This window comes from Canis lupus, chromosome 12 (assembly GCF_048164855.1).
Source record: "Canis lupus baileyi chromosome 12, mCanLup2.hap1, whole genome shotgun sequence".
Taxonomy (NCBI): domain Eukaryota; kingdom Metazoa; phylum Chordata; class Mammalia; order Carnivora; family Canidae; genus Canis; species Canis lupus.
In genome coordinates, this window is record NC_132849.1 from 16,801,258 (window position 1) to 17,068,946 (window position 267,689).

Consider the following 267,689-nt stretch of genomic DNA (forward strand, 5'->3'; position numbering starts at 1 on the left):
AAACCATGCAGTATCTAGTCTTTTCTGATTGGCTTTTTTCCATCATATAATAATATGCATTTTAGCTTCTTCCCTATCTTTTCATGGCTTGATAGCCCATTTCTTTTTAGTCCTGGATGATAATTCATTGTCTGGATGTACTACAGTTTATTTTTCTGTTCACCCACTGAAGGACATCTTGGTTGCTTCCAAGTTTTGGCAGTAATGAATAAAGTTGCTCTAAACATTCATGTGCAGGTTTTTGTGTGGACAAAAGTTTTTACAAGTTTTTACCTTTTGGTAAGTAAGTACTGAGTGATACGTTGAGGGTGTGTTTAGTTTTGTAAGCATACTGCCAAAATGTCTTCTAAATTGGGTTTGCCATTTTGCATTCCCCCACCACGCCCCCTGGCAATGAATGAGATTTCTTGTTGCTCCACATTCTCCTCAGCATTTGTTGTTGTCAGTGTCTGTATATTGGCTGTTCTAGGAGGTGTATATTGGTATTTCACTTGTTTCAATTTGCATTTTCCTGCTGACCTATGATGTGGAACATTGTTTCATTTGCTTATTTGCCATCCATACATCTTCTTTGGTGGGGTGTCTGCTCAGGTCTTTGATTCATTTTTTAAATAGGGTTTTTTGTTTTCTGGTTAAGTTTTAATAATCTATTTTGGGTAACAGTCCTTTATCAGATGTGGTTTTGCAAATATTTTCACTCAATCTGTGGCTTATCTTCTCACTCTTTTGACATTGTCTTTTGCAGAGCAGACATTTTTAGTTTTAATGAAGTCCAGTGTATTAATTATTTCTTTCATGGATTGTGCCTTTGGTGTTGTATCTAAAAAGTCATTGCCATACTCAAGGTCATCTATGTTTTCTCCTATTTATCTTCTAGGAGTTTTATGGTTTTGCGGTTTACATTTAAAATTGTTAGAAAAGGAGCCATTCTTTTTGTAGGGATTATAGTGATTTTTTTTTTTTTTTTTTTTTTGCCTTTTGTTTTCATTGGTATTCATGTGTAACAAAGAAGTGGTCTGAAAAAAAAAGAAGTGGTCTGTAGATCAATATTTTCAAAACTACAAATATAAGTTTGAATTAAATACTAAAAAAAATACATCTATGATCCATTCTGACTTAATTTTTGTGAAGACTGTAAGGTCCGTGTCTAGATTAATTTTCTTGTTTTTACATGTGATTTCCAGTTGTTCCAGCACTATTTGTTCAAAAGACTATCTTTGCTCCATTATATTGATTTCCTTCTTTGTCAAAGAGATTATATTTTGGAGGGTCTATAGCTGGACTCTCCAATCTGTTCCACTGATCCATTTGTCTTTTCTTTTGCTAATAATTCACTGTCTTGATTATTGTAGCTTTTTTTTTGTTTGTTTTTTAAAGATTTTATTTATTTATTCATGAGAAACACAGAGAGAGAGGCAGAGACATAGGCAGAGGGAGAAGCAAGCTTTCTGTCAGGAGCCTGATGTGGGCCTTGATCCTGGGACTCTGGGATCACGCCCTGAGCTGAAGGCAGATGCTCAATCACTGAGCCACCCAGGCGTCCCTTATTGTACCTTATAGTAAATCTTGAAATTGGGTAGTGTCAGTCCTCCAGCTTTGCTCTTCTTCCATATCATGTTGGCTATTATGGGTCTTTTACTTCTCCATAGAAACTTTAGAATTAATTTGTAGTATTCATAAAATAACCTGCTGGAATTCTGATTGGGATTGCATCAAGTCTGTAGAGCAAGTTGGGAAGAACTGACATCTTGACAATATTGAGTCCCTTAGTCATGAATATGGACTATCTCTCCATTGATTTAGTTCTTTGATTTTTATCATTAGAGATTTGTAGTTTTCCTCATACATATCTTATACATATTTTGTTAGGTTTATATGTAAGTGTTTAATTTGGGCGGATGCTAATGTGAATGGTATTGTGTTTTCAATGTCAAATTTCACTTTTTCGTTGCTGGCATATAGGAAAGTGAGTTTTGTAGATTAGCTTTGTATCAGTGCATTTTCATTTTGTGCTGCAAATCGCATGGTCATTCCTCAGGCCACCTTGGGTCATGTACTACCCCTTTGTCAGAGGAGAGCAGGGGCAATATGCCTGGCAGCTCCCCCAAGATGTCCCCAAAGAAAAATCGAGGGAAGTTACTGGGGGTTAGGAAACAGGCTTATACAGCAGCCCTGTTAGAGTTCTGTTATGTGCTGGCTTTGTTAGGAGATGGAAGTGCAATTGGCTATTTGTTTCTAACTCAGGAAACAGATCTTATGCCTATATCCACTCTCAGTCGTAAATACTGTTTTCCTCAGGCCTTGCAGGGTTTGGAAACCTGCTGTTAGTCTCTCAGTATCTGTGAGTGGTTTTCCCAATTGTTCTAAGTTGTTCAGAGAGGGAGTTATGAGTTCATGTATGTTGAATTCTTGTTTGTAAATTATATATAATGTAAAAAGTAGTGTTTTCCTCAGTGAAATATAGTGCTTTTTTTGTTCCATGAAAACCACAAAAAAAAAATTGGTCTTAATTGTATGCATAATTGTATATTATTCTAACTCCGCCAGTGATTCTACTGCCATCTCTCTGTGGTAAACTTTTGGGTTTCCAAAGGCATATTCCCATAGTTCTCTTTGTATAGTATTCCAGTTATTAGTGTCTTATTGGCACTTTTCAAAGAACATGCTACTGTTTTGTTCTTTCTTCATGTCAAGTTAAGGGTAATTGATTTGAGATTCTGTTATTTGCATGGGTTTAAAAATATATGATCAGATGAGCCCTAGAAATTTTGAAAACTCTCAGCCTGCTTTTATTGTGAAGTGATTCCCTCAGTTTTTGATTCAATATGGTCAGCTGGGCACTCACTTTTATCTCCCTGCCCTCCCCAAATCCTATTGAAATGTCAGAAAAGTTACAAGAAATGCATCCACAAAGCACTATAAATTGTAAACTTTGAGCATTTTTAAAAGACTGAAGGCAGATATGATCAAATGATGGAGAAACCAGCCTAGAGAAAACTGCAAGTCTGAACAGTCTTGGGCACTGATAGATAGAGCAGTGAGAACCATTCTTCCTCACGAACTCTGGAACACTTCTAAACTTAGAGGCAACGGAGTTCATCATGTCAGTGACAGAAAGCAGATGGTGAGAAATATTATAAATTACAAAAGAAAGCTACAAATTAACATACAAATATATAAAGAGCTTCTACAAGAAAACCTCAGAATGCTCAGTAGAAAGATACAGAAAAAGGAATGAAAATGGTAAAAAATTATGTGATGAACACTAAGTGTTATATGCAACTGATGAATTATTGAACCCTACATCTGAAATTAATGATGTACTATATGATGGCTATTTGGCTTTTTTTTTTTTAAGATTTTTATTTATTTATTAATGATAGACATAGAAAAGAGAGAGAGGGGCAGAGACACAGGCAGAGGGAGAAGCAGGCTCCATGCAGGGAGCCCGACGTGGGACTCCATCCCGGGGCTCTAGGATCATGCCCTGGGCCAAAGGCAGGCACTAAACTGCTGAGCCACCCAGGGATCCTCTATGATGGCTATTTGAATTTAAATTAAAAAAAGATAATGGTAAAAAAAACTATAAACAACGTGAACTTCACTGAAAATCAGAAAATTACAAACTGAAACTAAGCTGAGATCCATTTCTCACTGAATCAGTGTATTAGTCAGGGTTGTCCAGAAAAACAGAATCAAAAGGCTCCGTGTGTGTGTGTGTGTACATGTTCATATGCACATTACAGTTGAGAAGTGCTGGTCTAAAGGGAAGAGGTACAATGAACAGAGCTTTGGTAATTCTTCCTGGATGCAGACATTTATTACATCTCTTCATTCAAAGGCTTTAAGTGTGATTTTTGCTTTGAGGGAGAGGGGAGAAATAAAAAGATAAGTATCTCATTAGATAAGAAATTCTTTAAATCAGATGCACATTCCCAGACTCTAATTGAGCATTCTAAGCAGAGAGATTTAAGAGGAAGTAAACTGAACACATCAGTTTTTTTTTTAAATTTTTATTTATTTATTTATGATAGTCACAGAGAGAGAGAGAGAGAGAGAGAGAGAGGCAGAGACACAGGCACAGGGAGAAGAAGCAGGCCCCATGCACCTGGAGCCCGACGTGGGATTCGACCCCTGGTCTCCAGGATCACGCCCTGGGCCAAAGGCAGGCGCTAAACCGCTGCGTCACCCAGGGATCCCAACACATTAGGTTTTAAAAAACGATTACAGATTCATGATAAGTCAGAATGATCATTTGAAGCAAAACTTTCAAAGGGAAGAATCAGAACTCCTTCGGAATCCCCCAAAAGCCAGAGATTCTGAGCATTCAAAATTCAGACTGCAAGCATGATTTCTGAGAACAGTTAGACCATTGAAGTGATCATGGAGTGGATGTCCAGAATTATAGGTTTGCACTGAACTGCAGTGTGAGCCAGCTAAGAAGATCTAACTGGAGTCACAAAAGGAAGTATCTTTTTTACCTAGGTTTTAATGTCTTTCTTTCTCAATAATTTTGTGTTGAATTTTTTCTTTGGGTTAATCTGAACAATAACTACATTTATTATTAAACTTGAAGCCATCTCTCCCAAGGAATTTTAGGAGTCTCAAGGGGAAGAAGGACATATTTCTATGGTTGTCATAGCTGCTGAAATTTATCTGGCATTTAGCTGTCAAAATAGCGGCTGGCATTTCTAGGGCCCTTGCATGAGGCAAACTGCAATACCAAACCCTTTTTAGTAAAAAGAAGGGGTTGTGGTATGCCTTGTTTATTCTGAATGCATTATTAAAAAAATTTTTTTTTCTTATATATTGATTCTTATGGATAGTTGTACTCATTTGACAGAGGAACCAGAATGTGGTATTTACCATGACCCCTAGCAACATATGCATGTTTAAGGTCAAGTTATTCCATAAATTAAATATTTTCTTTTAATAATGTGTTTATATTACAGTAAGAGGCACATAATAGATGCTCATGACAAAGATCCTACTTCCAGCATGATTTCTGTTATAGCAGGGTGTTCCAATTCTCTTAAAAGGCCTTTGATGTTCTGGACAAAAGGTTTTTTTTTTTTTAAGATTTTATTTATTTATTCATGAGAGACACACAGAGAGAGGCAGAGACATAGGCAGAGGGAGAAGCAGGCTCCCTGCAGGGAGCCTGATGCAAGACACTATCCCAGGACCCTGGGATCATGACCTGAGCCAAAGGCTCAACCAATGAGCCACCCAGGTGCACCTGGACAAAAAGTTTTTTATTCAGAGCTTCCTGGGGACGGTATCCAATAACTCCCTTTTTAAAGTATATGAATAGCCACCATATCCTAGAAGGTTCGGAAAAGATATTTGGCTTCCAGAATTGTTTCATACTCATCCCAACTCATCCCAAGTTGTGGGGTTGTATTCTCAATCTCTATTCACTGATTCCTCAGACATAATGCTCTCAGGTTAAACTCAAAATATGCATTTTTTGTTTGTTTAATATAGTTGATTTCTGCTTTTCTTGTTTCTAAAAGGTTCTGAGGCAATTAGTAACAAGGACAACAAGGCTGATAAAATGGAAATAGAAAGTCAGTATACAGAAAAATAAGTGGAAATAATGTACTAATGTACTAATGATAGGACGGTACCAGCCTAGGTACAAGACCCAAACTCAAGTGCACATTTCCTGGAATCAAGGGATAAAAAACAAGCAGTATATACTACACCACTCATGATCAGAAAGAAGGAAGTATACCAGTTTCCTAATAGAGTCAAAAATCTTCTGGCCATAAATTCCAAAAGAAATTCTCCAAGCAGAGATTAAGGAGTAAAGTGTGACATTGTGAATAAATGGATTAATGCTAGTACTTTCCTCCTTAGGGATATGCAAAGACTAAGTTAAACAAAACATGCTAAGCCCTTAGAATTGTCAGTGGCACATAGTAAACTCAAACATTAACTGTGGTCCTCAACATGATTATATAAAAGTTATATACAAATTACACGGTAAAGAACCATTGATAATATTCACAGTAACTATGGCAAATGCAGAAGTGGATTCTATTTAGTTGTTCTTGAAACAGCCCTAGCCAAGAGCATGACATTACACAATTCAGTGAAGGTGGTTGACACAAACCAAAGCTAATGTAGTCCAAGTGTGGGGCTGTCTGGTGTCCTCATTGGATCAAAGGACAAAGCAGAGGGGAGCTATAGAAGTGGCTGGATTGTATACCTTCTAGACCAGTAATACTTGGACATGATTCTTAGTCATCTGGTAAGTCCTTAGGATCCTTTAAATGAGCAGGGAATGAATAAAAAAACCCCAAGTTCTTATAGGCAAATGGCAGGCAATTCCATAGACTTATAGTAAATTGCTTACTAATATCTAGTAGGTGTATTATTGAGGGTTACTAAAATTTGGTACTCAAAAAAACTCACATTAATACTATACTAGAATTTCCTGAGGATTCTAATTCAGCATTTTACCAATAAGTCTGGTTCCTCCACAGTTACTGCAAAGCCCAGAGAGTGAGATGGCTTGTTATCTGTTTATCATTAGCAGTATCCCAAGTTTACTGGGATAGCAATTAAATGGCAACTGTTATTGTTATTTAAAGTATTAATAAATTTTTCTGAGGGCTGCTTGGTTAATCCTACAATGTGTTATGATTTATATTTGCATCAAAATATTGCTAAAGTTAATGCCTGTATGATTGCCTCAAAATGTGCTTGTGTTATCCATATGGTTCTTTTTCTGTTGGAGTAGCTTTCTCTGACTAAGTGACAGTCACAAAGGTTTGAGAGCTACTGCCTTAGATTCTCTTGCCTGGATGTCACACTGTCAGCTAGACTCTCACTCATTGCATGTTGCTCTGGAAACCAGCAAGGATGAGGTAAGGTTGACTCCCTAATGTATTATTTATTCAATAGATATTTATTGATCTAATCTAATTAATCTAAAATCATTCCTTTGTATCAATGCTGTACTAGGAAATGGGTGTAGATTGGATCATAAAACTAACTTGGGCTCCTCGTAGGACTTACAGTCTAACAGGGATACAAAATTAAAAATATCATACAAATAATTTATTTTTTCAGGTTATGACAGTGCCATGAGGAAAAAGAACAAGGTGGGATGAGAGAAAATAATGTTGGGAATCTGTTTGGGTGTCTATTAATGTTAGGAGTGTGGAGAAACATTTCCAAAGAAGTAGCATTTGATCAGAGATTTGAAGGTAAATCAGAGATTTGTTGGCCAAGCAAAGAATGAAGAACAATTCATTAAGAAACCAGAAAAAAAGGCCTTTGTGGAATTCACTTATCCCTCCTTGGGCCTCAAATTCATAGACGGAAATGATTTATGTGGCAAGATTATCTTCTCATAGTTACCACGCTGTTTCAAAACTTGTACCATTATTCTTCCAAAATTTAACTTGATAAAGCTTTCTCTGAACCATCTTGCTTGAAATGTATTGTTAGGTATTATATTCGAAGTTTAGATTAATTGTGTACATATTCATATATGTACCTTTTGATGATGGTCAGACTTTGGAATTCTCATAAACCAGATAATGACTAATATTGTAACTTACAGTAATTCTAGGAATGGAGGGATTGAGTGGGGCATGGTATGGGATCAAAATACATATGATTATGTATTATCATATGGGTTATCATGTATTATCATATAATATGGGTTATTAGAACTAGGGCCTAAGGTCAGAATAAAAGACTAAGTTTGAGTTAATGTTGAGTTACCTCAGAACTGAATTAAGATTTATTCAATTTCATATAAGGTCAAGAATAGCTTCAGAGCTGCCTTAGTCAAATAACCCTCTGGGGAGACTGGAGTCATCTGGGAACATAGAATTATACAGATCATCATGTACACCAGTACTATCTTCTTAGAAATACTTATGTCCTCCATTCTTGATGGTGAGTTTTACATGGGGGCTTAAAAGGGTACATGTCACCAAATACTGGCTGGGTTTCTCAAAGCCTGGTGCCTGAACCACATGTTTCAGAATCAACTGTGTTGTTTGTTACAAGTGTAGATTTGGAGGCACTACTCCAAAATGGCTGAATCAGTTTCTGGACAATCTTCAGTGACTACTTGAAATCTATCATATGAATGCTTCCCTGACCTCTCTCTTGAAGCTCTGTGCCCCAACTCCTTGTCCCATTACCAGTGATGACCCTGCTTCCTGCTTCTTAGAGAAAATTGAAACAACCAGCTAGAGGAATTTTTCTGATATCCTGCTTTCAAATCTCCTAACCTACCCTCATCCTTTGTCTCTCATCTTTCAGCTGGGCTCTCTGCATACCACCCTCCTGCTTTCCCAGATATTGCTACCAATTTTCTTTTCTTCCTCCTATATATTCAAGTGCTCTTTCTCAAAAACAATCATTCTTTGTAAGTATTGAATTATGTCCAAGTGTCTTCTATTAAACAACAAATACAAAAAAAAAATAAACAACAAATACAAATTTAAAATACCTTCCGTGGTCCCACATTCCCTCTAGCTAACACCTTCTCTTCCACTTCTTCTAAATTAGCTTTTTGGGAAAAGATCTGTAGGTTTGGGTTTCTCTTTCTTCATCAGACATTTTTCTTCCTCAGCTCACTGAGATCTGCTTCCATCTCAGAACCCTACTCAAATAGCTCTTGCTAAGGCCACCACTGATCTTTTCACCATTAAACACACTGGGCCTTTTCCATGTCCCCTTCCTCAGTTTGCAGCATTCAACATCACAGAATCCTTTCCTCGAAGAATTCTCTTTCATTCTTGGCTTCTGAGACATGGTATTCCCTTGTTGTTGGTTGTTTTCTCTCTCTCTCGGCACAATCTGACTCCTCTTCTACCCAGCTATTAGGTGTTGCAGTTTATTACCCAATACTACCACACTTGGCGAGCTTCTTCATGCTCATGGCATCAACTGTCATCTATAATTGACTTGGAAATTGATGTCCTCAGCCCCGTCTGCTCCCTCAGCTCCAAATCTGCATGTTCATCTGCTTACTAGATATATCCTTTGCTGTCTCTAAGTTAGCTCATATTCAACTCATAATATTTCTGCCTCTCCTCTCTCCCCAAGCTGATATCCCAGTGTTCTGTGTTTCAGTAAATGGCTCTATCATTCAATTAATCACGTGAGTAAGAAACACGAAATTCACCCTTGAAACCTCCCCTTTCTCCATCACCAGTGAAGCCCATCAACAAATATTTCTCATATAGGCTATAGGCTTCTCAAATCCATCCCCTCGTGCCCATCTCCTCTTACCTAAATCTTAACAATAGCCTCCTAACTAGTCTTCGTGTAGCTAGAGTGGTCTTTTCCAAAGGCAGATCGATCCTATCACCTCCTAAGTCTTTTGCTGATTTTCTTTGCTCTAAGACTGAAGATCATAATGTTTATCGAGGCCCATAGGAGTCTCCAAGTTCCTCTGCCCCCTTCTCTTCCAGCCTTGCCTTCCACTATGGTTCCTCCTTCTTCCGGTCAGACACACTGGTCTTGTCTCCTCCCTCTTTCAGCCAGGTACACTGGGCTTGTGCTTTCAGTCTCTCAAATAAGCCATATTCTCTCCCATCACAGACCTTTCTCCGTGCCATTCACATGCTCAGGTTGCTCTTTCCCTCCTCTTTGTCTGGGTTACTCTCACCCCTCAGAGCCTCACTTTCTTGGAGAAGACCTCCCTACCCTTAGATGCTGGATGCAGTTCCTTTGTAATAGGACATTTTTTTCTCTCATAGCCCTTTTCTCAGTTTTTAATTGTGCCCTCCTTTGTGGGATTATTTGATCAGCATGTCATGTCTTTCCATTAGCCTAAAAACTGCCTGCCAGTGGGAGTCATGCCTGTTTTCACTCTCGTTGCCTCCCTGATGCCCAGCATAAGGCCTGGTGTGTTGTGGGTGTTCCAAGAATGAATGGATGAAGAACTAGGCATGCCCAGACCCGAAGGAAGTTTCGTATTATTTGTCACAAGGGTCCTTGGTGTATAAAAACACCAATGTTGCTTCTTTGGAAATTACTCATCATCTAGGAAGGAACATTTCTAGGAATATGATAAATGTTTGTTGAAAGGGTGAGTTTCGGGGAAGCTCACAATTAGTCCTGCTCTGATTATATAGCCAAGAAAGGGCATCCAGAGATCTATACCTTTGCCCTCAAGCACACACCAGGTGCTGCCTCTGCCTTCACAATGTGGCACATCACATTGTCTGTTATCTAAGAAGGGATAAAATTGGAGACAATTATGGTTTATAGTCTCTTGTTGTAAAAAGAAAATATATCCAACTTCTGCTGCTTTTGTCTTATAGATTAACTTTCTTTCCCCTCCTCTCTCACTGTACACATAAACAACAGAGCTCTGATATATAGACTTCTTCTTTCGCTTGGATATGAATCTGAGTTGAACATAAGGGGAAAGTTGTAAATAATTGAAAAAGTCATAAAATTGGAATGTGTGTGGGGACTGTATAAAAATAAAGTGCTTTTCCATAAAATGCTCTGGGAATTGGTTTAGAATTCAGCGAAAACAGTTCTATCCTGAGCTGGACACAGTTCAACACTGGGGCCTTCCAGAAGTTGGAAGCTATGGCACATCTCTAGAAATCTGGAAAGTAAAAATGCTGCACTTTAATTCTGATTTTGCAAACTTGCATGAAAGAAGACCAAAACAGGGGCAGGAGGTCGGTGGAGGATAGTAAGCTACTTTGTGTTGGAGGGACAGTTTTGGAATGCTAGAAGGAAACACTGGGAATGGGGGCTCAGAGCAAAGGTGAAGAGGGGATGGAGTTGTAACTCCCTCTTACATCTCCTCCACTGTCCTTCTCCTCTTTATGGTACTGACCCTGGGACCTTGCTCCCAACTATCTTCTTAAGCCCAGTTCTTTGAGAGTCTACCTTGATCAAGTGAGGCAAGACTATCTGTTAGGAACCCCCTCCATTCACCTATTTACAATTCATTCTTTTTGTCAAAACCCCTCTCCATCAACTTTCCAATCTGTTTTCTGTTTAGGTTTTGTGCTGCCCATTGGTTCCATGGGCTGCCTACATCATGATCACTGATATGCTTCTTAGCACGCAGATCTACTAAGTCAGGATCTCTGGGAATGAGGCTAGGAATCTGGCTCTTGATAAACTCCCTAAATGATTTTTTATACCCATTAGGTTTTAAAACAATTGAGTTGGCCCCTCCAGTTTTCAACTTCCTAATTTTTTTTCTTGGGTATTGAACTTGCCCTTCATGATCCAGGAATCTTATGGATAATGATGGATTCAGGCTGGCCCCAGGACACTCTCCTCTTGTGCACCATTTCCATGGCCAGTCCAGCGGTCCCCACCTTTACCTCCAATACCTAGGTAAATCTGGCCTTATAGATGGGACACAGATTTTTAAGTTGTTACCTGTAAATATAAGGTATTATCCTTCCCAGTGACATTTATCTTTCTAAAAGAAGGCTTTATCTTCCAGAGAAATGCATTTCTAGGGAATTCTGTGCATCCAGGGCTAAATGTGCCAAAATTAATTATAGCTGGAAAACCCTGATAAGCAGTCTTCAAATCAAAGTTAGAGCCTGGCCACATATCCTAACTGTAGGAATGAGTACAGAGACTACGAAGACAATTTACCGCTTGAAATGTTTAATGGAGCTATGGAAGTTGCTCCTGGAAACACCATCTCTTGCGTTAGCATTTTGGCAGTGTGGTTGGGGCAATCCTTCTAGCCTGGGCCTCGACACCTTTAAAAGGTGAGAGTCCTGGGGGCAGATGAAGGAAAGAGATGGCAGGGGGTTGTTCAAGACCCTGGGCTTTGAGATTGCCTGCTCTGAGACTTCTGGCGAGACCTGGAATGAATTACTCTCTCTGCCTCATTGTCCTCCTTATAAATTAAGGACAATAATAATATTGATTTCATGGCATGTGAAGATGAAACCTGATAAGGCCCATGAAATACTCGGCACAAGAGTTCCAGAGCATAATACTTGTTATCCCTCTTATCAACGTCTTTATTATTACATTTGTGGTGGGAGACAGAAGGAAGCAATTTTTCCATTCTTCTACTTTTCAAACCTTCAAACTTTCCTGGAGCACACACTGCTGCTTTCACTCACATGCTCTTTTCCTTATCAGACAAGGACCTGGGGGTGGGGGGTATCTTACTCTAAGCCCCATCTCCTGCACCATTTTGTAAACAGATGTGACCCAGGGAACATGAACACTCAAGACCCAAGGGTCTCCCGCATTAGGGGGATGTATAGAAAAGGGCAAGGGCTGTTCACTCATCCTGCCTAGATGATAGCTGGGGAGTCAGTTTGTGCTGGTGTAGAACCTCAATGCCATCTTCTTTTTGAAAAATTAGCTGACAGCGTCATGCCTCGTTCAGGCCGTGGGACCCTGAAGCCAGGGCAGTAAGAGAGGTCTCCCAGAACACACAGCTGAAGTGTGGGTGACCCTATTCTGTCTTCTCCAGTCACCTTTTGGGGATTCATGCCCAGTCCTGTAGGAGATATGGGAACTGAATTTTGCCCTGGAAATCTACAGAAAGATTCATGACTATCATCTGATAGGGGTAAAAAGCTGGGGTTGATGCCTCTGAGCCACAGTGTCCAGTTCCAAATCCAAGTCCAGTGTAGACTGAAGCCAAGAGTGGCCCTGATAAGCCTAAAGTATCTGATGCAAAATAATGCTTCTTGTTCCATAGGTATTGCCCTAGGTGGGCAACTGAGCCTGCCCAGCCACAGCTTGGCATCAGCGGCAGCAGAAAACCGTATTGTTTCTTAAAAAGGGGACCTTGTGCATCTCTAAGTGGGCTGCTGGGAGCCTGGGCCCTGTACTCTGCATACTCCTGGCTGGTGGGCGTAGCCATCCACTGCTCTTCACACTACCATTACGACAGCTTCCACTGGAGCGTTAGGACCATCGTGGGGCACCTGGGAGTTAGCAGAATGTACGCCATGATTAGGAATGTGGGACCTCAGGTCAGAGACGGGAGAAGGGGATGGGCATTAGGAGTCCATTGTGGAGTCTTACAATTGGCTCCCCGATCAGATCTGGAGTTCCACTGGTGGGAACAGAAACACAAGTGATAATGACAAATCCCTATTTCCAGACCCCGTGTATTCTAATATGTGTCTTCTTTTCCTCAGATATATAACTCAAATAATGCCCAGGTATAGGAAAATCATGCTCATGGCATTGACTCCTAGGCCACTTCAAAGCAAGCACCCTACCAGCTGGCAGAGCTTTTGTATAGAGCATTTTTAAAAGGTCCTCCAGAGGGCAGCAGAGAGCAGGCCTAGGCCAATGTGGGACTGGTGAGAGGTGGCGCCAGAGGTGGCCGTGGTCACATTCCCTGGGATTGCTGAGGGATGGGCTTTTGATTTAGGAGGATTTGAAATTAAGAGTAGAAAGGGGGATGCATTGGATAAGGGAGCTTCATGACCTTGAAAAATAAGAGTGTTCATTAGATACAAAAACACTTGGGAGACTTTGGACGTGAATGGTAACAGGCAACCATTTCCTGGGGGTGATTATGTGCATATTGCCACCCAGGAAAACACTGGGCTTAAGACCTCTTGATCTTTTAGTGACATTTGGTGAGGTGTGGCATCAAGTGTGCTTTCTAGCATCTCTGCTTTGACTTTCCTCCCACTAGGCTTTGGTGAACATCCGTCTACCCCTCTGGACTTGAGAGCAGAGACCATGTGCTCTTGAAACGTATACTTCCAAATCCCCAGCAGGGCACCTGCAGCATCATGACCGTCAGGCAGGGGTTTAGTGGATGATGTTGAATTATCAGCTGCCAAATCTTTATAGGTATAAAATAAACTTAAAAGATCTGCTTCCCTTTCTGGGGAAGTGTTTGGGTTGTCCCCAAATTTCTGAAGTCAAAACAAACGATGTTCACAATAGCCATCACAGCATCTTTTTTTTTGACCATCTGGACTAGTTCAGGTGGCTGCCATCTTTGAGACATAGTTCTTACCCCATGTAACTCTTCTGCAAAAACAAGTACTCCTCTGGGGGGTGGTTAAGGAATAAGAGGGCAATGGGCATGGATTGGGGAGGGGCAACCAAAGCCAAAAAGAACTTTGTGGACAGTGAGCATGCACTGCCATCCCCCTCCCCCTCCACTCTGTCTCTTCATGCATTAATGTTTTCTGCAAATCATACATGGGCATGGTTGGGAGATGATGGCACTGGCATTTGGTAGCCCTCTGGGGTTTGCTCTTCTCCCCTCCCAGCCTGGAGGTGGGATCTGCTATGGCAGCTGCTGCTTCTAAGTGTAGGGACTAACTCAGGAGTCCTGTTCTGAAAGCAGCTCAATTCAGGAAAGTGGGAGAGTGGGAGGTGGGGTTGGGGGATGAGGGGAAAGTGTGGGTGGACAGGTACATCGGACAGGCAAGGAGGGGGTTGGGGAGATGGGAAAGGGGATTTGTTAGGGATGGGCATTCTCGTTCTCGCACCAAATCCTCTCTTTAGTGATGAGCACACTGGGAAGGCTTCCAGAGTTGTGGCATTAAATCCTAGAGATTGCAGCAGGGAGAGTGTCCGGAGGGCTTCCAGGGACGGGAACAAAGTTGCACTGAAGAGTGGGGAACAAAAGGAAACTGGAAATAAAAAGAATCAGAAAGAGAGAAGGGACACATGTGCATGTAGTGCAGGGGACCTGGGTTTGAATCCGTCTGCATGAAAATCTTTGAAGCTGGGGGGACCCATGCTGCCAACACGCCATGGGAGAGGGAGAGTGACAGGCCAGGGCAGCCACCCAGCCAGCTCACGTCAGAGCTGATATCCATTAGGCTCTTGCTCCTAATCAGCAGCCTTTTCTCCTTGCTGTGCTGCTCTGCTCCAGAGGGAGTCCAGGATCAAAAGTTGCTACCACTTATTTTGGATTTGGTGCTTGCAAGATAGGCACCCCACCCCCTCAGTTCCCTTTCTTCTCCCCCTTCTTCCCCCATCTTCCTGAACTAGGTCCAGATAAATGGGGGTGTCTCAGAACACTCCCTGTGTGGGGCAGGAAAGCAGTTTCTTCAGCCAGATGCTCCCCTCACCTTTGAAGATGAATGAGAGGAACATGCGTGGTGTGTCCCCCACCTCACCCACCTCTGCTTGAGGTCTTGACTGAAATCCCCGCCTCAGGTTCCAGAGCTGAGATCTGCTGACTCACGTACACTCACATACACCAATTAATGTGTACCCTGTGGAGGAGACTGACACAGCTCCAGGGCCGTATCACCAAAGGCAGCTGTGGCCTCCAAAGCTAAGTACCTGCAGCGTGTCTGTAGGCCACACGTGCCCACACAGGACTAACGTGAAATGGCTTTGCCTTTCCACAGGAAAACCCATCCTCCATAGCTTGCCCACAACTCCAGCTAGCCTTTCCTCAATGAACAAATATTCATTTTTTCGTGGAGAAGGGTGAGCACATCCGTTAATCATGAATTCGGTGTTTTTACTGCCTCAAACATCTTTAACGATGCTCTACAGCTTTAACTCATCTGGGTGTCAGAGGTGAATCCTGATTTTGTTCTAAAGCAGTTTCCAGTTTCCCAGTTTCTCTGGGTTCTCCAGGGCAGCTTATACCTGTCACTGTATCTGAAGGTCTCAAGGCTGCTCGCTCCTGTCCTGGAAACAATTTCATTTCTCTCCTTCTCAGGAGAATGGAGGGTGAATGATTTCTTGGGGAAGGTTCAGGTTTTGTACCTCTTACTACACACCCCTGGGCACACGCACACGCATATGCAATGTCTCACATAGGACTTGTAGGAATCTTAAAGGGGTTTGTAGATCCCTTGAAGCTTATACAAGAATATCAGTTTAAGATGTGTTGGTTTACATGGAAACAGTTTTATTATTTGTATCTGATGTTGGGCAACTGTCCATATTCTCCTCAAAACTCCCTCTTTTAAATGCCTTTACAACCTTTGTCATTGCAAGTCCACTGACAGCTGCCTACTGCTCTTTGAGAGGTGAGGTGTCACAGGGTGGCCCCAGGAAGTAAAAGACAGGTTGCCAAGGCTCACAGACATTACTGTGAAGGTTTCAAATTCTGCCAATGGTTTCCTGACATGTGCTTTTAAACACAGGGGGCTGGACCAAAGCTCTGGTGGCAGTCATGGGGAGGGTCCCAGCTCTGATGTCCCTTCAAAGGAGAATTGGGGAGGGGGTCAGCTGCTGGCTTCCAGCTGCAGTGCCTCAGGACCTACTGCAGGGCTCAGTGGCAGCCCACTGCCTCCCCAGAGAGTTCCCAGCCAGTGACCATGTGTGGCAAAGGTGCCAGGCCTGGCCATTTCTGCCACTGTGGGGCTTCCCTAGGAGCAAACTTTGGTGTTGTTGGGCCAGCAGAGACTTTTCAGAGCAGCCCCAAAGTCTGAGGCTCTTCCTGCCCATCCTTCCCACCCCCTTTCAGCACAGGTGTCAGATCTGGGCAGTGCTATCAGCTTCCCTTGACTGCTCCTGCTTCCTCTCCCCTCTATCTTTTATCAGTATCCCCCCAATAAATCTCTTGCACTTCTAACTCTGTCTTGGTATCTGTTCTGGGAGGACCTGCAGGGGTGCAGCTTTGTTCACAGGTGACATTGTTGGTCACTTTGCACAATCCTTACCTCCCCAGATCCTCACCTGCAAAGAGCCCCTACAAGTTGTCAACCCATTTTGTCACAGAATTAAAAGTCTGTTGGGTGTGGGTTCCATCCTTCTGGCTATGCAAATTAGTAGGGTTCATGATACCACCCCATTCAGCATCCCGTAGGGTCCTGAGGTTCCCTGGAGATGAGATGGAGTCATGAGATAGTCAAACACATACTTTATTTATGAATGGAAGTTCTTTCCAGGATTCTAGGCTGGATAACAGAACTCTCAGGAATGGACCCTGTCCACTTCTAGGACTCTTCTTGAAAACCAGGACAATGAGGTCAGTTCCCCTTTTCTCAGGAGTCCTCTTAATCCTTCTAAGAGAAAGTACATTCTAGTGTGTCTTTGAATTCTGGTAGGGGTGAGGAGGACAAGGATTCCTGCCCTTCAGTTCCTCCCAGAAAGGTCTTCCAGCCAGCCCTCAATTGCTAGGACCTAACTTTGAGTCCATGATATGTATCAGCTCCTCTCTGTGACAGAATGAAGAGGAGGAGAGATTGGCACAATACAAATAACACATTGACAGCAACTGGATTCCACATTTTGGAAGTAACATAACAAAGATGGCCCCATGATAGCTTATAGTCTATTATTACTGAACAGTATACCAAGGAAAAACACTCAGGAGATAAACACAGGGTGATGCATTTCTATAAGAACGAGACCCATGCACGGTGTAAATCACGGTGTTTCGCACATGTGGGAGCTGACAACATTTTTCAATGGGCAGTGGACAGTGGGTCAGAGGAAGGCTTGCTGGGCCCCCAGCAGGGATGTTCTACTATATTTGAATGAGCCACAACCATCCAATCTTCTCCTTATTATGTGCAGTGACGATGCTCTCCAAACACATGCCTTCAGGTGCCCTGGACTGACTTATTGCAATAGGCCCTCTGAAGGTCCCAGCTTTTGGCTTGAGTACTCAGGTTGAGCGTGGGTCTTTAGAATCCTGGGGAGAATGTGCTTCTCGGGGCCTCTGTGCCTGGTGGGCAGTCTGGACCCCCTAGGACAGGTGAGTTAGCCACAGCCAGACTAGCAGCTTCCTCAAGAGTGGAAGGAGCATTGCATCCCCAGTTCAGGGATAAGCACAGAGAAGGTAATCAATAAATCCTTGTTGAATTCATCCCTTGCCTCTTTGATAAGAGAGGATGTATCCAATTCCTTGATACTTTCTTCTTAGGTATGTCTCATAATCATGCTGGTTCCTTATGTACCCCTCTGGAGTGAATAACCCACGCATGGTATGATTCTTCATTGGAAGTATGATGAATGCTTTGGGCATTGATTTTTTTTTTTTTGCCCCTAAATTATGTCTTTCATTCATATATCTGCATTGAGCTGGCTTTATTTAGTTTATTTATTTAATCCTCATGCTGCTTTGCAGAATATGGCTCTTGGGTTGTTCTGGCTTATGCTGTTGCTATACAACTTCCCCAGGCCTGCCAGTGTCCTGGTAGGGCTATAGCCCGCATAGCTGGTAAAGGCTGGGAAGCCCGGGGGCTGTGCTGGTCTCCCTCAACACTACAAATGCAGCCCATGTGCATCCATCCTTCAGACCACAAAGAGGACATTCATGGATGTCATATGAGACTTCTGCTTTCAGCCACATCTGGACAACACATAAATCTGAAGGGCAGAAAGAAACTGTGTGCTCACCTGCTGGAAACCTCATCTGAGCACATACCTTATGCTAGTATAAAGCTAAGACTGCATTAGTGTCCCTGCCCTAAGATACCTCAAAAGGCCAGGGCAGGGAGACCATGTGTCTATCTTCCTTGATGGCCTCTCTAGCCATGGGACTTGGCCTGTTAACACCTCATAGGGAGATTCAGGCTTTGACATGAAGTCCTCTGCTCTGTCAAAGACCAAAATGTTCCAGAAGCAGGAAAGTACTCATGGTTTTAGGATCAATCAGAGAATGTTTGATATGGATATTGACCCATTCTAGCAGTTGCTACTCTGTAGGAACTGGATAATAAGTCACTAGATTTGCTCTTCCTATTCTTCTTGAGACCACCAATTTTTGGTGAAATAAAAAAACCCTCATGCAATCCTCAAACCACTGCATGTTAAAAGGGATACTTAGGTTATCTAGTTCAGCCCACAGTTTTACAAATAAGTAAAGAGGCTCAGATAGATTAAGTATGGAGCAGGCCTCTCGACTCTTGGTCTGTAGCAGACACTAGCTGGCATTAGTGGACATAACCTGCCGTACTGGTGTTCACCACAGTCCCTCGGGACATAACGCAGATGAACCTGAGGTTCTCAACTTCAAGATGTTTCTGTGCACTGAAATGCTGAGGTGCCTAAAGGAAGGCATCCATGCTTCCTTTTCATAGATGCTTAGAAGACGGAGTTAAATCTTGCCTTCAGATTTTGTGCAGTTCCTTCTTTTGTTCACCCTGTCAAGTGAAGGTGGATGTGATGATGTGCTCCACCAGCTAAAAGAGGGTAATCTGAGCCTGACTGGGGACAGCTTCACTCAGGTCAGGCAGGGGATCTGGGCAAATCCAGGTGCTACAGGAATCATCCTAGAATGAACCCCCACATACAACCAAAGTTAATTTTAGAATATGGAATGGATTGCAGGGAATATTAAGCCCTACCTTGCCATTTTACAAGCTCAGGGAAGTTCAATGATTTGCCTTGGGTCACACAGCATGGGGGATGGCAAAGTCATAGAAGAATCCAGTTTTTTTTTGTTTGTTTGTTTTTGTTTTTTAACTCAGGGTGGGATGCTTTCCCTAAAACATTCTGACCTTTTTCACAAGCCTCAACGTGAGGATGTTTCTGATGGTTTCTAGATCAAGGCATTATCCATGCATGAAGAAGCAAGACACAGATGGTGGTGGCTGCCCCTGCTGAAGACCTGGGGTCTAGGAGAGCATGTTGGAAGACCTGGGGTCTAGGAGAGCATGTTGGAGTAGAAGCTGAAGCTCTCGGTCATGGTCTTGGAGTCACTGCGAGAGGAACCGTTGGAGGTGAGGTCCAGGGATGAGGGTGTGGTCTTGGGACCATCCTCTAGCTCCTCCTCATGGGCCCCCACCACGGTGGAGACAGTGGTCTCCAGGCGGCTGACTTTATACACGCTGCCCTGGGTTTGGAGGTACCGGGTGGATTTCATTTCGAGCCCCTCGTAGTCGCCGGCGCTGATAAAGGGGCAGCACCGGAAGGCATGTTTGAAGCCCAGACGGAACCTGGTGAGAGAGCACATGGAGAGGTGACCCTGGGGGACGGCTCCTTCACCCGCCAGAGTCCCCCAGCCTGACTCTCCGTTATTAGTCTTTACACTGACAGCTGAACACAGTAAGGCCAAAACGATCTGAATACCAGTCATCAAGGTACGATCCAGGACTAGACCCCAGAGTACCGCGAAATGCAGGTGTTGACTGAGGGCCACCCCTGGACTCCATGGCCTCTACTGGTGCCACCTCAGCCCACACAGGATCAGTTCACAGAAGCATTAGCCAAGTGTTTATTCCATGCACGGTACTGTGCTAGTCACCGGGCAGTAAACACACATGTCAGGACTCCTTTCCCTCAAGTAGCCTGATGACCAAGGTTGACTTCAGTCATGTCCTTTCAATGTGCCTCAGTGTCCCTGTTTGATAAACAGGGAGAATCAGCCTTTACCTAAAGGCATCCTGGGATATTTAGCCCAAGAGCATTTAGGCAGGTCATCAGGCTCTCTGAAGAAGCCTGATGCATCCGGGAATGTTTGGACACTTTCAAGAGAATGGCAGCCACTAAATTCACAGCACTTTATAGGCTGAAGACAGAAGGCTAGAAAGACTATGACAAGCACTTTATTTCTGCCCCCTTTCCCACAGAGAGGTGAGAAGGTGGGGAAGGTGCTCCAGCTGACAGACTGAGCTGCCACCCTGGCATCCCAGCTCCCTTTTGGGGACTCTGCACACTCACCTGAATTCCCTATTACTGACCACAGTTCCCTTCTCTCACTTGTCCAAGGTTGGCTTCTTCTGCCAGGATAGCTTTCCTGACCAATGAGGCCCAGATCAGGGCCCTTTTGCTTACCCTGACCTGCTGGAACTGCTAGGAGAAACTGGGTAAAGCTGCCTAGATGGTATGATGGGATGGGAAGCGGAAAGTGAGAGACCGGTGAAGGGAAACGATGGAGATTCTCCCGTGGAGAATAGTATTCTGGTGCCTTCAATCTGTGTATGTGTGTGTGTATATGTGTGTGACTCCCTCTGACTCCCCCTCTGTCTCCCTCCTTGCATGCGCAGCCCCCTGTGCGTGGATCCGTAGGGCAGAGTGAATCAATTCACAGTCTGTGAACTAGATCCAGCTTGCAGACCTATTTATATCCATCAGTGACAGAGATTATTTTTTTAATGTGCACTCCCACCCCTCCTACCTTAGTTGCCAGTGTTCAAAAGTCAGAAGACCTCACACAAAAATATGGATTTCTGGTTCTTCTTGGAAAAGAAAAAAAAAAAAAGTCTACTTTGGGTTCGTAATCCTGCCTGGCGATAACTAGTAAGGATTGAGTAGTGTAGTAATTTTTTGCTGCAGTCCTCGCCACTCCCTCTTGTATCACAGAGGTTTTGCTCATTTAGGTTGAATGGTTGGCTGCTCTAGAGACATATGATCTTGTTACCTCTGGAGAGAGTATGAGGGATGAGGTCCTCACCTGTCGTTGAGGCAGCAGTAGATGATGGGGTTGTACATGGTGGAGCTCATGGCCAGCCACATGATGGCCAGGTAGACCTGCTGAATAAACTTCTCCAGGTAGAGATCAGGGTTGATGTAAGGCAGGAGGAAGAAGATGTGGAAGGGCAGCCAGCAGATGGCAAAGGTGCATACCACGACAATCATCATCTTGACTACCTGGCAAGAGGGTGAGACAGGTGAGACCACCAGCACACCCACCTTTCCTCATGGTTACTTTCTCTCTTCTCCCATCACCTCACTGCACACAGTGCAGTATGGGGTGGGAAGTATTTATAATAACTCCTTTCCAGGAGGAGGAGGAAGGACCATTTATATGTGGTACCAAGGGACTTTGATTATGTCAGTAGTTCTCAGAGTGTGGTTCTAGGAACAGCTTTGTAACCATCATTTAGGAACTTGTCAGAAATGTGCATTCTGGGACCCCATCCCACACTTACAGAATCAGAAACGCAGGGAGTGAGATCCAGAATTCTGTGTCTGACAAGCCCTTCGATGATTCTGAGACATGTTCATGTTTGAGAACCTCTGTGTTATATATCCTTTTGGCAGTGACTGGAGAAGCCAAAGGAGGGTAGATCCAGGGGAATGGGAGAAATCCAGGAAGGGGGAGGAAGCAGCTGGGGTCGGGTGGGGGGACGAAGGGCCAGGGCAGTATCTGGGGAAGAAGGGGAAGGGAGGGGCCTGGACAGCTGCAGCTAGGGAGCACCAGATGGTTAAACGGGATTTAAAAGGTTCTTTGAACAGTGGGTGATGTAACCTGTTCCTTTTTATCTTCAAGAAATCTTCAGAGAAAAACTAACTAGCATTCACACAATGAAATACTATATGTAAAGAGGTACCAAAAGAGAAAAAAATAAGAAAGCTCTTGATACACTGTTTTTCAAAGATCTTGTGGATATTGTTAAGTGAAAAAAGTGAGGGGAAAACATATGTATCGTGTACAAAAGAAAAGAATATATATTTATTTGACTTATAAATGCATTGTAATGTCTAGATGGATTAATAACAAATAACAGTGGTCACAGTAGTCTGTGTGTCTGTGTGTGGGGGGAGGGGCGTGCGTACATGAGTTGGGAACTGGGTAGATGGGAGACCTAGAAAGGAGGGAGCCCTTTCATGGTAAGACTCAATATATCTTTGGACTTTTAATTTTGAAATAATTTGAGATTCCCACGAACTTGCAACAGTAGTACCGAGTTCCCAGGTACCTCCAGGGAGATCATCTTACATGACACTAGCAGGTGATTAAAACCAGGAAATCAACATTAGTACAGCACTATTAAAGCAACTTCAGACTGTATTTGGATTTTGCCAGCTTTTGCATGCACTCATTTTTGTGTGTGTGTATGTGTGTGTATGGTTCTATGAAATTGTGTCACATGGATAGATGGTGAAGACCTCACCACAATTAGGTTGCAGAATTGATCCATCACCACAAAGAAACTCACTCATGCTACACTTTTATAGGCAGACTCTCCCCTCAGTATAATTCCTGGCAACCCCTAGTCTGTTCTCCATCACTAGTTTTGTTCCTTTTAATATTTATTTATTCATGAGAGACACAGAGAGAAGCAGAGACACAGGCAGAAGGAGAAGCAGACTTCCCATGGGGAGCCCGATGCGGGACTCAATCCCAGGACCCCGGGATCACACCCTGGGCCGAAGGCAGATGCTCAACCACTGAGCCGCCCAGGTCCTGCCCCTCCTTTTAATACTTTTTGAAGTTTGAATCAAGTGACTGCATTATTTTGTCAAACTCTAATAATAAAAGAGGACTTACTAGCTCTTTAATGCTTTTGTAGTTAAGTGTGTGTGTGCGTGTGTGTATTGCAATTGCCCGTAAGGCAAGAACTAAGCGGCTGCTGCCTGTACGGGTAGGCCTAAGCTACAAATATGATGAAGAGAGATCTTCCCTCCCTGGCCTCACATTCCCTCTCCTCCCCTCCACTATCCCACAGACCCCAGGGATGTTTTGTGCCTGTGGCCTCTGGGCCTCCTGAGGCTCTGGGGCGCGTCTGCCTGCCAGCTTATTGCCTGCACCAGGGTGGGTCAGGTGCTGCTTGCTCTTTGCTTACCTTGCGCTTGGCGGAAACCTGCTCGTGGTAACGGTCAGAGGAGTCCCCAGGGATCTCGCTGGCCCACAGGGTGATTCCCACTACTGTGTATGCATAGCCAATCACCAGCAAGGGGAGGAAGTAGATCAGCACAGTTACGCAGATGTGGTACCTGCAACAAGGAGGATGGGAGAGGTCGGTCTAAGAAATAACAGGGGCGGTCAAGGCTTGACAACTACCTTTCTCAGCATTTGGATGATAAGGCACGCCCCAGGGAGGCTTGCTGCCCACATTGGATGGTTGGGTGATACATGAATGGATAAACTAAAGAAAGCAAATCTCTTCAAGTTATGTTTTTCTTGTGGACTCATTCTATAATAGAGATTCCTGTTGAGATTGGAAAGAAGAATAAACATTGACAAAAAGGAATTGAATCCATTGTATACCTATGACAATATTAGTTGAAAGTAAGGTCAATATTCCGTACATTCTCCCTCCAAAAAAAAAATGCAACCTTAGGCTGCATTAATAGAAGTATACTCTCTAGAATGCAGGAGGTGGTTGTACCATTGGGTTCATACTAGTCAGATTACATTTAGGCTCAGTTTTGGTATAGGAGTGCAGACCAACTTATACATCCAGATGAGAACCACTGGAGGGCTGGTGAGCTCTCATCCATTCTGCATGATAAGTGGATTCACAAGTATAAGAATAATTAGCTTGGAGGAGAGAGATTAAATTTATTTTACAACTAGGATCAGTGGATGAAAGCCACAAAGTATAAGCCGCTTCTAAGCCAGGCCCTTAAAAGTATATCTCCGGATGGAACCTTTCTGGGTCTGAGTTACAACTTGCAGGACAGATACCAACTGACTTGAGTTTGACTGAGACATAGGCAGAAAGAAACCTTTGCGATGTTAAATCACTGAGATTTTGAAGTTTGTTACAACAGCATACCTTATCCTATTCTGTTTAAGGCAAGGGTCTTCCTAAGTAGGGCACTCAAATCATTTTTTTTTTTTTTAATTTGAGAAAGGATGTTTTTCTCAGGGGGTCTGGTATGTCTGGCTAGTTATAGTTCTTTTCTCCTGATATGGGCTTAATGAAGAGGCTCAGTCTCTTAATATTAACTACTAATAATAGTGGGAATGGCTAATATTTTGGGGAGTTCACTCTAGATCACTGTGCTAATAATAATAATGCTAATGATGGTATTAATAGCAGAAATGGTAGTTAGATTTTATTTAGTGAAGAGTGAAATGCCAAGCACTTAACTACCATTATTCTTATTTGATACTTAAAACAAATGATTAAATAGATACCATCATAATCCCATTTTATAGATGAGGAAGCTGAAGTTTAGAATTTAATTAACTTTCCCCAAATCACAGCTGGTAAAAAGAGGAGCTGGGATAAGGCGGCAGGACTATAACCCCAGAACCAGCTTCTTGTCCCTGGAGAAAAGTCACCCAATGGTATTTTCTTCCACTCTGTTTATGCTTATTCTCTGAAATGATTTCTTTTCTCAATAAGGAAAACCCACTTATTCACTTAATTTCTCCTTTACCGATACTATGTTTTCAGTCACTTCTTTGCAAAGCCCCATAGTTTTACTACTTATTTAGCCTTCTCTGAATATTAAAATTTGCAACTTGAAGACATTTGAAGAGCTTTCAAGCAATGCACCACAGATTTGACAAAGCAGAGTGCTGAGCGCATCCATTTTGTGCAGATAGGCTGCTCCAATCTTGTTAGGTCCCCCCTCGATTGTCACCTCTGGGAGCCTCTGGGTTCTCCAGCCACCAGGGCAGTGAGTGCCTACTGAGGTTTCTACCTGACCTCAGCCTTTCCTCCTGCTTACCTTAGTTGCCATTTGAGATTTGAGGGCAGGGAGACCATGGGAACCTCGAGGTTACACCTGCTCCTCCTACCTGGAAGAACAGTCCTGCTTTATGCAGACTGATACTTGATTGGTGATCTAAGCACATTAGCTGAGCTTTGTGGGGCCAGTGCCTCAGAGTGCTGAGCATCCCTATGGGAGTCAGGGACATGACAGGAGGACCCTGCAGTTGTCACCTATGCTCCTTACCCTGGACCAGTGGTTCCCAAACTTGAGCCAGCTTCAGAGTCACCTGGGGTGCTTGTTCAAATGCAAAGGGCTGGACCGCACCTAGACTTTTCCATTTAGCAGGTCTGTGGGGAGCGCCTTAGAATCTGCATTTATTTTTTATTTATTATTTTTAAAAGATTTTATTTATTTATTTGAGAGGGAGAGAGTGCAAAAGTTAAGGGGGCAGAGAGAGGGAGTAGGGAGTCTGACTCAGGGCTTCATCCCAGGAACCTGAGAACATGACCTGAGCCAAAGTCCAACGCTTAACCAACTGAGCCACCCAGGTGTCCCCTGAGAATCTGCATTTATAACAAATTCCCAGGCCACGCTGCTGCTGTGGTCCAGGTTCAGATTTTGAGAAACACTGTCCTAAACCAATGGTTCTCAAGCCCAGAATCATATGAGAATCACCAGGAGAGCTTTTAAAATGATCAGTGCTCAGAGACGCACATTTAATTGGCCTTGGGTGTAGGAGCAGGAAACCACAGTTGAGAAAATTCTCCAAGTTATTCTGGCACATGGTTAGCACTGAGAAGTACTGTTTCAGGTCCAAGGTCTGCAAGCCCGTTGGAATCCCATTGTTTGAGATTTTATGACTTCACCAAAGTGCGTGTTAGCCATATTTTTAAATTTCTGTGTCTGACACTTTGAGGTCTGGGCCTTGCTGACTTGGAAAGGACCATCCCTCTTTGGGCTAGTTGATTCCTAGAGATAATTCCTGCTAGTGTGCCTTTCATATGCCAACTAACCAACCCAGGGCCCATACACCCCCACCCACCTGTTTTCTCAGGGGCTCTTACTGTGTGGGATCCTATCCAGCTGCCATAGTCACTCCAGGGCCACCTCAGTCAGGGGCGCGGAACCCAAGGAAATGATTCAAACTAGCCAATTCTAAGCCTGTTTACCCTGCCTCACCCATTCCTTCTCTGGAACACACAATAAAGGCTTTCCTGACGTCCCCCCATGCTCTCTCTCTGCCTGTGGCCCTGCATGGCTCGCCTGCTCCTTTGTCCTGGGAACTGTGAGTAGTAAACTATCTTTTCAATGGCAATCATGTCCTCATCTGTTGGCTTCACCATACCTGAATAGAAAATAAAACCTATACTTTAAAACAAAGTGCCCTTTAGAAAATCACAGATCAGATCAGACCATTAGGAAAATGCTAAGCTGAATCAATAAACATTAACTTATCAGCCTCTTTCTTTCCCCCAAGTAGGTTCCACGCTGGGCATGGAGCCCAGTTCGGGGCTTGAACTCACAACTCTGAGATGGAGAGTTGGACGCTTAACCAACTGAGCTACCCAGGAGCTCCTGGCCTCTTTTTTTCTTATTTTAAAGAAGGAAAAGTAATTTTCTTATTTATTTGTAAACAACAAAAAGTATGGACTTAATTCTAGTTAAAAAGTATTACAATCAGGTAGTGCATTAACTTGTCCATTGTAGAACAGGGATAATTAAGAATAACATAGGATTATGACTCAGCAATTTCACTTCTAGATATATACCCAGGAGTAGATACTTGTGCACCAGTGCTCATTGCAGCACTACTCACCATAACCAAAAGGTGGAAACAACTCAAATGGCCCTCAGAAGTTGAATAAATAAACCAAATGTGGTATACACTTAACGTTGGAATATTATTCATCCACAAAACAGGAATGAAGTTCTGATACCTGGGACAACATGGATGAACCTTGTAAACGTTATGTTAAGTGAATAAGCCAGACATAAGAGGACAAATGTTGTATAATTCCACTTATATGAAATATCTAGAGTAATCAAATTCATAGAGATAGAAAGTGGAATAAAGGTTGCCAGGGGCTGAGGAGAGGGAATAGGATAATAAGTACAGAATCTAGGATGATGGAAAAGTTCTGAGAATGGATCTTGGTAATGGTTGTGACAACACTGTGAATGTATAATGGTACATTTTCTCTTATATGTATTTTATTGCAATAAATTTATTTTAAAAATTCCATTAAGAGCATTCTAGTGGAGCTGGGGTCTTAAGTCTCCAGATGGACAGTTATTTGCTTCATCCAGGAACCCCTTGACAACCTCCCTTTCCAAAATCATAAAAGAACAAACCAACCTATAAGTTTGATTCTTGGATGGGATCAAAGGTTAAATGCATCCCCCTAAATCTTGCTCAGATAAATCCCCTTTACATAGAAATTGCAAATACTCAATCCAAACAATGTCTGAGTTATCAAAACTCCTAAATGGCTCTCAGCCAAATGAATGAATTCCATCAGCTGAGAATATGAAAATAAATACATTTCTTCCATCTTGACACCTTCTTGGAGAAATTTTACCATATCCTTGTGGTTAATTGGAGATAATCCTGTTTTGTAATTTTTTATGCCAAAATCATTATTTTAGAGAGTTGGCCGATGGAACCTTATGTAATCTTATTATGTGTGGCTCTATGCTATTTTTTGGTGTTCAATTCTGATATTCCCTAGGTTCCTGCCAAGCAGGGTTTTATCAGTTCTCAGAGTTAATATCAGCCTTAGGAGAAGAGAAGAGGGGTCAGGGATGCCTCAGACGTGAGTCAGAGAGAGAACCAGGAGTGACAGCAAGAGGCTGTGACAGCAGGGATGGCATGGCTCCCACTTGATGAGATGTGTGCATGGATTCTGATCATTAAATTCTGTCAGGGGACTTATCTGTACTCAGAAGGTAGGTGCACACAAAGAAATCATGTCTTTGTTCCCTCCCGGTCACTCCTCTAAGCAGCACATTTTACAGGATAAACTTGCTGAATACAGACTGTGCCACCCCAAATCCTGCAGATTTGCCTGTCCTTAATGCTCTCTAATCCAGGTTCACCAATGGTTCACTATCTGGAGTCATCTCATTGTTCAAGCACCAACAGTTCCGGTCTCTGAAAAAATCCCCAGCATTTGAAATCAGATACATGGGTTTATTCAACAGTATCCAGTACATCTTCTAATGCACTTCATGGAGGCTCTTGGTGCCCTGAGGTCTCCGGGGAGGAAGGGGGCTGAGAGGACAGGGCTTGGGAGTTTCTGCTTTACTGTAACAAGTGACTGCTTTGCTGGGTTTATGCGTGACTTTCTGTGGATGATGTTGTTTGGTGGTGGTGGCGGGAGATTTCAGCTGTAACAGAAAGGGTGATGAGCACCGATGTAATCCTAATCCTTATCCAATGCATTAAGCCTCTCCATGATTTCCATACCACGCAATCAGCTACTTGCTTCTTGAATACCCCGTGATGTGCTGCTCACTGGCCATAAAGGCAGCTCCAGGAGTGAGACCTGGAGCTTGTTAGAGATACAGACTTTCAGGCCCCACCCTGGATGGGCCAAATCAGAATGTGTGTTTTAACAAGACTACCTGGTGGTTCATGCACAAGTTCGAGTTTGAACATGGCTCTCAATCTTGGCTGCACCTGGGGAGTCCTGAAAAATTCCAATGTGTGGATCCCACCCTCAGCTTCTGACTTAAGACTGGCCTGCGGTGCTGCCTGGGCATCAGAGTTTCAGAAGCTCCCACGTAGTTCTCCTTGCATTGTCATCGAGCCTCCTGCTGCTGGCAACTGCAGACGGATGCAGTTCCTCCTTCAACCGAGAACCTGTGGCCTGTAGCTTTCCTTACTTCATCCTAGGTCATGGGCAACAAGCTACATCTGCCTCCGGGGACGAGGACCGTTTGCAGGACGCAAACTTGAGGTGACCAGGAGCACGCCTGTCCCCAGGGCCCTCTTTGCATCTCAGACTTGTGGGGCCACTCCTCATTGGCCAGGGTTTGAGTAGCCCTCCTCCTGCCCTTCCTCCAGCGGCCCTCAGGCTATTTCTTAGAACACAGTGCTGGCCACCTGCCTTTTTACTTTCTTTCAAAAAATTGTCTTCTTTGCAGATAAATGTGGTTTCTTTGTAGTAAAAGAAAGAAAAATTCATGTATTTAGCTTCTAGACATTAGACCAAATCCCAAAGCCCTTGCAGTCCTCTTGCAGGCAAATGGAAATTACAATCTACTGATTCAAGCATTTATTCTGCACCTACTCTATGCCTGGCCCTGTGTGAAGAGTCCAAGCCTCTGGTCTCATCACCAGGAGCTCAGTCTGCAGGGGACACGGCGAAGTACCAAAGAATGTGACAGACAGTGGTTACCACCTCAAGTGGAGACACTGAGAAAGGCATCAGAGGCCTTTACAAATATATATGAAATACAGAAAATGTATTCATATGTAAACAGTTTAAAAAATGACCCTGAATATAGTAGGCATTTTGTTACTAAGTGCGTGGAGAGTGATGGGAGTTCAGAAGTAAGACTCTCAACCAAGCCGATCGGGGATGCTCCCTGAGGAGGTGTGCTTGGCCAGGCCCTGATCTGCAGGAGGTGGGCAGCTCAGGGAGGGAAAAACAGAAAGTGCAAAGGCACCAATGGAGGATCTGGGCACGATGCGGTGCTGCACTGTGATCTGGACTGAATGCAACGCAGCTGTGCAAGGGCATACCAGGAGACTTGGTCAGAAAGGTAAACAGAGGCTAAATCATGAAGGGCATTTTATGACAAGCTGGAGAGTTTATAATGTATTCTGAAGTTGATGGAAAAGCATGAAATGGTTTTAAACAGGGAGCGACATAATCAGATGCTTGTGCTCTGGCCATGGCAGGGCTTCGATGGAGGCTGGCCAGGCTAGAGGCACCAGCCTTTGGGATGCTGTGCATGGATCCAGGCTGGAAGTGACAATGGCCTGATCTAGAGCCATGGCAGGACAGGGAGGAGGGGAAGGTTCTAAGTGGTGCTGTGGCTGGGGGGAAGATCTGGTGGGCTTGGCTGCCAAGGGGGCAATTTAGCTGGATTTCTGGCCAGTGTGAATGGGGGCGAGTGAGGCCAACTGTTGCTGGCATGGGGACCATGGAGGAGGGGCAGGCTTGTTGGGGAGGTCAGCAAGTTGATGTTTGGCCATGCTGGCCTTCAGATAGGCAGTTGGACGTCTGGATCTGGCTGGAGCTAGGACAAAAGGCCCAGATGGAGATTAGATTTGGAGCCCTGAGGTGTCTCCAAACACTGAGAAGATGAGAGAATGTGGGGAGAGAGGAGGGTGGGGGTGAGCCCAGGGCAGGAGGGAAGAAGAATGGCCATGGGTGGGAAGTGGGGAGGAGAGGGAGAGTACAGGGGCTGGAGGAGCCTGTCTGGTGTGAGGTAGGGAGATGGTGTTGGGAGAGCAGAAGATGAGGACTGGAACTTGCTCTGTGGTTTTGGAAATAGGAGATCAAGAGCAGATTTAGTTTTTGTGGGGTGGTCAGCAAAGGCTAGCACAGGTGGGGTGACCGATGGGGAGTGAGGAAGGGGGGCAGTAGGTGGAGACTCCATTCCTAAACTGTTAGGTCATGAAAGGGAGGAGAGGGCAGGGAAGGAAAGGCAAAGGAAGACATCTGTGTGTTTGACAGGGTAGGGGATGATGAAGCCCCCAAGTCTCCTGCCCCACTTGTGGCCAGTATGCCCTGGGTCACAGTCAAGTGAGTACATGTCCTTCTTCCTGTTCTTCAGAGAAGGGCTAGGATCAAATCTCCATCAACTGCATCTGGTCATAAACTCAGGGCAGAAATGTGCTTTGACCACTCAAGGCAGATGCTCAAGTGAATTCATTTAATTGGGGTCACAGAATTCCTATCCCGGAACAGTATTACCTCCTGGAAGTAGTCGCCCAGCTCCTACCAGTGAACAAGACAGGAAATAAAGCACATTCCTTCTCCAATCACTGTCCAAACCATACAAGTCAGAATTTTGATGTGTTCTTCTCCAGGCTACTTTTCACATTTTATCTGCTTTATTGGGTGCTATGGTCCTTGGAGGCAGAGCCCAGCGGTGTTCCTCTTTAATCACCCTTGCAGAACTGGCACCAAGGAAATGCTTCATAGAAAGATATCATCTCAGGCTTGGAAGGACATCAGAATTCTCACCTGCTCCATCCCCACACCTAGCAAGCAGTCCTCCCCAGGGCATCCTCTACAAGAATGTGCCCAGCATCTGCTTGAGTGCATGTCCTGCAGGCACAGAACCTGGAAGCCTGAGCTTTTCCTACTTCTTCATTTTTAATCAATAGTTTTCTTGTTGCAAGCACTAGATATTCGTTGTGGATTTGAAAATATAGGCAAGCGTTAAAAGAAAAGCTTTAGGGGGCACCTAGGTGGCTCAGGCAGTGAAGTGTCTAACTCCTGGTTTTGGCTCAGGTCACGATCTCATGGGTTGTGAGATGGGGCTGGCGTGGGGGTCTGTGCTCAGTGAGGAGTCGGCTTGAGATTCTCTCCCTCTGCCCCTCCCCAATTCATGTGAGCACATGCTCTCTCTCCATCTAAAATAAATAAATCTTAAAAAAAGAAAATCTTTAGAAGTTCCTATGATCCCATGACCTCGAAATAAATTCTAATAAAATTGGCTAACGTCTTCCTACAATTATATGCACACTCACACTCATATTTGTATATACATAAGTGTATGTCACATTACTTCAAAAATAACACGGTGTCACAACCATCTTTTTATGTCAATAAATATATTTCTATAAAGTTTCTAATGGGTGTGATGATGCCCCATTTATGGAGGTACATGTGTATTTGGCCCATCTTCTAAGTGGGACATATGAGTTATTTACTATGGTTTGATATTTAGCTGGTACTGTAATTAATATCTTCCAATACATGCCCTTTGCTTGCATTCTTATTTCCCAAGGATTAAATTAAGTGTTTAATTTCTAGAATTAAATTTAAAGTGTTTTTAAAAGTTTGGTATATATTGTAACTCTTCAGAAAATGTCGGCCAGTTTGTACCACTCTGGCCTCTGGGCTTTTCCTTTTTCCAAGAGGGCAGAACTGGGCTTTGGTAAGTCTTCTATTCTTTGACAACATGAAAGCTTACTTTTAATATTCTTGATTCATTATAAATTGAAATTTTATAATTATGCTTTTCATCATTGTCATTTCTTCTTTTCCCAATGGACTGCTTGTATAATTTTGCATTGGGGTATTTATATGGTCCTTACTAATCTGTAAGAACTCTTTATGGCTTCTAGCTATCATATTGTACTTAGAATTGCCTTTTCAATACCAAATCATGAAAATATTCACCTATACTTTCTCTCAGTTTATTTATTTGATTATTTGCATTGTGACTATTCAGTCCATTAAGGATTTGGGTGAGTATTATGACAAAAGGCTCCACACCATTTTTTTTCTTCAATAACTTTCCTAGTACCACTATTAGATATTCCATCTTTTCCTTGCCGATTTGAATTTGCACTTATACCTTATATCAACTCACATATATCCTTGGCTCAATTCGGGGCTTCTGTTCTGTTTCCTTGATCTGTATTTCTTTCTGGTGCCAGCTCCACACTCTCTCAATTTTTGTGGCTTTGTAGTATATCTTTTATCCATGTAGTATATTTTTTTATCTCATACTATTTTACTCAACTCTCCAAAATAAGAGATCTCCAGACCGTCACATTTCTTAAGAAGAGGGTCAGAGGATAGTTTCAGTTATTTGTAGCCAGGCTTTCAGCTTTCCAGAACATATCATATGGAAAATGCACTGGCACATCCCTGCACAGGCTTTCATGATGTCCTGATTTTAGAATTTGTCATGGTCAGCTCTCTCAGACGACGGAGAACAAAAGAGGACGTGTTGCTAGGAATGGCTCCAGAGTTTAGAAATATTCTAACATGAGATACGTAAACAATGGACTCCAGCAGAAAGAAACTAAGCTCCCTTACCCACACCCCTCCTCCTTCCAGTCTGCACAGGGGCAGAATGGGAAAGGGTAGAGATGCGAAGATAAGAGTTCTACCTGAAATTGGTTTTTACATTAAAGAGAAAAGTAAACCCCGAATTACAAAGCTTCTGTAGACTTCCTAATGCTGAGAGAAGAGAATAAATCAGATGGCCCCTGGTTTGGCTGAGGACCTTACTGTGTTTGAGGACAAGAAACGATAGGCCAGAAGCTTAATTTGAGGTAGAGAGAAAAATGCTAAACCTGTCTCTGCAGAGGAGAATATCAAAAGTACAAGGAACAAGAAAGAGAAAGATAAGAGAGTAAGGATGGGGGGGGGGGCAGTGAACGAGAGAGCGAGCGTTCTTGAGCCCCACCATCAGAAGCAGGGACTTGTAAGAGGGCACCGCCAGCAAGAACTTGCCCATACTGAGAACTGCTCTAAAGACTGCAAAGAATAGTCGTAGGGGAGGGTAAATCTACAAAGTGCAATCCTGTCCTCTGATTTCTAGAATCACTCCTCTAATGCTCTGTAAGATAGGCCCAGCCAACAGCTCCATGTCAGCGGGGCTGCGAGGAACTGAAGAGTGGGGCCAAGGGGCTGCTCAGAGAGAGTGATGGCTGCACAGTTCCCACGGGGGGTGAAGGCTGTTGCTCGGAGGCGGGGGGGTGGGGGGGGGTGTACTCTGTCTCAGGAGGCAGGGAGGCTGGGAGGGTGTCCCTGAGTCTGCACTCTGTCCCCTGGTCGGTCTTCTCAGTCTGGCAGATGATATCAAATCAGGTAGATATCCCTGGAATCCCCGTGGGGATGCTGGAAACCGCAGCCAAGCCGTGCGGCCCAGATGTTGACGTCCGAGCAGACACCCACCGCCAGGTGGCGCCAAACTGCAACCGGCGCCCGGGCCAGTCCGCACTTCGTTTAGGTCCCGGGCATTTCCCAGTAACACCGCGCTAAAGCAGCAGGCGTTTGATGTGCTTGCAGTCCTTGCACGCTGCGCACCTCATCCCCCAGCCCCTTCCCATGTCATGATTCCATTTTCCAGTATGTACCTTGGTCCAGTGTGTACCAATGTAGCATGAGCTTTGCAAGCCTCCTTGGTTGATGACAACCCCATTGAGAACAAGACTGCATTGTGCCTGTGACGTGTGTTTTCCTATCAGTGAGCACGGATACATGTTTTGCTGGTATTACTCACCTACTCTCAACCCCTCCAGGTAGTTAACTCTACTGTGCTATGCTCTGCTTGAGGCTGGCTGTCACTGTGGAACACTCCTTGCTGGATGAGTCGCTGGGGACAGATCTGGGATGAGCCTCTGCCCTGGCTGCCGAGCCTGTAATAAATGCTGAGTGAGGAGCACTCACTGGTACTTTATCATGCTGTTGAGCGTTGAAAATACAGCTATTTATTTATTTATTTTTCTGTGGGACATTGTTAAAAACTGCTTCAGTTGGTGCCAACCCGTATCAGTCAACATTTCCTGATATAAGTGAGTTGCACCATAAATGTGGGTGTTGGTTGGTTTTTACCCTCCCTCCAGTCTGTGGGATCTGAAGAACACTTAAAATAATCAAAACAATCCTAATCATAAAAGCCTTCTCCCCACCCTCCAGACTAAGTTCCCAGACTCATAGCCCTGGAGCTGAGCGCCCTCCCCTCTTGCAGTGCCTGCAATGTAGTTCCTCTTGACAGGGCAAATCTCAGCAACAACACCTCCTAACAAATGGCCAGTTAGTGGCCATTTTCCTTGTCTTTGGGCGAAATCTTCTGATGAAACCTAGCATCAATCGTGGTACCATGTAAACAGCTATTGGCTTGTAAAAGAAGAAGTTTCACATTTTCAGTGTGCATTAGTTTCATTGTAAAGGTATTTCTGCAAAGTGGATTTGACTTCATGTCATTACCTCTGGGGCTCAGGGTGAGAGACAGATATTGCTAACCGCATTTTAAATTGAAAAATTAAGGTACCAGGAAAGTAATTGCCTCGTTCAAGTCGCTCAGGGTTGAAGTGGGAATAGAAAACAGATCTGTCCTTCTCCCATTTCAAAACTTTGCGGTTTTGTTTTTGTTTTTGTTTTTTTTTTCTTTCTGCTCAGATGAGCTCAGAAGAATGGATAAATGTCACTCTGAGCAGAAAACCACAGTTTTCTAAAAACGAACGACACATACATCAAGCACAAAAATTATCCACAGTGATTCATAATGGCAGGTAATTAATTTATTGAAAAATAGCGGGGGATCCCTGGGTGGCTCTGCGGTTTAGCGCCGCCTTTGCCAGTCCCCCGTCGGGCTCCCTGCATGATGCCTGCTTCTCCCTCTGCCTGTGTCTCTGCCTCTCTCTCCCTCTCTGTGTGTCTCTCATGAATAAATAAAGAAAATCTTAAAAAAGAAAGAAAGAAAAATAGCATAGCTTAAAACATCAGACCCAGCATTTGGTTTTGTCTACGGGGTGACTTAGAATGTGGTCAAACCCTGCTTTCCAGTTTACCTCTGAATTCGTTCTTGCATTTCCACTGCCTTTTCCTGCCTTGAACCCTGAGCCAAAAGAGTCTCCCAGTTGGCTGAAATATGTGGGAAAGGCAAACACCCTACTTTTTATTTCTCAACTGAAAGTTTCTTAGGACAGACAATAGACCATTCCACTGTGAGCCGGGCAGGCCGTCAGTTTTGAGTTTCCATTAACAAATTGAGCAATGCAATTTATGGGTCTCACAAGAAATAGTCAAGGAGACTACATTAATCAATTTGAAGTCTGCTGTGAGTCGTATGTGAGAAGACAAATATTTTTAACGCAGAGTATTGATAGATTTTCATGCCTCTCCAAGCTGGCCAAAGAGAATCTAGCAATTTCTGCACCATCTTTTATGTAGTCTTTTCCTCTTACAAAAAAAGGGCTCTTTATTGCTGCCATAAAAGCTAAGCTGATCTGTCCAATAGAAACAGAAAGTCTTATGGACTGGATGTGGGAAGGAGGCTCCGGCTGGGGAGGGCATAGGGTGGGGACAGCAATGGGGTATGAGAGCAGGTGGTAAGAAAAGACAAAGAATTTTTTATAATTATTGCTGTGGACGACCGTTTTGGCTACTTCTTAATAGAGTTCCTACTTTTATTACTTTTACTTATTAAACGAGGCTTCCTAAGCTTGACTCTGCCTAACTCCTGGATCATGCCAATTTTGGCTTTATAAGGGTTGTGTGTATATTGTTAACAAAGTCACCTGTTCAGGTAGGAGGCCAGCCCTGTGTTGAGGCAGTACCTTCAGTTATGGGGGAGGAACGTGTGAAAAAAGGAGCTGTGTACTTGCTGCTGGGTCCCATTTATTCAACCATCTTAGTGTTAATGAACTCCCTACTTTGTGCTGGAATCTAGGGGTATAGTGGTGAATGAAACAGACATGGTCTCTGCCCACGAGAAGCTTAAAGTATAGTGTGGAAGACAAATTGTAAACAAACATATGAACACATAAATATAAAACCATCAATGTGTTGAGTGATTAAAGGAACCTATGGGGAGGACGATGGAGAATACCAGGCACTCACACTCAAAGGACTCTCTGATGAGGTGACCCGAAGGGTGAGGCAAGCACATGGGGTGCAGGATGGAGGGCCCACGCAGAGACAAGAGCAGACACAAGACCCCATGCTCCAGGGCGGCCTGGGTGGCTCAGCGGTTTAGCACCTGCCTTTGGCCCAGGGTGTGATCCTGGAGACCCCGGATCGAGTCCCATGTCGGGCTTCCTGCATGGAGCCTGCTTCTCCCTCTGCCTGTGTCTCTGCCTCTCTCTCTTTCTCTCTCTCTCTGTGTCTTTCATGAATGGATAAATAAAATCTTAAAAAAAAAAAAAGAAAAGACCCCGAGCTCCACATGAGCTGGGCATGCTGGAGGAGCCGAAAGACGGCTTCTGCAGCTGGAATGAAAGGGACCAAGGGCTGTGAGACTGGGGCAGGGCCGAGGTGTATCACTGAAGGGGTTAAGCAGGATGGGATGTGATCCAGCTTTAATTTGCAAGGGGCGGGGGGGCAGTGCTCACCCAGTGGTGAGGGCTGGGGAATGTGAAGCCTGTCAGGCAGGACTTGGGCTGGAAAAGCAAGTAAGAGTTGATGCTGCAGGCTTGAAGCAGAATTGCTCCCTCTCCAGCAAACCTCGGCTTTTGCTCTGAAGGCCTGCACCTGGCGGTTGAAGCTCACCCACATCATGGGGATAATCTGCTTTTCTGAAAGCCTTCTCGTTGTACGTGTTCATCACATCTTCAAGAACACCTTTCCAGCAACGTCTAAACTAGTGATTGATTAGTAGCCCGGCCAGCTGACACATACAACCAGCCGTCAGGAGGCACAGCTTGGATGGAGAGAGCCAGGCCCAGGGGGGCTGCGGTCTGGAAACAGAAGAGTGGGAGACCTGGCAGGGAGGGGAGAGGGGCAGGGGGCGGGGGGTGTCCCCAGGCACAGCCTCCAGCCCAATCCCACAGCCCCAGACATTCATTGTGTTTGGGAAGGAAAGAGGCTTAGGAGAGATGGCATTTTGGTTAAAATGGTATTCCAACCTGTGATCCTCCTGGTTGAAGGGGCCTGGGTGGAACATGGCATGAGGAGTGCATGTGTAACTAAATAGTCCCTTACAGTACTTACAGGGGCAGATAGTTCCCTATTACAGATGGGCCTCCAGATAATAATAATAATAATAATAATAATAATAATAATAATAACAACAACAACAACAATAATAGCAACTCTAACCTCAACTCTAACCCCCGGACATGGAGACAGTGTTTGCCGGGCACTGTTCTAAATACTTCATGCATATTGCCCCATTCATAACTCCCAACAGTAATCTTTGTTTTACAGATAATAACACTGAGGCACAAAGATCGCAAAGCACTTATGTGCCATGGCACTTGGAACAACCCCGGGACACCATTCACAGAGACAGTTGTGTGAATAGCACCCCCTGGCATTGTGCAGTGCAGCTCACTCTGACAGAGTTTAAGGAACTGGCCCAGGAGCTCTATGTCGTAGAGATCAGCGTTGCCTTGGGTGAAAGGATGGAGCCATTCTCACCACGTAATATCAAGGGCACATGCTATCAACATGGCTTATTGCTGTTGATGCTGCCTTGGGGTCACCTAGGGCAGCATTTGTCAGGTTCATCCACCCTACAGCTACTGCCCTGCCCCCTTCCACACTGTACTCTCAGGAAGAAAGTCACTATGTATAGCCCACACTTAAGGAGTAGGGAGTTATGCTTCCACCCTTGACAGTGGAGTCGCTACATAAATTATTTGGATTTTTTTTCTGCACTGGGTAATATCAGACAAATATTTGTTTATTCTTTCATGTTTACTTATTTATTCAATCATTTTGGACCAATCCAATATGGACCCACGTATATGTATTATATATTTTGAGTTATAATCCAATACTACTTTATTTAAAAATTTTTTTTACTAATTGCTCCAGCTTCAGCCATTGGGAGCTCTTCTGATTGACCCCATAGCTCTTGACTTCCAACATTGTGTGTGTGTGTGTGTGTGTTGGTTCCTTTTGTTGGAGAACAAAATTAGAAACTGAGATCTGGGTACTGGGTGATACAAAGCTTTCTTGCTTTTTCCAAGTACAATATTTATTATGTCATTTTCTCCCCCAACCTCTTATCTTCTTGCTCCCCAACCAATCCCCTGTTAAGTGGGGTTTGGTTCCAACTCTACATAAAACTAAGGAACTGCCCTCCAAAGATCATGCAACAGATCTCAAACTAGACCCTAAATCTCATGACTGAGTCTCAAGTTTTTTCCAATCATGCCTGTGCTCTGCACACTGGTGCTCCTCTGTGCGTTGGAGAAGTTTCATGGGTTCCAGACTTTCTGCTTATTTCATCTTCCCTAGCTTTATGGCTATTCTGCATGTGAGAAGCTGAGACACAGAGAGGCAGCTCCTGCATAGCTGGGCATCTGGGGAGTAGTGGGGGTGGGGGTGGGGGACTAGTGAGCTGTGGACCTGGGTCTTCTGATGCTGCGGGCCACAAGCTACTGGCCACAGGTCAAGTCAGGTTGCCACCTGTTTTCATAGGGTTCGTGATGGAAAAGTCATTTTTACATTTACAAATGGTTAAAAACATCAAATAATTATTTCATGTCATGTGTAAATTATATGAAATTCAAATTTCAGAGACCATAAATAACATTTTCTTGGAACACCGCCATGCCCATTCCTTTGAGTATGTCAGCAACTGTTTTTTTGCAGTGGCCAAGGGGAAGAGTTGTGGCAGAGACCTCAGGTTCTGCAAAGCCTGAAATATTTACTACTTGGCCTCTTAAAATCTGCCGACCTCCCCCCCCCAAAAAAGAAAAATCTGCCGACCCCTTCTTTGTTGTACTGCGAAGAAAAGGGGCTGAGTTACAACCATCGCAGAGGAAAGCAGTACAGGCCAGCGCTGTGCCTTGGTCTTGTTTATGCTGCTGGGATGCTCTCCCTTGTGGCACCAACCCTAACCCTACCCTTCTCCTCGGTCCATCTCCTCCTGCTGGGAGCTTCTCTGGTCTTTGTAACCCCTCCCATTCCTCCTATCTCCCACACCACCTACCAATGACTTAGTTTTTGATTATTTGATGTCTTGTATGGTTCCTTTCATGCACGTGAGCTTTATCTTCCAAGTTATCTGCAAGCCCCTGAAAGCAGGAACAGTATCTTTCTTCTTCCCTCCCTAAATTACCAGCTCGGATCATTGATAAGAATGACCTCCTTATTCAGGCTTCCAGCTGCCTACCAGATTAAGCATGAACTTCTTAGCAGGATGCTTAGAGCTCTTTGCAACATGATCTGCAACCCCCATTCTTACTCATTAACCAGCGTCCAGATTAGTGCTTGGAACCTAGTGCATGCTCAGGAAATGTTCCCTCCTGCTCTCACCCACCTTGTTTTCTCTTACGCTCTTCCCACATTGGAAAAAAATTGAGAACAGACCTCTGGCTTTGGAAATGATGAGGTCACTCAAGAACAATTTGTGTCAGGATGGGGACAATGGCAGGAACAAGGGAATATGCCAGTGAAAAACACAGCTGCAGCAAGTATCGCATAGATGTTTGTGTGCTGGGAGGAGGGTGTTCTGCAGCAGCCAAGAGGCCAATGTTTAGTCTTGAGGGGAGCACTGCATAGATTTGTGAGTGAAGACAAGGAGTCCATTGTAATATGAGGAGGGGGTTAGCTAGGGATTGCTCAGAAGGAGCTGGACGATGGCTCAGGTGTAGAGGAGGAGAGAGGGAAGGGAGGAAGGAAGGGTCTAGTTCTGTCTTCTTCATGGGTTGACATGAGTCATCTGCTGAGTCAAAGATGCAAGGAAGGATTAGAGACCTGAGGGAATCAGCCATGGGAAGGCAGCTCATGACTTTAATAATGGAAGTGGTGGAAGGTTGCCGGTAGGATGAATGAATACAGCCACACATGAATGTATATGGTCACACTTAGCTTGGTTTCCTGACTTTCATTAGCATTTATGGGAGTTCCCAGATGTGTGAGGGGAGAAAATGTAAGAATATGAGGTCAGAATGCTGAGGCTGGGGATAGGCCATGGAGGCTGGGAAACGTTGGGAGCAATGCCTTGGTGAACACGTTTTTTGAGCTACTCTTGATTTAGCACCAACTGCAGGTCAACGGGTTAGCATGTGTTACCTTGTTCAATGCTCACACCAATTCTGTTAAGGTGGGGTTTGATCGGTTTGATTTTGCAATTAAATTTGACATTGACTGATGTCATAGTATTAATGTGTGGTGTGAGCTAGGATTTTAATCAATCTTTTTCTCTTTTTCCAGTCTATCATTCTGCCTTCACACTGTGGAAATGTGGTCCCAAGAGGCCCCAGGCTACCACAGATTAGGGGAGTAAGTGAAGCCTTGAAAGGTTGAGACCCTTTAGCATGCTCATTTCTATCCCATCCTCATGTCCTTCCTCACTGTGATGCCATTCACGTAACCCCTCTTGGCTGGCCCTGTCACAAGGGTGGTGCTTGTGTTCTGCTGAATCTGTTGGTGAAAAGCAGAACCCTGAGGGTACCACTGTCCACATGGGGGAACCACGAGGAAATGGGTGGAAGAGGCCACCCCTTGTTTTCCTCTCTCTCCAGTTCCAGAATATCAGGACGGGATGGGGACTAGCAAGGGTCCAACCTCAAAACCTCTTTGCTTTTCATTATGACTCTCCAACAAGACCCTTGCTATGGACTGAATGTTCATGTCCCTCAAATTCACAAGTTAAAACTATGTAAATCTTAATTTAAGTCCAGTTTAGGGACGTCGTACAAATTCCTCCCCAGAGACAGATACGCCAGTGACCTTTGCCGCAGTTTGAAAGAAAATGGGTGTCTGTGGTACATAAAGGTGTCTCCGGGGACAGCTAGCTGGCTAGCTGCAAGAGACCCCCAAAGGGCATTCGCCTTGGTGAGCTCTCTCTAGTGCAGGGGCTGGCCCCAGGCTTTGGGCTCCAGGACCCTCATTTGTCAGCATGCATAGCCTCAGAGGCACGGACATGCCAACCATGTTCTCAGGAATCTGATTTGTAAGCCATTTTCTGGAAGAAATATGGTGCTAGGCAGACTGGATGCTAGTGCTGCCAAATCAACAGGCTGCAGATCACGTAATCAGATGGGGCACGGGGATGCTCGCTGGCATCAGACTCTGGGAGGCTGAAAGGCAGGTGTACCCCCCTCTACAGTGAGGATGTGTCCGGGGCATGGACTTGCCTGCCATGAGGGGACACCCGCAGCGTGCCTATAAGAGCCTGGCACACTGCTGGTGCCCTGAAGATGGCTTAGCAAGGTGAGGTCAACCTCAGGACACTTTTGTCCAAGTCCTCAAGACTGTGGTTCACAGACTTCTACATTTCAGGGAAAAAGTTTAAACAAAACTTGGGGACTGATGTAGGTTTTTTTCCCCCACTCTCTTATTGTATCAGATAAGGACATTATAAATACTAACCTAGGGTAAGCTAACCTAAGCTAAACCAAAGGAAACTAAGCTAGGCTAGTGACTACTGTCAACATTACTATATTCAGGAAATTATATTTTAAAAACAGAAAGAAGTAAGGGCACAATTTCAGCATAGAAGGCAGACCTTTAAATAAAAAAAAAAACCCTCATGACATTAAAAGAGAAAACTTCACTAGGTGCTGGCATTCAGACAGGGTGTCTGGAAACCACTGAGAATCTGGCATTGTTCAAGGGCTGTTATTCTGTATCCCTGCCTACAGTCACCATCCCGATGAACTACTGCCCTTGTATTTCTTTTCCACTTCCTGGCTCCCGAGGGACTGCAGTGCCACCCTGCTCCCAGATGACCTTGACCGGCCGTTGAGGTGTTCCCGGCTTACATACACAAGCAGCTCCTGCGTCCCCTGTGTGTGGAAGCTCCCAGGGAATGTCTCAGAGGGTGATTTTATTTCTGAGAGGAAGAAAAGGAGGGGTGAGAGGGGTAGTGACTGGCTGACATTGGTCACCAGGCCTGGTGGATGCATCCTCTGTCTGACCACCGCCGAGGGGGTGTGTGTGATGGGGGGGGGGGTGGCAACTGGCGTGAGCTCAGTTACTAAAGGGGACGAAGGCCAAAGAGAGAAAGAAACAAGAAGAACTGAAGGATGGGGGCATGGTGGGTGCTCACAGGTGAGGGTGCTCCAGGGGCTGTCCTTGCCCAGGGTCAGGTGAATGCCCATGGAACTAGTCTGGAAGGAGGGAGATGGTAGCCTTTGGGGAGGGTGGGCTGACAGGAGACCACTCTCGGGGGAAGTAGGAGGACAGAGAAGGGAATCCCCCTGCCACTTCCTGAGACACTCTTCTGGTTATTTAATGGGATTCTGGGCAGATTCCCTTTTCAAAGCCTCATATAGGTCGAAGAGACAAAGGCCAAGTAAAGCAAGGCTCCCAAACCCACCTGAAGGACTGTTCCTGCCAGGCTGGGTGAGACAATAGCAGAATAGTTTTTTTTCCGGCCCAGCTGGGAAGCCCTTTCCTACCCAAGGTTTTTCAACTGCATGCAACACCACAGTCCCTGAGGTAAATAAAGGACACCTGCTGTGGCCTCTCTCATTCCTCTGAGTGCAGACTAGTTTCATATTGAGATGCAGACACCTTTGAGAGGGGTGACTCATTAAACCATTACAGCTGGAAACAGCATTCTACACAGCTGACCACTCCCTCCTTTTGAAATAACTCTCTCCTTTCTCAGGGAAATGCAAATTAAAACCACAACAAGATAGCTCCTCACATTTACGAGAGAGGCAAAACTAAAAATGTCTGACAACTTGAAGTGTTAGCAAGGACATGGAACAATAGGAACTCTTATTCACTGCTGGTAGGTATATACACTGATACACTCACTTTAGAAAACAATTATTTTATGGACATTATCTTACAAAGTTGAACATGTACAAACCCAAGTTAATTTCACTTAAAGATATGTGTTCTATGTGATGAGATGAGCACTGGGTGTTATACTATATGTTGGCAAATTGAATTAAAAAAAAGAAAAGGATATGTGCCCTAGAGAAAATCTTCTGCTTGGAACTCAGAAATCATACATAAAAAGGTTTACAGCAGCAAAAAATGAGTAACCATCCAAGTGATGACAAGTAAGAGAATGGATAAATAAATTACGGAGTACTTACCCATGGCATAATATGCAACATTTAAAAATACTGAACCACAGCTACAAGCAATGATAGATGAATCTCAGAAACAAAATGTTAAGCAAAAATTTTAAACTAATCATGAAAACCACATGAAGTAGGACACCATTTCTATAAAGGTGAAAATCAAGCAAAACTAAGCAGACTACTGTTCAGGAATGCAGTACTGTTCAGGAATGGACCACCCATGAGAGGGAAGCAGAAAGGGTTTCTGTGGCTTAATAATGTTCTAGTTCATAAGACAAGTGCTAGATTCTCATGTTCAAATTATTATGTCCTATTATTTCTATGTGTGTTATATACATTCATTTATAAAAACAAAAAAAATATATAATAAATGTTCTAGAAAAATAAAAAGGTAGAAATAAATCAAAATATGTCAACGACCATGATAAATGTAAAGAGATGGAGTTTGCTGGTTAAAAGGCTGGGATGGTAGAATTATATTTTAAAAACAACAACAACAACGAATGCAGCTAAATGCTCTTTGTAAAAGGTATACATAAAACATAGGACACAGAAAAATTGAAAGTAAAAGGACAGAAGAAAACATTCCAAGTAAGAGGCACTATGTTAACATCAGACAAACAGACATAAGGCATGCATTAGGAATATCTAATATCCTAATGTCCAAAGTTAGGAATCAAGAGAGTCTCTATAGAACTACACCGAGAGCGATAACTTATTTGAATCTGTACAACACAGCTTCACTATGTTATACTATGCATATAAAACGAAACAAAAATAATTACCAGGAGAAAAGGATAAATGCACAACCATGGTGGGCAGGAGGTTTTAACCCAGCAAGTGAGTGGCAGATGCAGATTTGTGCTTGGATCTGCTTCTGCTATTCTGTCCCTCCTAATTTCCTATGTGACCTTGAACAAGTCTCTCTTCCTCTTGCTACACCTCAGTTTCTCATATCTGACTAGACCATATGGGTAGGATTCCATGAACTCTCCGTACTCTCCATACTCCCTTGCCGGGCAGTATCTGGGAAAAGACCCTGTCACATGACAAATACTTTTGACCCCAGTGGCAGCTGGTGCTTTTTGCTCATTAGGTCTCAGGAGAATCTATCACCTGCTGTTTTCCCTGACTGTTTCACCTCCCAAATCCCCTCTACCCCCATCCCAGGCAGCTTTTCACATACAGAAGTTCATAAAGCTCTTTGTCAGCTGAAGGGCTAATGGGAGTAAAAGCACAACCCGGTCGATCCAGCTTCTGGGAGCTCCATGTCTGGTTTGCTTCTTGAAGTCAATTAGGAGGTGATAGAGTGAGGAAGGCCATCCAAGCTGATTCTGCTGCAGGGCTGGCATTAATACAGAGCAAATGCCCTTCCAAACATGGAAGAGGCCATCTGTGAAATCTGGCAGTCCAGCCTCCTTAAGTAGCAATTCCAAGTGCAGCATAAAGGGACCAACAGGGCATGGCTAATGTGGTCATAGGGACTGGCTTTGCTGGCCTTGATGATCCCTGGTACAACACTGAACTACCTGTGGCTTGTCTTTGTAGGTTTTCCTCATCTCTACAGTAAGATGGGGGCCAGGTTCTTACCTCTGTGGCCTCTGTGCTCATAGATCTGGCAACTGTAAGTCGTGGAGAGGTAACTATTTTGTTAATTGACTATTTTCCTCAGTCGGAAGAAGGGAGGGAACTAGCATATACCAGATGCCTGTAAGATTCTAGATGCTTTGTACAAGTAATTTCACAAGGTACTCAACACACACCATTATTACTTTAATTTTACTAATGGATTGAGACTCTGGGAGGGAAGACTTTGGACAGTAGTACTAACAGGATTCAAAGTTGGGTCTTTTGATAACAGAGTCTGGGTTTTTTCTGCCAACCAACCTACAGTGACTGGGACATCTCCCCTAAGAGGTCAGATGGTTCTGCTATGAATTTTCCTTCCTATAAGATGGAACTCTTCCAAATAGGGCAAGAAGGAAGAAGAGATTGTTGGTAAATGGCTGACACGGCACTGCAAAAATCCACAAATATCTGATGATTGACATGGCAACAATATAAATACACAAACATCCTGGCAAGGGGTCTTAGAAGATCATTCCCAGATAGAGCCCTGTAGTCAACAGGTGAGCACGTGCATTCATTCCTTCACCCATTTACCACTTTCTGAGCATTTACTGTGAAACAGGTCTGGGAAGCTAAGAGTATCACGATGAGCAAACACAGACCCAGTCCTTGGTCTCTTTGTTCTGTTAAATTCTCAGCGGTTTGAGTCTACTGAGAATTCAGACGATTCATGGAGGGAACAGTGGCTCAGAGCTGTCAAGTTGTGATGATCATGAATACCAAACTCAATAATTAAATTAGGTACTAAATTCAGCGCTAAATTCAGTGTCCCTGTCCAGATTCCATTTGGATTTTCAGATATCGTCTCATTTGAGTTGGGAGTAATGGATATTGCATGAATTTGCAAGTTGTATGACCTTGAGTGATTTTCTAAACTTGCTGAATCCCAGTTTACGTATCTAGAAAGTGGGGATTATGTTATTGTTCTCCTCACAGGAGTTTCTGAGAGGCAAATGAGATTGCTTATTTACAGTGCCTACCATAGTAACTGGCCTATGTCAGAGCTTGACAAAAACCTAGTATTATTTAAAATAGTAAGAATTTAATTTCTGTTAGTTCCTCCTTGCATCTGTTTTATTATTTCTCCTTTTTATTAAGATCCTCTTCTATGCAAAATATCCAATGGCATCTTAGTTTGCTTTCTCATGTTCCACCTCAACCTGCTCCAATGGCACCATCCATTACCACTTCCAGCATGGTGGAGTAGCACAGAGATGTAACCAGTGTCCTGGTAGGGACGCATTCAGGGGGAACTAAAGATCTTCTTTGGGCATCAAGAAAGCAAATTGTATCTCATTTGCTCCCTTTCTGATAATCATGCTGTGTGCAAAATGCTTAGCACCATGACTTGCCATCTTGTAGATTTACCCCTCTGGGTAAGTGAGAGCTCTTTATCCCTAGTTCTTCTTCTCCTCTCACCATCTTTTTATCTATTTCATCATAAATCCTGAAAATTATCAGAAGTATAAGGGAAAAAATGTGACAAGAAAATTCTAAAGTTCACATGAAGTGAATACAGATGTTAAACCTTGTATCTACAAGCTCCCTGGCAAACCTATCAAAGCATCAAAATCCTCTGTGCCTGAGGCCTCTCCAGTGACAGAGAGCTCACTGAGTTAAAAGGCAGCCTATGCCATTGCTTCTCAGTAGTAATTATTCCTGAACTTGTCTTTACATGGAAGCCACATGGCATGTCTTCATATAACTTGCATTCATTTGTCCTAATTTTGCTCTCTGGAGTGACCCAAAGTCAGTCCCACACCTCCTCCATGTGATAGCTTTTTACTCTCTTTCTCCTGTACATCCCTTTTATCTCAACACAAGACCACTGCTGTAGTGTTGTCCATCATAGTCGGACATAGTTGTAATACATCTCCTTAACATGTCTGTATCTAGTCTCTCCCCTCTGAACTTTCTTTCCCATTTTTGCTACATTTCTCTCCCCCAAACTGGATTACTTTCTCCTGGTTAAAGTTGAAATGTTAAACTTGGCACTTGAGCCAGTGCTACCACCTCCTCTGTCCTTCCTGCCCTCCACTGCTGGTCCCCAGCTGTCCAACCTGCCTTTCTTGCCTCGTCTCTCACTGAGACTTTTCACCAGTGGTACCAGTAGTATCTCTAGACAACTAGAGTGGACAACTCATTGCTAAGAATGACTTGTGATTTTCTACTTCTTTGTTTTTACTTATTCCATATTCATTCTTTCTCTGGAATACTCCCCCCACTTCAGCCTCTATGCTCAAATGAGATTTATTTGTATTTCAGGAGAAGTCTAGACTGTGCTTCTAGACCTAATACATTTATGTCTCAGTATAGAGTAAATCATTTCCATCAATCCCCAGAGAGATTATTCTTCAGGGAGATGCCCCAGTTGTAGCAGTTTTCTGGAAGATTGATCCCATGGTGGTCTTTGGGTTGTCTAGAGGGAAGAAGACTGAAAGTGGAGAAACTGCTACATTTCCTAAGCAGATGTGTCATCTCAGTATAGAGTAAATCATTTCCATCAATCCCCAGAGAGATTATTCTTCAGGGAGATGCCCCAGTTGTAGCAGTTTTCTGGAAGATTGATCCCATGGTGGTCTTTGGGTTGTCTAGAGGGAAGAAGACTGAAAGTGGAGAAACTGCTACATTTCCTAAGCAGATGTGTCATCTCAGGCAGACTGCTACCATCACAAGGTGTAGAGAAGGTTGCCAGAAGCTGGGTTTGAAGTAATTAAGCTAATGCTGACAGTTCACAGCACAGAAGGAAGTAGTTACTCTCCTATCTTGCCAAAGATTGCTACATGTCTATTACTTACACTTCAGGATATTAAGATTGGGACAGAGATAATTCATACTGAAATTAGAAATCGAAATGCAATTAGAACTTCCTAATTAAGTTGTTATAAATATTTATAAGAGTATAATGCACATTTCAAATGGCTGGAACACTGAATGTCTCTTTGAATGTTCTGAGGGAGAAAAATGTAGTGCTCAGTCACTTCACCCTGGGAAAAAGGTTGGATCTCCCAAAAGCTGAATAGACACATGCATGAAAACACACTGCCATAAACACAACCATCATCTCTCCCCTTGAGCACCTGTCACCATTGGTATGCTCAGAAATAGCTATTCATTTGGACTTTGAATATTCATGATTTAGCATTGAGCCAGTTATGCCTATATTTTATAGTATTTCTACCTCAGAATTTTGGAAATATGTTTCATTATCCACCATACAAGAGCATTGTTAGGTGGCTCAGGAAGCCAATGTGGTGTCTAGAGCCATCAGTTGGTTTATGGAGGAAAACACTTTACCCTAGAGGACAGAAGATCAGAACTTCAATTCTATTTTGGCTATTTTGGTCACCAATTCTATGAGCTTGAATTAAGTGTTTTATCCTTTCATACTTCCAGACAGGCTAATAGAAGCATCTCTACCTTTGAGGCCTTGGAGGATATGTAGAAATAACCAATGTGAAGTATTTAGGAAAGTTCAAAAGAATGAAGCACCTGGATATTATTGTGTTAATGTAATTATTACTTAACCGAGGTGGCTGATGAATTAGTACACACAGAAGAAATACTTCCCTAACATGTAATACCTGAATGGGGAAAATTGGAGGAAGCAAGCCATGGGCAGGGGCTGGATGAGAAAAGGGGATGTGCCATGAGCATGGACGGATTAGTCAGGAGGAGTCAGGGAGGAATCATCTTCCCAAAGCCAAATGGGAAAGTGCCCAGATTCCAGGCCACTGGCAGGCTGCTTGAGAGAACAATGGCATGTCAATCAATGTCCCAGTCCCTCAGTCCATCACATCACAGGTGCTAGGAGGAATACAAAAGAAGCACCAAGCTTTCCCTGGGGGAAATTACAATTGATTGGAGAAACATTATGTACACTCAGGAAACAGAATAAGACTGGATAATAAATGATGTGAAATTGTGTAAAGGGAAAGCACATTAGTGCTGCCAGCCCCACCCTTCTACCTGGGTAAGAGGGACTCACTCTCCTGTGTCCTAGGCTTTAAGAGCTCCACTTAGGCCCTTGTATGAGCAGGCCACCCACAGACTGAGGATTCTATGAGGGGTCAAGGAGACAGACCCACAGGGGTGACCCCTTCACTCTTCATGTTTTTGTACTTAGGACCCTGGAACTCCCTAGAGCCTACTTCTAGGGCCTGTGTGGACCTCTTTGTTTGGGACAGTCTCTCCAAGAGTGGAAAATGCTGCTTTTGTTGCTTGTGGGGTGGCCAAGCAACAGCTGCTCATAAGGCCTAGATGTGGATAGAGCTTGGATACAGAGATCGGGGTGTCCCATGGGTAGAGGGCAGAGGCAGGGATGTGAAGGGAACTGGGCCAGGCAAAGAGCTAGAGGTTGAGTTGTCCTGTGAGGCCATGTTCCCACAAAGAACTCTAAGGAGTAAAAGGTTCAAACCTGGCCTCCAGGTCAATACTGAGGTATAATTTTTCAAGATAAGCAGACAGAATTTTTAATTAATGTTTTATTAGCTTGATTTATCACTTTTTAGTATTTAGACATGATACACAGGCTGTACTCTTGTTTTTGGCCTGCAAATGTTTGTTAGTGGCAGATATGAGGGCTACAGCAGTTTTGAGAAGGAAGAGACCAGCATTTCCTAAGCAGCTGCATCACCTCGGGCAGGCTGCTGCATCACAAGGGGCAGAGAAGATTACTGGAAGCTGGGGTTGAAGTAATTAAGCCGATGCCCGCAGATCACAGCATCGGAGGAAGTCACTACTCTCCAATCTTGCAAAAAAGGTTGTAACATGTCTATTACTTACACTTCAGGATACTAAGATTGAGAACAAGCTATTTCTTATTGGAATTAACTGCTAAGCATCTGGGAGGACTTCCTCTAGGATATGGGATTTGAATTTTGTCTTGAAGTATCTGTCAAGGTTGGGAAAGAATTTGAAGGCACCGAATGACTGAGGCAAGTCTTGGAGGTAATGAGGTGACCTGACTGGAATAGGTCATTGATGATTCCTTCCAGCCTGGACCATTCTCGCTACTCCTCCATGCAGCTAAATTCCTGACCTTTTCTTTATATCTTACCGAAGCCCCACCTCCTCCATGAAGCCTTCTGGGATTTTGTCATTCCATAGAATCACTTCTCTTTTCTGATCCCCCTGGAATACTTTATCTACACCATCAACAGGCACAACATTTTTTGAGAGAACATACTGTGTACATGGGTATTACTAGTTGGCACTACCCAGTTGAAGATTTAATTGGAACTAATAGTTTCAGCTTTTTCAGTTTTTGTCTCCCCAAAACTCAAACTTCTGGAGATCAAGAGCCCTTCAGTTAAACACAGAGTGATTTCAGAACTGGTCTGTGGCAAGTTCATTCTGACAGTTTTGTGTTGTTTGGGTTGAGGCGAGGACAAATGGAGAAAGAGGAACAGTTACTGGTGTTAGACTTTTTGATCAAAGTTGCTTCTTTTGGTACAGGAACTGGGAACATGTATCCCCCAAGGAATCTGAGGGCATAGCCCAAAGCTACGCATGTCAAGCTGAGACATTTATGTGAAGCCTCTTGTTTTATCTCAAAACTTCATGCAAATTTTATATTCTACTCCATGATACATTTTTGTATCAGTTAAAATAAAGTTTTAAATTATTTATCACTGAGTAAAACTGCCTCTCGTAAGATTCATCATGCCAATTTTAGAAAGTGTGAATTATTCTCAGGCCAAGCACAGCACTTGGCACACGGTGGACATCCAACAAATATTTGCTGAATGACTAAATGAACAAACCACACTGGGGAGTCTCATGTCCCTAGTCAGTGTCACTATATTCCCAGAAGGATTTAGGCCAAGTTTGGGCAGCTAAGAATTATATTGCTATTTCAATTGTCCACATGTGAGGGAAAGGGCCCAGTTGGAGTGTTGGAAACATAGGAGAAGGACAGAGATGAGAGATCCTTCAAAGGAAAAATAAGTAGGACCAACACACTGACTGCAAAAGGAAGCTAAAAAAAAAAAAAAAAAAAAAAAGGAAGGTAATCAGAAATGGAGAAGTTTCAAAAGGGAGGGGATGTTTAATTCAACTTTGTCGTTTGAGTTTGTGATGACCAAGGTGGATTCAGATACTCTTGGGACATCTTTTTCAGGCAGAAGGAATCATCAATTCAATATGCTACAGGTGGAGTTATTGTCTTTGTAAAGTATAAAATATGAAAATCTTCAATCTGATAGAAGAAACCATCACTATCTAGACTCATCCTGTCCAATATTGAGGTCTCTGGCCACATGGGACCAGTTGGAATTGAGCTATGCTGTAACGTGTAAAATACACACTGGATTTTGAGGCGTACATACACATACATACATATACCCACATTCAAAGAATGTAAAATAGCCCATCAATAATTTTTATATTGATTCTATGTTGAAATGGTAATACTATGGATACATTAGGTTTGATAAGATACACTATTAAAATTAATGTCACCTGTTTGTTTTCTTTTTTTTAAGATTTTATTTATTTATTCATGAGAGACAGAGAAAGAGAGAGGCAGAGACATAGGCAGAGGGAGAAGCAGGCTCCATGCAGGGAGCCCAACGTGGGACTCGATCCCGGGTCTCCAGGATCAGGCCCTGGGCTGAAGGCAGGTGCTAAAACGCTGAGCCACCAAGGCTGCCCTGTTTGTTTTACTTTAAAAATTATGGCCACTAGAAAATTTTAAAGGACATATGTGTCTTCCATTTAATGTTCACATCATATTTCTATTGGGCAGTGCTGGTCTGGATGGATGAAATAAGACAACTTGGTCATAGATCCAGGAAAAGAGATCCCAGTAGCTCTTCCCGAAGGACTACCAAGGACAAGCCTTTGCAAACCTCCCTCTGCAAAACAATGTTTATCTCTCTGGTGTATTTGGAAGACACTGTTAATAGATGGTTGCAGAGAATGATCATCATTTACCACACACATGTGATAGGGTTTACTGTTGAGAAAAGCCACAGAAGTGTAAATTTGAATCAAAACAAAAAAACCTTTGCCTAAAGAAGCCCCATCAGTCCCAACCAACTTCAAGCAGAAGTGTGTGATTAAACTTGCTTTTGTGTGAGTTATCACTTCCCCAGCTGTATCTCTAGGTTGTCACGGATTCGTCCACCTCTTGCCATTTTAAACAGTAAATAATTGGAACTTCTGCTCATCTCCTTGCGATTCCTTATCTTCCCTGCTGAGACTTGATTCTTTAACTAGTCTCATCTCCCTTGAGGATATTACTTAAACATCTGTCATAATTCTAGCAGGTTCAGGATTCAACTTGCCTAGTAGTTATTTGTGGTACTTTCATGTAGCAGAGCATGGAGGTACATAGAGACCTATAAGGAACTTGATGCCCAGTGGCAGGCACTCAGGAATGGCTTTTCGGATCCTTCTGAGGGAAACAATTCTGTGGTGGAATGAGCTTCTCTCATCTGGAGTTCTGCCTTGCATGGGTCCTTGCTTCTCTGCCTTGTAGTTTGGTCCTGTGGTGCGTGGCTCTAATCTACCTCTTTGGTGACAGGTGGGTAAAAACCCAAACTCTCAATGTGGCCAGCAATGGTTTGTCTGACATACTCCTTGCTGTAGCCACATCTCAGGCCATTCTTCCCACACACCACTCCAGTCACCCTGGCTGGCACTGCTTCTTGTCCCTGTCCTACTGCTTCCAGCCTTAGGGCCTGTCCTTAAAGAGCCCCTGGCTTGGAATGAAGCTCTCTTCCCTCTCTCTTCAGGCACTACCTCCTTCCCAAAACAGCCCCTCTGGGCATCTTTCTGGAAACCTTCAGTATTTTTATTTGCTCTCATGGAGGCCTGGGGTTGTCTTTTAAAATGCTCATCACAGTAGATGATCTATGGCTTATGTGGTTATGTGATTCTTTCATTTCTTTGCCACTGGATTTTAAGTACCTGGAGGAAGGGGATAATCTTTGTTTTGTTCACTGTTGTATCTTCAGGGTAGAGACTTAATATATATTTGTTGAATGAATTTATAAACATGTTTGTTCTGTTCTTCCCACAGACTGCCTGGAACAGCCCTGGTGGAAGTACTGACCATGAGGAGGGGATGCAGCAGTAGAGGGGCTGGGCGGGGGAAGGGTGGGGGTGGCGGTTGGAAGGACACCTGTCCCTTCCTTCTTCCTCAGGTGGAAAGGCCCGTGCTTTAGACTTAGTTGTCATGTGTGGCCAAATGGTGGGGTAGCTGGGTCAGTTCCAAGCAGGCACATGGAAAAGGTATGATGTATGGTGTAACCTCCATCCCCCAAACCTCCAATCACTACCTCCTTCTTTCAATCCCTTGGTTGGAACTACTTCTCTTCACTCCCTGGGATTTCCTTCTCTTTGCATTTCAAATATTCTCCCTTTTCCCTGTAGCTTTTCTGCTCCAGCTGCTTTCAGCTTTTTCCTTCCCTTTCCATATGCTGCCCCCATCTTCCTGCTAGTCTGGCAGTTTCCCAAAGAGAGCATCAAGCTCTAAGGGCACGTGGAAGCAATTTTCCTTCTGATTATAGTGGTTTCTAGTTTTAATATACCCACAAAAGGCAGCATGGCTCAGGGATCTATCCTGAAGGTTCACCACATGGTCCTCTCTTTGGCCCAGCACACAGGCTTGGGGGCCTGGTACCGAGTCTCAGATGAGGCAACTGGTTAGAGCTCTTCATGGCCCAGAGATCACATCTGCGACCACTTTACATAGCAGGTACATCATGGCTTGCCTTTTGCATAGAAGCAAGATTTTTTCATGTGCTAGTTCTCCCTTCAAAGATATATCAGGAATCAGATCACTTCTCACTATTTCCAAAGGCAGCACCATGGTCCAAGCCACTGCCATTTTTGTCCGGAACGATTACCACAATCTCCTTGCTTCTGCTCTTGAGTCCCTCGTTCAGCACTGCATTCTGCATCATCTTATCGAAATGTGATTCAACCATGCCATTTCTCTGCTAAGATCCTCCAACAGAGGTAAATATAGTCATTTGAAACAATGTGGATGGGTCATGAGGACATTGTGAAATAAATCAGACAGAGACAAAACTGTATGATCTTACTTATATGTGGAATCTAAACAAACTGAACTCACAGAAACAGACTATAGACCAGTGATTGCCAGAGGCGGGGTACTGGGAATAGGGGAAATGAATGAAGGTGACCAAAATATACAAGCTTTCTGTTATAAGATAAATTAGTCCTGGGGATGTTATGTTTAGCATTTTGACTATAGGTGACATAGATAATAATACTGTTTTGTATATGTTTTGCATATGTGAAAGTTGCTAAGAGAGTAGATCTTAAATGTTCTCACTACAAGAAGAAAAATTTGTAACTGTGAGGCAATAGTATTAATTAAACTTACTGTGGTGGTGATCATTTGGCAATATAAGCATAACATACATCAAACCACTTTATGTTGTACATCTTAAACTAATACAATGTTACATGTTAATTGTATCTCAATAAAACTGGGAGAAAAACAGATCCTTCAATGGATTACTCACTCAGAGTGAAGGTGAAGTCCATGCAATTGCTCCCTCTAGCCTTGCCTCTTACTAGTCTCCTATTGTTCATTCTACTCCAGCAACACTGACTTCCTTCTGGACTGTGCCAAAGTGGTCCTGCCTCTGCACTATGCACTTGCTGTGTCCTCTGCCTGGAATGCCAGCTCTTCAGTGTGCACACAGCTTATTCTTACCTCTTCCAGGAGACTCTGCTCAGATGTGATCATTTCAATGTGTGGACCCTGGGTCTTTGCCTTAACCATTTATTCGTCTCCCTTCGTCTTACCTTTCTGAAAATAAACAGGCACATCACTGAGGTTATGGTGAAACACTGGCTGGTTCAGAGATGCCTTTAGAAAATCTGTGCTTGCTTGAGGGCATCTGAGGATTTATAAGAGACCATAGACCCTAGGGCAATGGTTTCCAACTTCAAAACATAAATTGAACCCTTTTATCAAATGAAATCATATGTAGAAGATCTCACTTTGGCAAGTTTTAGAGAAATGAGTTGTATGACCACATGAACACATTGCTAGGAGCAGAGGTTGTTACTGTCTTAGCTGACAGATTAAGAAAAAGAGGTTAAATTCTTAATGTAGGAGTTAGAAGCAGTGAGGGGAGACAGGATATAGGCTTTGTTACTACTACTCCAACCACCCTTTCCCCCAACCACAGTACATAAGAAATACATTTCTGCCTGACTTCAGATGAACTCACCAAATATGGCAGCTCATCACCACCATCACTTCCATCAAATCTTTACCAGTACCATTCAGCTAATTGCCTCTATTGCATCATTTTATCCATAAGGACAGTGAGGGACTCATCATATGCATTTGCTAAAACAAATATATTCTCCACCTCCTTCAGTTCTGCCCAAAGTTCACCTCTCAATGGTACAGCCACTCTACTGCAAAATGGGCCCTTTCTTTCCTTTCCCCTGAACCCCCATTCCACCCATTCCACTCTGCTCTGTTTTTCCCATAGCATTTGTCACCTCTAACGTGTTTTAAAATCCACTTATTTATTGTTATTATTATTATTTTGTTGTTTGCCTCTGCTGGAATGTAATCTTATCATGGATTGAAATGTGAACTCATCTGTCCGCATTCCACTCTCCCTTCAAGTTCCAATCAAGGGCCAACTGTCTTTCCTGGCTCTGGTTTACACCGACTCTGCCTCCTCCTGAGTTCTCACACATTTCAGTGTTAGGTTAGAATAACTTCCTGGAATCTTCCATTTCTTTTGTGCTTGGAGGTGGGAAAATAATTTCCCACTGGGCTTCTACTCCTAACTCTGCCATAACTCAATGGCGACCTTAGGAAATTATCCAGCGACTCTGAACCTCAGTCTCTCCATTTTATAAGAAGGATCTGAATTACATGATATTCCAGTCCTCAGATTTCACCTTGTAAGAGATCATGAACAATTTGATAGGAGGATCCATGAACAACAACAACAATAATGATAACAGTTTTTGTTCACAAATGTCTGCTGTACCCATTTCCAATCCTCTCAATGATCTGATAAAGGAACTACTACTATACTCACTTTACAGACGAGGAAAGTAATACTCAGAACTTAAAAAAAAAAAACAAAACAACCAAACTTGTTGAAGTGATTAATGAGACAGGGTATGGAGTCTTTCTTGAGTCTGTCTAATTTCTAAGCCTCTGTCCATGTCCTACTTCTACATAGTCTTTTGTCATATATTTCTTTTATATTATTTTTATTACATGATTGAAAGACCTGGGCACAATAAATGGTCTGCGGTGAACTCTGTGTTGTATTCCAAAACTCAAGGAGAAGAATCTATTTGCATTTTCTTGCTTGGTTGTGACACATGACTGCTGCAAGGGCTGGGCTGTACCCTCTAGGGATTCCTTGATGCTGGCAGTTGGGCGGAAGGCAGCCACATGGGAAAGAAGTCATTCTTCCACTCATTAATGTGTTCAACTGTGGACAGGTTACATAAGTTCTATAAGACTCAATTTATAAATTATTTTCACCTATTAAATAAGGACAATAGCATCTACCTCCAAGGATTATTAGAAGAAATTTGAAGAAGGAGAGGAGCGTAGCATCAGTGTATAGTGTTTTAAATTTTTTTTTAAATTGTGGTAAAATATATACAGATGATATTTATCATCTTAACCATTTTTAAGCCCACAGTTCAGTGGTAATAAATACATTCATTTTGTTATGCAACCACCACCATCATCTACCTCCAGAACTCTTCTGATCTTGCAAAACCAAAACTCTATATGGGGTGTCTGTTCTTGTTCCATTTCAACCTAGGTGCACAACTTAACAGACTTTCCAGTTCTCTCAAAAGAACACACACACACACACACACACACACACACACACGGAGGTGAAGACCTCCCTGATGATCTTACAAAGTGGCAGAAGAGTGTTTAAATCACACACACTGTAGCAAACCACTACATTCTACATTACCTTTCTCCAAGCCTCACTGGTTCCTGTCTCTTCCTTCCCTCCTCCAACTTCAGAAACTACCCCCCAACCTTTGGTCATGCAGGATGTAATACCACCAGCTTTAATCTCCAAACTCATGTTTCCAGCTCATCATGGTGCCCAGAAAACAAGGCTCCTGCCAGTTTACAGGAGTCACTCTCTGTGGACAGTTGGGGTTATAAATAAAAAAGATTATTATCCTTATACATTACCGTTATTATCTTCATCATCAAAAACTTTTGTTGGTTACTTGGAAGAATGATGCAGAAAGAGAGAGGTGCTAGAAAATGGACCGTTCAATCAATTTAATCAACTCAAAGAGAGTTACAGATCAACAGATCAAGCGAATCCAATGCTGGATAAAGTAGCTCTGGGACTCAGCCTCCTAAGTGCAGAAAAATTGAACCAACTACATCCAGCAACTGAGGCTCCTCTATCACTACACATGGTTGGGTATGGCCTGGAGACCCACAGCCCCACCCAATTCCCATACCTATCCCATCTGTAATAGCTCCTGGGTGGGAGTCAGGAGGTCTTCAAAGACCATTTAGAACTAGCAGGGAGGATCAGAGCCTTCCTCCCTGGGCTGACACATGGGGTTCTCCATTACCTAGTTCTCTATTACCTGGTTACCTCCTCCCTATCTGACTGTCTGCCAGAAACTACCATGTCAGTATGATTACCTCTGTCTGGCAGGTTCCTTCCAAGAATTAAGTGGAAATCAAATTTATCTGGAAGAGGTAACATGAAAGCTATCTGCAGTTGCTGAGGAACAGAGAAATGGAATTAAAGCTATCAAAATAAGAAAATTCCTGATCAGGAGTCTTCAATTAGTCCTTGTCATCTACAGGTTAAGTTATTTTTTTGGGTAGTAAGCAAAATTTGTTTCTAATACCTTAGTAAGCAATAAATCACACCACTGATGGGTTGCATGCAACAGAAGGCAGATGGTGTATCTGGACATGGGGTCCTTTAAAGTGCAAAGGAGAGGACAGGAGAAAGGGTGAATGTGTTACAGGTTCATATTTTCAATTTATAAAAACCTGGGGATGTTTAATTCTGACTTTCTTCTTCCTCTCACATTATCTCCATTTCCTCCTGTGTGATTGTCCACAAAGTAGAAAAAGGATTTACCTGAATATTGAAGATTTTCATTTTCCATCTTTGCACAGTATCTATGCAGCATAGATCTCACAGATTTTAGGAGTTAGACATTAGGCAATGGAAGGGACCAGAAGGTTTGTCAGTGACAGTGGTAAGCTTTGCTCTTGTAGCTAGATTTTCTCCGTCATTAAACTTGGAGCAGAATGAATCTGATCTACTCTTAATCCCCCTGTGGAATTCTCAACAAACTCAAGAAGGAGGTGGTTAAGGGCACTGACAAAGGGTTATGGGGCAGCCATTGGAGATGAAAGGCCTCAGTGTCTGGGAAGAATAGACAAGAGTCATGCAGCATTCAGTCTGCCCATCTGTAGCACTTGCAGAATCTGTCTCTGCCTTGCATTTGGTAGGGCGGTAATTCTTTGTGCAGTTATGGCTGCCACGTTTTCTGACAGCAGCATACTATACAGGCTGTTTGAGCAGAGAGCTTACTGAAAAGTGGGGAGTCAGATAACTTCACGGATGAGGTGATATCTGATCTGAGTTTTGAGAGAGGATAGGGTTTGAATAAACAGGGAGGGAGGGAGTTTCATGGGGGAAGAAAACAGGGACTGAGATTTAGGCATTGGAATGAGTGGATCAGTTTTGCAGAAATGGAGGCCCATGAGGTCTGTTGGATAGACTCGCTCTGGTCACACTGGGAGAGGCTTGAATGCTTAGGCAAAAAAGTTGGGCTCCTTCTTAGGGCAGGGCTTCTGAGTCGGAGCAATTGGTGCTCATCCAATATCTGTGTGATCCCCTTCATGTTGACCTCCCTTGTAGTCAGTCACTTGGGGCCCTGTGAGTGAGGTCTGGCAAACAGGAACATGAGCAGAAGTGACACACCACTTCCACTCAGTGCAACTCACCCATCTCCCTCTTCTTTGGTGCCTTTGGAAATGCTCCAGTGATGCAGCTACAAGACAAGAACCCAGGACCCAGAACCCAGTATTGTAGGGAGGACCCAGGACATATGCTGTCTATGAGAAATACTATTTTATGATAAGGTCCTCAAGTTTGGGGTTAATTTGTTAGGGCAGCTACCTTAACAGCTTCTAAGGTTTGGAGTCAAGCAGAATTGGGAGTTAGGGGTGGGTGGAAGCGTATGTATAAGGTTACATCCTCTTTATTTGTGAAGCTTTCTGTCACATGCAATCATAGTACAGTACTCTTCTAGGCTCTGGGGAGAGCAGTTGCTTATAAAATCTGTGAATGCCTCTCATTTTCAGTAGGCACCATCCCTTTCCCTGTGCTGCTCTTTGAACACCTTGGAGCAGCAGGGCTGACATGGAGAGTGAGATGGCTTGAAAGGATGGACATGTGATACTCCAGTTGAAGTTGGGTATTAGGAAGCAAGACCCTTTAGTTCTCTCCAAACATCAGCTAGCCAATGGAGCCTCTTCAGAACTCCTGATGCATCTCAGAATCCAGATTGAAAATACCTTGGTAGCATGAAAGTGCACAGGAATTGGATTTAGAAGATCTCAATTTGACTCCTGGCTCCACCAGTTCCTAACTGAGCAAATATGGGTAAATTTCTTAATCTCTCTGGGTTGTGTTCTTCATGTGAAGTCCCATTCTAGCACATCTCTTTCAAAACTGCTTCTTCCATCAACAACCATCTCTTATCTTACAATATTTCTGTCCTCTCAGTTAGATAATGTGTTCAGGTCTTGTATCCTAAAAAAATTTCCTTACCCTATTGCCTGGTAAGACTGTCTTTTCTTCTCTCCTTTACCACACATACTTCTGAAAGAATAGCCCAAGTTCTCCACTTCTACTCCCACGCTCACTTGGTTTGGGATGAATGGAAGTAGATATTTTCTGACCACAATTAAAGAACACCTGGGGGGCTCAGTGGTTGAGCATCTGACTTTGGCTCAGGTTGTGATCCTGGGATTTGGGGATTGAATCTCCCATCAGGCTCTCCACAGGGAGCCTGCTTCTCCCTCTACCTATGTCTCTGCCTCTCAAGAATAGATAAATAAAATCTTAAAAAAAAAGAGCCAGCTAACTTTTCATGGGTGTGATGAATGTGGGCAAGAAAGGGAGGTGGTATCAGGATCTTTTGTTCTGAGTTAAGTACACAATATCAACAATAAGAAAAGCTTCATTACCAGAGAACTAGATGAAATAACTCAGTAACTTGTCTTTGATCTTTTCACATTTTGGGTTTTCAGCAACACTACTGCTTCACTGATTTTTTTTTTTTATTGTAGGTTATGAAACTATGTCTGTTATTTGAAGTGTATGAGTATATGAGTATTTGGAGACTTGAAACAAATGTCCCTTCACCTAACAAATAGCACATTCAGTATAGGAGCTAACCTAGATCCTTTAAAATAAATGACAAAACCATGGAACTCAACATGGGAAAAAGCAATGACAATGATAGATCATTACACGAGAGCAACCACTGGCACTGGCACGAGCAGGCAACCACTGTCTATGCCCTGGGGGACCACCTGCAATGGAGGCAGCCATTATTTACCCACTAAATCTCACATTCATTCCCCTCAGAATAAATGATGGGCAAGGATCCTTCTGCTTCTAATTGCCACTTCCAGACCACTCCCCACTCTGTCCTCCAGCCACAAACCTCTCTTGCTCATTGCTGTCACCCTCCAACTCTAGGTCACCCTTTCCTCATCACTGAGGACTTTGGCTCTGGCTGGAAGTTTTCTCCTCCATCCGGCCTCTGTCTTATCCTAGTGACTTTTTTTTTTCTCCTGAAAAAAGCTAGCTAGCACTCTGGCATCTCAGCTCTCAGACTCCTCATCTGTCTCTTAATTTCATTTATCTGTTTCCTGGTCATACCTGGACTATGCACCACTTTTGAGATGTGGCTTTTAAATATCCCCTCCACACATACCTTGTCCATCCTCCTGGATCACTTGCCAAAGTACCTTCACTGTCACAGTTCTGTCTCAATGGGAACTCAAATCAACTGAGCCTATCACTTTCTTCTATCCATCTCTTCAGGTTTTACTTCCCTCCTTGTCCATAAATATAATCACTCCTTTGTAGCTGCCATCAATTCCCTTACCCTTTCCACTCTGTGTTATATTCACTGGATAACATCTCAGTCCTAGATGAACCCAACCACTCATATTCTTGTTTGTTGCTGCTCCAGAAGCTGAACACTAGAAGAAGTTAGCAGAACCAAATTGACTTGATTTTCAATTCTCAAGTCCCTTTCATTCCATGATTCCATGACCCTACACCCCTGGTTCTTTCCCTTCCTGCTGGTCATTGATTCACCATCCCCTTGCCTGAGTCCTCCTATTCTACTGACTTTCTTTGACTTTTGTCCAGACCTTCTTCTCTGATTATCTCTCCCCAGATGAATCATCTGTCCCAAAGGTTGTAGATTCATCTATGAGCTCATGGGTCACATTTTTATGTCTCTAACTCAGATCTCACTCATGAGCTGGACTCATATGTTCACCAGAATGCAGGTCATAAAGTGCCTCATAACCACCTCTTGCTTCAGCTTTCTGGTTCCAGCATTTATTCTCCACCATTGTCAGGGTAAAGTTTAAACTTCTTAGTGGGTCTATGTGATTTCTAGCCTGCTATTTCTTCACTTATTCCCCATCCTGCCCCACCCACTACAACATGCAGGCACACACACCACACACACACACCACCACTGTACACCACACACACACACACACACTCAAATACACTGAATTTCTCCAGAGAGGTAGGATGATACATAGTAGCTAATAAGTGGGCTCCACAGCTAGAATTCCTTGGTTCAAATTCTAGTTATGCTACTCACTACCTGGCAAATCTTGGATATTTTACCTACCTTATTGAGCTGCTGTGAGGATGAAATGAGAGGAGGCATATAAAGTTCTTGGCAGAGTGCCCAGAACACCATAGATGCTTAATGGATGTTAGCAATTATCATTTTTAAAACTCAATTTCTTAGGCATAACATATGATCTCTCTTTTATGGTATGCTATTGCCTGGACCTGGAATTCTTTCTTCCACTAAACCCTGCATACTCCCATTCCCACTCATTCCCACTGCAAGCCATCTAACTCAAACTCAACCTCAAACTGCAGGACTCAGCCCATTACCTACTTGGTCTGTTGGACATTTCATGATTACAGGTTAAAGACACCCTTCTTTGTGGTGTTCTGGCACTGTAGACTTTTTATCCTGTAATACCTACCATCCACCACTGTATTTACATGAGGTATATATCCTTTACCTCTCTGATTGCCCAGTAGTCTCTAAGAGCATGGAGGGTGGGGAGTGTCTTGGCCACTGCTATATTTCCAGAATAGTACCTGCCATAAAGTAAGTGTTCATAAATATTTGCTAAGTGAATGAATGAAATGATAAACCATACTGAGCAACCGTAGCTCTCCTCTTTTAAGAAGAATAAATAAAAAAAGAACATTTATGGGAAATATGAAGTAATTTTGTGATTCAGAGATGCAACCCCCCCCAAGTCACTAAACATCCTTAGAGGCATGAATAAGTATTCCTTGAAATAGACATCTATAAGAAAAAAGAACACTGGTGAGAGAGCTAATTTATATACTCAGAAATAATGAGATGCTGTCTTTAAGAAACAAAAGGAAACTTCCATTAAATGAGTTCCAACATCTCTATCCAGCCAACCATGATGAAAATCATGGTTGCTGAATTAAAAAAAAAGAACAAGTAAATAGCATATTGGACAGGCAGAAAATTAAATTAGGCAGAGGACAACTTGACTATGCTCTGAGAATAACTTAGAAAAAGGAAAACAAGGTAAAGGAAAGGTATGCCATATAATAGGAATAGAGGTGAGATTATAAGTCTTCCCTGCAATGATGGTATAAGATCTATTATATTCGTAATAATAATTAAATAAAACAACTTAAGAGTTAGTGAGCATCTGCATTTATTGGATGAATATTATGTACCAGACACTGTGCTAAAGACTTTACATGCACTATGTCATCTAATCCTCCAATAACTCATGATGTAGGTATTATTATTATTATCTCCAATTTTCAGATGACAGAAATGAGGCTCAGAAGCATGGGTAAGCAATTTTCCCTAAAGTCACATAGCTGGTGAATGGCAGTCTTACTGTGGATTACTTTGGGAGTGAGCTCTTAACCCATGTTGGGTAAATCATCGTCTTAATTCTAGAAATTTATGGAAATAAATGCCAGGCTCTGTTCAGTAACTGAAAGTAAAGACATGAACATATTTTCTGCCATATCGTTATATGTCATAGTCTTTGTTTTTTTTTTTTTTATGAGAAAGGAAGAAAGAGAGGGGAACAGCTCCATATATCTTGGACTTAAAAAAAATAAAATAAAAACTTTTCTAAATACCGACTAGGTCAAGGAAAAAAGATCCAATGGTAGATTATTTAAAAAATAAAGAGTATGATACAACTATGTATCAGTGCTACTGGAATGGAGACAAAGTGGATCTATGGGGCAGATAGTTTTACTATTTGAAAAATGAAAATATGTGGACTAAGTATCAGAAATTCAGAAAATGTACATTTATATAAACTTTAAAAAGCAGGAGGAAAATCGAACTCCAATAAAAACATATACAAAAAAAAAGCGGGAAGAAGGAAATAAAAATAAAAACAAAAGTTAATAAATGAAAGCAAAATGGATAAACAATCTCTTTTGGTAAGAATTTTGGAATGAAAATAAAGGAAGTAGAAATAAAAATTTTAAGATGGCGTATAATTATATATTATTAAATTGAAAGTCACTATGAATAGATTTTTTCCATAAAAATATAGGTTAACTAATTTAAAAGCAAAAATCCTCAAAGTAGCAGTGATGGAATTAATGTACTATAGAATCCTCCCATAAAGAACTCCAGAGCTAGCTGATTTTATGGGTGAGTTCCTTTGCTAATTCCAATGCTGTCTCAGAAAACAAGTATAGTTTTCAAAAGCTATCCCTAACATGGGTACCAAGACCTAAGATTTATCTAAGAGACAGGAATAGAATTACAATGATTTATATTCTTAGGGTACATTAAAAAATACTTTTCTCAACACATGCTGATATAGTTTGATAAAAATCTTCAACAAACTAGGAATAAAAGGGTAGTTCTTAAAATAATAAAATGTATGAATATTGAGAAAGAATCTTCTCAACTAAATTCCCAATTTTAAACTGATAAGAACAGATACTACACTTGATCTTAGCCAAAAGGCCGAGAAGCGATAAATTCCCAATTTTAAACCTAATTGTGAAACCAATAACTCACACCTTATTTAATAGTAAAGTTTTGGAGGCATTCTCAGAAAAATAAGAAAGTTAACAAAGTCCTTGTTATTTAATGCTGTAAAAATTCTGGTCATTACAATACAACACGAAGCAGAAATAAGAGATGTAGCCACTAGAAAGCTGGAGGAAAAAAATTATTTACCCATAATAAGTTTGCACTCTTAGAAAAAAAAAATCCGCTTAAACACCATTAGAATCAGTAAAGATGAAAGATGAGCATATAAAAACAAATGACTCTGCTATGCTTCCAGTTGAAAAATATAAAGGGAATCATTACAAAATTTGAATGTAATACTCTAGTTTAAGCCCAATGTAGGTAAGTATTTCTCCTTCTGGAAAACTCATTAAAATTGTCAAAGAAATGGAAAAAACCTATTTCAGCTGTGGAAATTAGTGCAGGGTGTCACCCACTGGACAGGGCAGAGTTTTTCAGGTTGCTGAACACCTGAGACCCGACAGAGGGAGGGTGCAGCCAGATGGAGGAAGAATGACCCACTTGGGAAAACAAGTGTCAGGAAGCTGCCCCAGTGCAGAAGACTGCAAGGTGATGCTAGAGAGGGCTTGAAGGGATGGGTAAGGCTATATCTTGAAACTGCTTTCAGTTCTAGAATGCACAGTAGGCCTCAGGGTAAGAAACTGCCATCTCAGGGGCCAGTGTCCCACTTCCCAAAGGCTTTAACAGTTGGGGACATGAACTCTGAATGACTAGAGAAGGGGGACAGAGCTCTGAGGATCTCTGGGCTGTCCCTTACAATGAAGAGGGAGAAGGGAAGAGGAAAATTATAGCAAACCTATGCTTCTTTCCCTTTCATTTGTCATTGAAAGAGTCAGGAGGGATCCATATAATTCCAAATCCATTTTAATTCCCCACACTGGGCTACATTTTCTAAGGATGATTAAAAAGAGAAAATTATTTGCTATTTGATACAACCAACAATGGGAACTAACCTGGGAGGGAAGAAAATATTTCTTTGTGAAATATCTTGCTTCAGGAACAGTTAGAAACTTGAGGTACCAGTATCTTCTGTTTTATGAAAGACCTTTTATGAAAACAAGTACATCAGTACTTGTTTCAGTAACTGGAAGAAATTTGAAGAGGATGTTCACTTTTATGAAAAAAGGCAAAAAGCAAAATAGCTTCCAGTGCTTGTTTTGCAGTGAGCTGGTATGCAGCAGCACCCACTCTGAGCAGCAAGAGCAGGTGTACCAATCTGCTTCCCTAGGAACTACATTCAGCAGCTCAGCATTAAGTCTCCATAGCTTAGAAATTTGTCTGTGAGCATGTGTGCTGTATCTCAATCTATTTTGTGCATCAGTTGGGAAGATGTGTCCTAAGCTATCGGAAAAGTCTAGGAGAAGTTATTTTGGGGTCTGGAGATGCTCAAAAAGTTTCCATGTAAATTAATGGTAATTGCTTCTTTGCTTTATGCCATTTCAGTTTACAAAGGATTTCATAGAAATGCTCTACTTTTGGGTAGCAGGGGAAACCATAATCCCTTATTTTTCAAACAAGATTTCTGAGGCTGTTGCACCTGTGAAAAGGGCAGGAAATACTTCTTTCAAAGGAAAACATGATTATAGAATTACAAATGCAAAATCTGAGGAAGGTGGCCAAGTAGGAGGATCCTAAGCTCATCTCACTGATACAATTAGATATCACTCACATTAGTGTAAATAAACCAGAAAATTACAAGAAGACTGGCAGGACATACTTTCGATGGCTAACTGCAGAGAAGAGGCCATATCAAAGAGGGTGGGGAGGGCAGAGATGTGGTTGGGAGCCAAATGACCTGCAGGACTGTCTGCAGGAGGGAGGAAGGCTATAGACATGAAGAGGGTAGAGGAGAAGACTCCCATACCAGGCACCCCGGCACAGGAGACCCACACTGGGAAGACAAATTCCCATAACATTTGATGTTGAAACCAGAGGGGCTGATTGATTTTGTGAATTCTTACAATCAGCAAGGCTCAACACCTGGAACTTTAAAAATCACTGGGCTTGGCTCTGAAAGAGCCAAGAAGGTGATAGGAAACTGAATCCTCACCCTTAGAGACAGCACAACAAAGAGCCCTATGGAGATACAAGCATAGGAGCAGCAGTTTGAAAAACACGTGGGATATATGGGAGAGAGATTTGTTTATTAACTTCAGAGTGTGTGCATTGGGAGACGTCTCTAAGAACAAAGAACCTAGTGGGCACCATTTCCCTCCCCTGCTCCTTACCCCAGAATAGGTACACAGACACCTGCAGGAACCAGCACAGTGTCAACACTCTCTACCTAGCTTGCTAATAATGTACCCTGCTCCCTCCAATATGCCCTTGGCCAGAGCCCATCCAATATGGTGCCGCAAGCCTGGTAGTGTGCAAGCAGTCCTGACAGGGGCTAGCAAACTCCAAAGTGACTCCTGACCCAGGGAGAGGGGGAGATGACCATACACACCCAGTCCAACTGTAGCCTTAGTAGTGGGCTGGGCTAGATGTCTGGTACAACTGCATGCCCCCCCCCCCCCAACAAAAGCTTCTCAGGGTACAACACAGGAAAAGCATGCTGCAGGTCAGTGCTACTCCACCTCTGGCAAATGCCTGGTCTGACTCAAAGCCCAAGGTGACCTCAGACTGGCCTACCAACAACATAGGGACCAAACTCTGCCCACAATAGACAAAGAGAGCCATTGCAGATGACTGGACTGAAGGCAAAAGCAGCTCAGCTGCAATGGTGGGGCACATGAAACCCACATGGGAGACAGGGTCTCCTGAAGGGCCTGAAGGGCCAGGTTCTAGTGAACAGGGACATTGCACTGCAGAGCACTCCTGGTCCTCTTCTTCATAAAGAAGGTCTTTTCTCTCAAGAGCAGAAGATGTAGCTGGCCTCCCTAACACATAGAAACAGACACAGAGAGACAAAATAAGCAGGGGAGGAGGGGCAAGATGGCAGAAGAGTAGGGTCCCCAAGTCACCTGTCCCCACCAAATTACCTAGAAAACCTTCAAATCATCCTGAAAATCTATGAATTCGGCCTGAGATTTAAAGAGAGAACAGCTGGAATGCTACAGTGAGAAGAGTTCCCGCTTCTATCAAGGTAGGAAGACGGGGGAAAAGAAATAAAGAAACAAAAGGCCTCCAAGGGGGAGGGGCCCCGCGAGGGGCCGGGCTGAGGCCAGGGCAAGAGTCCCCAGGACAGGAGAGCCCCGTCCCGGAGGAGCAGGAGCTGCACTGACCTTCCCGGGCGGAAAGGGGCTCGCAGGGAGTTGGAGCAGGACCCAGGAGGGCGGGGATGCCCTCGGGCTCCCTGGGACACTAACTGACACCTGCGCCCCGGGACAGTGCGCCGAGCTCCCTAAGGGCTGCAGCGCGCACTGCGGGACCCGGAGCTGCTCGGGGGGGCTCGGGCTGCGGCTCCGCGGAGGGGGCTGCGGGGCGGGAGCGCGAATCCAACAGCACAGGCCCCAGAGCACAGGGCGCCGGGACACAGCCCAGGATCCGGCCTCCCCTGGGACAGGCAGAGGCCGGGAGGGCCCAGGACAGCAAGGACGCTCCTGCCCCCAGCTGAGCAGATCAGCGGCCCCGCCCCGGAGCCTCCAGGCCCTGCAGACGGAGAGCTCTGGAGCTACTGCGGGAGCTGACTCCAGGGCTCCAGAGCTGGCCCCGCCACTGCGGTTGTTCTTCCTGGGGCCTCACGGGGTAAACAACCCCCACTGAGCCCTGCACCAGGCAGGGGCACAGCAGCTCCCCCAAGTGCTAACACCTGAAAATCAGCACAACAGGCCCCTCCCCCAGAAGACCAGCTAGACGGACAAGATCCAGGGGAAGTCAAGGGACTTAAAGTATAAAGAATCAGAAGATAAAAAAAAAAAAAAAAAAAAAAAAAAAAGAATCAGAAGATACTCCCCCGTGGTTTTTTTTTGTTGTTGTTGTTGTTGCTGTTTTTTTTTCTTTTGATTTGTTTCCTTCCCCACCCTTTTTTTCCTTTTTCTTTCTCTTTTTTCTTTTTTTCTTCCTTTTTCTCTTTTTTCTTTTTCTCTTTTCTTTCCTTCTTTCTCTCCTCTCTTTTTCTCCTTTTCTCAGTACAACTTGCTTTTGGCCACTCTGCACTGAGCAAAATGACTAGAAGGAAAACTTCACCTCAAAAGAAAGAATCAGAAACAGTCCTCTCTCCCACAGAGTTACAAAATCTGGATTACAATTCAGTGTCAGAAAGCCAATTCAGAAGCACTATTATATAGCTACTGGTGGCTCTAGAAAAAAGCATAAAGGACTCAAGAGACTTCATGACTGCAGAATTTAGAGCTAATCAGGCAGAAATTAAAAATCAATTGAATGAGATGCAATCCATACTAGAAGTCCCAACGATGAGGGTTAACGAATGGAAGAACGAGTGAGTGACATAGAAGACAAGTTGATGGCAAAGAGGGAAACTGAGGAAAAAAGAGACAAACAATTAAAAGACCATGAAGATAGATTAAGGGAAATAAACGACAGCCTGAGGAAGAAAAACCTATGTTTAATTGGGGATCCTGAGGGTGCCGAAAGGGACAGAGGTCCAGAATATGTATTTGAACAAATCCTAGGTGAAAACTTTCCTAATCTGGGAAGGGAAACAGGCATTCAGATCCAGGAAATAGAGAGATCCCCCATAAAATGAATAAAAACCGTTCAACATCTCGACATTTAATAGTGAAGCTTGAGAATTCCAAAGATAAAGAGAAGATCCTTAAAGCAGCAAGAGACAAGAAATCCCTGACTTTTATGGGGAGGAGTATTAGGGTAACAGCAGACCTCTCCACAGAGACCTGGCAGGCCAGAAAGGGCTGGCAGGATATATGCAGGGTCCTAAATGAGAAGAACATGCAACCAAGGATACTTTATCCAGCAAGGCTCTCATTCAAAATGGAAGGAGAGATAAAGAGCTTCCAAGACAGGCAGCAACTGAAAGAATATGGACCACCAAACCAGCTCTGCAAGAAATTTTAAGGGGGACTCTTAAAATTCCCCTTTAAGAAGAAGTTCAGTGGAACAATCCACAAAAACAAGGACTGAATAGATATCATGGTGACACTAAACTCATATCTCTCAATAGTAACTCTGAACGTGAACGGGCTTAATGACCCCATCAAAAGGCGCAGGGTTTCAGACTGGATAAAAAAGCAGGACCCATCTATTTGCTGTCTACAAGAGACTCATTTTAGACAGAAAGACACCTACAGCCTGAAAATAAAAGGTTGGAGAACCATTTACCATTTGAATGGTCCTCAAAAGAAAGCAGGGGTAGCCATCCTTATATCAGATAAACTAAAATTTACCCCGAAGACTGTAGTGAGAGATGAAGAGGGACACTATATCATACTTAAAGGATCTATCCAACAAGAGGACTTAGCAATCCTCAATATATATGTCCCGAATGTGGGAGCTGCCAAATATATAAATCAATTAATAACCAAAGTGAAGAAATACTTAGATAATAATACACTTATACTTGGTGACTTCAATCTAGCTCTTTCTATACTAGATAGGTCATCTAAGCACAACGTCTCCAAAGAAACGAGAGCTTTAAATGATACACTGGACCAGATGGATTTCACAGATATCTACAGAACTTTACATCCAAACTCAGCTGAATACACATTCTTCTCAAGTGCACATGGAACTTTCTCCAGAATAGACGAATAGACCACATACTGGGTCACAAATCGGGTCTGAACCGATACCAAAAGATTGGGATTGTCCCCTGCATATTCTCAGACAATAATGCCTTGAAATTAGAACTAAATCACAACAAGAAGTTTGGAAGGACCTCAAACACGTGGAGGTTAAGGACCATCCTGCTAAAAGATGAAAGGGTCAACTAGGAAATTAAGGAAGAATTAAAAAGATTCATGGAAACTAATGAGAATGAAGATACAACCGTTCAAAATCTTTGGGACGCAGCAAAAGCAGTCCTAAGGGGGAAATACATCGCAATACAAGCATCCATTCAAAAACTAGAAAGAACTCAAATACAAAAGCTAACCTTACACATAAAGGAGCTAGAGAAAAAACAGCAAATAGATCCTACACCCAGCAGAAGAAGAGAGTTAATAAAGATTCGAGCAGAACTCAACAAAATCAAGACCAGAAGAACTGTGGAACAGATCAACAGAACCAGGAGTTGGTTCTTTGAAAGAATTAATAAGATAGATAAACCATTAGCCAGCCTTATTAAAAAGAAGAGAGAGAAGACTCAAATTAATAAAATCATGAATGAGAAAGGAGACATCACTACCAACACCAAGGAAATACAAACGATTTTAAAAGCATATTATGAACAGCTATACGCCAATAAATTAGGCAATCTAGAAGAAATGGACGCTTTCCTGGAAAGCCACAAACTACCAAAACTGGAACAGGAAGAAATAGAAAACCTGAACAGGCCAATAACCAGGGAGGAAATTGAAGCAGTCATCAAAAACCACCCAAGACACAAAAGTCCAGAGCCAGATGGCTTTCCAGGGGAATTCTATCAAATGTTTAAAGAAGAAACGATACCTATTCTACTAAAGCTGTTTGGAAAGATAGAAAGAGATGGCGTACTTCCAAATTAGTTCTTTGAGGCCAGCATCACCTTAATTCCAAAACCAGACAAAGACCCCACCAAAAAGGAGAATTATAGACCAATATCCCTGATGAACATGGATGCAAAAATTCTCAACAAGATACTGGCCAATAGGGTCCAACAGTACATTAAGAAAATTATTCACCATGACCAAGTAGGATCGATCCCCGGGACACAAGGCTGGTTCAACACCCGTAAAACAATCAATGTGATTCATCATATCAGCAAGAGAAAAACCAAGAACCATATGATCCTCTCATTAGATGCAGAGAAAGCATTTGACAAAATACAGCATCCATTCCTGATCAAAACTCTTGAGAGTGTAGGGATACAGGGAACATTCCTCAACCTCTTAAAAGCCATCTACGAAAGCCCACAGCAAATATCATACTCAATGGGGAAACACTGGGAGCCTTTCCCCTAAGATCAGGAATAAGAGAGGGATGTCCACTCTCACCACTGCTATTCAACATAGTATTGGAAGTCCTAGCCTCAGCAATCAGACAACAAAAAGACATTAAAGGCATTCAAATTGGCAAAGAAATCAAACTCTCCCTCTTCGCCGATGACATGATACTCTACATAGAAAACCCAAAAGTCTCCACCCCAAGATTGCTAGAACTCATACAGCAATTTGGTAGAGTGGCAGGATACAAAATCAATACCCAGAAATCAGTGGCATTTCTATACACTAACAATGAGACTGAAGAAAGAGAAATTAAGGAGTCAATCCCATTTACAATTGCACCCAAAAGCATAAGATACCTAGGAATAAACCTAACCAAAGAGGTAAAGGATCTATACCCTAAAAACTATAGAACACTTCTGAAAGAAATTGAGGAAGACACAAAGAGATGGAAAAATATTCCATGCTCATGGATTGGCAGAATTAATATTGTGAAAATGTCAATGTTACCCAGGGCAATATACACATTTAACGCAATCCCTATCAAAATACCATGGACTTTCTTCAGAGAGTTGGAACAAATTATTTTAAGATTTGTGTGGAATCAGAAAAGACCCCGAATAGCCAGGGGAATTTTAAAAATGAAAACCATATCTGAGGGCATCACAATGCCAGATTTCAGGTTGTACTACAAAGCTGTGGTCATCAAGACAGTGTGGTACTGGCACAAAAACAGACACATAGATCAATGGAACAGAATAGAGAACCCAGAAGTGGACCCTCAACTTTATGGTCAACTAATATTCAATAAAGGAGGAAAGACTATCCATTGGAAGAAAGACAGTCTCTTCAATAAATGGTGCTGGGAAAATTGGACATCCACATGCAGAAGAATGAAACTAGACCACTCTCTTTCACCATACACAAAGATAAACTCAAAATGGATGAAAGATCTAAATGTGAGACAAGATTCCATCAAAATCCTAGAGGAGAACACAGGCAACACCCTTTTTGAACTCGGCCACAGTAACTTCTTGCAAGATACATCCACGAAGGCAAAAGAAACAAAAGCAAAAATGAACTATTGGGACTTCATCAAGATAAGAAGCTTTTGCACAGCAAAGGATACAGTCAACAAAACTAAAAGACAACCTACAGAATGGGAGAAGATATTTGCAAATGACATATCAGATAAAGGGCTAGTTTCCAAGATCTATAAAGAACTTCTTAAACTCAACACCAAAGAAACAAACAATCCAACCATGAAATGGGCAAAAGACATGAAGAGAAATCTCACAGAGGAAGACATAGACATGGCCAACATGCACATGAGAAACTGCTCTGCATCACTTGCCATCAGGGAAATACAAATCAAAACCACAATGAGATACCACCTCACACCAGTGAGAATGAGAAAAATTAACAAGGCAGGAAACCACAAATGTTGGAGAGGATGTGGAGAAAAGGGAACCCTCTTGCACTGTTGGTGGGAATGTGAACTGGTGCAGCCACTCTGGAAAACTGTGTGGAGGTTCCTCAAAGAGTTAAAAATAGGCCTGTCCTACGACCCAGCAATGGCACTGTTGGGGATTTACCCCAAAGATACAGATGCAATGAAACGCCAGGACACCTGCACCCCGATGTTTCTAGCAGCAATGTCCACAATAGCCAAACTGTGGAAGGAGCCTCGGTGTCCATCGAAAGATGAGTGGATAAAGAAGATGTGGTTTATGTATATAATGGAATATTACATTAGAAATGACAAATACCCACCATTTGCTTCAACGTGGATGGAACTGGAGGGTATTATGCTGAGTGAAGTAAGTCAGTCGGAGAAGGACAAACATTATATGTTCTCATTCATTTGGGGAATATAAATAATAGTGAAAGGGAATAGAAGGGAAGGGAGAAGAAGTGTGTGGGAAATATCAGAAAGGGAGACAGAACATAAAGACTCCTAACTCTGGGAAACGAACTAGGGGTGGTGGAAGGGGAGGAAGGCGGGGGGTGGGGGTGAATGGGTGACGGCACTGAGGGGGGCACTTGATGGATGAGCACTGGGTGTTATTTTGTAAGTTGGCAAATTGAACACCAATAAAAAATAAATTAAAAAAATAAGGAGACACAGGAATATACCCAAATGAAAGAAAGAACAAGACAAAATCATAGCAAGGGACCTATGTGCAGTGGAGATAAGTGATATGCTTGATGGAGAATTTAAAGTAATACTCATAAAGATATTCACTGGATTTGAAAAAGAGAGAGGAGGACCTCAGTGATGCCCTTAATTAAGATATAGAAAACATAAAAAAGAACCAATCAGAGATGATAAACTCAGTAACTGAAATTAAAAGTACACTAGACAGACTAGAGAATGCAGTAGAATGGATCAGTGACTGGGAGAATAGAGTCATGGAAAACAAGCTGATCAGAATAAGAAAAAAATTATAATAAAAAATGAAAATAGACCGAGGGAACTCAGTGATACAACCAAACATAATAACACTAGCATTATAGGTATCCCACAGGAGTGGAGAGAAAAGGGGGCAGAAAATAACAGTTGAAAACATCCGAAATCTGAGGAAGGAAACAGAAATCCAGATCCAGGAGGCACAGAGATCCACCAACAAAATTAACACAAGGAGGTCCACATCAAGACACATAGTAATTAAAGTGGCAAAAAGGAATGATAAAGAATTGTAAAAGTATCAAGATAAAAGAAAAGAGTTACATACAAGGGAAACCCCATAAGCCATAAGGCTATCGGCTGATGTTTCAGCAGAAACTTTACAGGCCAGAAGAAAGTGGCATGATATACTCAAAGAGAAAAACCCTGCAACCCAAAATACTTTATCCAGCAAAGGTATCCTTCAGTATATAAGAAGAGATAGTTTCCAGACAAACAAAAATTAAGGGAATTTATGACTCCTAAACCAGCCTTACAAAAAATATTAAAGGGGACTCTTTGAGTGGAAAGGAAAGACTATAGTAGGAGTGAGAAAAGTAGGAAGCACAAAAACAGTAAGATTATGCAAGTCCATAAAAACCAGTCAAAGGATTCACACACAAAAAAAGATAAAAATTATGACACCATATACCTAACATGTGGGGGAGGAGTAAGAATAGGTTAAAACTTATGTGACTTTCAACTTAATGTAACCTAGTATATGCATAAGATGTTATATACAAACCTAATGGTAACCACAAATAAAAATCAGTGATATATGCAAAAAATAAAGAGAAAGGAATCCAAGTATACCACTAATGAGAGCAAGAGAAGAAAGAACAGAGAAGAACTACAAAAACAACAATAAAAAAGTAACAAAATGGCAATAAGAACACACTTACCAAGAGTTACTTTGAATGTAAATGGACTAAATATTCCAATCAAAAGACATAGGGTGATGGAATAGGTAGGAATGCAAGACCCATCTTGCTACCTACAAGAGACTCATTTAAAACCTAAACACAGGGGATCCCTGGGTGGCTCAGCAGTTTAGCGCCTGCCTTTGGCCCGGGGCGTGATCCTGGAGTCCGGGGATGAGTCCCACATCAGGCTCCCGGCATGGAGCCTGCTTCTCCCTCCTCCTGTGTCTCTGCCTCTCTCTGTCTCTCTGTCTCTGTCTCTCTCTCTGTCTGTCTATCATAAATAGATAAAATAAATAAATCTTAAAAAAAAACCTAAACACACATGCAGATTGAAAATGAAGGGATGGAAAAGCTTTTATTATGCAAATGGAAGTGAAAAGAAAGCCTAGGTACTAATGTTTATATTGAATGAAATAGATTTTAAAACAAAAACTTTAACAAGAGACAAAAAAAGGACACTATACAATTGTAAAGGGAATAATTCAACAAGAAGATATAAAAGTTATAAACACTTAGGAACCCAATATGGGAGCACCCAAATACAAAGAGCAGCTAATAACAAACATAAAGGAAGTAATTGACAATAATACAATAACAGTCTTTAACACTCAACTTACATCAAGGAATAGATAATCCAAACATAAAATCATCAAGGGAACAGTGCCTTTAAATGACATATTGCACCAGTTGGATCTAACATATATATTCAGAACATTCCATCTGAAACAGCAGAATACACATTCTGTTCAAGTGCACATGGAATATTCTCCAGAATAGATCACATATTAGGCTACAAAACAAGTGTTAACAAATTTAAAAAGACTGAAGTCACACCAGGCACCTTTTCTAACTACAGCACTATGAAACTGGAAATCAACCACTAGAAAAAATCTGGAAAGAACACAAGGAAATCTGAAAATACATGGAGGCTAAATAACATGCCACTAAACAATGAATAGCTCAACTAAAAATCAAAGAGGAAATAAAAAAATGCATGGAGACAAATGCAAATGAAAATACAAAAGGTCCAAAATCTTTGGGATGCAGCAAAAGCTGTTCTGAGAAGGAAGTTTATGGCAATATGGGCCTACCTCTAGAAAAAAAAAGAATCAAATAAACAACCTAAATTTATACCTAAAGGAACTAGAAAAATAACAAACAAAACCCAAAAGTAGTATAGAAGGAAGGAAATAATAAATATAAGAGCAGAAATAAATGAAATAGAAACTAAAAAACAGAACAAAACAAAACAAAACAAAACAAAGAACAGATCAATGAAACCAAAGATTTGGTTCTTTGAAAAGATCAATAAAATAGATAAATGTTTAGCTAGACTCATCAAGATAAAAAAAAAAGAGAGAGCAAAATAAACAAATTCAGAAATGAAAGAAGATAAATAACAGCCAACACTATAGAAATACAAAGGATTGTAAGATAATATTATGAAAAATTATATGCCAAGAAATTGAACAACCTAGAAATGGATAAGTTCAGTTCCAAAACTGAACCAGGAAGAAATAGAAAATTTGAACAGACTGATTATCAGCAATGAAATTGCATCTGTAATAAAAAAACTCCCAAAAAAATAAAGTCAAAGACCAGATGGCTCCACCAGTAAATTCTACCAATGTTTAAAGAAGAATTAATACCTATGTTTCTCAAAATATTTTTAAAAATAGAAGAAAAAGGAAAGCTTCTAAATTCATTCTATGAGGCCAGCATTTCCCTGATACCAAAACCAAGTAAAGACACTACAAAAAAAGAGAACGACATGCCGATATCTCTGATGAACATAGATGCAAGAATCTTCAACAAATACTAACAAACTGAGTCAACGATACATCAAAAAAATCATTCACCATGATCAAGTAGGAATTATTCCCAGGATGCAAGAGTTGTTCAGTATTCATAAATCAATCCATATTACAACAATAAGAGAAAGGATAAAAACCATATGAGCATCTCCATAGGTACAGAAAAAGCATTTGACAAAGGACAACATCCATTCATTATAAAAGCCCTCAACAAAGTAGGTTTAGAGAGAACATACCTCAATATTATAAAAGTCATATATGAAAAACCCAGAACTATCATCACACTCAATGGTGAAAAACTGAGAGTTTTTCCCTTAAGGTCAGGAACAAGACAAGGATGTCTACTCTCACCACTTTTATTCAACATAGTAGTAGAAGTCCTAGTCAAAGCAATCAGACAAGAAAAAATATAAAAGGCATTCAAATTGGTAAGGAGGACGTAAAACTTTCATTATTGCAGATAGCATGATTCTACATATAGAAAACCCTAAAGACTCCACCAAAAAACTACTAGAACTGATAATTGAATTCAGTAACATCACAGGATATAAAATCAATGTACAGAAATCCATTGCTTTTCTATACAGTAATAATGAAGTAGCAGAAAGAGAAATTAAGAAAACAATCTCATTTACAACTGCATCAAAAATAATAAAATACTTAGGAATAAACTTAACCAAAAGGTGAAAGACCTTTACTCTGAAAACTGTAAAACATTGATGAAAGAAACAAACAAATGGAAAAATATTCCATGCTCATGGATAGGAAAAACAAATATTGTTAAGATGGCCATACAGCCGAAAGTAATCTACAGATTTAATGCAATCTTTATGAAAATACCCCCAGCATTTTTCACAGAACTGGAACAAATAATCTTAAAATTTGTATGGAGTCACAAAAAACTCAAATAGCCAAAGCAATCTTGAAAAAGAGGAACAAAACTGGAGGTATCACAATCCCAGATTTTAAGATATACTATAAAGCTGTAGTAATCAAAACAGTATGGTACTGGCACAAAAATAGACATATAGATCCCTAGAACACAATAGAGACCCCAGAAATAAACCCGTGATTATATGGTCTATTAATCTTTGAAGAGGCAAGAATATGCAGTGGGAAAAAGATAGTCTTTTCAATAAACAAAGTTGGGAAAACTGGACAGCTACATGCGAAAGAATGAAATTGTACCTCTTTCTTACACCATCCACAAAAATAAACTCAAAATAGATTAAAGATCTAAAGGTGAGACTTGAAACCATAAAAATCCTAGAAGAGAGCACAGTTAATAATGTCTCTGATATAGGCCATAGCAACATTTGTCTAGATATGTCTCCTGAGGCAAGGGAAACAAAAGCAAAAATAAACTATTGGGACCACATCAAAACAAAAAGCTTCTGCACAGCAGAGGAACAATCAACAAAACTAAAAGACAAGTGAATGAGAAATACTGACATATCTGATAAAGGGTTAGTAGTATCCAAAATATATAAGGAACTTACACAACTCATCACTGAGGAAACAAATAACACATTGAAAAATGGGCAGAAGACATGAATAGACATTTCCCCAAGAAAAACATGCAGATGGCCAACAGACACATGAAAAGATGCTCAATATGACTCAGCAACAGGGAAATGCAAATCAAAACCACAATGAGATATCACCTCATACCTGTCATAATGGCTAGGATCAAAAACACAAAAACAAGTGTTGGTGAGGGTGTGGAGAAAAAGGAACGCTCTTGCATTGTTGGTGGGAAGGTGAACTGGTGCAGTCACTGTGGAAAACAGTTTTGGGGTTCCTCAAAAAATTAAAAATAGAATTACCATAAGATCCAGTAATTCCACTACCAGGTATTTACCCGAAGAATAGAAAAACACTATGTTCATCGCAGCATTATTTATAATAGCCAAAATGTCGAAGTAACTAAAGTGTCAATTGATAGATCAATGGATAAAGAAGAGGAGATATATTGAAACAATATATATATATTATATATATATGATGAAATATTACTGAACCACATAAAAGAATGAAATCTTGCCACATGTAACAACATGGATGGAGCTAGAGAGTATAATGCTAAGTGAAATAAGTCAGTCAGAAAAAGACGAATACCACATGATTTCACTCACATGTGGAATTTAAGAAACAAAACAAGTGTATATTTAAAAACCTTGATTGATGTCAAACTGTCTTCCTGAAAACAGTGCCCATCTTCCCCATAACCTTGTTCATGCTTAATATTTTCATTAAGTTTAACCTGGGCCAATCAAATAAAGAGAAAGTTGTATCCCTTACTGGAATACAGTTTTTCATATTCTTTTATGCACTGTTAGTTTTTTGATTAAAAAATAACCTCTTATTCTTATTGATTAGTCAAAGTTCTCTATGCTAATTATATTGATGGTTTGTCTCATATATTGTATTTTCATGGAGTTTCTTTGATAAACAGAATTAAGAAATACATCTGTATCTTTATATGTTTCTTCAAACCAGCAATCTCTTTCATTTTGGATTTGCCTTTGGTTGATGTTACAGAAAGCTCTTTTCTATCCCAACTTACACGGAATTTGTATTGGTCTTAAGTTGTGAGAAAGGAATACAGCTTTATGATTAGCCTGGAGTTTCCACAGAATATGTTTTATGGACAATGGTTCTGTGGAATGTTAATGGGATTAACCAAAAGAAGGATTTTATGATCAAATATGCTTGGGAAATATAAGGTTTAAGTAAAACTGTCAGGTTTCTTTACTGCAATGCTTAATCAGGGTGGATCCTATTCACTGCAATATAATTTGAAGTAGCTAAACACTAGGAACAATTCAAACATACATCAAAATCATACCAGATAAATAAATGATTTTTTTCCAAAAGGAGAAATACTATGTATCTGTAAAATGAGAATGCTTGCCCATATGGTGAGAAAGGACATCTGAGATACATTGTTAATGGATAGAGCAAGAATAGGGTGTATTATATATTTTGTGTAAGAAAGAAGACAGTAAGATCATATATATATATATATATATATATATATATATATATATATATATAAACTTTTTAAGATAAGCATAAAGAAACTTTAGAAATCTTCCAAGAAAGTAAGAACTGTGGCTAGAGGGAGAAATCTTTTCCTGATTTTATCCTTTTACAATAACTGTTGTTTTAAACCACATAAACATATTTACTATAAAAATAAATTTAAACATTTTTGAATAGAAAGACTCTCAGAGGCTTTAATATACTAATATATATATTGTGAGTCTCCGAGTTGCAGGCAGTGGTGGCTTATGCAGTTGCCTATAAAATCATTTGAGTTAGAGAATTATACAAAATTTTGGCTGATCAGGTTTCCTTCCAAATTTAGCATATACTAAATACAATATTTTACAGTCTTTGGTTTCTGTGTGTGTATATGGGTGTGTGATTTCTGTTGTTTTTTTAATTGATTAATTCTATCCCCAGAAATGATTATTTTCATATCTGGAAGAGCAAGTCACCTCTTATCATTGTTTTTCATTATTTTGCTGATATCAGAATTAATTCTTCTTGTCCAATCTTTTCTGGAACTATTTTTATCCATTTATTCTTTCAAGTGTTTTGTTTTATCAGTGACCTAAACATACTTGTGGAAAGTTTGTGGAGAACTGATAGCTTTATGGGATTATATAAAGATAGAAGGGTATTTCCACCTTTTGATTATTGTGAATCATGCTGCTACGAGTACTGGTGTACAAATAGGAGAAAAAAGATAGGAGACTGTTTCCTATATGCCTTTAGGTATTTTCAAGCATTTGAATCAGGTGAAATGATTTCTCAAATATTCTCTTATGCCATTCAGTAAAGTCTAAAATAGCATGATGTTTTCATTCATATAACTCCTATTTCTTAAATATTCAAAGTGTTTTAATTTTGTTTCTGCTATAAAGGAGATCTCTTATACATTTATTTTCTCAAGGATTATTGCTGATATAAGCTTTAATAGTTATTATATTTTAACAAATTTATTTTGAAATTTATTGAAACAAATATATGATGTTTTCATTTGACCAATTAATTTAATGAAATATAATAGATTTCCTGATAAATCACTAACCTTATTTGCTGGAAAAAGCTGAAAAATAAACCATTGTTATTTCAGTATAATTTTGAATTTTTTAATGACTTTTAATTAGGATGTTTGCATATATGTTTATAAATGGAATTGGCCCGAAGGTTTGTTTTTGGAGTTCCCTTTGTTAGTTTTTTATGATTATGTAGTGCCAAATGTGTATAATAAATTAGCAAGTACTCCATATGGTTCTGAATTCTTGAAGAGCTTATAGGGTATTTAAAAGAATTTCTCTGCACACATTTTGGTCCCAGTAACTTTTGTAAATGTAATTCTTTTTTTTTTTTTAAAGATTTTATTTATTTATTCATGAGAGACACAGGAAGAGAGGCAGAGACACAGGCAGAGGAAGAAAGGAAGAAGCAGGCTCCATGTAAGGAGCCCAAAGTGGGATTCAATCCCGGGAATCTGGGATCACACCCTGAGCCAAAGGCAGATGCTCAACCGCTGAGCCACCCAGGTGTCCTGTAAATGTAATTTTTGAACAGTATTTTCATTCCTCTTCCCTCAAGCTGCGTCAATTCGACATTTACGATTTTGTACGAAATTGTCCATTTTTATCTTACTGTCAATTATGCTCTCTGGCCTGGGTGCACCTTGTCCCCAGTCTAAGAGCAGCTGCCTCTGGAAGCTGATCAGGGAAGCCCCAAGGAATCTCAAATTAGAGTGTTCCACCTTTCTCAGGCTTACACTTTCCCCTCCAACTTAAGGGTCGATATTTTATGTCTTGCCTGTGACAGTCCTTGGTGGCAGCTGCCTTTTCTTTGGCTCTATCTGCACAGTATCTACCAGAAACTGAGTGAAATTTCTGGCATTTGTATGGCAACCTTCTTAGTTTCTGCATTCATGTAAACTTTTTTTTTTTTTTAGTTTCTTCCTCTTCTTCTTTACTTTGCTCACTCTAATTTCTTTCTGGAAGTCAAGGTTAAGGGATTATTTTTAGGCAACCATCTTTCCCTGAAGTGTCAATGTACTTTTCATTCTTGGCTTAACTGCTTTTCATCAACGGCTGAGACAATACCAGGGGCCCTGGGCTGTATCTATAAATGTAGCAGGTGTCAGGGGAGGAGATTAATCATAACAGCTAGCATAAACAATCAGTCCTGGAAACACAAATATGTTGACACCCCTTTGGCTAAGGCCTGGAGCAGCTTGGCAAAGGATCCACAGTTCTTTTCTTTTGTTTTATTTGTGAAATAATCAAGAAGGTGGAAAATTTGAGAAGTAATGCCGCAGGTACATTTTCTGATATTCCCTTCTCCCCTCATAACTGTCAATTAGTTGATTTTCAATTTTCACTATTATTAATGAAAGAAAAGATATGTGTAAACATAAAAATTTCAGCTACTTTCTGTAGCTGTAACATACAAAAGACGAAATGCTGCAAAAAATAACCACACATATTTTTACAATCTTTTTTTTTTTAAAGATTTTATTTATTTATTCATGAGGGAGAGAGAGACAGAGACATAGGCAGAGGGAGAAGCAGGCTCCTTGCAGGGAGCCTGATGTGGGATTCAATCCCAGAACTCCAGGATTGCACCTTGAGCTGAAGGCAGATGCTCAACCGCTGAGCCACCCAGGCATCCCTACAGTCTTTTTTACAATTAGTACTCACAGAGAATTATATTAGAGTTAATATATACCCATTCATGTACATGTTCACAAAATTTCCAGGTAATTAAAAGTCATAAATGATGCTGTTTTCTGGCATAACCTTTCCCAGTATTACTGGTAATATGTGGAATTCAGAATAGTTGCAACTTACTTCTTGCTATAGCTTTACTGCCTAGTTAGCTACATAGAAGTTTAATTAATAGACAATGATATATGACCAATATTAATAAGTTATTCAGGAAAACTGAAATCCTCCAACTGTCTAAATATCATTCATTTGGCTGTCTTTCTCATTTTCCATCCTCATTACAGACTTTTTCTTGGCCTTAATAGTGGGCCCTCTGATGAAGAAATGTTGGCTCATTCATCTTACTTGTCCTCAGAGGCACTGCCTTGGAACCTTCTGGGACCACTGCAACCTGATAGCCTGTACAGCATCCTCAAGAGTGGGCCTGACCCTGAATAACTTTGAAAGCTATGACACATTCCTCCTCATTTTAGCAGAACAGGGAGGTTGATGCACTTCTCAAAGCCAAATGTTTCTTTTTCATAAGTTCCTCCTTGCATGTGTACTTTTCTCCACCCGGAAGAGTCACTTGTAGTCACCCATGAAACCAGTCAATCCACTCTCCCTTCATAGGACTTCCTGAGCAGTGTCACAGTTCACCAGAGCAGCCTCAGCAAAGCCACCAGCTTTCAAATTGTGGCAGGACTCAATACAGATGATGATATTATTGTATAAACAATGAGTCCACATCTTCATTTTCATGAGTGTTACAACAATAAGATATTTTCTATAACCCTGCACTATAAATACAAACAGAGGAAAGCAGAGGACACTGAAGCAGTCCCCAAAAGGATCTAAGGATGTAGATAGAAGCAGCTTGTTTTAAAGCTTAGTGTTTTAACTTAGGTCAGCTAAAAGAACCCACTGGAGTAATTGATTTTCAAAGAGCAGATTAATTAACAAAATTATCATTAGTTTTTAAAAGATTTATTTATTTGAGAGAGAGAGAGTAGGTGCAGAAAGAGAAGGAAATAATCTTAAGCATACCCTGCGCTGAGCATGGAGCCTGACAAGGCGTTGGATCTCAGAACCTGAAGACCATAACCTAGCCAAAATCAAGAGTCAGACATTCAACCGATTGATCCACCCATATGCCCCCCAAATTATTTATGTACACATATAAACATATCTGTATATATATTCATAGAAGTTTATAAAACATGTTTAATGACATAGGAAATCATTTATGAGATGGTAAATGAAATAATCAGGTAATAAGATGTATATACAAATTACTCATTTTATGAAAAGACATTTAACTCTGCTTGTAGAAGGAGAAATGCATATTTTAACTATAATGGGCAAAAATCCAAACTCTCTGTTGGGAAGTTTGTAGAGAAACAGGGACTCTCATGTACTGCTGGTGATAATGTAAATTAGTACAATCTCATACAGAGGGCAAATATCAAACTTAAAAAGTTATAGATCTTTGACTTAGCAATTTCATTTTTGGAATTTTTTTTTGCTATAGATAGCCTTACATGATACATGTAAAGGCTGTCCATGGCTGCACTTTGTAATAGCAAAAGGCTGGAGATAATCCAAAGTCCATCAAAAGTGATTGGTTAAATAACATTGCACACTGTAGTTGTGAAAAAGAGTAGAGAAGCTCTTCACGAACTTGATATAGGAATATCTCTAAGATATATTAAATTTAAAAAATGGGATATAGAATGATGTGCATGCATAAAAAAGCTAAATTTTGTGTTACAGGGAGGGAACAATCTATATTTGTGTTGACCTGTATGTATATAAGATATTTAAAGGAAACTAAGAATTGTATTTTCCTAGAGATGGAGTAAGTGACTGGAAGAATTTTTTTTTTAAATTTTTTATTTATTTATGATAGTCACAGAGAGAGAGAGAGAGAGGCAGAGACACAGGCAGAGGGAGAAGCAGGCTCCATGCACCGGGAGCCCGACGTGGGATTCGATCCCGGGTCTCCAGGATCGCGCCCTGGGCCAAAGGCAGGCGCCAAACCGCTGCGCCACCCAGGGATCCCACTGGAAGAATATTTATCAAAATGTTACAGCCTTTCATAAATGATGGGTATATTGGGGTTATACCAATAAGAGCAGTTTCTTAAGAGCTTGTAAAAGTAAAAATCCTTTGAATAGCATTTAATTTTAAGTTAAAAAATATGAAGCATATATTCTAGAAAAAGTGGATGAAAAAATTACCTGGTATTATGAATGATTTTTAAGCAAACACTCATGCTACTACCATCGAACTCAAGAAAAATAATGGTGCCCGCTCCTCCAAAGCAACTCTCAGTGCCTCTTCTCGACCATACACTTTTCCCTTCCCATGAGAGATAATCATGTCTTTACTTTCATGGTGACTACTACTTTGTTTGCACTTATAGTTTTGCCACCTATTGATGTGCTCCTAAAGATGTATTTTCATTTTATTTTAAAACTTTTTGTCACTGAGGAAGGCACTTGTGATGAGCACTGGGTGCTATACTATATGTTGGCAAATCGAACTTCAATAAAAAATAAAAAAATAAAACTTTTTGTAAGAGACATCCATGTTACATGGAGCTACATTTTGTGCATTGTATTAATTACATAGTATTCTGTTACCTGCTTGTGTCACAGTTTTGTACCCATCCTACTGATGATGGATATTTGGAATATCTCCAATTTGGGGTATTAAGAACAATGCTGATATGATCCATATGGATTTGGGTGCATACATGCATGAATTTTTCTAGGGCAATTACCCTAGAGCACAACTGTGGGATTATAGTGTATGGATAGCTTCTGCTTTTCTGGATACTACAAAATGTTTTCCCATATGGTTTTATCTATGTATACTTCTAGCAGTCTACAAAGGTTCTAATTGTTTCCTAGTTTCACCAAAGGTTCTTAATACTTAGTTGAGTCAGACTTCTTAACATTTGCTAGTCTAACGGGTGTGCAGTAAGATGTCATTATGGTTTTAATTTGTATTTCATTGGTGACGAATGAAGTTTTGTGCCTCCTCACATATTAATTGGTCATTTGGACATTTCCTTTTGTGAAGTGCATGTTCAAAACTTTTGCCTACTCTTTTATTGGATTGCCTTTCTTTAATAGTGCTTAATTTAACCTATGTATTAATAAAGAGTTTGAATGATGAATGATCAGGGCTGGAGGTTCACCATGCAGACAGAAGGCAAATGCAGCAATCTAAGATTTTTCACAAAACCTTTTTATGTAATTAGCTGGCACAAATTATTCATCAGGCAAATTGTGCCTACGCATCTGCCCACCACAGTCTGCTGCCAGTCATCTACCCATGCATCCAGATCAATGAATGATGCTGATGGCAGTAGTTAACATTCACCAAACTCTTCCCATGTGCCTGGTACTGGGCTAAGCGTGTGCCTTATTTACGTCTCTCAATACCACTATGTGTAATGTTCCATTCAGCTTCAATAACTTGACCATGATGACTCAACTAGAGAGTGATGTGGCTGGGAGTTGTCCCTCATTTAACTCCAGAGGCTGTGTTCTTATCCTAATTATCATACTGCCTTAAACAAAGTTTCCTTCTGGTTTCAGATTTGGGATTATTGTGTGCTGTGGAAATGGCAATCAGTTCTAGCAGAAGAGAATATAATGAAGTACTTAATGTAGAGCTTGTAAAACTTAAATTCCCTAAAATATACCATAATGCATTATGAAGGATATTGACAATAAGAAAATAGGCTTACATAAAGCTTACTACGCACTTATGTTTGTTTCACAGCCTGTACGTGGATGTCAAATATGGATTCTTTCAGCTTACTACTGCATCTCTAAACATTTCACACATCTTAAGTAGCTAAATCATATGCTCTTCTCCAGAATAATTTTTTTAAGGTTAAAATCATGAAATAAACACATGGCATTTGTCTTTCTCTGATTGACTTATTTCGCTTAGTATTATACTCTTTAGCTCCATCCATGTTGTGCAAATGGCAAGATTTCCTTCTTTTTTTATGGACAAATAATATCCCTATGTGTGTGTGTGTGTGTGTGTGTGTGTGTGTATTTCACATCTTCTTTACCATTCATCTTCACTCATGTGGAATTTAAGAAATGAAACAAATGAACAAAGAGAAAAAAGAGAGAGACAAACCAAGGAACAGACTCTTAACTATAGCAAACAAACTGATGGCCACCAGAGGAGAAGGAGTGGGAGGGTGGGTGAAATAGATGAACACTTAGCATAGTGAGCACTGAGTAATGAACAGAATTGTTGAGTCACTATATTGTATACCTGAAACTAATATAAGACTGTATGTTAACTATACTGGAATTAAAGTTAAAAACAATAAAAATTTAAAAATTTTAAAAACAAACATAGAAAGAAAGAAAAAGAGGGAGTGAAAAAAAATAATGAAATGAATAATGATGGCAAATATAACCATGCATCCAGTACAGCTACCTTAAATCCTCATAGCAAGGAAATAAGACAATCTGGCACACCGTATTGAGTCTCAAAGGGCTTTGCAGTCATTAACAAGCGTAAGACAGCAAAATGCTCAAGAGTAAAACTTTAAAAACTACTATTTCTTGAGCAAGACTACAGAGGTCTGTGGAAAAATAAACCCTTTTTTTTCCATGTTAAACTTTAAATTTGTTGGAAGATAAACGAACTCTATTTTGAAATAAAACTTTTCAAACTTGGAAAAGATCATGAAAATCAAGAGCTGAGCTACAGTCGAAGACAGTTTCTAAGCAGTTTATATAATGGGTTTTAGTTCAGAGGGCTTTCATTTTTCCCTTTTGAGGGAACTTTCTGGCTCAAACATGTTCACAGGCCCCGTACAGCTTGCAAAACTATGTTCTTTCTCCCGCTGAGACCCCGCTCAGGCTTGTACTTTTATTTGGAAAAATAATTTTCAATGCCTTCTCCTAGGCTGAGCATTAATCCCCCCACTGCTTGATCGATTAAATCTCACTGCCTGTGTCTGGAAGGCAAAGTCTGGGCTTTATGTATTGCTTTCTGGCAAGCCACATTTCCATGCTCCACGGAACAGGTGCAGCAGTGTAACTCTCTGCAGCAGGCTTTCGGACCCTCAGATCTTGGGGTCCAAGAGGTAGTGTCTCGTGTTACCATCTAATGAGCTTAAAAGCCTGTGAGGATTCTACTTCTATCGATGGATGTGGTTCGATAACAATATCTTACCTTTGGTATGGCATTTAATAGCTTACAAGGTGAGACTACATGATCTCGTTTGCACATCACAGCAGTTGTTTATGGGAAGCAGTGCTTTATCGCCTTCAATTTTAACAATGAGGGGGTACTGTGATCCTTGCCCAGAGTCACGTGTAACTAGTAATGGCAATCTTGTTATTAAAACATAGGTCATCTGATTATTGACATACCAGTGTTCTTTTATGATTCACAAAATAAACCCAAGAATTGAGATTTAATAGAGAACTTTCAAAAGGACCCACATCATCAATGTGCTCTGAATCTAGAAAACTAATGGTAATATAAATGTCACATTGCCACTTACCTGAGCGGAACAGAACAAAGAATGAGCTCTTTCAGTGTTACCTCTAGGAGAAGTCCTGGAGAAAATTGTCAGGATTTCTTTGAAAAACCTTAAATGTGATCAATCAAGTCCCCAAAGATAAGCAGGCCTGCTTGGTAGGGAAACTTGTAATTCATAAAGTCTCATTGTCCTGGCCTTGCCTTCCTACACTTTTTGAATGTGTATCTTGTTTCTTCACCTAGAAAACCCTAGAAGATAGGTGCTGTGGCTTGGTTTTCCCCAGATGCACATCCTGAGATAAAGATTAAGTACAAGTGACTTAGAAGGAGAAAGAAACACAGGTAGGGAGGAGGGCAGCAGTACAGGGAGGGGTGTGTCATTGAGCCAACTGCCACTGGGGTGACTGGAGCTTCACCCCAAGACAAAACCTTGGACACAGTGTAAGTTACACACCTCAGAGACACCCCACCTGGGGGTATGGGAGCTGGGTGTTCATACAGCGACTCCTATCAGTTGTTGAGAGCTGCAGGGAGCAGAGGATAACTTCCCCACCTTCTGGTACACTGAACACGAGGGCAGAGCAGCATTCTATTGGTGAGGATCAAGCTCCCAGGAAAAGCAATGCAGACAGTGGCAGGGCAGAGTCACTAGTAACTGGCAGGAGGATAACGAAGAACATTGGAATGGTAAGCTACCATAGGATCAAGGTCTTACATTTTTCTAATTTTCATTTGAAGTCCAGAGGGGTATTTGAGACATAATAGTCCCTTGATAATTATGAACACATCAACCTGACATCAGAGTGGTTATGAGAAATGCTTATGGATAGACACTGAATCCTAGGCAACAGAAGAACATGGAAAGAAAGAGGAAACAAGAAAAGACAAAGGAGGCATCAGGGAGTCATCCCTACTCACACTTTCTCATAAATCTTGTTGGGATGCTCTGGCCATTCAATCATGCACACCACTCTGTTGGGCATGGTCTCTGTGGTTGAGTAGTAGCCCTGGGGGAAGGCCAGTAGAAGAGCCAGGACCCAGATGACACAGATGACCACCTTGGTGGCCGTGGCCGACAGCCGGGGCTGGAGGGGGTGGATGATGGCCATGTACCTGGAACAGAGAAGAAAGGACAAATTTCTGATTTGGTCACCAAAATTTGTATTGGCAATTAGCATTGTTCCTACAAATGAAGAATTCCAGGGAAATCTTTGACTTCTGATGATTGTTTCTTTTATTGAAAATCTTATTAAAATTCAATTAATTAACATATAGTGTATCATTAGTTTCAGACGTGGAGTTCAGTTATTCATCAGTTGCATATAATACCCAGTGCTCATCATATCAAGTGCCCTTCTTAATGCGCATCACCCAGTTACCGTATCCCCCACAACCACTTCCCCTCCGGCCACCCTCTGTCTCCCATAATTAAGAGTCTCTTATGGTTTCTCTTCCTCTCCAATTTCATCTTATTTTATTTTTCCCTCCCTTCCACTATGATCCTGCTTGGTAGGGAAACTTGTAATTCATAAAGTCTCATTGTCCTGGCCTTGCCTTCTTACACTTTTTGAATGTGTGAAACCATATGATAATTCTTTCTCTGATTGATTTATTTCACTTAGCATAAAAGCCTCCATTCTATCCATGTTGTTGCACATCTTCTTTATCCATATACAACTATGTTCTGATCCTTTTTGCATACCTCATCCTCAAATTTGATGACTCTTATGACATAAAACCCTAAGATCCATAAGAAAAGACAACCAGGTTTTTAAATATTTTAGAACCCATCTAACAACATGCTAGGAGTGAAGTTTTCATCAATAGAATGCTCATGCTGGGGACATGATGGCCAAGTATAGATCAGTGGCATACAGGAGAAGTGGAAGGGCAAGAACAATGTTGTAAATTTATTCAATGTAAAGACTATCTTTATCCTTTTTGGATTAAGGAATAATGTTGATAGAAGTAGTGATTTTTAAAGTCCTTATGTGGCAATTTAAAAGGCTGGGAATTGTATATCGTCTCTACAATATGAGGGGAAATGAATGTGTGTGAGAGAAAGGAGTTAGTCTAACAGCAAATTGTCAGCTCCTGGCAAAATCTTCATCAGTTCTTTGAACATCTAGAAGTCAGTGTGTGGCTAATAATGCATGTCTCATGAGGAGAAAGACAGTTTCCACTTTTTGAGACAGATACACTTGGGTATATTAAAGTCCCAGGGTGGATGAAACCTCATTTGCAGGAAGAGGTAAGTAAAGTGAATGATGACTCAGGACTTGGAGCCACTCCTCCATGTCCTCTCACCTGGGATGGGGCACTGCATAAGTGTGTCCACACATTTGAATTTGTGCTGCCTCTGAAATGTAGCAGAGACCTTAGGAATAATAAACATTCCAATCAGCATTTCATATCAGTTATAATCACATCAATTCTGCATCCTCCATTTTAAAAGACATTTTGCTTTGTGTATTTTTCTTGCAAAGTTCACGGGTCTGTCCCTTAAAATATGCATTCTTTGTCATAGTAGAAAATCTGTCTAGTGCTGCCTTTAGGGTTTAAATATTATTGGACAAAACCTCACGTTTGATTCTCTGATAGGCAGGTATTTCTGGCTTCTAGAGGACAGAATGGCCAATGGAGACTTCAGAAATGAGCAGACAAATAACAGCCCAGCTGTCAGCTGGCTGCACATAATTCCACATAATTCTTTTTCTACACACTTTGGACTCCTAGGATCTGTAGGCCACAACTGGGGCCACAGTTACAAGTAAAGCAATTTCATTCAGTATGTGCTCTACAAATTCGCACTGGGCACCTGCTACATGCAGAACGCAGCTTTTCCTTCTCAGCTCCAAGCTCCTAATTTCTCTGGGGAGAGTAGGCACATAAATAAGCAACTACAAAACACAACAGTAGGATATGTGACCTCAAGTGGTAATCCAATAAATACCTTAGAGCTGTACGGAGGCGGCAGAGATAATGAAGTCTTGGTATGGCAGGGGGACTTATGGCAGCGTTCAGAGCTTTCCTCCCTTCCTCATGTCATGATTAGATCTGACTCCATCTGGGAAGCTTGATGGCTCAGTTTTCATGAAGGCTTCTTTGAGTGTCCTTTTATAATCGTAAACTTTATTTTATTTTATTTAAATATTTTATTTATTTATTCATGAGAGACAGAGAGAGAGAGAGAGAGAGAGAGAGGCAGAGACACAGGCAGAGGGAGAAGCAGGCTCCATGCAGGGAGCCTGACGTGGGACTTGATCCCAGGACCCAGGATCACGCCCTGGGCTGAAGGCAGGCACTAAGCCACTGAGCCAACCAGGGATCCCCATAATCGTAAACTTTAAAACTCCTTTCTCCACATTGTCTTGCTAGGAACCTAGGCTTTCTAGTAGTTTCTTCTGGAGATGCCACTCAAGGAGTTCAGTGTCTGGAGGTTGGATATTAGGGTACCTCAGGTCAGTTACTACATATATGAACAGAGTGATAAACTTCAGAAAGAAACACCCCCAGAATCTCTTCCTTCTGCCTCTTGTGGATAGTGGGCAGGTGGTATAGAAGTCAGGAGAGAGTGAATTAGGAAGAGACTTGGAGCAGATATTTTAGTAGAGGTGAGCAATAAGCTATACATCTTTGGGCAAGTTTCCTCAGTTGAGTTGGTTGGTGGCTATAAAGCCTATCATCCAGCTGTTGTCTTAGAGCACCAAAAAGACAAAGACAACCCTCAAGATGCTATGAATCAAGCACCATCTGTCTTCTTTAGGTTATTCCAAGGGAGGTCCACTGAACCATAGACCTGATGACCTTCTATCCTTGGCGTGGTCTCCTGAAAAGAACCCTGAGAAGTCTTGATTTCCCTCCTGGATCTGCCTCTTTCATGCTGCCTGATGCCAATGAAGCACTGGTTTCCTCTGTAGTCATGGAATGCAGAATCAGAGCCAACAGAGGTGAACTGTATAAACACTATTGTCCTTTCCTATTTGATGAAGGCCTAGACCTGGATGGTCATGGCCACAATGTCTTTGAGTGCTTGCATTGATTGTAGGATTGTAGGATGGCTTATCGTATCATTTCCCAGAGGTGAAATCTTTCCTAGCCATGCCTTTCATTTCCAGCACCATCCAGGCTTCTGCTGTCACTGTAGCTGTGCATTCTCAAGCTTCACAGGAATGTGAGGAGACTGCACAGAGGAGAATATGCTAATTACATTGTCCCCTTTTAATATTATCTCAAATGCAAGATTTTAATTTGCTTTTAACTCAGAATAAGCATTCAATCTTAAATAAACGTAACTGAACACCCACACCCATGCCCAAATTGGTAATACAATCATTCAGAATCTAATGTGACTGAGGCTTAAGGGAAACTGCATCAGGATATCAGTGCTATAGTTCCAAATGGTTTGCAGAAAGTCATATTTTATCTTTATTGCAAAAATTACAATTTGAGAGCCCATTTCAGTTTACTCTGCTGTTTTTTGAGTATAGGAGCATTTCAGTGACAAAAGAAAGTATTACCAACATAAAGCCATAGAGAATACAAAATATTGGCCCTAAAAAATGTATGTATTTTCATTTGTTCAAAATAGAGCCATTTATAAATCTCTATTTTTTTAACCTTCCTTCTTTCTTTGACAATCCTCACTTCTAGAGCTTATAAGATATGCTTCTTTCTTATGTACCCCAAGTCTTGGATAGCTTGTCCACTTGTCCATGGATGGATGCATATTTCCTGTTCTGCTGACCATTCATAGCTTGGATTCCATTAACATACATTTATATATTTATTTGTAACCACTCTGAACAATTCTTGCTTATTCAGTTATGACTTATCATTGAGCAAATGCTGCAAGCCTTAGGAAAGTGCATTCAATAAATATTTATTGACTACACTGTGCTCAAGAGACCAGAAGGCAGTCAATGAAATATCTTTCTGGTTTACGCATTAATCATCAGGCTGCCAGAGACAGGGATCTGTGTGGGATGTGGATTATGTTCTCCACTTCAGGTTGTCCCAGTCCCATAGAGGGCGGGCAACTCTGATTTGAATTGTATGTGGCCTCCCAGCTGAAACACCTGAGGTGCTATCTTCATTTTGCATGATCATGCTTTATAAAAAGAACCCTCCATACAGCCTCTGAAATCTGGCAAAATATAAAAATGCACATTTTTTTTTAAAGACAGAGTGAAACAATAGTATTGTGAAAAAGAATTCCAATCTTCTGACAAGCCCCAGTGTCCTCAGAATGTCCTCCTACCAGCCTGAAATCACCTGGAAGAGAGGATGTGTTTCTTCTACCAAGAGGTCTGACTTCCGAGGCCCTGCCTCCCGTTCCAGTCCCCGCCCTCCCTTATCCCTACTCACTTCCTCCCAGGATGGTTTCTGTCAAGGGACTACATCTTGTTGGGTTCAAATGATTAGGAATAATGACAGCTGAGAGCATGGCTGCTCTAGCCCAGTTCAAAGGTTGGTGAACTTTTTCTGTAAAGGGCCAGATGGTAAATATTCTAAGTTTTGCGGCCCACACAGTTTCTGCCATAACTATTCAACTCTTGCCTTGGTAGTATGGAACTGCAGACAAGGCAACTACAGTGTGACTGTGTGCCAATAAGACAATTTACCAAACTGGTGGGGGCTGGGCTTGGCCCAGGGCCGTAGTTTGTTGATCCTTGGTCTATTTGATAGGAAATGAAGAGTAGGAGGAATTAGAACCATTGGAGAACATGGTGTACTCTTCAGAAACACTCTTTACCTTTGGCAGACTAAGGACTCTAAGATGAAAGCGCATTGGGTGGAAATATCTTGTAGCCCACAAGGAGTTAATAAAGTGTTAAGGTGCCATTCATGACCCCAGAATCTAGCCCCTTGTCTGAGTACAGTGGTCTCTAACCCATGATGTTTTTACTGCTTAATCTCTTTCTGGCTTGCTCCTACTATTTGCATGGCTTGGCCCATTTATCATGTTCTGTGACTGGGCTTAGGTGCCCTGCCTTTCCTGTTGTGAAGATCTCTAACCCTGTGTGGATCACATTTCAGTTTACTTGCCAATCTACCTTGTCTTAATTCACCCTTGACAAATTCTTTGCAGATGGCAGTTGCTGTGACTTACTCAAGCTGGTTTCCCTCAGTGCCCAGGACATAGTAAATACTTAATGAAGGCTTAATTGAATAAATGAATATGCAAGTGTCTCAGTACATAGCAGGAGCTCCATAAATGGTTGTTGAATAAAAATAAATGCAGTAGGAGAACTAAGTACTTACTATACCCTTCATTCTTTCCAGTCTGAACATATGTAGGACTATTATGTGGGAATAATTATTGCCCAGTGTTTTCTGTCATACAGATAACCAGGATCATCCTGCAGGAAGGACTTCACCAGACCTGGGTCTTCAGAATTTCCTATCTCTTGACATTAAACCTTTATGTAAATTCTCAGTAAGTATTTATTGACTAACTTCCACATTGACCACTATGTAGAGAAGTCAATCTTGCTACATGATATTGCCCTCCAGCTCTTCCTCTGAACAACAGATTGTTCCATCCTTTCTTCTCCTACTCCCCACCCCATTCCATCTCAGACAGCACCTGTTGGGGGCATTGGGTGAGGTTCTCTTCTAGAGAATCATCAAAATCCTCATTTAGCCAGATCACTTGACCAATAACTTTGTCCATTCAACTAAGCTCAAGTGTCATGTAACTATAACCAAAGAGGCATTTGAGCAGACAACAGAGGTGACGTGAAGTTCACATACTACCAAAACATTTTTGTTAACAGCAAAGACCCTTGAGTTCTCATTGCTATGTTATGCACAATTCTAAGATGCATGAGTTTTTGGCCTCTGAGCCTAACATAGATTCATAGCATTGTCAATGGACTCATTTTAAAAAGCTGACAGCAATGGTAGTCAATAAAACCATAAGAAATAGATGCAAAGACAGATGGAATGGAGAGCCTGGGACAATTTAGAGTTAACTGAAGGAAAGAATGTAGCTAACTGATGGCTTAGCCATCCTGCCTCATATATGATCAAAGGATCCACATGGATCCTTCAAAGGTGATTTAGATACCGGCCAGGGCTACCATAAAAGTACACATGACTAAGGCCTGAAATTAACTATGGGGGGAAAGCAGTAAAAATCCAAACCAAATACATTATCCTAAAGGCTTCTACCTGTAGAAGTGGGCTAGATTTGCATGAAAACTTAAAACAGGGGCAGATGGGACAGAAGGGTGGGGTGAGGGGGGATTCCGAGAATGGCATGTTCCTACCTCCTCCTCCTCCAGCCTCTCTTCTCCCACAGACCCCCTTTATTCACCAGATAAAGGAAGGATCCTGTGAGTGAGGCACTCACTGTCAGGGTTGTACAAGTGCAGAGTTAGATTCTGTCTTCACTGAAAATTTTGATATTTTGCTCAGCATAGATTTTTTTTGTTAGTTTTTTATATTTTAAAATATCTATTAAAATATTTTTAATTTTTATTGCTGAAATATTTGTGTGTGCCACCTTAAATTTTGCACCCAAGGTGAGCGCCTCACTTGCCCCACCCTAATCCCAGCCCTGATAATATTGCCCACTCAAGTACATCAGGTAGGACAATCACTGATGAAATTAAGTGTACTTGGACTTAGCTAGTGGTGAGGCTATTGTTCAATGCTGCTGGTCCTGTCCACCACCTGACAGTTATGCTCTGTCCTCTGCCTGTAGCCTTGTAATGCCCAGGTCATCAGACTATGGGGGTGGCAGGATTGATGTGAAGCCTGGGAAATTATCACTAGCATGAGCAGAATGCAGGCTGAGCAATTCTACTGTATAGAGTAATTTGGGCACCCTTGCTACAGTGATTTTGCCTTTTATCATACATTCAAATCCACAACTATTTATTTTACTGACTGATTGGCTAACAGTGCTTTCTTAGTTAAAAGATTCTTTGACAGCAATAATAAACAAAATTGTATGTTTAATGAAGAGTTAGCAGGCTTGATTTCTGCTTTTCATTAAAATTAATGATGAATGTGGAATCTTGCACAAAGGGATTGTACACATTTTTACCTTCTTTGGAGCTTAAGTGTTACCACTGAGCATGCGAAAACCAGAGGATACGAATTGGAGAAGCAGCAGCATCTACCTCCCAAAATTAGTAGTTATTTTAAGCCAAATGTGTCCAAAGATGTTGATTTAACACATGCAGTGAAAATGGTGTGTTTGCCCATTATTCTGAGGCATGACTTTTCATTTAGATTAAATGACTTTCTAATTAATTTCATTTGTTTTCAGTTCTAATTTTTCTACTGTATGTACAAAAGTTCAAGTGATAGCTATTAGTAACTTGGCTCAGTTAGCAAAGGAACTTGGCAAATAGCTAATGATTCTAATCTTGTATCATTGTCATCAGATTTTTCAAATAGGAAATCATGTAATTTCAATAATGGTTCAATTCTTTTGTAATCTAATTCACGGTATCAAAGTTTTTGGAAGTAGGAACAAGTGACATTGTGAATAGTATCATAAATTCATTTCAAGTTTCAACAGTGAAGATAAATGGTTTTGTTTTGATACTAATATGAATACAATGTGGTAAAAATAATGTCCTTACTAAATTAAGAAACCTACAAAACAGAAATGTACTTGGATAGGTTGTGAGATATATAGCTTGCCAAATAAGCTCTGATATTTTTTACCAATTGAAATAGAAACTAAAGTTGTTGAAATTTACAAAAATTTTTGTATGTGCAGAGTGACTGAGTAATTGAGTAATTTTCTTTTTTGGTGGTAAGCTGATGATGAATACAAAAGCAGATCTCAGTAGGATTTTTAAAGTGTTTAAGCCTTTGACAAACTGTTTTGTGAATTAACCTACATAATAGTACTAAACTTTTTCACCTAAGTCCTCCAAGTCTTGGTTGCGTTTTGTTTAAAATTAGTTGAATATCCTTAATGCAAATATATTTTTTAAAGGTTTTATTTATTTATTTGTGACAGAGAGAGAGAGAGACAGAGAGAGAGAGAGAGAGACAGAGAGAGACAGAGAGAAAACGCACCCATGCTGGTGACCATGAGCAGGGGAGAGGCAGCGGGACAAGCAGACCCCCTGCTGAATGCAGAGCCCTGTGCCAGGGCTCAGGGCCTGGATCCTGGGATCCTGAGATCATGACCTTGAGTCAAAGTCAGAAGCTTAACTGACTGAGCCACCCTGGCGCCCCTTTAATACAAATATTTTCAGTGGAGTATCCCAAAATATGAGCTTCTGAAGCTTTTAGAAAATTATCATTTTTGAATACAAATCTGGTAAACAAAAAGACTTTGAAATTTATCCCTATAGAGGCAGGAGAGGAACTGCATAAAGTAAACAATGAAAGCTCTAAAGTGTGCACTATTAATTTTGGAATTCTTGAATTGCTCTTTTTCTTTCTTTCTTCTTTTTTTAAGATTTTATTTATTTATTCATGAGAGACACAGAGACAGAGAGAGAGGCAGAGACACAGGCAGAGGGAGAAGCAGGCTCCATGCAGGGAGCCTGATGTGGGACTCAATCTCCGGTCTCCAGGATCACGCCCTGGGCTGAAGGCAGCACTAAACCGCTGAGCTACCCGGGCTGCCCTCTTGAATTGCTCTTAGGAATATTTTGACTCTGGGAAAAATCTTTTGACAGATCTCCATTTTTTTTAGTAAATAATTTGTACTCAGAATGGACTGGTATGAAATTGGAATGGACTACAATTTTGCAGCATCTAAATTTAGTAAAACATTAAAAAGAAACAGATCACTTATTTACCAACTTAGATGACTTAGTTTTTTTTCTCTTAAATCTATTTTTGTGTCTTCGTGCTACGTTCTGGATTCTTACTTTGGATCAATCTTCTAGTTCACGTGATTTCTTCAGCCTATCTAATCTACTGTTGGACTTGTCTATTATGTTTCAATTCTTACTATTCTTCATTTTTATAATTTTGATTTGCTTATTTTTCAACATGCTTGGTCATTCTTTATATTTTTCACTAGGTCCTCATATTTTCAAGCTTCTTTTTTATAGTTTGCTCCTTTCTATTTCTTTATACACAGAGTTTATATTCTGTCTCTATTAACTCCAATAATTGAAGTCTTTGTGGGTCTGCTTCTGTAGGTTCTCGCTCACATTGATCTGTTTCATTTTGTCTGCATCCTGCTTATTTTCCTTGGAACTTTATCTGTGAGAATTCATTGATGCCTGGGCGGAAGGTAGGTTCCTTCAGGGATTTGCAGTAGTTTCTGCCAAGAACCTGGGAACACTTCCAGGCTTGGACCATTGTGAACTAGATTTCTGGTGAGGTTTTTTTTAGATCAATTGACTGATAGGAATTTGGCTTGCATACCCATGTGTGGACTCCTTTTCTGATGCAAACTTTCAGAGGTTTTTTTTTTTTTTCTGTTTACTCTGCACCAAGGTAAGAGATGAACAATTTTTCTTGTGGTCTCTGGAAGGGTAGGTGTTTATTTACAGGCCTTTTTATACTGAAAGTGTAACCCTTTGTTTCTAAACTTTAAGAAAAGACCCTGTTAGACAACTCACAATGGACAGGTCTTAGGCTTTGGGTCTTGTCTCTGTAACTTACCTTGTAAGTCAAAGTCAAGAACAAATACCCTCAAGACAAAAGCTAGCTTCACTACTCTGTCCAATAATTAGAATTCCTGCCCTCACTTAAATTTTGACCTCAGTATTCCTGACTTTCTTGCAAGAAAATTAATGCATTTAAGAAATGTGTGTGTGTGTGTGTGTTTATGTGCATGTGTGCACATGTGTGGTATCATATCCAGAAATTCTTACTTAATTTCAATATCATCAATCAGCATACCTAGTCTGCCATTTAGCTGAAAACAAAAGTTCTGATCTTATTTGTGTGTGTGCTTTTGTGTTTTATTGTTGAATTAATTAATGTAAAAACTCAAAAAATACAGGAGGAGATAAAGGGAAAATCTCTCTCCCACCTCTGCTTCCTAAGAGAAACACCTAGCTAACATACTGAGCACTTGAGAAGTGCCAGGCTCCATTCTTTGTGCTTTCTGTGTATTAACTCATTTTATCCTTTATCAACTCTTTGAGGCAGGCTACTGTTATGACCCTCATTTTCCAAATGAGGAAACAGATAGAGAGAGGTCAGGTAACTCATCCATCAAGTGGTGGGCCTGGGTTTGAACTTCACAGTCTGGCTTCAGAGCCTCTGCAATGCTTTGTTCCTGCCCAACCCCCCCCCCCCCTTTTGGTTTGCTTTTCTATCATGGCACCTTCTAGGACTCTCAGACCTACTGCCAACAATGAGTACAGTCTTCTTTTCTCTACACATATAAACCTATATATTCATACCTTTTTTTGATTGCTTTTTTGTTCATTCAGCCAACAAACATATGTGATTCCCTTCTATGTGTCAGGTAACAGCTCAGTATATTTCTGTTGTGAAGAAGTCTGTCTAGTGGGAGAGGCATATACTTATATTGTAGTGAAGATGCAATGTGCTGTGTGCTGTGGGAAAGTGAAAATGTGTAGGAAGGATGGACTGGACAGGAGGCCATATTGGCCTGGGCACAGAGGCCAGGGAAGCTTCTTCAATGGAAGTGGTATTTAAATTAGACCCTGAAGGGAGCACCTTGGGGGCTCAATGCTTTATAGAGCCTAAGAAAGGATAATATCCACTAGTAGGTGAAGCTCTGTTATGTTTTATTACTAACATCTATGTGCACATGATGTGATGAGCGCTGGATGTTATACCCAACTGATGAATTATGGAACTCTACTTGAAACTAATGATGTATTATATGTTGGCTGGTTGAATTTTAAAAAATAAATTAAAAAAAATTATGCAAAAGGATTGTCTATCACTGACTGAGCAGTATCTTTGAAGGCAGGAGAAATCGCTTCAGAATAGATGAAAGAGAGGCACCTGGGTGGCTCAGTGGTTGAGCATATACCTTTGGCTCAGGTCGTGATCCCAGGGTCCTGGGATTGAGTCCCGTATCAGGCTCCCCGGAAGGAGCCTGCTTCTCCCTCTGCCTATGTCTCTGCCTCTCTCTGTGTGTCTCATGAATAAATAAATAAAATATTAAAAAAAAAATTTGACCCTGAAGGATGAGTTGGTGTGTACATCTATATATATATTTTTTTATTTATTTATGATAGTCACAGAGAGAGAGAGAGGCAGAGAGACAGGCAGAGTGAGAAGCAGGCTCCATGCCCCGGGAGCCCGATGTGGGATTCGACCCCGGGTCTCCAGGATCGCGCCCTGGGCCAAAGGCAGGCGCTAAACCGCTGCGCCACCCAGGGATCCCAGTGTGTACATCTATAGAAAGCTGTATACATCATACTTTCTAGGAGGAGTCAACAGCATATACAAAGATCTGGTGACCTGAAAAGAAATGCCTTGTTTATAATCACTTTTAACATTTTATCATACGCTTCTCAGGAAGGAGCAAGTAATGTATCTTCTATTCTTCCAAATCCCTGATCAGGCACAGCATAGCCCTATAGTGACCACCCAGTAACTGACTTAGTAGTCCCCTCTATTAAGCAAGCAGATGCTGGCCTCTGAGTTTGCTCCTTCCAGGTGTTGGTAGGAAAACAAGAATAGCGGACTGAGTGAGGAAGGGCATGGTCCTGTGGTCTTTGTTGATGACAGTGCCCAGAGAGAAGGCTAGCCTCCAAGGCAACATATGGAGGATGACGGGACCAGGGCTGCCAAACAGAGCAAGAGCTCAAGAGAGACAAATATGCTTTCCAGGAAGTAAACATTCCTCAGGCCTGTGTTTACAGACCTCCCGGTGGCCTGTCCTGCTGGTGATGTTGGGCTTCCTTAGTCTGCACTGCCAGGCGCTGGAGACCCTGCTGCCTAAATTATGACTTTCCTCTTCCTAAGGACTTCCCCCCACAGAACATACCTCTTTCCCTCTCCCCCTTGCCCTGACTACTTTTTCAGCTCTTTATCTCTCTCAAAGTGATTTCTCAAGAGTGTCAGTTTTCTCTTAGTGAAGTAAGGACATTTTTGTAATGCACATGGCCCAGAGGCAACACAGTATTTTCTCAGAGGCTCAGGGCCACGGTTAAGCCCTCTTACCCAGCTCGACACACAAACTGCATAACCCCGTCACCATGACTGCCTGGAGCCACCACCGTCAGGTGCCCAGAGGTACTCAAACAGCAAAAGGCTGAAGAGGCTGTGGCGTCAGCTTAGTATGGAAGAGCTCAATTTGCAACTTAAATAGTATTTCATGAGAAAAATATAAATGGGAGCAGTATTGTTCATGCCCCATAGTTCCCATGTGTGAGTTCCACGGAGACCTTTAAGCCTGGCAATTACTGGAATGGGGGCCACAGAGTGGCGAAGGGGCACTAAACTTTGGCCAACTACACATTAGGGTTTGCTGGAAGGAACTGTTTCCCTGCAGTAAATCCCCAGACCCAGCTTCTCTGGGGAAGAGACTGATTCACCCTCTCCCTGTCCCCCAGGCTTCCCCCCTCCATGCAGCACCATGTTTCACTGCCTTTTTTGCAAATATCATTTCTGAGAATCCTTGTTAGAGGCCCACTGGAGAGCTATTATGATACTAGGAACTAGCAGGGTGTTGTCAGAGGACAGAGCACACAGGCTGTGAATGTGGGGACTGCATAGGAGGAAGCTCCTTCTCCAGCAAGAAGGAGGAACATGGAGAGGGCAGGGGTTGCCAGGACAGGGGCTTGTGGAGAGGGGCCCAGGCACATCATCGGACAGGGCCCAGTCCACAGCCTCACATTTCCAGAATCCTCTGTCCAGCCTTCCTCTCTGGCCTTCTGAGGAGTGGCTGTTCCCTTGGGATGTGTGGGTTTGAGCTCTAAAGGGCTTGACCCTCCCTCCTTCCCATACAGCCCATGGCAGAGGCCTGGGCATTTGTACTTACTGGTGCTGTGAGGTAACAAAACCCAAATCCCTTTGGACTAGGAGTCAGAGAGAACTGGGTTCTAGTTTTTTAGTTTTTCTGCACTGACTAGTGTGAGCTCCTGGCAAATCATCTCTCTGAGACTTAGTGTCATTATTTCTAAGAGAATTCCTGTGAGTTCCAAGTGCAGGTTTGGCTGGGAGTCTTGGCCCAGAGGTGATGCAGGGCTGCTGCTCCTAGGTCCTGAAGGCTATCCCTCCACCCCTGTCTTGCCTCACAGGACCTCTCAGCCAGTGGCCCTCAAAGTCCCCTCACTCCTATCAGAAAGGGCCAAATTCATAACAGGGGCTTGAGCTTTCCATCTCATGTGCTTACTGTGAGGATCAAATAAAAAAATAAAATAAGGGTTTGTGATCATTATAGAGGCATTGTTAGGCAGACTCCCCAGACTGGCCCTGGAAAGACAAGCAAAAAGGCAACTCATCCATGTGTGCTATGCCACCGTCAGAGCTTTAGAGAGATCATGGACAACTGGGGGTGGATGAGAGCAGAGCAGAATGCCTGGCTGTCTAGGGAACCTGTGGTGCCCACCCTGGCTCGGGCAGGGACCTCAATAGATAAGGATGTCCTAACTGCCAGTTTATATGGTTCCTTAGGAGAAATTGATAGGTCAACCATAAGTCACAACTAGAAGCAGCTTGGGCCATTGATCGGAAGTTTATGTTGCTTGCACACTGATGGCACACGGGACCTCAATGACTATGCAGGCTGTTAAGGTGAGGAGGGGCATTAGAGGTTATTTAATCCAGTCTCTTCACTAGACACAGGAAGACACCAAGGCCCAGGGAGGTGGCATGAAAAATCAAGGTCAAGTTTAAGGTCAAATTGTGCTTAAAGCCAATGATGGCTCCAGAATTTCTATATTGGGAGGGCTAGGGGAAGAAATTGGGTTGAGGGAAGGCAGGAGGACTTTAGATAAAATTGAAAAAGCATCACCTGTTTAGATCAGCAAATAGGAGGGAAGAGCTAGTGCAGCTGGGAGAGAACTAAAACCACTCTTGGGTGCCAATACGGCTTTATGCCCAAGAACTCTGCTTTCCTGCTCTTCTCCACTAAATGTGGCCAAATGAGCATTTTTAGGTGAAAGGGAAGAGGACAGGTCTTCCTGTGTCCACAGCAATAAGCTCATCCTCTGTACTAGGCATCCCTGCCCTTGCCTCTGCCAGAGTCACAGGGAAGCATTTGTGAGGAGTAGAGTGGGGTCCAGCCTTGGCAATGGGTGCTCACTGTAGAGAGATACCTGAGCTTCCATTTCATGCCCAGATTTAGATCAGGAAAGTGATTTCTGGCAACAAATTCATTAGTACCAACCTCTATTACCAAAACACAATTTGGAGAGCTGAAGAAATTCATTAAAACAGGATTTTCCTGATATAGTAACTGCAAACAGAAAAGACAATGATTTATGAGCAGCTTTGCAATGCCCTGGGAGAGGGTGTGTGTGAAAGGATTCTTTCTCTCCCACTGAAACCTGAAGGGCTCTGACCTTCTGCGATCTTTTCTGTGCCTAGGCGACAGGTGTCACAAACAGATTAAAGACATTTGTTTGAATAGCTCCAATGACTTTGTTTGTTTCATGACTACCCAGCGAGCTTTGAGGTCTCCCTTCCCAACATTTGCTTGTTTTCTTCCTCCTCCCCCTCCTCCTCCTTCTCCTCCTCCTCCTCCTCCTCCTCCTCCTCCTCCTCCTCCTCCTCTTCTTCTTCTTCTTCTTCTTCTTCTTCTTCTTCTTCTTCTTCTTCTTCTTCTTCTTTTGACTATTTACTCTGAGTGGTTGCAGTCCCCTGGGTGACTGGCTAACTGACAAAGATGGCCATGAGCCACCTCAGGAGCCATTGTCTTAAAAGGAGCTGGATGGTTTATATTCCAAGCGGCTCCTGGAATCTCACTGCAGCCCTGTCACCAAGCCTGGTTCCCCACCTGAAATGAAATGGGACACTTTGCTTCAACAGATTAGATATGTTTATGTTTTTAGATATGGTAGGGTCAGCATGTAGAAATGTTCTGATATCAAGTAATGTGCAGAAAATTACTTCTCCATCCCCAAACCTTCTCCTCACTCTTGCCTATCTTTCTTGGGCTCCATCCTTTTTTTTTTTTTTTTTTTTTTTTTTTTTAGGATATATTTATTTACTTATGAGAGAGAGAGAGAGCGAGAGAGCTCACACACACAGAGGGAGAGGGAGAAGCAGACTCTCCACTGAGCAGAGGTCTCGGGCTCCATTTTTAAGGGAGGGTTGGTAATGATGTGAGGATGAGAGATGCGGTAAAGTCCAGGAAGGGGATGGTGGAGTCCATTAAAACACCTGGGATAATAATAGTTTGATTTCTACTAGTACCAACTTGTCTCAGCTGTCAAGTCTCATCCATTTACTTCTGGGTATCCTATCCAGTGAGGCAGAGACCATTCACTCCTCCTCTGGGAAAGCAGTGCCCCCTTCAGAGTCTCTGAACACAGTGCCTTTTATATCAGATATCCAGTTCATTATCCTATGGGATATGATACCTAATCACTGTCTAGAGCAGAGCCAGCCTTTGCATCCACACAAACTTTTGTTCTCTCCCTCTTCCTCAGTAGCAAAACCTTAATTTGAATCACACAAGTTCTGGCCAAGCAGATGTAAATGGAAGGTTGTGTAAGAGTTCTAGGACAGAGTACCTTTCTCTCCTTCTCCTTTCAGCTTTTTTTGCTGCCTAACACATGGGTGCAATGATTGGAATCTCAGCGGTCACTTTGGACCATGAGGTGACCTGAGAATGGAAGCCACACTTGGGAGAGCAAAAAGAGAGGGAGTCCAGGTGTCTGATGGTCTCAAAGAGCCGTCATACCGGTCCTTCTCTGGCCACTGCCTTTCAGGTAAGTCTAGCATTTGCATACCTCTGGCATCCTTACAATGTCAACCTGTCTCCCTCAGGGATTATTTTATGTAATAGAATAAGCCTTTGTGTGTTTAAAAATAGTAATCAGACTTAAGTCACTCTTAGCTGATGTGAATTTGAACTGATACCAGAATTTAGCACTTGTAAGTAACAGAAACTAGAATAAACCAGGCAATACGGCAAGGCTGGGGATGCAAAGGTAGGGATCATAAATACCACCCCTGATCTTAGGGAGCTCTAGTCTTTTTAAAAAAGATTTTATTTATTTATGCATGAGAGACACAGAGAGAGAGAGGTAGAGACATAAGCAGAGGGAGAAGCAGGCTCCCTGCAGGGAGCCTGATGCAGGACTTGATCCCAGGACCCTGGGATCATGTCCTGAGCCAAGAGCAGATGCTCAACCACTGACCACCCAGGTGTCCCGGGAGCTCTAGTCTTATGAGGGTGAAAGATAATCAACTAAACCTACAAACCTACAAATCAACTAAACCTACAAGTAAGTGTTCAATGACAGCTATAGTAAGAAGGGTCATAAGATTATGTAATAAGGGGGACCTGAACAGCTTTGGGGGTCAGGAAAAATTCTCTGAGGAAGTGACATTTGAGATGAGACCTACAAGGTGAATTGGATCTGGTAGGTGAAGAGTGATATGGGAGTGGAGTCATTCCAGAGAGGGTTGGGGGAATAGCATGTTCAAAGGCTCTGTGGTAGGAGAGAGAATGATATGTTCCAGATACTGGAGCACACGGGGGAAGAGGGAGAATGGTGTGAGATATGGCAATAGCTAGTACCACTGGGGGCTTACTTTGTACCAGGTGCTATTTTTAAGGGCTTTACATATATGAACTCATTAATCTTCATAACAACCCAAAGAGGTAGAAGCTATTATGACCTATACTTCACATATGAGGAAACTGAGTCACAGAGAGATTTAGTAATGCACCCAGTGTCATATTGCTACTAAGCATTTTGAATTTCCAGGTAGCCTAGTTCCAGAGCAGTGTGCAGAGTGAAGAGGTGCCATTACCCAGATGGGAACAGGAAGCCCTGTTTGTTCTTAAGGTGAGAGGTAAGGTGGCCAGGTTTGCACCTAGAAGAGTTCACTTCTGGTGCATGACCGCTTTGGGGTCATCTTAGATCTCTTGCCTCCAGTCTTCACCACCTCTCAGGACATGTACTCAGTAGTGATCAGTGGAAGAATGATGCTCAGTGATAATGCCACAATCTCCTGCATCCTTTGTCCTCAGGGCTCTATTGTTCAGGCCTCAAGAACTGCAGAAAAGACAGGTTGCTAAGAGGCTGAATGAGGCCTCTGCAGGCACTAAGAAGTCCATCTGCCATGCTTCCTTGCTCTAGTGGGAGGAATGAGCAGAAGGCAGGCTGTCCCTTCTCTTCAAGCCACGGTGACAGCCTCGCACCCGGGACCAGGGGCCTTGGAGGCTGCAATGGCTCTGTCCTTGTGGACTGGCCTTCCCACCTGCAGAGTGTCAGGATGGACTAGACCACGCCTCCCGCACTGGACTGCTCATTAGTTAGCCAAGGAACTGTAAACAAAAGCTAGATGCCATCATCCACTTTAGATCTACCAAATCAGAATTTCTGGGAGGAGGCCCAGAAATTGGTATTTTGAAGAGCTCCCAGGCTGAAGTAGACTACTTCTAAAGAGTCTTCTTGCTTCATCATGATGATTTTGGTCTTTCCCTATATTTATTGAACAAAAGAGGAATAGGAAGAATGAGCCACAGTGCTAGGAGACTATATATTTTCTATTGCTGATGGCTCACTCACCCCAGGCCTCTGAGGCTGGGAATACCATCCTCACTGGATGGATGAGGAGGCTGGTTCAGGACATTTACTTCCCACTCAATGTCTCACACTTGATAGACACTGGAGCCACTGTTTCTCTAAAAGTCAGTCTCCTTCCACTGACCTGCTGTCATGTAGTGACAGCAGCCACAGGCAACATGTCAAGGCATGTGCGGGGCTGTGTCCCAGTGACACTTCATATATAAAAGCAGGCGGCTTTGGATGGACTCGGCCCATCAACCCTAGTTTGTCCACCCCTGCACTAAAGAGTGAACGTGTTAATTCAGCCTCCTAAAGGAAAGGGAAATGAAACGAGCATTTGTTGAAACATTCAGTACGGGATGTCTAAGAAATGGGCTGCCTGGGCATCATGCTGCACACTTCATGGCTTTTATGTCCTATAAACGGCTTTGTCACCTAGGTGTTATTGTTCCTATTTTACCCGTTAGGAAACTAAGGTACTAAGCAATTAAATTATTTACCCAAGGTCACATTGCTAGTGAGGGATTGGGGCAAAGGGGGTGTCTCCAACAGGTCTGTTAGGCTGGAGGCAGGGATCTGGTGGGGATTTGAGCCTGGCTGCCTGACTCCGGCATCTGTACCTTTTCAGTTAGAATGAGAGAAGCGAAGGAGAATTTGTGCTTTGGGCCTCCCTGCTTGCTGTAGCCACGAAGATGTAGCTACAGGGTCCTGGTTACCTCTGTCTGACCTGAGGGCTTAGGTCCTTTCCTCCCTTCTTGGGGAATTTGTGTAAAGCACCATCTTCCAATGCACTTCAGCCGCACTGGGTCCTCTTCCCCCTCCACCTTCCCCCGAGAATCAAGAATCCGGAGCTATTGTACATGAAACCAAATATTCCAGAGCTTTCTTCCTCCTGTATATAAACAAGTAAATCATCAGTGTTCAATATTCTGGTAACAAAGTAATCTCCTTCCTGTTGAGCTGAAGATAAGGGATTTGAGAGGCTCCACTGGGGGAAAAATAAGAACCTGAATTGTAAGTTTATTTGAGACACAGCCAAGATACTAACATCTCATTCAGAAGGGGAAAACAGTGAGGCTAAGAGGTAAAAACTTTCGGACATTAGGTAACACAACAGCCCTGGTTAATGCCCCCCAACAAATGAGAATGAAAATGTAGCCTATTTGTTCTTGATGCAAATCCAGTTGTTAATGGGGAGAGAACACCAATAATTCAGAAATCTATTCTCATTCCTTTTATTTTTTAAAAGAGATTTTATTTATTTATTCATGAGAGACACAGAGAGAGAGAGAGAGGCAGAGACACAGGCAGAGGGAGAAGCAGGCTCCATGCAGGGAGCCCAACGTGGGACTCGATCCCAGGTCTCCAGGATCACAACCTGTACTGAAGGCGGCGCTAAACCACTGAGCCACCCAGGCTGCCCTTCTCATTCCTTTTAAATCAACATGTATTCCATCAAAACAAAAATTGAAGTCCTGTGATATGGAGCAGTCATTTTCTGGATTCTGTAAGATTACCTCTACCTTTCAGGCCACAGTGGAATTTCACCCATTAGCCTCGGAGGTTACAACTTTGAATTTCTAAAGTAGCCCACTTCCCTCAGTATTGTGCGTACGCATCTGTTTATCAGGAGCAGAGGCTGGCTGGGTGGTCAGTGCCTGCCTTCCTCCTACTCAAGGGGACTCAGAAAGGCCAAGGGCAAATGTAATGACAGTGGCGTGCAAGAGGTGGCACAAAAGGCTTCTGTTGTGCTTCGCTATTGTGTGTTTTTGTTTTGTTTTGGAGAAAGAGCAGAGGCAGGTAAATGTTCATCCAGAAAAATGGTTTTCTAAAGTCATCATAAGGCAAAAGGAAGCAAGACTTGCTTGTGAGGTTTACAGGCAGATTCTGTGAGGCCCGTGCTTTCCATGAGCAGAGGCCAGAGCGGCTTTTGTCTGCTGGTTACTTCCTGGCTGGTCTCTTGGAGGAGGTTCTGATGGCGAGCTCTAGGAGAGGCTCTTCCCATATTCTGTCAAACCAATCCTGCATCTCCCTTGTAAGAGGTAACTCGGGGTGACCCTTGAGGACCCTTCCCAAGGGCCTTTCTCTAATCACCTGTGTCATTTTTTACCGAAAGTAAAATGCAGCCCTAAAGCCAGTTATCCAATAGCTTTATGTCTTATCTGTGCAATGAGACTGTAAACTCCTTGAGGACAAGGCCAGGTTGCACGTAAATTACACTTGCTTTGTGGCCTTGGCAAGAAGGCCAAATTCAGAGGATGCAGGTGTCACTAGAGAAGACTGCTCTGCCCTTTAGTGGTCCAGATGAGTCTGGATCAAACTCTCAGTTATAATCCCAGCCCTACCCATGATATGTGGAGATTCTCGAGGTCTCTCTTCTCATCGTTCCAGTGCTGACTAGTTCTTAAATGCATAGATTATCTCTTTTTTTCTCCTCAATCACCTGTATGCAAAATTCTTTCTTAATTGATTGATGGGTCTAGTAAGAACTAGGGATTTAGAGATCATAGGAGGGACCCTGGGTAACTCACACCATCTTACTGGACATCTCTTTCTCTTTCATTTCCTCTTGGATTGCCCCAGAAATCTCAAGTCATTATCCTTTTAGAATATGGAAGCTACCCAGCTCCCCCAACTTGCAAATTCACAGAATAAAGCTAACTCAGAATGGGATCCATCCTCCTCAGAAAACAGAGCTTTAAATGATAACTTTTCCTTGTTACATTAAACAGAACTTGCCTCTCCAAATCCCTCTTATTAGAGGTGTTTTACAATACCAATGACTATCTGAGAGCAGGAAGCTCAAAGTCTTGATGCGGGTGGAGGTGATAGGTAACTGTGTGGACTCTGAATACCTTAGAGAATAACTCAGGAGACAGAGCTGTGTTTGGGATGGCTTAACCACACCCAGGCATGGAGGTAGAGGCTTGGATTAAATGTCTCATATAAGCCTCAGTAAATATCAACTTATTCCCATCACACATAGTCTGGAGGACCAAGGAGGTCAGAAAGAACAAGGGAGAAATGTCGTCAAGTTGTGCCTTTGCCCTCCCACTGTTCAGTGTACAAATATTGGTCTTCTCTCAGGCACTCCACTAGACATTAGGATGGCACAGATGAGTGAGGTATGAGCCTTTCCCTGAAGAGCACTTATAAGTGCTGGAAATGTGTTACACCATCTCCCCATGAGGATTCTTGGATATCCTAGAAGGTAGCTTGCTTGGTCTATTTCAGTGGTCTGGTTTTCATACCTCCTGGAACTGTGGTCTGCTTGATAGACTGGACTCTGTAGTTTCCTGCAGCTGTATACCCCACTGTCTGCTGCGTCCTACTGTGAGTCCAGGCCTAGGCTTGTGGCTGCTCTTTATGGTTCTGCAGCAACATTTAGTGTATACACTTGGTGCTTTCATATATACTGTTTCATTTTAGTCTCATAACAATACTGTGATAACCCATTTTTATCCCTCTTTCATAGATGAGGTCTCTGAGGTTCTGAATGGTTAATGACGTGCCTACACTTACACAGTAGGTGGAGGCTATTAGAGGCGAGATGGGCTCAGTCCTAGCACCCTTAACCTTATTTCCATGTCCTGTCTAGCACACTATTAAGTCCATTTAAAGTGCTGGCTCATGCTTCTTGGCTGTTCAGTTTTTTCATTCTTCATACCAATCCTCATGACAACTTGAAGTTGCTAAATATTTAAGTCTCAGGAGAAGGCTGTTACAACATAGTCCCTCTGATCTCCTGGGCCTCCTTTCTTAAGAAGACAGAAGGTTCACAGTAAGCTTGGCGAACGATGATGGTATATGTTGCCAAACTAAAAACAATGGCTCCTGTCTGATGCTTAAGCTCCTCAGTTAAGTCCCTGAAAGTCAAACAGGGGTAAGTAAAAGCAATGAGCAAGAAAGGACAAAGACACCTAAGAGGCTGGCAGCTTCTACATTTAGAAGAGGCAGTTCATTCATTCATTCATTCATTCATTCATGTAACACGTTTCTCAAGGCTTGGAGCTGTGGACACAAGACAGAGTCTGTGGACAAGGTATCAGGGACACAAGACCAGTGAGACGTGGTCCCTTCTAATGGAATTCCTGGCCCTATTAGAGAAAGGAGAGCATGCTGAGCAGAGGAGAAGGTGAGTTAACCAGAGAGGAAGGAATGCTAAGCACAAAGGGAGGACAGGTTAACCAGAGAAGATGTATTATTAATCCAAAACTGGCTGGTCCTCAGAATCACTTCGGTTGTTTTATAAATAAACGGATTCCTGGACCCTTCTAAGCTTATGAATTAGAATCTTCAAGACCATCATTTGCATTTTTGAATAAGCTCCCAAGTAGATTCCAATAATCATGGCAGTTGGGAGTAAAGCCCCATAGGCACATTATAGAGAAACCTGCATTGAGTGCAGTGTGGATACCAAAGAGAGGTCCGTAGGTGCAATTTTGGGCTTCAGAGCAAATAAAGTGCACAGGAGTGTTGAGAAGGGGAAGAGTGGAGGGCCTTCAGGTGGAAAGTTCCATATGAGGAGAGGCCCTGTGGTGTGAATTATCATGATGAGCCAGGAGGTCTGGCTGGGTTGGAGTCTGAGGTGCAAGAGAGAACCAGGTTAGACAAAAGCCCAGAAAGTGGGCTACATCTCTGGTAGCCTGCTTAATCCCACCAACAAACTTGAATTTTACCCTCTTTGATATGGATAACCATTCAAATATTTAAATCAGGGTGTGAATTATCAGCTTTAATTTCACGACAATTACTCTAGAATTTCTGGAGCAAGATGGAAATTTGAGCCTACACATTTAATTCTTCTCTTTCTAAAATCTTCATACAAATATTCAAACAAATATAAAAAGAAGAATGATGAGGGGAAGATGCCTTCCACAAATCCCAAGTGCTAACACTTTTTATATTAGTTAACATTGACTGAGGTATTGTCTGGCATGTTTGGCATCATAGTATTCCATGAGAGAGATGTTATCATTATCCACACTGATGGGCTATTATTATCTTCTATTGCAGGTGAAGAAACCAAAGCACAGGGAAGGTAACTAAGTCCATTAGTTCCATAGCCCATGGCACAACTGGAATTTGAACCCAAGAAGTCTGGCTTTCGAGACCAAACACAGCATCATACTGCCTAATATATTATAAAAAATATTGTGCTAGTAAAGGTGGACCAATATCTTTAATTCTGCATACATGAAGGAGAGGTTGATCCAAGTGGTGGGTGCATGCAGTAGAGTGCAATCCCTCTAACTTCTGAGCTCAGAGGGCCTTCAAATAGGGGAGGCCACGAGCAGTGTGTAGAAGAAGTATTAAAAGGCCATAACCTATGATAATAACAGAAGAGGAGCATTCTCCATCCACTTAACAATGAAGCACCCTGCCAGGGATCTACCTTCCATCGTAATTCCTTTCCCAGGTTCCATGGCCAAGGGCAATTCTAACTGGGCACAAATGCTCCTAACTTTGAGAAGCAGGTGTCAGGACTCCATGGGACCATTACTGGGACAAAAGGCATGGTCTTTCATAGTGTTCAGAAAATAAAGTGGAAGCTGGTGGACCATCTTGGGAGTCTTAGGAGGTGAGATGATTATTATAGTGTGGGCATAGCCTGTGGTGTTCTGAGAAAACCATGGACTTCACCATGCACTGGAAGGAATCCCTCAGCACCACATGAGCTTCTCTTGTGCAGATGTCTTTGGCTATAGCCCCTTCCCACTCCTCACAGCCAACTAAAGCTCCCGACTTCTCCTTTTCTCTTTTCCTTGGACTTGAGATTTAAATAAGCATCCTCGTGATCTCTGACAAAACCACTGTAACTCACAACCCTGAATAGTACTTTCTTAAGAAAGTTGGGCAAATAGAAAAATCAGCAGATACATCAAGTACTTTGGCAGCTTGAAAGAAGGAAATGAATCTGAAGAATCAGAGCACATGGTATTCTTTGAAGGAAGCTTACTCCGAAAAATAAGGGAGAATCAGAGGCAAAACAAAATGGATTTATATTCTTAGTGAGAAATATTGCTCTTAAACATTTTTAAATTTTTAAATGTAAATTTATCTTATAGATGCTTAAATTCAGACTTTAAGTTTCAAATTTATATTTGCAAGTGGTAGCTGTGAATGACATTAGATGGTACTGAAAATTGTATCAATGGTTCAAAAGTCCAGGTTAAGAAATTCTCCAAAACTGCAGAAGGAAAATATAGAGATGCATAAAATACATTAAAATGTAAGAGATGTGCAGGTATAGGTTTAGGAGATAAAATATAGTGTAACAGGAATTCTAGAAGGAGAAGCAGTAATTAATAAATTTATAATGTAATCCCCTGAACTGAATAAAGTTTTTAAGTTTCTAAATTAAATGGACTCTTTCTAGAAAAAATATACTGCAAAGATAATTCAATATTAAGAACTCTATTAATATCCCTTATCATATAACTAGATCAAAGGAGAAAAAATTATAATGATTTATTTGGATAACTAAAAGATATTTAACAATAAAAATTTAACATCATTTGTCAATGTAAAGATAGAATACTATGCTATGAATAATATAAAGTGTATATATTTAATGGTGAAAGGATTTTAAACTGATGAAAAATAGAAGTGATCTATTCTTACTTAAGTCAGAAACAAATGACCATTATTACCAGCAGTAACATTGTTCTAATCATGCTACTTAATGCAATCAAGATAAGAAAAAGGAATAAGAGGTATAAATAATGTAAAATAAGGGGAAATTATCATGATTTGCAGATGATAGTCTATTTCCAAAACCAAAGAAAATCAACTGAAAAACAGGTAAATTAGAAATTTCAGAAAGTGGTTTGTTTCAAGGCAAATGTGTAAAAGTTAACAGCTTTCTTATATACCAGCATAGCTATTTATAAACCATAATGGAAACAAGATCATATAAGGGTCATGAAAATATAAAATACTTAGAAATAAACACTTACTGAAATATAGAGGACCCATGTGAAGAAAACTACTAAATATTTCTTTATTGGAAGAAATCATGGAAACTTGAATAAGTGAAGAACCATGTCCTGCTGAATGGACAGATCTAATCTTGCAACATTATAACCATCTGGTTTGTGGAATTTGAAGTTCTTATTGCATGCCCAGACAGAGAGATGCAGAAAACACACAGGATATATGTTCTGAATTCAGATGGGGTCTGGGTTGGCAACAGAGATTTGGGAGCTACCATTGTAGAGGGAATGGTTGCAACCATGAACATGGATGAATCCCCTAGGAGAGTGTGGAGTGCCAAGAGAAGAGAACCAAAGAACAAATTTTGGAGAACACCAGCATTCATAGGGTGCACAGGGACAGAGAAGCCAGAAAATGAGACTGTCATGGTAGGTGTTAAGATGGAGGAGAAAAACCAGGAGGTAGCACCATCACAGAAACCAGAGGAGCCAGCCTTTAAGAAGAGAGTAGTCTACATGGTCACTTGTGACAAAGGGGTCTTGCAAGATAAAAGTGGAAAGAGTCTGTAACATTTGGCTTCTAGGAGACTCCTGGTCCCATGGCAATTCTACAGTTTTGGTGGAATTGGAAGGTGCCAAACTTGAGGCGATCATTTAATTTCTTGTGATGCTAATCGCCACGTGGACTCTACCAGTTAATGTGTGAAGTAGCTAAACTCTAACAAGTCTCAATTTCCTCCTCTATAAAGTGGAGTGGCAGCTGCAGGGAAAAAAAAAGTGAGACAATAACTGTAAAATCTTTTATAAACTATAAACCACCCTACAAACAAATGATGTTATTTTTAGTTCTGACTGTCTTCCAGACAATATTTTTGCACGAAATGTGTTCAAGGTGATGGCACTGAGATAATGGGCCTGAAAAATTTCCCCATCACTTCTATAGTCCCAATTTTTCATCCCAAGGCAGGTTCTACAGGCTTGTTAACACAGAAACCCGATCTGCCGTGTACTTCTGAACTGACGCAGATGAAGCTATTGGGGAAGCCAACTGATCTGAAAGGTTTTGCAATGCCGTGCATTGTTTCAGCCATCGACAAGAGAACAGAATTCCAGTCCCAATGAGGTGAGGGGGCAGAATGGGTTCCTGTTTGCCTAAGGAGATGCCAGCACTTAAATAAATACCATGTTCCTTCCCAGAACTCCGCTGGAAAGCACTCCCACCAAACAGAACCCCGACATGCTTGGCATGTGGCCCAAGCCGGCTGACATTTCAATGGTCCTGCCCCCCATTGTTGGGATCTCAAATGGCCACAAGGCTGACATTTCTCTAGACACTCAGTGGGAACGTTCCAGTGACAACAATCAAGTGATCATAACATAATGGGCTTAGACTCACGTTCATTCCTTTCTTCATCCATCCCGACAAAGTACATTTGTTAAACATCTATGAAATGCCAGGCACTTAGCCAGGGATAAGGTTCACAAAGATGAATGACACCCAGTTGCCCTTGAAGAGCTCGTTGTTTAGTGAAAAAGAGAAGCACTGCAGCACTTCATTACAATACAATGAAATATAAACTTTAATAAATGCATGTCCAAAGTGCTACGGGAAGCTTGAAAAAGGGCATCCAGACTGCCAGTTCAGACAGCAGGCCAAGAGTCAAAGGTCTGACTCCTTCTAACTCTGAAAGCAGCAAGTTTAGCAGCTGGAACATAGTAGGTGTTCAATTAATGCTCAATAAATGATGAATGAATCAGTAAACATGCCTATAGAACACAGCTTTCCTAATCATCACACTTCTATCCCCATTAGGGTAGTTGCTTTCTAAGAAGACAGCGACAGATACTCCCTCAGAGAATGGACTATATACCACACTCTGCCATCCTCAGCAGGTGGGCCAATGACCATTAATCCCAAAAAAGGTAGGGCCAAAACCTCTCATAAGAGTTGTTTTAGGTAAAAGCTCAGCAGGAGAGCAGGCCAGGAATGGTACCATGATCACAATCACCCTGATTGAATCTAACAAGACACCACAGCACAGGATGGAAGCAGAGGTCAATGGGAATCTTCTGAAGTCATCCATATCTCCGTGGGACATCATGAAAGACTGCTGCTAGGAAGATAATCCTGACACCAAAATGGGCTAACTCACTCAGACAAGCCACTCACTCCTCCATCCCCCGCCCCCGAGGGTCACTGACTCCATTTGTCAAATACCAGTGCTGCCTGGCTGTGCTCAGGTGGCTCTTCCAAATCTAAGAAACTAGGATACATTTTTTTGAATCAGGAAAAATTTTTTAAAAATGAATCCTTTAGTTAGAGTAGTTGTGTACTACTGGGGAAGAAGCAACAGCAAGGTTCCTGAAATTCACCCAGTACATTCCCCATTTCCTTCCATGTGGCTGCCAACCCTTTTAACTTGTCAGGGTGGAAGATCTAGTTAGGACAACCCAGGAAGCAAAATGAAGGAGACAATTTTAACTCCTCCATGCAAGAGTTTGACTTCTCACACATCCTCTCTCCCTCCTCACACGCTAATTCTGGGTCATCAGAATTATAGTCTGATCCAGACTCATTTAACTTTTTATTGGAGTTGCTGGCTGTGGACAGCACTATTCAGCTTCATTCGGGTTGTCATACAAAGAAAACCACAGGGGTGTCCCTGCTGTATAAGGACATCATCAGCCTTGGTAAGGGGCTGGCCTCCTTCTAAGATTTCAAGAAAGGCTGAGCCCCCCGGCTAATGGATGAATTGAAGGGCAGGGGTGGGGGCCTTGCTGTGCAGAACACAAGCCCCCTGCTAGTGCCCAAAGCAGGGCCTGGCCCCATGGGAAGGCTGAGCCCAATGCTGGCTTTCTCCCAGGCTTCTGGCTTCCCCTCAGATTCCAATGATCAGGGTCACACTATCGCTGCTGAGGTGTTAACATCTTGTTCCTGAAAATCTCCCAGTAACAACATCCCTGAGGGGACCACAAGGGAGTAGTTAGACCTTTCAGACTGAGCATGTCACAAGGGAAGGCTGCATTACTGAAGCCGTTTGCTCTAGGAGATTTCTAATTGGAAGTTTAGCCTCAGGGAGATAATCAGCCAAGCAAAAAACACTGGGGATTCAGGACCAAACCCAGCACAGCTGAGTGAGAAATGCCACCCTGTCAGCCACTCAGCTATGGTGCCTCTCTCTGACAAGTGTTCCCCATCTGTCCCTTCCCTTTCATCACCACTGCAGGGCAGGCACTCCCACATCCCGCCTGACTATGACCAGAGCCTCCTAATTGTCCTGTGTTCTCTGGTCTTCTTCCCCTAGACTCTCCCTGTCCACCAGCCCTGCATTCCCACTGCTGTCAGAGGAGTCCCCTAAAGCACTTTCCAAAGCACTGCTCAGCTCCTATTCTGTCTGCATCATTCCTTCTGGCTCGCTCACTGTGTGCTGCTGCCTTCAGAGGCTGCATCCTGCCTACTTCCCTCCGCAGTCATGGTGGCTGGCCTGAGGAAGCCTCCTTCTCCTCAGCACTCTGGGCTCTCCCCACTCCTTGGTTCACCCAGATTCACACAGAGCATGGTCATCTCTGACCCCACTTCTCTATACCAAAGGAACACACAGGGTAAATACAACTTCATTTATTTTAGAAGGATGTTACACCTTGACTAATATTTAAAAACTAAAACCCAAAACACTTAGGAATTTCCCCTAAGTCCCAGTATCCTTCATGTCTCACCCTCATCCCTCAGGGATGCTCTTTCCATTCTTGAGATTTCAGCCCCTAACATATTTGAATTCTCCTCAGCTCTAATCGCCCTCTTTCCTGGTACAGCCTAATAAGCTTCAAGCTCACTTAGCATCTTCTGGATTTAATTTCCTCTTTTGCCATAAGCAACCTCATGCCATCCTTTTGTCTCTCTCTTCTCTTCCTTTCTTCTCCCATGTCCCTTACTCTTTGTTTACACTGCCACCCACTTCTCTCCTATCTCTGTCTCCATCTCCCTCATTCATGTCATTAGCTCCTCTTAACCACCCCATTCACCTCACCCCATCTCTCGCTTATCTGGCACTGCTCATCCGTGGAAGTTTCTAGTCCTTCCACAGAGGTTACTATATCCTGTTCTGAAAGGTCACGGAGCTCACACATGCATAGACAAGGTCAAGACCATCACCTTCCTGCTAGAGAAAGTCACCATATTACTCTCCCTCATCATATTCCTTGTGAAACCATATTTACATTGTATCATAGCCACACAGCTGGAGGGAGAGTTTTGGAAAAGAGAGGGGTCGCATCATGTGTCAAAACACACAGAAACCTTTAGAATAATGAAGATGGAAAAGATAGTTGCCTTTAGGAGAAGGTTATCAGAGAACTCTGAAAAGAAAGCAAGATGATTTAAAAATATATTCTATTACTCAAACCCAAGATGGGCAAATTCTAGTCCGTAGGCCAAATCTGGCCTGTTTTCTGTATGGCCTATGGGTGAAAAACAGTCTTTACATTTTTAAATGGCTGATAAAAAATAAAAAAGGGGAACATTTCATAATGTGTGAAAATTCTATCAAATTCAAATTTCAGTGGCCATAAACTAAAATTATCCTGTAACACAGCCACACTCATTTATTAATGTGTGATCTATGTACGGCTCCTTTCATGCTAGCTACAATGGCAGAGCCGAGTAATTAGTGTAACTGGCAAGACTCCTTGACCCCCTAAACTCAGGATTGACCCTTTGAACTCATGAAACTTCGAGAGGCTCCTGCCCAACTGCCAATTTCATCTTTTAGGAACTAACAAATTGCTGGAACAGGAGAAGAAACATTTGAGGAAGCCGCCTGTGCTGATGAATCAGAAAGTGCCTGACAGTCACCTTAACTTGTAGCTTCATTATAATGTTAAAATCCCCCTCTGAATATTCATTCCAAGTCCTAATAAAAGGAGCCTGCTTGCCCCTTTCTGGAGTCATGACTTTGGACATTAGTCCCATGACCTCCTTATTTGTACAAAAATAACTTTGTGTTTTCAACTCCACCTGTGTGGTCTCTGCCTATAACTCACCAAGAAACATACCCATTTTGGTCTGATAACATTGGGACATAAAGTGGTCACATTTACAGCCCATAAATCCTAAAATATTTACTATCTGACTGCAATAGATTGAATTGTGACCCCCCCACCAAAAAAAAAAAAAAACGTGTCCATGCCCTGATATCCAGATCCTGTGCATGTTACTTTATTTGGAAAAAAGAGTCTTTGCAGATGAAATTAACAATATTAAAGATAAGCTCATCCTTAATTACTGGGGTGGGCACCAAATCCAATTTCGAGTATTCCCGTAAGAGATAGAAGGGGAGAAGACATAGACACAGAGAGGAAAGCCACATCTCAAGGATTGACATTATGCGGCTGCAAGCCAAGGAACACCTGAAATCACCAGAAACTGGAAGGGACAAATAAGGATTTTCTCCTTGAGCCTTTGCAGGAAATGCACTTTGATTTTATGCTTCTAACCTCTAAGCTTGTGAAAAAATAATGTTCTGTTTTAAGCCACCCAGTTTATGGTAACTTGCTTAAAAAGCCCTAGGAAACGATCACACTGACCTTTTCCAGAAAGTTTGCCAAACTCTGCTCCTTGTATTTCTGCGGAGTATTTTGTTATACTCATTCAAGTTTAGTATATTCCTAAAGGAGGTAGAGGATACATTATGTTTCTATCAACTTAAGATGAAAAAGAAAATGTGAGAGCCTGCTTGTCCTCCACTTCCAAAAGGGTTCGGGTTCTACAGATACACCTCTCACAGGCAAGGTAAGGACCTAAAAGACAAGGATTTGACTGAATGGGTTCAGAGAATGCACTGCAAAGAACTGAAAAAGGGAGATTGCATCATCTACCTGGTTCCCCACCGTTTATGTACAATGTGCCAAAGAAGGGCAGGTAAAGCAGCCCAGACAGCCCCCACATAGCCCAGGACCGGTGTTAGACACAGGGATGCACTGTCCTCACACCTTGGTGTGAAAAAATAAATGAATAATAAAATAATAAGAAAAAATTCTAAATCTATTTATTTTCCTTGGGAAGAGGTAGGTTTTAAGCAATTTAAATATTTCATTCTGTTCTTTCAGTTCTGGCGACCGGCCTTTATTAGGAAGATGTGGGAAGAAGCCTGAATGAAAATCTTCTCATTTTTGAGAAAAAATTCACAGCAATGAAGCAATTTACAGCCTTTCTACCTAGAGACAGGGAGGTAAGAATATTCTGAGTCCAAGTCCCCATGGAAATAATCTTTAGTTCAGAGCTCGTTTTTCAAAGAACTTGCATATAGACACATGGATTTGTGTAATTTTCATTATAATCTCATAGGTAAGCACTAAACCTTATTTGATGTCTGGAAAATGGAGTCTAACTATGGTGAGAAGTTATCTAAGATCATAGAGTTGAGGATCGAGAAAGTATGAGGCTCTAACTAGGACCCCAGTTGGTTTTCCAACACTCCTCAACACTTTGGGATCTAATTCATTTCAGGTTAATGTCTCTGATAGATTCAGATGCACAAAGGCCTGGGCATCTACTCTAAAAGCATTATTCCAGGTAACTACCTGATCAGTATAGTTTCTATTAAGCAAAGTGGGCACAAAGCAATTTCCAAGATTTACTAACTCTCTTTTGCTTTCCGCCTTCTTCCTAGGCAGGAACATGCATATTGTGTATTGCCAGGGTCTGATTTAATAAAAGGGATTGCTATGAGAGGCAGCAACAAGACAGTTATTTTCCAAGATAAGATACATACTTAGATAAATAGCAAAAATGGAAATGGCCCTAACAGGGGGCTCTATCCCAGGCCTCAAGCAAAATTCAAACCTTAGAATCTGTTAGTTTTTAACAGCGGGGTTAGAAGTTGTTTTTGTCAGCTTTGGGCAATTGCCATATATTTTCATCAATTAATTTTTGTTGAAATGCCTGCTGAGTATGTGGTGTAGCACAGGGAGTCAGCTGACTGTTTGCACCATAATCTAATTTGGCAGCTGGGCCCTGAAAGCTGAGTATTACTCAAATTAACATGCCCAGGATAGCAGAGGAAGCAGAACTGAAGACAGGAAACTGGTCAGTGAGCTGCTGGCTATGTGGCTATTAGTGAAAGCCAAGGCACTGCTTTGAACTCAGATGGTCCCATGTCCCAGCCCTGGCTCTGCCTTGAATCAGCTGTGAGGCTTCCAACAACTTAACTCAATCTCTAAGCATCTACTTCCTCATTTGTAGAATTGAGATAGTCATTCCACCAATTCCTAAGGGTGGTGTACTAAGTGCTTTAGATGTATTATCTTATTTAATTCTAACAACTACCAGCTGATAAAATAACTTTTTATTGGTACTTTTATTTTGCGGAGGGTGGGGGAGATAAGTAAAGTAGCTAATTCGGTTGAAAGGCCAAGGAATAGGAGACCTGACTTCTAGTCCAGCTTGGTGATGAACTAATCCTAGATCTGTAAGGTTTCAGAAAGGAGATCCCGAACAACATGCCTTACCCATTCGCATTATTTAAAGTATTAAGTACTCAGGCCCACTGAGACACAGAGCGAAGTCAAGAGAATTCAAATGGGGAAGGCATGTTATAAAAGGTCAATGGGTAGGTACTGAGCCCAGTTAAATTTAAATAATTTTTAATTGTTGTAGTATCTTTGTATTCAAAAAATGTAATACTTTGTGATTGTTTTCTCTCCTACAACTTACTGAGAAATAATTCAGAAAAAAAGAAACTCTTTTTTATAAAACTGGGAACTCTGAGAATTCCTCAATGCTAGGAAACAGAAAGAATAATAGGAATTAGTCAAAGTTCTTGAGGAAGCTTATAGGCAGGAGAAAGGAAAAGGGTGGTAGGGCCTTCTCTAAAGCTATGTCTACCACAGATATTTTCCTTTAAAGCATGGGAGTCTTCCCACTAGAGAAAGTGAAGCTAACCTAGATATGACTTCTAGAACAGTTGGAGCCATTTCTGGTACATTTTCCTTGGCATTAATTACTGTTTTCTTGCATCAATTCTGGGATTATAATTACTCACAAAGCTATGTGACTGGGAGTGCTTCTATCTAAGACGGTCAGGTTGGCAACTGGAAGGAGCTAAGCCTGACAGAGTCGTAGTGCTTTCTGGGAGTTCTACTGAATACTAGATGAACTATTTACTGAGCCATTTACCATATGCCAAGCAAATATAGCATTCACTTGGTTAGATAAGTAAAAAACTAAAAAGCATGTCTGACTATGCAGGAATCATTACTGCTCATGAAATAAACAGGCAGTGGGACTAGATGTCTCCTCCTGGCAATATATTTGCAATAAATGGAAGATTTCAAAACAGCAAAAAATTTTCTAGAAAATAGAAATATCAAATGAAACTTGATCTTATGATCTGAAATGAGAATTCTATCAACTATGTGAACAGTGAGGGGAACCAAGCTAAACAACAACACACATACATATGGAGTTTACAGAAGAGCCTAGTCTGAGAGAACTTCTCTACATTAAAGGATGAATAAATAGGAAAAAAAATCATTAGAACCAATGAATTATGAGTGTGATTTATAAAAGGGGGAGAACAAAGCACTCAAAAGGCAGGGGAAGAAGAGTTTTGAAAAAAAAAAACACTTTGCTACAGGTTCCAGAAATAAATCTTACAGTACAATTGCTTTGGGCTTTAAAAACGATTTTCAAGATAACCCGAACTCTATGAAGCAGATATAGGATGAGATCAAAGAAATTAAAGCTGAAATAAGAAAAGATCAAGCTGGGGGTGTTGAAAGGTCGGAATGAAAAAAAGCATTGATTGACATAAACAATTTTGTAGGAGTTAAAAAGGCATTTACAGAATTAAGTTCATCATTGGAATAAATAAATTGGAGAAAAGAGAATTAGCAATAAATAAACCAGCTTTAAAAGTTGTTCCAGAGTGAAAAACAAAAGGAGATTAAAAGAATGAAGAAATTGGAATTTGAACAAGAGAATTAAATACTTTGAACAGAAATAAAGTTAAGATGTAATAGAAGAAAAATATTTCTGAATTGAGTTAAGATTTGAGGCTGCTTATACTAAGCAAAGTCAATGTATGTGGGAAAGAGACACACACCTAGAGATATTCTGATATATTTTTTTATTTTAAGAGTAAGAAAGAATTCTACCAGTCAATCAAGAAGATAAATATTTTGCCTGTAGGGGAATAAATCATGCTGGCCTCATAATTCCCTCCTAATATAATGCCAGAAATAAAAGAGCCAAATTTATAAAATTATGGGAGGAGAGATTTTATTGTCTGAGAATTGTCTACCTAAGTTGTTATTTATTACAATAAATAGTTAAGCCAACAGAAAAAAACCCAGGAATGTAAAAGCTCAGAAAGTCTACCAGCCTTACCATCCCCCAAATAATAACAGTAACAAATCCCCAAACACTACTCAAAGGCATTCAGTTGGAGAGAAACAGCTCAGAATAGTAAGAGAGAAGGTGTTCATTAAAAGGATTATGGCTACCACTGCAACAATTTAAATAGAAAATTAAGGCTTAATAATAGTTGTAATATTATTATAAGACAACACAAATGTTAAAAATAGCTCTTGAAGGACGATATATACAGCATAAAGTACAACATAAAAGTATAAATCAAAATTCCAAATATGGCTTTTGGCTACTATGATGGAGGTGGAGAGATTCCAACCAGGCTGAGGACATTGGATCTCAGTGTCCTCCCAGCCCTTTGATCCCCACCCATGCCCCTGACATGGAGCCCCTCAATAACATGCTTTGAACCCAGAAAAAAATTCCATATAAAATAATAATAACAAAAACTGAGAGAGTGGGGAAAGACAAAAAGGAATTAAAAATGCATGCTAAAATCTCTCATGGACTTAAGCAATAAATACAGTTTTAGTTCTGGCAATGGCAATGACAAAAACAGTTTCAAGCATTTCTTAAATGTAAAATTTGTAAATGTAAATTTACATTTAAAAAATGTAAAATTAACCACTAGAAAAATAACATCAGAACACAAAGCTTTCAAATCACTAGAGGAAACAAAGTTAAAGGAAACAGTCCAGATAGTAAATAGAGATTTAAAAAACCCCAGTAAAACAGTAAAGTGACAATAACAAAAAACAAAAAACAAACAAACAAACAAAAAACAAGTAAAACAGAAGCAGAGGCAAATCAGGCGTATTCATTAGGACAAGCAGTGTTAATGGATAAAACAGTTTTACTAAAAGGAAACAAACCTAAAAGATCAGCAGCATATAAACAACTATATAGACTTCCTAAAAAGCTATTACCTAGGAAAAATTTCAAATAAAAAGATAGACATTCTGTGTATAAATTTAGCTTATGGACTTGAGTCATTGCTCCTCATCAGCTGTTGGGAAAAACATGGGTAGTGTTGGGTCAAGAACAAGTGAATGAATTAGGTAATCACTGATCCAGAGTGAATATTTGATGGATTTATCAAAACTGAAGCAGAGAAGCTCAACCAAGACTCTCATTAAAGTATAGACTATCCTTAAACAAAAAAAGGGAAATGTTGGAAATCTTCCCATTAACATCACTCAGGAGCATATTGGAAATCTATTTGCAGAACATGAGCCAAAGAATGTTCTGAAAGTGCTTTTTAGAATAAACTATTATTCCTTTGTGACACTTGCAGATTCAGAAGACAGCCATGCAATAAAAATAATGAGATTTATGGTCAAAGACATGATCTTTGTATATTTTGAAAAATATACATGAAAAAGCATATTTTCATGACCCTACATAAATATGTCAGAATTTTTTTTAATGTGGTAGGGGCATACAGCATAGCATACCTTAGCTAATTCAAGCCAATGGCCAATGGTCCTAGATTTCTAAATAATACCAGCAGAAAACCAGTGCCTTCATATGAAAGTTTGCAATACTTTCCATTTGCAATTCATATGAAAGTTTGCAATACTTTACAATTAGTTATCTTATTTTAGGGAAGACATGGGACTAAAACAATAAAATATACCAGTGGAAAGGAGAACTTCAGCTAGAAGTGAAAGATATATCAAAGGGACTAGATTTGTTAGAGCTCTGTTTTATCTCAGACATATTTAATTATGTTTCATGACTTTCTTGGTTGAGGAGACAGTTTCCTGTAATTGAAGGTCAATATGCTTATATTTTTAGCATATTTTTGAGTGTGCACTGTTTATGTCTGGGTGACACTCAGGGTATTGACTTTTCTTACTGAACATCTTTTTGTGCCTTAATTTTATGTTGCCATTTCCTTTAAAGATGGATGACTCAGAGAAATTTTGTTGATATTTCAAGGTTGTTAAAATATCATGCTAGGATTCCATATACAATCAGCTGCACTGAATATGAAATACTATGTATTTTTCACTTGAGGGAGACACAGCTGGTGCTCTCCTATATCCAGTTATTTTTTCTGTCCTAGTCCTGTTAGAGATTACAATTCTCAGCCCCATTGCAGCTAGGCAAGGTGATGTGACTAAATCTAGCCAACAAAATGTAAGTGGAGGCCATGTGTGTTATTCCCAAGCTAAGATGGTTGATTGCTGATAAACCACTTCCACTTTCCCTCTTATCTTGTCATGGCAACCATGGAAGTCATGTGCTAAAATGACAGGGTCACAAGATGGAGAAAGATTTGATTCTCGAGTCACCAGGTGGAGGATAGCCTTTACTGACTCACCATCAGACTTTGGGAGAGCGAGCAATAAACTGTTGTGTTAAACTACTGAGAATCCAGGGTTTGTCTATTGCAGTTGCTATTGATTCCTTGTCCTAACATAAGAATTTTTGTGTTTCCTTTGGGCTCAAGTTCCTTAGGATCTATAAATATTTTATCTGAATGAAAATGTGAATCAACTTATAGAAGGTAAAACATACAAACTCTAAAATAAAAGCAGTCGTATAATCCTAATAATCAAGTTAATGTCTCATTTGCATGTATTCTATTAAATGAAATTTTACATTGATTGTTTGATAGGGTAAATATTGCTAGGTTTATTATTATTTTTGCTGAAACTTTTATCAGATAAGTAGGGGAAAAAAAGTTGAGATAGGAATGCTGAACTCTGAACTGCCTAATGATTTATTCTCAGAAAGTTAGTGTACAGGTATGTTAAAAACATTCACCACTGAAAGAATTCTTTGATTTATTTTGAAGAAGGCTGTCTATTCAATAAAAAAATGTAGATGTCTTAATAGCAAGGGAGGGGAGACAGAGAGAGAGAGATTGATTCTTATCCCAGTATTGCACTATTATTCATGACCTTATTTATTCTATTCAGTGAAATTTAAGATGAATCATTTAAGTTTCTCCATATACGTTAATCAGTTTATATTTTGTACAAAATGATTGTTCTTCTATTTCTTTGGAGTGCTTCATGAAGTGGTGTAAACACTGTCATTGTAATCTTTCAATAAAATACATACCCTTAAAAAATAAACAAATGCACATGTAAAGACAGATCAAGTATAAACTGGTGATCTAAAAAGGGCAATAATCTTGGAAATTATTTGTGGAAGGCCTGGGTAGTTTAATAGGTAAACTTTTTTTTAAAAAGAGATTATATGATTCCTATGATATATAAACCCAAGAAAAAAAGATGTAAAACCTCCAGATTCATTTCTTGAGGTACAATATTAATGAATCATCAGTCTGCCCTCATAGATTTTCCCTCAACTCAAAAAAGCTAAATAAAATATCTGCAATACCAATTCACAATAACAGTGGCAGATAACACATCATGGTCTAAGTAGAATTATCTATGACTGTAGTTAATGTGGCTTCTAGAGTTGCAAGAAGATCTTGCCTGTTGGACTTATGGTCCACCAAACCCACTCCCTTTTTTGGTCCAGCTCAATCCTGGATGTGACCTCTGCAGAGGCTTTTGACAATGCTTAGTCCCAAGCTCCATCAATACTACAAAACTTAAAAAAAAATAAAAATAAATAAAAAAAAACTACAAAACTAATTATTGGGTAGAATAAAGCCAAGGCATGAGGTTGGGTCTATGACAACCTGATATTGAACTAGTGCCAATCCTTCTCAGGGATTTCATGGCTCCTCCTGTCATGGTGTTTGTGTTGAATTGGAGGGGTGAATGCACTGCACTTAACACTAGGAGGAACATTGGATCAGATGCTCTGGATTCCCATAAAGAAAACCACTAAGAAAATGCCTCAGCATAAATTGGCCACAACCCCCATTTCTGGCCCTTTTCAAGCAAAAGATATAAAGGAGTAAGGGATACAAGTGTCTAACTGTTCACTACAAACTATTTATGGATAGAGAATCAAAGGATGATGCTCACTTGAGGCTGGTGTCCTACCTTCCATTCTCTGGTTTAGAATATCAGGTTTTGACATTCCTTTAGCTCCAGGTCTCTGTCCTTTAGTCCTCTATTACTTTTTTTTTTTTAGGATTTTATTTATTTATTCATGAGAGACACACAGAGAGAGGCAAAGACACAGGCAGAGGGAGAAGCCGGCTCCCCACAGGGAGCCTAATGCAGGACTCGATCCCAGAACCCTGGGATCACACCCTGAGCCAAAGGCAGATGCTCAACCACTGAGCCACCCATGTGCCCCAGACCTCTATTCCTGTTATCACAAGTGACCACCAGGGAGTCAGGAAGATGGCCCACATTCTGTCAGGGTCTCCTCCCCAGCTCATACTTCCTGTCCCTCTGGTATATTGTGAACTCTCTCATCAAGCACACACCTTTAAGAATAACAAGAAAAAAAACTCTGTACTTTAATGAGCCAATTCAGTTAATATCTATTATGAGGCACACATATATCCCTTTTATCTTTATCCCTTAATTAAAGAACCATATAAATGAGCATTCCCTAAAGGTATACTTTTCCCAACACTGTGAGTAGAAACTTTTGGCCAATCTAAACCATGTAATCATAAGCACACTGCTCTATTAAAATAAGAATGACTTAATATTAGGACCTTCATTAAGAAGAAAATGTCACATCATTCAGTTATGGGAGAAAAGTATGTGGCCATCAGGATAAAGACCAGAAACAGATTCAGTAAAATTCAACATCCATTTTTTTTTTTTAATTTTTATTTATTTATGATAGTCACAGAGAGAGAGAGAGAGGCAGAGACACAGGCAGAGGGAGAAGCAGGCTCCATGCACCGGGAGCCTGACGTGGGATTCGATCCTGGGTCTCCAGGATCGCGCCCTGGGCCAAAGGCAGGCGCTAAACTGCTGCGCCACCCAGGGATCCCAACATCCATTTTTTAAAAAAGTAATTTCTGTACCCAATGTGGGGCTCACACTCACAGCTCCAAGATTAAGTGTGCTCTACTGACTGAGCCAGACCGAGCCCCTCAACATCCATTTTTGATGCAATCTTAGAAACTGGAGCAGATCCTTCCTCTGCATGATATAAAGCATCACAAATCAACAAACAAAATATAGAATGGTGAAGTTATAAAAGTATTTTTATTTTGGTTTGGATGTCCACTATTACTACTATGGTTTAATATTATAGGTGCTTTAAGCAATTCAATACAATAACATGATTATTTAACTTGAAAATTCAAAAGGGTTGTAATGAACATGTACTTGACTATTGGCCAAGTAATCAGCATCCTTTCTCCTTCCCCACCTCTCTCTTGCTCCAACATATGCTGTTATTGGCCATGGCCTCTGGGCCATCACTGACTCTTCCAGAAGTAGAAACTGCAATTGATCTGACCAATGCTCTCTTCCCAAGGCATTTTTGCAAGAGACAGAGCAAGAGTGAGGGAACGAGAGCACAGCAAGGCAGTGAGCTAGAGATTATGGGTGGCTGCAGTTGCAAAATGTAAATTTGGTTCAAGCTATCTGAGGTATGCTTTTTGCTGGGAGACAGAATGAAGGATGGAACAAGCATTCAGAGAGATCCAGAGCCAAGAGACAGGAAAGCCCAGTTTTAGTTCATTCTGGGATGCAGCTGCAGCCCTCCCTGTGGGTTATGTGAGATGCCTCAGTGTTCCTATAATAAAATATGCTTTTCGCTTATGGTAGTTTGAATTGAACCAATGCAGGGAGATAGCTAGTTACAAAATAGATATAAAAGAAGAGATTTTTTTCATATATTCACATAGATAACAAATGACTATACATGATAAAAATATTTTTCCCAATAGCAACAAAAGATAAACTATAGGAATAATCTAATGAAAATGTGCAGGAAATTGTATGATGAGTAAAGTGGAAAACTTAAAAATGGAAGGCTTCTAATGTTGAGGGCACGAATTAACTGTCAATCATTTTATATTTTAATACAATTCCAATAAAAATTACAGGGAGATTTTCCTTGGACCATGACTAGGACCATACCTAATCTTGGCATGATAGAGGACTTTCTAACCTTAAAACTAGTAACAAAAAATGCTCAATAGATTAACTATGTAAGACTTCTGAATGCCAAAAAATATCTTTAAAAACTTAAGAAGTGAAAAACTAAGTTGAAATACATTTGCATCTTATATTAAAAAGGGTTAATATTGGGGATCCCTGGGTGGCTCAGCGGTTTAGCGCCTGCGTTCAGCCCAGGGCATGATCCTGGAGTCTCGGGATCGAGTCCTGCATTGGGCTCCCTGCATGGAGCCTGCTTCTCCCTCTGCCTATGTCTCTGCCTATGTCTCTGTGTCTCTCATGAATAAATAAATAGAATCTTTAAAAAAAAAAAAAGGGTTAATATCATTAACTTAGAGATAACCCTTAGACACCAATTTAGGAAATAAGCAAATAAACCCTAATATAAAGATGTGCAAAAGAGTTAAATAAACCACTTTCAAAATGTAAGAAATACAAATGGCCAACAGAAATATGGGGGAAAAGTGTTAAGCTTATTAGTAAGTAAAGAAATGCATTTGGTACAAAATGTTATATAATTTTTCACTCATCAATTTGTCAAATATTAAAGACTAGTTACACAGTCCCCAGATGCCAAGGTGCAAAATCAGGCATTTTCCAATTTTAGTATGTGTGCTGCAGAAGCAAGCACAAAATCAGGCATTTTCATAGACCACTGGAGTGAGATGAGTTTAGATCTTTCAAGAAGTAAATTCAACAACATGTCAAGAACTTTGGCATTTGGAAAAGTAGCCTTTGACTTAAAATCGCAATTTTAGAAATTTGTCCTACAGAAATACTCAGTTGGCCCAGACTTAGGTGGAAGAATACTTGTTATTTATTATTTTTTAAAGCCTTGAAGCTGCAACAAAAGAGAATTGGTTTAATGAATTATTACCACAAATAGTGTGGCAGGTGGTAAAACACTCTACTATTAAGATGTCCAAGTCATAATCCCAGGAACCTGTGAATGAATACATTATCTTACATGGTAAAGGGACTTTGCAGATGTAATTAAAGTAAGGACCTTAGAATAGGGAAGATTATCCTCAATTATCAGATGGACCCAACTTAATCACATGGGTTCTTAAAAGCAAAGAATGTTTCTCAGCTGTGGTCCCAGGGAAGGCATGACAACAGTATTGTTGACAGTATTGTCAGAGAGACTCAATGATAACTGGCTTTGAAGTTGGAAGAAGGGCAATGACCAGAGAATGCAGTTGACCTGCAGAAGCTGGAAAAGGCAAGGAAACAGATTCTTCCCTAGAGTGCTAGAAAAGAACTGAGCCCTGCCAACACCTTGATTTTAGCATATATCAGATTTCTAACCCACAAAACTATAAAAGATTGCCTTTGTGTTTTTTTTTTAAAGATTTTATTTATTTATTCATGAGAGACAGAGAGATAAAGAGAGAGAGAGAGGCAGAGACACAGGCAGAGGGAGAAGCAGGCTCCATGTAGGAAGCCTGACGTGGGACTCGATCCCAGGTCTCCAGGATCACACCCTGGGCTGAAGGCAGGCACTAAACCACTGAGCCATCAGGGCTGCCCTAAAAGAATGCCTTTGTATTGTTTCAAGCCATTAAGTTTGGGGTAATTTGTTACTGCAGCAATAGAAAACTAATACAAACGGGATACTTTGTGATCAGTAGTTAAAAATCATATTGGTTAAGAATTTATTTAAAGTAAAAAGCTGGAAAAAATAAATAAAGTAAAAAGCTGGGCAGCCCAGATGGCTCAGTGGTTTAGCACTGCCTTCAGCCCAGGGCATGATCCTGGAGACTCAGGATCGAGTCCCATGTCGGGCTCCCTGCATGGAGCTTCTCCCTCTGCCTGTGTCTCTGCCTCTCTCTTTCTCTTCTCTCTGTGTATTCTCATGAATAAATAAATAAAATCTTTAGAAAAAATAAAATAAAAAGCTGACTTACAAAACTGTAAGTACCATAGCTAAATTCCAATGATGAAATGTAAATACAGTAGCATGATTATTTCTGGGTGCTGTAATTATGAGATTTTTTTTATTGATTATGTATTTTCCAGATTTTTCTAAAATAGCTCTCCTTCGTAATCAGAAAAAAAATACATGTAAGAGTTAAGTAAAATACACTTTAATTTATACTACTCCTTTTAATCAGTAACAATAATCTAATTTATGATGGCTGTACTTCAATGTACCCTCCCAACCGTACCTAAATCCTAAACCTTAAACTTACATCAGTAAATGCATAAAGGAATGGGATTCACCTCTCTTCCGCAAAATAACACTGTGCTGAACTTGTCTTCTTAGTATCTCGTTAACCTCAGTATCCAATGCTATTGCAGATTTCCATAATTTTGTCTACTTTGCTGAATATTGTATTGCCAGCATGGTCTAAAGAGGCTTTATCAGGGGTTATTAACTGACTGCTAGATTAACTGTGAAGTGACAATCACTACATCTTTGTTGATAATGTTAATAATGTGTGATTCTGGAGTCTGTCCCACTGACCCTTATTTTTTAAAATTTTATTATTTGTTAAATATAAAAATTTTTTTAAAAATTTTTCTTAAGGTTGCCAAACCACTGGACTTCACAAAGGGCATGTATCTTCCTTGTAATATAACCTGTGGGTCTGATTTAATCTTATTTTTAAGGCACAGCAATCAATAAACCAGTCACAACTAAAAGGTAACAGCTTTGCTTGGGTGGAAACCTTCAGTTTTGATGTACAACCCATTTAAAATAATGCTCCTCTTCCATTTTTGCTTTCTTGAAATTTTGTGATAAGAAGAAATCTGGCAAATGAAATGTCTACTCAATCAGCACCTTCTAAAAAATCTAAATAATTTATTTAAACTAAAACAAAACAAAACAAACTGTTCACCCATATCTCCCACTCCCTACCCTCAGCCTCTGACAACCAACAATCTGTTCTCTGTACCTGTGAGTTTGGGTTTTTCGGTTTTGTTTTTTAGGTTCCACATATAAACAAGATCATAGGGTATTCGTCTTTCTCTGTCTGACTTATTTCACTCAGCCTAATGCCTTCAGGGTCCATCCATGTTGTTGCAAATGGCAAGATTTCATTTTTTATGACTAAGTAATATTCCATTGTATATATATATATGTATATATATAGATAGATATAGATATAGATGTGTATACACACACATATATATATACATATATATACACACACACCATGTTTTCTTTATCCTTTCATTGATTAATAGACACAGGTTGTTTCCATATCTTGGCTATTATAATAATGCTACAATGAACATTGGGGTGCATATATCTTTTCAAATTCGTGTTTTTATTTCCTTCAGATAAATACCCAGGAGTGGAATTGCTGGATCATATGCAGTTCCATTTAAAATTTTTTGAGGAACCTCCATACTGTTTTGCAAAGCAGTGGCACCTATTTACATGCCCACCAATAGTGCATGAAATTCTCTTTTTTCCACATCCTCACCGATACTTGTTAATTCTTGTCTTTTTGATACTAGCCATTCTGACTAGGTGTGAGGTGGTATCTCATGTTCGTTTTGATTTGCATTTCCCTGATGATTAGTGATGTTGAGCATCTTTTCATGTGCCTGTTCACAAACTGTATGCCTTCTTTGGAGTAATGTCTAGTCAGGTTTCCTGTCCATTTTTATATCAGATTGTTTTTGTTTTTGTTACTGAGTTGCATGAGTTTTTAAAATATATTTTGGATATTTGCTCATATTATATGGTTTGCAACTATTTTCTCTCATCCAGTAGATTGCCTTTTCATTTTGTTGATGGTTTCCTTTTGGTGAAAAGCGTTTTAGGATGATGTAGTCTCACTTGTTTATTTTTGCTTTTGCTTCTACCTACTACACTTAATTATTCTGAATTGTTTTAGTGCTCTCTTTGGGTTACTTACTGATTCATGAATAATAAGTAAAGGTTACTTACTTTCCACTTAGGAAGTTGGCTTCTGATCTGGTTGAACTAAAGAAGGAGTATGAAGAATGAAGGAGGGATGGGGATGAGTTGGAGGTATTTAGCAGCTGACTCCTCTGTAATAAGCCAGGCAAAAATCAAGGAAAACAATTCTTTTTCTAACCTTCACATAGGGATGAGCATGGAGCAAATCATAAGGTGAAGTCTTGTCTAATTATACAATAATTATCTACTCTTTTAATTTGAAAGACTATTCATCATACTTCTCCCTCATCAAAAGGAACATCCCTCTGACTTGGTAATGATCAAACTATATTCTTAAATAGAGAGAAAGGCAGAAATTAAACCTTCCTGTTCTTATGCAAAAACAGTTCTATAATGAGCTGTCTCAACCTGCTCCATTCTTTGGAGCCACACGGCCTTCTGGGAGGACAGACTCCTGATGTGTTAAACAATATGTTGGTGCCTAGTCTCTCTAGTGAGGACTAATTACAGCACAGTGGCTCAGGAACTCAGGAATGAAACAATCACTCTCTTGACTCCTCACACACTCTCATGTTATACTACCAATGCAAAGACTTCTGTGTCTTGGCTCCCAATGTGTACATTACCCTCTCTGAATTCTGTAATCCTTCTTTCTACGTGATGCTGAAAATCCCCAATGGACCCTCAAACGGCACTGACGTTACTGCATCCATGTAACACAGAGATGTACTGCGCATTATCTTCTAACACTCCTCTTCTGAAAACAGTTGCGAAGTATGCACCACTTTGCAGATAATAACAAATGGCTGCTGAGGGAGGAAGAGGCATGATGTAAAAGAAGATTCCTTTTTTCTCCTCCGTAATCTATAGCAATAGATACTGAAAGGAGAATGATTCATTTTTCATTTTAACTGAATTCTCCTCATTTATGAATTTTTATAAATAGTTGGGGATTTCATTAAAGATGCTTCCCTGGAAAACTAGAAGGTTCTGGATTGGGATGGCTTCTCCAGTGGAAGTTCTGTTCTCAGACTCAGTTTCAGGGGCAAAGGATGAGGAGCGGCTCAACACAGGCTTCTAAGGAATCAATAAGGAGTCTACTGATCCATCAGAATTCTGATAGTTTATTGACCTCTATCTACTCTGAAACAGTGTCAGCTTTGAGGCTTTGAGGCACTCAGCCAAGTAACTAAAGGTCCATGAAAGAATCTTTGAAACTGAGTTTCTAGTTCAAAGAAATCCCTAGATACAAATGCCCCCACTCTTCTTGCTTCTAGATGATGGGTACTTTCTTTAGCAAACTGAGGGTTTGTAGAGGCGCCTTTTGGTTGTCGTGATGACTGAGGGATGCTACTGGCAATTAGACATGGGGCCAGGAATGCTGGCTGTTGGGCACTGCATGGTATGACCCTGCACAAATAAATACTGTCCCACACTCCAAATGGTTTTTGAATGCCCTTCCAGATAGTCATGCAGGTGAAAAATCTGCTTATAATTACCCAATCTAGAACTTAGCTTTGATTTTTATAGAAATAAAATGAATCAATTTCCTATTACTTAAAGCAACGCAAATTTATTATTTTATATTTCTAGAGACGAGAAATCTGAAGTGGGTTTTGCTGTGCTAAAATCAAGGTGTCAGGAGAGCTGTGCTCCTCCCAGGGACTCTTGGACAGGATCCGTTCCCTCATCTTGTCCAGCTTCTAGAGGCTGCCTACATTCCTTGCCTCAGGCCCCTTTCTCCCATTTCAAAACCAACAGCATAGCACCCTCAGCTCTTTCTCCAACTTTGACCCTCCTGCCTCTCACTTTCCTTTTAAGACCCTTCTGATTACACTGGGCCCAACCACATAGCCCAGGACAAACTCCCCATCTCAAGATCCTTAACTTAATCACACCTGCAAAGTCCCCTGTGCCATGTAAGGTAACATATTCATAGGTTCCAGGGATTAGGATGTGGACATTTTTAGGGGACTTTTTTTTAGGGGACTTTTATTCTGTCTACAACATAAAAAAAGTTATTTTAGAAATTAAAAAAACATATCTTGAAATTTCTAGGAAACTAACTCTCATAATAAATAAGGGAAGATTGTCGTTTGCTTATTACCAAGAACTAATCCCCACTTCCCATTTCAGAGTCTCATGTCACTGACAGAAGTATGGTTCACAGTATTTGAATTGCCAAAACAAACAAACAAACAAACAAACAAACAAATGACACCCAACTCCTGTGTCTGCCTGCATCTGTTACTATCACATTCTCTTCATTTGCAATAAAAGTGTAAGCCTAACACACTCATCTTTTATCCTCATGTTGTATGCCTGAGCATTTCCATATTGAAATACATATTAATTTATTATAAACTGCTTGTTTTCTTATTTCTATTTCATAATACACTTAGGACATCATATTGATTTTCTTCCTGAAATGTATATATAGGTAGATTATAATATCTATGAATTTTATTCCTATATGATAAAAGAGACATTACAAGATATTTGTTGTAAAAATATAGGGCATTAAGTCTGATGTGTGCATCTCAGATTCTACTGCCCCTCTCAACTGAAGATGTCTCTTTTCTCCAGGCCAATGCTATCATGTTGCATTGGATTTCACTCCCTTCAATCTCCTTCAAAACCCTGCTGGACCTATTTTTGCTAAGGACATCAAGCAAGTCCTCCAAGACTTATTCTAGAGTTCTGGTAAACACTCTATCCCTAAATCATGAAATTTCTAGGAATAGTCTCTGAAGGAGGCCTCTAGACCTTCAAGAGCCCACTACAAGATGTCTCAGTGTCCAGTACCAAGTGGGAAGTTCTATTTAGGAACATTATGGGTCTTCCTCCTAATGACCGCCATGACCAATCTCATCACTCCCTACTTTTGTGTGTCTGATCACTACCAGAGGTCTGAGCTTCCCTAGTCAAGAAATATTACCCTGGCTTTTATCTCCAATATGGCTTAAAGCATTTCCCTAGTCTGATACACCCTCTCACCCTGTTCTCCCCATGGAATACATAGTCTGTCATCAACAAAATCCTTATGTATTCTTTGAAGGCTTTCTTCACCTTTGCAACTTGGATGTTTCAGGATAATACTCCCACCACTGCAGTAGCCTCAGGTGGGTTGAGCTTCCTCCATAGTCCATGCACCACAGATGTACTCACTATCCTTACTCCACTTCCAGCCCATTATTCCTTCTTTATCTTTTAAACCCCAGCATCCAGGGCACCTGGGTAACTCAGTGGTTGAGCATATGCCTTGGGCTCAGGTCATGATCCCAGGGTCCTGGGAATGAGTCCCGCACCAGGCTCCCTATAGGGAGCCTGCTTTTCCCTCTGCCTGTCTCTGCCTCTCTCTGTGTGTGTCTCTCATGAATAAATAAATAAAATCTTAAAAAAAAAACCCAGCATCTTTGACACACATGATAACAGACTATACCACCTGCTACACTTGTTGCAGCCCCACTCCCTGACTCATCTACTTTCTTATTCCTGTTCATCCTTTGGATATTTTAGCTCATTGTGTTCCCAATCACTGTCTCTGGCTTCAATTTGGTGACTATAATATACACATATATGATCAATCCAACCCCCTGACTCACTTCCTTGACTTCCTCACTTCCTGTTATGCTTTCCTCCACTTGCCTCAAACTTCCACTCTCATGCCAAATCATTACCTGGACTTTGTCATTACCAGTAACTACATAATTTTCAGAATTTCTCCTTCAAGCCTCTTACTCTTCATCACCTCCAACCTTTTCAGTTCATGCCCTCTGGTACTCCACATCCAACAATTCTTAGTACTCATCAGGATCTCCAGTTCCTTGATCTTAGCACTTTTTATTATCTATCACCCCTCATGTCCTTGCTTCTCTATTCCTCCAGGTAGGACGCCATGGTCCATCCCTATGGTCCATCCTTGCATATACTTTTGACTCGACTTTCCTCCCTCTCTATTTCACTCATCTGACAAAATGCAATGCTAATAATCTCTAAGCCTATGTTATTGAAAAACACATACTATTATTGCCTGATCTCTAAACTTTCTGTCGGTTCACAAATCCCAGGTGGCTCTTCTGTATTGTTCAATAGTCATAAAGTATTTCTAGTCACTTCACTCTCCAACTTCCAAGCAACCTTTTTCACAACTTCTTCCCTCTTCTCCACTTCTAACATCTCCTTCTACTTTCAACTTATGACCTTGATTTTTATTTCCCAGGGAACACAGAAGCAATAAAAGTGAACTTTGTAATTTTATCTTCAGATCTACCATCCCATCTTTTCCTTTACCTATATGTTCATTGTTCTTCTGGTCACCATCTATGGTCTCCCAACCCTTTGAAGGCAAACCTGGACTCATCCCCATTTCCATACTCAAAAACTTTGCTCCTATGTTCTCCACTCATCAGCATCATAAATTTCTCTTTCAATTGCCCCATTCTTATCACAACACAAACATGATGTAATTTCTTCCTCCTTATAAAAATCCTTCTTTAAACTTATGTCCTTTCTGCCTATGATACTTTTCCTCTTCTCCCAGTTATAATGCTACTTTCCCCTCACAATCTTCTATCAGCCTATCCCAATCAATCTCCACCACTTTACTAAAGCTGCTTTTGTCAAGGTCCATGATGGTCTCATCTCGTAAAATCTTTAACTCTCATCTTGCTTAAACTTTCAGCAATTTATGATACAAGAGGTACTTCTTCCTCCCTGGAAAGTTTTCTTATTTAGCTTCCAAAATTCCTCACCTACTAGTTCCCTTAACTCAGACTATTCCTTCTTGGTCATATTTACTACTTCTTACTCCTCTTTCTTGCTTCCGTAAATTTGGAGTTCCCTTAGGCCCAATCAGTGGCAATCTTCACTGTCACTCTTTCTAGTAGGTGATTGTATATAGCCCCGAAGTATATGCTAATGACTCTCACGTTTGTATCCCAGCCCTTACCTCTCTTCTTGAACTCCAGATTTAAAAATCAACCGTCAGTCCAAAGACATACAAGTGGCCAACAGGTACATGAAAAGATGCTCAATATTATTAATCATCAGGAAAATGCAAATCAAAACCACCATGAGATATCACCTTGCACCTGTTATAATGGCTATTTTCAAAGAGACAATACATAACTAATATTGGTGAAGATGTGGAGAAAAGGGAACCCTCATTCACTGTTGGTGGAAATGTAAATTGATGCTATCATTATGGAAAATAGTACAAAGATTCCTCAAAAAATTAAAAATAGAAGTGTATATGATCCAACTTCTTCTGGGTATTTATACAAAGAAAATTAATACACTAATTTGAAAAGATATATTCACCCCCATGTTCTTCTCCATTCTTCTCCATCTTAGTAAATGGAATGACCATTCTTCCAGTTGCTTAGTCTCAAGCCCAAGAGTGATTCTTGATTGCTCTTTTTCTCTTTTATCCCACATCTACTGCAATAGAAAATCATTTGCTTTACTTTCAAAACATACCCCAAATCTAACCACTTAGCACCCCTACCATTATACCCTGGGTTAAGTCACTATCACCTCTCTCCTGGGATCACCATAGGAGAGCTCCTAACTGGTCACCCTGCTTCCAGTTTTGCTTCCGTACTCTCTATTCTCCATACAACTGCCAGAAAATCTTTTAAAAGAAAAGATAAGATCATGCTCCTTCCCTGCTTATTATCTTCTAATAGTTTATCATCACACATAGAATGAAAACCAAACTTATCTTGACTTTTGATGTTTACTGAATATTCATTTGCTCTCCCACATTTTCCAGAGTCCATGCAGTTGGACCAGACCATATGATTATTGCTAATGGATTTTGAGGAAAAGTGATACATATCACCTCTGGACTGGGGCAGGTTAAAGTTCCCATGCAGCTCTCAGCTCTTTCTTCCTTTAATGTAGCAACTAAGCTACTCAGGTTATGATGGCTAAGCCATAAGATGGAAACAGCCTGTGATCAAGTAATATCTTCAGGGAGCTGCCCAGGAAAGAAACTGAATCTATAATACAGTTAGAATGAGTGATGAGTAAACTTCTACATATTAAGTCATTGTGATTTGGGGCTTTACTTATTACTGCAGCATATCATAGCCTACCCTGACTAATACTTGTGATCTGTATGGCCTTCTTTTGTAATGTCACTGGCCTTTCTCCCCGTAACTCATTGCCATCCAGTCACATCCTGGTTTTATTGCCAAACCCATTCTTGACTCAGGGCTTTTTATTCTAGCTGTACGTATACCTAGAAAGCCCACTTCCAAGATCATCATAGCACACTACTTTCACCACTCTCTATCCTTTTGCCTTTTTCATTGCAGCACTTAATTGGATTCAGAATTATTTATTTCTTAGTTTGCTTATTATATATATCTCTAAATAGAGAATAAGGACTTCTCTGTTGTTGCTTTCAGTTGTATCCCCAGGGGTCTAGAACAGTGTTTTTGCATGTAGTTTACATGCAGATTAACTGCATTAATGGTATCAATTATTTATCCTTCTCTGCATCCTTGCCCTAAAGAGATGGAATCCAGTTCCCTAAGCATGAATCTGGTCCATTCTGAGGGCTTGTTTTGGTCCATGGAGCATTAGTAGATGTGACACAAATGTAGACTTGAAAAAGTGTTTGCATAAGTCTGTTTGCCTTTTACACCTTTGCTATTGCTATGAAGACATAGCTTGGCTAGCCTGCAGGAAGATTAAAGATACATGGAGCAGAGCTGAGCTGCCCATCAACTCTGCTGAGGCCAGCTTGATCAGTTGGCAGCTCGCCAGCTCCAGAAATGTGAATAAGCCCATCCAAAATTCAGACAAGCTTGGGCCAAATCAGCTGAACATTGCAGACTAATGAACTAAGCAATTGTTTTTTGTTTTATCCCCCTGAGATCTTATGGTTGTTTATTATACAGTGTTTCTATGGCAATGGATAACTGATACAACAGGGGCTCAATAAATAGCTATTGTATACCTCCAGTGGATATGTATATGTTCTACAATGGGTATGTAGATGCTCTTTCCTACTGTGCTCTGCCTCCTGTGTTCCTGATTTGACTATCTATCTATCTGTTCTCTCAAGTTATTAAACTGAGAGAAGCTTCAACCCCTTCTCCTTCATTTCCAACTTCTACTTCCTTCCAAACATTGAATAGCCTGCTACGTTTTACAATTCCACCCTAAAATTTCCAGAATCTGGTTTCTCCTGTCCCATAGTTCCAATAATATTTTGCCTCTCCCCACCAATAGTTTTCTCCCCACTCTAGAACATCCTCCACACTGCCATTAATTTTATCAACCTCAAAAACAAATATGGATTTATAGCTATTATAAAAGATTGACCAGTCACTTTGAAACACTTTCCCAAATTCCTTAGAAAAACACCTAGAAATCATTTTTTAAAATAAAAAAGTAAATATAACCCAAGTAAGTTCAATAAGGGAAAGAATGTAAAAGCAATAAGGACAAACATACTCCATTCATTGTTTCTTAACTGTCTGAATAATTAATTTATTATTCCTCATGTAATATCAAATGTTAACATTATGGAAAATAAATGGGAGTGGATGCAACATTATGCCTATGGTCATATCACTCACTCACTTGCCCTACTGAGTAAGAAATAAAGGGTGGACTCACCGTGATTATTTCCGACAACTCTCTGCTGATCTTGTCTGCCTCACAGCCTGCAGTAAGCTTCTTTTATTAATGAGACTCCATTAATAGTGGGAGTGGTAATAAATTGCCATAATGCTAATGAATTGCGATTTTATGGATTTTCTCCCATTTTCTTTTAATTTTATTCAAGGATAAATTTTTAATGTGAAAAATGGCGAGTGTAAATAGAAAGCATTGGCTTTTCCAGTGCATCATATTTCCTCTTGCCCAGGGTTTTCATAAACTCATTTTTTCTCAACTCTTTCCCCTCTACCCAACCTCTCTCTTAGTTAGGTGTACATTTGTTTGCAAATAACAGAAAATCTGTTTATCATAAGCTTAAAGAAATAGAGGTTTCATTGTTTTTATTATAACAAGAAGGCCAACACCAGGGTAGGGTAGTTTAGGGCTGGTATGTGGATCAGTGAATGCTCAGGGCTTCAGGCTCTTTCTACCTTTTTGATCCCCAATCCTTAGTGGGTAGAGGTTGTTCTCATAGGTAAAATGTGCTGCTACCATTCAGGTGCCCTTGTTCTAGAGAGGAAGGCGAGGGGAAAGCAAAAATAAAAAAAGTATTTTTCTTGTAGACATTGTCTTTTTATTCAAGAATAAGAGAAGCTCAATCTAGAGACTTTTTCCTGCACCCCACTGGCCAAAACCCTGTCATATGGCCAATGATCCCTGTAAGGGAGACTAGGACATCAATAACATCTCTAGCAGAGGATGGGAAAGGAGAAAAGAGGATTGTAAATGGCTTTTGTGTAACCAGTCTAGTGTCTATCACTCTGCTCTTCCTAATTCCTACTCATCCTTTAGGTCTCAGCCCAAGACCATTCAGACTAAGTGAATTTTTATGTACTCTCACAACATTAATAATAGCTCTTAAGACAGTTTGTAAATATACACTGATTTGAATAATCTTTGGATTCAAAGATATTATTAATATCTATTGAGGGCAGAATCAGGCTTGATTCTTGATGACTAACATATCCCTGGAACTAAAGTCTGTAAGGTATTTCACTTAGTGTAATACTCTTTAGTTCCACTTGTGTTGTTACAAATGTCAAGATTTCATTCCTTTTTATTTTTTGAATAATAGTCCAGTGTGTATGTTTATATTTATAGCCACATCTCTTTATCTATTCATCAGTGCATGGACACTTGCAGTGTTTCCATAATTTGGCTATTGTAATAATGCTGCTATAAATACTAGGGTATATGTATTCCTTTGAATTAGTATTTTTGTATTCTTTGGGTAAATACCTAGTAGTGCAGTTGCTGGATCATAGGGTAGTTTTATTTTTAACTTTTTGAGGAACCTCCACACTATTTTCTAGAGTGGCTGCGCCAGTTTGTATTCCCACCAACAGTGCACAAGGGTTTCCTTTTCTCTACATCCTCACCAATACCTGTTGTTTCTTGTGCTATTGATTTTAGTCATTCTGACAGGTGTGAGGTGATCTCTCATTGTAGTTTTGATTTGCATTTCCCTTATGATCGGTGATATTGAGCATCTTTTCATAAGTCTGTTGGCCATTTGTGTGTCTTCTTCAGAAAAATGTCTATTTGTGTCTTCTGCCCATTTTAAAATAGGATTATTTGGTTTTGGGGTGTTGTTTTGTAAGTTCTTTATATATTTTGGATCCTAACCCTTTATCAGATATGTCATTTGTAAATATTTTCTCTCATCCCATAGGCTGCCTCTAAGTTTTGTTGATTGTTTCCCTCATTGTGCAGAAGCTTTTTATTTTGAGAGCATTATGCTAAGTGAAATAAGTCAGCCAGAGAAAGATAAATACTACATGATTTCACTCATATGTAGAATTTAAGAAACAAAACAAACAAGCAAAGGGAAAAAGGAGAGAGGGGGAGGGAAACCAAGAAACAGACTCTTAACTATGGAGAACAAACTTATCAGAGGGGACGTGGTTGGGGGTCTGGGTTAAATAGGTGATGGGGATTAAGGAGGGCACCTGTGATGAGCACTGGCTGTGGTATGGAAGTATTGAATCACTATATTGGACACCTGAAACTAATATTATACTGTACATCAACTAACTGGAATGTAAATAAGAACTTTAAAAAAGTATGTATAGTCTTTATAAATATTTAGATCTACACCCACACAGCATGAGAGAGTTCATGTTAATGGAACAAAACAATGATTGTTTTGAAAGCAAAGTGATGATGAAAATAAAATGTGCCAAAATAAATTTATATTAATAATAACTTGTTAGAAGTCAATAAACTGTATATAAAAATGATTTTTTTTAAGCCACAAAATAAGGTTTATTTATTCTTCTTTAATGGTATCTCCTTGCTTGTCTTATTCATATTGTTTATGGGAAGGGAGAATCTGGAAAAAATAAAATTTGATATTTTAAAAATAAAGTTTAAATTTTTTAAATTGAAATTTTTATTTTTCCTTCTAAGATGCGAATTATCGAGGTCTTTAAATAAGCAGTTTTGTTAATCACCGTCTTCTTAAAAGTTTTATAAAATGCTGAAAAAATTCGTGCTACTAAATTTTGCTTATCTGTATATTTTCTTGGATTTTGTAAAATCTGTGTCTACCCACAAGGATGTATCTCTCCTGGGATACTGTGTATGGTGCCTGAAAAAAGATGAGCATTGAGGCTCAGCCTCTTCTTCTGGCTAAGGAGCTTCAGTGCGCAGAAGAGAACCACTGCCAGGCTCTTCCCTGTTCCTTAGGGCTGGCTTTTGCATTGATCATCCTCACAAGAAGTGTGTGGCTGGGGTTCTTTCCCTGTGATTAAGTCATTGGCTGGCAAGACTCCTAAACTGGGAGGGTAAAACCTGCAAACTACTGTGTAGACCTCACTCCCACTCGTTTTCTGAATCAATAACCTATTGGGTTATTTCTTTTTTCTTTTGTTTCACCTGGGGGGCCTGTGAAATGACCTGTACTACTGTGCAATGGCTAAACAGAGAAAAGAGAGGGAAGTAACATCTTCCAGGAAATTGACTGGAAAAAAAGCTTCTCACGAAAGTTCATTTATTTCAGAAAGCATAATAAATTTCAGAAAATGCTTATTTCCTATATACCTGAAGCCCAAACTTGAAAAGGCAGTACCAAAAAATGAAATGACAGTTGTACATTATAGCAAATATGGAAAAATGTAAATAAATTATTAGCAAGCAAATCTAGCAGTGTGCTAATAGAACAAAGTCTAAGACCAAGTACTCTTTATTCTAGGAGTTCTACAAATGTTAGAAACTAAGAAATTAGGCAACAGAAAAGAAAGTATTGATGGATGCCAAAAGGACAACTGGATAATTAATATCTAGATCATCTGATTAACTCTTTTCATAAACTAAGAACTGAATGATATAATTTTTAAACTTCTGACTTAAACCAATAGCCAACATACTTAACAGTAATATTAAGAGAAACATTCCTTGAAAGTCAAGGGTAAGAAAAGATGCTTCCTGTTACCAGTTTCAATTAAAATTGTTCTGAAAGATATAATAAAAAAGACAGATATAGATACTGGATATAAAATTAAACATAAAGATTTATAGGTTTATATGATTATTGGGGAAATCTGAGAAAAGTGACAAGAAAAACATTAGAACTTCTATACAGGGTTCATTTAAGATATCTGGTTCAAAGTGTTTACAAAAAAATATCAAAAGCTTTTGAATATACTGACAATAACCCATTAGAAAAAAATATAGGGAAATGATTGCATTTCCATTAGCAAGCAAAAACATTAATTTTTTAAATGCTTAAAGAATGTGAATGATTATATGAATAATATAAAAAATTATAGATGAAAACATATAGCCATGAATACATAGAGTACGCCTCATGTTTATATATTGACAAAACATCTTGATATGCTAACAATTCTTTCTAAAGTTTATTTCTAAAAAAATAAATAAATAAATAAAGTTTATTTCTAAATTTAACACATTTACCACATCTCCAATAAAAATTCCATTAGGACTTTTCAATAGGAGGATTTTAAATAATGAATCCAGAATTTATCAGGATGGATAATGGTATATAGACAGCAGTATAAACATATATGGCATTTACAAAAATTAGATATAATCTTAAATAAATTACTTATGAATTAAAGACTTAAGGAAAAATCTCCTAACTATAAAAGCAAATGAAATTGTTTATGCATATTTATTTACTTTTGAACAGAGAAAAGTCTTCTCTAAGCATAACACCAAAGTGAGAAGCCATAAAGGAAAAGGTGGATGGATGTAACTACAAAAAAAAAAAAAAAAAAATTAACTAAGATAGTCACTGAAAAGGAAATTAAAATTGTAACCAGGAGTGCAAAAAACTATTTGCAGCATTTGACAATCAAAAAAGGTTGTATCCTTAACACAGTTCCTGCAATGCAATAGGTAACTTAAAAATAAGGATTTAAATTTTAAAATGTCCTAGGGTCATGAATAGAAAAAAATGCTTTCACGAAAAAGCAAGATATAAAGGAATAATACAGGGGATCCCTGGGTGGCGCAGTGGTTTGGCGCCTGCCTTTGGCCCAGGGCGCGATCCTGGAGACCTGGGATCGAATCCCATGTCGGGCTCCCAGTGCATGGAGCCTGCTTCTCCCTCTGCCTGTGTCTCTGCCTCTCTCTCTCTCTCTGTGTGACTATCATAAATAAATAAAAATAAAAAAAAATAAAGGAATAATACATATACACAAATATTCAATCTCATTAGTAAGAAATGCAAACATAAATAACATTTTAAATCTTTTAAATTGGAAAAGATGTTTCTGAAATTGTTAGGAATATGAAGGAACACTTTCCTACAATGAATGTACATATTCTGATCATGTTGCTAAATTGCTAAAGCTTTCTGAAGACCAAGTAAGCAGAATGAAGCCAAAGCCTTTAAATGTCCAACACTCTGAACAGACTTTTCCTCCGAGAATTTATCCTCATAGTCACGTACACACGTGCAAGAGTAGCCAGAGCGTATTGATCACACGAATGATATATTATAGCAAAAGCTAGAAACAAGGCAGCCCAGGTGGCTCTGCAGTTTAGCGCTGCCTTCCACCCAGGGTGTGATCCTGGAGACCTGGGATCGAGTCCCATGTCGGGCTCCCTGCATGGAGCCTGCTTCTCCCTCTGCCTGTGTCTCTGTCTCTGTCTCTCTTTCTGTGTTTCTCATGAATAAATAAATAAAATCTTAAAAAAAAATCTAGAAACAATTGAAAGGTCTCAGGATGAGATGTTATTTAAATTATGATACTTTGTAACCACGAAGCATGATCTTTTCGAAGAACACTTAATTACATGAAATGTTTCTTTATTATGTTAAATTTTTAAAATTGTATATGGTGGCTGGGTGGCCTGGGTGGTTCAGTAGTTAAAGTGTAGTTAAGTAGTTAAGTGTCTGCTTTTGGCCCTGGTCATTATCCCAGAGTCCCTCCCAGAATCCCTGCTCAGGGGGAGGCTGCTTCTTTACTTCTCCCTCTCCTTTTGCCCCTGCCTCCACTTATGCTCTCTTTCGCTCTCTCTCTCTCAAATAAATAAAATCTTTAAAAAAGAAATAAATTGTATGTGCCATAGGAATATAATTATGTAAAATATCCTATAAATTGGCAAAAATTCCTGTACTGAAATAATTCCTAAGAATTGGATAAGAATCAGGCAATAATTTCCAGGCAATAATATTTAGAGAAGCCATGCTATTTTCAAAATGCTGGGGAGGACTCAGGAGGAAATGGAGTAATAAATTTTTGACCCAAGTGTAGACAGAAAAGGAGAAAGGAAAGACAGACAAAGAAAAAAGGATGTGGGCTTCTAGATGAAGTGTGGGTCCAGACAGACATTAGCAGAAAGCTCAGCTCTTGGAAATTGTCCTCACCCCAGGATTTGTAAACAGCCCGGATCCATTGTTGAAGATGCTGGAGAGGTAAAGGATCAGCCCTGGCCACCTAAACAGGACTTCATTGCACTGCTGCCCTTAACCCCAACCTACCAGATTCTTAGGACTGGCGGGGACTGTGACTCAAAGTTCCTTCTGATGACAATATCCAAGCTATAAAAAAACACTACATATTTGTCAAAGAGAATTAGTGACTTATGAAGAAGCATGAAGAACAGAAGGAAATTCACCCTCGTTTCACAACCTAAACACAAATGCAGAGTTCACAGGCACCTCGGGACTGAGACAGTCCGATAATGGCAGGAGAAGGTCTGTCAGCAGCAATCTGGGCTCATGATAACAGGCCCTTATGTTTCCCAGAAGTCTCCTTGGTAGGCACATGGGGCCATGTTGTGAAAGCCAAACTCTGGGCACCATGAAGTACCTAAATCCCAACATGCTTTGCATCTCATATTGACTCAGTCCCCAAGACTACTTGTCTTGGCTTTCTACACTATTTCCTGCTTATGAGGCAGTAACTGAAAGAAATAGGTAATCAGAATGGACACATTCCTATTTTAAAATACAAATGGGACTTGGAAGGTAGAAGCCCAGATCATTCTCACCTTGGTGTGATTTTAATTGGCTACTCTTCTCTTGATTCAACTCAATTTACTAAATTAGATTGGGCTGTGAAGAAAACAGAGCAGTAATTTGGGACCATGCACTTGTGAGGCAGAACCGGGGAGTGCCTTAATGCAGACTTGGGCTGGTTAGAGCATTAATGAGGGAAATGGCCAGAAAGGGAAGAGGATACCTTCTTTTCATTTTGCTTAGTTTTAGGCTGGCAGTGTCTTCATTGGACCATTGAAATCCATGATGGCTGTGATCTGGCTCATAGTCTAGCTGAGTCTTTAACATATTAACTTCTAAGCCCTTCATCATGCCAGCTGGAAAGAGAAAGGAACTGATCTTTGGAAACAAATTTAAGTGATGCCCCAGTAAGGATTTGGTCAGAGGGTTTCTAGATTATTGTCTAAGTGTCTCTTTGGAGAGCCCACTTAAGTTGTTGAGCTAACTAGTTGCATGTCACCCCCAGGACTGCTTCCTTTTGAGTTCCCATCATGAATTCAAGCATTCTAAAGTCCCCTCTGACACTCTGGGACTATTTGGGAGGTATTTCAGCTGTTTGTGGAGTTTTCTTTTGTTTAAACATTTTCAGAATCAGGAAATCCTCTTATAAGAGCATATTAATGATCCAAAAGGACATTTCTCCAGAATAAAATTAATTGATAAATCATACAAGATGAGAATTTAAGCTTATGCTTCTCATCTTCCCAAATACCACTAAATGTGCACCTGAGACTTTTCAAAATTGGTGTCTCAGTTATACTCTTTGACAGAGCAGAGGGATAGCTAGCATGACTGTTCACCCTTCCTGTAGGAGCTCGGGCAGTGTGATTTGTGAAGATGGTTGCTTGTCAGTCCATATATGGTTTAGGGCACTAAATTAAGCTATAAGAACAGAACATCACTTACTTTTCATGATCTGAAATCTAGGATGCTGAGAAGGAAGGGAAGGGAAAGGAACTCAGCACTTCTGGTGCTATAAAAAAGTCATGAGAGTCTGTCCTCATGGGGAAAACCCAGAAGATCTGAAGAAAGAACATCTCGTGATGCAGTTGGAGGACTCAACGGTGTCAGATATCTTCCAGGATCCAAGAAGAAAGGCCCTGGCACTGAAGACTTTGCGCCAAGAGGCATAGAAGCTGCTCTGTAGACCTTCTACAAAGGATGCACACATGTCTCTGGACATTGATCTGAAACATGCTGAGACCCTGAGTTGGTCAAAACCAAGAAGTACTACTCTTCCATTTTTGATGATTCAATGAAGAAACAGGATAAAACCAGAAAAATCCTGGCACATATTTTTCATGACCTCAAAGTCTCAAAAAAAATTGAAAGACCTAGGACAGATGGTGATTTTTTGGTCACTTTATCCGTGGGAACGAGCTAGTCTGGGATGAAGGTCTATAAGAAGGTAAAAACATAAGAGGGTATGGAATGCAGCTAATTCTACTCAAGTAGCAAAGTGGTTGGATACAATTTGGGGAAGGATGGGGCTCTGCGTGATTCTATCGATGTAATTCAGAAGATAAAATTTAAGATGAAAATTGGAGAAGGGTAACACTTGAAGAAAGCCAGGGAGATGTGGGGCACATTGGGACTGTTTGATTCCAGTGGCAAGGTGTAGGTGGGTCCCGTGGACATGGAAAAGGCAGAGCTCCACCATGAGAAGGGCTCAGGGCTTTGGGGTCCTGAAGGACACACCCTGGTTCCAAATTTCAACTTGACTCTGATTCCAGAACCTCAAGGGCTCCATGGGCAAGATGATTATGCCATCTGCTTGTGTCACTTTGTAACCCTGGAAAGGCATTTTGTAAAATTCAATTGACAATGAAGAAATGGTGCTTCTAGGTAAAAAGTAGCAGTGAGTTTTATGATTGGTATATGTGATTTGTGTGTGATTTGTTTATAATATATTGGAAATGAGAATCTGATATGTTAGAGAATTTGACTTACCAGATTTGTAATTTTAATTGAAATGCTTAGGAAGATTTAACAAATTAATTTCATAGTCAATATTCAGAAGCTCATAAGAACCTCATTTACTTAAGTTGTAAATTTAATTCTTAGGAGGTTGGAATGCTTTAAGAGAATTTAATATGCTAAATTTAGAAGGTTTGATTTACTAGGTTTACCAGAACTATGGGTCCTGAGAAAGATTTTGTTTCTCCTATTTTAAGTCATTTTAGGGGATTTGAAGTTTTAAGAAAACCAGATATATTAAATTTGAAATATTTAAGGGGATTTAATTATTAGCTTTATGTGCTGTTTACATTTTTAAGATTATTTGATTTTTAAGCTTTTTAAGTCAGAAAAATTTCTGACTAATTGGAAATACATGATGAGATCCTCTCACTGAGTTTGAAAATGTTAAAAAATTTAGGAGGTAGAACTCCATCTCATGTTTAAGAGCTAACTGAATATTAGTCAAAGGACAAGAGAAAATGAATGTTTGACACTTTAACTAGACTTACAACAAAAATTAAAAGATTTATAAGATGTGTTCAAAGGCAAAAGAAACAACTTTAACAAACTGAATATCAAGTAAAACCCATGCAGCTGTTAAGAGTGTTTTGCTAATATCCTCGGGCATTTCTCCCTTACACATTTTTGCTATGACCCTCAGACATTAAACACTCAAATAATGCTCCGAGGGTGGTGACTTTACAACATACAGGATATGGGAAGTGAATGAATGTATGGTTCTGGAGATGGTATAAATGAAAATGATTTAGTTTTCCTGGACTGTGATATACAATATCCAAATGCCAGACTTTTGGTAGAGTGTGTATCTCCATAGATTGGAAGGATGCTGGAAAGCACCTGACAAGAGGTTTGCTGTCGCAATTAGGAGGATTTTAAACTATAATTTAGAGGAGTGGCAGGGATATAAATGTTTCATCCTGTTATATATATATTTTAAGATTTATTTATTTATTCATGAGAGACATACTGTGAGAGGCAGAGACACAGAGGGAGAAGCAGGGTCCTCGCAGGGAGCCCAATGCAGGACGGGATCCCAGGACCCCGCGATCACGGCCTGAGCCAAAGGCAGACCACTGAGCTACACAGGCATCTCCATCCTGTTGTACTTGATGTAGAAGGAATTCAAGAGTAGCTGAAACAGGAATGGGTGTGCAGAATGGGTATAATGGTGTGTCAAGGTTTATTATAGATCATAACATAACCATTAGCTGAGTTCTTACTGGATCTCAGGCAATGAATCAGCAATTTCCCATACATTTCCATACTTTTCCCTTACTCTCTCTCCTTGCAACAATACTCTATGAGGTAACTTTTATTATATCTTTTTATCAGTTGAGGAAACTGAGGTCCAGAGAGGTTAAGTGTCTTACCTACATTTGCATAGCTAATGGTAGAAACACTGCTGGGACCGCTGCCTGTGGTCTCTTCTATGGTAAACTCCATTATCAAAGGTTAGCTGTAAGGTTATTAAAAGACATTCTTATACAAAAGATATGCAAGGCACTCCACAGAGAGTCCTAAATATTAAATACAGTGATAAAGCTGAATTAGGAAGTAGATCAAGTAAAGAATTATAAAAGACAGGAGCACGGCATCAGGCCCAGGGTTGCTTAGACAAATTTCCTAGAGCTTCCTGTGTTGCATTAATACTCAAGCTGAGATTTATGTCTTAAGGACATCTTTTCATCCCTGGGGATTCATTATCTATAGAATCTCATATCTCCCCTTCCAGGAATTGGAATCATAGCTTCTCAAGGTGGCAAGAGAGGAGGTTTGGGTAATGGAAACCAATTCTTCAGTCTGTTCTCCAGGTCAGTAACTTTCTTGGATGCTCTGCTGGAATTTTTTTGTGTCTGTGGTATTTGAATATAGTATGGACTATATATTCAGACAATTACTGTGGTTACAGGACTTGGAGTGCTTGATGGAGGGTAGGCTTCTGCTTGTCCTGACCCAGGGAGGATAAGTACAACAGAGGGTGCACTTCCTGTTGCCAGTAGAGGTATTGGAGAAAAAGCTAGAGAGTTGACAACAGTTGGTCCATAGGAGGATCATGAAATATCTGAGTTTCCAGTATTCCTAGAAAGATTGGGGGTAAGGGAGAAATGATAAACACCTCCCTTGATTAGAAGTGTTCTCCTCGGGTGCAACATCTGTTGGGGACTCAGTGTGGGTCAGGAATCCGACCCAGTTAAGTGAAGCATGGACAAGGCAAGTGTGAATTAAAACACATAGTTATTCTAGAAGGAGGGTTCTGAACCAAGTGTTCTATAGTGTAGCAAAACTCCATGGTGGGCATGTATTTGACCCAATTTTTCTTTTGCTTCAAGGCATAGCATTGTAGATGTGCTTTCATGTCTGTCTGATGTACTGGGTTGGTTTTCAGATTTTGGTTTATGTAGAATAGAGGTACAGTCAAGTCAACCACTATTTACACATTGTAATGAATACCTACTCTGGGTCAGACAACTGGATAGCTGCTGGGAACAGGGATAAAGCATCCTGTTTTCACGGTGCTTGTAATGTAATCTAATGGGCAGGGAGGTGTGGGAGAGACCAAGATGTTACAGACAATTGTATAAATAATATGGGAATAGGTAAGAAGGATACTTCATCGAGACATGAAGGCTTAGTGGAGATGGTACTTGTGCTAAGTCTAAGAGAACAAAATCACCAGGTGGGATGCCAGTCCTACAGCAGGTGAAGCTGGATTGAGGAATGCTAATAGGGTAGTGTTCACTTCCAGGTATTAGTTAGCCTCTCAGTTTAGAGGACTATTAACAATAGGAATAGCCTGTAGAGGCTAAGGAGGATGGAAAAATGAAGGAACCATGAACAGTCAACCAGGGATGGAGAAGCTTCTGGAGGGACATATCTAAAAGACTGCCACACAGAAGAGGAATTATGTTCATAGGAGTAGCCCATAATCAGAGGCAGATTTCAGTTCAACAAAAGGAATAATTTTATAATGATTCAAATGGAATGAGTTTAACAAGTGAGACAGATTAGTAAAATATTTAAGCAGAATTTGATATTCTTACAATGGCTCCATCTAGAAAGTTGTGGGGTTGAGTTTTTGTTTGGGTGGAAAATTATTTAAAGCGTCTCTAATATCCTCTTTGGCACAGTAAGACTTATATCACTTTTCTGCCTTCAGTGACAGCCTTAGATGATATAGCATCCAAGAGCCACCTTGAGTGGGAGTACATAGGCAGACATCTAAGGCACAGGAAAGCAAATTGCATGGGTCTCCAAGCTATGAGGGAGTACAGAGTGGGAGGATGCTAAAATAAATTGTTTCTAATAGTCTTTCCAAGACAGGAACAGAATCCCCATTGGTATTTAGGATTAGATGAGACAATGGATCAGAGAGCATGCAAATACAAGGTAACTATCAGTTTTATTAAATGATATCTCTTTTCTAGTTTCCAAGTGACAAACACTAATAAGTCATTTATAATTTCCAGTCCAGTGTTCTAGAAGTTAATTAAAAAAAATACAAACTCCACATTGTTTTCTCTGTACTTTGCTATTTCTTTTCTCCTCCACCTCTCCCTTCTTCTCTTTCTTTTCTTCTTTTTACCAATTAATCTTTCTCAATCTGTGTAGTTCTTCCCTCTACCTCCAAGCTCTCTCAGCATGGTATTAATTATATTGGGTTATAATAGTATTTATGAGTTTATCAATCCCCAAAGATGAGAGCACAGGGCAAAAGCAATGTTTTACTGCCTCAGGATTTGGCATATGGTAGGTGCTCAGTAATGGTTGGATGGATGGGTGGATGGATGGGTGGATGGATGGATGGATGTGTGAGGAAGAGGCCATTCCCCTCATTGCCATCTAACTTTATCCCTCTTTAGCATACTCTGTTGGTACTACCTTTCATAGCTGACCAATGTCTTCTAATTACCATATCCAGTGTCTTCTGATGAGTTTAAAAACATGAAATCCCTGGTATATTTTGGATTCTAATGACACTGATGAATAGAACCAATCACAAGTTACTTCTTTTAACCTTTGTCACTCCACATATCCTGATTTCTCCAGTAACTCTCTGCTTCTTTTTTTCTTCTCCTATTTATTGATAGGACATTCTCATGAATATTTGGCCTTTGCCTCTTCTCTAGAAACATGTATAGGTAAAAAAGATGTTCTCTACTTTCAAACTCCAATAAGACATCTGTTTGGAAAGCTACTAAATCTACATTTTGATCCCTGGCTTCTGAGTCTCTAGCCCCATATCTCAAGTTGTTTGTTGTGCATTTCCAACTAATTATTATATTTTCACATCAACTCCAACAAAAACTGTATCCATCTTCTTCCTACCAACCTCTCCATTCATTTCCTGATTTACCCATGAACTCACTTCGATTGGGTCAGCCAGTCATTCTCCCCAAACACTTTGCAATTTTTTACCTACACACTTTTGCCAAAAAGTTTCCTTTACCTGGAATATTGCCTTTATCATCCTCTCTAAAAAATTCGATCTAATCTTCAAGGCCAAAGTCAAATGCCTTTTGGAGTCTTCCTTGATAATCACTGTGGGACATAATGTTCCTCCTCCTCCCCTCTCATATTGGATTTGTCTGTACAACCCATATAAAATAACATCTCATAACATCTCATATTGTAGATATCTCTAAGTCAGTTTTATTTGCCTCAAAATATAGCACAAGGCCTTTGAAGGAAGACATGAGGCCTTGAATTAAGAAACATCACCATACCAGGTGGCATTATCCCTTGATGGACTGAAGATCTTTGTCCAAGTTTAACTGAGTGTTTCTCCCTCATGATCTTTATTCACCATTTGCTAATTTAACATCAGTAGTAGTAACGAAGTCTTGTGGTCCTACTACATGTATTTACATTGAGAATTACTATTCACTTTCCTTCAGTTGAACCTATACTTCTGTCAGTTTGTTTTCTTTTTTTAAAACCAAGGTCCTTGACCAATCAGGACACTGGAAGTTCCCAGGAGAAGGGACAGGATGTGACAAGTGCAGTGGGATAGCTCCAGAGAGTAAATGGGCATTGAACCTCTCCAGAAAAGGTCCTCTAGCCTAAATGACCCATCTAAGATGTAACAGGCTCAATTTTGATCCATGTCAACTTAGACACTTGAGGTTCTAAATTTGAAAAGACAGGGTCAGTTGTGGTAGATGAACTTCTAGTGAATGACCATTCTCAGTACCATAGAGATGTCTGGTCATGGATTGTAAGTTTCATCTAAATTAGTGCAAAGGGGATGCCTAGGTGACTCAGTGGTTGATTGTCTGTCTTAGGGCATGATCTCGGGATCCTGGGATCGAGTCCCCCATTAAGTGCCCTCTGGGGAGCCTACTTCTCCCTCTATCTATGTCTCTGCCTCTCTCTGTGTGTCTCTCATGAAAAACTAAATAAGTCTTTAAATTTTTTTTAAAAATAAATTAGTGCAAAGGATTCTAAAATCTATGTCTGACCTCTGGGTTGTGAAGAACTGACCTGAGATATACAATGGAATCCATGTCCAGCCAACAAGATGGGGTACAGGGACAGACTGCAGGTATAGTGGAGACCTGGGAAGCAGGCTATTTGAATTTGGAGTGTGACTGGGAGAGTGGGACAGACATCATAGAACCGTGGGAAGTTTTTGATTATTTATGCATGTCTTTGCTCTTGGTTCCTCTTTTACTCTCTCAGAGAGCTCTCACTCTTTCTTTTGCCTTCAACCGTTACATATCTGGGCAACTGTATTTTTGGTCCTGACGATATTTCATATTGTTCAGAGACCATAATAATTTAAATGTTTCCTTTCACTCAAACACAAGATCCAGAACCAGTATGAGGAGTGAGCAATCTTCTTTCAAATAGCTGAAATTATACCTGCCCCCTCCAGGTAGAGAAGCAGTGTCACCAGCCCAGTGCTTCTTTGAGCCTCCTGTAGCTGTGTGTTTGTTTCCATGTCAGACTGCCTTTTGCCTCTACAATCCCTCTAGTGGAGCTTCAGAATTGTCCTCCTTCCTCCCTTCCTAGATGCTGTTCTGATAGAACTGGCAACCATCATGGGTCCCTGCAAAATGGATGTGTCACTTCAATGTCTTCCAACTTCCAATTTTATGAAACATCACACACATCTTTTAATTTTTCTAATAGGGAAATTTTTAAAAAAAATTTTATTTTAAGTGGGAGAAATTACAGAGTTTCAAATAGGGAAATTTTTGGAATTTAATTAGAGTTAGGCTTGAACTTGTTTGTTTAGGTATATTTGTCTCTGCAACCTTTCTTTCTTTTCTAAAGATTTATTTATTTATTTGAGAGAAATTAGGGGTAAGGAGGGGCAGAGCGAGAAGGAGAGAAGCTCAAGCAGACTCCATACTGAGCACAGGAGTAGACATGAGGCTTGATCTCATGACCCTAAGATCAGGGCCTGAGCCAAAACCAAGAGTCAGATGCTCTGGCTGAGCCACCTAGATGCCCCTGTTTCTGCAGCCTTTTTATTCTAGGTAACCATTGCCTTCAATAAATAAGTATTCCTTCTTCAGAAGAAGAACCCCTCCTTCTTCTCATTCCCCACTCTATGGAAAGATAACAGAAAATAATTAAACTAGTACTACAATCTGTAGCTGAAGGTTTCATTTCTGTATATATCTCAGTTCTGGAAGGAAATTTGGCAAAGTTTACCAAGACAGTTTGACCTAGCAATTCCACATCAAGGAGTTTATTTTAAGGAGAGAAAAAGGAATACTCTTAAAGATTTATGTCTAGGATACTTGTAGTTATTAAAAATGGAAACAATTTACATCTAAAAATAGAAGAATGGCAAAAATAAATGAGCAGCCATGCAATATAATGCACCCATTAAAAACCTTATTTTGCAAAATATTTCATGACATGGAAAATGCCCATGGTATGATGTTAAGGAATAAAACAAGAAACAAAAATCAATCATTGAAACTGCTTTATTATGATCCAAAATTTGTCCTTAAAGGTGTGAGTAACTATCTGTGGCATAAATAACACAGATAGAAAAAGCCAGTATAAGCTGGCATTCCAGAATTTTAACTGGTTATCTGTCAGTAGTGGGACTGTAGATACTTTTCAGATTCTCTTTACAATCTTAGGTATTTTCCAAATGTTCTTCTGGGAAGATGTATTATTTTAATCATTCATTCACTTATTTAAGAAATGTGTAGTGACCATTAGGTGCCAGGCACTCTGCCTTGTGCTGAGGAGATAAACAAGACAGAACAGACACATTCCTTGCTTTGCTCAGAGTTTATAATCCCTTAAAATTGGGAGAAAAAGACTTTTTCTTCTTAATTCATTTCATTTGACCTAGTAATTCCACTTTTGGGAATCTATCTTAAGGAAATAATCAAGAAAGCAAAACAAAATTATCATACAGAAATGTTTATTGGTGCATTAACCATAAGGTGAAAAAAATTTAGAAATCACCTAAATGCCCAGCAGTAGGGGGATGGTTAAAGTAAAAATAGCACATTCATGTAATGGAATAATAGGAAGCCATTAAGATTATGTTACTGAAGACTTTTTAATATATGGGAAAATGTTATTAATGTTTTCCATTACTATTAATGGAAAAAAGTAAGCTGTGAAATTATATAGACTCTGACCTCAATTACGTAGCATAGTAGTCATAAATGAGAAATTCAAATGTTAACAGGTGTTATTTTTGCATGGTGAAGTAATGGCTGATTGTACTTTGTGTCCATGTTCTGCATATTTCTCAAGTTTTTGCAATGAACGGGTTTAATTTTGTGATCAGGAAAACCATATTGCTTTTGTTTTTTAAGACTTGACTCAGAGATTAGATGTTAAAAATTCAAGGAACATACATAAAGGTAATTTACCATTTCCTTAAAATCTACACTGAAAAGAGATAATTCATATGGAGAGAGCTTACAGCCCCTTTCCTTTCTAAAACATTCTAGGGAGAGAACGGATGACCACAAATGCAGTGGAACTACCTTACAGAGGGCCTGGGGGATCAAGTCACTGTGCTCACCAGGCTGGGCAAGGAAAAAATAGAAGGAACGCTGGAAGGATTTGGAGACAAAGCCCTGGAGCCTAATCCCAAACTCTATCCTGAATTCTAACCTTAAGCATGTCGTTGGTAATCTCCCTGGGCTGTATCTGTACGTTAGGGACCTATGGACATTTCTTGCTGCTGTCATTCCCTCAGTCTGGCACCAGAACTCCTCTGACCTCACTGAGCAGGTGTTGTGCAGCGTCAGGGTCCTGTCTCTGGTTTGCCTAGATTAAGAACAATGGAGCCTGAGATGCCAGGGTCAAGGCTGCCGAAATCTGGCTCCCCACCCAATCCGAAGTAAAGACTTTGTCGCTGACTCCTGTCCCTACCCTTCTAAGTTCAAAGGGACAGAGCATGGCTGTGGAATGTGACAATTCTGTGTAAGCCAAAGCAAGAGAGCTGGAGCCCCATCAGCTACTAAATGCTCAGGCACACACTGACTGACAGGTCTCCCTTGAGCTCACACAACGCCCAAGTGCAATGAAAATGCCAACTTCCCTTCTAATTTATAGTTCATCAAGGCTGAAGTTACACCAGGTTTCACTGCACATGTATTCAGTCATGTATCACGCTCTGGGTTTTATAAAGTTAAGGGGTCTGCTGTGCAGTTAAAGGAGCAGGTCCGTGCAGAAAGATTTATAGGCATACTTCACTTTCAACAAACAGTTATCTAAAACTAAAGTATCATAAGAAATACATTTACAAAAAAATTCATTTCCCTACCACTTTGAGTAATTGGTTTGCCTTCTACACTTAAAGCATAAATTGATTCACCACAACTTGTTTTACACACGATGTAGCAAGCACATAGAGTTACATAAAGGGAGATGTACATAGAACTTAGAAATCAGCATTTTGATACCACCCCCAAAGCTGGAAACGTGTCTCAGATTTTAAAAGTGTTCATTGACTACAGAAGCTGAAAAAGACCTCAAATCAATTGCAAATGCTAAACAATCTTTATGCCAAAGGAGTTTAGTAGTTGGAATTTATTTATTTATTTATTTATTTAGGAAATTTTTCTCCTAGGTCTTTTTTTGGGTTTCTCATAATTCACTGATCTTGGCAAAGCCATTGAAAGAACCCATTTTAAAATCACAGTGGCAGGTGTTTTCAACATACTTCCACATCCCAGGTGAGCACTTAATACTTGTGCACACAGAGATATACACATTAGAGATCTGTAACACCCACAAAAATGTCAATACAGATAAAGCTGTGCTCCGATAATCAATTTTCCATCCTGCCACCTGAGGAGCCATTCATTCCAGAATGCTAGCCCCAGTGTTTGAAAATGCCAATATTTTCATTTTCAATTGGCTTCTGAAACCCTAGTTGGTTGCAGGAAGGAAAGAGATTTCAATCGCCTTTGCCAAGCACGTTTCTCTGTGGATACAGACAGGTGAAAAACATTGACCTTACATGACAAGAGAAATTTGGAAAAGCTCTTGGGTAAGCTCCCTGGGTCCCTATCTGTAGAGTTCCTGAAGAACAGCCTAACTGCCTTTCATTCCTGAATGAGAGCTCCCAGCAGCAAAGATAGAGACAAATTAGAACCCTGAGTAGGTTATGATTCGAATGAAATGCTCTTCACATACAAATAATATTGGAGAGTTGAGGTGGGAGCAGAAAGCCCCTGAATTTCCAGGAAAAAGTGAAAAAATGAGAAATTTTGCTTAGGCATACTTAAAACTGGAAGGCACCAACAGGCCTCCTAGCAAAATAGGCTTGCAGGGATTCACAAAGCCCCAACCAAGGGGGCCAGCCCCTTAGCCGGGACAGGGTATCCCCTTCAGGCTTTCAGGGTAAAGGAGAGGAAGGATATATGGAGAGAAGCAAAGGAGTGGAAAGGAAAGTGTCAAGGAGATGACTGCAGGAGGGGTGAAGAAAATAGGATTAAATGAAGGAAAAAGGAGGTGTGTGAAGAAAGGGAGACTGGCAACGAGTGAAAAGAAGGAGCAAAGGAAAGAGGAAATAGGAAAGAAAACGGTGAGGTAAGATAAAGCCCCCCATCAACAACTGATTCAGTGGCTGTCAGGAAAAACCCCAGGGTACAGGTGCCTAATCTCCACCTGGAGCCAGGTGCAGGGCAACCCAGAAGCTCACAGCCATGCCATGGCCCTCTAGGGACATGTTCTCCCTTTTGCACAAAGGGCAAGCTCACCTATCAAAGGCCACAGCCGTCATGGAGTAGATGCTGGCGAAGACAGCGGCGATGGGGAAGAAGTTGTGGAACTTGCAGTAGAAGAGGCCGTAGTACCACTCATTGTGGACAGCGTAGGTGAAGTTCACCACTGTGTTGAAGGCAGCCATGGATGCCTCTGCGAAAGCCAGGTTCACCAGGAAGTAGTTAGTCACTGTCCTCATTCTCTTGTGGGCCAGGATGATCCACATCACCACCACGTTGCCCACGACAGAGGTCACCACGATGACCGTATAGGCAGCTGCCCAAAGGACAATTTGCCAGGCTGGCTGCACGAACTGATTGGGCTCCGAGGTGTTGGTGGAGATATTTGGGAAGAGGTCTGAGTCTACCTGGAGGACGTTATCCATTGCTCTGCTAAATGGTCGAGCCCTCCTCTCTGCACACACTTCGTCTACGCAGCAGGCCCTGAAGCTGAAGGCTGGGGTCAGAGTCCTGCTTAAACACGGGAAGTCTGCGGGCTCTCTCTGGGCAGAACTCCTTTCCTTGCAAGCAGGAGAGTTGGCGCTCAGAAGATAAAGGCTCCTAGATGCGCGGTCTGCTTCTTACGGCTCTGAATTCCTCCACTTCAAGCATCAGGAAGCATTTGAGTTCTGAAATCCGGAGACAGCGTCTCGACTGCGTGGGGCTGGAAAAAGGAAAGAAATTCCACGGGTCACAGTTCCAGGAAGCAGGAGACCCCTGCCTTTCTGCACCTGCTGCTGCTGCTGCTGCTGCTTGCAACTCCTGTCCTCCTGCTTGCAGCGGGCAATGCAAAGCCTGTTCTGCAGGAGGACTTGGGGACGACCTGGAGGGTGCTCGTCACAGCTCGACCTGTAAAAGTTCTGGCTCCATGGCGGGGATTCTGGGGCGTCCGGCTGGAGATTTTTCCTTTGCTTTCGCTGCGCTGCCGCCGCTGGCGTCGCCTGCAGCTTCGCAGGCGCCTCTTTGGCTCGGGTCGTGCTGGGCTCGGGAGTTAGCAGAACCTCAGCAGGCTGCGCGCGAGGCTTTTATAACCCTCCGCAGAGACGTCACCGGGAAGGGGCAGTACCTGGGCTGCGTACTCGCCAGTCCCCGCGCGCAGCGCGGCTGGCAACCGTCTCACCCACCCACGCGGCCACCCCCCGCCTTTCGCGGCTACCTGCTGTGGGAGTCTTCAAGCCGGGCGCCCCACGCGCGCCACGCTCCGCGAGGGGGCGCTAGGGGGCCTCGGAGTAATTGCGCCCGACGGAGTCGGCCTGGAACCACAGAACCGATTCGCCGACGAGCTGCCCTGCAGCGATGGACACGCGGCTTCAAGGGAGCGCAGCCCGGAGCGCTGCGACAGCTCTGCAGAGGCGCCTGCCTGTGGCTGTGGGAGTCGGGCAAGTGTGGGGGCGACGTGCCAGCGCTGCGCTACGGGCCTCTCTCCAGCCCGAGTGTACCACGGGCTCGCTCTGGTTGCTACCAAGAAGGAAGAGATGGCGATGCCCAGTTCCAGGTGTCCAGGAAACAACTTTCCTGAGATCGTGTTTAGGAAACATCCCCCCAAATCCCTAGTTCCTTTCTCTGGGTGGACCCATTCCCCTGGGGAAGCGATGATCCGCTCTAAGCTTTGGGGATACCTTCCCCAGGCTCCCTGGTGACTGAGCCCCTCCGTCCCCGCAAAGCGCCGCCGGAGCTCTGTAGCTGAGCCCGCGGCGCAGGCAGCCGGGACCGCTCAGGGCTGCCTGCAAAGCTCGGTGCGCGCACGAGCCACCTATAAGCGGTGTGACGCCCCGACGCGCCTCTGGGGCTCTCTGCCAGCACCCACTGCGGCCGCCGTCCACCGCCCGGGGACCCAGCAGCTTCGGGGTCCGCGCCTCCCGGGCCTGCCCGCCAGAGCCGGGCCGGGGGCGACCGGGTCTCCTCCCCTTCCCCCTCCCAGGTTTGCAGGGGTACTGGAGGGCAGGTGTGTCCCCCTTCTCGCCCCACTCCCACCCTGCTCCCCAGCGGGCTTCAAGCCCTCACCAGTCCCTGCCATCCCCCCCCCCCCTCCCGCCGAGCTGCTGTCAGGCCCTGGGCGGCGGTGGGAAAGGCTCGCCAGTGGGTGCGAAGCGTTTTGGAGAAGCCCAGAAGGGCTGGGGGTAGAACGCCCTGCAGCCCGCGCGCCCGGAGACAGACGGACACTGTTCTGCGGGAGAACTGAACCCTCCGAGTCTTTCTGGGGACCATCTATTCCCCTGTCCCTCCTCGCGCCCTCCCTCTTTCCACTGCGGGGACTCAGAACTGCGCGAGTCGGGATGGGTCGCGTGGCTCAGCTCAGAGGCTGGGGGTGGCGCAAGCCCGCACCCTCCCGGGAGCGACGTTTGCGCACGAGTCCTGCCCGCTCGCGCGCCTCTGGGGGGAGCGAGCCTAGTCTCTGGCAGGAAGCGCTTTCAGGCTTAGAAATTTATTGTACCGATTTATGCCCTGCTAAAATCGGGTCCTCTCGTGGGGCGAGGTTTGGGGGTCGAGGTGGAGGAATTTGCTAGTTCACTTTGGTTTTGTTGAAACCTGCAGTTTCAGCATCTATGTGAATCTCACCTCGCCCTGTCTGGAGTACCAGGCACCCCTAAACTCCAAGAGAAAACTCCAGTGATGCCTGGGAGAGCACAGCACGCCCTATTTTGAGGGGTAGCAAAGGAGGAACCTTCTTGTGGAAGGGAACTACTCTTCCACCCTGGATCTCGCATTGATGCTTCCAGTAATGGGTATTAGAGGTCTATTTAGCTTTGTCATTCTAAAATATGTAAAATATTATAACATTGCTAATACGTAGTGTTTATTTTCCGGACTACTAGAAAATCTGAGTTTCTAAGATTTTTTTTTTTTTTTTTTGGCTATGTGGATTTCCCCTTCTATAAACTGTCTTTTCACGTGCCTTGTACTTTCTTCTGTTGGATTGCTTTCCAGTTACTTTTTTTCTCAGAGCTCTTTGTATATTATAGGTATAAACACTTTCCCTGTCATGAATATTTCAAGTATTTTTCTAATGCTATATTATTTATTTCTTGAATTTGTCATAAAACCTTAAACAATTTTTATGTAGTCTGATTTGCTTTAATACCATGTGGGTTTTCAAGTGTTGGTTTAAAAAAGTCTTACAAAAATCCTGGCTTTTTTTTTTTTTTTTGGTATAAATATCTTGGGTTTTCTTGGCAGTTCGTTCTTTCTTTCCAGTGAGATCTTTAATTCACCTGCAGTTTGTTATTTTACATTATGTATTTACTTTTTTATATAATCAGTTTTGATAGCTTCATCCATTTTCCTAGTGAATTAAACCATTATCCTTGTCCTAGATTAAATTTACAAATGTGATTTAATAGTTACATTCTCGTCCTTCCTACTAACCCATTTGTCTATTCCTATAGCAATACCGTGTATATATGCATATATACATATTTGATTCATATGATCATCTACTTTGCCTAGCTTCCTTGCAATTAGGCAGAGCCTTGTGACTAATTTAGCCAATAGGTTGTGAGTGAAAATGATGTGTGTCACTTCTAGACCAAAGCATAGAAGAGCGTGTGTGTGTGTGTGTGTGTGTGTGTGTGTGTGTGTGTGTGTGTCGGGTGGGGGGAAACTTCTCCAGGTATTCTCTCCTGCCAAGTCCTGAATGGTACAGCTATAAGAAGATAGGTCTTAATTACCTTGAATTCCCAAGTGACTATATAACCCAGACCACTGCCCAATCATTTTGTACATGTTGTATGAGTAGGAAATAAATTTTTGTTTTATTAAGGCACTAGGGTTTGGAATTAATTTGTTACTCACCATGATATAGCTTATATCAGAAATAAAATATTCTGATACCTGGTAAGGCCAGTTCATCTGAATGCTCATTTCATGCTTTTAAAAATCCACTTTGGGAAATCATATTTAAATTTTAATATTTTAAATTCAATTTAAAAATTAAACCACACAAACTGCATTAGTATTCTAATTGAAACTGTGTGGAATTTATTGAATTTTGGCAAAATTGACATTTTTGATATTAAGTTTTTTAATCCAAGAACATGGTATGCCTTTCCATTTATTCAGGTCTTATTTATGCCTTTCAAAAAGATTTTATGATTTTAGTTAAAATAGATCCAGTCTTTTGGTTACATTTATTTCCATATATTTTGTAGGCTTTATTTCTATTTTAAATGAAACACTTTTTCTTCTTTTATCCTAGATCAAGGAAAACCCACTGTCTTCTGTGTATATGTATTTGCCTCTGTGTGTGTGTGTGTGTGTGTGTGTTTGTGAGAGAGAGAGAGAGAGAGAGAGAGAGAGTATGTGTATGTATGCTGGTAATTTCACTAAATTTCCTATTTATTCTTGTTCTTTTTATTTGCATTTCTTTAAGTTTTCAATCACATCATTAGCATATTCTTGTCTCACTGAATTTCCTTTACCTTCCAGGACAATATTAAATTAAAATTGGTGATAGCAGATATTTCTGTATAGTTTCTGAATTTAAATTAAGATGACTGAATTTTTACCATTTAGGATAATATTTGTTGTTATATTTGCTAAACAGTCTTTTATGTTTAAAGAGTTTCCTTCTACTTTATTTTACCTAGAAGTTTTATTAGGAATGTCTTGTAATTTATTTTGAAATGCCTTTTTCAGGATCTGTTGATACCACTGTTTAATTTTTTTCACCAATGTGTTGATATAATGGATTAAATGAATAGATTTCCCAACACTGGCCCAACCTAGCATTCCTGGCACAATTTCTGCTTGGTCAGAGGCTAAGTTGTTTCTTTGATATATTGCTGGATTCAACTTGCTAATGATTTATTTAACATTTTTACATCTATTTTTCTAAGTGAGATTGATGTAGAGATTTTTTCCTTTTCTTTTTCAGATGTTAGTGTTATGCACCAAAAAATGAATTGGGAAGCATCTTATCTTTAACTATGGCAAGAAATAGTACTCTTGGTCCCTGAACTACCAAGGAAATAGTCGGAAATATAAGCCCCTGGGCAGGCACTGAACTACTAAATGAGAATCTGCATTTTAGTAAGACCTTTATTTGTATGCACATTAAAGTTTGAGGAGCTTAAAATAGGTCCATTGTTTCCCAAATTTCTTAATGATAAGAATCTCTTGGGGCACCTGAGTGGCTCAGCTGATTAAGTATCTGCCTTCAGCTCTGGCTCAGGGTCCAGTGATCAAGCCTTGCATTGGGCTCCCTGCTTAGCTCTGTGTGGCTCTTAGCTCTTAGCTCCCTCTGTGTGGCTCTCTCTCTCTCTCAAATAAATAAGATCTTTAATTTTAAAAAAAAGTATCTTGAGTTGCTTTTTTATAGACATTATCCTGTTCCCCTGAAAATCCTGAATTGGTAGATCTGGATTAGGGCTCAGCAGTCTGTGTTTTTATCAAGTACCATGGGCCAGTATTCTCTTCAAGCAAGTTTTGGAAATATATGGACTTTTTACGTAGACTTTTTACTTTAAACAGCGCGAAACTAGATGAATTCTTCCTTCATCTCAAGGAAATTTTCAGCTAGTATTTTTTGAAATTATTACCTCTTCTCCATTGGAGACTCCTTTTGAGACTCTCATTTTTTTCCTTTTTTCTCATTTTGAGGGTCTCATTGTTGTCATGCCAGGTTCCCTAGATCCATCCTCTGAATGTTTTAGAAAGCCAGTTCTGCCCCATTCTCAGATCTGAGTATCCATGCTCTTCTGTTTTGGTCCTTTCTCCAGGTTCCCATGCTAATCTCCCAGCAAAGCCCAGCCTGCCCAGTTCCACTGTTCTCTTAGCTCAACCCCCTGACAGAGCCCCAAGGCTCACTTCTGTCCAGCTGCCCCTAAGGCCTGATGCCACGTGGCTGATGGGAAAGAACATCAGGAAAGGGAGGACAGCTGTGTTCCGGTGGTCCCCATAAACTCTGGTCTCCTGAAGCCACTGGTGTGGAGGCATCCCCTTCTCCCTCCAGTTTGGATGAGTTACTACTATTAGTCACTGGCCTCCTTCCTCAGCTATCCTTTCATAAGACAAACTGCTGTACATTATAACTCTTGGAAATTAGATTGTTAGTTCTCTGCTGGCATGAACCATGTTTTTCAACTACTCATTTGCTAGCAGTCCCTTCCATACAGTGCATGATTAATACATATATATTGGGTTTGATTGAATTGCTTGACAATGGTTAAGAAAGGTGGTATGAAGCAGGGAGACTGCAACAGATCAGGATTCATCAAACTGTAAATCTTTCCAACACAAAACAATAATTAACATTAATAAAAATAACAGGAAGCAAAGGGAGAAAGAGAAAAAATGTCTCTTAAACAATGTTTACTGTGTGCCAGGAACAACCGTCCTATGTGTTTCACATAGAATCACTCTATTTGGGATCCCTGGGTGGCGCAGCGGGTTAGCGCCTGCCTTTGGCCCAGGGCGCGATCCTGGAGACCCGGGATCGAATCCCACATCGGGCTCTCGGTGCATGGAGCCTGCTTCTCCCTCTGCCTGCTTCTCCCTCTGCCTGTGTCTCTGCCTCTCTCTCTCTCTCTGTGACTATCATAAATTAAAAAAAAAAAAAAAAAGAATCACTCTATTTGTGCCTTTAGCTTTAGCTTTCTGTATCACTTTGCTTTATGTGTGCCTCTACATATACTATAGCATATAGTATAGATTTTGAGTTTCTTTTTATAAGCCAGGGTAAAAATCATTTTCTTTTAAGTGAGTTAAACCTATTTGTATTTAATGATATGACTGATACATTTGATCTTAAGTCTGCTATATTATTTTATGTTATTTTCCTGAGTGTATTGTTTTTTACATTCATGGGTAAATGTGTATGAGTTATATTCATGATGTTTGCTTTAAAAATGATTATGTTATTTAGAAAGACTTGTGTATTTTTTTCCTAGTAGCTACCTTTATACTAGTATCTTTAATAATGCTTTTAGTCTGTTTTTGTCATAAAGACTTCTATTATTTGGTTTATCAATTTTAAATGATATTGTAAGTCTTCCACCTATTACCCAGGTAGTGATCTATGAACCTTTCCTATGCAATTGAGCCATACTAACCTGTTGTCTTTGCAGGTTAAAATGGCTGATTAGCAGCAATGTCATATGCTTAATCTAGTAATACTTTTCCCTTTTTATTTCTTACCTTCTCCCATCTTTAAAGTTGTATTATTTCTACTTCGACAAAATATTTAACATTTACTTATTATTATTTCACATGTATCTTCACTTTTGTTTTGGTCTTAGATCTATAATGAAATACATTCAATGATCACCATCAGTCCTTTTGCTGAAATTTCTACATCAATCTGTAGGTTGAAAGAAGCTCATTTTGTGAGTTCTTCAGAAAAACCTCATGAGTAGAGTTTTGCATTTTTAAGAGTTTCCTGTAGCCTTCACTCCAGAAGTTTAACTTTAGTGTATACATATATTCTTTTACTTTAACATGCTAAAAACTACATATACTACTTGGCATCTTCTACAGACTATGATTTTACAGACAGAAAATTTTCATGGGGCTTTGCATACCTCTCATTTCTTAAAGAAAATCACTATTTTCTATTACTGGAGAGTATTTTCAGACCTGTTAAATTGTTCTATTTAAATATTTCTGTTCCAGTCCTGAGAATATTTTAGAAGAAAAGTTAAAGACCATTTAGTATTTGAAATGAAAATGTGTATATATTTTAAATAAAATTTCACTGAAGTATGTGTCTATAGAAAAAAGGACACATATCATAAGTGTAGAACTCAATAAATCACAGAAAGTAAACATATCTGTGTAAACACAACCTAGGGAGAAAATAGACTATTACCAGAATGACAGAGATCCCCCTAGACTCTCTCTCAGTCATTTCCAAAGGTAACCACTGCCTTAGCTTCTGAAACTGTAGATTCAATTTGCATGATTTCGAATTTTAAATTAATGGAATTATGTCTGTCTAACTCCTTTTACCTCACATTACAATTGTAAGATTCATTTATGTTCATTTTCATTGCCATATAACATTCCATTGTTTGAAAATACTAGTTTATTCATTTACTGTTGATGAACACTTGATTAGTTTTTGTTTTTGGAAGTAAGAACAATGTCACTATTTCTTAAGCACATGTTTATGCAATTTTGTTGGAAATATGCCTAGGAATGCAATTACTGGGTCACGGGTTTGAATATGCTCAGCTTTGGTAGATATTTACAAACACATAGTTGCTTGTGACAATTACACTCCCACAGTAACACACATGTTTTCCAGCTGCTCCACATCCTTGCAAGTAAATGGTATTATTGGTTTTCTTAACCTCTGCCATTCTGACAGGTGGCATATGCATGTTAGGTATTCCACTGTGGTTTTAGTTTGTGTTTTACTGATGAATGAAAGAATGTGGTGGAGCACTTTTTCATATAATTTTTGGAAAGTGTCTGTTTTGGTGGTTTGCCCAATTTTTCTTTTTTAAATTGTTTGTCCCTCATTGATTTGTAAGAGCTCCTTATATGAAATAGCTCCTTTGTCAGTTATACATATTGCAAATCTTTTTGTATTCTGTAGTTTGCTTTTGTCTTTTGTGGCCAGAAACTCCTAATTTTAATACATCCCAATTTATCACCTTACTTCCCTCTTTTCAGTCAAAGCTTTTTATGCTTTAAGAAATCTTTGCTTACCCCAAGATCGTGAAGATATTCTTATATTATCTTCCATTAACTTGATTGCTTTAACTTTTACATGTATGTATATATGTAATCTAAATAATCTACTTGGAATTGATTAATATGTATGGTATGAACTAGAGAATTAAGGTTCATTTTCATCTTTATTGATATACAATCGTCCTAGGACAGTTTATTTAAAAGAATGTTCTTTCTCTACTGTTTTCAATGCCACCTCTGCCATAAATCAAGTAATTTTGTATGTGAACGTCTATTTTTGGATTCTCTATTTTGTTCCATTGGCCTTTTGTATATCCTTGCCCCAGTACCACTATAGCTCTGTGATAAACTGTCTTGTAATCTACCAGTATAAGTTCTCAATTTTTTTCTTCAGATAGCCTTGGCTATTCTTAGCCCTTTGCATTTCCATACAAATTTTAGAGTTTATCAATTTTTACCAAAAAACCCCTCCAATTCTTCTGCAATTTAAATTGGGATTGTTTTGAGTCTCTAGAATTATTTGGAAAGGATTTAGATGTTGTATATAGACACACAATTGACCTTTGTATTTTGATTTTGTAACATAGCTGTGGTAAATTCACTCAATAACGCTCATGGTTTAATTTTAGATTCCTCTGCAATTTCTTTCTTTTTAATTTTACCCATTGCCTTTATTTTTTAAGTTTTTAGTGAAATTCTAGTCAGTTAACACATAGTGTAATATTGGTTTCAGGAGTAGAATTCAGTGATTCGTCACTTATATATAACACCCAGTGCTCAACTCAACAAGTGCCCTTCTTAATACCCATTACTCATTTAGCCCATGTCCCACCTACATCCTCTCCAATACCCTTCAATTTGTTCTTTAGAGTTAAGAGTCTTGTATGGTTTGCTTCCCTCCCTTTTTTCCCCATCCCCTATGTTCATCTGTTATGTTTCTTAAATTCCACATGTGAGTGAAATCATGTGGTATTTGGCTTTCTCTGACTGATTTCACCGACTGTAATACACTGTAGCTCCATTCATGTTATTGCAAATGTAAGATTTTGTTCTTTTTGGTGGCTGAGTAATATTCCACTACAAATATATTACCATCTCTTCTTTATCCATTCATCAGTCAATGGACATCTGGGCTCTTTCCAAAATTGGCTATTGTTGATAATGCTGCTATAAACATCCGAGTGTATATGCCCCTTCAAATCAGTATTTTTGTATCCTTTGGATAAATACCTAGTTATGCAATTGCTGGATTGTAGGGCAGTTCTATTTTTAACTTTCTGAGGAACCTCCATACTGATTTCCAAAGTGGCTGCACCAGTTTGCATTGCCACCAACAGTGCAAGGGGGTTCCCCTCTCCCCGCATCCTCACTGACATCTGTTGTTGCTTGTGTTAGTTTTAGCTATTCTGACAGGTGTGAAGGGGTAGCTCATCATGACTTTCATTTGTCGTTCTATGAGGCCAGCATCACCTTAATTCCAAAACCAGACAAAGACCCCACCAAAAAGGAGAATTATAGACCAATATCCCTGATGAACATGGATGCAAAAATTCTCAACAAGATACAATCCAATAGGATCCAACAGTACATTAAGAAAATTATTCACCATGACCAAGTAGGATTTATTCCCGGGACACAAGCCTGGTTCAACATTCATAAAACAATCAATGTGATTCATCATATCAGCAAGAGAAAAACCAAGAACCATATGATCCTCTCATTAGATGCAGAGAAAGCATTTGACAAAATACAGCGTCCATATCAAGAATGGACGCTGTCTTTTACCAAATGCTTTTTCTGTATCTATTGACAGGATCATTTGGTTCTTATCCTTTCTTTTATTAATGTGGTGCATCACGTTGATTGATATGTGAATATTGAACCACCTCTGAAGCCCAGGAATAAATCCTACTTGATCATGGTGAATAATTATTTTAATGTACTGTTGGATTCAGTTTGCTACTATCTTGTTGAGAAGTTTTGCATCCACGTTCATCAGGGATAATGGCCTGTAATTCTCCTTTCTCATGGAGTCCTTGTCTGGTTTTAGAATCAGGGTAACCCTGGCCTTGTAGGATGAGTTGGAAAGTTTTTATTCCATTTCTGTTTTTTGAAACAGCTTGAGAAGAATAGGTATTAACTATTCTTTAAACGTCTGGTAGAATTCCTTTGGGAAACCATCTAGCCCTGGACTTTTGCTTTTTGAGAGATTTCTTGATTACCAATTTACTGTCAGCCCCTCTACCTGAAATTCCAAAGGAAAATAATGAAGCTGAAAAGTGAAATATTGGATCACGAACATAGACTTGGAGAACTCAGCCGCTCTGTAAAGTGTAATGACATTCATATAGCAGAGGAACCCAGAGAAGCTTAAAGTTTTAGAGTCTGATTTGCTCCCACTCTGATGACTTTTGGTTTCTACCTGCCTAAGGTGACAAGCTGGCAGTAGTAAGCACATAAGTAAGGGGTATTTTGTCAGTGAATATCTATGAATAGAATTGATTCCCCACTTTAGAGCCAAAATTTTATCCTATAGACGAGGTGTCAAATCATGTTGACAGATGCCTGCCTGTAAAACCTTGACATTTTACTCTTTTCATCTTCCTTATATAGTGTTACTGACAATAGTTTAAAAAAAATAAAAAGAAGAGGCTTGGGAGAGTGAGCTAATGCTGCCACTGGAGCCTAAACTAAGCAGGACAGCAAAGCATAAAAAGCCCTTATTTCCTTTCCCTACCAGCCTCCAAAAAGGAAAACATTTTTTTTTTTTTTTACCTCATTTCATAACTATCCTGCTTGGACCTGATGTCTGTGTCAGGTTTAAAAATAACTTTGTGGATTAGTACCCAAGATCTATGAAGAAGTTTTCAAACTCAACACCCAAAAAACAAATAATTCAGTTAAGAAATGGGCAGAAAATATGAATAGACATTTTTCCAAAGAAGACATCCGATGGCTAACAGACACATGAGAAGCATCTTCACATGTGTCTCGCCTGGACACATGAGAAGATGCTCAGCATCACTCATCATCAGGGAAATACAAATGAAAGTCATGATGAGCTACCCCTTCACACCTGTCAGAATGGCTAAAACTAACACAAGCAACAACAGATGTCAGTGAGGATGCGGGGAGAGGGGAACCCCCTTGCACTGTTGGTGGCAATGCAAACTGGTGCAGCCACTTTGGAAATCAGTATGGAGGTTCCTCAGAAAGTTAAAAATAGAACTGCCCTACAATCCAGCAATTGCATAACTAGGTATTTATCCAAAGGATACAAAAATACTGATTTGAAGGGGCACATACACTCGGATGTTTATAGCAGCATTATCAACAATAGCCAATTTTGGAAAGAGCCCAGATGTCCATTGACTGATGAATGGATAAAGAAGAGATGGTAATATATTTGTAGTGGAATATTACTCAGCCACCAAAAAGAACAAAATCTTACATTTGCAATAACATGAGTGGAGCTACAGTGTATTACAGTTGGTGAAATCAGTCAGTCAGAGAAAGCCAAATACCACATGATTTCACTCACATGTGGAATTTAATAAACATAACAGATAAACATATGGGAAAAGGAGGAAGAGAGGGAGGGAAATAAACCATACAAGACTTAACAATAGAGAACAAACTGAAGGTTGATGGAGGAGAGCAGGGGGATGGGATAGATGGGTGATGGGTATTAAGGAAGGCACTTTTTGTGATGAGCACTGGGTTTAAGTGATGAATTACTGAATTCTACTCCAGAAACCAATGTTACACTGTATGTTAACTAAATAAAATTTAAATTAAAAATAAAATTAAGTTAAAATTAAAAACAAAAAGTATTTTGTAATACTGAAATAGTACCTCACAAATTTTTTAAGGTTAAAATTCTGCAAAGTCCTTTAATTCTCCCATAGAACTTTACAGAGACCTTTAATTATCAATAGTAGATGTGACATGGAAAGAAGGTAAGATCTTTTCTGGACCAGTTCCCACTCTCGCCTGGACTACTACTATATACCTAATATATTTCATAAAGTCTAGATAAAACTGACATTGGTCAAGGATAATTTCAAAGAGGTTTTAACCAGTTATTTGGGACCTTTGCCTGTCTAATATCCTTCTGTATGTCTTAAAGTAGTTTTCTTCATCTACCACCTTCTTTATTAAGCGTTAAAATTAAGGGGGCTCTGGAATTCTTCAGATGTCTTCCTAAATGGATAAAAGCTTTTCAGGAAAATGAAGGCTATTTTTTCCTTATCTTCAAGACCCATATGCATCTGATATATCTACTCTGAAATAGTAACACATGAACTGCTCACTTCTTACCAAATAATCCGGTACATCTTGTACCACAGGGTGCTGTGTAATCATCAATATTAATCACATAATTCAGAATATGGTATTCCACACACATCAGACTGTTGCTTCTTTCTCACAATCACAATTAGGAAAGCACATGGTCTGTGGGTTTTGGTAATGATCCTGTTAAATATCAGTTCTTTAATATGATTCCTCAGATCATTAATTGTCAATAGATCTTCCCTTGAATGCTCAAGTCATTTAGTTTTATGGTGTGCAGGTTGACTTGAACACACCCATATCACATTCTTGTGGAGAAAATTGTATTGCTACTGCCCCAAGCACTTTGTTTTCGTTTCTCCTTCACATCTCAGAAAGTGAAAAAAGGTCATCAAAGTTAAATCTGTCTGAACTAAGAATTTTCTATAACAATGCTTGGGATGAAAGTGATTTGGGAGCTATTCTATTTCCTCCTTGTCTCCATGATCTGGTATGAAGACTACTGTGATTAATAGAGAACATAATGAAATACCTCATCTGCCACAATCATTAAAGGTGTTAGTGTTTGCTCTCATCAAGGCTTTTTCTCTTCCTACTATTTCCATTGAATATGAACATATATAACAGCTGGCTCTATAAACTGCTCAGTGAATTTCAACCTCACCTAAGATTAGTAATCATCCTTGATTCACTCAATAAATATGTGAGTATCAGACTCTATGATGCATATGGTAAATAAGATAAGTATGATTCCTGTCCTCAGTAAAGAGGACAAATAAATAGGCAAAGACAATAAAGTATGTTAAATGCCACATTAGAGGAAGCATAGAGAATATAAAAAGGGTACCTGGCCCAGAGCTGGGAAGTCAGAGCAGGCATCATAAGGGGAGTGACATCTAAGCTAGCTAGGCCATGCTACAGTAACAAAGAGCTCCCATACCCCAGTGGCTTAACCCAATAAAATTTTATTTCTTGCTTTTGTAAGAAACATTTCTTAGGTCAAAACTAGTCACATGGCTGCACTGAGCTGCAGGGAGGTTGGGAAAGGTAGTTACTGTGTGCCCAGAAAGGAGAAATGTAAAACAGAATTTTTGAATGCATAAAATTGTCTCTGCCACAATTGATCCTCCTGGTCACCATATATTCATTTCATTCTTCCTCCCACACACAGAATACACTCCCCAAGGGAGTTAATTCAGTATCCCACCCTGTTAGAGCATCAAACTCAGGAGTCCTGGATCTCTGGATAAACAAGTATGAATGTGGATTCCATTGGTCTAGAGACATATGAACTAAAAATAAACATCTGTGCTTACAATATGCAATCATAAAAGAAGAGAAGAAACCACAGTCACAACATTCTCATTTGGAAAGGAGTAGAACAAGAAACATACAGCCATCACTAGTCCATGGCAACTCTGAAATCCTGCTTGGCAGACCTTATGGAGTTTCTCAACTAGGGCAGTGGTTTCAACTGGGAGTAATTTTGCAACAGAGGACATCTGGCAATGTTTGGAGACATTTTTGGTTGTCACAACTGGGAAAGAGATACTACTGGCATTTAGTTGGTAAAAGTCAGGGATGCTGTTAACATTCTAAACATAGGACAGCCACCCACAACAAAAATCCACCTGGCCCAAAGGTCAACAGTGCCAACACTGAGAAACCCTGACCTGGGGTAAGGAGGATTCCTTGGTGAGACACTGATCCTACTCCCAGGTTTCTTGTGCCCTGTGGCTCCTAGTCCCTGACTTCTTGGAGCTTCCACCTTTTTCCATTTTCCTTTGTGGCTACATCTGAATTGTGCATTGAGGAGTATAACCTCTCCAAGTACTGCACAGTTGTCACTTCTGTAGCATGGGCACTCAAGTATCCTTTTAAGTCTTGAACAATCACAATTCCTTCCTTCCTTCCTCTTTCTCTCTCTTTCTTTCTTTCTTTTTTTTTTTTTTTGCCTTGATTGTTGATTTCTTGGACAGTTCAGCTCTTTCAAAAACATACCTATTTGATTCTAATCAGTTCCTTATATGTGTACCTGTACCCACAGTTCTTTACAAGACATATCTTCTTTTTTTCTTTGCTTTATCATTTCCAAAGTCTCTTCACAGAGACTCTTTTGAACTTCTGTGGAAAGGCTTCACAGTTAATCTGATCTCTGACAAGACTGAATTGTAATGGGCCTTTCTTTGTTACTCAAAGACTTTCTTAACATCATCTATTCCTGTTTGGGTTGTAAAATAAATTGGTTTTTCCAGTTCTTCCAGGCCATGAATTTTTGAGCTATCTATTCCCTTTCATTTCTGTTTAATTCCTTCCTGAGTTCACCTCCTCTTGTAATTTCTTGCCAAATGCAGCCAAATAATATATAACCTATATTACTAAGCCTCTTCTTTTCAGTGTTTCCCGCAGGAGCCCAAACTCCATTAGTCACAGAAAAAAAAATAGTATTTTTCCTTTTTGTAAAAACATTTCCTAGCCTTGAATGTCAATTTTCATATTTTTGCCACCCATCTGCTACGCCAATGTGACATATATTAGGTTTCTTCAGCAGTAGTACCCAACTCCTAGTACATTTTCTATATTAGCCAGAGGACACTAACCATGCTGTGGCAAGCAAACCAACCAACCAACCAGTCTCAAAACCTAGTGGGTTAACCAAACACCTCCTGTTTTTTGCTTACAAAGCCTTCTGTGAGCTTGGGTAACTCTCTTCTTTTTGGCCACCCAGAGATCCCAATTCTTCTATCTTATGACTCTGCCTTCTTAACATGGGGCTCTGAGTTTGCCAGAAGAGGAGAAGCCAAGAGACATGAGAACCAGGCAGAAGGTTTCAACTGCCTTGCACTGGACATAACATACATCACTTCTGATCACATTTCATCAGTAAAAGCTGGTAATACAGCTCCATCTGTTAATCACTAGGGCTGAGAAGTGTACTTCCATGTGCGCCCCAGAAGAAGGAAGATGTAACTGGACTTGATGAGTACGGAATATTAGTTCTGCTTAGCTGAGAACTTGAAGGATTAGGAGTCAAGTCAGATAACAGGATGGGACACAAGGGAGTATTCCAGTCAGAGGGGGTTACTTGTATGAAAGCCTAGAGGCTAGAAAGAAAGTGAATCATTTGGGGGAACTAACAGAAGTGTTCTGTGGTTGTACCTTTGTGAAGGCAATATGGGATGAAGGAAGTAAAAGGGAGTAGAGGAAAACCAGGTAGGGGCTGCCATCATGCAAACAAAGCCTTTTGAGGAGGAAAGACTTTATCTCATGTCAGTGATTGTAAGCAGAGTAGTGATAATTTCTCACTTATTAGAAAATCATTCTGGCTTTATAGAGTCCAGAATGGACTGGAGGGGTAAGACCTGAGATGGGATCCAATTAAGACATTCTTGCAGCAGCCCAGGCAAGAGATTGCCTGAAGTTGAGTAGTTTCAGAAAGGATGTGTCACACTGATAAGTTTGAGAGTCATAGGAGGTGGAGTCAACAGGGATTGAAGGCTAATTAGCTATAAACAGGTAGTGGAGTTGGGGATAAAATCCAAGTTTCTGACTGGGCAACCATGTGGACTGTGGCATCATTTGCTGACGGGAAACACAGGCAGAAGCCCCAGCACTCAGACACAGATATCTCAGCCTGTCATGTTTCATAGTAGAAACCTGGTGTGATGTTGACTGCTGAAAGACTTGAAAATTACATTAGCCACCTGAGCATCAGGAGGAGGCAAGGCTTTCTTTCAACCTAGTTTTTGTCTCTTTTGTGTTTTGCTTTTTCTTGGGCGGGGAGCTGGAGGGGAAAAAAAATAACCAGACTGCTTTTCAATATCAACACTCTCCTAACAAGGAGCTGAAGGCTCACTAGTTAACACCGTGTTAGTATAGCCTATTTGTAAAACTGTTTAGTATTACCTGCAAAAGTTGAATATAAACTGATGGTTAACTTTATGTGCCAGTTTGGCTAAGCATTATTCTGGATGTATCTATGAGGGTGTTTTTAGATGAGATTTACATTTAAATCAGTAGACTTTAATTAAAGCAGATTGACCTCCATAATGTGGTAGGCCTCATCCAATTAGTGGAAGGCCTGAGTAGAATAAAAGACTGATCTCCCATAGGCAAGAGGGAATTCTGTAGCTAATGGCTTTTGGGCTTGAATGAAATATCAGCTGTTTCCTGGGTCTCTAGCTTGGGGGTACATCTTGCAGATTTTGGACTTGCCAGCTTCCATGATCATGTAAGCCAATCCTTTAAAATATTTCAATAGATAGATATATAATAGGTAGTATATTTATATTAATTTATATTTGTGTATAAATATCCTACTGGTTCTGTTTTTCTGAAAAGCCATGATTAATACATATACCAGCATACAACCTAGTAATTCTACCCCTTGGTATATACCATAGTGAAAGTCAAGAGATGAGTACCATTCGTGTACACATATAAGAATGTTATGGTAGCATTGTTTACAGTTGTCCCAAACTATAACTGCATAAATGTACAACTGTAGAATATATAGACAGATTTTGCTGTGGGCATACAATTGAATGATACACAGTGAATGAAAGGAATGAATGGAATGAATGAAGTCACACACAAAAACATGAATGAATCTTATGAATATAATACCAAAAGGAATTAAGACAGAGAAAACTAGACATAATAAACTCCATCTGGAAAAATTTCAAAAACAAAGAAAAGTGAGCTATAATTTTAAGGATGCATACCTAAGTGGTTACACTATGAAGTAAATAAAAGGAGGCAATTACCAAAAAATTCTACAGAGTAGTTATTTTTAAGGGGTATAAAAAGAAACAAATAGGGGATTTCTGCGTGCTGGCAATGTTGTATTTCTTGTCCTGGGTGGCAGTTATGTGAATCTTCACTTACAATTATTCAATTACCATTGATTTATGCTTAAGGTAACTTATGTATTTTTTACACAATGTAAAAAAAAGTTTTTAATAGAAACCAACTTTTGTTTCTTTTCTGAAATGCCCCCTAATTATTTTTAAAATCAGAGAGTATTTATCTTGACCATTAGAGCAGATAAATTGTGCCCACCCTCCTCCCTGCTCCAGTAGTAGAATAGTGTGTGTGTGATAGGTAGTGGGGAGGTGAGTGGCTGCGAATGGGGATGGGGCCTGGTCACTCCAATTCCCTAAAAGGATTAACAATCCCAACATGACCTCAAATTGCTGGGCCTTAGCACTTTAACTTCTTCTACTAGAGCCTGAAACAGAGCTTCTGTGCCTTAGGCTTTTCCTTCTGCTCATTTGCTCTTTTTAATTAACAGTGACGGTGAGGATCTAAAAAGGCCTCAAAATCTTAATACAATCTGAGTGCCCACAATAGCAAGTCACTGTTTAGTTTCTGTTGTCACAGGTTCCCAACAGGCCTGCTTTGGCAGGTCTCCAATTACTGGTCTTCACTGTTTTTTTTTTTTTTTTTTTGCGATTAGCACTTTTGGTATAGTTCCAATTGGTAGGTGGTTTCGCCTTCATTTTGGTACAGTGTTAAATGCCCCTGAGATGTTTTAATAATCACAACAAAGGCTCCAGTAATCTTGAGATATTTATGATCTCTAGTGCAGAAAACAATGACTTTCTATAATTTTTCTTCTCTTCCCTGCCTTAGGGACCTGCCACTAGGGCACCATTTTGATAGCATATTGTAGATGCAATTTTAAAATCTCTTTCTGGGGATGCCTAGGTGGCTCAATGGTTGAGCATCTGCCTTAGGCTCAGGTCGTGATCCTGGTGTCCTGGGATTGAGTCCCACATCAGGCTCTCCACAGGAAGCCTGTTTCTCCCTCTGCCTGTATCCCTGCCTCTTTCTCTGTATATCTCATGAATAAATAAAATATGTTTTTAAAAAATACGATCTCCTTCTGCATGAACAAGGCACTGCAGAATCCACATACCTATTTGGTGTACTATTTGCTTCCTCTGAATTTTTACTGCTGCTTTATGCCATCATCCCAAGGGATTCTGCTAGAGAAACAGAACAGGACAGGGAATTTGGATCAATCCAAACTTAATTGCTATCATGAGCTTTCACAGGAAAGATTACACTAAACAAACAAACAAACAAAAAAAGAAATGTAACAAATTTGGTTTCAGTTGATGCTGACTCACCCATAGCTTCTAGGATCCTCTCTTCATTTGACTCTTCTCCCACCTAAAGCACTCCATGCAAATCTGTCAATTCCCACTCTGTGTTGGTTATATACAGCCATGAAGTGTTTGGTCTAAAGCCATAAACAGTGTTTGTCCCCAGGAAATTAACTAACTTCAACCAGCTGTTCTCTTTCTTGGGTAGGACTGGCCTAACCCCTGGAAATTGGCACATCTGAGGCATAACTCTGTCCCTGGTTGTATAGTCATGATGCAGATGCCCTGTTGACTCTGTTTTCTGGGTAATGATTATTGTATTATACTGATGGCTATTATTTCACAATTCATCCATGACCTTGGACCAGATCCTCCAAAATATAACTTCTGTTTACAGATGCTATACTTAAATGAGGGGTTGTATTAACTACACTAAATCTAATTACAATGGTTCTTGATCCCATCCATTATTTTTTTTTCTGTTTTGTTATATTAGTTTATCCGCCTATCTTTGGATCAATACCACATGTCTTAATTGCTCTTACAAATAAATTTGAATATCCAGTAAAGAAAGTCTTCCCAGCTTATTCTCCAAGCAATTTTTGTACCTTTACATTTTCCAGAAGAATTTTAGAATCAGCTTCTCCAGTATCCCCGCTACCCTCGTCCACACAACACACACCTGTTGAGATTTTGGTTGGGATTGAATTAAACATATAGATCAATTTAGTGAGAATTTACTTCTTCCTATATTCCATTTTTCAGTTCATGAACATGAGTAGTCCTTCAGTTATTTTGGGTCTTTCAAAATCTCTCTCCATTATGCGGTATGGTTTCCTACTCGGGTCCCACCCATTTTTAAAAGAACGACCGGCCTCTGCAAACACTCCTGCCACGATTTCTAGAAGTTTCCAGAGGCTCTTTCATGCAAGCTTAGGAACAAATCCCGTCAGGTTCCAGTTCAAGATGGCACCGCAATACAAATGGAATGAGTGAACAAAAGACTATGATTTTTCAAGCACATTTATATTACACAGTTTTGAAACTACTGACTCTTTGAAACTGTAGAATTGATAGAGGATAGTTTGGGGACTTATAAGGCAATTTTACACATGATATTTATGTGTGGAGAGAAGACTGTTAATTGTACATAACTATCATGTTTTAATGGACATGACTTAGCAGTAGAGTCAGTATTCTGTTTAAAGGCTGGCATGTATATTCTAAAATTTAAAAACATGTCCACATAAATATATAAATTTTACCTAGAATACCTTTTCTGATGCACATTTACTTATATTTAATAGCTTACGATATAAGTCTATTAAAAGTGAACAAGCCAACATTATGATCACTATGTTCCTTGAATATAAACAGGTTTGAACTACTTGAACTACTACAAAGCACCCAAGTGGAACAGCAAAGAGAGAAAGTAATTTTTAAAAATGAGGATGGGGTGCCTGGGTTGTTCAGTAAAGCATCTGACTCTTGATTTTGCCTCAGGTCATGATCTCAGGGTTGTGAGATTGCCTTGCATTGGGCTCTGTGCCAGGTGTGCACACCTGCTTAAGATCCTCTCCCTCTCTCTCTCTAGCTCTTTCTTCATCCCTCCCTCTCTCTCCTTCACCCTCTGCATCCCTCCCTCTCTAAACAAATAAAATAAAGATAAAGATGAGGATAGATTAAGAGGTCTCTTGGGCAACATCAAGCAAACCAACATTCACATTATAGGGATCTCAGAGAAAGAAGAGAAAGAGAAAGTAATAGAAAACTTATTTGAAGAAATAATAACTGAAAACTTCCCTAACATAGCAAGGGTCATAGACTTCCAAATCCAAGAAGTACAGAGTTCCAAACCAGATGAACTCAAGGAGGGCCACACCATGGCACATAATAATTAAAATTTCACAGTTTAAAGAAAAAGAGAATCTTAAAATCAACAAGAGAGAAAGAAAAAGTTACCCTCAAAGGAAAACCTGTAAGACTATCAGCTGATTTTTTTCCCAGAAGAAACTTTGCAAGCCAGAAGAGAGTGGTATGATATATGCAAGGTGCTGAAAGGAAACAACCTACAACCAAAAATATTCTGCCTGGCAAGGTTATTATTCAGATTTGAAGGAGAGAGATACAGTCTCTGAGACAAGGGGGAAAAAAAGATAAAAGTTTATTACCACTAAATGAGAGTTATAAGAAATGTTAAAGGGATTTCTTTAAGTGGAAAGGTAATGGCCATAATTAGACATAAGAAAAATATGAATAAAAGGATGTAAAATGTAACAACATATACACAAAACACAGAGAAGGGAATAAAAAGAGAAGAGGAAGGCAAAATGAAAAAAGTTTTTTTCTTTTTCTGTGTTTTTTTAAAGAATGTGTTTAAACTTAAATGACCACCAAATTAATGTAAACTGCTGTTTACTTAGGATGTTATATATGAACTTCATGATAACTACAAACCCAAAACCTATGATAGATACACAAAAAATAAGGAGAAAAGCCACACAAAACACCATAGGTACTTATTAATCACAAAGAAAGAGAAAGAGAAGAAGAAAGTAACAAAGAAGAGCTACAAAAACAACTAGAAAACAAAATTTTAAAATGACAACTACTACATATCTATCAATAATTACTTTAAATGTAACTGGTCTAAATGTTCCAATCAAAAGACATAAAGTGGAGGAATGGATAAAAAACAAGACTCTACAAGAGTCTCACCTCAGATCTAAAGAATTATACAGACTGAACGTGAAGTGATCAAAAGACATTCACCATGCGAGTGAAAAAAAAGAAAAGATGGATTAGTAATAATTAGACAAACTAGACTTTAAAACAGACTTTAAAATAAGAGACAAAGGAGACCATTGCATAATGATAAAAAGGATCATTGCAACAAAAGGATATAGCAGTTGTAAATATGCACCCTACAGTGGAGTACTTAAGTACATGAAAATATTAACAAAGAGAGAAATTGATGGTAATTCAATAATAGTAGAGGACTTTAACACTTCACTTACATCAATGGATAGATAATCCAAACAGAAAATCAATAAAAAAACAACATCTTGCCATATAAAAGAATGAAACTGGACTACTTCCTCACACCATACACAAAAATAGACTCAAAATGATTGAAAGACCTAAATGTGAGGCAAGAATCCATCAAAATCCTTGAGAAGAATACAGGCAGCAATCTCTGTGACTTCAGCCCCAGCAACTTCTTGCTAGAGACGTCTCCAAAGGCAGGGGAAACAAAGGCAAAAATGTACTATTGTGACTTCATCAACATAAAAAGCTTTTGCACAGCAAAGGAAACAGTTGATAAAGCCAAAAAACAACCCAAAAAATGGGAGAAGATATTTGCAAATGTCTTATCAGAAAAGGGGCTAGTATCCAAAATCTATAAAGAACTTACCAAATTCAACACCCAAAGAACAAATAATCCAGTTAACAAATAGGCAGAAGACATGAACAGACCTTTCTCCAAAGAAGACATACAAATGGCCAACAGATACATGAAAAAATGCTCACTATCACTCAGCATCAGGGAAATACAAATCAAAACTTCAATGAAATGCCATCTCATGGGAAGCCCAGGTGGCTCAGCAGTTTAGCACTGCCTTCGGCCCAGGGCCTGATCCTGGAGTCCCAGGATCGAGTACCAAGTCGGGCTCCCTGCATGGAGCCTGCTTCTCCCTCTGCCTGTGTCTCTGCCTCTCTCTCTCTCTCTCTCTCTCTCTGTGTCTTTCATGAATAAATAAATTTTTAAAAATCTTAAAAAAAAAAAAGAAATGCCATCTCACACTGGTCAGAATGGCTAAAATTTACAAGTCAGGAAACAACAGATGTTGACAGGATGTGGAGAAAGGGAAACCCTCTTACACTGTAGGTGGGAATCCAAGCTGGTGCAACCACTCTGGAAAACAGTGTGGAGGTTCCATAGAACCAAGATTTAAATCATACCATGCATTTTTGCTGAACACAATAGTATGAAGCTAGAAATAAACTATAAGAAAAAAACTGGAAAAACACAAACATGTGGAGACTAACAACATGATATTAAAGAACCAATGGATCAATGAGGCAATCAAAAGTGAAATAAAAAAATACGTGGAAAAAAAATACGTGGAGACAAATGAAAATGAAAGTACAGTGGTCAAAAATCTCTGGGATACAGCGAAAGTAGTTCTAAGACAGAAATATATAATAATACAGGCCTACTTCAAGAAACAGGAAAAATACCTCAAACAATCTAACCTGACACCTAGAGGCACTAGAAGAAAAAAAAAAAAAAGAATAAAACCCCTGGTGAACAGAAGAAAGGAAATAGTAAAGATCAGAGCAGAAATAAATGATGTGGAGACCAAGAAAAAAAAAAAAGACAAAAATCAATTAAACCAAAAGCTGGTTCTTTGAAACGATAAATACAGTTGACAAATCTTTAGCCAGACTCATCAGGAAAAAGGAAGGGACCCAAAATAAAACCATAAATAGGAGAGGAGAACAACTGATTCCACAGAAATACAAAGAATTATAAGAGAATATTATGAAAAATTGCATGCCAACAAACTGGACAACCTAGAAGAAATGGATGAATTTCCAGAAGCATACAGTCTTCCAAAACTGAACCAGGAAGAAATAGAAAATCTTAAGACTGTTTACAAGTAACAAAATTGAATTGGTAGTTTAAAAACTACCAAAAAAAAAAAAAAAAAAGTCCGGGAACAGGTGGATTTACAACTGAATTCTACCAGACATTTAAAGAGTTAATACCTATTCTTCTCAAACTATTCCAAAATAATAGGAAAAGCTTCCAAATACATTCCACAAGGCCAGCATTACTGTGATACCAAAGTCAGACAAAAGCACCACAAAAAATGAAAAATAGAGCCCTGATGAATATAGATGCAAAAATCCTTAACAAAATATTAATAAACCTAATCCAAAAATACCTTAAAAAGATCATTCACCATGAGAAGGTGGGACTTATTCCCAGACTGCAAGGATGATTCGATATTCACAAATCAATCAATGTCATACACCACATCACAAAATGATGGGAAAAAATCAAATGATCATCTTAATGGTTGCAGAAAAAGCATGTCTGACAATTTTCAACATCCATTCATGAAAAAAATTCTCAACAACATAATAAGGGACATATATGAAAAACCCAGAGCTAGCATCATCCTCAATAGTGAAAAATTGAGAGTTTCCCCCTAAGGTCAGGAATAAGACAAAGATGTCCACTCTCACCACTTTTAATCAACATAGTACTGGAAGTCCTAGTCATAGCAATCAGATGACAAAAAGAAATAAAAAGCCATCCAAATTGGTAAAGAAGTAAAACTTTCACTATTTGCAGATGACATGGTACTATATATAGAAAACCCTAAAGACTCCACTGAAAAACTGATAAATGAATACAATAATGTCATAGATACAAAACCAATATACAGAAACGCATTATATACACTAACAATTACACACACTAGCAATCGAGTAGCAGAAAGAGAAATTAAGAAAATAATCCCATTTATAATTACATCAAAAAAAATAAAATACCTAGGAACAAACCTAGCTAAAAAGGTGAAAGACCTATACTGAAAAGTATAAAACATTGATGAAAGAAATTGAAGATGTTATGAACAAATGTAAAACTATTCCATGCTCATGGATTGGAAGAACAAATATTGTTAAAATGTCCATATCACCCAAGGAAATTTACAGATTCCATGCAATCCCTATCAAAATACCAACATTTTTCACAAAACTAGAACAAATAATACTAAAATTTGCATGGAGCCACAAAACACCTAAATAGCCAAAGCAATCCTGAAAAAGAACAAAGCTGGAGGTATCACAGTTCCAGATTTCAAGATGTACTACAAAGCTATAAAATCAAAACAGTATGGAACTGGCATAAAAATAGACACATAGATTGATAGAACAAAGTAGACACCCCTCAAATAAACCCATACTTCTATGGTCAACTAATCTATGACAAAGGAGGCAAAAATATACAGTGAGGAATAGTCTTTTCAATAAATGGTGTTGGGAAAACTGGACAGCTATATGTAAAAGAATGAGACTGGACTACTTTCTAACACTATACACAAAAATAAACTCAGAATGGATTAAAGACCTAAATGTGAGATCTGAAACAGTAAAAATTCTAGAAGAGATAACAGGCAATAATTTCTCTGACATCTGCCACAGAAACATTTTTAAAGATATGTCTCCATATCATCAATGAAAACATAAGCAAAAATAAACTATTGGAACTACATCAAAATGCAAAGCTTTTGTAAACAAAGGAAGACAAAAAAGACAACCTATTAAATGAACAAAGATATGGTTGCAAATGATATAGCCAATGAAGGGTTAATATTCAAAAAAGACAAACTTAAACAACTCAACACCAAAAAATCTGATTTAAAAATGGGCATTTTTTCCAAAGAAGAAATTCCAGCTGGCCAGCAAATAAATGAAAAGATGCTCACCACCACTAACCATCAGGGAAATGCAAATCGAAACTACAATGAGATATCACCTTATACCTGTCAGAATGGCTAAAATCAACAACACAAGAAACAAGTGTTACTAAGGTTATGGAGGAAAAGGAACACTTTTGCACTCTTGGTGGGAATGTAAATTGGTATAGCCACTGTGAAAAACAGTTTGGAAGTTTTTCAAAAAATTAAAAAGAAATAGCATATGATTCAATAATTCCACTATTGTGTATTTACCCAGAGAGTATGTAAACACAAACTCAAAAAGATGGATGCACTCCTACTTTTGTTGCAGCATTATTTACAATAGCCAAGACATGGAAGCAATCTAAGTCCATCAAGAGATAAATGGATAAGGAAAATGTGGTACAAATACACGCGCGCGCGCACACACACACACACACACACACCCAAATATTACACAGCCATAAAAAGGATGAGGTCATGCCATCTGAGACAACATGGATGGATCTAAAGAGTATGATGCTAAGTGAAATAAGTCAGACTGAGGAAGACAAATACCGTAGGATTCAACTCATAAGTAGAATCTTAGAAAAAAGAGTAAACAAACAAAAAGCAGAACTATAAATACAGAGAACAAACTGATGGTTGCCAGAGGGGAGGAAGGTGGAGGACTGGGCAAAATGAGTGAATAGGAGTGGCAAAAAAAATCCTGTCAGCTACCACATAGTGTTTGCCATTTCTTAGCTCCTGCTCTAGCTCTATTCATCCTCCTCCTATCTGGACAGCTCACCAGTGAGCAGCCAGTCTCCAGGGTCTGTAACTCCAACATGCCTCACTGAAGTCAGTCTAAGCAGAAGTTGGGAGTGTTGTCCATACCCCCTGTGAATGACTCTCTTTCTACCTCAGTGTCTTACAGTGTCAGTGAAATAGTTCACCCCATTTTGTTTGCAGCTACTCCTCCCTCAGGACATATACATGAACCTTCACAAAAGTAATTTTCATTCTTCCTTAACAATGCCTTCTATTCTGTCACTTACATTCTGTTCTAAAATCAGCCCTTTTGACATAAGACTTACATTTTACTTTAAAAGTTTCTCTGCATTAAGATGCTTCTTCATAAGCGGAGGAAATTCAAAGACTATGGCAATATTAGGAAGAAGTAGAAAAATCTTTAGGGGCCATGTAATCCTCTCCTAGAGAAATGTACTGAAATGTACTAATTTTGTCTGGCCATTTGAAAGTTTGAGGTCTGGCTTGCGAGTGATTCTTGGTGAATAATTTAAGAAAACTATTTGACAAGTCTAAATCATCCATTTTCTCTTTAGATATAAAATTATTCTAGCGGAGAGCTGTATTCCGGAGGATAAAGAGCAAGAAACTCTGGTGGTAATTGGAGGACACAGAAAGTGACTCTGGAGAAAGATAAAATTGATATAGGAATAGAAAAAACAAGATAGTGCTGCCAGTGATTATAAAATAAATTCTATTGGCCATTATTGAAGAGTGTACTACCGGAGGGAAAGTAGACTACAGGGGCACAAGCCATGGGCTTTCTGGAAAGTGAGAAGTGAGTAAAGAACCTGAAGTCTAAACATCTAGGGAGGTTTGGTTCAGGTCGGTGGTGGGGATGCCTGTGCAGTGAGACAGTTACAGTTCTTCACATTAGCAGTGGTAGGAGCAAGGGCTGAGCACACAAAACACCTGTGGGCTTGCCCTGTTGTTTGTGGCAGAGTAGGTGGAGCAGATAAGGTGAAATTAGTGTAACCTTGGCTTTCTGCAGACTTAAGAGATAGAAAGCCTTCTAACACTTACATGTTAGAAAAATCACATGGTCTGCTGTGGGCTGCAAGCAGGTCTTCAAGTGAAGATGCATCACCTCTCATACTCATAGGGAACATAGGGTCCCTTCTCTTTCTAACTTCACTGTTAGGCAACCCCATTTCTCTTTATACCAGTTTCTGCCTCATGATACCCCTACTTTTGGCCAAAATCTCATGGAATATGCATTTGCTTTAGCAATGGCCAACACATTCAGAATGTTTTCCAAAGCAACAATCATCACTAATGCCTCTTGGTCACTATAGAAATACAGAGTTTTTAATCTTTTCTTGACAGGAAGTTAGAGCCTGAAGTTACCTTGGAGACCAGCTTCTTCCATTTGATAACCTGTAGTTTATAGTTTATTAAGTCAACAGTTATTTATTGATAATCTTCTATGCCAGATGCTGGAGCTTCAGAGATAAGCAAGACAGAAGTGACCCCTCCACTGATGGTATTTACAGAGGAAAAGACAGGGGCAAAATTGAGTGTGATGGAATTCCATTGAAGCAGCCCCTACATTTGCCCTGGGGGATCAGGGAGGATTCCTAGAGCCAATGACAGATGCGCTGGGACATGAAGGATGAGAAGGAGTAGCCAGGCAAAGTGAGGGCAGGAAAGTAGACTAGAGACTAGAGGCTAGAGAGATTGAGGAGAGAACTAGGACTGTTTCTCAAACCCTCAAATTCCCAGTCTCTTGTTCATTCATAGAACACATACCGATATATCCTAAACCATAGAATTATAGAGAAGAGATCATACCCCCTTCTTCAATAATCCCATTGCCTGATAAATGAGTACATACATAACTACAACATGATGAGATAAGTGCTTTGATAGCTTCAACCACAGAGAATTTATGATGTGTGTGAAGGTGACATTTTACTCTGGCTATTGTTAGGAAGGGCAATCCAGTAACTTTGGAGCTGAGTTTGGATGAAAATTAGGTGGTCACCAGGTAAAGGGTCTGAGGAGAGCAGTCCAAGTAGAAGTGTCAATCCAGGTAGCAGTCCAGCTAGAGCCTATTTGGAAGGCTCAGAAGCAGCCAATCTCAAGGCATATTTGAGGAATTATGAGTCATTCACTATGATTGGAGCCAGTTGTGGGGGAAAGAGAAGGAGATCAGGAAATGGGACTAGAGAAGCAGGCAGAAGACACATTCTGGAGGGATTTGCAGTGGATTATGTTAAAAAGTTAGAGATTATCCTTGAGACAATGGGAGTTAGTGGATTACTTAATTTGAGACAAATCAGATTTATATTCTTGAAAGAACATTTATCAATAATATGGCGAATGTGTGGGGAAGGGGAAGTTTAAGTCAGGAGACTAGAGGAAAAACCAAAGGAATCTTTGTGTTGATGATTGTCTGAATGAAGAGAGGTAGAAGATTTTGAGAAATACTTAGGAGTGAAATTAAGCTTCTGATTTGCCTGGGACCTTCCTGGTTTTAGCAGTGATAATCTGAAATGCTAGAATCCCTCAGTCCTGGGAAAACTAGGATGGTTGATTATTCTCCATGAAATTAACCCTGCAGGGAGAAGGACAGGTAGAAGGAAAAGTCAAAGGTGACTTCCAGGGTTTTAGGTGGGCACCTTGGCCAATAGTAGCACCATTTATTAAGATAGGGAAATGGAGAAAAGGTTTGCAGAGTCTGGGGAATCTAAAAAAGCAATTCTGGACATGCTGGGTTTAGGTGATTATGCCATATCCATTATGGTTCTAGAGCTTAGTAATTAGAGCTGGGTTGCAAAGAGAGACTTAGAAGTCAGCACAAATAAATAGTATTTGAAAAGACTTCTGGTTAATGTGGCAAACAAAGCAAACACAGGAAAACCTCTGTCCTCCATTTATCTATTATCTATCATCTGTCTATCCATCTATCTGTATATATGCTAGATAATTTGGAATAAGTTTATTTTAAATACATAATCTTAAAAATAAGGTAAATTTTTAGAGATTAGAAATGAGACAAAACCCTAAACCATTGTACTGAGCTAACGTTGAAGCCAAAGAGAGAATCCAGTGGAAGCCAATTTTTTTATGTAAGGTCTAAAGTCAATGTTCTAAACTGAAACAGGACCCCCTGTATGAAGTTGGACATTAGGAAGAAGTTACCATGTTTCTGAATGAGCATGAAGTGGGCCACCTGCTCTGAACCATTCTGGGAAAAGAGTAATTCCTGAGGAATAAGAACCTCAAGCTAACACTGCATAGATGTCCTTGTGATTGATGTCCCGTGGGAAACATTCCTGCTGAAAAAGCACAGCACATAAGGCAATCACGTAAGGTAGACAAACTCTGCCATGAGAGAGTCAGGAAGCACAACACACACACAAAAAGACAGAATTTACAGATAATAAAGCATTCTGGAAGAGACTATAACATAAATTTGTTTAGAAATTTACAGATATAAGGGAAGAGATAAAATATCTAAGACTATGGTGGGACATAATGAGTAAAGAATAAGTAGATAAAATAAATATTCAGAATAGAAGAATTATTGAAATAAAAAATCTGAATAAATAGGTTAAACATAAGCCTAGATAGCTAGAGAGAATTAGCAAACTGAACTACCTGAAGAAATGACCAAGAATGCACACAGAGGGAAAAGAGATGGAAAATATGAAAAAAGAAATTAAGAGATATTTAGAACCTAATGAGAAGCTTCAATATACATCTAAAGGGAATTCAAAGAGGGGCTAAAGAGGATAAGGAAAAAAGAATTCTGAAAGGAATGGTGGTGAACAATTTTCCAATATTAAAAAATGATGTGAGTCTTTAGAGAAAAATGATATGCCAAATCCTCAGTAAGATAGTCAAAGAAATCTATACTTAGACAACTTGTAAAAAATTGCAGACATCAAGGACACTGAGAAAACCTTAAAAGCTACCGAAGAGAAAACACAGATTATTTATAAATAAATGACAGACTGACAGCAGATTTCTTATCAACAACAGATGCCAGGCACAAAGAAAAGATATCTTCCCTGTGCTGAGGAGGGGAAGAAAACCCAGAACTCTATATCAGATTAAATGATCATTCCAGAAGAAGAACTGAATAATAATATTTTCATTATGAAGTTTATTGCCCATAGGCACATCCTCAAGTAATTGCTGAAGGATTCACCTCGGTACGAAGTAAATTGAACTCAGGAAAAAGCCGTGAGAAGAATGATAGTTGTGAACAAAGACATTTGTAAAATGAGGTGGTAAGTCTGATAATGATTGGCTAGAAAATATTTTTTTAAATTGTCCTTAAAAACAAGGTGAAATTCTATTTTCAACAATAACATGGAATATGGGAGAAATTTTCTTATAGGTTGTTGAAATGTTCTAAGGTACTTATGCAAGAAGATGATAGGTATATTGACTAATTTTGGAGTAGCGTATGAACTTTAAAATTTAAGGATGGCATGGAAGTAACCTAAGTGTCTACTGATAGGCCAACACACACACAATGGAGTATTACTCAGCTGTAAAAAGATGGTATGTTGCCATTTGCAACAACATGGACGGACCTAGAGGGTATTATGCTAAGTGAAATAAGTCAGACTGAGAAAGACAGATAGCATATGATTTCACTCATAGGTGGGAATATAAAAACCAAAACAAAGAAGTAAATAAAAGCAGAATCAGACCTATAAAAGTGGAGAAAAAAGTGATGGTTGTCAGAAGGGAGGAGGAGGAGATGAATGATGGGCAAAATGGGTGAAGAGGATTGAGTGATACAGGCTTCCAGTTATGGAATGAAAAAGTCATGGAAATAGAAGGCACAGTGTAGGGAATATAGTCAAGGATATTGTAACAGTGTTGCATGGTGATAGATAGTACCTATACTTGCTGTGGGCATAACATAAAAGAGAGAAGTTGAATCACTATGTTGTACACCTGAAACTAAAGCAATATTGTGTGTCAACTATACTCAAATACAATTTTTTAAAAAAGAAATTAACATGGGATCCCTGGGTGGCGCAGTGGTTTAGCGCCTGCCTTTGGTCCAGGGCGCAATCCTGGAGACCCGGGATCGAATCCCATGTCGGGCTCCCAGTGCATGGATCCTGCTTCTCCCTCTGCCTGTGTCTCTGCCCACCCCCCTCTCTCTGTGTGTGACTATCATAAATAAATAAAAATTTTAAAAAAGAAATTAACATAATGTTTAAAGATGGCACCAAAAAGAACATAAACAAAAATAATTTCCAAAGCAGTAAAGGAATAAAAGGAAAATGGGAAAAGGAATTCAATAAATTCAACAGATGAAAGGGAGAAAAGAAAAAAAAAATCATATAAAACACAAAGTAAAATGTTAGCAATAAGCTTAAATGTATCAGTAATCATAACAAATGTAAATTTAAACTTGCCTATTAAAATATAGAGGTATTCAGAATGAATGTACAGTTAACTTTGCTATCATGCTTGTTTTAGAAATGGGAATTTATTCCAAAATGATTGATGTATTAGGAGGCATTTGGAGCATAACAGAAATTTTACATTTCCTTTTGTGATAATTTTGTCTGCAAGGAATACTGGATGGCACCCAGGTGGACCAAGTGTGTAGCAGTACACAGGATGCAAGTGTTCCAAACATCCATCAGCTCCTCGGTTCACTCCAGGTGCCCGGAGCCACACCCATCCACACGTGCTTCCAAATGACCCTCCTTCCAAGGCATCACAATAACTGCAGCCTTTCTGACAGCTACTTCCACAAGCAAACTTCAGGAATTTTCAAGGTAAAATGTCAAATCTATTACGGTATTTCTAAAATTTTTTAACTGTATAAAATATATAAAACTATGCTGCTGTGTTTTTCAACCTTTTTTTAAAGAGATTTGTTTATTTGTTTTAGAAGGGGTAGAGAGACAGAGGCAGAGAGTCTTAAGCACTGTACTGAATGCCCAACTCTGCCCAACTCTGGGCTCAATCACCCTGAGATCATGACCTGAGCTGAAACCAATCAGTCACTTAACGGACTGCACCACCTAGGTGCCCTTGTTTTTCTATCTTTTTTTTCCCCTAAGATTTTATTTATTCATTCATGAGAGACACACAGAGAGAGGCAGAGACATAGGCAGAGGGAGAAGCAGGCTCCCTACAGGGAGCCTGTTGCAGGACTCAATCACAACCTGAGCCAAAGGCAGATGCTCAACCACTGAGCCACATGGGTGCCCCCAGTTTTCTTGTTTTTAAAAAATATGCTACTCACGAAGTTTTTGAATATTGTGCCTCTAAACCCAATTTTCACATAAGCCCTGTGAGTTTTACTGCCGTCACAGATTGTTACTGTTCACAATGTGGTGATTTTTAAGAATGCACACATGTCATGTCATAGCAGAACCCACTATATTTTTAAATATCCAGATATTTACAGAATTAACCACTACAGCATAATAACATAAAAAGTGTAATATTAATGGAATGAGCTATACCAGCAAAAATAAACCAAAAGAAAGCTGAGGTAGCAATTGTAATATCAGACAAAGAAGAATTTAAGGTAAAACATATTAATAGAGTAAAGAAGTCCAGATTATAGGAAAATATTGGGGGAGGGTCAGCCTTTGATGGGAAGAACATCTTCCCTGCTGAGACTGGGAAGAGAGGTCAGGATGAGTCTGAATATAAATGAATGTGTCCCTGGAGGACTGGGGATGGATATTTGGGAAGCTCCTGCCTGGTGCCTCTGTTCTGTCTTGGAAGCAGGAGGAAAGGTCAGTGTGGCAGGCTGAATAATGACCCCTATAGCTATTCCTGTCTAAATCTCTGTACCATGGGAATATGGTACCTGTATGGCCAAAAGGACTTTGCAAATGTGATTAAGCAAAGATCTTCATATGGAGAGATTATCCTAGATTATCCAGGTGGGCCTGTTGTAATCACCAGCGTCCATAAATAGAGAAAGACTATGGGAGCAAAGTCAGAGTGAGAGATGTGACAATAGAAACCGAGGTAATAGTGATGTGAGAAAGAGACGGGAAGCCTCCAGAAGCTTTGAAAGGCAAAACAGATTCTCTCCTGAAGTCTCCAAAAGGAACACAGCTCTGCTGACACCTTGATTTGAGACTTCTGAGCTCCAGAATTGTATGAGTACACTTATACTGTTTAGGTGAAGTCACTACATCTGTAGCAGTTTGTTACAGCAGCAGCAGGAAACTAACTCCAGCCACACACCCCCCCCTCCGCGCCCCGCCCAGGAAGAAAGCCACTATGCCAAGGGCTTGGGCAAAGTGAAATGCTCACTACAGAGACCAGGAGAGGGAGCTGGAGAGGGCCACATGGGTCCAGGCAGAACCAAAGCCCAGCCAATATTGGTGACCTTGAATGTATCACGAGACCAATTGTTGTGGGAGATTAGCCAGCATGTGCAAGAAGAGAAAAGGCAGAAAACTATGTTTTCCAGAACTGGAGTTTCTCTAAGCAAGTGTGGCAGAGGAATTAATAGGCAAAAGAGAACTGCAACATGAAGTCTCAGCTGGCTACAGGATTTGTCTAGAACCTCAAAATAATGGGTTATTTTGTCTAGAACCCCAAAATAATGGGCCACAAATGAATTCAGTTGGACTTAGTGAGTAAGAGAGGTATGTGCATAAGAGGTGGTTGTTAGAAGACATGGGCCAAAAAATGTCATAGCAGATAGGTTTGATGGATGACAATGTCTAGGGTATATATGTAGCAGAAACTGCTAGTAGTAACCCTATATAAATTCTCTCCTTTCTTCCTTAGTAATAGAATTTTTAGCTACATTAAGGACACCTCAAATACAGAATGTCCTTCCAGCCTCCTTTATATCATTCAATTGACGGGTGAAGAGACTACTCACTGTAGTGTGGGCAGGGTTATGGGGATCAACAAAGAATGTCAAGGCCTCCAGAAACCAGCAATAGGTACAACCATTGCACCCCTGGGCTTGAAGGATCATGAGGAGAGTGGTGAGAGTTGGTACCCTGGAGGTGGGGTGGGGGATGCCTAATAGGAACTATAATTGTAGAAGAATACTGCTCTTGTCAGAAATGCAACTCAAAATGAGGAGCTAGTGGGAAGGAAACACCCTGATCTCTCTCCTCTTCATCCTTGTGGTCTTTTTCCAGAGTGTCCACTGGCGAAGCCCAACTGGAAGCCAGTTGGCAGAGGAGACCAGCTGATGCAGTCCATGGGGTTCAGCTTCCCTTGGAATCAGAGCAGGGCAGATAAGAGTGAATTTGCAAAAAGAGGATAACCAGCACTGTAGGAGGGTGATTTGAAGGAATTATTAGATCTCAGACTCTAAGTGGAATTTTGATTAATGTTGTTTTGATGCCAGCACAAACTGAGGTCCTCAATGGTATCTGAGGTCATACCAGCATATATACATACATATACATACTGGCAGTCTCTTTGCTGTGCTTCTGGTTCTTTCGAGAAATACTTACCCAAGTGTACAGGTATTTTTAAGGACTCTCTGCTTGCAGTAAAAGTGATGATGACCATCGGAGAGATAGGAGGAATCAAGCCTTTCTTTAGAGGGTAACAATAGCCTAAAGACTTGGTCATGCTTTTGAAAAGAAATGCCAGATCCACATAGATAACATCCACTGGTGGGTGGAAGAAAGGGGGACTCTAAATTTGCTGCTGAAACCCAGTTAATATTCAAACAATAGGGTTGATGTGTTCTCATGCCCCCCCCCCCAATCTTATCTTTTTGGAAACAGTGTTTTTCCCACTGGGCCACACTTCTGAGAGGGACCCACAGAGTCAACTGTCACATCCACATCCTGTGACCACAATGATAAGGGGGCACACTGTTTAGCCAATGAAATCATGTTATGCAAATTTTTTTTAACACTATGAGAAAATGTCTGTAGTGGAATATTGAGCTAAAAAATCAGGCTAAAAAGTTTTAGGGACAGTATACTTTTAATTATTTAGTAAACAAAGGAAAAACCAGGAAGGAAATATATGTTAACTAATAGCATTGCCTGCCTCTAGGTGGCAGATTATAAGGATGCTTATCCTTTTCTCTCATGAACAAATATTATTCTATAGTATAAAAATGCAGAGTACTCTGTTTACAATTCCTTGGTTCTGGTTTCTCTTATGATGAAGAAGTGATTTGCCCTGCTTAAGACTGACTTCATCATATTTGAAATGAACTGTTGTTTTTAAATTTATATTGGTGTCTTTCCTTTTTTGGTATTGTTTTACAATTAGGTTTATTTTTAAAATTATGTTGGCTTCATAATGTAAAACTCAACGTTTTCCATCTTTTTTTTTTTAAAGATTTTATTTATTTATTCATGATAGTCACAGAGAGAGAGAGAGGCAGAGACATAGGCAGAGGGAGAAGCAGGCTTCATGCAGGGAGCCCGATGTGGGATTCGATCCGGGGTCTCCAGGATCGCGCCCTGGGCCAAAGGCAGGCGCCAAACCGCTGCGCCACCCAGGGATCCCTCCATCTTTTTATGTAGTCTAGAAGAGTTAAAAAAGAGAGAGCAACTGGGTTGGAGGTCCCTAAAACCACCCTTGGATTCAGTGATTTGCTTATGGTTACATAAGGTCAGCATATGGTCACACATATGCTTATTATTTATTATAGCAAAAAGGATATAAAGCAAAGTAAGAAATGGGACAAGGTGCATGGGGTAGAGCTAAAGAAAATCCACACACCAAATTCCAGAGCTTTCTCTCAGTGCAGTCACACAGGATGGGCTTAATTGCCCCAAAACAGATTAAGACAACACATATAAAATGTTATCTACCAAAGAGGCTTAAAGACTCGGCATGCAGATGTTTTATTGGGGATTGATAATGTAGGTACCCTTTGCTTAGCACACACCAAAATTTCAAACTTCCAGATGAAAAAGCAGATGATCAGCCTAAATCAGATTGTGCAGTTTAAAAGAGTGAGATACTCTTATTAGTTAAGATAGTGAGAAACCTTCTGAAATCCAAGATACCAGATGTCCCCAAGGGCCAACTTTTATAAGCATGCCTTTCAAAGGATAGCAGTCATACCTGCTATGTTTACTCTTCTGCACACCAATTAACCCCCTCATAGATGCCCATTTCTCTTATCAAGATGTTCACTATGGCCCATAAAACTCAAACGACAAAAAGTATTTTAAATAATATTTGTTCCCCTGCTGCTTCTGATTTCTCTTTAGGAGTATCATTTAGATGCTTTCACTATTCCTATTCTCCTTCCATCTCTAACTCTATCATTCAGGTTTTGCTGATATCATTTAATATTTATTATTACTTCTCTATTGATTTGAGTCCTTAGTTAGCAATAGTACTACACAAGTCTGTCTACCAGTGAGATAAGATGAGAAGATGAATGGAGGGTAGAGGGGAGAAAGAAGGAAAGTAATTTGTGATATTACTCTAGGGCAAAGGCCAGCGATATATGGTCAATTGGCCAAATCTGGTCCACCACATATTTTTGTAAATAAAATTTGTTGAGGGCCACCTGGGTGTCTCATTGGTTGAGCGTCTGCCTTTGGCTCAGGTTGTGATTTCAGGGTCCTGGGAACGAGTCCCAAATCAGGCCCTCCACAGGGAGCCTGCTTCTCCCTCTGCCTATGTCTCTGTTTCTCTCAGTGTGTGTCTCATGAATAAATAAATAAAATCTTTTAAAAAATTGTTGAAACACACACACAAAAAAACATTTTTTATATGTTATTTACCTCCTTTGACACTACAACTTGAGTAGTTGCAACAGAGAATATATGACCCTCAAAGTCTAAAATATTTGCTACTGGACTCTTTATGGAAAAAGTTTGCCAAACCCTGCTCTGTAGTGTGACTGCTTTGTCGAAGTTGAATGGGGAATTTTCACTGGGTATATATCTCTCCTCCCCACTCTCTTCTGTTTTCCTCTCTTTGGCTCCTCTAGCCAGTAAGTGGGTTGTTACTTTTTCTGTTGACTCACCTGGGCTCAGAGTTTTTATCAAAATACCATGCACAAGAATCAAGCAGCTGGTAGGAGGCCTGTTCTGTAGAAGCAGCTTAACTGTCAGACCTCTGCTGAGGAGGCTCGCCTCACCTCTGGGTTCTATGTACTCTTGAAACTTTTGAGGCAAGGAAACTCAGTCCATTCATATCCCCCTTTAGCTTTTCTGAGTCAAGTGACCTGTATACTCATGTAGGGACAATGTCAAATCTCTCTCCCTACTCTAGATTTCTGAGCATCAAGTTCTTCCCAAGATTCCCTGCTTCCTGATTTTCATCTCTGGGCTGTGATTCTCTTCTCCTGATACATGTCTTTCCCAAGAGTAGAAAGACTCATGGCAATTTCCTTTGCTGAAACTCCACAAAAAGTCTAAATCATTATACTTTGGTCCCATAGGCCTGAGAAGTCCTTTGGCTTAAGAGAAGCAAATAGTTTAGAATTGGAAATCGGAAAGAAAGGAAATTCTTGTCAAATCCTCTTGTTTGCAGAATCTTTCTTTATTGGTTCAACAAACACTTAGTAAGAACTTAGTGTATTCCCAGCACTCAACTAGGAAATGAAAACATGGTGCTGAGCAAAACAAGCATGATGCCTGCCTTTCAAGGAAGCTAGTGGACAAGACAGGGATTTAACAAATGATCCTATAAATAGATTCACAATTATGAATCCTGATAACTGCTTTGAAGGAAGAGTCTGAGGTGATATAAGAGAGTACAATAAAGCTGACTTAGTCACACACATGCCCACAAACTGATTAAAGCTTAAATCACACAGTCTTGCCACTGTAATCCCTCTCTGAGAATATTTTTGAATTTGCTTTCAGTGGCATTTTCCTCATGAAAGGATCCTCTGCCCTGGCCATGTTCATTGAGGATACACTGTATTAATATTTACAACTAGTAATAAGCCTCATAAGATTAAACCTTTTGAAAACAACTGGCTTTTCACTCTAAAACGATCCCAGGTTGAAGCCATGTTATCCTGAATTACTAAGCAGAACAAAAATAACAAGACTGTTTATCACTGATAAAATATTTCCATCAGTGAATAAGTATGAGGATTCTTAGATATATTTACAAGACATTATGGTTGGGGTGAGGAGGGATAAGGGATAAAGGTGGGGACACAGTTGGCTTCTGAACTAATTTCCTGGAGAATTGAAGCTCAGTAGTAAATGATTGTGACAAAATATCATTTCTTCATCAAACTGAAATTAACTGAAATGAAAGTGATGTTCTTTGACCCAGAGATCCTTACAGCCTTTGCTTTTTATTGCTGAGAGTAATTGTGCCATAATAATATAATGAGGTAGTATAATAATTTATATATTCACTTTTGTGTATATAAATAAAATTATGTACTCTATATGTATGATATGTATCATATATGGTATACATTGTATATATGTCCACAAAGACCATCCACAGGAGAGAATGGCAAAAAAAGAGAAGGCAAAGTCTAAGATCACTCTAGGATTTCTGACTTTTGAAATAGTTTTAATTTGTATTTACTGATTATAAGTAAGACAAATGAATTCCTGTATGTGTTTTGACCATTTGGGGAGTTAAATTGCTAGTTCATGTCATTTACCCATATTCTGCTAGGAGTTTCATGTTTTCTTTGTTCTTTTATGTTAACTTATTATAGATAGATAGACATAGATGTAGACATAAGTAGATAGATATAGCATCTTTTATATATATAGATATAACATTATTTTATTATAGTCAAAAATACATATTTCCACCAGTTGTGCATCAGGGTTTTAATTTCTCCATATCCTCATCAGCATTTGTATTTTTATGATTTTTTATTTATTTATTTTTAAGATTTTAATTATTTAACCACAAGAGACAGAGAGAGAGAGAGGCAGAGAGAGACACAGGAAGAGGGAGAAGCAGGCTCCATGCAGGGAGCCTGACGTGGGACTCGATCCCAGGTCTCCAGGATCACACCTTAGGCTGAAGGTGGCACTAAACCGCTGAGCCTCCTGGGCTGCCCTGATTTTTTTTTTTTTTTAATAATGACTATCCTAATGAATGTGAGATGATATCTCATTATGGTTTTGATTTGCATTTCTCAATGACTAGTGGTATTGAGAATCTTTTCATATGGCTGTTGGTCATTTGTATATCTTTGGGGAAATGTCTATTTGAGTCCTTTGCCTGTGTTTTAAGTGGAATTTTTAAATTGTAGGAGTTCTTTATATACTCTGAATATTAACCTCTTATATAATTTGCAAGTATTTTTTCCATTCCACAGTTGCCTTTTTACTCTGCTTATTGTTTCCTTTGCTGCACAATTTTTAGGTTTGATGTGGTCTCAATTTCTATTTTTGCATTTATTTTTTGCTTGTGCTTTTGATGGTCATATCTGAGAAACGTCAAATCCAATGTCATGAAGCTCCTCCTATGTTTCTTTTTAGGAGTATTACAGTTTTAGGTCTTACATTTAGATCTTTAATCTAGTTTGTCTTAATTTTTGTAATATTCTCCTTTCCCCATTGTGTAGCCCTAGCACTTTTGCCAAAGACCAGTTGACTATATATGTAAGGGTTTATTTTCAGGTTCTCTACTCTGTTATATTGGTCTATGATGTCTGTCTTTATGCCAGTACCATATTTTCTTGATTACATAACTTTGCAGTATGTTTTGAAATCAGGAAGTGTGAGGCCTCCAGCTTTGTTTTTCTTTCTCAAGATTGTTTTGGCTATTTAGGGTCTTCTTTTTTTTTTTTTTTTTTTTTTTTTAATTTTTATTTATGATAGTCACACACAGAGAGAGAGGGGCAGAGACACAGGCAGAGGGAGAAGCAGGCTCCATGCACCGGGAGCCTGACGTGGGATTCGATCCCGGGTCTCCAGGATCGCGCCCCGGGCCAAAGGCAGGCGCCAAACCGCTGCGCCACCCAGGGATCCCTATTTAGGGTCTTCTGATATTCCATGAAATTTTCATAATTTTTTTTCTATTTCTACACAAAATATCATTGGGATTTTGGCAGAAATTACATTAAATCTGTAGATCACTTTGGATAATATAGAAATTTTAACAATATTGTCTCCAATCTATGAACATAGGGTGTCTTTCCATTTATTTGTGTCTTCTTTAATTTCTTTTAGCAATGTTTTATAGTTTCAGATCACACATTTTTGTCTTCTTGAATTTTTACTAAATATTTTATTCCTTTTGATGCTATTATAAATGGAATTTTTTCTTAATTTTTTTCAGATTATTCATTGTTAGTTTTTAGAAATGCAATTGATTTTTGTGTGTTGATTTTGTAACCTACAACTTTGCTGATTTTTTTTATTAGCCTAAAAGGTTTTTTTGTGGAATATTTAGGATTTCCTACATACATACAAGATCGTATCACTGTGAACAGAGACAATATTACTTTTTTCTTTTCTATTTTGATGCCTTTTATTTCTTTATCTTAGTTAATTGCTTTGGTTAGGTCTTTCAGTAGTATGTTGAATGGAACTGGTAAGAATGGGTAAAATATACAGCAATGAAAAGGAATGGGAGTGTGTGGAAGGGCGGTTGGTAACACCAAATAGTAAAACATGGTACTAAGCTATAATGATTGGTGTGATACTACTGCAATAATTATTAGATTAATGATATAGACAGACACAAAAATGACACTAGAACACAAAATACTTTATGATAAAGGGAAAATCACAAACTAATGATAAAAGAATAAATGGATTTTTCAACAAGTGATGTGAGGAAGATTATTTGGGGAAAGAAAGATTCTTAACTTAAGGTTCTATCTATGTTGGGTCTTAGAATGAAGAGTGTCTTACTAAACAAGATTCAAAATTTGTACAAGCTTTATATAAAGATACATAGACAAAAAGATAGGGAAGATATACCAAATATTAACAATGGCTATCTAAATGGTAGATATTGGGTAATTTTAATTTTTTCTTGATACATTTCTATAGTGTTCAAATTTTCCACAATGAGCATGCTTTACTTTATGATAATAAAATTTATTATATAAAAACAATTACAATAAACATTATTTATAAATGTTAAATAAAAATTCAGAATATAAAAATGAAATTAACAAGTATAAAATTGAGAGGGGAAATTATAATTTCCTACAATTATATATCTAGCAATATTCTATTCAATAGAATATGAAATAATTAAATTAATTTCAGAATTCAAAAGATTGATAAAGTGTGTTTGGCTAATAGACTCAGGTTACTACTGGCAAATTCACCAACCCATTGCTTGGTCTTCTTAGCTCTCATTGTATCTCTGTATCTAAAGAGGAGGATATCAACATATGATGAGTTCATGTAGCTTTAAAGGCTTTTCTATTAACAGATTCATTAATGGGCCAAGTCTAATTTATACCCCTTTCTTTAGTATTTTAGAATAGTGGAAGTATGGTTCTCATAGGATCTCTGGCGTCTCTGGGGTTGCTAGTTAATGGCTAAGCTTAGTTTCAGGGATGCTGAAATATGAGTAGCTGAATCATATAGGGACTTAGTAGACCCTTCACCTGTGCATTTCCAAAACTTAAGAGAGTGCAGCAATGGCTGCATTTGCTTGTGGCAGGCCAATCTTCTTTTAAGTAAATAAACAATTGAGAAGATCAAGAAAAGTCAGCTACAGGTAGAAGTACATATGTGCTTACCAGCAGAGGATTAAAAACCAATTTCACACCTGATAAATAAGGTACAACTAATCTGATTGCACTATAAAGATTTCAAACAGACCTTCCCTTTCTAAGGCCACATTTATTTCTCATAGGTAGGGATCACCACACTTTTGCTCTCTTAGCAGTGTTTCATGTGGAGGAACAAATATACACAGGGGCTAAAAGTTTAGAGCCAAGCATACATTTGCACTTACATTTTAATTCTGCCAAACACAAGCTCTATAAACACAGGCAAGTTTATTTAACGACTCCAAGCTTTGATTTACTCATCTGTAAATTGGGATTGATTAGTATTACCTTCCTCAAGGGCATTTTGGAGAGGTAAAGAAGATACTGTGTATGTCTTTAGTTTTACGCTAATCATGTACATGGTGGTAACCTAAACCCCCACCTACCTAAACATCTTACTTGTAGTATCTACACTCCCCATGGCACATAGTATATCAATAAATATTTGTTGAATGAAAGAAATCTAATAACTGCTTCTTCTTCTTGCCCCTTCAGATGAAAGGCTGATGAGCTCCTTTTTCCCTACTATCTCAAGTTACTGTCCTGTCCTGATAGGTTTCCTTAAACTCTGCTCACTCTTGGTAAATAGTCTCCTTCTCTTTTTAACATTCCTCAATTTACCCAGTTTGAGTTTGCCCCTGTTTTCTGCCAGGACTCTGTCTGATATAGGGAGAGTCTATAATGCAGAAAAAATATATATAGTTTCAAAGTTTCCAGTAATTTTCTGATTTACATAAATGTAGACTGAAGAGCTTTGGGCAAATCATTCCTTAGCTCCAGGAAACCCCCCTAAAAGGGCCCCTCACTGGTAGGCAAAGGTAAAATGAAGACCTTATGTTGAGAGGTTTCCTTACGTTAATTAAAATAGACCAAAAATCTTGGGGGAGAATTAAATGTTCCATAATAAGAAGTTAGTTAGATACATTAGGGTATATCCATTGCTACAGCACACTTCAGGAAAGTCCAAGGTACTGAGTACATGATTAAGGATACCCAATTTGAAAATGCTGGCTCTGAGTCTGGATACCCTAGAACAGATGAGAGAAATAGGAGAGTTTGCTGCTACACCAGGTAATCTGTGTCTCTTTGGTCTCCAGTCATGTGAGATGAATAAGGACTTCAAAATGGGTGATTTGGGTAGCATGGAAATCTTGAGTATCTGTAAGCTCATTTTTATAAGGACCTCTAGGCACCGGAGATACAAACATGAAAATATTTGATGACCAAATCCATGAAGTCAGGAATGTTATTCACTGAGAAATCTGCAGCTGTATTTTTAAAAAATGCATTCTCTGTCTATGTATAGGGTCTATGTCCTCTACTAGAATGTCAGTTCTTAGGGATCTCTGGGTGGCTCAGCGGTTTAGTGCCTGCCTTCGGCCCAGGGTGTGATCCTAGAGAGCCGGGATTGAGTCCCACATCGGGCTCCCTGCATGGAGCCTGCTTCTCCTTCTGCCTGTGTCTCTACCTCTCTCTGTGTGTGTTTTTCATGAATGAATCAATAAATAAAAAATCTTTAAAAAAAATAGAATGTCAGTTCTATGAGGGCAGAGATCCAAGTCTGTTTTGTTCATTACTAAATCTACTTTGCTTCAGTGTTAGGTACATAGGCTTAATAAATGTTTGTTGAATGAATGACACTTTGCTATATATTCTTTGTCAATTAAAACAATTTTCCAATAACTTATTAAACAGCTTTATTGGTACATAATTCACATACCATAAAATTCACTCACTGAAAATATACAATTCAGTGGCTTTTATTTATTTATTTATTTATGATAGTCACACACAGAGAGAGAGAGAGGCAAAGACATAGGCAGAGGGAGAAGCAGGCTCCATGCACCGGGAGCCCGACGTGGGATTCGATCTCGGGTCTCCAGGATCGTGCCCTGAGCCAAAGGTAGGCGCCAAACCGCTGCGCCACTCAGGGATCCCCAATTCAGTGGCTTTTAATATATTTACCAACTTAAGCAACTGTCACTACAATCAATTTTAGAATATTTTCATCAGCTTCAAAGGAAATCCCTTAGCCATTAGCAGTTACTTCATTCTCCCTTTTCTCTAGTTCCTGGAAATGACTAATTTGCTTTCTTTTTTCTATATATTTGCCTCTTGAAGGAATTTCATATAAATGGAATCATGAGAGACCTTTGTGACTGGCTTCCTTAACTTTTAAAGTTTTTGAAGTTCGTCCATGTTATAGTATGTATTTGTACTTCATTCTTCTTTTAGGTGGATAATATCCCATTGTATGAATAGGCCACATTTTGTTGATCTGTCCTTCACTTGATGGAATATTTGCATTGTTTCCATATTTCTTCAGCTTTATTAAAGATAATTGACATATAACATTGTGTAAGTTTAAGGTACACAATGTGATGATTTAATACATGAATATAATGTGAAATACCACAGTAAAGTTAGTTAACACATTCTTTACCTCATATAAGTACCAATTTCTTTGTTCTTATTGTTATGTTAAGAATATTAAATTCTACTCTCATAGCAACTTTCAATATGTAATACAGTATTGTTAGAGTCTCCATGCTGTACATTAGATCCTAGGATTTATTCATACTATAATTAAAAGTTTGTACCTTTGACCAACCTCTCCCCATTGCCCTCACCTCTCACCCTCTGACAATCACCATTCTACTATTTCTATGGGTTTTATGTTTTTAGACTCCACATATAAGTGAGATCATAGTTTTGTCTTTCTCTAACTGATTTATTTCACCTAGCATAATGGCCTCAAGTTTCATCCATATTGTTGCAAATGGCAGGGTTTCTTTCTTTTTTAATGGCTGAATACTGTAACTGTTGTGTGTGTCTATGTACAGCATGGAGTCTATAATGTATAATATATAATATAAAATTTATAAAAATAATATTTTCTTTCCCCACTCATCTATCAGTGGACACTTAGGCTATTTCCATGCTTTGGTTATTGTGAATAATGCTGCCATGAACAGGGGAGTACAGAGATCTCAAAGAGATCGTGATTTTATCTGCTTCAGTTATATACCCAGAAGAGGGATTGCTGGATCATATGGTAATGTCTTTGTATGTAACAAGTTATTTTTCTTTTGCTTAGTCTTTGAATTTTTACTCTGATGTGTCTGAGTCTAGATAGCCTGCATTTATGCTACAGAGTGTGTTGAGTTTTTTGCGTGTGTAGATTAATGTGGTTTTTTTTTTCAGTTTGCAAAGTTTTCAGCCATTATTGCTTTGAGTACTCTTTCTGCCCATTTTTTTCTTCTTTCCTCTATTATGAATATTTTTAGTGCTTAATGATGTCTTATATTTCTCTGAGACTCTGCTCATTTTTCTATCTCCATTCTTTCTTCATTCTGTTCTAATTGCATAATCTCTATTCTTCCATGTCCAGTTTCCTGATTTTTTTTTCTGCCAACTCAAATCTACTGTTAAGCCCTCTAGTAAATTTTTTATTTTTGTTGTTGTACTTTTCAATTCGAAAATCTCCGTTGTTTTTGTTTTATAATTTCTATCTCTGTACTGACATTATTTATGTCATAAGACATTGTCATCTCCCTTCTCTTAATTCTTTAAGCATGGTTTCCTTTAGTTCTTTGAGCATACTTATAATACCTGCTTTGAAGTCTTTATTTGCTTAGTCCAACATCTGAGCCCTTTCAAAGGTTGTTTCTACTGCCTCCCTTTTCCTGTATATGGATCACACTCCTGCTTCTTCTCATTTGTCATAATATTTTCTTGAAAGGTAGACATTTAGATAATATAGCAACTCCAAATATTGGTTTACCACCTCCCTAATTCCCCTCAACACAGGGGCTTGGTGGTGTTATTTGCTTGTTTATTTGTTTAATGATTTACTTGGGCTATTTCAGTCTATTTCTCTCTTCGTGCAGCCTCTGATGTTGCTCCTCAGAGGATGTAGTCTTGGTCATGCACATCCCTGGATGACAATGGTTTTAGTATGGTTCTCTTTGACAGTTTATTTCCCTGATCTCTCTGTTAAGGTGATTGCCTCTGTTGGTATCACACCCAGCTGTTAGCTGATTGCTCTATTGTTTTTTAGCAATGTTATAGATCAAACTGAAGCTACAAGTTGCTTCACAGTTTAATCCAGGCCCCTTTGAAAGGGTAGTTTTGGAGACAATCTTTGAGGCTTGTTTCAACTCCAGCAGGGTTCGTCCTAGCTCTTTTATTGGATTTCTAGTTAAATTTATAACTGCTTTACAATTGAAGTTGTTGTTCTCATTGCTCTGACAGCATCCTTTGGCTTGAACTTCTATACTCTATTCCAAATAAATTCAGTTTCCTTGGGAGGAGCTTTGAAGTTCTCTGTTTTTATGGTCTGCATCTTCCCTAGACAAAATTTCTGCACCACAATCCCAGGGCTAGAGGTGGGGACAGTGGGCCACTTCTATTGGAATGACACTCCTGCTTTATGAATGAGACACCCTACGGGGACATTAACCTCATTAATCTCTCAAGTCTTCCTAGCTTGCCTTTCATAGCATGGAACTGACCCTGTGAACAAGCTGAAATAATTGGGTCCAGTATTCTCAATAGACTTCCCTATGAGTGAGGACTAAGTGGAAAAAGAGAGCCCCAGATCTTTCAGCTGCTCTTGCCTGAAATAGAGCTTCTGAAACAGGAAACCTGGAGTTGGGGATAGGGATGGTTGGTGGCCAGTTTCTCCTGGGATAATATCACACTCATGGACGGGGAGCTAGGGAAGAAGCTATCCTGTGCTCCTGGCTTTACCTGCACATTAAGTAGAACTTCCATCATACCAAACTAGGGGACGTAGGAGGAGCAGGTCATGCATGGCTCAAATGCCTTAGGCTCTTACTCTTCTACCAAGATACCAGTTTTTCTTGAATGAATGTTTCTCCATTTGCCATATGCCCTTAAGACAATTTCCAGAGACTTAAAAAAGATTTCTTTTAATAGTCATCAACAGTTACAGTTGTTTTACTGAAGAGTCTGCAAAAGAACTCACATTGCCGTTCCAGAGATCCTAATAACCATGTGTTAAGAAAGATGTTGATACCTGCCTCAAATTTCACATATTCACAAAAATTATAGGAGGAGGGGAATGCACAAAGGCAATCATAGGAGGAGCTAATTCCATGGGGGATATGCAGGAGATTGAAGATAGATACTTTGTATTTCTAAAATGTGTGGCCTCATTTTATTAGCACTTCTCTGTTATTCAAGAAGCCTCAGGGTATCATAAGACCAGATTGTCGTAATAACATCAACCAACATTTGTGTGGCACTTAACAGTGCTAGCCTTTTCATTTACATAATCTTATGGCTGCTATCTGATACTAAACTTGCTCATGATGGAGTCTTTCAGGGTTGTCCTCTCTGCCTTATCTTTTTCTGCCTCTGCTTTGCATATAGTACTAAGAGTGAATTTAAACCCTGTTAGAGAAGAAATGGCTATGCCTTCCTCTAGTCATTTATTTTTCTTTTCTAAAGCATATGGTTTATTGATAGTTGTTAGAAGCACATAATATACATAGCATTATATGAATTTATGAGTATATATGAGTAAATCATACTGCACTTTGTTTCATCAAGAAAGGAAGGCAACTTTCAAAAATCTGTAAAGCAAGATAAAAGAAATAAAAAGAGACAAAGGGAAATATCAGTGTGAAAAAGTGAGATGGTGTGCCTGGTGATAGCATTAAAAAGCCAGGGAAACTCCTCAGTCCCAGGCAAACCAAGATAGTTGGCCATCTTAATAATATCAGCAAACCATTTTTTGGCTCTTTCAGCATACTGAACCCTGTTCTAAGCACTTTATTTTTAAAAAAAGATTTTATTTATTTATTCATTAGAGACACACAGAGAGAGGCAAAGACATAGGCAGAGAGAGAAGCAGGCTCCCTGTAGGGAGCCTGATTTGGGACCTGATCCCAGGATTCTGGGATCAAAATTTGAGACAAAGGCAGATGCTCAACCACTGAGTCACCCAGTGTCCATGTTCTAATCTAAGCACTTTACATCTACTATCTCATTTTATCCTCACAATGACCCTTTGATGGAAGTTACTATTTTCTTTTTTTAAAATTTAAATTCAATTTGCCAACATATACTATAACACCCAGTGCCCTCCTTTTTTTAAAGTTTTTTTATTTATTTATGATAGTCACACAGAGAAAGAGAGAGAGGCAGAGACACAGGCAGAGGAAGAAGCAGGCTCCATGCACCGGGAGCCGGACGTGGGATTTAATCCCGGGTCTCCAGGATCGCGCCCCGGGCCAAAGGCAGGCGCTAAACCACTGCGCCACCCAGGGATCCCAGTGCCTTCCTTAGTGCCCATCACCCAGTCACCCTCCTCCCTGTCTGCAACCCTTTATTTGTTTCCCAGATTTGGGAGTCTCTCATGATTTGTCTTCCTCTCTATTTGTTTTACCACTCAGTTTCCCTCCTTTCCCTTATAGTCTCTTTCACTATTTCTTATATTACACATATGAGTGAAACCATATGATGATTATCTTCCTCTGCTTGCCTTATTTCACTCAGCATAATACCCTCCAGTTCCATCCACATTGAAGCAAATGGTAGGTATTCATCCTTTCTGATGGCTGAATAATATTCCACTGTATGATATATATATATATATATATATATATATATATACACACACACACACACACATACCACATCTTCTTTATCCATTCATCTGTCGAAGGACATCCTGGATCCATGGGATTTTTTTTAAGTAGGTTCCACAGGAGCATGGATCTCAACATGGGGCTTGAACTCATGACTCTGAGATTAAGACCTGAGCTAAGACTCAGATGCTTAATGAGCTAAGCCACCCAGGAAACCATGGAAGTTACTATTTTCATGCTCATTTTATAAGAGGAAACTGAATCACAAAAGAATGTTAAATAACCTGTCCAAAGTCACACATATATTAAGCAGTGGGGTTGGGATTCAAAACTGAGTTCTAAAACTGAAGTTCCTTACCACAAGCTATAAAATACATTTGTGGCCCTCTATAGGTGCTACATATTTGGCTCTAAGATTCCTAGTAGTCAAAGTAAAGAGGAAAATATGATTAGTTACAAAATTTACATTGTCCATAAAATAAAACCATTTTTAAGAACACAGTAATTTCTAGTGCTAAGATCATCCACTTGCTCAATAAATATTTACCAAGTAAGTGCTTACTAAGAATAGGCATTGTTCTAGGTGCTGGAGATACAGCAAGTAAGTAACACAAATGGAACTTCTGTCCTATGGACCTGACATGCCAAAGAGATACCCATTAGAAGGAGATAGATATTATAGAAGGAACAAAGCAGGAGGAAGATGGGAGCTTATGGGTAGTGAGGAGTCCATAATTTTAGGTAGGATGGTAAGGGTTGAACTCCATGAGAAGATTATATTTGAGGAAAGTCTGGAAGGGTGAAAGAGCTTTTGTTTTGGGTGGAGGAAACAATAGGAACAAGGGCTTACCCTCAGTGGTCTCAGGAAGAATCCTGTTGAGTCTGCGGTACTTTGAGGAGAAAAAGTCAGAAAGAAGAGTAAGATATGAAATCAGAGAGGACATGAGATAATTCAGGTCTTTGTTAGGCATTGTATGGACTCTGGCATTTACTGTGAATGAAATGGGAGTTTGAGAAGTGATATGACCTGGCTTGTATGTTTAAAGGATATTTCTAATTGTTATGCTGAGAATTGGTGTAGGAAGGAAAGGAGAATCAGGGAAATTAAGAAGAAGCCTACATCAATCATCCAGGTGAGAGATGAGAAGGCTTGGACCAGCAAGGTAACAGGTGTGATGAGAACATGTAATTGTTGAGATAAAGTCAATAGGATTTGTTGATGAACTAGATATAGGGTTTGAGAAAGACAGGGCAAGAAAAACTGCAAGGTTTGGTGGTAACTAAAAGGATGGGACAACCACCAATTGAGATGAAGAAACCTAAAGGGGGCAGGGAGGCAAGTTTTTGGACAGAGAACAGAAGTTCAATTCTTAACAATTTGAGTTTGAGGTGTTTCCTAGATTCTGACTGGAAGTGCTTAATAAGCCATTGGGGATGTGATTCTGGAAGTGAGAGAGAGACTTGGGCTGGAAATAAAAATTTAGGAATCATCAACATATAAATTATATTTAAAACCATGAAATTCAATGAGATCAACAGGAAATGAGGTAAAATATGAAAGAGAAGTGAGCCTAAACCCTTGAGCCATCCAAAATTAACAATCAGGGAGAAGATGAGGATCCAGTAAAAAACACAAAGAAGGAGTAGCCAATGATGTAAGACACCAAGCTGGACAAGGTGCTCTGAATGCCATAGGAAGAAACAGTTTCAAGGAGGGGACAGTGATCAATTGGGTCAAATTCTACTATTAGAAAAATTAGAATAGGGACTGAGAATTGACTATTGGAATTAGCAACATAGAGGTCATTGGTAATTTCAGCAAGAGCAGTTTCAGGAGAGTGGGGAAGTCAACAGTTTAAGGACAGAACAGGAAATGAAATGGAGCTAATAATATAGACTAGGATTCAGTAAACTGTGGTCTAAATTTGGCTTGCCATCTGTCTTTGTAAATAAAGTTTTATTGGAACACAGCCAAGCCCATTCACTTATTTGTCTCTGGCTGTTTTTGCATTACAATGGCACAGTTAACAGAACACACTGGCCTGCAAAGACTAAAATATGTATTCTCTGGAATTTTTACAGAAATTTTACAGAAAATGTTTATTAACATATGCTATAGACAATAATCTTGAGTTTTATTTGAAAAGGGGGCTGAAATTAGGTTATATTAAGGAAATAAAGTGGAGTCAGTAGAGGAATTTATCCTAAAAACAAAGACTATAAAGTACTATAGCTACAACTATAGAAGAAACACATCACTGAGTTTTAAAGGGCTGTTTCTTACAACCAACACCATAGAAATACAATTATAAGATAATATTATGAAAAACTATATGCTAACAAATTGGATAACCTAAAGAAATGGATAAATTCATAAAAACATGTAACCTACCAAAACTGAAGCAGGAAGAAATACAAAATTTGAATAGACTGATTACCAGCAAGGAGATTAAACCAAGGAAGGATGTGTGTTGTGAGGACAGAGTATGTGGGAACTCTTGGTATTTCCACTCAATTTTGCTGTGAACCTAAAACTGCTCTAAAAAAGATAGTTTATTTTTTTAACTTTTTAATTTATTTTTATTTTTTTAAGATTGTATTTATTTATTCATGAGAAACACAGAGAGGAGAGAGAGAGAGAGAGGGCAGAGACACAGGCAAAGGGAGAAGCAGGCTCCACGCAGGGAGCCTGACGTGGGACTCAATCCCGGGTCTCCAGGATCATGCCATGGGCTGAAGGCAGCACTAAACCGCTGAGGCACCTGGGCTGCCCTTTTTTAACATTTTTTAAAAAGATTTTATTTATTTATTCATGAGAGACACAGAGAGAGTAATCAAAAAATTCCAAACAAACAAAAGTCTAGGACCAGATGGCAAATTTTACCAAAATATTAAAAGAGAGTTAATACCTATTCTCCCAAACTATTCAAAAAAAAAAAAATAGAAGAGGAAGGAAAACTTCCAAATTCATTCTATGTGGCCAGGATTACCCTGATATCAAAACCAGATAAAGACACCACAAAAAAAGAGAACTATGGGCCAATATCTTTGATGAATATAGACTTAAAAATCCTCAACAAAATACTAGCAAACTGAATCCAACAATATCTTTAAAAAATAATTTACCATGATAAAGAGAGATTTGTTCCCAATATGCAAGAGTAGTTCAATATTCACAAAACAATCAACATGATGCATCACATCAATAAGAGAAAGAACAAAAGCCATATTATCACTTCATTTTTTAAAAAAGATTTTTAAAAATTTATTTGAGAAAGAGAGGGAGAGAGGAGAAGAGGGAGAGCACGAGCACATGAGTAGTTGGGGGATGAGGGGCAAAGAGAGAGGGAGAAGCAGACTTCCCACTGAGCAGGAAGTGTGAAGCCAGGCTGGAACCCAGGACCCTGAGATCATGACCTGAGCCAAAGGCAGAAACTTAACTGACTGAGCTACCCAGGTGCTCCCCATATGATCATTTCAACAGATGTAGAAAAAGCATTTGACAAAGTACAACATCCATCCATGATAAAAAAAAACTCTGAACAAAGTAGGCTTAGAGGAATAAATAAAAATTAAAAAAAAAAAAAAAAAGTAGGCTTAGAGGAAACATACCTCAACATCATAAAGGCCATATATGAAAAACTCACAGCTAACATCATACTCAATGGGGAAAAACTACGTGCTTTCTCCCTAAGGTCAGGAACAAGACAAGGATGTCCATTCTTACCACTTTTACTCAACATAGTATTGCAAGTCCTAGTCACAGTAATCAGACAACAAAAAGAAATAAAAGACATCCAAAGTGATAAGGAAGAAGTAAAACTTGCACTATTTGCAGATGACGTAATACTATATATAGAAAACCCTAAAGATGCCACCAAAAATTATTAGAACTTATAAATGAAATCAGTAACACCACAGGATACAAAATCAATATGCTTAAATCTATTGCATTTCATACACTAATAATGAAGCAAAAGAAAGAGAAATTAAGAAAGGAATTCCAGAGGAGGGGCACGATGGCAAAAGAGTAGGGTCCCCAAGTCACCTGTCCCAACCAAATTACCTAGATAACCTTCAAATCATCCTGAAAATCTACGAATTTGGCCTGAGATTTAAAAAGAGAACAGCTGGAATGCTACAGTGAGAAGAGTTCACGCTTCTATCAAGGTAGGAAGACGGGGGCGGGGGGGTGGGGGGGTGGGAGAAATAAAGAAACAAAAGGCATCCGAGGGGGAGGAGCCCCTCAAGGAGCCGGGCTGAGGCCGGGGAAAGTGTCCCCAGGACAGGAGAGCCCCGACCCGGAGAAGCAGGAGCTGCACCGTTCTTCCCCGGCGGAAAGGCGCTCGCAGGGAATTGGAGCAGGACCCCAGGAGCGCGGGGATGCCCTCAGGGTCCCTGGGACACTAACAGACACCTGCACCCCGGGGAGAGTGCGCCCCACCCCGCGGCCGAACTCCCTAAAGGGCTGCAGCGCGCACGGCTTGACCTGGAGCAGCTCGGAGGAGCTTGGGCGGAGGCTCCGCACGGAGGGGGCTGCCCGGCCGGGTGCACGAATCCAACAGCGCAGGCCTGGGAGCACAGGGCGCCGGGACACAGCCCAGGATCCGGGCTCCACCCGGGACAGGCAGAGGCCGGGAGGGCCCAGGACAGCAAGGACGCTCCTGCCCAAGCTGAGCAGATCAGCGCCCGCCCCAAAGCATCCAGGTCCTGCAGACGGAGAGCTCCGGAGTTACTGCGGAAGCTGACTCCAGGGCTCCAGAGCTGGCCGCCACCACTGTGGTTGTTCCTCCTGGGGCCTCAAGGGGTAAACAACCCCCACTGAGCCTCACAGTGACCTCACCAGATAAGCAGGATAAACATTACTCACTGAGCCCTGTACCAGGCAGGGGGCTGAGCAGCTCCCCCAAGTGCTAACACCTGAAAATCAGCACAACAGGCCCCTCCCCCAGAAGACCAGCTAGATGGACAAGTTCTAGGGGAAATCAAGGGACTTAAAGTATACAGAATCAGGAGATCCTTTCCCGTGTTTTTTTTTTTCTGCTTTTTGATTTCTGTTTGCTTCCCCCGCCCTTTTTTTCCTTTCTTTCTTTTTCTTTCTCTTTTTCTTCTCTTTTTTCTTTTTTCTTACTGTTTTCTTTTTTCTTTTTCTCTTTTCTTTCCTTCTTTCTCTCCTCTCTTTTTCTCCTTTTCCCAATACAACTTGTTTCTGGCCACTCTGCACTGAGCAAAATGACTAGAAGGAAAACCTCACCTCAAAAGAAAGAATCAGAAACAGTCCTCTCTCCCACAGAGTTACAAAATTTGGATTACAATTCAATGTCAGAAAGCCAATTCAGAAGCACTATTATACAGCTCATGGTGGCTCTAGAAAAAAGTATAAAGGACTCAAGAGACTTCATGACTGCAGAATTTAGATCTAATAAGGCAGAAATTAAAAATCAATTGAATGAGATGCAATCCAAACTAGAAGTCGTAACGATGAGGGTTAATGAGGTGGAAGAACAAGTGAGCGACATAGAAGACAAGTTGATGACAAAGAGGGAAACTGAGGAAAAAAGAGACAAACAATTAAAAGACCATGAGGATAGATTAAGGGAAATAAATGACAGCCTGAGGAAGAAAAACCTACGTTTAATTGGGGTTCCTGAGGGCGCCGAAAGGGCCAGAGGGCCAGAATATGTATTTGAACAAATCATAGCTGAAAACTTTCCTAATTTGGGAAGGGAAACAGGCATTCAGATCCAGGAAATAGAGAGATCCCCCCTAAAATCAATAAAAACTGTTCAACACCTCGATATTTAATAGTTAAGCTTGCAAATTCCAAAGATAAAGAGAAGATCCTTAAAGCAGCAAGAGACAAGAAATCCCTGACTTTTATGGGGAGGAGTATTAGGGTAACAGCAGACCTCTCCACAGAGACCTGGCAGGCCAGAAAGGGCTGGCAGGATATATTCAGGGTCCTAAATGAGAAGAACATGCAACCAAGAATACTTTATCCAGCAAGGCTTTCATTCAGACTGGAAGGAGAGATAAAGAGCTTCCAAGACAGGCAGGAACTGAAAGAATATGTGACCTCCAAACCAGCTCTGCAAGAAATTTTAAGGGGGACGCTTAAAAATTCCCCTTTAAGAAGAAGTCCAGTGGAACAATCCACAAAAACAAGGACTGAATAGAAATCGTGATGACACTAAACTCTTATCTTTCAATAGTAACTCTGAACGTGAACAGGCTTACTGACCCAGGGTGTCAGACTGGAAAAAAAGCAGGACCCATCTATTTGCTGTCTACAAGAGACTCATTTTAGACAGAAGGACACCTACAGCCTGAAAATAAAAGGTTGGAGAACCATTTACCATTCAAATGGTCCTCAAAAGAAAGCAGGGGTAGCCATCCTTATATCAGATAACTAAAATTTACCCCAAAGACTGTAGTGAGAGATGAAGAGGGACACTATATCATACTTAAGGGATCTATCCAACAAGAGGACTTAACAATCCTCAATATATAGGCCCCGAATGTGGGAGCTGCCAAATATACAATTGATAACCAAAATTAAGACATACTTAGATAATAATACACTTATACTTGGTGACTTCGATCTAGCACTTTCTACACTCGATAGGTCTTCTAAACACAACATGTCCAAAGAAACGAGAGCTTTAAATGATACACTGGACCGATGGATTTCACAGATATCTACAGAACATTACATCCAAACTCAACTGAATACACATTCTTCTCACGTGCACATGGAACTTTCTCCAGAATACACCACATACTGGGTCACAAATCGGGTCTGAACCGATACCAAAAAATTGGGATCATCCCCTGCGTATTCTCAGGCCATAATGCCTTGAAATTAGAACTAAATCACAACAAGAAGTTTGGAAGGACTTCAAGCATGTGGAGGTTAAGGACCATCCTGCTAAAAAATGAAAGGGTCAACCAGGAAATTAAGGAAGAATTAAAAAGATCCAGGAAACTAATGAGAATGAAGATACAACCGTTCAAAATCTTTGGGATGCAGCAAAGGCAGTCCTGAGGGGGAAATACATCGCAATACAAGCATCATTCAAAAACTGGAAAGAACTCAAATACAAAAGCTAACCTTACACCTAAAGGAGCTAGAGAAAAAACAGCACCAAAAAAAAAAAAAATTGCACCAAAAGTAATAGGATACCTAGGAATAAACCTAGTCAAAGAACTGAAAGACCTGTATTCTGAAAACTACAAAGCATTTATGAAAGAAATTGAAGATGACACAAAGAAATGGAAAGACATTTCATACTCACCTATTAAAGAAGAAATATTGTTAAAATGTCTATACTACTCAAAACAATCTACAGATTTAATGCAGTCTCTATCAAAATACCAGCAACAGTTTTCACAGAGCCTATTCTCTTATGTGATGAGAGCAAAAAATCCTAAAATTTATGTGGAACTACAAAAGACTCCAAACTGCCAAAGCAAAGCTGGAGGTATTACAACTCAAGACTTCAAGTTGTATTACAAAGCTATAGTAATCAAAACAGTATGGTACTGGCATAATAATAGACATATAGGTCAATAGGATAGCATAGAAACCCAGAAATAAGCCTACAGTTAAATGGTCAATTCATTTTCTACAAAGCAGGAAAAAACCCAATGAAAAAAGGACAATCTCTTCAATAAATGGTATTGGGAAATACCATGTAACTGGCCAGTTAACATGCAAAAGAATGAAGCTGGGCCACTTTTTTACACTATACACAAAAATAAATTCAAAATGGATTAAAGACGTAAATGTGAGACCTGAAACTATAAAAATTCTAGAAGAGAACACAGGCAGTAATGTCTCTGACATCAGTTGTAGCAACATTTTTCTAGATGTATCTCCTGAGGCAAGAGAAATAAAAGCAAAATTAAACTACTGGAACTATGTCAAAATAAAAAGCTTCTGCTCAGCAAAGGAAAACAATCAACAAAACTGAAAGACAACCTACTGAATGGGAGAAGATATTTGTTAATGATATAGTTAATAAAAGGATAGTATCAAAAATATATATAGAACTTATATAAACCAACACCCCCAAAACAAATGATCTAATTTAAAAATGGTCAGAAGACATGAACAGACATTTCTCCAAAGAGGACATCCAGATGGCCAACAGACACATGAAAAGATGCTCAACATTACTCACCATCAGAGAAATGCAAATCAGAACTCCAATGAGCCAGCCCGGGTGGCTCAGCAGTTTAGCATTGCCTTCAGTTCAGGGCCTGATCGTGGAGACCTTGGATCGAGTCCCCACATCGGGCTCCCTGCATGGAACCTGCTTCTCCCTCTGCCTGTGTCTCTTCTCTGCCTCTTTCTCTCTCTCTCTCTCTAAACCTTAAAAAAAATTACAATGAGATATCACCTCGTACCTATCAGAATGGCTAAAATCAACACTACAAGAAACAATAAGCATTGGTGAGAATGTGGAGAAAAAGGAACCTTCTTACTCTGTCGGCAGGAATGCAAACTGGCGCAGCCACCACAGAAAACGGTACGGAGCTTCCTCAAAAAAGTTGAAAATAGAACTATCCTACAATCCAGTAATCGTGCTACTGGGTATTTACCCAAAAAATACAAGAACACTAATTCAAATGTATACATGCACACTATGTTTATAGCACTATTATTTACAGTAGCCAAATTATGGAAGCAGCCCAAGTATCTGTTAATAGATGATTGGATAAACAAGAGGTGTATATATACAATGGAATACTACTTAGCCATTAAAAAGAATGAAATCTTGCCATTTGCAATGACATGGGTAGAGCTAGAGAGTATAATGCTAAATGAAATAAGTCAGTCAGAGAAAGACAAATACCATAGGATTTCACCCATATGTGGAATTTAAGAAACAAAACAAACAAGCAATGAATTAAAAAGAGAGAGGGAAGGAGACAAGCCAAGTAACAGACTTTTAACTATTGAGAACAAACTGATGGCTACCAGAGGGGAGGTGGATGGGGGGATGGGCCAAACAGGTGATGGGACTAAGGAGTGTGCCTATAATGATGAGCACTGGGTTTTGTTGGGAAGTGTTGAATCACTACGTCATACACCTGAAACTAAACTAAACTACATAAAATTAAAAAATAAAATAATATAAAAGAAAATAACAAAGGTTGTTTCTTATAACAGCCAAAGGCAACACTTCAAAATACTGTTAGTAGAAATATTTTAGGGGTGCCAGTGTGCTGCAATTCAGGGATCTGGCTTCTCAGTTCCCTAGTCTAACCTGGGGTTAGTATTTATGTATCTGGGAAGGAATGTCATCTATACATTTAGATAATCCTCCATTGATTTTTCTTTTTCCTTTTCCTGATAAAACTTTAAAGAATGGACAGTTGTTTTGCTTACTTAGGAAGTACCAGGAGTGTAACTAGTGTGTGTTGCAAACTTGGAATTTAGCTGTATCAGCTGAACTGGGTAGCACTGTGGTCATTTTAAAACAGGAATATGATATGGTCCCTCACCTTAAGCAGTTTGCCATCTGGGGAAGGAGATAAAAGAAGCACATGTATTTGCAACAGTACAAGGCAGCATGTGATACTAACAAAAGTAGCTAAGGTTTCTTGAGTAACAAGACTAAACTGAATTGGGCCCTTCCTCTGCTTCCCACAGCCTTCCACATTCCAGTAGGTGGCATCTTTCCATTGGTTCATATTGAATGCTTTAACTGTTTCTCTCACTTTCCATATCTAATTTCTTAGGCAGTGAGATTTGCCTTTATATTACATCCCAAATCCAACCACCTCCTAACCCCTTCTTACTTTCCCACCTCCACTCCACATCCCTAGCCCCAGCTTGAGGCTCCACCACCTCGAACTTAATATATAGCAGTAGCAACGGGTCTCTCTGACTTTACTTTTCTCTCTTACTATCTATTCTTAGCAGAGACCGGAGTGATTCTTCTGAAATATAAGTCAGATCATGCCATTCCTTCTCTCAGAATCCTGTAGGATGTCACTCAAAGTGAAAGCTCAAACTCTGAGAATGGCCTTCATGGATCCAAGTGATCAGAACCTCTTATTGGTTTGACCTCATCTTCTACCACTCTCCTCTGGCTCCTTCTGATCATGCTGACCCCTTGCCATTGAGCCTTGGCTTGTGCTTGGAGTGCTCTCTCCCTGGCTTTCTATTCAGTTCACTCTTTCACCTCCTTTGAGACATTGTTCCAATTCTGCCTTGTTGAGACTTCTTGATTCCTCCAGAAAAGTGTAACTTTTCCTACTTCCAGCTCAATCACCCATTAACTCACCCCGCTTTACTTTTCCTTTTGTTTCCTATCAGCTCTCATTGTCTAACACACTGTAACATTTACCCATTTGGTCTATTCATAGTTAATTGTCTGTCTCCCTCACTAATATATAAAATTTGTGTCATTCTTGGTGTGTTTTGTTGAATATCTAGAACAGTGCCTGGTACACAGAAGGCTGAGTCCTGCAGGGTATCAGACTGGATAAGAAAGCAAGACCCATCTATTTGCTGTCTACAAGAGACTCATTTTAGACCTAAGGACACCTCCAGCCTGAAAATGAAGGGGCAGAGAACCATTTACCATTCAAATGGTTCTCAAAAGAAAGCTGGGGTATCAATCCTCATATCAGATAAATTAAAGTTTATACCAAACACTGTAGTAAGGGATGAAGAGGGACACTATATCATACTTAAAGGGTCTATCCAACAAGAAGACCTAACAATCATGAATATTTATGCCCCTAATGTAGGAGCTGCCAAGTATGTCAATCAATTGATAACCAAAGTAAAGAGATCCTTAGATAATAATACACTCATAGTAGGAGACTTCAACATGGAACTTTCTGCAAATGACAGATCTTCTAAGTGGAACATCACCAAAGAAACAAGGGACTTAACTGATATACTGGACAAAATAGATTTCACAGATATATACAGAACTTTCCATCTGAATGCACTGAATACACATTCTTCTCAAGTGCACATGGAACTTTCTCCAGAATAGACCACATACTGGGTCACAAATTAGGTCTCAACTGATACCAAGAGTTTGAAATTGTCCCCTGCATATTTTCAGACCACAATGCTTTGAAACTAGAACTCAATCACAAGAAGAATTTTGGAAGAAGCTCAAACACGTGGAGGTTAAAGAGCATCCTGCTAGAAGACAAATGGGTCAACCAGGAAATTAGAGAAGAATTAAAAAGATTCATGGAAACTAATGAAAGTGAAGATACAACCGTTCAAAATCTTTGGGATACAGCAAAAGCCATCCCAAGGGGGAAATACATTGCAATACAAGCCTCCCTCAAAAAATTGGAAAAAACTCAAATACACAAGCTAACCTTGCACCTAAAGGAATTAGAGAAAGAACAGCAAGTAAAACCTACAGCAAGCAGAAGAAGAGAGATAATAAAGATTAAAGCAGAATTCAATGAAATAGAGACCAGAAGAACTATAGGACAGATCAACAAAACCAGGAGCTGGTTCTTTGAGAGAATTAATAAGATAGATAAATCCCTAGCCAGCCTTATTAAAAAGAAAAAAGACTCAAATTAAAAAATCATGAATGAAAGAGGAGAGATCACAACCAATATCAAGGAAATACAAATGATTTTAAAAACGTATTATGAGCAGCTATATGACAACAAATTAGGCAATCTAGAAGAGATTGATGGATTTCTGAAAAACCACAAATTACCAAAACTGGAACAGGAAGAAATAGAAAACCTGAATAGGCCAATAACCAGTGACAAAATCGAAGCAGTCATCAAAAACCTCCCAAGACACAAAAGTCCAGGGCCAGATGGCTTCCAGGACAATCCCATCAAATGTTTAAAGAAGAAATAATACCTATTCTATTAAAGCTGTTCCGCAGGATAGAAAGGGATGGAATACTTCCAAACTCGTTTTGTGAGGCCAGCATCACTTTGAATCTAAAACCAGACAAAGACCCCACCAAAAAAGAGAATTATAGACCAATATCCCTGATAAACATGGATGCAGAAATTTTCAACAAGATACTAGCCAATAGGATGCAACAGTATGTTAAGAAGATTATTCACCATGACCAAGTGGGATTTATCCCCGGGATGCAAGGGTGGTTCAACAGTCATAAAACAATCAACGTGATAGATCACATCAACAAGAGAAAAAACAAGAACCATATGATCCTCTCAATAGATGCAGAGAAAGCATTTGACAAAATACAGCATCCATTCCTGATCAAAACTCTTCAGAGTGTAGGGATAGAGGGAACATTCCTCATTATCTTAAAAGCCATTTATGAATAGCCCACAGCGAATATTATTCTCAATGGGGAAACACTGGGAGCCTTTCCCCTAAGATCAGGAACATGACAGGGATGTCCACTCTCCCACAGTTATTCAACATAGCACTAGAAGTCCTAGCCTCAACAATCAGACAACAAAAAGAAATACAAGGTATTCAAATTGGCTAAGAAGAAGTCAAAATCTCCCTCTTCGCAGGTGACATCATACTGTATACAGAAAACCCAAAAGCCTCCACCCCAAGATTGCTAGAACTCATACAGCAATTCAGGAATGTGGTAGGATATAAAATCAATGCCCAGAAATCAGTGGCATTTCTCTACCCTGACAATGAGACTGAAGAAAGAAAAATTAAGGAATCAATCCCATTTACAATTGTACCCAAAAGCATAAGATACCTAGGAATAAACCTAACCAAAGAGGTAAAGGATCTATACCCTAAAAACTACACAACACTTCTGAAAGAAATTGAGGAAGACACAAAGAGATGGAAAAACATTCCATGCTCATGGACTGGAAGAATTAATATCGTGAAAATGTCAGTGTTACCCAGGGCAATGTGTATGTTCAATGCAATCCCTACCAAAATACCATGGACTTTCTTCAGAGAGTTGGAACAAATCATCTTAAGATTTGTGTGGAATCAGAAAAGACTCCGAATAGCCAGGGGAATATTGAAAAAGAAAACCAATGCCAGGGACAGCACAATGCTGGATTTCAAGCTGTACTAAAAAGCTGTGATCATCAAGACTCTGTGGTACTGGCACAAAAACAGACATATAGATCAATGGAGCAGAATAGAGAACCCAGAAATGGGCCCTCAACTCTATGGTCGACTAATATTCGACAAAGCAGGAAATAATATCCACTGGCAAAAGGACAGTCTCTTCAATAAATGGAGTTGGGAAAATTGGACAGCCACGTGAATGGAACTAGACCATTTTCTTACAACATACACAAAGATACACTCAAAATGGATGAAAGATCTAGATGTGAGACAAGAATCCATCAAAAGCCTAGAGGAAAACACAGTCAATAACCTTTTTGAACTTGGCCACAGCAACTTCTTGCAAGATATGTCTATGAAGGCAAAGGAAACAAAAGCAAAAATGAACTATTGAGACTTAATCAGGACGAAGAAGCTTCTGCACGGCAAAAGAAACAATCAACAAAGCTAAAAGACATCCTACAGAATGGGAGAAGATATTTGCAAAAGACATATCAGATAAAGGGCTAGTATCCAAGATCTATAAAGAACTTGTGAAACTCAACACCCAGGAAACAAACAATCTAACCATGAAATGCACAGAAGACATGAACAGAAGTTTCACCAAAGAAGGCCTACACATGGCCACCAAGCACATGAGAAAATGCTCTGAATCACTTGCCATCAGGGAATTAATTAGCCTGACTATGTTGGGGCATAAACTCCTGAATTGTGATTTGCTGCCTTTGTTAAATGCCTTTAACAGTCATTGCTCAAGAAACATTAAATAGCCTTGTTGTATTTTGTTTCAATTAATCATGAAAGAAAAGGCAGATATAGAAGTGGGGGCTAGATTTTAGAGGCTTCTTGACCTTAAGTTTGACAGAGCATGTTTTTTACACCTCACATTACAAATAGGTAATCTTTTACGCCCATAAAGCAAGACTTTGACATGAGATGCCACAGTGCTCCACCTGAATTATTTGCTAACCTCTGCGGATGCCATTACAATGGGAACATTAAATTACACAGTTTCCCAATGAGAAGATGGTCCAAAGGCAAGCAGGAGTGGGCTCATTGTAGAGGTATCCAGGACACTTGATTAATGGAGGGGATATTAAACCTCTGGCACAATAAACTGAAGAAATATACATCGTTTCTACAGAGGCAGACCTTGATTTCAAATGGAAATAATAAAAAGAGGGGGAAAACCCACACAGTGACTGCATTCTATTCCTGTTAAGTATTTTTATGATTCCACATGTAGTCAGTCAGCTAAGAGTCAGAAGTCTAGTTCAGCTGAAACTTCCAAACTTAATAATGCATAGCATCATGTCATTTACTGGAGATGAGAGGTTTGTTGTGTTTTTCTGAGTTTTTCACCCTTCAGAATAGTTTGCCAGAAGTTTTCCTGTTTGCAAACCACAAAAGAACACCAGAGAGGAAGTAAAATTGCAGAAATATGGCAGAGATTTTTTTTCCTTTTTTCCCTAGATGTCAGCTCTGTTTCTGTTAGTGGAAATGGCCTAATAAATAAATTGGGGTTGTATACAGTAGTTATTAAAAGAAATTCATTTTTCTTTTCTTTTTCTTAATAAACAATGAGAGATAGAAAAAAAATCAATTTGGAGAGGCACCAAACTGTTAGCCTTCCCAGCCTGCCCTTGTGTCTCAGCTTGTCTCTTTGTTGGTTGGGGAGAATAATCACTGTCTCCAATAATAATAACCACTAACACTTGTTTGTGTAGTTACTCTGTGTTAGGTACTGTTCAAAGTGGTCTATACACATTGTCTCATTTAATCTTGAAACAACCTTGTAAGTTAGGCATATTAGTTACCTTTTTTTTTTTTTTCACAATAATGCTGCTCAACAAGCAACAACAGAATTTCAGTGCATTCAACAATAAGTATATATTGCCCATGTGTTTGGGGTCAGCTGGGGGATGGAGGATACATGTGGTGGTGGCCAGATGGCTCTGCTGATGGCAACTGGCTCATTCCCATGCCTGCTGATCAAGGCTGGCCTCAGCTGGGACTACCAGGGAGATTCAGCTTCACTCCAACACACCTCTCTTCTTCCAGCAGGCTGGTCCAGTATATTTTCAAAGTGTTGGCAGAGGGGCAAGAAAACAAGCAGAAAGAAACACACAAGCCCTCTTGAGGTCAGAACTGGCCCATTATCACTTCTATCTCATTCCATTGGTCAAAGAAAGTAAATAAGGCTGAGCCCAGAATCAGAGTGGGAAAGTACTGCAAGATTACCTGGCAAAGGGTGTGGATATCAAGAGGGTGAGGCCTCAGGTCCATCAGAGCAACCTATCACAATAGAGGCTGTTGTCATTTTACTCATTTTATAAATTAGGATACAGAAATGGAGATGCTAAGTACCACACCTAGCTAGTTAGCAGTAGAACCAGGAAATAAATCTTACAGTTTGACTGCAGGACCCACGGCTGTTAGCCATTGTGCACACTGTTTTACTGCTACTCCCAGCCTTATCCTGAGCTCTTCTCCAGTTAAAGCCCTGTGGACAGATCCAATAGCCTTTGTTAATTGTCAGCCCCTCTACGTACTCTAACACTATTGCAAGCTGCATCCTTGAGGCTCTTTTTTCCTTTGATTCTGCAGGTCCTGTGTTGTTTCTTTTTCTGCCACTCTTCTGCCCAGCCCTTTCCTCCCAAACATGGTATACTCGCTTCTTTTGCTTGACATCTCCCTTCTAAGCCCACCCACTCTCATAGTTTCCATTACCATCTCTCTGCAGATGACTCTCATTCGACTTAAATCTCTGGCTCTAAGAAAGCTCACTATAATTTCCAGTAATTTAATTCAGTGGTTTGTCCTTCACAAATCACAGCCCAGGAGAATCAAGCTCTTCTTACTAGCATCTTATCACTTCATGTCACCTAGCAACTATTCCAGTGCTTGAAATTCCATCACAAGACACTTCCTCTTACAAAAATAATGCCGCTGGAAAGTATATTATATCTGAAGTCTCTCATCCTACCTCTTTCTCTGTCCCCATGGCATTTATAACTTATGAAATTGCCACTAGTTGGCTGTTTTGACCTACAAAAGTAGCAATTTCATACATTTCAGCTAATATTAATATTTGTTGCCTTATTAATATTTGTTGCCTTGCACTGTAATTATTTATATACCTGCATTTCCCTATGAGGCTCAAAGCTCTTTGACTGGGGAAGTCATACTTCTATTCCAGATCAAGTTTCCTAATATATGATACCATATGGGACTTGAACCAAGTAGATATTCAATAACTATTCGGTGAATGAAAAAATAAGAGAAACTATCTGAAATCAGGCCCCAGAGACTAGAGACAGAGGGCTAGGAAGGGAACAGGAGGGGGACAGGGGCATCAGAACAGAAGTGGAATCAAAGTCAATATTTGCAACCTCACTATTCCTGCTTTGTATCATTTGCAAGCACTCCACATTCTTTAAATAACACTTAAGGCTCTTCCAGGTAGCAAATGCATTGCATTCTTACAAAAGAATGTAGAAAGTACAGTATATATAAAGAATAAAATCCAAGCCACTCATAATCTCACCTCCTTTAGTGGCCACTTCCCCCATTTCTAACAATGTGAGTGCCTGCCTCATCACATATAAATCAGTGTTGAATATTATTTTTACCAATCTTTTATAATTTAATTTGCAAAATTTTAATCTACTTTCTAAAACAGATTTTATTTATCTATTCATGAGAGACACAGAGAGAGAGGCAGAGAAACAGAGGGAAAGGCAGGCTCCCTGCAGAGAGCCTAATGAGGAACTCGATCTCAGGACCCCAGGATCACAACCTGAGCCAAAGGCAGACACTCAACCATTGAGCCACCTAGGTGCCCCAACCTACTATTTTTAAGTTTGCTTTTATTGGATTGGATTATAAAATTATTTATTTTATTGGATTGTTATGGTTAAATTTATTTTCAAACACTTTTAGATATTTTTATTTTCTTGAGAAAATGGTTGGTTCATAATTTTTAATCTATTGAAATTAAGTATTTTTCTAATCAGCTGATTTTAAGAATATTAGATTTGTTTGCCTGTTATGTATTTGAATAGATTTTTATAAAATAGCATTGGTGTACTAAAAGCTTTATCACAAAAGAACATTAGTCCCTTTCCTCAGTTCCTTCTTAGGCTCTAGTCTCAGGTGTCAGAGGCAACCACTTTCAATTTTTTAGGTGTTTCTTCTGTACTTCTATTTTTAAAAACATTATTTTTATCAGGCTATTTTTTGGCTTCTGAGTTTTAGACAGGATTTGGTGTGGAAAACAAGGATTTTCCTTTCCTTCACATACAAATCCCTCATTCCTTCTTCATCCCCTATATGTAGTTAAATTGCAATTTTTGGTTAAATCAGAAATCAGTATTTCTAAATGAAATGTGGAATCCGATATTGGATCCCGGAACAGAAAAAAAAAAAGAAAAAGACATCAGTGGGAAAACTAGTAAAATGCAAATGAGGTGTATAGTTCAACTAACATGAGGGAGGTAGGGTAAAATGTGCATAGGAACTCTGTACTGTATTTGCAACTTTTCTGTAAATCTAAAATTATTCCTAAGCAAAACGTTTATTAAACGTTTATTAAATTAAAACAATAATGAGATACCATGACACAACTCTTAGAATGGCCAAAATCTGGAACATTGGTGACACCAAAAGCTGGTAAGGATATGGAGCAAGAGGAAGTCTCATTCAATACTTGTGGGTATGCAAAATGGTTCAGGCATAGTTTGATGGTGTCTTATAAAACTAAACATGCTTTCATCATATGATCCAACAATCTTGCTCGTTGGTATTTACCCAAAGGAGATGTCCACACAAAAACCTGCCCACAGAGGAAAGCCCCATGTCGGAGAAGCAGGAGCTTCACCAATCTTTCCAGATGGAAAGGCACTCGCAGGTAGTTGGAGCAGGATCCCTGGAGGGGCGGGGATGCCCTCAGGCTCCCTGGGACACTAACAGAGCACCTGCGCCCCAGGGGGAGTGTGCCACACCCCTCGGCTGAGCTCCCTAAAGGGCTGCACCGCGGGCGGCTGGACCCCGGAGCAGCTCTGGGGCAGCTCGGGCAGAGGCTCCGGGCAGAGGGGGCTGTATGGCCCCGGGAGCCAGATTCCAGCGGTGCAAGCCTGAGAGCCCAGGGCGCCGGGGACACACAGCTCAAGATCCGGCGCTCCCCCCGGGAAAGGCGGAGGCCGGGAGGGCACAGGACAGCCAGGACGCTCCTGCCTCTGGGCACCCCCAGCTGTGCAGATCAGTGGCCCCCGCCCCTGGAGCATCCAGGCCCCTGCAGACTGGGAGATGTGGTAGTTCCTGCGGGAGCTGACTCTAGGGCTGGAGAGCTGGCCGCAGCCACTGCTGTTGTTCCTCCTGGGGCCTCACAGGATAAACAACCCTCATTGAGCCTCACAGTGGCCTCATAGGATAAACAGGTTAAACAACCTTCACCGAGCCCTGTACCAGGCTGGGGCTGAGCAGCTCCCCAAAGTGCTAACACCTGAAAATCAACACAGCAGGCCCCTCCCCCAGAAGACCAGCTAGACGGACAGGGGAAAAACAAATAATCGACCAAGCGGCACTGGAAAGTTCCAGGGGAAGTCGAGGAATTTACAGTATACAGAATCAGAGGATACTCCCCCTTGTTTTTTGTTTTTTGATTTCTGCTTTCTTCCCCCCCCTTTTCTTTTCTTCTCTTCTCTCTCTCTCTCTCTCTCTCTTTTTTTTTTACTTTACTTTACTTTCCTTTTTTTTTTCTTTTTCTTTTCTTCTTTCTCTTCTCTCTTTTTCTCCTTTTCCCAATACAACTTGTTTTTGGCCACTCTGCACTGAGCAAAATGACTGGAAGGAAAACTTCATCTCAAAAGAAAGAATCAGAAACAGTCCTCATGCCCAGAGTTACAAAATCTGGATTACAATTCAATGCCAGAAAGCCAATTCAAAACCACAATTATAAAGCTACTGGTGGCTCTAGAAAAAAGCATAAAGGACTCAAGAGACATCATGACTGCAGAATTTAGATCTAATCAGGCAGAAATAAAAATCAATTAAACGAGATGCAATCCAAACTAGAGGTCCTAACGACAAGGGTTAACGATGTAGAAGAACAAGTGAGTGACATAGAAGACAAGTTGATGGCAAAAGGGGAAACTGAAGAAAAAAGAGGAAAATTAATTAAAAGATCAGGATAGGTTAAATAAATGACAGCCTCAGAAGAAAAATATCTACCCCAGTTTTTAATTGGGGTTCCCGAGGGCGCTGAAGGGGACAGAGGTCCAGAATATGTATTTGAACAAATCATAGCCGAAAACTTTCCCAGTTTGGGAAGGGAAACAGGCATTCAGATCCAAGAGATAGAGAGGTTCCCCCCCTAAAATCAATAAAAACGGTTCAACACTTCGACATTTAATAGTGAAGCTTGCAAATTTCAAAGATAAAGAGAAGATCCATAAAGCAGCAAGAGACAAGAGATCCCTAACTTATATGGGGAGAAATATCAGATTAACAGCAGACCTCTCCACAGACACCTGGCAGGCCAGAAAGGGCTGGCAGGATATATTCAGGGTCCTAAATGAGAAGAACATGCAGCCAAGAATACTTTATCCAGCAAGGCTCTCATTCAGAATAGAAGGAGAGATAAAGAGCTTCCAAGATAGGCAGAAACTGAAAGAATATGTGACCATCAACCAGCTCTGCAAGAAATATTAAGGGGGACTCTGAAAAAGAAAGAGGAAGCCCAAAGAAATAATCCACAAAAACAGGGACTGAATATGTATTACAATGACACTAAATACATATCTTTCAATAGTAACTCTGAACGTGAACGGACTTACTGACCCCATCAAAAGGCGCAGGGTGTCAGACTGGATAAAAAAGCAGGACCCATCTATTTGCTGTCTACAAGAGACTCATTTTAGACAGAAGGACACCTACAGCCTGCAAATAAAAGGTTGGAGAACCATTTACCATTCAAATGGTCCTCAAAAGAAAGCAGGGGTAGCCATCCTTATATGAGATAAACTAAAGTTTATCCCGAACTGTAGTGAGAGATGAAGAGGGACACTATATCATACTTAAAGGATCTATCCAGGGATCCCTGGGTGGCACAGCGGTTTGGCGCCTGCCTTTGGCCCAGGGCGCGATCCTGGAGATCCGGGATCGAATCCCACGTCAGGCTCCCGGTGCATGGAGCCTGCTTCTCTCTCTGCCTCTCTCTCTCGCTCTCTCTCTGTGACTATCATAAATGAATAAAAAATTAAAAAAAAATAAAGGATCTATCCAAGAAGAGGACTTAACAATCATCAATATAATGCCTGAATGTGGGATCTTCCAAATATATCAATCAATTAATAACCAGAGTTAAGACATACTTAGATAATAATACACTTATATTTGGTGACTTCAATCTAGCTCTTTCTACCCTAATAGGTCTTCTAGGCACAACGTGTCCAAAGAAATGAGAGCTTTAAATGATCCACTGTACCAGATGGATTTCACAGATATCTACAGAACTTTACATCCAAACTCAACTGAATACACATTCTTCTCAAATGCACATGGAACTTTCTCCAGAATAGACCACGTACTGGGTCACAAATCGGGTCTGAACCGATACCAAAAGATTGGGATCGTCCCCTGCATATTCTCAGACCATAATGCCTTGAAATTAGAGCTAAATCACAAGAAGAAGTTTGGAAGGATTTCAAACACGTGAAGGTTAAGGACGATCCTGCTAAAAGATGAAAGGGTCAACCAGGAAATTAGAGAAGAATAAAAAAGATTCATGGAAACTAATGAGAATGAAGATACAACCATTCAAAATCTTTGGGATAGAGCAAAAGCAGTCCTGAGGGGGAAATACATCACAATACAAGCAGCGATCCAAAAACTGGAAAGAACTCAAATACAAAAGCTAACCTTACACCTAAAGGAGCTAGAGAAAAAACAGCAAATAGATCCTACACCCAGCAGAAAAGAAAGTTAATAAGGATTTGAGCAGAACTCAATGAAATAGAGACCAGAAGAACTGTGGAACAGACCAACAAAACCAGGAGTTGGTTCTTTGAAAGAATTAATAAGATAGATAAACCATTAGCCAGCCTTATTAAAAAGAAGAGAGAGAAGACTCAAATTAATAAAATCATGAATGAGAAAGGAGAGATCACTACCAACATCAAGGAAATACAAATGATTTTAAAAACATATTATGAGCAGCTATACGCCAATAAATTGGGCAATCTAGAAGAAATGGACACATTTCTGGAAAACCACAAACTACCAAAACTGGAATTGGAAGAAATAGAAAATCTGAACGGGCCAATAACCAGGGAGGAAATTGAAGCAAACATAGACATGGCCAACATGCACATGAGAAAATGCTCTGCATCACTTGCCATCAGGGAAATACAAATCAAAACCACGATGAGATACCACCTCACACCAGTGAGAATGGGGAAAATTAACAAGGCAGGAAACCACAAATGTTGGAGAGGATGTGGAGAAAAGGGAACCCTCTTACACTGTTGGTGGGAATGTGAACTGGTGCAGCCACTCTGGAAAACTGTGTGGAGGTTCCTCAAAGAGTTAAAAATAGACCTGCTCTATGACCCAGCAATTGCACTGTTGGGGATTTACCCCAAAGATTCAGATGCAATGAAACGCTGGGACACCTGCACCCCGATGTTTCTAGCAGCAATGTCCACAATAGCCAAACTGTGGAAGGAGCCTCGGTGTCCATTGAAAGATGAATGGATAAAGAAGCTGTGGTCTATGTATACAATGGAATATTCCTCAGCCATTAGAAACGACAAATACCCCCCATTTGCTTCAACGTGGATGGAACTGGAGGGTATTATGCTGAGTGAAGTAAGTCAATCGGAGAAGGACAAACATTATATGATCTCATTCATTTGGGGAATATAAATAATAGTGAAAGGGAATAGAAGGGAAGGGAGAAGAAGTGTGTGGGAAATATCAGAAAGGGAGACAGAACATGAAAGACTCCTAACTCTGGGAAACGAACTAGGGGTGGTGGAGGGGAGGGGGGCAGGGGGTGGGGGTGAATGGGTGACGGGCACTGAGGGGGGCACTTGACGGGATGAGCACTGGTTGTTATTCTGTATGTTGGCAAATTGAACACCAATAAAAAATAAATTTATTATAAAAAAATTCTCAATAAGATACTAGCCAATAGGATCCAACAATACATTAAGAAGATTATTCACCATGACCAGGTAGGATTTATCCCTGGGATGCAAGGGTGGTTCAACACTCGTAAAGCAATCAATGTGATTGATCATATCAGCAAGAGAAAAAACAAGAACCATATGATCCTCTCAATAGATGCAGAGAAAGCATTTGACAAAATACAGCATCCATTCCTGATCAAAACTCTTCAAAGTGTAGGGATAGAGGGAACATTCCTCAGTATCTTAAAAGCCATTTATGAAAAGCCCACAGTGAATATTATTCTCAATGGGGAAACACTGGGAGCCTTTCCCCTAAGATCAGGAATAAGAGAGGGATGTCCACTCTGACCACTGCTATTCAACATAGTACTGGAAGTCTTAGCCTCAGCAATCAGGCAATAAAAAGAAATAAAAGGCATTCGAATTGGCTAAGAAGAAGTCAAAGTCTCCCTCTTTCACTGATGACATGATACTCTACATAGAAAACCCAAAAGCCTCCACCCCAAGATTGCTAGAACTCATACAGCAATTCGGCAGTGTGGCAGGATACAAAATCAATGCCCAGAAATCAGTGGCATTTCTCTACCCTGACAATGAGACTGAAGAAAGAGAAATTAAGGAGTCAATCCCATTCACAATTGCACCCAAAAGCATAAGGTACCTAGGAATAAACCTAACCAAAGACGTAAAGAATCTATACCCTAAAAACTACACAACACTTCTGAAAGAAATTGAGGAAGACACAAAGAGATGGAAAAATATTCCATGCTCATGGATTGGAAGAATTAATATTGTGAAAGTGTCAATGTTACCCAGGGCAATTTACACGTTTAATGCAATCCATGGACTTTCTTCAGAGAGTTGGAACAAATTATTTTAAGATTTGTATGGAATCAGAAAAGATCCCAAAATGCCAGGGGAATATTAAAAAAGAAAACCATAGCTGGGGGCATCACAATGCCAGATTTCAGGTTGTACTACAAAGCTGTGGTCATCAAGACAGTGTGGTACTGGCACAAAAACAGACACATAGATCAATGGAACCGAATAGAGAATCCAGAAGTTGACCCTCAACTTTATGGTCAACTAATATTCGACAAAGGAGGAAAGACTATCCACTGGAAGAAAGACAGTCTCTTCAATAAATGGTGCTGGGAAAATTGGACATCCACATGCAGAAGAATGAAACTAGACCACTCTCTTGCACCATACATAAAGATAAACTCAAAATGGATGAAAGATGTAAATGTGAGACAATATTCCATCAAAATCCTAGAGGAGAACACAGGCAACACCCTTTTTGAACTCGGCCACGGTAACTTCTTGCAAGATACATCCATGAAGGCAAGAGAAACAAAAGCAAAAATGAACTATTGGGACTTCATCAAGATAAGAAGCTTTTGCACAGCAAAGGATACAGTCAACAAAACTAAAAGACAACCTACAGAATGGGAGAAGATATTTGCAAATGATGTATCAGATAAAGGGCTAGTTTCCAAGATCTATAAAGAACTTATTAAACTCAATAGCAAAGAAACAAACAATCCAATCATGAAATGGGCAAAAGACATGAACAGAAATCTCACAGAGGAAGACATAGACATGGCCAAAAAGCACATGAGAAAATGTTCCGCATCACTTGCCATCAGGGAAATACAAATCAAAACCACAATGAGATACCACCTCACACCAGTGAGAATGGGGAAAATTAACAAGGCAGGAAACCACAAATGTTGGAGAGGATGTGGAGAAAGGGGAACCCTCTTGCATTGTTGGTGGGAATGTGAACTGGTGCAGCCACTCTGGAAAACTGTGTGGAAGTTCCTCAAAGGGTTAAAAGTAGATCTGCCCTACGACCCAGCAATTGCACTGCTGGGGATTTACCCCAAAGATACAGATGCAATGAAACGCCGGGACACCTGCACCCCGATGTTTCTAGCAGCAATGTCCACAATAGCCAAATTGTGGAAGGAGCCTCGGTGTCCATCGAAAGATGAATGGATAAAGAATATGTGGTTTATGTATACAGTGGAATATTCCTCAGCCATTAGAAATGACAAATACCCACCATTTGCTTCAACGTGGATGGAACTGGAGGGTATAATGCTGAATGAAATAAATCAATTGGAGAGGGACAAACATTATTTGGTCTCATTCATTTGGGGAAAATAAAAATAGTGACAGGGAATAAAGGCAAAGGGAGAAGAAGTGTGTGGGAAATCAGAAAGGGAGACAGAACATGAGAGACTCCTAATTCTGGGAAACGAACTAGGGGTGGGGGAAGGGGAGATGGTCGGGGGGTGGGGGTTCCTGGGTGACGGGCACTGAGGGGACACTTGATGGGATGAGCACTGGGTGTTATTCTTTATGTTGGCAAATTGAACACCAATAAAAATAAATTTACAAAAATAAAAAACCCTGCACACAGATGTTAATAGCATTTTCACTCATAATTAATTGCCCAAACTTGAAAAGCAACCAAAATGTCCTTCAGTGTGTGAATGGAGAAATAATCAGTGGTATTTAGAGACAGTAGAATATTATTCAGTGCTAAAAAAAGAAATGAGATTAAAGACATAGAGGAAACTTAAATGCATATGAATAAGTAAAAGAAACCAACCTGGAAAAGGCTACATACCATATGATTCCAATTATATGACATTCTGAAAAGGCAAAACTATGAAGATAAACAATCAGTGGTTGTCAAGAGTGGGGTTGTGAAGGGGGAAAATGAATAAGCAGAGCATAGAGAATTTTTAGGGCAGTGCAATTACTCTCTATGTTATAATGGTGGATATATGTCATTTATACTTTTGACCAAACTCATACAATGTAGAACACCAAGAGTGAATCTTAAGGTAAGTTTTGAACTTTGTATGATAATGATGTGTCAGTGTAGGTTCATCCTTGTTAAAAAACATACCATTCTAGCGAGTGATGTTGATAATGGGGAAGGCTATGCATGTGTACAGGCGGGGGATATATAGGAAACCTGTATATCTTCTTTTTTATTTTGTTGTAAAACCTAAAATTTCTCTTAAAATCAGCCTTTAAAATAAAGTTTCAAAAAGAAAGTCAGTGCTTACATTATTATATACACATATTTGCTGTTGAACCAAATAATATGCCATGATTATGTTTCCTTTGGAATACATCAGTTAAAATTTCTTCTAGGGTTAATACTTTCCTCATTTTAAATTTATTTCTGTGGTTGGTTTTTAAATCCTCTGTTTTCCAAATTGCCAGTAAATCTGCTTAACAAATATGACAAATGTCTATCAATATTATTATCTAAATGCTTAAATACATCTGATAACCTAGCAGTTATACATGTTTTTCCTGGGTATCTCCCTCCCAAAATCCTTCATCTTACTTTTCTAATCTAGTTTGATGGATCTAGGATTTTCCTCTTCCCTGTGTTGAATTTCCTGTTTCTTGGATTCCTGCTTTATTTATTCTTAATTTAGTCTTTCATTTTTCTAAAACACGTTTTCCAACATTTTCTAAGAAGGAGTAGATCAAGGATAAGTATTTGAGTTATACCTAATAAAATCCTTATTCTACATTTATATTTGTTTATAATTTTAAAATAGAGTAATATTTGGAGCTAAATTTTCCTTGGTTTTGGAGGACATTATTCCATTTCCAGTGTAACTATTAAATAGTCTGATATATTGTGTTAGCATATTTTTTATGGATCTATTTGCCTTCTCTTCAAGTTTCTAGAGTCTTCTCTTTATCCTTGAAATAAAAAAATTTTACCCATGATGTGTTTGATACAGGATTTCTTTTGTCATTCTTTCTTCATTCTTCCATACCCAGTAATGCAATTGCTGGGTTGTAGGGTAGCTCTATTTTAACTCTTTGAGGAACCTCCAGGTTCACCAGTTTGCATTCCCACCGACAGTGAAACAGGGTTCCCCTTTCTCCACATCCTCTCCAACATTTGTTGTTTCCTGTCTTTTTAATTTTTGCCATTCTCACTGGCATGAGGTGGTTTCTCATTGTGGTTTTGATTTGTATTTCTCTGATGACAAGTGATTCAAAGCATTTCCTTATGTGCTTGGTGGCCATGTGTAGATCTTCTTTGATGAAACTTCTGTTCATGTCTTCTGCACATTTCTAAAATGAGTCTCCTGTAGACAGCAAATAGATGGGTCTTGCTTTTTTTTTTTTTTTTTTTTTTTAGATTTTATTTATTGGGTAGCCTGGGTAGCTCAGCAGTTTAGTGCCGCCTTCAGCCTCTCTGCATCTCTCATGAATAAATAAATTAAATAAAATATTTTACATATTTATTCATGACAGAGAGAGGGAGGCAGAGACACAGGCAGAGGGAGAAGCAGACTCCACACAGGGAGCCCAACGCAGGACTCAATCCTGGGTCTCCAGGATCACACCCTGGGCTGAAGGGGGTTGTAAACCACTGGGCCATGGGAGCTGCCCTGGGTCTTGCTTTTTTTTTCCAGTCTGATACCCTGTGTCTTTTGATGGGATGATTTAGCCCATTCACATCCAGATTACCTATTGAAAGATATGTATTTAGTGTCATTGTAATACATATTCAGTCCCTGTTTTTGTGGATTATTTCTTTGGGCTTCCTCTTTCTTTTTCAGAGTCCCCCTTAATATTTCTTGCAGAGCTGGTTTGATGGTCACATATTCTTTCAGTTTCTGCCTATCTTGGAAGCTCTTTATCTCTCCTTCTATTCTGAATGAGAGCCTTGCTGGATAAAGTATTCTTGGCTGCATGTTCTTCTCATTTAGGACCCTGAATATATCCTGCCAGCCCTTTCTGGCCTGCCAGGTGTCTGTGGAGAGGTCTGCTGTTAATCTGATATTTCTCCCCATATATGTTAAGAATCTCTTGTCTCTTACTGCTTTAAGGATCTTCTCTTTATCTTTGGAATTTGCAAGCTTAACCATTAAATGTCGAGGTGTTGAACAGTTTTTATTTATTTTTTCTGGGGGAGGGAACCTCTCTATCTCTTGGATCTGAATGCCTGTTTCCCTTTCCAAATTAGGGAAATTCTCGGCTATGATTTGTTCAAATATACTTTGTGGCCCTCTTTCCCTCTCGGCCTCTTCTGGAACCCCAATTATATACCGATTCTTCCTTCGCAGGCTATCATTTCCTTAAGCTTTTCCTCATGGGCTCTTAATTGTTTTTCTCTTTTTTCCTCAGCTTCCTTCCTTACCATAAACTTGTCTTCTATGTCACTCACTCTCTCTTCCACCTCATTAACCCTAGCAGTTAGGACATCCAGTTAGGATTCCATCTCATTTAATTTATTTTTAATTTTGGCCTGATTAATATAAATTCTGCAGTATTGAAGTCTCTAGAGTCCTTTATGCTTTTTTCCAGAGCCACCAGTAGCTTTATAACTGTGCTTCTGAATTGGCTTTCTGACATTGAATGGAAATCCATATTCTGTAACTCTGTGGCAGAGAGTACTGTTTCTGGTTATTTCTTTTTGGTGAATTCTTCCTTCTAGTCATTTTTTTTTCAGTGCAGAGTGGCTGTATGAATGGGCTGAGTCAAAAATATCAACCATGACCTAAGTAAGATCCACCCTAGATGATTCCGATGAGGTTAGAGACCAGAAAATGAAAAAGATTAGAAAAAAATAAAACAAAAGGACCACTAAAGTGAAAAACAAATTTTAAAACAAAGTTGTAAAAATTTCAAGGCCAAAAACCCCAAAGAAGAAGAAAAAAGAAAAAGAAAAAAAGAGAAAAAAGTAAAGAGGAAAAAGAGAAAAAAGAAAAATAGAGGAGGCACTGGGGGATGGTGGTGGTGAGGCAATGGTAGTGGAGAGAGAAGGGGCCCTAGAGGATTATCCTCTTTGTTTGAGTGTATTTGTTCTGTATGTTAGAAAATGCTCGATCTTAAATTGATATGAACCAGCAATACTTAGAGAAAGTCCAACATTGACCACCAAAACAAGATAAAATAGGAGGGCAGAATGGGAAGGAAAAGAAAATATAATCTCACAGAATGAACCAGCACGGTATTCCACTTGGTTCTGGGTGTATGCTGGTTATGTTTTAGAAGGTATTAACTTCCACCATTGTAGAACAAAATGAGGCAGAGAAAACAAAAAACACAAAACAAAAACCCGTATTTCGTATATCTTCCAAAATTAAATTGAAAAGTGGAAGGGAATCCAGAAGTGAAAAATATATCTAAGACATGTAATTGTAGAAATACAAAAGTCAAAAAGGAAAAAAACTTAAAAATGCAGAGCTGGTAAAATATTGTACTTAGGATGAGAAAAGAGATAAACTATTGGAAATTTTAAGTCTGATATAAAAACAAGTTGTAATGTAAAAGGGGGGAAAATTTAAAAGCAAAAAGGGACCCTCTAGTTCTATATACTATTTTCCCTTGATCCTGGAGCTTTCCAGCACTGCTTAGTGAAGACCTTGCTTTTCCCTTGTTCTTCCAGCTGGTCCTCTGGAGGAGGGTCTGCTGCCCTGATTCTCAGGTGTGTATACCTGGGGGAGCTGCCCCCCCCCCCCCCCCGCCAGGTGACTGGCTCAGTGGAAGTAATTTACCCCGTGAGGCCTCTGTTCCCTTGCAGCCCGCCTCTCCCAGGCATAAAGCGAACGACACTGGTGGCGGCCAGCTTTCTAGCCCTGGAGGCAGCTCCCCATAGTAATTACTGCAGTCTCCCAGTCTGCACTGTCCTAGGTGCTCCCGGGGTGGCAGGGGGTGCTGATCTGCATAGCTTGGGATGTTTGGTGGCAGGAGAGTCTTAGCTGCCCTGGGCCCTCCCTGCTTCTGCCTGTCCCAGGGGGAGTGCAGGATCATGGGCTGTGCTCCCTCGGGCGCCCTGGGATCTGGGCGCTGGAACTGTGCTGCTGGAACCACGCTCCTGAGGGCCACCTCTCCCAAAGGGAATGGGGCCTAGCCATCTCCGTCCGGAGCCGCCCACCTAACCAACTGGCTTCCCAAATGCCCCAGGGGCTGCAGCGTTGCAGCCCTTTACCTATTTCGGAATGCAGTTTGTGGTGCGCTTTCCCCGGGGCGCCCCTCCTCTTATAGTGACTCCGGGAATCTGGAGGCTCACTGCCCCTCCTGGGATTTTGCCTGATTTCCCTGCTAAGCACTTTTCCTTCTGGGAAAAATCCAGCATGGATTTTTAAAGTTCCTGCTTCTCCAGGGCTTTCTTGTCCTGGAGGCTCTCGCTGCTTCACTTTAGCCCTGCTACTGACGATGCCCCTCCCCCACTTTATTCTTTTTTATTTGTTTTCCCCCCACCTTCCTACCTTGTTAGAAGTGAAAACCCTCCTCTCTGTAGCGTTCCAGCTGTTCTCTCTTTAAATCTCAGGTCAAATTCGTAGGTGTTCAGGATGTTTTGAAAGTTATCTAGGTGAGTTGGTGAGACCAGGTGAGTAGAGTGATCTCATTTTCTCAATTTTATCTTCAAACTCTTCTATTGCTTTTTACAAATATGACTATCTCTGTGTTTTGTTTTGGTACTTTTTTTTTCATTTTGAAAGAGTTTTGTTTTGTTTTGTTTTGTTTTTAAGTAGGCTGCATGCTCAGTGTGGAGCCCAACATGGGGCTTGAACTCATGACCTTGAGTTTGAGTCCTGAGCTGAGTTCAAGTGTTGGATGCATAATCGACTGAGCCACCCACATGCTCCCATTTTGAAAGCTTTTTTTTTTTTTTTAATAACTGGTAATCTTAAGTTGTCCCTTATTATTTAAGAATAAGTATTGAAAAACCTAATAGAGAACCATTCCAAATGACTCCAAATTCTATCATTCTCAGTACTGTTGAAATCAGGATTTTCAGCATGAGATAAAGGACAAGATAGAAAATATTTAGTAAAGGCTTTATCCTGAGTTTGAACTGAAAGTATCATTTTAAATTTATCATGTATTTTATTTTATTTTTTAAAAATAAAATACTGTCTGTCTACTGTAAAGGTCCAGAAATAATGACCAACCCAATAGCAATAAGTCTCCCTAGAAGCCAGATTATAGTCTTATATCACTTTCCATTAAAAGCAACCAGGGTTACTTAGAGAAATGGATCAGTCCTGTCTGGAACAAATTGTCATACAGACAGCAAGGAAAATTATGAATGACTAATGGTATCATGTCAAAAAGACTCAAGAGTCTACTTTAAAAGGCCCTTATAGCCAAAGATAGGACAAATTGAACCTCAAAAGAAAATAACTGCATTGGATTAAAACACATCAGATACTTTTCAAATCACATGCTCATGAGCATATAAAAGAAATCTCATTAATTGACTTTAGAGAATAGAGGGGAATTACCTTATTATTTTGAAAAGTGATGAATAAAAAATCAGCATCAACTAATTGATGGGGATGTTTCTCTTTGTAGAAGTATTTTACCTAATAAATACAGAATAATAGGATTACAATATAGCAATGTTGTAAAATTAATGAATTTGGGTATTATCTGTGACTGATCAAATCACTCAAAAAAGACACAACTAAACATAATGTTTCTCCTGATGAAAGAACCCAATACCACCTATGAAATAGTCTTGCCATAGAAACAGACCTGAATCTGATCAGCCTTAAATCCAGCTCTTAATGTAAAGGGAAATATAACAGGATGGGGGACCACATTAAATTTTGTATGACCAGTTGTCCCTGGTTTAATGCTGAAAAGTCCCATACCCTTAGTCTCAGGCAGAGAGGGCTATCACTCAATCAAGAAAAGCTGTCTGCAAAATCCAGAATATGGGAAATTCCACTAGTGGGCTGGGTTGCTACAACCTTGACTTTAATCCATTCCTTCTGTTTTCAGCCCTAAGCTCCACTTCTGATAGTTGTGTTTGGGCCTTTCTAGAGCCCTATGAGATAAGTAGCTTGCTGCTCTGAGCTGTCCTCCTCCTCAGGCATTCACATTTTGTGGCCACTCTTCTATCAACTTTTTAAGTTTTGAAATTGTGGTATAATATAGATAACATATTATTTACCATTTTAATTATTTTTAAGTGTACTATTCAGTGACATTAAGTATATTCACATTGATGTCCAACAATCACCACCATCCAGAGGCCATGTCCAGAACTTTTTCATATCATTCCAATCAGTAACTCTCCTTGTTCCACTATTCCCTCACCTGGCAATCACCTTTTCATTTTCTGTCTATAATTTTGACTACCATAGTTACCTCATATGAGTGGCCAATATTTATCTCTTTGTGACTGACTGACTTATTTCACTTAGCTACCTGTCTTTAAGTTTCATCCCTGTGGTTAGCACATCTCAGAGTTTCCTTCCTCTTAGAGGCAGAAGTGTATTTTATTGTGCATGTATCCCACACATTGTTTATCCATTCATCTGCTGATGGATATTTGGGTTGTTTCTACCTATTGGCTATTGTGAACAATGCTGCAATGAAAATATGTACAAATATGTGTTTGAGTCCCTGCTTTCAATTCTTTGGAGTATATGTCCAAAAGTAGAATTGCTGGAGTGTTTTTACTCTTTGAGTGTCCCTTGGATGAAAATTAGACCTCAATATTGCCTTGTGGGTTTTTTTCAAAATTATTTAACTTTTATTATTTTTTTCATTATGGCAAAATAAGCATAACATAAAATTTACAATTTTACCTATTTTTAAGTGTGGATGTGTTTGACATGAAATATAGTCACATTGTTGTACATTTATCTGCTTTTTCTCTTTGAAAATTGTCTTAGAATTTCATTGTTTTCCTCTCCTGTTTGTTTTTTCTTCATGGCCTTATAAAACATATGTGTTGTGCTTCCAAAGTATTACTTAGATGGAGTAATTGGGTGATGGGCATTAAGGAGGGCACATGATGTGATGAGCACTAGGTGTTATATGCAAATGAAAATGACATCTGAAATTAATGATACACTATATGTTGGCTAATTGAATTTAAATAAAAAAAATAAAGTACTACTTAAAAGTGGATTTCTGAGAGGAAGAAGGATAAATGTATGTGGTCAAGCCACTGTATTTAATGTGATGTGTCTCTTTTATATATTTTGTTTTGTTTTGTTTTGTTTTGTTTTAGAGAGTGAGAGACAGAGAGAAAAGGGGGGTGGGGAGAAGAGGGAGAAGGAGAGAGAGAATTTTAAACAGGTTGCACGTCCAGTGCTGAGCCAGACTCAGAGCTCAATCTCACAACTCTGACTGAGATCATGACCTGAGCCGAAATCAAGAGTCCGACACTTAACTGACTGAGCTACCCAGGCACACCTTCTGTGATATATTTTGAAAATGTTTTCTTTGATTGTGGTTTGTCTTTTAATTTTATGTCTAATGACAAATGGAAATTTTAAACTTGATGTATTTACATTTGTTTTTGTTTTACATTTGTTCTTTTTTCTATATTAGATATTATGTTAATAATGTTCTCCATTTAGGGATGTAATAAAATTCATTTCTATTTTATTTTTTATTTATTAACATAGGAGTATTTTAAAAATCTGAAGTTTACTTTGAAGTTCAGTGGACGACAAGGACTTGAAATTCTTTTTTCCAACTGAAATAATCAATTGTCCTATTTTATAAATTTTTGTTTCTTTTCCTAACTACCAGCTGTGTGATCTTAACTAAACCATATAACCTCTCGGAGTCAGAGTCATAACAGTTCTTATCTCACAGGGCTGTTGTGGAGATTTAGTAAGTTAATATTGTGTCACTCTTTGCACAGTGACTAGCAACAAATAATCTATTAATAAATGTCACCATATCACTATGCTTTCATTTTTGCCTTAACTGTAATTAACCATACATGTAACTGTACATTAACCATACATACATCCAAATATTTGGATGTTAAAATGAGACTTCTCCTCTTTTTAGAGTCTTAACTTACATCGTAAGCCTGGGGAAATAGATAGTAATTACCCTCTCATTCAAAAGCCAGTTACTCAAATATCCCTGCAGGACTTGTACTAGGAAGACGCAAAACTAATTCTTCCATCATTACTGCCTATCACTTCCAGGCTAAGGGCAAACCAAGAATTCACCAAGAGGTGGATAGGGAGTTAGTGTACTAGGGTATCCCCCACCCACAGAAGAGAAGATGAGAGCTCCTCAAAAAGTCCAAAGATAAGAGGTTATCTAAATGCTCTGATAGCACAGAGAAGGGAGAGAGCCCTCCTGATTTCCACTGGATAAGAGAGTGTGTTTCCTGTGGTACAGATGGTGACTCTGAGCTATCCTGGAAGCCATCAGCTGAGGGGTGGGGACCGGGGGGGGGGGGGGTCACAAGTGGCCTATGGAGGAGGCATTGTGCATAACAGGAAACTGCAGTTGGAGTGGTCGGTCTGGTTGGGAGATCTGCAACCCTAGAGGAGCCAAATGCAGAATCTGTGGGGAAGATGGAAAAGACTGAGACACAGCATAATAATGAAGGAGCTTTCAGAGTCCCTTTCTCTATGGTCAATGTCAGAACCTGATTCAGACAGCTTAGAAAGAAGGAAAGTTTTAGATTGGATAAAAGATCAAAGTTTCAGTGCTTGGTATTCAAGTTTTGGGCTTTTGAATATGTAGAAAAGTTCTGCAATTTGCCTGAGATTTCATCCAGTGTCCTAGAAGGAAGATCAGAGAGAGCCAGTTTACCAGGGGCCACAAGAAAAACACACACCAGCTTTATGTTTATACCCACTTAGTCCCATTCAATTTATATAATAATATTATTGTTTATTTGTGGGTTTTCATTTCTGTTCTATTATCTATCTCTACATCCTTGTGCCAGGAGTAGACTATGATATCCACTGTAACTGTAAGCAATTTTTAAAATATTTGGTATGTAAAAAAAAAATAGTTTCTACTTGGCGAGGGTCCACTATGCATTACACATTATCTTTAACCCTCACAGCAAGCATGCAATATTACTGTTTTTCTTATTTTAAGGCTGAAGTTTAAGGAATTTGCTGTAGGTCACAAAACTATTTTGTGGCACTCAGATTCCAAACCTTCACTTGACATTGGAGACAAGCCCCTCATTCATCTTTTTACCAAAAACTTAATAGATATTCTTGCCTATTCATTTATCCCTACGAACCTAGAGTAATTTTGCCAATGTATTTTTGTTAAGCCAATTGTGTACCTGATCTAGTACACCCTTCCCCCAGGTTCTCTCTGGCAGAGGAGACACATCTTCTACGGGACACTTAAATTTTTTTTACATAATAGTCACTCCATATAGGCAGATCTGTGAACTAATGTTGAAAAATACTTTGTGTATTTTCATACCTGGGAGTCTTTATGGTTTCTTTCTATCTGGGTTATTTCCTTGTAACACTGGCCCTCCAAAGTGTACTATGTTTTTTTCCAACTTTCTGCACTGTTCATATTATTTTTCCCACATTAAACATTTGGAATTAACTGCTCCCTTTCTCTCCCACTTTTACTTCTTCAAATCACCTCTTTCTTTAAAACCCAATTCAAGTTTCAAATGCTTCGCAATTATTCTCGTTAATGTTAACCATCTCTCAGTCTGAATTTATTATATACAGCTTTATAATATTAGGAACCTTCCTGTGATTTTATATCTGTCATTAGCAGCATGGCCCTATCTCAAGGCTTACTGAGAGTTCTCAGTTGTCAGGGAGGGTGACAAACATGTTCTATGTGGTTGGATGGAAGAATTGGGACAGATAGGCCAACCTGTGTAACAGGCATGACCAGCCACCTAGCTATTCATATGAACAGCTCTAAAAGATGCTGCCAACCTGAGTCTAATTAGAGTCAGCACCTACCTTCAGGGGTCCTTGATTCAAGGATGTACATTCTCAGGCATTCAGAAAATAAATATTAAATGCTTATTCTACTGGTGGGAGAAAGAAAAGTAAAGGATCAGAAGTTCATGATTACAGTCATGGACTTGTACCTCAAGGAAGTCTTTCTAAGTTAATGGAGAGAAATAGAGGCAGGTCTAGAGCAGAGGTTCTCAACCGAGAGTGATTTTGTCCCCCAGGGACATTTGGTGATGTCTGGAGGAGATGCTTTTGATTGTTATAATAGGAGGAAAGAAGGTGGGTTCTAATGGCATCTGGTGAATAGAGGCCAGGATGCTGCTAAAGCATCCTGGAATGCACAGGACAGCCACCCACAAAAAAAAAGAATTATGCAATTTTAAATGTTGATAGTGTCAAGGGGAAAAGGGGCTAAGGGCATCAGGTCTCTCACTGCACTCAGTCAGGGGATTCAGGGCTGGGATCCATTAACAATATAAACAAGAACAAACAAACAAAACAAAAACCTAGGAACTAGGGCAGAAAGCCAACTGGAGAAATAGTCCACAAGCAATGATTGAATGGAAGGTTGTGTAATGCCAATTTAATCTCAAGCAACTATCACTCAAGGTAGTCTGGCCGTAGCAAATAATTCTCAAAGCACTCTCAGGGAAAAGAATGTCTAAGATGCCTGTCATGGATTTGGAATGAAGCTATAGGTGATAGTAAATATTGGTAGAGTGAAGTGGGGTCAATAGAACTGAAAATAGCATTTCAGGATTTCCTACATAATTTAAGGACGGGGACCAGTTCTTATGTACACTTATATTCCCCATAATGCTAACATAATGTACTATAGTTATTTAATTATTGCTTATTAACTGATTGATTATTTATTTAATTGATCATTCCATTCATATCCATCTATTCTCAGCACCACTAGGACAATTGGATATATTCCAGTGTATTGAGGAATTAAATCTCCCACTGAGGACTCTGACAATCATATCACCACAAGACTTGGATTCAGCTCTGCATTTAAATAGAAATAAAACAAGCACACTTCAACCCTCTGGGTAGAAAGTAGCATAATCTGCTTACTTACGGCTAAGCCCACGTGAGAAATGAAAGTGATAGGCAGTGACTTCAGTGATGAATTACAGAACAGCTTCATTTAGTTCACCCCACCTAGATAAAGTATCTTGCCATACTCTGAAGAAATTAATGAACGTTAATTTGAATTAGTGGATAATTTCAGATCAGCTATTTTACATATCCAGCTGTTGCTTCTTTCTCCCTAGATTATCTCTTCCCCTCAACCTGCCCCAAGTCTGGCTCAATAACACATTTTGATCCTAGTTCTGGAGGCTAAATATTGAAATATTCTAGAAGCTAAATATTGAAGTAGAAATCAGTGGACATGGATTGTGTTCTTACCCCCCACCAGATGGCAAAACTTGTCCCTTTCCCACAGTGCCTTGATTTCTGCTTGTTTTCAGGACTGTCATATAGTTTGTAGAGGAAGTTTTATCTCCTCCCAGAGAAGTTGCATGATAATAGAGGACCCTAAAATTCAGAAGTGCTTTACAACCCAAAGAAATAACTCTTTAGTGGTAGGATTTTAGGTTCCACAAAGGCAATATGGACAGGGAAAGCCTCCAAATGCTGCTAAAACTCACATCATATCTAAAATGGTGCCATTGCTTGACCACTAACCTGATCATGAAACTGCCTCCTTTTCTGTCTCTACTTCTTCTTTCTTGATGATACTTGTTTCCATTTACCAATCCCTACTGATGAAGGGATGTATTTTGATGTATTGAGAAACTACACCTCCCACTGAAGGAAGTCAAATGCGGTTGGCCATATCAGATCCTGTCTTTTTTTCATAGAGGTTTTATCCATGGTGGTTGGGATTTCCTCCCCCAGAGCCTACTGGGTGGTGAAGTCTTAGATGATGATGGGGACAAAGTTTTCTTTCTCCTAATGTTGCTGTTCCTTATTGCAAGGTGACTTCTCTTATGACATGTTTGGAAAGACATTTAGGCAACCTAGTATTGTGATATATAACACCTAAACCAGGTTTTGAGAGTTGAAAACATGACTTCAGACAACCCTCCACATCTCAGTAAACCTCGTTTTCCTATACAATGTAGACAAATTGCCAAAGAAGCTGTCACTTCATTCTGTTCTGTGAAGTAAAAACAAAGGCAGAGAGCATTTTCTCACTCTAGAGTAAGTAGGAAAAAAGCAAGAGTTATTTTTACTTTCTTTTGGAACACTCAATTGAACCTAAAACCATCAACTATCTAGGTATATTGATCTGGGAAACAAAAGGAACTTACAGGTGTTCAGAAAAGAAAGTGCCTACTTACAAAGTGAAGTCAGAGGTTTCACCGAGGGGTCACCTTACCTGGTCATTGAATGCTGGAGGAAATAGAACTTTCCTACACATACCAGAAATAACAGGACACAAGAGCTGTTTCTGTAATAAACAACCAACAAACATTAATAGCTTAGAATGGCAAAGCTTTATTTCTTATTCATATCATGTGCTCATTATGAGTTAATAAGCTCTTAACCTGTGGGATCTGATGCTGTCTCCAGGGAGATATCAAAATTGCTGAATTGTAGAACACTTGGCTGGTGTTCTACGGAGAATTTCTTACTGGAACTCCTGCTCCCCACAACACACACAAACACGTTGGAATTGGTGAAAAGAAATTTTGCCAGGCATCAGAGTATGCCAGATAAGACAATTCCCCAGACAGGACATCTGATGCTTAAAATATATATCAGCTAACACTGTGGTAGGTATGGGTTTGGAACAGATGGTCCTCCAAAACGAACAAATGGTTAGAAGGTGACATAGCTCCAAACCAGCCAGTAATCTCCCCATGCATAGCAAGCCACTGGATATTTTTCTAAGGCTAACCTGGCCTAAAAAATGATAAAGGAGGGCAGATGTCAGGCACATTGCAACAGTCCAGTATATGTGTCCACAGTCCTAATGGTTTTGGCTTCACAGTGCCATAATTTATCTGAATTGGACTCAAGCCACTAAGAGAATTTTATAGATGGTAGATCAAGCTATGATCAATGCTTACTCTAATAGAAAGAGGCTAGCTTCAATTTATAAAATTTTATGTTTAATAACATAAACATCATCTATGTTTAATAATTTTTAAATTCCAGGTAGAGTTGAAGTTTGAGTTACAGTGGAGAGCTTTTTCCCCAAGAGGTAAGGACCTATCATCAGGAATCACTAAAGACGAGATGAAATGTGCAAGAGCATGACAGACAACTTCAGTTCTTTTATTAAAAAAATCCATCTATATGTCTAAAATAATGAGAAGCATCCATGCCCCTAAAATATGGAATAGAGTTTATGTGAACTAGAAGACCAAAACTGCCACATTGCCATGCTCTCTTGAGTAAAAAAAAAATAGTGAGAAAATGATGTATTGGTAAGAATTTAATTTGGCCTAAAAGAAAAGCAAGGGTAATTCTAACATCTAAGCTTTGTATAGCTAAGCCATAACCATTAAGAGGTTTAGTATTTAACAAGTAATAATTTTTAAATCATCTTTGAGTAAGAGTGCTCCAAACAGAAGGAATAGCATATGCAAAGGTCCTGTGAAGGAATACATGTTTATATGGTTGAGGAGCAGAAAGAAGAGCTAACTAACTACAGCATGGGGGCCAGAAGGAGACTGGGAAGAAAATTTTATGTAATATCCAAGGAAAGATCATGTGGGGATTTGTAGGACATTAAGGACTTTGGATTTTATTTTAAGCAGAGAAGCGACATAATTTTGTTTCTGTGCCACTTGTGGCAGATGGACTGGGTAGGAGGGGTAAGAGAAATAAGAAGACTGGTTAAGAAGCTACTGCATTTGTTCAGGTGAGGGAAAATGTGGTTTGGACCAAAGTCATAGCAGAGCAATGGTATTAAGGGGTCATATTTATGATGCATTTTGAAAGTGATCCTGATGAGTATTACTGCTGTATTAGATTTGGGGTGTGAAGAAGAAAAAAGAATCAAGTTTGTGGAAGAGCTCTAGAAAACCCTAACCTTTTGAGAGTTGATTGGGCAAACAATGCCAAAAGGAGGTAATAATGCAGAATGCCCCCTCTACTGAAGGCAGAGCTGAAGACCACGGCCAGTAAGCAGATTGTGGAGCAATTAGGAAAACAGTTCTCTTTCTCAGTATGGAATCAGAATGTGATTTTCCCATTATGTTATTCTTGGAGAGGGGAAGACTGACTATGGGGATAAATTGGATTATATCCTCCATAGTTATGCAGCAATTGTATATTTAAGCCCCAGCAAGACATATGACATGATCTCCTGGGATAACCTGGTGGATTAAATGGAAAAGTATGGGGTAGATAATAAAGGGATTTATTGAGAGAATTTGGCCCAAATGTCAAATGGCTCAACTTCAGCTTGGAATGATGTTTCTCATTACCATAGAAATCTCCCCATAGCTAAAATAAAGAAATAGAGGGTTTGCTGATTAAATTTGTGTACCACATAAAGCTGTAAGGAGACATGAATACACAAAAAAGCAGAATCAGGATCCCAAATCATTTGCATCTGTATCTAACACGATTCATTTAATGAAGGTTCACAGAAGGTCTTACACATGGGTCCAAAAAGAACAAGTAAACAAAGGCAGTGTGAACAGTCAGTGGTGGGCAGACACATTTATAAAAAGACATTGAGATTTTAGCATTCAGAAAGGTCAATATTAGCCATCAGTGTGATGTGGCTTGCCAAAGAAATTAATGCAATTCCAAGAGTATTCATGATATATTATCCAGAGAGAGATATTAGTCAGACCACATTTGGTCTCTTAGAAGCCACAACTTAGTGGATATTGAAAAATAGAACTAAAATTGTTTAACCATGAGAGAGACTAAAAAACCACATTTAAGATGTGGAAGACCTGGGTTATATTTCATTTATTCAACATAGATTCGCCCTGTAATTAGTTGATATCAGACACTATCATAGGCACTGAAGCCATAGTGAGAAACAAACCCTAAGTCCTAAGAGGATGAGATTCCAGAAAGGAGTAATAGTTGACAACTGTCATCTAGAAGAGTTATAAAACACATTTTGAATCCCCCAAAGGAGAAGTTTTAATGATTAGGAGCATAGGGAAATACACTTTTCTTCAAAATTAAAACAAAACAAAACAATTAGCTTTTTGAGAAGGATGAATTGTCTTGACATTAGCAAGTTCTCTATTACTAGAATCATTAAGACAAATAGCAAATTATGCATTCAATTCTTCTTTAAAGGCATTTTCTGTACGCATTCCAGAAAATGTGAAAAGAGAGAGAGGAAAAAGAAAAAAAGAGAGAAAAATTGCCCTTAATCTGATAACTTGTTATAATCTCTTTCTCTAGGTATTAGGTATCTCTCTACGTCCTTATATGCACACACACATACTGCTAATCCTTTCACATATTAAAGGGTTAAGATCTTAACTGTAATAGAGTCTTATACGCCTTTTTACTGGTGAGACAATATTTTACTATATGTATGTGCCATGACTTTTTGAACCACTCCTGATCCCTGAAGCTTAGGATATTTCCTTTTTTTCTTTTTGGTCATAAATGATTCTGTGGTGAGTATCTTTGTGCTGTGTGTGTGCTGCCATCTGACTATTTAGTTAGGATGGAGTTCTGACATTATACTTACTATGGAGGAAGCTATGGGAATTTTAAAAATTTTTGGTGCATATTATAAAATTAATTTCAGGAAGATTAAATTCATTTACATGCCCATTAGCATGAGAATACCAATCTCACCTCATTTTTAGCCAATATTATTTTTTTAATCTTTCCTAATTTCATGCAAAAATTAGTGTTGCATTTTAATTTGCTTTTCCTAGACGACTAATGAGGTTGAACATGCATTTCAGATGCTTGTCTTTCCTATAAGTTGAGATTTCTTACATTCTACTAGATTTTCCAATAATGTTGCAGAATTTCCCTCATTTCTTTGAACATGCTTTCAAAACATAAAGAATATTACTCTTTAATATTTAGTAAATTCTTATGGTAACCAATCTTTCCTCATTGTCTTTATTCTTTGGTTTTATGGACTATTTTCATATAGCTGAGAAAAATATTGATAAACTTGATTGCACAAAATTAAATTTTTGACATATTAAAACAAAATGCATTACCTAAAAAATATTTCCAAATATTTCCAACAAAATATTAACATGCTTAATGTTTGACACCTAAAAAAAATCTATTGAAAAATCTAAAAATGTAATAAATAAGTACAAAAGGACAAAAACAGACACTAAACCCAAGAAACAGCTTAATTTCACTAGCAATAAAATGAATTGAAATAAAACATGAATGTTTAAATTTGATCTATCATCCTAGCAAATATTAAATGATAATACTGCTATCTGTGTGGTGATGCAGATGCACAAAAACTGCTGAAAAGCAATTTGGTAATATACTATGTATAAGGAACTTTAAAATATTCATATTATTTGTTGCAGTAAGTCCACTCTTGGAAAATTATATTGAATCCATTAGAGATGTGGTTAAAGATGTGGTCACAGGTATATTTATTACATCATTATCTATAAAACAATTTGTAAACAATCTAAATGTCCAATATCAGAAGATTTAAGTAAGTTATGTTTTCTTTATAAGGTAAAATATACTGTTAATAAGTAGTGCTATCATCGTGAAATCAAAACTCTGATTGCTAAAAAAAATAAAAATAAAAAAATAAAAATTCAATAAAAGGTTTAGAATACAAAATGAGGCTATCTTCTGGAAGGCAGAAGAAAAGACAAAAATGAGAATGATAAGATCAGAGAGTCTATTTGGGAAGGCCAATTTCCAACTAATAGGAGTTTCCAAAAGGGAGAATAAGTAAATTAGTGGAAAAGAAAATGATCAGGAGAAAAAAATATGGTGATATTCCCAAAACTAAAAGACATTCGTTTCTAGATTGCACAATCCAACAAGTGTCCAGCGCAAAAACATACCACCGACATAATCATGAAATTTCAGAACACTCCGGAGATCAAGAGAAGATTATATTGCTTCCAGACAAGGGATTCAGGTCTCAGATAAAGGCCTGAAACAGGAACATCAGCAGACTTTCTCAACAGCAACAGTGGAAACTAGGAAACAAAATGCCTTTAAAAATCTGAAGGAAAATGATTTTCAACTTAGAGTTCCATATCAAGCCAAATATCAATTAAGTGGAAAAACAAACCAACGTCATATTTTGGCAAGCAAAATCTCAAAAAAATATATCTTCATTTACCCTTGCTCAAATCTTAAGAAACTGAAGAAGGATGTTTTCTACCAAAGCGAGAAGTTACAACGAGAAAGAGATAAAAATAAGGCTCACCAAGCAAGCATCTCAAACAAGAGGGAAGCTAAAGAAATCTAAGATGGCGTCTGGAGACAGCTGTGCAGGGGGTCAAAAAAGAAATCCATCTTAACAAAACCAGGGGGACAGAGGAGCTCTTAATGGATACTTCCCTCAGTTTACCATAATCCCCCACCAGTCCTCAGAAATCCCCCAGCCTAGAGAGACTACCTGGTAGGTGAGAATGCATGAAAAATTATTAAAAGGTGTTTTATAGAACTATTGAATGTTTGAAAAGATTGAGAGATTCAAAAAAAATTAAGCAGAATTTTAAATGAGACAATATTAGCTCCACTGTAAAGAAAAAGTTGAGCAATAATTATAGGTAAATTTTAATAAGTACTCCTGATATGTCACTTAATATTCTGAGCCCTTGAGCAGCCCGGGTGACTCAGTGGCTTGGCACCGCCTTCAGCCCAGGACCTGATCCTGGAGACCCCGGATTGAGTCCCGCATCGGGCTCCTTGTATGGAGCCTGCTTCTCCCTCTGCCTGTGTCTCTGCCTCTCTCTCTTTCTCTCTCTCTCTCTCATGAATAAATAAATAAAATCTTTAAAAAAATATTCTGAGCCCTTTTACACATACTAACTCCTTTAATTCTTACACCCACCATAGCATGTTGGTACCATTGATGTCTCCATTATAAACTGAGGAGAAAATAGAGCAGTGATTTGTGTATGGTGCCGGAGTAGGATTCAAACTCAGCCTGTCAGGCTCTACCCCACTTCTATGAAAAAGGAAATGAAATCACAGCATTCCATTTGGCTCAGCAGTAAACAATATATGCATAGTTGAAATAATTAAACCACTGAATACAGTTTGACCCCAGAACTGTCATAAAACCATAGTGAAAGGATAAGATGGAAGAGTGGGAATAAAAAGGAATTACAAATAACCAAAGGACAATGAATAACTTCACCTGCAATAATAGAAAGTCAGTAAATAATTTCCATACACATACACACATATTCAATATATGTGTGTGTGTGTGTATGTTTAGATATTTATTGACTGCTGCTATTGAAGGTGGGGTATGAGTGTGTGTGTTTGAAATGTAGAGATGGGGAAGAGGGGCAAGATGGCGGAAGAGTAGGGTCCCCAAGTCACCTGTCCCCACCAACTTACCTAGATAACTTTCAAATCATCCTGAAAATCTACAAATTCGGCCTGAGATTTAAAGAGAGAACAGCTGAAATGCTACAGTGAGAAGAGATCGTGCTTCTATCAAGGTAGGAAGAGGAAAAAAAATAAAGAAATAAAAAGCATCCAAGGGGAAGGGACCCCATGAGGAGCCTGGCGAGTGCCCCCAGGACAGGAAAGCCCCAACCGGGAGAAGCAGGAGCTTCACCAACCTTCCCAGACAGATAGGCGCTCGCAGGGAGTTGGAGCAGGATCCCAGGAGGGGCGGGGATGTCCTCAGGCTCAGGGGCACTAACAGAGCACCTGCGCCCCGGGGGGGAGCGCCACGCCCCGGGGGGGAGCGCCACACCCCGCGGCCGAGCTCCCTAAATGGCTGCAGCGCCGCCCCACTGCTTGGGAGCAGCCCAGGTGGCGGCTCGGGCAGCAGCTCCACGGAGGGGTCTGCGAGCCCCGGAGCCAAAGGTGCTAGGGGACACATCCCAGGATCCGGTGCTCCCCCATGGACAGGCAGAGGCCGGGAGGGCACAGGACAGCCAGGACACTCCTGCCTCCGGGTGTCCCCGAGCTGTGCAGATTAGCGGCCCCGCCCCTGGAGCATCCAAGCACCTGGGGACTGGCAGCTGCGGTATTTCCTGCAGGAGCTGACTCCAGGGCTGGAGAGCTGGCCGCCGCCGCTGTTGTTGTTCCTCCTGGGGCCTCACAGAATAAACACCCACACTGAGCCTCACAGGGGACTCACAGGATAAACAGGATAAACAACTCCCACTAAGCCCTGCACCAGGCAGGGGGCTGAGCAGCTCCCCCAGGTGCTCACACCTGAAAATCAGCACAGCAGGCCCCTCCCCCAGAAGGCCAGCTGGAAGGACAGGGGAAAAGCAAGTTATTGACCAAGCAGCACTGGAAAGTTCCAGGGGAAGTCAAGGGATTTACAATATATAGAATCAGAGGATACTCCTCCCTGTTTTTTATTTTCTGTTTGCTTCCCCCTCCCCTTTTTCTCTTCTTTTTTTTTTCTTTTCTTTTTCTTTTCCTTTTTCTCTTCTCTATTTTTCTCCTTTTCCCAATACAACTTGTTTTTGGCCACTCTGCACTGAGCAAAATGACTGGAAGGAAAACCTCACCTCAAAAAAAAGAATCAGAAACAGTCCTCTCGCCCACAGAGTTACAAAATTTGGATTACAATTCAATGTCAGAAAGCCAATTCAGAAGCACAATTATAAAGCTACTGGTGGCTCTAGAGAAAAGCATAAAGGACTCAAAACTTCATGACTGCAGAATTTGGATCTAATCAGGCAGAAATTAAAAATCAATTAAATGAGATGCAATCCAAACTAGAGGTCCTAACGATGAGGGTTAATGAAGTAGAAGAACAAGTGAGTGACATAGAAGACAAGTTGATGGCAAAAAGGAAACTGAAGAAAAAAGAGAAAAACAAAATATCATGAGGATAGGTTAAGGGAAATAAATGACAGCCTCAGAAGGAAAAATCTACATTTAATTGGGGTTCCCGAGGGCGCCAAAAGGGACAGAGGGCCACAATATGTATTTGAACAAATTATAGCTGAAAACTTTCCTAATCTGGGAAGGGAAACAGGCATTCAGATCCAGGAAATAGAGAGACCCCCCTAAAATCAATAAAAACCACTCAACACCTCGACATTTAATAGTGAAGCTTGCAAATTTCAAAGATAAAGAGAAGATCCTTAAAGCAGCAAGAGACAAGAAATCTCTAACTTTTATGGGGAGAAATATTAGATTAACAGAAGACCTCTCCACAGAGACCTGGCAGGCCAGAAAGGGCTGGCAGAACATATTCAGGGTCCTAAATGAGAAGAACATGCAGCCAAGAATACTTTATCCAGCAAGGCTCTCATTCAAAATGGAAGGAGAGATAAAGAGCTTCCAAGATAGGCAGAAACTGAAAGAATATGTGACCACCAAACCAGTTCTCCAAGAAATATTAAGGGAGACTCCGTAAAAGAACGAGGAAGTCCAAGGGAACAATCCACAAAAACAGGGACTGAATAGGTATCATGATGACACTAAATCCATATCTTTCAATAGTAACTCTGAACGTGAATGAGCTTACTGACCCCATCAAAAGGTGCAGGGTTTCAGACTGGATAAAAAAGCAAGACCCATCTATTTGCTGTCTACAAGAGACTCATTTTAGACAGAAGGACACCTACAGCCTGCAAATAAAAGGTTGGAGAATCATTTACCATTCAAATGGCCCTCAAAAGAAAGCAGGGGTAGCCATCCTTATATCAGATAAACTAGAGTTTATCTCAAAGGCTGTAGTAAGAGATGAAGAGGGACACTATATCATACTTAAAGGATCTATCCAACAAGATGACCTAACAATCATGAATATTTATGACCGAATGTGGGAGCGGCCAAGTATATCAATCAATTAATAGCCAGAGTTAAGACATACTTAGATAATAATACACTTATACTTGGTGACTTGAATGTAGCACTTTCTACAATTGACAGGTCTTCTAAGCACACATCTCCAAAGAAACAAGAGCTTTAAATGATACACTGGACCAGATGGATGTCACAGATATTCACAGAATTTTACATCCAAATGCAACTGAATACACATTCTTCTCAAGTGCACATGGAACTTTCTCCAGAATAGACCACATACTGGGTCACAATTCATGTCTTAACCAATACCAAAAGATTGGGATCATTCCCTGCATGTTTTCAGACCATAATGCTTTGAAATTAGAACTAAATCACAAGAAGAAGTTTGGAAGGATTTCAAACACGTGGAGGTTAAGGGCCATCCTGCTAAAAGATGAAAGGGTCAACCAGGAAATTAGAGAAGAATTAAAAAGATTCATGGAAACTAATGAGAATGAAGATACAACTGTTCAAAATCTTTGGGATACAGCAAAAGCAGTCCTGAGGGGGAAATACATCACAATACAAGCAGCCATCCAAAAACTGGAAAGAACTCAAATGCAAAAGCTAATTTTGCACCTAAAGGAACTGGAGAAAAAACCACAAATAGATCCTACACCCAGCAGAAAAAGAGAGTTAATAAAGATTCAAGCAGAACTCAATGAAATCAAGACCAGAAGAACTGTGGAACAGACCAACAAAACCAGGAGTTGGTTCTTTGAAAGAATTAATAAGATAGATAAAACCTTAGCCAGCCTTATTAAAAAGAAGAAAGAATAGACTCAAATTAATAAAATCATGAATGAGAAAGGAGAGATCACTACCAACACCAAGGAAATACAAATGATTTTAAAAACATATTATGAGCAACTATATGCCAATAAATTAGGCAATCTAGAAGAAATGGACACATTTCTGGAAAACCACAAACTACCAAAACTGGAACTGAAAGAAATAGAAAACCTGAACAGGCCAATAATCAGGGAGGAAATTGAAGCAGTTATGAAAAACCCCCAAGACACAAAAGTTTAGGGCAGATGGCTTCCCTGGGGAATTCTATCAAACGTTTAAAGAAGAAACCATACGTATTCTACTAAAGCTGTTCGGCAAGATAGAAAGAGATGGAATACTTCCAAATTCGTTCTATGAGGCCAGCATCATGTTAATTCCAAAACCAGACAAAGACCCCACCAAAAAGGAGAATTATAGACCAATATCCCTGATGAACATGGACGCAAAAATTCTCAACAAGATACTAGCCAATAGGAGCCAACAATACATTAAGAAGATTATTCACCATGACCAAGTGGGATTTATCCCTGGGATGCAAGGCTGGTTCAACACTCGTAAAGCAATCAATGTGATTGATCCTATCAGCAAGAGAAAAAACAAGAACCATATGATCCTCTCAATAGATGCAGAGAAAGCATTTGACAAAATACAGCATCCATTCCTGATCAAAACTCTTCAGAGTGTAGGGATAGAGGGAACATTCCTCAGCATCTTAAAAGCCATCTATGAAAAGCCCACAGCAAATATCATACTCAATGGGGAAACACTGGGAGCCTTTCCCCTAAGATCAGGAATAAGACAGGGATGTCCACTCTCACCACTGCTATTCAACATAGTACTGGAAGTCTTAGCCTCAGCAATCAGGCAATAAAAAGAAATAAAAGGCATTCGAATTGGCTAAGAAGAAGTCAAACTCTCCCCCTTCGCTGATGACATGATACTCTACATAGAAAACCCAAAAGCCTCCACCCCAAGATTGCTAGAACTCATACAGCAATTCGGCAGTGTGGCAGGATACAAAATCAATGCCCAGAAGTCAGTGGCATTTCTCTACCCTGACAATGAGACTGAAGAAAGAGAAATTAAGGAGTCAATCCCATTTACAATTGCACCCAAAAGCATAAGGTACCTAGGAATAAACCTAACCAAAGAGGTAAAGGATCTATACCCTAAAAACTACACAACACTTCTGAAAGAAATTGAGGAAGACACAAAGAGATGGAAAAATATTCCATGCTCATGGATTGGAAGAGTTAATATTGTGAAAATGTCAATGCTACCCAGGGCAATTTGCACATTTAATGTAATCCCTGTCAAAATACTGTGGACTTCCTTCAGAGAGTTGGAACAAATCATCTTAAGATTTGTGTGGAATCAGAAAAGGCTATTCCCCGAATAGCCAGGGGAATATTAAAAAGGAAAACCATAGCTGGGGGCATCACAATGCCAGATTTCAGGTTGTACTACAAAGCTGTGGTCATCAAGACAGTGTGGTACTGGCACAAAAACAGACACATAGATCAATGGAACAGAATAGAGAATCCAGAAGTTGACCCTCAACTTTATGGTCAACTAATATTCGACAAAGGAGGAAAGACTATCCACTGGAAAAAAGACAGTCTTTTCAATAAATGGTGCTGAGAAAATTGGACATTCACATGCAGAAGAATGAAACTGGACCATTCTCTTGCACCATACACAAAGATAAACTCAAAATGGATGAAAGATCTAGATGTGAGACATGAATCCATCAAAATCCTAGAGGAGAACACAGGCAACACCCTTTTTGAACTCGGCCACAGTAACTTCTTGCAATATACATCCATGAAGGCAAGAGAAACAAAAGCAAAAATGAACTATTGGGACTTCATCAAGATAAGAAGCTTTTGCACAGCAGAAGATACAGTCAACAAAACTAAAAGACAACCTACAGAATGGGAGAAGATATTTGCAAATGACCTATCAGATAAAGGGCTAGTATCCAAGATCTATAAAGAACTTATTAAACTCAACAGCAAAGAAACAAACAATCCAATCATGAAATGGGCAAAAGACATGAACAGAAATCTCACAGAGGAAGACATGGACATGGCCAACAAGCACATGAGGAAATGCTCCGCATCACTTGCCATCAGGGAAATACAAATCACAACCACAATGAGATACCACCTCACACCAGTGAGAATGGGGAAAATTAACAAGGCAGGAAACCACAAATGTTGGAGAGGATGCGGAGAAAAGGGAACCCTCTTGCACTGTTGGTGGGAATGTGAACTGCACAGCCACTCTGGAAAACTGTGTGGAGGTTCCTCAAAGAGTTAAAAAGTTAAAAATAGATCTGCCCTACCACCCAGCAATTGCACTGCTGGGGATTTACCCGAAAGATACAGATGCAGTGAAACGCTGGGACACCTGCACCCGGCGTTTGCATAAGTCAATGCAAAAAGACATTTACTGAGTTTATGTGTGTGTGTACACATTTTATATATATAAATACGCACATATGATAATAATTCAAGTCTAAACACATTAAATGAAATACATAATTTAAAAACATTTAAAATTAACATGTATAGGACTAATGAAATTCTAACAATCATTGTACTTTCTGTGCAAATAGCATGCACTGTCAGTAAGATAAACATAAGCTGAAAAACAATAGTGAGATATTTTGACATACCACCAATCAATCTAGTAAATCAAATAACAAAATTTAGGGTTAAAGAATTTTAATACTGTGACAAATAAATTGAAAATACATGCATAGGAAAATGTATAACCTAAAACAAATAATCCTTATATGCCCTCAATCATTGATTATGTGCATAGGCACAATTTTTCCAGCAATTTGGTAATATGTGCCAGAATTTTTTGAAATGTGTATCTTCTTTAATCTTGAACTTTTATAAGTAGGAATTTATACTGTGAACCAAGTTGTATGTACAGGGATAGAAACTGATGTATATACATGTCCAAGAATAGGGGTCAGTTAAAATAAGTCAATACCTTTGGCATATTTTTATTGAAGCAAATGTTTCTCTAGATGAATTGCAAAGCACAGTTTGTGAAACTCTGCTTGAACTGGAGTAGAAGCCTCCCAGAGCCTTGTGCATCCCCAAGAGAAGTTCTTGTTTTTAGGGAGGAATAGTGGGAAGCCCTGGGGCCTTTAGAGACTCATGGCTAGCAGAGAGCACACTAGAACCTACCAGGGGCTGGTAGGGGTTATGGACATCTCAAGGAGATCCATCTTGGGAGGTGGCCAGGTGTGAGTATCAGGTAAGACCCCTTAGAAGCCAGGTGTTTTGTTGTAAATCAAAACCATACACCTCATTCCCTGACATTATACAGATCTACACTGAAACCAAGTACCACAATCCCAGCTTTAACTGAGTTTATCTGAAAGTAAGTGGATCAAGGAACGTAAGAAAAGCTAAGAAACGTGTTAGTAAAATCTAAATAGTAGTTACCTTTGGGGGAGAGGAAAACTGACTCAGGAAGGATACAGGGGTCTGCAAATGTGTTGATAATATTTTACATCTTAAGTCAGATAGATGGTAGGTACTTATCTGTTTGTTATATCATTCTTTATACCTCACTATGTGTGTGAAATATTCCATAATATATATATATATTTTTTTAATTTATTTTTTATTGGTGTTCAATTTACTAACATACAGAATAAACCCCAGTACCCGTCACCCATTCACTCCCACCCCCCGCCCTTCTCCCCTTCTACCACCCCTAGTTCGTTTCCCAGAGTTAGCAGTCTTTATGTTCTGTCTCCCTTTCTGATATTTCCCACACATTTCTTCTCCCTTCCCTTATATTCCCTTTCACTATTATTTATATTCCCCAAATGAATGAGAACACATAATGTTTGTCCTTCTCCGACTGACTTACTTCACTCAGCATAATACCCTCCAGTTCCATCCACATTGAAGCAAATGGTGGGTATTTGTCATTTCTAATAGCTGAGTAATATTCCATTGTATACATAGACCACATCTTCTTTATCCATTCATCTTTCGTTGGACATTGAGGCTCCTTCCACAGTTTGGCTATCGTGGCCATTGCTGCTATAAACATCGAGGTGCAGGTGTCCCGGCGTTTCATTGCATTTGTATCTTTGGGGTAAATCCCCAACAGTGCAATTGCTGGGTCGTAGGGCAGGTATATTTTTAACTGTTTGAGGAACCTCCACACAGTTTTCCAGAGTGGCTGCACCAGTTCACATTCCCACCAACAGTGTAAGAGGGTTCCCTTTCTCCGCATCCTCTCTAACATTTGTTGTTTCCTGTCTTGTTAATTTGCGCCATTCTCGCTGGTGTGAGGTGGTATCTCATTGTGGTTTTGATTTGTATTTCCCTGATGGCAAGTGATGCAGAGCATTTTCTCATATGCATGTTGGCCATGTCTATGTCTTCCTCTGTGAGATTTCTGTTCATGCCTTTTGCCCATTTCATGATTGGATTGTTTGTTTCTTTGGTGTTGAGTTTAATAAGTTCTTTATAGATCTTGGAAACTAGCCCTTTATCTGATAGGTCATTTGCAAATATCTTCTCCCATTCTGTAGGTTGTCTTTGAGTTTTGTTGACTGTATCCTTTGCTGTGCAAAAGCTTCTTATCTTGATGAAGTCCCAATAGTTCATTTTTGCTTTTGTTTCTTTTGCTTTCGTGGATGTATCTTGCAAGAAGTTACTATGGCCGAGTTCAAAAAGGGTGTTGCCTGTGTTCTTCTCTAGGATTTTGATGGAATCTTGTCTCACATTTAGATCTTTCATCCATTTTGAGTTTATCTTTGTGTATGGTGCAAGAGAGTGGTCTAGTTTCATTCTTCTGCATGTGGATGTCCAGTTTTCCCAGCACCATTTATTGAAGAGACTGTCTTTCTTCCAATGGATAGTCTTTCCTCTTTTATCAAATATTACTTGACCATAAAGTTCAGGGTCCACTTCTGGGTTCTCTATTCTGTTCCATTGATCTATGTGTCTCTTTTTGTGCCAGTACCACACTGTCTTGATGACCACAGCTTTGTAGTACAACCTGAAATCTGGCATTGTGATGCCCCCAGATATGGTTTTCTTTTTTAAAATTCCCCTGGGTATTCGGGGTCTTTTCTGATTCCACAGAAATCTTAAAATAATTTGTTCTAACTCTCTGAAGAAAGTCCATGGTATTTTGATAGGGATTGCATTGAACGTGTATATTGCCCTGGGTAACATTGACATTTTCACAATATTAATTCTGCCAATCCATGAGCATGGAATATTTTTCCATCTCTTTGTGTCTTCCTCAATTTCTTTCAGAAGTGTTCTATAGTTTTGAGGGTATAGATACTTTACATCTTTGGTTAGATTTATTCCTAGGTATCTTATGCTTTTGGGTGCAATTGTAAATGGGATTGACTCCTTAATTTCTCTTTCTTCAGTCTCATTGTTAGTGTATAGAAATGCCACTGATTTCTGGGCATTGATTTTGTATCCTGCCACGCTACCGAATTGCTGTATGAGTTCTAGCAATCTTGGGGTGGAGACTTTTGGGTTTTCTATGTAGAGTATCATGTCATCGGCGAAGAGGGAGAGTTTGACTTCTTTGCCAATTTGAATGCCTTTAATGTCTTTTTGTTGTCTGATTGCTGAGGCTAGGACTTCCAGTACTATCCATAATATATTTTTTAAAAGACATCTGTTACTTTGCTGGGCTAGATAGAGATAAGCTGTGTAAGAACTATGACATCTTGAGCTCAAGAGCTTCCAGCATGGGTTGGCTGGAAGCAGGGAATAGACTGTTTTCAAATAGCAGGTTTGAAGTTATCTATGCCCCAGCTGCAAAGATAGCACCTCACACTGTCACCCAACAGCTCTGCCCTGGGGTTGGTAGTATACAAGATCTCAAAATTATTTGCTTCCATAGCTTATATGTGTCCTTCTGTGAATTCCTGGCCATTGCACAGACTGTGTGTGTGTGTGTGTGTGTGTGTGTGTATGTGTGTGCATATTAGAGGGCAGGTGGGGGTTCAGAAGAATACAGACTCCTAAATAAATAAGTGGGTAATTGCCACTCTTCATTCCTGGTATGGGAGACAGATCCTTTTAGCATTTGCTTTAACACCTTGGCTCCTGTCCTTGTGAACACACAAGGGACATGTGGACATGGACAGAAAAGGGAGAAAGACACAGTGAGGATTTGGGCACTCTGCCAGAGAGGACAGAAGTGGGCAAGAGTCCTGATACATACCAAGTAAGAGTGCCTTTGTTTTAAGGGGCACTGCTACAGTTTCTCAGGTGCACCGTTCCTAAGGACACTCTCAAGAGTAAGGATGCTGGGGGCAGAGTGGCAGATTGATCTAGGCAATAGCAGGAGCACAAGAGGCAGGAGCATGCAATACCTAGGCACAGCCACGAGGGTTCCCTGTGGTCAATGTGGAAGTCAGAAGGCAAATGTGGAACGTGTTCATATGAATGTGGCCCTCTCCAGTACTGGGGCCAGATGGTGGAGGGTGACAGAAATAAGATCATGTCCCAGAAAGGACACCTAATGGCACTGTTGGAGGTTCCCAGGCAATCATGTGCACTGGAATAACCTTTTTCTATTTTTCCTACCTCATGTCTAACCAACATATTGAGTTTAATTTATTGTCACAATGGAAGGAAGGAAAATACTACCTAGACATGTAAATGCAGAGACATTTTTAAAAACTATTATGAGATGAAGATTAACGTTTTCATACCTTTCTGTATGGACTCTATGAATGAGTAAATTAAGAGGAATTAAAATGGCATGATTAATGAAATGAAAATTAGGGAAGAGCTAATTTATGCATCAATTTTTACTAAACAATGAAGTCTAAACATGTTATTTATGCTCAGTAATGAATATAATGCAGCTTTCAATTTCTCCATGATTGAAGAATGATTGTTTCCACAGACTTATTTAATATTGGTCTGATATCATTTAGTATATTATAATAAGCTGAATCAAAATTTCATTTATAGAAATTAATGGGGTCATGACTCCACACAATATTTTGTAGCCAAGATGCATATTTATTGAGAAAAATAAGGTTCTCACAGTGCAAATCATCAACAGGACTGAATCTTTCCTGTTGTGTCTTCAAGAAATCACATTTTCAATCATTGATGTTAGGACCCTTCTAGGAAAACATTGTTTTATGAAATTGTACAAAAATGAGATTTTTTCCCACTAGCTTGTTGTTGAAAAAATAAAACCAAATTGTTTTCAGTATCAAGATTTGGTCATAAACAAGTCACACACCAGGAAACTAAGACAAATTGGATGAAAGTGGAAGAAGATGCCCATATTCACGGACATCTCATGGAGTTGGACAGTCCTAGGGGTATGTAAGCCATCTGTAAAATTCCATCAGGCAAAAGAAGACATACGCTTAGCTGGGAAAAGGGCCAAAATAGAATGGATTATATGCCAATCAGAAGGGATGAGGCAAAGATGTGGGTGGCAGAAGCTGTGAGGTTTCATGGATGAGTCAGGTAGCTCAGGATCTAAATTCACAGACATTGTGCTGTGGTGGATATTTCTTTTACGTGTGGCCTACCATCTTGCTGGAATAGGAGCTGGTCTGAGACCTGGTCCTGGGGGCTTGTCCCAAGAAGCTGCCAGCCTAAGGAGCTGGTCTTAGATTCCCAGAGTTGGGTTGTTGTACACAGCTCCAACAGATGGATAGCAGATTGGGGTGCTCACAGCTCTTCCAACCTCCTTCCGGTGAACCTTTCTCTGCCACAGAGGCTAAGAAGCTAAAACTATGTCCCAGACTTCTCTGAGCTAGGATGGTCAGATGTACTCATGTGAGAGTGAATTTAGAGCTGAACTCTTCAGGGAGGGAGGTGGCAATATGTGAGGCTTTCATACTGCTGGTGTGGCTCTAACCGGCATATAAAGCTAGTGGCATCTTTTGGATCGCCAGTTAGAAACAGAATGCTGTGTGATCCTAGAGCCAGCATCAGGGTACAGTGGCTTCATGAGCCACCAATTTTCTAATTATAGCACAAGTAGAAGTTCTTTTAGTCAATATTGTTCTAAAAGTCATTCCTAGAAACCTAGCCTAGAACCAGCTTTTGAAACCCTTCTGAAAACTTGGAAGCACCTTATTTCTTCTATTAAATTATTTTCTATTTATGCACAATAGGACCCTCGCTGATAACAGAGCCCTCCCATTTGACCAATTGTTCTGGCTAATCTTTCTGGTGCCTGGAAGCCCAAACCAATACTTCCTAAAGCAGAAACATATGTTGAAATATTAGTAGGTTGCTTTTCCCTGTTCCATATTCCACCATCCTGGCTTCGGGCTTCAGAGGTAGCCTTTTTCTCGAATAACACTCAGAGGAAGCAAACATATACACAATGCAGAGTCATTTTCTTGACTTTTGGAGTCTTAAACAGACTTGCAAATCTTTGGCTAAAAGCATGGTCTGGAAAGCCAATCACCATTGATTTCTAAGGACTGGGTACATGAAAGAGAAATAGTATTTATTTTGAACTCGAAAGAAAAAAAAAGGCTTGGCTCAAAATGAACATGCCTGGAGAACCAAAGTTATAGAGTTTATACTATAAAATACAGAGTTTGAAAAAAATGTATGATATGATAAGATTTTTCTTCTCTAAATGAAGTGAGAGTTCGACCAGTCAGCAGGAAGGGGAAGCTAGAGGGGATTTGATGAGACCCTGGATGTTGTCAGGGTCCTTAAGAATGGACTCAAGTCCTTGTCTCAAGTTTCAGGTACTAGACACGTGATGGGAACCTAAGATATATAATATAAGAGCAGAATATGTGTCCCTGGGATTCACTTGTCAGAGTATAGCCCAGAGATGCAAGCCTCACCCTATATTGTTCCTAAATGGCAAGGAGTTGGTGTCTTAGGGAGGGGTTGTGATAGATGTACCTGCCTATGGATAGCCTTACACAATCAGCACTTCCCAGCAGAGGAGATTTACGATGAAGCAAAGGAAGCATAGGTTCAAGACCTTCCATTCACAAAGCCTGGGACAGGCTCAACATTGTGTTCACTGAGTCAGTTAAGACCACTATCTCTTTCTTCTCCACCTGCCCATCCATCATTATTCCCTTTATGGGATGACCATACACTGTGATCTGTGTAAAACAAAGCTGCATTCAGAGTACATTCCAGATGCTTATGTCAGGATATACTTCTGTGGCTTGCAGTCACCTTCTTACATAGTCATTCTGGTGTAGTTTCCAAGAACACTCCTATTGCCTAAAACTATACCATCTCATCTGGCATCAAGATAGGAAGATGCAGAGTCTAAAGACATAATACGAATGAATATGCCCTCTGGTGCCCAGAACTACTGGAAAAAATGCAGTTAATGGAGAGGAAACCACATCTGAAATGTATGGCACCTGAAACTAATCTGTGGGAAATTCTGCCAAACAATGAATGTGTAAAATTGCAAACTGAGGACTTAGTGTCATTGCCATTTCATCAACATGGAGGGTCCCTCCTATTGGAAACAAACTCAATTTGTTTGTTTGGCTTTAAATGGAAATCATATAAAATACAGTTTATCCGAATTTCTTTGTTGGTAAGGCACAGCTTGTAATGATACTACCAACAGAGTGTTTGTCTATGGGTGAGGCCACATGTTTTATCAACCACACTAAAGGAAAGGCTGAATTCTTTCTACTCAAAGAAACAATATTATAAAATTGTTGTCATGTAAGAGGCAATTGAAGAAGATGCCAAAAAATAAGACAAAATTATTACTGAGATGAGAGTAATTAATTAAAAGTATTTTTCTAGATGTTTTTAGATGCCACAATATGTCAGCTTTCTAAATGTGCAACTTGTGATTATCTATTCTAAGTAGAAAGTCACTTTTGTATCTAATTTTTGTATGTATGTCTTTTTATTACAAGAGACCCCCCTCAAATTACATAAAGGGCAGGCCCCATAAAACTAGAATACATCTTCCATTTCCAGCCTAGAGTTTCTGAGTTCCTGATGGGTCTGTAGAAATTCTGAGAGAGCTGGCTTCCAAAAGGATCTGTGCTCAAGCTAAGGAAGGTGAAGCATGCAAGATACCTATGGCCTGAGGGCAAGGTAGGAACATGTATAGAAATGAGCTGATCAGCAAGGAGAGAGGATGGCTTGTAGAGCAGTTTCTCTCCCCTATGACTAGAGATAGCTCAGCCTCTCCATCCCCAACCTTTTCCCAAGGAGAAGGCAAAAAATAAAATTAAATTAAAAATAAAATAAATAAAAAATAAAATAAAGTAAAATAAATAAAAGGAGGGATCAAATCTCAAATTGCCTTAAAACTAGAAGTATCTGAGCTACCTTGAATTGGCAAGAGTAAGTTTTCAATCTTATAACTTAAGTTCAGTTATAGGGCAACAATGAAAAGTATGTATTTAAATTTTGGAATCAGTGACTTGAAAAAGTCATCCAACTCTATGAGAATTTTTGCTTCCCTCCACAATCACTAAGGCAAGCTGCAGGCATAGAAACTGCACAGTAGGTTTCCTTTTAGTGAGATACACTGAGAACTGGTGGGTGAGGGTGCATTTGAATAAAGGAAGGGAGTTGGAGAGGGCCAGATATGGGGCCAGCCACCCTAGATACCCCGGATTGACCCAGGAGCCTGTAGGATAAGAGCCAGAGCATAAAATGTAAATCTTCATTCATTCAAAAAATATTTACTGGAAGCCTCCTATGAGGGTAGTGCTGAAAAAGTAGCAGTGCCACAACAAAATCCCTGCTCTTGTGAAGTCCCTCACAGAGAGACAGTATCCAAGTAAAACCCCATGTGTTAGGTGGTATACAGAAAAATAAGGCAGAGAGGGAAGAGAACACAAGATGACATGGAGAGTGTGCTACTTCACACAGAGGGATTAGGAAAGTCCTTCCAGAGAAGGCAAAAAAATGTGGAACTATCTAAAGGAATGAAAAAAATCACCCATGAGGGATGTGGTAGAAAAACTTCCCAAACAAGTTGAACACTAAGTGCAAATGCCCAGGATAGTCACCTAGTTGGTTGTCTGAGGAATGAGAAGGATAGATGTGGCCAGAGGTTGGACTTTATTCTCAGTGAGATGAGAACTCACTGGTGGGTTTGGGGCAGAGGAGTGATTTTCATCAGACTTTGTTTTAAAATTAATCCTTCTAGCAGTTATGTGGAAACTGATTGAGAAGAAGGCAGGGGTGGAAGCTGAGAGGACTGTCAGGAAATTACTGCAATAATCTAAAAAATAATGGTGGCTTGAGCCACCACTTACAGGTAGTAAGAAATTATCTTATTCTGGGTATGTTGTGAAGGAGGAGCCAGCTGGATTTACCAATGGAGTTAAGGACAACTCCAAGATTTTTGTCCTGAGCAATTTTTAAAATGGAGTTCCCATTTACTGAGGTAGAGAAAACTCAGGGAGTAGGAGTCTTGGGGCAAGGGAATCAGGAGTTTAGTTGGAGGAAGATGGTCAAAAGGCAAAAGCTTCCAGTTGTAAGATAAATAAGTGCTAGGGTTGTAACGTACAATATGGTGACTGTCGTCAACACTGCTGAATGTGAGTAGAAAAGTTAAGAGAGAGGGGATCCCCGGGTGGCTCAGCGGTTTAGTTCCTGCCTTTGGTCCAGGGTGTGATCCTGGAATCCTGGGATTGAGTCCCATGTCAGGCTCCCTGCATGGAGCCTGCTTCTCCTTCTCTCTGTGTCTCTGCACACCTCCCCCCCCCCCTATGTCCCTCATGAATAAATAAATAAATTTTTTTAAAAAAGTTAAGAGAGTAAATCATAGGAGTTCTCATCACAGGGAAAGAAAACATGTTTTTTTTTTCCTCGTTTCCTTCTCTTTCTCTCTCTCTCTCCCTCTCTCTCCTCTCTTTGTATCTACAGTTAACCCTTGAACAACATGGGTTTGAACTGCACATATCCACTTATATGTGTTTTTTTTCAATAAATATGATACAGTACTATAAGTTTATTTTCCTTAAGATTTTTTCAATAACATTTTCTTCTCTCTAGCTTACTTTCTTGTAAGAATACAGTATATTACACATATAATAAACAAAATATGTGTTAATTAATTGTTTATGTTATTGGTGAGGCTTCCAGTCAATAGTAAGCTATTAGCACTTAAATTTTGGGGGGAGTCAAAAGTCATATATGGATTTTCAACTGCACAAGAGGCCAGTGCCCCTAATAAAACTGGAAAAAAAGGGTTCCATTTTGGACATATTTTGAGATATCTATTAGATATCAAAGTGAAGAGGTCAATAAAGTAGTTGGGCATAAGAGGTATTAGTGTAAAGGAGAGAGGTAAAAATTTGAGAATCATTGATGTATAAATGGCATTTAAACCATGGATCTGAATAAGATCACTTATGGAGGAGTGAGGGTAAATAGGAAACAGAGAGAGAGCACTAAAGCTTAGGACACTTGGATATTTAGAGACTGGGGAAATGACAAGGGAGACTTCACTGCCTCCCCACTGGTTGTCTCACAGCTTACCCTCTGTCTAGTGGGGCCACTTCACACATGAATGTCTGGGCTGAGTAGTGTCAGAAAAACCAATGCCTGGAAGTGACTAGAAAATGGGAAGCCATAAAGAATTAACTTTAATAAAAAACAAGGAGTTTTCTGGCTGCCTATTGAACTAAACATAGCACTCACCTGACTCTAGATTTACACCAAGTGGATTCCAAAACAGCAGGTATCTTTGAAGGTAAGATCCTGATCCAGATCTCAATTCTTTCACACACTAATTTGAACCAAATGGATATTTACTGGAGATTAGCGTCAGCACTGAGGGGCCTATTAATCAAAGGACCATTCCCAAACAATTCAGCAAGGCAGGGCGCGTTGTGTATCAAGTCTACACTAATAAAATATAAAAACTTGATGAATCATAATTAAGTGTAAATTATAATAATTAGCTAAGAAGTAGTTAAAATTTGAATTACATGAGTAATGGTGATAGAAGAAATCTTTGAA

At 40.0% G+C, this 267,689-nt stretch overlaps 1 protein-coding gene, 1 long non-coding RNA gene and 1 pseudogene across 3 annotated transcripts; 1 reads left to right on the forward strand and 2 right to left on the reverse strand.

Annotated features, from left to right (window-relative positions):
• The first annotated feature begins 4,197 nt into the window (after positions 1-4,197).
• On the forward strand, positions 4,198-27,464 carry LOC140601258 (uncharacterized). 2 transcript variants are annotated; one of them, XR_012004282.1, is made up of 3 exons: positions 4,198-7,917; positions 19,428-19,604; positions 26,699-27,464. It is a non-coding gene; the product is annotated as an uncharacterized lncRNA (long non-coding RNA). The 2 variants fall into 2 exon arrangements; XR_012004281.1 differs by lacking the exon at positions 4,198-7,917 and having other exon boundaries at positions 15,799-19,604.
• Positions 16,781-160,564, reverse strand: TACR1 (tachykinin receptor 1). Its single transcript, XM_072769969.1, has 5 exons — positions 159,463-160,564; positions 89,243-89,437; positions 23,394-23,544; positions 21,278-21,474; positions 16,781-19,820 (listed from the first exon to the last, which is right to left on the reverse strand). The coding sequence occupies exons 1-5, from the start codon at positions 159,849-159,851 to the stop codon at positions 19,529-19,531; spliced, it is 1,224 nt and encodes a 407-aa protein (XP_072626070.1). The 5' UTR covers positions 159,852-160,564; the 3' UTR covers positions 16,781-19,528.
• On the reverse strand, positions 64,687-64,813 carry LOC140602030 (U2 spliceosomal RNA; annotated as a pseudogene).
• Positions 160,565-267,689: the final 107,125 nt, after the last annotated feature.

Bases quoted from the DNA above. Each gene is read 5' to 3' on its own strand.
- TACR1 (XM_072769969.1), bottom strand. From the start codon at position 159,851: ATGGATAACGTCCTCCAGGTAGACTCAGACCTCTTCCCAAATATCTCC. The intron at 23,545-89,242 runs GTGAGTAGGGAT...TCCTTGTTGCAG, and splicing joins AACAAGATTTATGAGAAAGT to GTACCACATCTGCGTAACTG. The intron at 21,475-23,393 runs GTAAGCAAAGAG...CCCTCTTGCCAG, and splicing joins AGGTTTCCGCCAAGCGCAAG to GTAGTCAAGATGATGATTGT.